This window comes from Suncus etruscus, chromosome 6 (assembly GCF_024139225.1).
Source record: "Suncus etruscus isolate mSunEtr1 chromosome 6, mSunEtr1.pri.cur, whole genome shotgun sequence".
NCBI classification, from domain to species: domain Eukaryota; kingdom Metazoa; phylum Chordata; class Mammalia; order Eulipotyphla; family Soricidae; genus Suncus; species Suncus etruscus.
In genome coordinates this window covers 37,071,357-37,321,178 of record NC_064853.1, presented here as the reverse complement: position 1 = coordinate 37,321,178, position 249,822 = coordinate 37,071,357, and the positions used below count along the sequence as shown (strand labels likewise).

Genomic DNA, 249,822 nt, shown 5'->3' with positions numbered 1-249,822 from the left:
TGGGACTGTTTCCTTTCTTCAGCTATCTTGTTCAGACCTTTCATGTTTGAGGACTACACTGGTGGTACTCAAGGGTTGCTTTTCTTAATCCCAGGTATCAAACCTATGACTCCATAATTTGCCGCCTGCCTTGTCATTGATTGCCTTTTATTTGTTTGCTTTATTTTGTTTTGTAGGTCACATCTAAAGGCACACAGGGGCTACTCTTGGCTCTGTGCTCAGAAATCACTCCTAGCAGGCTCGGGAGACCTAAGGGATACTGGGGATTGAACCCAGGTCAGCCCCATGCAAGGCAAACATCCTACCCATTGTGCTATCACTCCAGCCCCATATGTTCTACTTTATGTAGCTTTTTTTTGTTTTTGTTTTTGTTTTTTGTTTTTGGCCACACCCATCTGATGCTCAGGGGTTACTCCTGGCTAAGGGCTCAGAAATTGCCCCTGGCTTGGGGGGACCATATGGGACGCCGGGGGATCGAACCACGGTGGCGATCTTTCCTTGGCTAGCGCTTGGAAGGCAGATACCTTATCTCAAGTGCCACCTTGCCGGCCCCTTATGTAGCTTTGTTAAGTTTTGTTATTGGCAGATAGCTTACTAAATTCCATTAGAATTTAATTTAATCTAAACTCTGCCTAGATGTGTGTCAGGCCCACTTAGCTGGCTGGGAAAGTAGAAAGAATCATGGACTGTGGCTGTGCTGACAGGAGGAACAGGAAACAGCTGGCTTTTCTGTGACCGAGGATGATTCCCAGTAAGGATTTTCTGAGCAACATGACAGAGATAAATGATTCCTCAACATGTTCTAAAGCCCTGTAGCTTCAGGACCGCTTATATTGTTGTGTATTACATGTTGAAGAGCTACTAGTACTAACAGAAAACACAACAGGGTTACCTGAGTACTGGAGTGGGTTGAGCCTGTTTTGTGTGTGTGGTGGCAGTGCAGAGAACCCAACCCAGGGTCTCACACACATGGCACTCCATGGCAGAACCAGACCTGCCTCCAGGAGGACCACTTCCAAGTGAAGATCTGAGACAAAGATGCTGGTCATGATAGCTGGAGAAAGAACACAGATGTGAGGGGCAGACTAAGGAGTCATTACCAGATCCAGGCATAAACAGCAGATTACAGATCTCAGGAAAGATGTGGGTTTTTCCTAAGTGTAAGTCACCTTGGGGGCAGGCACATTAATCAGCCCCTGTGAAACACCTTCCAAAGCCTGAGTCACTTGGGCATCACTCTGCCTAGGTCTGGGGGTTCACCTTTGGGAAGTCACAGGGCCCAATGAGAGAGCCTGAGTCACATAGGAGGCAGCTGGGAAGGAGAGGGCTCTCTGAGCCCAGGTTGTTGTGTATGTAAATATTTTGGGGGATTACTATGTTGCTCACCCTAATCTGATTAGGTGATTGTGCCCTACCCTAGGGTGTGACCTGGCATTCTGCCCCCACCCTAGGGTAGGACCTGATTCTGCTTCCACCATTGGTTGGTATCTGATCCCACCATTGGGTGGGACCTGACTCTGGACTATAAGAGCAAGGGTCTGTGGAAGGCGAGAGCCTTTGGCTGGCTGGAACTGAATCTGAGTCTTTGGACTTCAGTTTTGTCCATCCGAATAAAGCAAATATTTCCACGAGCCTGATTGTCTGCAAGCTGTTTACCCGCCGATTCACCTCAGAACCGTGGGCTAGACAGGGTGGCAGACGCGTGCTCCGAGCTGGAAGAAAAGGGCCTCATTCTCCATCCCTCCATCAGTCAACCTCTTCAGGGGCTGACCTGCTACACCAGGTTACTTGCACAAGGGCAAGTGAAGGCATCAGGGCCAGCCAGTCTGGGGATGCTTCTGATAGTGAGGGGTGATGTACTGTCTCACTGAGCCCTGCCAGGACTCTGCTTTCCCAGGATCCCTGTTGGATTTGGGTTTGCCAAAGCTCCGACGCCTCATAGGGTCAGAAGTGACCCTTCTGTCCTTCCTGCCTGTCAGATGAGGGTACATGGCAGAGATAGAATCTCTGTGCTGTGTGTCTTGGGTGAAGGACTGAGGAGGCATGGGTTGTGTCTGTCCATGTTCCAGGCTGAAATGGCACCAGCTGGTGGATATGGGGGAGATTAGAATTTGGGACTGAGACAGAGTCAGTGGAGTGTATGTGCTTGAATGTGCATGTATTAGAGCCAAGAAAGAGGGTGGGTCCATGATGGTGGTTTTCTTCCCCAGCACCCCTGATCCACCCAGCAACAACCCTGGCCCAGTTAGACCCAACTACTGTCCTGGTTTGGACCCAATGGGCACTTTATTTACAAAACAATCTGAGGGTGTCAAGAGAATGATACTGGGAAAGGAGGGGAGGTGTTTAAATACTTCAATCCGGGAGGGAAAGGGAAGAAGTTGAGGGATTAGCTTGAAGCTGGTCACCTCAGCACAGCCCCCCCACTGGTTAACTGAGAGGTGGTAGTGGGAGCAGAAGCTCGAAGAGACCTCAGCCCCCACCACAGGACAAGAGGATCAGTGGGGGGTGGCACGAGCTCAGGGAACACTTGTCTCTAGCCATGTACCACCCAGTGAGCAGGAAAGCCACCTGCTTCCCTTGGGAGCCGGGACTCCAGCATGTGTATTGGTCTCATCTTTTTTTTCATTCCAGTCTTTTTCTCAAGCTTCCTGGGTCCAGGCCAGAAGGTCCCGGGAGAACCAGTATTCTGGGCTGTGGGATGGTTCAGGTTTCGAGCCCGTCCCCCAGGATGTTTATGGACTCATGGCCCCTTGATGGACCCAGGCTCAGTGAGGCGTGCAGAGGCATAGGCAGAGGCTCCCAGGCAGGCTGCAGGCTCGCAGAAGCCTGGCAGCCCCACTGGGCCAGGTAAACCAGGGCGACCCGCCTCTCCTGGGGCCCCCGGGGACCCTCGGTCTCCATCCTTGCCATTGATTGCCTGGCCAGGCCGGCCAGGGAGTCCTAGGAAAAGGAAGTCAAGATGTCAGGCCTTCTGTGTCCACCCTGGAACTAGAAAGTTTTCTTTTCCTTTATTGTGACTGGATTGCAGAGTCACAACTCTGGCCCCAACTGGTAGCATAGGCCAGCTGCTCTGGGAAGAAAGAATTGAGCTACATGTGAGTGTCCACTACCCTAACTGTCCATGCGTGTTGGAGCAAATGTTTCTTCCTTCTCTCCAGGAAGCAGGTTTAGGCACCCAGGAGAATCTCAGAAGCTCAGCTGGGGCTCCAGTTCCCTGACAGTCCCTGGGGACCTGGGGGCTCCTGGCTGTTCCAAAGGGGCTCAGAAGCTGGAGATGAGGGACTGGGAAACCAGGCAGGAGGCAGCCACGAAAGAGGCTCAGTGCCTGTAACCCCAGAGCCAAGGAGCAGAAGTGCACTGGGCATAGACGATGTCTTTTTTTTTTTTTTTTTTTTTGGGCCACACCCGGCAGTGCGCAGGGGGTTACTCCTGGCTATCTGCTCAGAAATAGCTCCTGGCATGCACGAGGGACCATATGGGACACCGGTATTTAAACCAACCACCTTAGGTCTTGGATCGGCTGCTTGCAAGGCAAATGCCGCTGTGCTATCTCTCCAGCCCCAGACGATGTCTTCTTACCTGGGATCCCTGGGGGCCCGGGCATTCCGGGGTGGCCACGCCCCATGTCTCCCTGATCACCTTTCTCCCCACGTTTTCCTGCAGAGAAAGAAACTTTCTAGAAAAGGAAGATGCCTTTTCTATTGCTGCCTGTTCTCTGCACTGTAGCAGTTATTCATGGTCGGTATAGTAGAGCAAAGCTAGAAGTGCCTACAAATGTGATAAGACACAGCCAGGCATGGGCAGAGTGGGAGGCAGCTCCTTCTCGAAACTTCAGTCACAGTATCAGGAGCAGCTGAAGGAAATCTGGCATGTAACCAGATTACCAGGGGCAGAGCTGAGCCCAAGCAGAGTGACGTATCTCATTTCCTCAAGAGACTCCACTCACCCCTGTATGGGTCCCGGACCTGCTGGCCTAATACTTGGCTGATCTGCCTCTGCCCTGAGTGGGTGTCACCAAGAAAACCCAAATGCAAGTTACCGAATAGCACACCCACTGTCATCAATGTCCTTTGAGAATTAAAGCCCAGAAGTGTCTTCTGGAAACTTTGGCTAGGGAGTGGGGTGTGTCAGCCATGGCCAAGCCCCAGGGACAGGAAGGATGAAGAGAAATGATGGGGGCTGGGCTATGAGGCAGCAGGCAGGGTCCCCATCAACACACCCCCACACCAGCACTCACCCTTGGGCCCTGTGTTGCCGATCTGACCCACAGCTCCCACAATGCCAGGAATGCCCCGAGGGCCAGGGTGCCCATGGGGTCCCTGCTGGCCTGGATATCCAGGAGGGCCTGGGGGCCCAGGGAGTCCCATCATTCCCACAGCACCAAGGGCCTCCCGTTTGGCACTCACAGCCACCTCAGCCAGCTTCTCTGCAAGGGGATAGGAGGGGACATGATTTAAGATGTGGGAGTTCGGGGGTGGTCAAACTAGGGGAGGCAAAGCACTAGGAAGGCACTGTCCCTGGGCTTTGCAGACCCAGTCTACACGCACGTGCAAACTGGCCTCGAAGGCCAGTCTTCTCTGGTGGATGTAGAGTGAAGGGCTGCAGAGGACAGGGTTGACTTGTGCTCTAGGCTTAGGCAGGCAGCCCTGCAAGGAACTCCCTTGCATCTCCCCACACCCAACAAGGAGAAATGCCTCCAGGTGGCAAACCCAGTCATCAGTCATCCTGACCTTGCATCATCTTCAGCACCACATCCTCTATGTGCTGATCACTGGCATCCCGGCCCTGGCAGCAGACACAGAAAGCACCAGTGATGAGGGGCTGGCCTCCTTCCTTGGGGGCCCACTGCTCCTGATTCCAGCCTCCTGCCACACCCATATCAACATCCTTGTATCCCTCCACAGGAAGTCAGTGGGGATACACACAGCACCCGAGAGCCCTTCCAGAAGAAGCCACTTCCCTGGGGCCACTCACCGCCACGCCCTGTCTGCCAGGCCTGCCCGGAAGGCCTCGATTTCCAACAAGTCCTCGGGGACCTGGGGGTCCAGGGTAGCCCTGCACCCCTGGGGCACCCGAATCCCCACTGGGGCCAGGATAGCCAGGTTCTCCTCGAATTCCTTGCTGCCAGGATGATGGTTATAGAGCACATGGATGCAGAGCAGGGAAAGAAGAGAGGTCAGAGGTGGGGCATGGTGGCTAACAGAGGCCAGGGGTAAGGGAGGGCAGAGGGGATGGCAGGTGGTCAGGGTCCACTCACCTGGCCCTTGGGTCCTGGCTCCCCAGACTCGCCCTGCAGGTGGGAGGGAGCACAGACACCAGGAATGGGGGCTGGGAAGACAAGGAGTCAGGGTGACCCCTCCCAACCCCATTCATCCCACTCACCTTGTCCCCCTTCTCTCCAGGGAGGCCTGCAACCCCTGGGTCACCCTGCAGATGAAGACCTGGAATTAGTGTGTGTCGAGGGAAGAATGCACGCCTTAGTCCCCGGGGCTCAAGAAGGGGAGGCACACTCACCACTCCTCCTCGTGGTCCAGTCTTTCCTGGGGATCCCTGGAAAAAGTGGGTGTGGTGAGAACTTCCACACAAACACCCCTGATATTGTCCCCAGGGCCCTGGGAAGCTTTGTCCCCAGGGACCTGAGTCTGCCCCCATCCCATAGCTTTCTATTTATAGCTTCATTTAGTACCTTGTCTCCCTTGACGCCTGGCAAACCTTGTGGCCCTGGAATTCCAGGGGGACCCTGCTCCCCCTTGGGACCCTGGTGAGAAGAAACCAGAAGAGTAAGTGAATCTGAGAATGTGGAGCTCACAGGCAGCCCTCTTCCTGGTCAGTACTCACCGGCTGTCCTAGAGGACCAGGTGGCCCCACTGGCCCCCTCTCACCCTGGTCTCCCTGAAATGGAAAGAGGTGTCTCACCCAGGTACCAACAGGCCGCCTCAACCTGCCAGATCCCCGGCTCTGTTTGGGGATGTTTCACCCAGGAGAGCTCAAAGGGCAATGTCTGAAGAGGTCCCAATCCTGGGTCCTGAGTGCCAGCTGCGTGGAGGCCACAGGCAGCCACTCTATGGAACCTTTCTTACCTTCTGACCCATGATGCCTTGCGGGCCAATTTCTCCTCTAGGCCCCACTTCTCCCTGGGGGCAGAGAAAGGTGTAAGCAGCAGGCTCATTTATACAAGCTAAGTCCCATCCTGAGTCTCCACTCTTCTGCTTCATCAGGAAGGTCTTCCCTCATCCCTGCCCTCCCCAGGACCCTAGTTCTTTCCTTCATAGACCAGCACAACTGTAACTAATGGGATCATAATGAATGTCTCCTACTGAATTGATGACTCTGTGGGAGTGAGTCTTAGAGTTCAAGCTGTGGGTATCACAACCAGCACAATTGTGAGTATGAGTGGTATTAATGAATGAGTGACCACAGTGTGGATATCTGGTGACTGTGGAATGGATGGATGGATGGATGGATGGATGGACAGATGGATGGATAGATGGATAGACAAATGGATGGGTGGATGGATGGATGGGAAGGTGGGTGAGTGGGTGAATTGACACAGTGAAAGTATTAATGAATGAAGCAAGGATGGCCATTCATTCAGTGGTTGCTGCTGATGGAGCTAGTCCCTGCCTTCACATCACTGCACATAAGAAAATGTGGGGGCCCGGAGAGATAGCACAGCGGTGTTTGCCTTGCAAGCAGCCGATCCAGGACCAAAGGTGGTTGGTTCGAATCCCGGTGTCCCATATGGTCCCCCGTGCCTGCCAGGAGCTATTTCTGAGCAGACAGCCAGGAGTAACCCCTGAGCACCGCTGGGTGTGGCCCAAAAACCAAAAAAAAGAAAAAAAAGAAAATGTGTCCACAGACTAGAGAGTTTTCCTGGATCTGGGTTAGTAGCAGAGCCTAGAGTGGCACCCAGATATCCCTGACTAAGGCCCCTATTGACAGTGTAAGATTCACAGACTAGAGAAAGCCATTACAGGACCCTGGTCAGAAGAGGGACTTACCTCTTTCCCAGGGGGACCAGACACTCCTGGAAAGCCCCGCGCCCCTGGCTCGCCCTGCATGAAAGAACATTTCTAAGATCAGTATGGGGCCTAGCCTGGCTGTGGTCCTAGAAAGCCCCTGATCCATAAAGGCTCTTCCAATGCTTGAGTTGGGGGAAGGGGAGAGTGAGAGGTTGTCTTGGTTGGTCCTTGGGCTCCAGCTCAGGCATTTTCCTGTTTATTTTTTCTTCTTTGGACTGGAGCCACACCATACTGTGCCCACCAAGTAGAAGGGATAGGCAGAGTTGGAGAAACAGGGAGTGAAGGAGAAGGTGATAGAGGCTAGGCCTGAGGAACCAATGTCTTGAGTTTCCTACCCAAGGAATGATGTCTGAGTTCCTGATCTTCTGGCCCCAATTTGTAACCAAGTTCCTATGCTGTGTCCCTGGAGCCCCTTGCTCCCAGTTTGAAATCACCTCACCTTGTCTCCAGGACCTCCTTTTGTCCCTGGCTGGCCCGGCACACCCTGGAGAAAGAAACTGTCATCCACTTGTGCACTGGCCTAGGGAACTCCATGCTCTGTCCCCAACTCTTATTCGATCCTCCCCATGGGAGTGACCAGCAGAAGGTCAAGCTGTGGCCTCACACCTTGACTGTGACCAATACCCAAGCAGTATGGTAGAGGGTCAAACCTGCCTGGGCTTTTTGCCAACATTAGGGCTCTTTCATGGTGTGGGACAGAGAGGCCTACATTGTGAGAAGGCACAGAACTGGGACTGGGGAATCCTGAAGAGGGGACTGAATGAAACATTGAACATTGAAGACATTGGGGGCCTGGCTAATCAGTGGGGAAATGGGGGTTCCAAATAGCCTTCATGGAGGATGAGAATGAGGGTAGAAATGAAGGTGGGAATGGCTGAAGGAAAGGCTGGTCCCATCATCCAAACAATGAAGCATCAGACCAGCCTGAGGCCTACACTGGATGGGCCTATGGACTGAGTGGGATGGTGTGTAATGTCTGACCTCATCAGCCACCTCATCATGCCCCAGAAGCTGCACCCAGTACTCACTGCAAGGCCCTGGTGTCCTTGGGCCCCCGGATGCCCCGCCTGTCCCGCACTGCCCTGGGAGAGAAAGAAGAGCAAGGTCCAATGAGAACTCAGAGGCCACAGCTTTCCCTGTCACCCAGCAGTACAGCAGGGGAATGAGGCCCACAGATGAGGATCAGGCAGACTTGGGGGTGCAAAGAGAAGTGGTCAACACCTGGGGGAAGGGACATGTTGGACATTGAGGGGAGCATGTGTCTGTGACGACCATGTTGGACACACCTGGGGGTTGGATCCATACCCTAAGTTAGGCCTGAGGTCAGGGCTACACTGGACAATCCCACCAGGTACCCCCCATACTTACCTTCATGCCAGGTATGCCAGGGGTCCCATCCTTGCCGTCAATGCCTGGAGGGCCCTGCTCAGGAAGGGTGGGAGGGAGACTCAAAGTGGTGAGAGGCCCGGGTCAGGCCACCCACCTCTGAAATGGCTGTGGGGTGCAAACTGGGGGAGGGCTGCTTGTGGTGGGAACCCCTATCCCCCAGGAATAAGGAGCAAAGTGAATGATAGAGAGATGGGTCAGCCTTTCCCAGTGTCCCAGAGGGCTGGAAGTTTCTCTTAGCCCCTTTTGTATCTCCTCTCTACATTTGAGTACCCAGAAAAAGGGGCATTTCCTAAGGCCACAGAGCCCGTCCACTCTGCCAGGGAGAGGGCAGCCTCAATCCAAGCCTCTTCTCGGGGGTCCGGGTGTGACTGGACTTGCCCTCTGTTGAGGGCCAGCACCACTTACAGCTGCTCCCTTGGGTCCTGTGATGCCCTGAGGTCCTCCAACTCCTCTGCTGCCCTGAGAGTGATGGAGAAGAGGCTGCTTTAGCTGCTGAGCACTGGTCAGAGGGAACAAACCAGGAGCAGCGTCTTGGCTCCCTGGTTTTCATGGCACAGGCCAGAGATGGGGAGCCCTGGAGTGCTACATTCACCCAGAGATAGCAGGTGGGGTAGGGGTATGCACCAAGCAGACTGAGCAAACCAGGCAATTGGATGATGGTTAGAGGACCCCACCAAACACTCAGTACCACAGCAAGAATCCCTCAACCAAAAATAGAGTGTGGGTGCTGTGTCTATTGGGCCAAGATCCCTGAAAAGGCACTTTGAGATGGTGAAGAAAACTGAGCACAGATGGTTATTGGACAAAGTCAATGAATGGCCGATAATTTTATTGGTGTGATGATACTGTGATTATGTGGATTATTTATACTGTGATTATTTGTAATAACATATGACACTGAACTATTTTAGGGCTGAAATGACATGAAGATAGAGATTTAAATAAAGATATCAGCAAAGCAATCTCTAAGGGAAGGCGGGAGGGACAGGAAGGGAGCAATCGAAGGGGAAAGATGAGGTAAGTTGGGAAAAATGCTAGTTAATTCATAGATGGATCTATGAAGAGTAATTCAGGATCTCATTCTACCTATGATTCCTATTGAAATCTTGGATAGTACATTAAAAATAATTTTCTTTCTGTAAACTCAAAAGTGCTCAAAAGGGGGGCCGGAGAGATAGCATGGAAGTAAGGTGTTTGCCTTTCATGCAGAAGGTCATCGGTTCGAATCCCGGCGTCCCATATGGTCCCCCATGCCTGCCAGGAGCAATTTCTGAGCATGGAGCCAGGAGTAACCCCTGAGCACTGCCGGGTGTGACCCAAAACCACAAAAAAAAAAAAAAAAAAAAAAAAGTGCTCAAAAGAAACAAGGCTAATTAAGATAAAGAAAAGAATTAAGAGAAGTGGGTTTGGGGCCAAGTTCCTTAAGTCCATGATGTACTGGACTTTCATGGTTTGGCCACAGTGTTTGCAGAACAAAATTCTCCAACTTCTCCCAAAGTCTCAACAGCATCAGCAGCAAAGGGAGGGCAAGCAGGACTGTGGGGGCCACTCAAAGAGACTTCCAAGTGGCTGAGGAGCCCAGGCTGAATGGACTCTAGGTACAGCTACCCAGAATCTCCATCCACCAGCCTCCCACATGCATAAACACAGAGAATACATGTAGAGAAACGTCAGCATAGATAGATGATAACATGAATAGACACATGGTAACACAGGCATGCGGTAACATACACAGCCATGTGGTAATATACAGACTATGGTAACATGCACACATGGCAACACAGAGACACATGGTAACAGACACATGATAACTAACACACAGACATAAGATAACATGCACAGACATATGGTAACACAGAGACATGTGGTAACATACACAGGCACATAGTAACAGACACACGGTAACATGCCCCTCCATTTAGTCACACAAAAGAGCTAGGGCAGACCTACTGGCCCAGGGATGCTGAGGACTTACCACATCGCCCTTCTCCCCAGCTCGGCCTGGTGGCCCCCGTGGCCCCTCTTCACCCTAGTCAATTAGACAAAGTGATCTAATTACAGAGGTTGTTCTTGAGGAGCAGCAGCCTCTTGGCAGGGGTGGGAATGTGGGGGTGACAGAAACCGACTTACCGGGGACCCGGCAGCACCAATGGAGCCCACCATGCCTTTGTAGCCTTGAGGACCCTGGGGGAGCAGAAGACACAGGTCAATACTGGCCATGCCAGACGAAGGTCACAGGGCTGGCAGGGCAGCTGGGGCACTGACCACTAGACTCACCTTTTCTCCTTTGGGCCCTGCCATGCCTGGATAGCCCTGGGCCCCCGGAGGGCCCTGTAAAGACAAGAAAGCGTCTGGCAGACCACTCTACAGAACCTCCTCCAACCCCTCTGCCTGCTGAGGGGTGCTGAGCAAGGATTTCCAGGGTCACGCAGAAGGACAGCTGAGTCTTCCCCAGCCTTGGTGCCAGCCACTCTCTCCCACCCAGAGACATGCCAGTGGGGCCCAGAGGTGTCTCGCTGATCTGAGGCCAGAGGTAGGGTCTTCAAGGATAAGAAGAGGACCACCCCCTTACCGGCGGTCCAGGGATGCCTTGTTCTCCAGAGGGACCCACATCTCCCTTGGCACCCTAAGGGATAGGAAAGAAAGATCAGACTGAGATGAGCAAGGTCACCAATCCAGCAGTGACAGGAAGTGACATGTCCCACATGTCTTGCATGACAGGCTTGCCCAGGGCATATGGCCTTTGCCTCCCAGGTCTGGGCTCCATTTCCAGAGACACCCGCTTCTGCCCCAGGAAAAGAGGCAGGGGGTGAAGACAGGCCTTCCAAGGCTCTCACTCACCGGCTTTCCTTGGCGGCCAGAATCTCCCAGAACACCGCGTTTGCCAGGGTGCCCCTGATGAGAAGAGGGTAAGCTTAGATAGGTCCTGCTTCATCACTTGCTCCCCACCTCAGACTTCCAGGGGTGAAGGGACTCTCACCTTCACTCCCTGAAGCCCGGGAGGGCCTTTCACACCCGCAGGACAATTGGTGGGACACTGGTGGAAAAAAAACATATATATATACACCCATATTCCATAGTCATTTGCCTGCCCAAGCCCACTGGGCAGTACCTACCATTCTCACCCCTTGCCCTCTCTGCCACAGCCCTTCTCCTCCTTCTGGCACTGTTACTATTAGAAACTATAAGAAAGGCACCTTTCTCCCAGGACAACCTTTCTCCTGGACAGCCTTCTTCCCTGGACAATTTTTCTCCATAAACAACCTTTCTCCCTGGGCATATCATCTCCATGACCCCCACCTCAGCCTCTCACCAGGAAATCTGCGCTGCCTTCCAGGCCTTGGATGGTTCCAGGGCGGCCCTGCAGAGAGATGGATAAAGATGGATCAGAATGGAGGGACCTTCCGCACTCTGGGCTCACATCCCCAAGGACTTCCAGCTACACAGCCAGATGGGAGCTCACTTACCGGTTTCCCTGGGGGTCCTGGAGGTCCCAATGGTCCTTCTGGTCCAGGATCCCCCTGAAGTAAGAATGGCCCAAATGATACCCCTCTCTAGACCAACCCTGCTCACCTCTACCCCCTCTTCCAGTTCCTGCCTTTCTCCTGGTCTCTTGGCCCCTCAGGTCCCTCCAGAGAATAGCTTCAATCACTGCATTAACTTCTTGAGGGTTATAGAAGGGGTTTCTGCCCAGGCTTGGAGGGGTTCCTTGATGGTCAGAAATGGGCCCTATAACCCCAACAGACACCAGTGGAGGGGAAGTGACCAGAGGGGTGCCAGAGGGGTGGGCAGACTTACCTTGGGGCCTGTTAGTCCCATCTCACCAGGTAGGCCAACAGGACCAGGGGGTCCCTAAAAGCAGAGTGGTCACTTAGAGAGGATCAGGGGGCCAAGCCACCCCATATACAAAAGCAGGGGCAGGCAACAGAGTCTCCAGAGGTACCCTGTAACACCTAAGGGTGGCAGACAGGCCTTAAAGTCACAGATAGTCCACTGCCCACTGCCCCTCTGTCCTCCTCAGCACTCCCCCTCCAGCAGGACTTACAGGAGGTCCAGCGAAGCCAGGGCCCTGAAATGGAAGAAAGATAGGGCTCAAGCCTCCTCCACTAGCAACCCCACCCATGTTCCCTTGCAGGTAATACTCACTGGCAGGCCTGGAGGACCCGGGAGCCCAGGTTGTCCCTGCAAGAAAAATGAGAGCAGCTCCTCAGCTGGGGTCTTCCATATTTCTTTTCTTTTCCTTTTTTTTTTTTGTTTTTGTTTTGGGGCCACACCCAGTAGTGCTCAGGGGTTATTCCTGGTTCTGTGCTTAGGAATTATTGCTCAGGGGTACATATGGGATGCTGAGGATTGAACTTGAATTGGCAAGGCAGACACCATACTGCTGTGCATGAAGTGTCTTCTTTCAACGACAGTCACGCCCAAGCTCTGGTTTCTCCTAGCAGAGTTCCCAGCAGGACACTTACCTTGACTCCAGGGGTCCCCACAGGGCCAGGCTCTCCCTTGGCCCCGGTTAGACCCTGAGAAAGAAAGAGAAGATGGAAAGTGAGCGAGGCAACCTGTGTCTGAGCCAATAACAGGCCAGGGCTCTGGCTGCCTTTCACCAGGCTTCTTAACAGTCTGGTAATCTCACACTTCACTTTCCCTGTCCATCCGTCAAGAACCCCTGAAAGATTGGTGAGTTCTGAAAAGAGCAGATTCTGTCTCAAGTCATATCCTTTCTGTCTGCCCTAGGCAATTTTTTTTTTTTGACTGAACCTTGTTGTTTTTTTTTTCAATCTGTAAATGGGCCATGGTTACCTCCCTGGTGAATGTGAGATTCTGAGTACAAATAGTCAACATTACAAAGTATGGGTACACTTGGAGGGACTCAGGGGCTCCTTGAGTCTGTTGGACAAAGACAACTTGGGGGCGGTTTCCTCCTCCATCTTTCAGAGATGAACTCCAGGGACTCACCCACCAGAAGACTGACCCAATGGCTGTGTTCAGGGGCCTCTGACCTGAGAACCCCAGGAACTTTTCAAATGCTGCTCCTCTCTGGAACTGGGTCTGGGCTGACACAGGAAATTGGGGGGATGGATGGGTATTTCAGCAGCTTCTCCTGTATTCAGACTTGCCCAGAGAAGTGAGATTAACTCCTGTCCCTTCCTATGAGCAAATGCTTCTTTGGTGAGTGTGAAGTTTGCTAAAGTCACAAGCCCTAGGAAGGGGGTGAAAGTGGGGACACTCACAGCTCCATCCCCCTGCCCTGCTTTGAGGAGGAGAGCAAGGAAGATGCCAGAACCCAGCTCTGGGACAAAGGGGTGGAGCCCTAAGCTGCTGGCTGCTGGCAACTGGCTGGCTACTCACATCAATGCCGGGCTGTCCGTCTGCTCCATCTGGCCCTGCTCTGCCGGGCTCTCCCTTAGGTCCCTTGAAAACAGAAGTGGGGTTAACAGCAGCCTCAGCGTGCCAGAACAGGGGTGGGGAGGAGAAAGGAATCCAGCACTCACCGGAGGGCCAGCTTTTCCAGGGGGACCCTTGTCGCCCTGCAAGAGATCAGTGATGAAAAGGCAGCTGGAGCTCACACTGCCCCATGGGGTCACGCAGGGCTGGGACTGCAGCTCCCACTTGCTCCTCATTTCACTTACTTCCCTCCAGTCCTGGGAGCCCCTCAACTTTGCACTTAAAAAAAGAAAATGTTAGTGCCTGACCAGAGCCGTAGTACAGAGGCTAGGGCTCTTGCCCTAGGTTCAATCCTCAGCATCCGATGTGGTCTCCAAGGACTGACAGGGGTAATTCCTGAGTGCAGAGCCAGGAATAACACCTGAGCATTACTAGGCGTGTGTTCCCCCACGCCCCAGAAAAAAAAAATTTGTCTTTCAGGGCCAGAGAGATAGCACAGTGGTAGGGTGTTTGCCTTGCATGTGGCCTACCCAGGAGGAGGGACCCGGTTTGATTCCTGGCATTCCATATGGGCCCCCAGCCTGCCAGGATTGATTTCTGAGTGCAGAGCCAGGAGTAATCCTGAGCGCCACCGGTTGTGGCCCCAAAACCAATCAGTCAATCAATCAATCAATGAAGTTTAAAAAAAAGAAAATTGGGGGCTCGAGAGATAGCACAGCGGCGTTTGCCTTGCAAGCAGCCTATCCAGGACCTAAGGTAGTTGGTTCGAATCCCGGCGTCCCATATGGTCCTCTGTGCCTGCCAGGAGCTATTTCTGAGCAGACATCCAAGAGTATCCTCTGAGCATCGGTGGCTGTGGCCCAAAAACCAAAAAGAAAGAAAGAAAGAAAGAAAGAAAGAAAGAAAGAAAGAAAGAAAGAAAGAAAGAAAGAAAGAAAGAACGAAAGAAAGAAAGAAAGAAAGAAAGAAAGAAAGAAAGAAAGAAAGAGAGAGAGAGAGAGAGAGAGAGAGAAAGAAAGATGTCTTGTCTAACACACACACACACACACACACACACACACACACACACACACACACACACACACACACCATAGTGGAGCTCTAAGCAGGCTACAGAGGGTGATGTCCATAGGCAAGTGAGCCTAAGACATGCCTATGTGGGGTGCCAGCTCTGGTACAGCAAAATCGACTTCTTCAGGCTCCAAGTGAACCCGAAAAGCTGGAGTCTCTTGGATCTGGGCGAGTGGGGGAAGGAATCACAAGTGTATGGGGGTCATCCTGCAATGCTCTCTTCTGGGTTCTCTTCAGGGAAATGAGATTGGGGCAGGACCAGGGTCGGGAAGTCAAAAGGAGCAGCAGTTTCACTTCACTGGCAAGGACGGGGAGAGGCCTCCAGGCATTTCCTGCAGAAGCCAGAGCTGGGGGTGGGTGGGTGGGTTCTGGGGTTCGAGGGTAGGGCAGTGTGGTGCACTGAAGGCACAGGAACTGGGGGGCTGACCTCCTGGGGAGCCTCCAGAATAAGAAATTTAACCTTCAGCATGCTGGGGAAAGCAGTGATTTAATTCAGTAGAGTCTAAAGAAGGAGAAAACGCACAGGAAATAAATAGACAGGAGTGGGCTTGAGAATCCTGTGGTCTGGCCCCAAAACTCAGGTCTCCGGACGTGCCAGGGTGGGCAGGGCTAAGCGAGGAGGTTAAGGCGACTCCCACCCTCCAGATGAGGGGAGGAACAGGATGCGGATAAGGAGTCGCTGTGCACGGTAGGGGCCTGGCAACAGCGGGCCCTTGTCCCCGATCGCCCGCCTCTAAGGGGCTAGGCCGGCCTGGGGCTGCGGGCTGGGGAGGTTTGCACAAGACAAGGACGCCTTGTGGCACCCGCCGAGCCGCCTGCGGGCAATAGGGGGCGCTGCTTGTCCAGGCGCCCACTTCTTGGTCACACCCCCTCACCACCCCTAATCTCACAAAGCGCCCCTTTGTCCGAAGCCCGCTTCCCCCAACTCCCCTGCCGCCGGTCCCGGTTGGTTGGACACTCACGTCGATTCCGTCGGATCCAGGCACTCCCGGCGGCCCCGGGGGTCCCGGGGGTCCAGGCTCTCCGGGCGGGCCTCTCTGCAAACACACAGGGCATGCCTTCAGACAGCTCGGGGGGTGTGCGCCCTAGGGGTGCGCTGCCTCTCCCCAGGACCCCGCAGGGAGCCGCGGACTGAGCACCTACTACGTGCCAGTCCATCTACTGGGTCCCATCACACGTTAGGTCCGTTGTCCTGACTGCTCAACACGGGGTGGCAGGCCCTGGGGTGAGCCTCCAGGTGGTCCCCCGGGGCCAAGTGGGTCAGAGAAGGATCAGAGTGAGCGGTGGAGGAGGCATAACAGCCGAGGTCGCCCCAATTTCTTGCAGTGATGTGGCCCTGGCGCGCTCGTGGACCCAGAGGGTTGGGGAGGTGCAGGTGGAGATACTTGGGGAGCATGAGGGGCACCGTGAAGTCACAGACGGTTGGCAAGGGGACCTTGGGGAACGTATTGGATGAATAGCATGAATTGCATGAATAACAGCGGCCGATGAAGGGAGGTGTAGTGTGAACTGACAAGTGCGGAGGAATCCAAAGGGCACCGGGGGAGCACCAAAGAGGCACCGGCCCGAGGAAGCCACTTTTTTCTCCTCTCTCCTCCTCTCTCCTTTTCTTTCTTTCTTTCTTTCTTTCTTTCTTTCTTTCTTTCTTTCTTTTCTTTCTTTCTTTCTTTTCTTTCTTTCTTTTTCTTCTTTCTTTTCTCTTTCTTTCTTTCTTTCTTCCTTCCTTCCTTCCTTCCTTCCTTCCTTCCTTTCTTTCTTTCTTTTCTTTTCTATCTTGCTTCTTTCTTTCTTTCCTTTCTTTCTTTCTTTCTTTCTTTCTTTTTTTTTTTTTTTTTTTTTTTTTTTTTGGTTTTTGGGCCACACCCGGCGGTGCTCAGGGATTACTCCTGGCTGTCTGTTCAGAAATAGCTTCTGGCAGGCACGGGGGACCATATGGGACACCGGGATTCGAACCAACCACCTCTGGTCCTGGATCGGCAGCTTGCAAGGCAAACGCCGCTGTGCTATCTCTCCGGGCCCCTTTCTTTCTTTCTTTCTTTCTTTCTTTCTTTCTTTCTTTCTTTCTTTTTCTTTCTTTCTTTCTTTCTTTCTTTCTTTCTTCTTTCTTTCTTCTTTCTTCTTTCTTTTCTTTCTTTTTTCTTTTCATTCTTGCTTCTTTCTTTCCGTCCTCTCTTTCTTTCCTCCCTTTCTTTTTCTTTCTTTCTTTCTTTCTTTCTTTCTTTCTTTCTGTCTTTCTTTGTTTCTTTCTTTCTTTCTTTCTTTCTTTCTTTCTTCCTTCCTTCCTTCCTTCCTTCCTTTCTTTCTTTCTTTCTTTCTTTCTTTCTTTCTTTCTTTCTTTCTTTCTTTCTTTCTTTCTTTTTCTTTCTTCCCTCCCTCGTTTTTGGGTCACACCCGGCGGTGCTCAGGGGTTCCTCCTGGCTCTGCGCTCAGAAATCACCCCTGGCAGGCTCGGGGGACCCTCTGGGATGCCGGGATTCGAACCTCCGTCCGTCCTGGATCGGCTGCGTGCAAGGCAGACGCCCTACCGCTGGGCTATCTCTCCGGCCCCATCGCACCACCTTTCTAACAGAGGGCCGCTCCTCCGAGCTCGGGCTTTGGGCGATGTGCTTCTGGGGACCAGCCCCGGACCAGCCAGGCTCCTCATGGACCCGTAGGCGGGAACCCAGGAGGCGGCGGGCGCAGTGGGCACCCCGTAGGAGGCGGAGGGGGCGGAGGCTGCCGCCCGTGAATGGGCACCATTGTGCTCCAGCCACCTGGGCCCGCCGAGCAGCCAGGACGCGGCGCCAGCTCCGGCCCCGGGCAGGGCCGAGCATCTCGGGACAAGGTCCCTCCGGCTCCTGCGGCGGCTCGTTTCAGGGGTGTGCAGGGAACCCCACGCATGCATCGACCCAGAGGCCTCGAACCCTGCCCCTGCCACCCTGGGTGGCAGACCCTCGGGGCCTTCAGCTTCGCCCTCCACCCGCACCCCGGTTCCCCGCACCGGAGGACACTTACGATCTGCGCCTGGGCGAGCGCGAGCACCGGGAGCAGCGCGAGGAGGCTGCGGGGGGCGGCCATGCGGGCGGCGGGTGCGAGCTGGACGGAGCCCCGGGATGGGACGCGGGCCCCGACGGCAGAGGCTCGCGGCGCTGGCAGCTCTCGGACTTCGGGGGGCCGGGCCTCCCCGAATAAGCGGCGGGGCGGGGCGGGGGCCCTGCGGGGCCTGTCACCTGAGATCGCTAGGGGAGGGGAGCCCCGGCCCAGCGTCCAGCTCCGCCCCCCGCTGCCAGGTTCCTCGAGGCCCAGACCAGGGAATTCGAGGAGTCATCGGGGGTTCGGGGCCGAGACCAAGATTCCATTATTCTGCAAGGGAGTAGCAGAAACTGTCCGAGATGCCTTCCGACCCCAGTACTGTCCTTCTGGTGCCCCCCATCTCGTCTCCTCGGACCCCAGTCCGAGGGGGCCCAAGCAAGCGGTGTAGGACTCCGGGGACCTCGCAGTCGGGCCTTGGCCAGCCCCCTGCGCCTCTTACTAAGCGTGTCAAAGCTGCCCCGAAGCTGCGGGTGGACACCCCAAAGCCCCCTCGCCTGCTGTACCGCTTACTCCTTAGTGGAGTTTATGCACGCTGCTCCCAGAGGTCCCCAGGAGGTCTCCGATGGCCAATCCCCACGCAGTCTTTAAAACAGGGTCTGGGAGCAAGGGCTGGGCCTGGATCTACTTTTTTTAAATTTATTTTATCTTTATTTTTTTATTTGGGCCATATCCGGTGGTTACTGCACATCACATCAGGTGTTACTTCTGACTCTGTACTCAGAAATCACTCTTGGCAGGCCAGAGTACTATATGGGATGCCGAGGACCCAACCCGGGTTGGCTTGCCATCTACCTTACTCTGATGCCTCTACCATCACTCAGCCCCATTTCTAAAATACTATACTTAATGGAAAACGAAGAAAGATTGTTATTGGTGTTTTTTTTTTTGTTTTGTTTTTTGTTTTTGTGTGTGTGTGTGTCACACCCGGTGGTGCTCAAGGGTTACTCCTGGCTGTCTGCTCAGAAATAGCTCCTGGCAGGCACGGGGGACCATATGGGACACCGGGATTTGAACCAACCACCTTTGGTCCATGCTTGCAAGGCAAATGCCGCTGTGCTATCTCTCTGGGCCCAAAGATTGTTATTGGTACTGCTAAATAATATTGCCCAAATTTCTGATACATAAAATGTAGACTTTAGGAATAAAATGTCTAATGTGATCCTTACCTCATGGGCATTACAAAAATTAAGTGTAAGAATAAAAAAAAATGCTGAGGTCTATATTAGGGGAAATTGGGATATTGGGAGAGGGTGTAGGATACATTGATATAAACTCTCTAATAAGCATTTTTGCTAGTGGCCCAAGGGATCCCCTGCTAGAGATCCTTTGCTTGGCTAGAAACCATCCTTGGGCTTTTCTTTATTTCTTCCTTCTTTCCTTTCTTCCTTTCTTGACCTAAGCATTTTGCCAGGCACTGTTCTAAGACAGACTTATCCTTGTTTTGCCCTTAAGATGTGTCTTCTAGATACTTTGTGGACTCAGCAAGCAGCATTATTCCAGAGAACGAAAGTTTATTAAAGAGAACTTTTCACTTCAACACAGCTCAAGGACTTAATGTGTCAGGTCTGTAAACAGAATAGTTAATTAAATGCAAATTAAATGCATTTAATTGCATTTAAATAAATGCAATTAAATAGCACAGTTGTGAAAAGGAAAACTAGGAAATATCGCTTATTAATCATAAAACCTCTATCAATATGATTATATGTGGTTATTACATATTGATATCGACAAACTCTTGCTATAGAATACTTACTGTGGGCTGGAGAGATAGCACATTGGTAGGGTGTTTGCCTTGCACGCAGTTGATCCAGGACAGATGATGGTTTGAATCCTGGCAACCATATCGTCCTCCGTGCCTGCCAGGAGTTATCCCCAAGCACCCCCCCGGTGTGACCCAAAAACAAAACAAACAACAACAAAAAAGAACACTTACTGTATGTTGTGGTCTGTGCATTTTGTGGTTCAGTCTTCACAAACACTCAGTGAAGCAAATGCTCTGATTATTCTAGTTTTCCATATAAGACTGAGACTTAGAGGCATGAAATGATTTCCCCAGAGATACCTGGCTCATTTCTGTCTTTGGCTCATGGTGGTTACCAGTGATGTGTATCTTTTTTATTTTTTTATTTTTGGTTTTTGGGTCACACCCAGCAATGCTCAGGGATTACTCCTGGCTCTACGCTCAGAAATTGTTCCTGGTAGGCTCGGGGGACCATATGGGATGCCGGGATTCGAACCACCGTCCTTCTGCATGCAAGGCAAATGCCTTACCTCCATGCTATCTCTCTGGCCCCTGATGTGTATTTTTTTCTTTTCTTTTCTTTTCTTTTTTTTTTTATACAGAACCCAGGGCAGTTGTGGAGAGAGAGTTGTGGAGAGGAGGAGGAGGAGAAGGGAAGAAGAGAGAGGAGGAGGAGGAGAGAGAAAGGAGTGGAGGGAAGGGAAGAAAAAAGGAGAAGAGGGAAGAGAAAAGCGGGGAAGAGAGAAGAGAAGTGAGAAGAGGGGAGAGAGGACAGGAGGGCACCAATGATGTGTATTTCATCTCCTTTCCAGTACCACAGCATACTTTATGTAGTTTAGACTCTGCTCAAAATGGGTAACAGAGAGGAAGTGCAACGGAAATACCCATACCGCAAGCTTTTATTTCTTTATTTGCTGGTCCTCACCCTTCCTTAGAAGAAAAAAAATTAGACTTCTGTTTGACTTAAGGCCGGAGTCCCTCTTCTTTACAATTCCCAAACGTCTCATCTCTAGTCTTTCTATTTCCTGACACTTTCTTCTCAACCCCTCCGATGTTTGAGGAGAAAGCATGAAAGACTGGAAGGAAAGGTCTGTTCCTACCTCACTTATCCTTGTCGCTCTCCAGCCATTGTGATCAGAGGTAAAGTAAGGTAGCTAGTGCTCTGGCGCCACTAAGTGGTCAATAGAGGTAACATCCCACAAAACGTTTTTTCTTTTCTTTGGGGGTTCGGGGTGGGGAGCCTTTGGGGACAACAGACGTGCTCAGGGGCTACTCCTGGCTATTCACTCAGAAATTTCTTCTGGAGGTGCTTGGGATATCATATGGGATGATGAGGCTTGAACCTGGGTCAGCCGTGAGCTCAGACCATTGGGAACGCTCTTTTTCTAAGTTTTTTTTTTTTTTTTTTTTTTTTGGTTTTGGGCCACACCCGGCGGTGCTCAGGGGTGACTCCTGGCTGTCTGCTCAGAAATAGCTCCTGGCAGGCACGGGGGACCATATGGGACACCGGGATTTGAACCAACCACCTTTGGTCCTGGATTGGCTGCTTGCAAGGCAAACGCCGCTGTGCTATCTCTCCGGGCCCAAGTTGTTTTTTTTTTTTTTTTTTTTTTTTAATGTAATCACTGTGAATGACAGAATTTTTCATAGTTAGGTTTCAGACAAACAGTGTTCCCACATCAAATATGTGCATGAGATGACTATGTTAATAGTATTGTAACTATAGCATCCAATTAAGTAAAACAAATGTCTTATAATAGCACAGTAGGGAAGGCATTTACCTTGCATGTGGTTGACCCAGGCTTGTCTCTCAGTATCTCATATGGTCCCCCAAGCCTGCCAGAGTCAGAAGTAACTCCTGAACACTGTCAAATGTGGCCTTCAAACAAAAACAAAAACAAAAACAAAAAAACAGATGTCTCAGGGAATCAGAGCCATAGTAGAAGCAGTAGGGTACTTTCCTTGCAGGCAGCTAACCCAGATTTAATCTTTACCACCCTTTATGGTCCCCTGAACCTGCCAGGAGTGATCCCTGAGCCCACAGCCATGAGCACCAGGTGAGGCCCCAAAACAAAAGAAAATAAACGAAGTTCTAATTCCTTCACCAGAATCTGTTGTCCCCAGTTTCTCTCTATGATAGGCACTGTGCTTTACAGTAGTGTTACTGATAGGATCATACATAACACTTGAGCATTTTACCACCTTTCACCAATCTTTGCTCCTCCAGAGTAATCACTTCTAATGGGACATCTCATAGGGCTCCCCAAGGACTAGTCACAACCCTTCTACAAAGGTCCTTTTCTCTACTGTTTTAAGTTCACAGCTCCCTTCTCTAAGACAACGACACCTCTATCCTATACCATTTATCTCAGTCCTTGTCATGTGGTCTTAAATTCTAGTAAAAGAATCAGAGATAATACAGAGGTTAAGGCACCTGCCTTACATCTACCACTCTAATTCTTTTTTTTTTTTTTTTTTTTTTTTGGTTGTTGGGCCACACCCATAGGTGCTCAGGGGTTACTCCTGGCTGTCTGCTCAGAAATAGCTCCTGGCAGGCACGGGGGACCATATAGGACACCGGGATTCAAACCAACCACCTTTGGTCCTGGAATGGCTGCTTGCAAGGCAAACGCTGCTGTGCTATCTCTCCATACCACTCTAATTCAGTCCCTTCTTAGTCCTGCAAAAAGTCCCCTTTGTAGCAGGACAGCCCCTGAAGAGGTTGACTGATGGAGGGATGGAGAATGAGGCCCTTTTCTTCCAGCTCGGAGCACGTGTCTGCCACCCTGTCTAGCCCACGGTTCTGAGGTGATACGGCGGGTAAACAGCTCGCAGACAATCAGGCTCGTGGAAATATTTGCTTTATTCGGATGGACAAAACTGAAGTCCAAAGACTCCGATTCAGTTCCAGCCAGCAAAAAGCCTCTCGCCTTCCACAGACCCTTGCTCTTATAGTCCAGAGTCAGGTCCCACCCAATGGTGGGATCAGATACCAACCAATGGTGGAAGCAGAATCAGGTCCTACCCTAGGGTGGGGGCAGAATGCCAGGTCACACCCTAGGGTAGGGCACAATCACCTAATCAGATTAGGGTGAGCAACATAGTAATCCCCCAAAATATTTACATACACAACAATTCCCCCTTTTGTTTTTAGTAAACAAACAATATTGTCTACAATTATTAAAAGAAAAATTAGTCAATAATAAAAGAGCGGCTGTTTGCATAAGCGCATCACAGGAAAATGTAAAGAAAAAACTTCTAACCTAAGCACAGGGTGTCTAAAACCAGAAACATGTATCAAGGAATCAACTACAAGCTCCTGAGAAGATAAATCTAAGACGTACATAGATCTTTCGAAGAGACACCAGAAAGGTTGTGTAGCAGGCAAGAAGAAGCACCTTTTCTTTATTTGTTGTTGTTGTAGGTGGTGGTGGTGGTCGTTTTTGGGTCACACCTGGCAGTGCTCAGGAGTTACTCCTGACTCCACGTTCAGAAATCGCTCCTGGCAGATACCGGCATTTGAACCAATGACCTTCTGCATGAAAGGCCAACGCCTCGCCTCCATGCTATCTCTCCAGCTCCATTTTTATTCAAGTTCAGGTAGACCAGAAAGCCCATCTTTGAGGGCATTGAACTAGGCCTTTATTTCGGAAGAAGTGGCACATACACCCTCTGCACAGTGGGGAGCCACTGCAATGATGATCAATAGGTATCTGAACTTAGTCCAAGTTCTTAATCCGGTCTGAAGTCCATAAGATGTCTGAAATTGATGTCAACTATTTATAGATGGGAGCTTAAGTCACAAACCAAAACAAAATGTTTAAGGCAGAGACCCTCCCTGTGTAAATAAACAACTTGAGGGCCCATCCAAAATGGATGGAACCTTCTATAAACCTAGTATTTTGCCTATGATGCGCCCACGCAAAAAACCCTGAGAACAGACAAAAATATCATTTGGGAAATTATAGACAATAATATATAACTCACAAACCTAAAGTCAAGAAAGCAAAACCTTAATGTAATACAACATCGATTCCTAATATTAAAAACTAAAATAAAAAAAACATTAATTACGATAGTCAAAAGAAGCGAAGTACCAAACATAACTTCAAAGGATTACAGTTATAGGAAAAACAACAGATGTAATTTCTACAGAGTTCAATACCAATCTGTAAATATGAGGGGTCTGGAACTCCAAAAAGACCGGCAGAAGACACTTGATGGGTCTGGAAAAGCCGGTTGAAGCCTTGTACAGGAGATAACATCAAGCTGAATGAAGAAGGAAGGCCAGTACAGTCATCCATGTGTTGGGGCATCCCCAAGCGTTACATCATTACATCATAAGTTGGTTGGGCTTCTGTATTTCCTTTGGGATCGGTGCAATCTTGGGGTAGCCATTGTAGAAACGGTCAACAATAGCATTTTGTATGTGGATGGAAAACCAGAAATTCAGATAGCACAGTTTAACTGGGATCCAGAGACTGTGGGTCTTGTCCATGGATCTTTTCTCTGGTGTTACATTGTGACACAAATCCCAGGTGGCTTCATTTCCAACAAGTTTGCAGCATATATGGTGTAAAACTCCAACAGTCATGGATTTCTTCTTCCCGCCGAGATCAGGAAGCTTGTAGTTGTGGGTGAAGGAGATGGGTTGCACATGTGAAATCCTGAAAATTAAAATGTTAAGGACTAGGAAGAGAGAAGGAAGGATAAGGAAGACTAATTTGGGGAAGATAAAGTTAGGAAAAAGGAAACTATATACAAAATATGCAGAACAAACAGACACTAAACAAGACATACATACACAGACTTCACAAAAAATATGGCCATAACACTCACTCATACTAAAAAATATTTGTTGGAAAGGATCCAAAATAGAGCAAAAGAAAAGAGAATTCAGCTGAATCAATTAAAAGCTCCTTAAAATGTAATAGCCGGCAATTGTTTAGATAAATCATTTCAAATTCACAAAAAAAAATTTTTTTTTTTTATGGTTTTGCCTAGCAGATCTGAAAGAGAATTTCATGCATAATACAAACATGGACAACTCTACTATACGTGAATATCAGTATATATACAAAGTTATTGTATAACAGTAACTTTATGATAATCAATCATAGGCAAGAAGCACTGTGAAGAAAGTCCACCTAAAATTATCATTATGTAAGCGTCTTAAAACCTAAATTGAGGGAAATAAAGCAATGATGTTAAAATAAAAAGAGTGAAAGTCGTTAAATGAGTATACCTAGAAAGAAAAACAACATTAATATGATGAGAAATTTCTCTTTCAGGTGAACCTTGACTAAATTAATTTGTAAAATTTCATGATTAACTGAGACCTAGAGCAATAATGAAATTAAGACATAAATCCATCCTACAAGGAAACACATTGGGGATTCATGATTTTCAATCTATATTCATTGATCATGCCTGTGGAAAGAATCCTAGAGCATTAATAGCAACTGATAAGGAAGTAAAATGATTATCTGGTGTTCATTGTAGATCTCTAAGAAGTATAAAACAGGATGTATGCTGCTGTGGATTTCACCAATGTATTAGGGACTTTTTTGATCTTCTTGTCATCAAAATTGATCCAGTGTTGTTTTGCATCAATTTTACAGTATGAAGTACAGTGTCCATAGTGAACTTTACCATAATGGTTTGACACCGATGATAAGTTGTATTTCTTAATCTTGCTTTTATTCTCTGAAGTGAATTCCTCTAAATTGAGGTCTTCTAAAGGAAAATCTACGTAAGTATGCAATTTTTTTATTTGTTTGCCATCAAAAGCAAAACGTTTCAAGTGTATTATAAGTACTGGTGGCAGTTTCCATAAGTACGTTTTCTTTGAAAAATCCCTTCTATTTTTGCACCTGTTGCACAGAACTTTGTTGTCATTTCTTAATTCTTCTTCTTTAAAAAATTCAGAGAGGCATTCCTGTAATGTACATTTATCTGTAGATGTAACAGCCAAAGACAAATGAACAAATGTCTCATAAACCTCAGACTTTTGGTGGCAAGTGAGACACTGGAGTATAGATTTGAATTGTCCTTGAAAGAGATCATAAATAATAGATAAAAACATTGGTTAGATGCCACAAAGTAGGTGGCAGTGCCTTAACCGTATGCGTGTTGCAGGCCGAAGCCTCTTCCATCCTTGTCAAGGGGAGTGCTAACCTTCTCTCCTTTCATACAACACAATCTGAGGGTCCAGGGTTCAGGTCCCTGTTCGGGCGCCATTATGTAGCAGGACAGCCCCTGAAGAGGTTGACTGATGGAGGGATGGAGAATGAGGCCCTTTTCTTCCAGCTCGGAGCACGTGTCTGCCACCCTGTCTAGCCCACGGTTCTGAGGTGATACGGCGGGTAAACAGCTCGCAGACAATCAGGCTCGTGGAAATATTTGCTTTATTCGGATGGACAAAACTGAAGTCCAAAGACTCCGATTCAGTTCCAGCCAGCAAAAAGCCTCTCGCCTTCCACAGACCCTTGCTCTTATAGTCCAGAGTCAGGTCCCACCCAATGGTGGGATCAGATACCAACCAATGGTGGAAGCAGAATCAGGTCCTACCCTAGGGTGGGGGCAGAATGCCAGGTCACACCCTAGGGTAGGGCACAATCACCTAATCAGATTAGGGTGAGCAACATAGTAATCCCCCAAAATATTTACATACACAACACCCTTGAGCACTATCAGGATTCACTCCTGAGCACAGAGCCAAGAATAAGCCTGGAGCACTGCTGGACATGGCCCAATTATTTCAAAAAGTTGAATCAATTGGAATTGGATTGTGATTTTTTTTCCCATAGTAACTGTCCCCGAGGCAAGTGTCTATACTTTTCAAACCTTGGTTTCCTCATTTGAACAACAACAACAACAACGACAACAGCAAAAAAAAAAAAAACAGGGACCAGTTCCTGGGGATGCTTTGCACAGAGATGCAGAGTGCCAGCTGCATGGTGCTTGGAGAACATCCAAGGTCATGCCCCACAGTGACTGATTGGAAGGTCTTGGAGACTTCAGGGCCTCATACATACTGGCACATGCTCTATTCCTGAACTATTGTCCCCTGCTCATGTCCTCCCTCTGGATGTTTAAGAAGTGCTTAGCAGGCGTGGAGTTGCTCAAAAGGTTGGAAAACAGGCTGTGCATGCAGGCCCATGGTCAGACCATAGCTTCCTTTTCTTGCACCCCTCAACTTAGTAGGAGTGGCCCCTGAGCCCCTGCTGAGTGAGTCTTCACCAAAAAGTGCTTAACACGGTGCCCAAAACTCTTAGATATTTATTTTAAGTAGAAAGAACTTTTTTTTCTTTTTGGTTTTTCGGGCCACACCCGTTTGATCTTCAGGGGTTACTCCTGGCTAAGCATTCAGAAATCGCCCCTGGCTTGGGGGGGGGCCATATGGGACACCAGGGGATTGAACCGAGGTCCTTCCTTGGCTAGTGCTTGCAAGGCAGACACCTTACCTCTAGCGCCACCTCATCGGCCCCGCTAAGTAGAAAGAACTTTATAAGCAATAGAAGCTAACAAATTGAAAGATCAGAACACAGCTAAGTGACAAGGTCTCTCTTCCTTGCTAGGCATAAGCTTTATTTCTCCCTGAGTAAATAGGACTCTCTTACCATTTTGCAGTGAGAATACCTCCTGGAAGCAGCTGATGTTGCAGGATAAACCCAGTGTGACCAGTTTTGCTCATCTGGGTGCTGGCTCTGCTCATTCTTCAGAAAAGTATCCACATATCTTATGACTATTTGAAATTTCCCAATACCCTATAACTATTTGAAATTTGTTATGTAATTTTTTATGTTTGTTTGTCTGTTTTGGGGCCACATCCAGTGGCACTCTGTGGTTACTCCTGACTGTGTGCTCAGAAATTGTCCCTGGCAGGCTCAGGGGACCATATGGGATGCAGAGTGTTGAACCCAAGTGCCCTGCCCACTGTGCTATTGTTCCAGCAACACATTGTGTAATTTTAGATGTATAGCAAAGCTAAAATATGACTGGAGCCCTTATAACAGGCAGAAAACTTAGCTAAAAAGCAGGGCCTTGTGACAAACACAGAACTTTGCTAAAAGCAGGCCACTGCAACAAGCAGAGAGCTGTACTAAAAGCAGGCAGCCTTGAGACAGAAATGTAAACATTTAAGATTTAAGACTTGTACAGAAACAAAGAAGGCACAGAATTTTGGTCCTGGGAAACTGAGTCTAACTTATCTGAGGTCCCCATTATCTGTACATTCCGACCTGCCTGAAATGGGTTCCATTATCAGTGCACCCCGGACTGATGGAGATGGATCTCATTATCTGTACATTCCGCCCCACTTGCCGATGGATCGATCCTATTATCTGGACAATCTGGCTATATTTGTGGATCAAAGTTAAGATGCTCTTCATGCTCTCCAGGTTTTTTTTTTTAAGAAAATATTTTTTAAGATACCCTTGAATTTTGGAGTTGTTGGTAATAGAGTTTCAGGCCTACAATATTCCAACTTTAATCCCTCCAACAGTGTCCACCTTCTTCCCAATGTTCCCAGGTTTCCTCTTGCTCCCATCATGTCTCCTTGTAGACATTTTTTTGTTTGTTTGTTTTGGGCCACACCCGTTTGACGCTCAGGGGTTCCTCCTGGCTAAGCACTCAGAAATCACCCCAGGCTTGAGGGGGACCATATGGAACGCTGGGGGTCGAACCTCGGTCCTTCCTTGGCTAGCACTTGCAAGGCAGACACTGTACCTCTAGCGCCACCTCACCGGCCCCACCTTGTAGACATTTTTAAAGTTTAATTCTGGTAGTTTTGGTCCCATGCTTATCACAGTGTTGACTCTAGGGTTTAGATATATACACTTCTACTTTACACCCTAGATGAGTTTGGGCCAGAACCTTGTCCCTTTATTTCTTCCAAACCACCTCTACATGCCATCTCTAATTTCTCTCTGGCATTTTTTTTTTTTTTTGGCAATTTAGGGCCAAAGACTTTCCCCCTTTGATTGACACCCTCTATTTCCTTGACATAAACACATTTTTTACATAAACACATTTTTATTGCATGACAAAAGATGCTCTTCAACTTTTTCTTCTTTCTTCCTCCCTCTCTCCCTCCCTCCCTCCCTCCCTCCTTTCTTTCTTTCTTTCTTTTCTTTCTTTCTCTTTCTTTCTTTCTTTCTCTATCTTTCTTTCTCTTTCTTTCTTTCTATCTTTCTTTCTTTCTTTCTGTCTTTCTTCTTTTTTTCTTCCTTTTTCTTTCCCTTTTTCTCTTCCTTCCTTCCTTTCTCTTTCTCTCTCTTTCTTCCTTCCTTCCTTCCTCTCCCTCCCTCCTCCCTCCCTCCCTGTCCTCCCTCCCTCCCTTCCTTCCTCCCTCCCCTCCCCTCCCTCCCTTTCCTCCCTCCCTCCCCTCCCCTCCCTCCCTCCCTCCATCCTTCCTTCCTTCCTCCCTTCCTTCCTTCCTTCCTTTCTTTCTTCCCCTTCCTTCCTTCCTTCTTTCCTTTCCTTCCCTTTCTTTCTTCCTTCTCTTTCTTCCTTTCTTCTTCCTTCTTTTCTTATTCTTTCTTTCTTTCTTTCTTTCTTTCTTTCTTTCTTTCTTTCTGCTTCTTTCTTTCTTTCTTTCTTTCTTTCTTTCTCTTTCTTTCTTCTCTCTCTCTCTCTCTCTTCTCTCTCCTCTCTCTTTCTTTCTTTCTTTCTTTCTTTCTTTTTCTTTCTTTCTTTCTTTCTTCTTTCTCTCTCTCTCTTTCTTTCTTTCTTTCTTTTTTCTTTCTTTCTCTCTTCCTTTCTTTTTTTTCTTTCTCTCTCTCCCTTCCTTCTTTTTTTTTTCTTTCTCTCTCTTTCCTTTTTTGTTTTTGTTTGTTTGTTTGTCTGTTTGTTTGTTTTTGGGTCACACCCAGCAGTGCTCAGAGGTTATTCCTGGCTCTACACTCAGAAATCGCTCCTGGCAGGCTCAGGGGACCATATGGGATGTCGGGATTAGAACCACCATCCTTCTGCATGCAAGTCAAATGCCCTACCTCTATGCTATCTCTCCTGCCCCTTCTTTCCTTTTTCTGGCTGTGGTTCTCAGAGGTTACTCAGGGACCATATGGGATGCTGGTGCTTGAACCCAGGTCCACTATGCTATTGCTCTGGCCCAAATTTTCATATTCTTCTATTTCTAGGAGCCAGAGAGATAGTATTGAAGTCACGTTCTCTCCTAGATTGGTTGAGGCTTGCTCCCCAAAAAGCTCCCAAAACGGGAAAGCAATTTCCATTCCCCTGTCCCCCAGGACAGGTAAGTGATTCTGGTAGTATCTATCCTTAGTACATAATCCACATAATCCACAGAGACAGGAGGATAAAAAAAAAAAAAAAAAAGGTGAAAAGGTCGGACACAGAATCGTTTGTCAGCCTGCCAGCAGTTCCAAAAACAAAAGCCTGCTAGCTAACTGCTGAAAGGACCCTGGCTTCCCATCTCATCACCTTTTTATTCGGATCTGAACAGCGCCCCCACCTGGTAGGTCGTAGGTGGGAAAGCAGGCAGGGAAACAAATATCAAAGAGAAATATTATGAAAGCCTCTATATACTTAACATAGTACAGCAGGTAGGGCATTGACTTGTATGTGACTGACATAGTTCTCTGGCACCTCGTAAGTCCCCTAGCATAGCCAGGAGTGATTCCTGAGTACAGCCTGGAGTAAGCCCTGAGCACAGGTGAGACTCAAAAACTAGTTTTCTTCCTCTTCAACACCTCTGGTGTAAATGACATTCCAGATAATGTCCCCTAAACCCCTATGGCCCTTCTGCATCCGCAAGCTACATATTCATAGAACCTTCTTGCAGACACCTGGAGCCTTGTCCTCCATTCCTTTAAAGTTTCACCATTACAGGTTTTCCTGGAGAAAGTCTGAGACTGAGGGTGTAACTCATTACCACTGAGGCCAAATGTGACTTCCAAACTATTTTTTTCTTTCAGTACCTATGGTAGTGCCTGAATAGTGGAGTTTCAAGAGATCTGGGCATCCAGCAGCAATGTGACCTCTCACCTTCCACTCCAAGTTTTAATTCTACTCACCTTAGTGCTGTACACAAAGCCTTTTGTGATCTGATCCTTTGCTCCTTCTTCAGTTTCTTTTAAGACTTGCTGCACATAATTGGTAGTTCTCTGCATTTCTGCATTTCTTGCATTTCTATATTTTCATACACACTAACCCCTGTCTGGAATATTCTTCTTTACCTACTCAAATTAGCTTTAATAAGGCAGAGGTAAGCACTTCTTGTTGTGCTTGTGATGCTTGCTATAATAGGACATTTTGTTGGACCATTCAGTCAGTGGTCTGAAAGCAGCCAGTATTAAAACTTCATATTCATATGTAAGAAAGGCATATTTTTTGTTGTATTTTGTTTTGGGGTCACACTCATTGGTATTAAGGGCTTACTCCTGGCTCTTTGCTCTGGGATTACTCTTTTATTTCTTTTTTTTTTTTTTTTTGGGGGGTTTTTGGGCCACACCCGTTTGATGCTCAGGGGTTACTCCTGGCTATGTGCTCAGAAATCGCCCCTGGCTTGGGGGGACCATATGGGACGCCGGGGGATCGAACCGCGGTCCTTCCTTGGCTAGCGCTTGCAAGGCAGACACCTTACCTCCAGCGCCACCTACCCGGCCCCTCTTTTATTTCTTTTTAAGTATGGACAATTTTTATTAGATGTGAGCATACATAAGTATATCACATATTTTATTTTAGGGGGCACAGGGGTTACTCCTGGCTCTCTGCTCTGGAATTACTCTTTTTTGAAGTATGAGCAATTTTTTTGGGGGGGTCACACCCGGCGTTGCTCAGGGGTTACTCCTGGCTGTCTGCTCAGAAATAGCTCCTGGCAGGCACGGGGAACCATATGGGACACCGGGATTTGAACCAACCACCTTTGGTCCTGGATCGGCTGCTTGCAAGGCAAACGCCGCTGTGCTATCTCTCCGGGCCCAAAGTATGAGCAATTTTTATTAGATGTGAGCATACATAAGTATATCATATTTTTGGTTTTTTTTTGGGGGGGGGCCACACTCGGTAGTGATCAAGGATTATTCCTGACTCTATGCTCAGAAATTGCTCCTGGCAGGCCTTGGGGACCACATGGGATGCCAGGATTCAAACCCCTGTTGGTCCTGGGTCTGCTGCTTGCAAGGCAAATGCCCTACCACTGTGCTATCTCTTCGGCCCATATTTTTTATACATACATACATACATACATACATACATACATACATACACACACAAATTCATACAAGTTATAAGAATATTAGAGCATGAAAATGAGATGATCTGGGATCAAATATAGCCATTGACATCTATGTCATCTGCTCTATAAATTGAACATCCTTAGCCTCTTCCTCCTACTCCTTTTTTCTTGTCTTCTTTGTTCTTTTCTTTTTCTTCTTTATCCTCTTCTTCGTCTTCATTTTCTTTGCCTTTGTCTTCCTCTTCTTCCTCCTCTTCTACCTCTTCTTCCTCTTCCTCCTCTTCTTTTTCTTCCTTTTCTTCCCCTTCTTCCTTCTTTTTCTTCTTCCTCTTCTTCCCCTTCTTCTTACTCTCCTCCTTTTTTCCCCCTTCTTACAGAAAACTTCTGGGAATTCTGGGAAAATTTTTGCTTTCCTGATACAAAGATATTAGGAAAAATGAAAGACATTCCTCTTGCCATCTCCTGTCTGCAAAAATGATGTAATAGTTGGAGCCATGGTAAACTTTTTGTTAAGATGAGATGTTAAGCATGAGAACTTCTTTGCTTGGGGCCCGGAGAGATAGCACAGCGGTGTTTGCCTTGCAAGCTGCCGATCCAGGACCTAAGGTGGTTGGTTCGAATCCCGGTGTCCCATATGGTCCCCCGTGCCTGCCAGGAGCTATTTCTGAGCAGACAGCCAGGAGTAACCCCTGAGTACCGCCGGGTGTGGCCCAAAAAACAAAAAACAAAAAACAAAAAAAGAGAAGTTCTTTGCTTGAATGTTCTTTGCAATTACCCAGAGAGACTTATTTATTTGTTTATAAATTATTAAGCTTTTTTTTTTTGTTTTTTTTTTTTGTTTTTGTTTTTGTTTTTTTTGGTTTTTGGGTCACACGCAGCAGCATTCAGGGGTTACTTCTGGCTCTACACTCAGAAATCACTCCTGGCACACTCGGGGGACCATATGGAATGCCGAGATTCAAACCACCGACCTTTGGCACACAAGGCAACCGCCTTATCTCCATGCTATCTCTCCAGCCAAACTGAGGGACTCTTTCCCCAAAATTCCTAATTGAACAGTTCACAAAGAGAAGAAAAGATAAAAAATGGGGAAAATAAACAATCTGACATAAGACAGTGGACACAATTATCACCATTTAAGGGAATATTCAATAATAGCTATAGCAGTTGAGGGAATATATCTACAATATTCAAAGGCGATATGTATGTTCCTTTTATAGATAGTTGGGAGGAGGGTGCTGAATCCTGGACACGCCTATGGTCTGTGATTTAGCCTTCTGGAGTCTGCAAAATGACGCCCCACAGTTCCATTGTAGGGAAATGCATTTGAGTGGGAACTAATCAGAAACCTAGTATGGTAGCAACCACAGTTACACAATGAAGGAAGGAAGAGGCCAAGAGGCCGCTGAGAGTAAACAAGTAGAAAAAGAGTACTGGTCTCTTCCCAACCTGAGAGTCCATACTTTCATTTTCCTTTTCAATATATAAGGTATATCTATATAAGGTTTTTTAAATGGAGATCAATGAGGAGAAAAAATTACCAGTGAATGTCCCAACATACACTAGTGCTGCATCAGCCCACCCTCCTCCCCATGCACCCCCCCCTTAGAGGAGGGAAAGAAAAGGGGGAAAGCAAGAGGACCACTATAGAGTCCACCTGAGCCAGCACCCAGGAAAGGCCTGGAGTCCAGGGGAGAAATAGGGGAAAGGCTGGGGGCCTGCCAGGCCTCCCAGCACCCCCCAAGCTAGGGAGAAGGCCTCTGGTATGGGGTGTTCTCTAACCCCATACCTGGGAAGAGCTAGCCTCCCGTATCAGAGAGAACCAGAAACCAGATTATCTGCCCGGCTCCTCCCAATGCTCCTTTTCCCTAGAGTGGGGGGGGGGGAAGCCTAGGGCCCCTAAAAGGTCTCACCTGAATCCCACTTTGGGCCACCTGGGCCGGCACCCAGGAAAGGCCTGGAGTCCATCCTCCTTCTTCTAATATAAAGCAAGATTAAAAGTATAATATGCTAACTATAACTGTGAGGCTATATTGTTTAATAGCTATTCTTTATTCTAAATTATTCTATATAGTTCTTTTTTTTTTTTTTTTGGTTTTTGGGCCACACCCGGTAACGCTCAGGGGTTACTCCTGGCAATGTGCTCAGAAGTTGCTCCTGGCTTGGGGGACCATATGGGACACCGGGGGATCGAACCGCGGTCCGTCCAAGGCTAGCGCAGGCACTTTACCTTCAGCGCCACCGCCCGGCCCCTATATAGTTCTTTATACTTGGTCTAACATCCTGATCCCAAGCATTTTATAATATTCTCAGGAATCAATGTTTTTCCTTAACAGGCTGTATTCCGTTCAGGTATTCTGAAAGACTATCAGGCCTCAGTTTCCCACATCAGGTATTAAAATTTCAATGATTAAACTCAAGAACACAAACTATGACTATTAAAGGTATGAAAAACTTACTTTAAAAAACAAATGTCCCAGGGCCGAAGAGATAGCATGGAGGTAAGGCATTTGCCTTTCATGCAAAAGGTCGGTGGTTTGAATCCCAGCATCCCATATGGTCCCCTGAGCATGCCAGGAGTGATTTCTTTTTTTTTTTTTTTTTTTTTTTTTTTTTTTTTTTTTGGGCCACTCCCGGCGGTGCTCAGGGGTCACTCCTGGCTGTCTGCTCAGAAATAGCTCCTGGCAGGCACGGGGGACCATATGGGACACCGGGATTCGAACCAACCACCTTTGGTCCTGGATCGGCTGCTTGCAAGGCAAACGGCGCTGTGCTATCTCTCCGGGCCCGCCAGGAGTGATTTCTAAGTGTAGAGCCAGAAGTAACCCCTGAGTGCTGCTGGGTGTGACCCCAAAACAAAAACAAACAAACAAAAAACCTCAAATGTCCCTACTTTGAAGACCTCAAGTTAATAATTTGTAAATTACCAGGAAATCCATGTCAAAATTTTATATACCAAGTTAACAAAATATTTAGATCATTATAAAATATATTTAAAGACATTTAATGCATTTCCACACTTAAATTTTAAGACCAAAATTATATTTGATACATGTTGACAACCTGCTTATAAAATTTAGTTACTTTCATAATATTAATTACTCATGGGCCCGGAGAGATAGCACAGCGGCGTTTGCCTTGCAAGCAGCCGATCCAGGACCAAAGGTGGTTGGTTCGAATCCCGGTGTCCCATATGGTCCCCCATGCCTGCCAGGAGCTATTTCTGAGCAGACAGCCAGGAGTAACCCCTGAGCAACGCCGGGTGTGGCCCCCCAAAAAATTAATTACTCGGGGCCGGGCGGTGGCGCTAGAGGTAAGGTGCCTGCCTTGCCTGCGCTAGCCTTGGACGGACCGCAGTTCGATCCCCCGGCATCCCATATGGTCCCCCAAGCCAGGAGCGACTTCTGAGCACATAGCCAGGAGTAACCCCTGAGCGTCACCGGGTGTGGCCCAAAAACCAAAAAAAAAAATTAATTACTCATAAAATTAACAATATTATTTTAAAAGGCTAACTACAATATTTTTCACAATATTTTTTATTTTCAAATACTTTTAAGATCAAAATAATTTTCTTTTTTTTTTTTTTTTTTTTTTTGGTTTTTGGGCCACACCCGGTGACGCTCAGAGGTTACTCCTGGCTATGCGCTCAGAAGTCGCTCCTGGCTTGGGGGACCATATGGGACACCGGGGGATCCAACCAGGGTCTGTCTAAGGCAAAATAATTTTCTTATAGAAATATAAAAGACTCAAATTTTAACACTTTTGTGTCCATTTGAATTTAAAACACCAAAAAGTTTTTCTTTTACTAATAATCTGGTATTACAAGTGACAGAATTATGACCTTGCTCTAAAATTCCTGAGAGGCATGCACAAAGGGAATTCAGTGCCCTTATCTCCCTGTTGCTCTTTCTCCCTGGAGAATCTTTTAACCCTTACAGACCTGAATTTAGAAAGTTCCCTAATTTGCAGTATCTTTTTTTTTTTTGGGCCACACCCATTTGATGTTCAGGGGTTACTCCTGGCTAAGCGCTCAGAAATCGCCCCTGGCTTGGGGGGACCGTATGAGACACTGGGGATCGAACCGAGGTCCTTCCTTGGCTAGCACTTGCAAGGCAGACACCTTACCTCTAGCGCCACCTCACCAGCCCCAATTTGCAGTGTCTTAATAATTACTTTACACCATCCAATGCACAAAGCTTAATTACACAAATGCCTTTGGAAAAGGCACACTCATCCTGCATGATTCAATTCACAAACTTCACAATCATTCGAGGCCTCTTATCACGCACATCAAAAATATGACAATACTTATTATAAATTTCACATGAACAGAGTTGCTGAATCTTTTTCATTCTACCCTCACCACTCTCTGCTGTCTATAGCAGAGCAATCAAACTTACAACTACAAAGACATACACAGGCTAGCACTATTTCTGCTGAACTCAAGCCAAATTTCACCAACTTTAAGAGAGGTGACATCCTCTCCATAATTTCTCTCTATGTTTTTTTTTTTTGTTTTTTTTTTGTTTTTTGGGCCACACCCGTTTGACACTCAGGGGTTACTCCTGGCTATGCACTCAGAAATCACCCCTGGCTTGGGGGACCATATGGGATGCCGGGGGATCGAACCGCGGTCCATCCTACGCTAGCGCTTGCAAGGCAGACACCTTACCTCTAGCGCCACCTTCCCGGCCCAATTTCTCTCTATGTTTTAACTACACATAACACAAAACCACACACAGATGGACATACGAGGGCCCATATTACAAGGAAAAGAAACAAACACATTCAAGTAACAAAACACAACCAGACAACACTCTTGAACATTTCATGTTACAAGACAATGTATTAGACTCATTATTTTATTATTATTATTATTTTATTTTATTTTGGTTTTTGGGTCACACCTGGCGGTGCTCAGGGGTTACTCCTGGCTGTCTGCTCAGAAATAGCTCCTGGCAGGCACAGGGGACCATATGGGACACCGGGATTCGAACCAACCACCTTTGGTCTTGGATCGGCTGCTTGCAAGGCAAACGCCGCTGTGCTATCTCTCTGGGCCCTAGACTCATTATTTTAATGCCCATAATACACATAGTTTTAATTGTTGTTCCAGTATGAAAAGAAAGTAAAAGAAAAGGCCGTTTCAGGAGATGAACAAAGAGAAGAAAAAGCCAGAGAGAAAATTCAACGTGAAGGAGAAAGAGAGAAACACTATAATTCATAACAGTAAAATTCATAAAACAATATCAAAATTCATCAAACAATATCATCTGCCACTTTCAGTGGAGGGAGGGGACCTTAAGGAGGGGGAACCTTAGGACCCTGAGGGAGGGGTCATCCGTATGTTTCAATGGGGGTTATTCTAAGTTATCTTTTAACTCTTCACAATATCAAAAATACTACCAGTCTTCTTGGCTCTCTATATTTCACCAGCATTTTTTCCACAGGCTATTCTATTTTCACCATCCTTTTTTCACAGGCTCTATTTCTCTATTATTCTTTTTTTTTTTTTTTTTTGGGCCACACCCGTTTGAAGCTCAGGGGTTACTCCTGGCTATGCGCTCAGAAATCGCCCCTGGCTTGGGGGACCATATGGGACACCGGGGATCGAACCGCGGTCCGTCCTACGCTAGCGCTTGCAAGGCAGACACCTTACCTCTAGCGCCACCTTCCTGGCCCCTATTTCTCTATTATTCTTATATTCACCAGCCTTTCTCTCAGGCTCTACTTCACTATTATTCTTATGTTCCCAGCCTTTCTCTCAGGCTCTATTTCTTTTATATTCACCAGCCTTTCTCACAGGCTCTATTTCACTATTATTCTTATATCATCAGCCTCTCCTATGGGCTATATTTCACCAGCCTCTCTATGGGTTCTATTTATACTGGCCTGTCCTGCAGGCCTTTTCTTCTCTATCCTAAAAAAAAAAAAAATCACAACTTATCTATCCTGGAGTTTTCTTATGCTCTGACTCTTCTGCTGAATGTGGTTGCAGCTCACCGCAGTCGTCTCCCATCCTGAGAAGCCACATTGGGCACCAAAGTGTGGGTGCCCCTGCCTGCAGGGACACCAATTAAGATGTGGTTATTCTTTCTTGGAGGGAGATCGCACAAACACAAAGACACAATGATAGACACGGAGACAGACAAGAGTGGGAAAAGGATTCCAGATCCAAATCCAAATCCATTTATTGAAACTCAAGGCCCGGCTTATATACTTTTTGTGGGCACAGTTCCGCACGAATACATGCCAGTAGGCGACAGATACATTGAAGAGGCCAGCTTGTCCAGGTAATAGGACCCATCAGCAAGTGGGACGGAATGTACAGATAATGAGATCCATCTCCATCAGGTTGGAGTGCATTGATAATGGAACCTATCTCAGGCAGGTCAGAATGTACAGATAATGGGGACCTCAGATAAGTTAGACTCAGTTTCCCAGGACCAAAATTCTGTGCCTTCTTTGTTTCTGTACAAGTCTTAAATCTTAAATGTTCACATTTATTTCTCAAGGCTGCCTGCTTTTAGCACAGCTCTCTGCTTGTTGCAGAGGCTTGCTTTTAGCAAAGTTCTGCACCTGTCACAAGGCCCTGCATTTCAGCTAAGTTTTCTGCTTGTTATAAGGGCTCCTGGCAGTATGGGACACCAAGGATTTGAACTCATATCTGAGCCACTGCACCCCACCTCCAGGTTCAGAGCCTACTTTTTGCCCATAATAAAACTCTATTGAACAGGGCCGGGCGGTGGCGCTGGAGGTAAGGTGCCTGCCTTGCCTGCGCTAGCCTAGGATGGACCGCGGTTCGATTCCCCGGCGTCCCATATGGTCCCCCAAGAAGCCAGGAGCAACTTCTGAGCGCATAGCCAGGAGTAACCCCTGAGCGTCACAGGGTGTGGCCCAAAAACCAAAAACCAAAAAAAAAAAAAAAACTATTGAACAATGAAACCAAGACAGAGGAGCACTGCTGTATACCTACTAAATGAAATATGATTATATAGTTTGGGTAGATTAACTAGAATGGATCAATTGATAAGGTATCTTATTCACTATCACATGAACTTAGGAAGTTGTGTGATTGGTAGCTCATCTACTTCCTCCTCCTATTTTTCCTTCTCCTCCTCCTTCTCTATCCTCTTCCTTCTCCTCCTACTTCTCTTCCTATTTCTCCTGATTCTCTTTCTCCTTTGCCTCCTCCTCTTGCTCCTCCTCTTCCTTCTCTCTGTCCTCTTCCTCCCCTCTTCCTTCTCCTTTTGTTTTTTTTTTTTTTTTTTTTTTTTTTTTTTTTTTGGGCCACACCCGGTAATGCTCAGGGGTTACTCCTGGCTATGCGCTCAGAAGTCGCTCCTGGCTTGGGGGACCATATGGGACACCTGGGGAATCGAACCGCGGTCCGTCCGAGGCTAGCGCAGGCAAGGCAGGCACCTTACCTTTAGCGCCACCGCCCGGCCCCGTCCTTTTTTTTTTTTAAATCCATATAGGGTACTGTGGGATAGAAACGGGGTTGGCCTCATGCAAGGTAACTAACTTCCCTGTTGTACTATTGCTCCAGCCCTGGTTTGCTTTCTTCTAAATGAACAGCAGTGAGTCTGGCCTTTCCTTCTGTTGCCTGTCACAACACTGTAGAACAGACTACAAAGAGAACCGCCATCTGAGCAAGGCTGAAAGCCACATTCATCTTAAAGCAGTCTGGACATTTTACACTCAGAAAATAAGAACTTGGACTTTGAACTAGTTGTTTCTTTTTTGCTTTCTTTTTTTCTTCCCCTTCAAAGATGGATATAATAAATATCTAGCCAAAAGCATATTGATCCTTTTTGTGACTCCAACCAGCCCAGATCTCTCCTCAAGTCTTGAAATGCAGACTGCTGTGCCTTACCCCAAGATTTATGATTCCTAGGCTTAGAGAGATCCTGGCAATGTGTTTTATCATACATTTAAAGGTGGTGCAGATGCTACTGCTCTGGAATCACACTTTGAGAATAAGTTCACTTGAGGATAAAATTGCAATGGTTTGATGTGGCAAAACTGAATAGTTAAATTTGTTCACGGATTCCCTTGCTAGGCAGCTGAATTATGTAAAAGACAACTTTCTTTTTTCTCTTTCTTTCTTTCTTTCTTTCTTTCTTTCTTTCTTTCTTTCTTTCTTTCTTTCTTTCTTTCTTTCTTTCTTTCTTTCTTTCTTCCTTCCTCCTTTCTTTCTTTCTTTCTTTCTTTTTTTCTTTCTTTTTTTCTTTCTTTCTTTCTTTTTTTCTTTCTTTCTTTCTTTCTTTCTTTCTTTCTTTCTTTCTTTCTTTCTTTCTTTCTTTCTTTTTCTTTTTTACTTTCTTTTCTTCTCTTTCTCTTCTGCTCCTCCTCTTCCTTCAGTTCCTCCTCCCCTTTCTATTTCTCCTTTCTTGCACCTCTGGATTTCTTCTGCAGGAAAATATGGCACTATTAGTTTAATAATGGTAAATATCTCTCAACTTTGCTTATTCACTTTCTTCTACAGAAGATGAGAATTTAGATGTCTTTAAAATTATATTTTTTCTCATTTCATGTCGCATACTCCCCCCAATATTTTCCAATTACAGAACAATATTTTGTCCCATTAATTCTCAACATCTTCAGTATAATGACTAAATATTATTGATAACTGAATCTGGTGTTTCTTTTTTGCCCCTTTCCCCAGGTCTAATCATTTTTTTACCCTGAAATCTTTTATACTTGCTTCATTTTCTGTGACTCTAGGATGACTCAGACTTCTAAACCTGGACTCAAGAGAGTCTCCTCTTAGTTTCAACACATCAGCTAATCAGAGAATTTCCTTTCTCTCTCTTTCTGTTCCATAGTGCCTGCCTGCTGCTCATCCTGCTGCAAAGCTGCTGTCCTGAAATCCCTACCACCACCACCACACTGCGAATAACCTTCATTTTTTGCCTAGGTCTGCTGATATGTTTTCTAGATCAGCTTTTTTCTTTTTTTTCCTGATCTGTGCTGTCTTTTCTTGACAGAGTCAATGTGGGAGGGAAATTAGTTAAGTTGCCAACAGAAAGCACCTTGCCAAAGTGAAAGTGATAAGTGACAAGTGTCGAAAAGGGGGCCGGTTTACAAAGTTCAACAGCTTCAGAAAACACACCCAGCAGGGTCATGAGATGCCTGTAGCTGGCAGCAGCTAGCAAAAGCTGTTCCACTCCACGCTTGACAGACAGGACTGCAGATCTAGGGAAAAGCAGGAGAGGGTCACCCACACATGCACGCTAGCTGTCACTTTGAGGGAGAGATCATAGAAAAGTAACTTATTTTCTTCCACTCCTTTCCACTGATCGCCCACTCTTGCCAGTGTGCGGGGAACAAAGGGCGCTGCTACCTATGCACCTGGGTGCCTCAGGGTCACACCACTAGGTGGCGCAGGCGAGCGATTGTGGAGGGACAGGGGAACTAGATGGCGCAAGAAGAGGAATTGTGAAGGTCATAAACTAGCACTAGCTATAGGCCTTATGGTGTTTGCTTTGTCCATGGCTAACCCATTTGATCTCTGGCACTGAAAGGTGCCTTGAGCACCACGAAGAGTGATCCCTGAAGACAGAGCCTGGAGTAGCCTCTGAGTTCTACCAGGTGTGGCCCAATCCCTCAACCCACCCCAAAATGGAATTATGAAATAGAGTGTCTGAATACTTCCTGTAGATAAGAATTGGAATCCTAGAGAATTCTGAGTTGGCAACTTTGTTTCTTCAAAATTTTGGAGTCAATGTTTCATTGTTTGACAGCTTCCGGAGTTGCCCTTGAGAATGTGTCACGGATTGCTGGTTATTTTTCTCTCACTCGCTTTTTTTGTTTGTTTGTTTGTTTGTTTGTTTGGTTTTTGGTCACACCCTGCAGCACTCAGGAGTTACTCCTGGTTCTATGCTCAGAAATCGCTCCTGGGGGCCGGGCGGTGGCGCTCGAGGTAAGGTGCCTGCCTTACCTGCGCTAGCCTAGGAGACGGACCGCGGTTCGATCCCCCGGCATCCCATATGGTCCCCCAAGCCAGGAACGACTTCTGAGCGCATAGCCAGGAGTAACCCCTGAGCGTCACCGGGTGTGGCCCAAAAACCAAAAAAAAAAAAAAAAGAAATCGCTCCTGGATGGCTCAGGGGACCATATGGAATGCCGGCAAACCACCGACCTTCTGCATGAAAGGCACACGCCTTACCTCCATGCTATCTCTCTGGCCCCTCACTTGCTTTTCTTTTCTGAAATTTTAGGATCTTGTCTTCTACCCATTGCTCTATTTGGGGAGGGGTGGATTTTCAACATTACAGAAGAAAGTTCACAGAGTATGTACCAGCCTTACTCAGAACTTTTAAAACCCTAACAATACAGAAAATGTGGCTATAAGGGCCATTCTCTTGCTTTATTATAGAGTTGCAATGCAATAGCTCATATATGGTGTCCAGTTATTTATCATGTACAATAACAAAGTATGATCTCAGTGATGACCAGCTGGTCTGGGGTTCAGACATGATTAGTATCATCAAATCTGATTCCATTTCCAGAATTCGTAGAGATTGATAGAATGAAATTGGATAGTATGGAATTGATAGTATGAATAGGATGTCTCATAGGGAAACTGGGGAAAGAAGGGAAGAGGGAGAAGTTTCATAGAGGTAGGGGTCACTTGTCTTTTGAGGAGAACAGTGAGCTGATAGGGTGCAAAGTTTTTAATCAGTGTTCTGGCAATGGACATGAACTACTGGGACATAGGAAAACGTCCAAAGACCAGCCAAATTGTCTTTATGAAAAATTTGCAAGTGCACACAAATAGTCTGGGACCCAGATGACAATGTGTGATACTGCAGCTGGGGAGAGCCCTGATGCTGTGAGCATCTAGAAACAGTGTCGACTCAGCTATGACAAAGGAGCAAGGAGTCTCCTCATTGAATAGGGTTAGGACAATTTGACAAGCAAAAGAATGTTACTAGACTCACTTTTTTTTTTTTTTTACTTATAAAAAATATGGAACGCTTCACGAATTTGCGTGTCATCCTTGCGCAGGGGCCATGCTAATCTTCTCTGTATCGTTCCAATTTTAGTATATGTGCTGCCGAAGCGAGCACTACTAGACTCACTTTTAAAAAGACTTTTAATCTTTACTTAAACACAGTGGTTTAAATACAGTCTTAAACTTTTGTATTATGAACAGTTGGTTTTTCACAGTTACAAAGTTGTTCATGATTGAGTTTCAGTCATGCAACTCACCAATGCTCATTTCCTGCCACTAATGTCCTTGGTTTCCTTCCTACCCTCCCTTCTGCCCTATCCCCTGCCTGTCTCTATGACAAATGTTTTTCTTCTTTCTCTTTCTCTCTCTTCCTCCCCCCCCCCCCTTAGGCCCTGTGTTTGCAATATTGTTACTGAAGGTTTTTTTTTTTTTTTTTTTGCGTATTACTTTACCTCTTTTCAGTACCCAATTATTGTCTAAAGTGATCATTTCCAATAGAACCACTTTTTTTTTTAAAATATATTTTTATTTAGGTAACATGATTATAGTTGGGTTACAGTCACAAACAGAACATTCCCCTCCACCAGTGTAACATTTCCCCTTCCCAATGCCCCCTTCCCCCTTCCCATCCCCTGCCTGTATTCAAGACAGGCATTCTACTACAGTTATTTTTTTTGGGGGGGCCACACCCGGCAGTGCTCAGGGGATACTCCTGCCTGTCTGCTCAGAAATAGCTCCTGGCAGGCACGGGGGTGGGGGTTGGGGTGGGGACCATATGGTCCTGGATCGGCTGCTTGCAAGGCAAACACCACTGTGCTATCTCTCCGGGCCCAGTTATTTGTTTTTAAGTTCAGTAATTTTTTTTTCTTAAAGGATAAGGGTTAAAAAAGAATAATAAAGGTGTGACAGTGGCAATTGCCGTTGTTTGCATAGGCCCAGAAAAATATGGGGAAAATAGAAAAAAAATTCTTGGCCTGATTACAAGAAGGCCTCATCCCCGAAATTTATTGGCATAAGACCAACTCTGGGCTCCAGGCATACCAGTCTGTTCAACCCGAGTCATTCTCCGTGGTCCCGGTGAAACTTTTTTACACTTTAGCTATTGTTGATATCAGGTTCCTATATTTAAAGATTCTGGATTCTATGCATTTCTTTCATCGAAGTTAGGCTGATGTGGAGCATCTTCTAGTTTCAATACACCACTAGATGCGGAGCAATCTGTCCTGCAAGCAGGTTGTTGCTGAGTCCTCTGGGTGTTGAGAGCACTCTTTGGAGTAAGTCAATGCCAGAGCAGTGGTGGGTCTTCCCTGGTAGAGGTTTGGATCCTCAATTGTGGTTGTTTATCCACTGTAGAATCACTTTTAACATCAGATACAACTAATTCAAAATGAATTAAGAACATGAATACAAGTCTTGAAGCTATAAACTAAGGGAGCATAGATGACAAGGTCCTTGACAGTCATCTTAGAGATGTCTTTGGATATTCAATTCCAACAAGGGAAATGAAAGCAAAAACAGTGAGGTGACATCAAATTGCAAAACCTGTGTACAGAAAAAGAAATATAATCAAAGGCACCATATAGATTAGGTAATATTTACATATAAAACATCTGATAAGGGGTTAAAAACAAAACATTATAAATAACACACACACACACACACACACACACCTATGGAAATACAAACTACCAAACAAGAAAACGACAGAGAGGGCCGGGAAGGTGGTGCAGGGGTTAGGATATAAGCACATACCTGACTTAGGTTCAACTTCTGGCAACTCATAGCCTTTAAAGCACCACCTCCAAGCTCCAGAGTGACCCGGATGAAACCCAGGAACTGAGCAGTAAAGTATCCTTGGGCCATGAACCACCAGCCTGGATAGTTGAATATCACCAGGAGGGCCCGAGTGTGTCCTTCTGCCAAAAAGAGGATCTGAATAGATACATCTCCAAAGAAGACATAAGAGTGGCCAACAGGTACATGTATCTTCTCTTATGAGGGAACTAGAAATTAAAACTTTAAGCTTTTATTCCATGTCCCTTATGTTTTGGTGGGCCTATGCAAACAAATGCCACTTAAATACCGTTTTGTACTATGTTCCCTTGACTCCAATCCTTAAGAAAAACAACCCACTAAAACTTTTGAGGCTAACTTAAACTAGTAAGCATGTGCATGGAACTAGAGAAATGTACTTTGCCCTCAATGTTTAAGGAGTTACATAGGGCCCGGAGAGATAGCACAGCGGTGTTTGCCTTGCAAACAGCCGATCCAGGACCAAAGGTGGTTGGTTCAAATCCCGGTGTCCCATATGGTCCCCCGTGCCTGCCAGGAGCTATTTCTGAGCAGACAGCCAGGAGTAACCCCTGAGCACCGCTGGGTGTGGCCCAAAAACCAAAAAAAAAAAAAAAAAAAAAAAGGAGTTACATAAGTCTAATGTCTTTAGATTATTTTGTGTGCTGCTAAGAAATAGTATGTACTACAACTGGGGATTCGAGGGACAAAGTAATTGTATTGTACATGGGTTCAGTTTTGTTTTTCTTAATGTTCTTTGACTGAAAGTTCAAGGCTGGGATATCATCGATGGGACTACCGATGGGACTACTGTTTATGGGTGATTGGGCTTCCACTGTAACTTTACCCAGTCCTCTTTCTTTGCATCTTTGTTGTCATAATTAAAATAATAAAAAAAAACAACAAAAAACTTTAAGCTTTTAGGGGCTGGAGAGATAGCCTGAAGGTAGGGTGTTTGCCTTGCATACAGAAGGACGGTGGTTTGAATCTTGGCATCCCATATGGTCCCCGAGCCTGCCAGGAGCAATTTCTGAGCACATAGCCAGGAATAACCCCTGAGCACTGCTGGGTGTGGCCCAAAACAAAAAACAAACAAACAAAAAACCTTGAAGATTTTGTGAGAATGACTATTGTCTTTTGTTTGTTTGTTTTGGTTTGGTTTGGTTTTTGGGTCACACTTGGCAGTGTTCAGGGGTTACTTCTGGCTCTATGCTCAGAAATCACTTCTGGCAGGCTCAGGGGATCATATGGGATGCCAGGATTCGAACTGCTATCCTTTTGCATGCAAGGCAAACACCTTACCTCCATGCTATCTCTCCGACCCGGAGAATAACTATTGTTAAAAAAAAAAAAAGAATAAACAGTAAGAGTTGTCAAGAGCATGGAAGAAAAGGACTCCCTCAATGGTGGAAATGAAAATTGATGCAGTCATTATGGGAAGCAGGGTCCTCAAAAGTTAAAAGTTGGGCTGAATATGTGGATGAGCAATAGAGCACATTTTCTACATGTGCCCTAAGTTTGATCCCTACTACTGAAAAAATTAAAGCTAAAATATATTATATGGTTATTACTCTTTTGGTTATTTGCCTGTAGCATTAAAAACATTAATTCAAAGGCTGGAGCCATGGCATAGCCGTTAGGGTATTTGCCTTGCATGTGTCCAACCCGGGCTCAATCTTCGACATCCCATATGGTCGCTGGAACTTGTGAGGAGCAAGTTCAGAATACAGAGCCAGGAGTAACCCCCAAGCGCTGGCTGATATGGTCCCAAAACAAAACAAAACAAAACAAAACAAAAACATTAATTCATAGAGTAAATATGCAGCCCCAGGCTAATTATTGTTGACAATAATTAAAGCTTGAAAACAACCTCAATGCCCATTGATGAGTGAATTGATCAGGAAGTGCTATAGGGGCCGGAGAAATAGCATGGAGGTAAGGCGTTTGTCTTTCGTGCAGAAGGTCAGTGGTTCGAATCCGGGCATCCCATATGGTCCCCTGAGCCTGCCAGGAGCGATTTCTGAGCATAGAACCAGGAATAACCCCTGAGCGCTGCAGGGTGTGACCCAAAAACCAAAAAGAAAGAAGTGCTATAGGTGCTAGACAAACAGTCCAGCCAATAGGGAACTTGCTCTGCATGTGGCTGATCTGGTTCCATCTCCAGCACTGTATATGGTGCTCTGAGTCCTACTAGGTGTGGTCTCTAAATACAGAGCCAGGAGTAAGCCTTGAGCGCTGCTGCTTATGGCCCCAAGACAAAACAAAAAATTAGTCAGAGGGGCTGGAATGATAGCACAGAGGATAGGGTTTGCCTTGTATGTAGCTGACCTGGGTTCAATCCCCAGCATTCCTTATGGTACCTTGAGCTTGTCAGGAGTGATATCTAAACACAGAGCCAGGAGTAACACCTGAGTGCTATTGTCTGTGGACCGAAAACTAGAAAAGAGAAAATCCACTGATGCTAATTTCCGATAATCATCATCCAAAGGTACCACCTTTAAAGTAGTATTGTGACACTGTTGCACAGTGGTTACTGTACTATAAACAATAATTTAAAAGTCACTTTCTCTGTGGTACATCTATACAATGGAATGCTGTGCAACTGTTAGGAAAACTGAAATCATGAAATTTGCTTAAACATGGATGGATATGGAGAGTATTTTGCTAAGCAAAATGAATCAGAGAGAGAATGATAGACATAAAATGATTACTCTTATTCAGGGGTTCTCAAACTTTTTAAACTGGAGGCCAGTTCACTGTTTCTCAGACTGTTGGAGGACTGACTACAAAAAAAAAATATGAACAATAGTGGCAAGCAAATTTGAGGACCTCTACCTGAGACTGAGAGGAGGAGTCGAGAGATAGAGAAGGAGCAGAATCAGACTGGTGCACATCCCATTTATGCACATTGCAGCCCTGGACGTGTTGGCTGTTAAGCAGGACAGGCAGCAACAGCAAAAACACATGGCAGGCCTGATAAATCTCCTCGACGGGCCTCATGTGGCCCACTGGCTGTAGTTTGAGGAGCCCTGAACTTATTTGTGGGATATTAAAAATTGGTATTGTAATAATATCCAAAAACAATAGAGATGAGGACCAGGAGGATTAGTCCATGGTAGAAAGCTTGCTATAAAGAACGGTGGGGGGTGTTTCAGATAGGGCAGAGAAGGGATCTGCATGAAAATTATAGTTGAGAATGATCACTGATTCTATTCTGGACAAGAACTGGGTGCTGAAAGGAGATGAAGTTATATGCATGATACCCCTTCAGTAATCGTCTTGCAAACCAGTGTTTAAAAGGAGAGAAAAGGAGAGGAGAGGAGAGAGAGAGAGAGAGAGAGAGAGAGAGAGAGAGAGAGAGAGAGAGAGAGAGAGAGAGAGAAGAGGAGGGGAGAGGAGGGGAAGAGAGGAGAGGGGAGAAGAGAGGAGAGTGGAGGAGAGAGGAGGGGAGAGAGGAGGGGAAGAGAGGGGATAAAAGGGGAGGGGAGGAGAGGAGAGAAGAGGGGAGAAAAGGGGAGGGGAGGGGAGGAGAGGAGTGGAGAGGGGAGGGGAGGAGAGGGGAGGGGAGTGAGTGAAGTAGAGAAAAATGTCTGTCATAAAGGCAGACAGCAGGGAGGCCAGGGAGAGGGCAGGAAGCAAACTGGGGACATTGGTAGTAGGATATGTGCACTGGTGAAGGTATGGGTGTTGGACATTGTATAACTGAAACTCAATCATGAACAACTTTGTCACTGTATTTCACTGTGATTTAAAAGAAAATAAATAATTTGGGCCCGAGAGATAGTATGGAGGTAAGGCGTTTGCCTTTCATGCAGAAGGTCATCAGTTCAAATCCCGGTGTCCCATATGGTCCCCCGTGCCTGCCAGGAGCAATTTCTGAGCCTGGAGCCAGGAATAACCCCTGAGCACTGCCAGGTGTGACCCAAAAACCACAAAAAAAAAAAAAAAAAAAAAAAAAAATTTTTTTTTTTTTTTTTTTTTTTTGGATTTTGGGTCATACCCGGCAGCTCAGGGGTTACTCCTGGCTCTATGCTCAGAAATTGCTCCTGGCAGGCTCGGGGGACCATATGAGATGCCGGGATTCGGACCACCGTCCTTCTGCATGCAAAGCAAAGCTTTACCTCCATTCTATCTTTCTGGCCTCCAAAGTAGATAATTTTTAATAGTCAGTTTCTATGGTCCTCTTGTTTATGTGAGATGAGTTTTTAAAATATTTTATAAAAACCAAGAAGAGAAGTCATCTGGATTTTAAGGATGCTGTGTGTTGTCACTTCTCTCTCTCCTTTATTTTTCAATTTTTAAGAACTTTAAAAAACACCATTTTGGGCCCGGAGAGATAGCACAGCGGTGTTTGCCTTGCAAGCAGCCAATCCAGGACCTAAGGTGGTTGGTTCGAATCCCGATGTCCCATATGGTCCCCCGTGCCTGCCAGGAGCTATCTCTGAGCAGACAGCCAGGAGTAACCCCTGAGCACCGCCGGGTGTGGCCCCCCCAAAAAACAAACAAACAAACAAACAAACAAAAAGCACCATTTTTTGGGGCCCGGAGAGATAGCACAGCGGCGTTTGCCTTGCAAGCAGCCGATCCAGGACCAAAGGTGGTTGGTTCGAATCCCGGTGTCCCATATGGTCCCCCGTGCCTGCCAGGAGCTATTTCTGAGCAGACAGCCAGGAGTTACCCCTGAGCAACACTGGGTATGGCCCAAAAACAAAAACAAACAAACAAAAAAACCCACCATTTTTACCAAGTTGTTCACAATGCAGTTGTTTCAGGCATTAAGTATTCAGACAGCAATCCCACCCACAGTGTGACTGACCTTCCTTCTACTAGTGTCTCCAGTTTCCCATCCACCACCTTGGCCAGCCCTCTTACAGACACACATAGATTTACTTCATATTGTTTGTCACAGTGCAAAGACAAATAAAATTACCAAAAATTAGATCAAAAGGGGTCTTTTGGAAATAACTGTATATCTCTCAATGGTGTCACTAATGTCATTGTCTGAGGATTTGCTGGTGCCAGTTGAGCCTTCTGTGTTACTATTTAGGCTCACTGATCTTGGTGGTCTTCTATGTAACTTTCCCATCAAATTTCCTATGATCCCACCGGGCTAACACTATTATAAAATTTTAGAGTGTTGAGTAGTTGGTTGCAACCATGAGGCCCAGGATCTAGAACATATTTGTTGGTTTAGCAGTTTTATAAGGTTAAGTTGTAGAGCTGGGCCTTTCTGCTGAGGTATAAGGAGCGGCTATGGGCTGCTATGGCTTCAGGCAGAAAGGGGAATCTGTTTCTACCTCTTCTGAGAAGTCCCTAAAATTTTCAGCCCAGACCAGACTAGCTGGGAAGAGTAAGTGGCCATTATTTTCATTTTCAGTGTCACTTCTCTTAATTCTTTCTAGATTTCTAAATTCCATAAATACAAAGCAATTAAATGTCAGGAGCCAACTGACATAGATGGGAAACTTCTGTCTGGTCATAATTAATCTAAAATAATTTTATGATAATATATCTAAAAAGACCAGGAACATTTTTGGTTTGAGGGGGCACAACCAGAAAAAATCAGCAGATACTTCTGATACCTGTGTTTGGGAGTTGCTCTTTCTGATGGTCAAGTGACCATCTGGTGTTGGGGATCCAATTTGGTCAGGGGCCAGAGTGATAGCAGATTGATAAGGCATTTGCCTTGCACGCGGCCAACACAGGACGACCCCATTTCTAATCTCGGCATTCCATATGGTCCCCGAGCCTGCCAGGGAGCAAATTCTGAGCCCAGAACCAGGAGTAACTCCTGAGTGTCGCCATGTGTGACAACCCCCCAAAAAAGTATATATGGGATCTAGGATTCAGGTAGAACCTTCCATGAGTGAGAGCCTGGGCTCAATTCCTATAATTTCTTCCCCCCTTAAAAAAATTTGTGCTTGGGATGAGAAGTTTGCTTTGATACTATCCTAAGATTCTAAGACTCTGGAATATATATTTACTTTCCTCAGCAGCTGCTACTATTATCACTACTGCTGCCACTGCTACTACTACGACCACTGCTACCACTTCCACTACTACTACAATTACTACTACTTCTACTACAAAGTGCAACTGTTAGGAGAGGCTAAATTACACCATAGGAAGGAAGGAAGGAAGGAAGGAAGGAAGGAAGGAAGGAAGGAAGGAAGGAAGGAAGGAAGGAAGGAAGGAGGGAGGGAGGGAGGGAGGGAGGGAAGGAAGGAAGGAAGGAGGGAATGAAGGAAGGAAGGAAGGAGGGAGGGACGGAGGGAGGGAAGGAAGGAGGGAAGGAAGGAAGGAGGGAAGGAGGGAGGGAAGGAAGGAAGGAAGGAGGGAAGGAAGGAAGGAGGGAAGGAAGGAAGGAAGGAGGGAGGGAAGGAGGGAGGGAAGGAAGGAGGGAGGGAAGGAGGGAGGGAGGGAAAACTCAGTGACAACACAAAAGGCTTATGTTTGCTCAAACTACAAATCCTTGATTAGTTGGCAGACAGCTCTTGCTTATTACTAGCTACTGAGAAATCCAGACTAATAGAATAATCACTCTTATGGTCTGAGCATTTATATCCTCATCAATTTCATAGGTTAGATCCTAATCACTAAGTAGTTACTTCTTAATTAGCATTAGGAAGTGGCTTTGGAGCTATTCCAACTCTATGCTGGGGATTGTTCCAGTCCTGGCAACGAAGTTATGGGGGAGGTGATGAGAAATAATGAGGTCCTGAGGATATAGCCCTCAGAATGGGGTTAGTAACATTATTAAAGAGACCATAGAGTGCTCTCTCTCTCTCCTTCTCTCTCTCTCCCTCTCTCACTATCTCTCTCTCCCTCTCACTCTCTCACTCTTTCCCCCCCTCCATCTCTTCCTCGTTTCTCTCACCCTGACCCTTTAAACCCCCAATGCAAGGATGTAGAGAAAAGTTTCTGATGGGAACCGGAAGAAGACTCTAGCCAGATTCAAGATCTGTCAGCATCTGGGGGCTTGGACTTCCTGACACTATGAGTAATACATTTTTGTTCTTCATAAACCACTGTCCAGAAAATTCCTCTGTGGTTTTCTTTTTCTAAGATGACTACCACCTTCAACCTTCAAGTCTGTCATGCATGCCAAAGGGAAAAAGAGGCAGAAGGATCTCAAAGCAGCGAATGAAAGCTGCAGGAGTGCAGCGGCTTTTAGCTCAGACTCACTGACCTCACCCAGCCATAAGAGGACCAAGCAATAAAATCCTTCCGAATTTCTGTCCTGAAGACAGAAAACGAGAATGTTTATTGAAGAATATTTATTGTTTATTACTCATCACATGCCAAGGGTGATTCTAAATATATGACAGATTTTATCTCAAGTCTCACAACAATCCAAAGCAATATATACTATTAATATAATCACTTCCATTTTGGGATGAAATATTGGAGGTACAGAGGGTTAGTGACTTGATACAGCAACACAGATTGCTTCCCCCCTTCCCCACTTCCCTTCTTTCTTGTTGGTGTTATTTTGGCAACTTGCCTGGCTGTGGCACTGGTGCATTTTCGTGTTACAGTCTGGAGGTTGCATTTGTGCTACTTGCACATGTGCTTGTGTGGGGATGAACTGGTCTCAGTGCTCAGGAACATTCTGGTTGTAGAGCTTGCTGAGTGGCCATGGTGGTTCTACCAGTCCTAGCTAGAGGCCACACTTCCTTCCTGTATGGTTTCTCATCTTTTAGTTGCTATGCTCATTGGAGATTGCACCCCTTAGATGTCACACAAACACATCCCTACTTCTAGTGCAGCCATAAATTGCTCACTACTTTAGGGAATCACAGACGGCAGAGTTGCCAGGCTCAAGCAAAAATGCCAGGACTCATCAAGCTTAAGTTTACAGCACAGTTTTTCTAAGCCACTGTACCATTCCTCTTGACCAGCAGCTGAAGATGTAAACCCCAGCATTCTGGCCTTGTAGTGTACTTAACCTCCAGACTAAGCAATCTCTTAGTAGATGGAAAGATTTGATAAACACTACTTTAGGTGATACAGAGCCACTAAGAGATTTTTTTAACTGAAGGGGTTGATTCAATCAGATTTGCCAGCTCTCTTTAAAGAGGAGGGTGGAGGAATGCTTTAATTAGAATTAGACCGAGCAGGAAGCCCATTTGCATAATGAAGGGATGAAGATAAGGGCTTGAATTAAGGCCCAACTACCATAATTACATGGGTAATCTTGAACATCTGTTTGTCATTTAAAAAATGTTCATGGTGATACCTATCTGGATGCTTTTCCTGGGGATTATAGAAGATAACTTACCAACGGATACTACTCTAGAATCACAAAGATCTAGACTAAAAACTCAGCTCTCCTACTCATTAGATGAGAGATTATTTTATTGTCTCAGTTTGCTCATTCATAAAGTTTTAAAAAAGTTAAAGAGGAATTGGGCAATAGCTCAAAGATTTAGAGCACATACTTTGCATGCTGAAGGCTGGAGTTTAACCCCTGGTAAACCCCAGGCTTCCTTGAGCATGCTGGGAGTAGCACCTGAGCACCATTGGGTGTGACTCTAAAAACAAAGGTTAAAATAAGAATATTAGTACAAACTTGTTGCAGGTTTCGAACATTAATTTGGAAGGCAGAATTCCTTCTAGGGAAAGAATTAAAATTTGTTTAGTTGGGGCTGGAGAGGTAGCATGGAGATAAGGCATTTGCCTTTCATGCAGAAGGTCGGTGGTTCGAATCCCGGTATCCCATATGGTCCCCTGAGCCTGCCAGGAGCGATTTCTGAGCATAGAGCCAGGAGTAACCCCTGAGCGCTGCAGGGTGTGACCCAAAAACCAAAAAAAAAAATGGTTTAGTTAAAAAAATGCCTTAATGGTTTTTATATTTAGGAAAATCCAGTCTCCAAGGGATGTCTAGAAGGTAAGAGAGATAAACAGAAAATCAATTTGTTTTAATAATATTAGAACATATTAATTTTATTCTGATGAGATGAAAGTTCTGCATGAAGTCTGGTTTTATACAAAGTAAAGAGATGGAACAGAGGGTTCACTAGAGATAACTTTAAGGAGTTGATTTTCTTTTTTCGGTTTTTGGGTCACACCCAACAGCATTCAGGGGTTCCCCTCTGGAGAAGCCTATGCTCTTTCTTGAATACTCAACTCTCTCTCTTTTCTCATATCTCTAAATAATTTCTTTTTCTTTTTGGGCCATGCCCAGCTGTGCTCAGGGGTTACTCCTGGCTCTCTGCTCAGAAATTGCTCCTGGCAGGCTTGGGGGACCATATGGGATGCCGGGATTTGAACCACCATCCTTCTGCATGGAAGGCAAACACCTACCTTATCTCCATGCTATCTCTCCAGCCCCCCCCCAGGAGTTGGATTTTAACCAATTTTCCTGATGAGTTTTCCCATGACCTTTTAAAACCGTTGGCCTTCCTCCCCTTAGTACAGTGCATATTGCTTAGAAGTTTCTCAGTAACTAGTTTGCCAAGTGAATGGATGAAGAGAGGAAGGTAAACACTTGCCAGGTGGCAGGTAGCTCCCTTAAGAAAAAAAAAAAGCAGGGCCCTGAGCGGTGACACACTCTTGCACATGCTAACCTAGGATGGACCAAAGTTCAAACATCCCTCGCCACCCTGTCCCATATAGTTCCCCAAGCCAGGTGCGATTTCTGAGTGCATAGCCAGGAGTAACTCCTGAGTGTCACCGGTGCGGCCCAAAAACCAAAAAAGAAAAAGAAAAAACCCAAGAAATTCTACGTTCAAACAAATATGCCTTTGGATCAAGATCTTTTATCTCCATTCAAAGTAGTTCCCTATTCTATACCCTTTCCTCCCACAGATCCCCTCATGAAGGCTGTATAAAAACACACATTTTGGAGAGGAATAAAAGAAGACAGAGTTTAGATATCAGACCAAAATGTCAATAATTACAAGAAGAAAGCTAATGAAAAGGGGTTGGGGGAGAAATCCAGAATTCAATGGGAGCAAGTATCAAAAGAGATGACCAGAATGAAGAAAAATCTGATTTCTTTGTATGCTGGGGTTCGGAATTTGGCCCATTCTATTGAGGGAAAAAGAATACTCCAGAAGAATACTTGGGAGAGATCTACAACTCTCAGGTTACATAAGATTGATTAAGTAACACATCCAGACCTTGTGAGTGAGCTATTGCGGTGACTACTCATGTCAAGCGCTTAAAACCCTGCCAGGTCCATACATAGTAGGAGCTCAGTCAGATAGTCATCGTTGCTTCCTTCTAGGCGCCTGCCCCATTCATGCATTCCCTTTCTGCGAAGACTCCATCCATCCATTCTTTTCCCCCAGGCCGTGCCAGGTGCGCGCGGCGCGAGGTCCTCTCGCATCTCCGCCCCAACCAGGTTCAGCCCCGCCCTTGGGTGCCTGGGGGCGGAGCCAAAGCCACCACGGGGTGGGCGTGGCGAGCGTGGCGCATGCGCAGGCGGGGCTGGGCGGAGAGGGAGGAAGGAAGAGCTGCCGGAAGTAGGCGGCCGCGGTGGTGTCGGAGGAGGCGGGCGGGCGATCGGGAGCCAGCTGCTAGGGAAACCGGGGCGCGGGGACTCGGGGTCGGCAGAGGCGGACGGGGAGGAGGGCTGGGGGAAATCGTCCGGCGGCCGGTCCCTCCGGAGGGCCGGTGGTCGCGAGGGGGGTTCCTCATTTGGCCGTCCCAGCAGGACTGGGGCCTTGCCCTGCGCCTGACAGGGGGCTGTCTCGAGGGGCTGGGGTGTGTGTTGGGGGCTGAGGAGAGAGAAGCGGCGCCGGGCTCGGGCTGACACGAGAGCTTGGCCCGGCTAAGGAGGTGCTTCCAGAGCGAGCACGGGGTGAGGTGCGGGAGAGAGTCGTCCCCCCCCCCCCCAAGAACTCCTCAGGCCGGCAGGCAGGGGTGGTGGGTGGGGGCGAGGAGGGCGCGTGGCCCCCGGCCCCCGCCGGCGCCCTGGCCATGACGGGCAAGTCGGTGAAGGACGTGGATCGCTACCAGGCCGTGCTGGCCAACCTGCTGCTGGAGGAGGAGAACAAGTTTTGCGCCGATTGCCAGTCCAAAGGTAGCACGGCCCCCCAGCCCACCTTCCTGGGGGCGATCCGTCAGGGAGGGGAGGCAGCTTTTGGGGTGCAGGGGCGCGTGGAGGGGGCACGCGTAGGCCGCCCACCTCGCCTTGGATAGGAGAGATCTCTCTCTCTGTCTCTGTGTGTCTCTCCTGTCTCTCCCTGTCTCTGTTTCTCTCTCTCTTTCTCCTGTCTCTGTCTGTCTGGCCTGCTCAGGGCGCTCTGCAACGCCTGGGTGTGGGGAGAGGCGGTGCGGGCTACCGTGCGCATTTGCGGGGAGTGGGGAGAGGGTGGAAGTGTCGTGGGGGTGTGCAAGGTGAGAATGACAAGCCCTGGAATGACAGCTCAGAGCACCCCCGCAGGAGGACGATCATGGGGGGGGGGAGGGAGAGACAGAGACAGAGAGAAACAGAGAGAGACAGAGAGATGGAGGTGTGGGGGTTGGGGGCTGCGAGATGACGGAGAAGAAAATCGCTTAAGTGATTTGCCCAAGGTGGGGTTCGCGGCTGCTGCTTGCTATTTGGCTCGCAGCCTCCCTGCTGTCATTTTTGCAGCCTGAGCCGAGCCCTGACAGCTTGCCGAGGTGGCTGGCTGCTTCCTGAGCTGAGCGCGTGCAGAGGGAAAAGTGCCTCCTGCAGGGACACGGTGCGGATTTCTCCACCGCCCTGCCTTGCGGGGATCGTCCGCTCGGCTCTCCCTGGATTTAGCAGAGTGCGGTGACCGAGAGGCAGATGGTGGTGGCAGTAACGCGGGATCTCTTCCTCCAGTGCAGGGAAGAAGGGCAAAGGATGCACCAGTCTGGTTGCTTCCATGACGATTACTCCCCTGGAAGTGAAATGTGATCTTTAGAAATGGGCAGAGCCATTTGAGTCTTTGTTTTCTGTGGCTTCAAAGATACATGATTGGATACGTTTAAACATGGATGTGTTAGGAAAGCTGGGTTCATAGGAGAATCTTGCCTCTGAAATTTAAAGATACATGCTTCTATAAATAGTGTCTTTTATTTTCTTTCTGAATTTGTGGACTATAAGGAGAGGGGTTGGGAAAATTATTTTCCCTTTGGTTGGAGAAGAAAGGGTGCTATTGCTTTACTTTTGTTCATAATTCAGAGGGTTTACCAGGGTTGTTTGCCATATAGCATACTGAATGTATAGTATACAACAAATATTCTAACATTTGCATTTATCAGTATTGAGAAAGTACATAATGGATGTTTTCATATAATCATATTTAATTTTATAAAAAGAAGGTTGGTTGGATAAGAATAAGGGAATGGCACTGATGTGGATACCTAGTGATGTAATTAATTATTTTATGTTTTTGTTTTGGGAATAGAACCTGGGACCTTACCTGTGCAAGGCAAAGCACATGCCCTCAATTATACATAAGTGGTGTGTCTATTAAAAATGTAGTTTTCCTGGCCAGAGCAGGGGTAGGGCATTTGCATTTCATATAGCCAACCAAGTTTGATCCATGGCAGTCCATATAAACCCTTGAGCACTGCCAGGAGTGATTCCTGAACCAAGAATAACCCCATAGCATCATTGGGTGTGGAAACTCCCACCCCCCCCCAAAAAAAAAGAGTAATTTCCCAGACTTTCTTCCTGAAAACTTGCATTGGCAGGGGCTATTTCTAGCTTTATAGAAATTCCCTCAATAAATTTTAAGTTAAAGTGAAGCCACACACTGAAGTCAGCATTGCTATATTTGGGGTATTAGGTGACATTTTAACCCACATCTCATAATACCCACATCTCATTTCTTTTTTAGTCATACCCTGAAGTGCCCAGAAGCTACTCCCAGCTCTGTGTTCTGGGTTTTTCTTGACAGTGCTCAAGAGACCATGCAGTGCCAGAGATCACACCTGGGCCTCTCTGGTGCAAACATGTGCTTCAGCCCATTGAGCTGTATCTCCAGTCCACATTCCCCATGTCTTATGCTTCTCTCTGTCTCTTTTAATAGGTACCATGAGATTCTAGGGATTGAATTAAGGTCTCACACATGCTAGACAAGTACTCAACACTTGAACTATATCCCTGGCTCCTTTCATACCTCGCTCTTTCTTTTTTGTATTCTAATAAAATAGAGAATATGGAAGAGATGTGGTTTGTTCTCAACATTTTCCAGTGTTGTTTATCAATAAGATTACTGAGGATTAGGTAATAAAGCATTATTTAACAATTTGTGAGAAATACTATCTATTGACTTGTAAACTTTAATTGTGTGTTGGTAGAATCCTGGTTTCTAAAACAATTTCTTTCCTTTTTTTTTGGGCCACACCCGGCGGTGCTCAGGGGTTTCTCCTAGCTGTCTGCTCAGAAATAGCCCCTGGCAGGCACGGGGGACCATATGAGACACCGGGATTCGAACCAACCACCTTTGGTCCTAGATCGGCTGCTTGCAAGGCAAACGCCACTGTGCTATCTCTCTGGGCCCTCTAAAACAATTTCTTTGAAATTTGTCTTACTATTTGGCTTGGTGACTTGTGATTTGATCATTGGTTAAATATGAGATGACAGGATAGCATGGAGGTAGGGCGTTTGCCTTGTATGCAGAAGGATGGTGGTTCGAATCCAGATATCCCTTATGGTCCCCCAAGCATGCCAGGAGTGATTTCTGAGCGTAGTAGAGCCAGGAGTAACCCCTGAGAGCTGCCGTGTGTGACCCAAAAACCAAAAAAAAAAAAAAAAAAAAAAAAAGATGACATGTGTTAGTCATTTTTCAGTTGCGTAAGACATTTGCTATGGTCTTTATTATTTATCCAGTTTCTGAACTATAGCCCTTTCCACTCTTCCAGTCACTAACTCATTTTTCCCTCCTTTTGCCTAATTTTGGTAATTGTAAGGATCATGTGGGCATTAAAATCAAGAAAGAGAGTTTTCAGCTAGATTACAAACCTGTTCTGATAGTAGGAGAAACATTATATATTTTTAATTTACTTTTTTTTTTTTTTTTTTTACCACATCCAGGGATGCTCAGGAGTTATTCTTGGTTCTGTGGTGCTCAGGGGACCATATGGGATGCCAGGGTTTGAATCTGGGTCAGTGGCATATAAGGGAAATATCCTTCCTACTACACTTTCACTCAGGCCCTAGGAAAATTTTAAAGCTGCTAACTAAAATGAGATTTGGATTTGAGTTTATTTATCAGAGTTTTGTTCTGTTTGGGGGCCATACCTGATGAAGCACAGGGGTTACTCAGAAATTACTCCTGACATTGCCTGAGAGACAAGGAAGCTAACCCAGGTCAGCTGTGTGCAAGGCAAGTACCATATGCACTGTAATCTCTTTGGCCTTTGAGTTTATTTTAGGTTTTTTTTTTTTTTTTTTTTTTTGGGTCACGTCCGGCAGCGCTCAGGGGTTACTCCTGGCTCTATGCTCAGAAATCACTCCTGGCAGGCTGGGGAAACCATATGGGATGCCAGGATTTGAACCAACAACCTTCTGCATGCAAGGCAAATGCCTTACCTCCATGCTATCTCTCCGGCCTTCTTTGAGTTTATTTATCTGTATGGCTTATGCTCTTTCTTAAAAGAAAATTGAAAAGTGCACAGGACCTATTGAATGATTGCAAAGTAATTAGTATTAAATCAGATGATGTAGCCCTGGACTATAGAACTATAAGCAAATATTTTTGTAATGTTTCAAAAATAAATCTTTGAGGCTGGAGATAAAGTACTCTACACAGCAACCCAGGTTTGATTCCTGCCACCTGCCCATGGTTCCCCCAGTCACCTCCAGGAGTGCTCTCTGAGCAAAGAGCCAAAGAGTAATCGTTGAGCACAGCTGGCTGTGGTACCACATCCTGCCCCCATTCTTTGGTAATGACTCTTCAATGACTCTTCTTTTTAAAACCTTATACTTGAGAATTATGCTATCAGTAGATATGTAACTTGAACACAATGGAGGGAAGCATGTATTCATGTAATACAAATTTTGTTGACTCTGAACTTTTATCTCTTGATAACAAGTCTCATCACTTTCCGGGACCTCTAAGCAATGAAGTGATTCTAATGTGGGAAAGGAAGCTGCTTTGGTACTATCTTTAAAAAAAGAAAAAAATATGGACTGGCACACTACACTAGCACAGTGGGTAGGGCCTTGCATGAGGCTGACCCAGGTTCGATATCCGGTATCTCTATGGTCCCCTGAGCCTGCCAGAAGTGATTTCTGAGTACAGAGCCAAGAGTAACCCTTGAGTGCCCTCCCACCCCCCAAAAAGAAAAAATGTTCAGACTTCTTTAGAACCAAAGATGTGGTTTCCCCAAACCCTCAAGTTATCATGACCTTTTGGGCTGACTTAAATAGTGGTAGAGAACAAAATACTGAAAAATTCTAAGTAAACCAAATGGTAGCTAGTTAAAGTCAGTTTGTTTCCTTTCTTGTTTGCTTGCTTCATTCTTTCTTTGTAAGAACGAACTCAGTTGCATTATACTGCTTCAGGTTTAGGTAAATATACCTACTATTTCTGTAGGTGTTATAGACTAAATTTTCTCACTGTGCCTGGAAAGTCTCCTAACACCTCTTCCAAGACTCTTCTGACTTAACACTATCTTTATTTGCCATGAAGGCTATATCTCTTTGATAAACTGTATACTTGTCTCTACTATTTGGATACTTCTCATTTATTATCTAAGTTCATAACATTTTGAAAGTGATTATTGGGCAAAGAAATAGAATGAAAGAAGTTTAGTTTTGAGAAAGGGACCATCACAGGGATTCAGGAAACTCAAAGATACTTACAATTATTTTTTACTTCTGCTATATTGAATTTCAGAAAAATTTCACTTGAAATCATATAACATTGCTTCTGTTTGAACTCATTATATATTTTTAAACTTAAATTTACATTTTGAGAAAGATAGCACTTTTAGGTGGTTCAAAATTCAAACAGTTTAAGGGGAATGTGTATAGGGGAATGTTGATGCCTTTTCCTTTACCACCATTTTCCTTTACTGGAAATAACAACTGTAAGAGTTTCTTATGAAGCTTTTTAAAATGCAATGTTTACATAGACAAACTATACTTAAATCCATTTTTGTTGTGCTTTTATGTAAATAATATTCTATCACTCACAATTCATAGTACCTAGCATCTTTCAATTAATAATCTAAGATTGAAAACATGAATTTTTTTTATATATATACTTTGAGGAGCTACTTCATCCTTTGAAGGTATTTTCTAAGATTTTCCTTAGGTTATTATATATATAGTTATATATATAGTTTTTATATTATATATATATATTTTTTGGGGGGGGGGCATAACTGGTAATGCTCAGATCTTACCCCTGGCTCTCAGAAATTATACCTGGAAAGCTTGGGGAACCTTATAGGAAGCTAGGGATAGAACCCAGGTTGGCCAAGCTTGCCAGGAGTGATTTCTGAGCAGAACCAGGAATACGCCCTGAGCACCACTGGGTAGGGCAAAGGAAAAAAAAAAAGGTGTTCCAGACCCATTAGATCTAGACACTTATAAGCCCTCCTTTCAGGTGGCAAAGAAGTATAGATGTTGAAGAAGATGTAAACTTGGTATAAGAATATTCATTTGGGGCCGGGAAGGTGGCGCTAGAGGTAAGGTGTCTGCCTTACAAGCGCTAGCCAAGGAACGGACCGCGGTTCGATCCCGGCGTCCCATATGGTCCCCCCAAGCCAGGGGTGATTTCTGAGCACATAGCCAGGAGTAAACCCTGAGCGTCAAACGGGTGTGGCCCAAAAACCAAAAAAAAAAAAAAAAAAAAAAAGAATATTCATTTAAACTCCTTTCTTCGTTTTTTTTTTTTTTTTTTTTTGGTTTTTGTACCACACCCGTTGACACTCAGGGGTTACTCCTGGCTATGCACTCAGAAATCACTCCTGGCTTGGGGGAACCATATGAGATGCCGGAGATCGAACCGCTATCCTAGGCTAGTGCCTTGTATGAGGCTGATCTGATCCAGTCCCTGCATCTCAAATGGTCTTTTGAGCCCTGAACACAGCTCAGAGTGCCACCCCTCAATCACCACCACCACACACACACACACACACACACACACACACACACACACACACACACATGAAGATAGAAAAGAAAAGAAAGATAGGTTCTTTGGTCTTAATATTTTACAGTATAATGGGGAAGCAGATGTCTAACAGATGAATGATGTAGTGTAATTATCATTATACCACTGTGGAAAGGGAGAAATGAAATCATTGAAGAAAGCAAACAAGTTTTGACTCAGGAAGTTGTGGCTTCAGAGACAAGTGGGCTGTGTCTTGAATGATAAGCATAACTTGACTGGCTAAATTTAGGGGACTTTATATTGTAGGCTGAGGAAGCACCGTGTCCTAAGGTGCCAGAAGTGCTGTCTAGTGAGTGTGCTGGAGAGGAATCCCCCCCCCCATCTTTGCTTATTTGTTTTTGTATCCCAACCTGCAATGCTGAGGGTTTAGTCTCCTGTCTCTGCGTTCAGAAATAACTTCCCCACCTTAGTTTGTTTGTTTGGTTTTGTTTGATTTTGGGGCCACACTTGGTAGTGTTCAGAATTTACTCCTGACTGCCTTCAGGAATCACTCCTGGAAGGCTGAGTGGGACCATAGGGGATGATGGGATCAACTCAGGTCAGTTTGGCCACATGCAAGGCAAAGGCCCTACAGGCTATACTATTGCTCCAACCAAGGAGAAGTTTCTTTAGTATACTTTGAATACTTGGAAAGGATGAGAGATAAGGTTATTGCCAAGAAGGCTGAGAAGCTTAAAGTCCTAACTCTGTAGTTGACTGGCAATATTGCTGGCATTGAAATTATATGTATATACTTTAGTGTCTCTGTTATGTATTGAAGTTCATAGAATTGGAAGCTATTTAAATGGAATTCTAAGATTTGTCTTTTTTTGAGTGGGGAGGGCAGGTCCACACCTGATGGTGCTCAGGCTTGCTTCTGGCTCTGTACTCCTGGCAGGGCTTAGGGATCATATGATGCCAGGGAACAGCCCTTGTGCAAGACAAGCATCCTACCTGCTGTACTGTCTCTTCAACTTTTGGGGGGGGGGTTGGGTCACACTGGCAGTGCTCAGGAGTTACTCCTGGCTCTATGCTTAGAAATCGCTCCTGGCAGGCTCAGGGGACCATATGGGATGCTGGGATTCGAACTACTGTCCTTCTGCATGCAAGGCAAATGCCCTACCTCTATGCTATCTCTCTGGCCCCCTTTTCCTCAAGAACTCTTAGCATACTGAATAAGTTGATGTGTGCTCTTGGGTGCTTAATGCTTAGTCTGTGTAAACAGATAACTATACTCTCATCTTTCAGTATACTTCTCAGCAAATCTATTGCTTTCAAATATATCAGAAAACACTCCCTGGTGGTCTAGTGGTTAGGATTCGGTGCTCTCAAATATATCAGAAAACTACCTTCTCTCTGTATTCCTCATCTGATGTCATTATGGTATGTAGGTGGCAGCTTTCTTGGGCACAGTTGTCTATGTAACTGCTCACCACATGACTCATTGTCTGTTTCTATTCTTTTGCCTGAAAATTCTGTCTTGAAAATAGTTTGTGATGAGGGGCCAGAGTGGTGGTGCTGAGCAGTAAGGCATCTGCCTTGTTGGCGCTAGCCTAGGACGAACTTCGGATTGATCCCCTGGCATCCCACATGGTCCCCCATGCCAGGAGTAACCCCTGAGCATCACCGGGTGTGGCCCAAAAGACCAAAAACAAAAAAAAAAAAAACAAAAAAAACACAAATAATAGTATGATGAATTGGTGACTCTTTACTCATTATGTACTTTGTAGTTGACTCTATGTGATATGTTGATCAAATCTATTTGAGGCATGAAGAAGGGACAGAGTGACTTATTTATTTCGGGGTCACATATGGTAGTGCTCAGAGGCTACCCTTAGCTCTATGCGTGGTGGTCACACCTAGCAGTACTTAGGGTACCAAGTTGTGCCAGGGATTAAACCTGGGTCTCCCACATGCAAAACCCACTCTTAGATTATAGAGCTCCTTCTGGTCCCCTAAGTTGTTCTATCAAATTGATTCAAACTCAGTTCTTCCAAAGATAGGCCCATGAAAAAGATGCCAACCAAAAATCTACATTTTGCACACATTTTACTTTTTAAGCATTCAATGCCTAACTTTTGTTATTGTGTCTGCTTAAATCCTTATCGTAGTTGTACTTCTGTTTGAGCAAGTGACCAGTTTAAGTAGATACTAACTTTGAAGAAGTTCTGTTTTGGCCTCTGATATTTCAGCATACCACATTGAAAAGATAGGAACCAAGTCTATTTAGAGTAGAACAACTTAAAGTTAAGTCTCTTTTGCCCAATTCCTCTATTGATAAAAGAAATACTCCTATCTCGGTGACTTTTTAAATTGTAATTTGCCACAGTGAATATGCCCACTAGAATGTAAGTGTCTCAAAGGCAGGGTTTTGCGCCTGTTTTGTCCACTGTAGTATATTCAAAACATGAAACAGAACTTGGCATAGATCAGATTTCCAGTAAATGTCTGAATGAATGAATTAACTTTATCATCTATAAATATTTAGTTTTTATTAGAAGACACCATTTACAGATTGTCTGAAGAGTTGTTTAATTCTTAGAAAATCTACTAATTTTATGGGATCAGTCGGGGAACCTAGAGTGTTTCTAAGTCATACAAGCAGAGGGACTTTAATATATGGAATGAATTGTTTGGGTGATATAAGAGCCGAGCAAGTAAACAGATTAGTGAGGCAACCTATAGTTTAGCAAGACTTAAAGATACTGTGCCCTAACGACCATAGAAGTTTCTGGTGTCTTCAAAAATCCAAAAGCATGAAAAGTATATTGGTAATATCTGGAAACTCAGAACAAGTAAGAGACAGCATTAGCTAAATAACTCTTATCAGCAACTCCCAATGATAGAATTTACTCAGAAATTAGCAAGATTGCCTGGAAGTCATAGTTTCCTGTGATAGAGAGGAGCAAGGGTTTGATCCAAGTGGAGGCTGACAGAGGCACTTAAAATCCCTCTTAAGAGTTTTCTCCTTGTTAAGTATATAGGTAAATTATAGGGAAGAGATAAGGAGGGTTTTCTGGCAAATATAAACACTGTACAGCCCTCCGTACAACATTTTGTGGTCCTGCCCTAGAGGAATCTTATTTTTTGTTTTGTTTTGTTTTGTTTTAGTTGTTTGGGTCACACCCACAATGTTCAAGTCTTACTACTGACTTTGCACTCAAGGATCACCCCGACTTTGCCTCCTGCGGTCCCAGGTAAATTGAGTTTGAGACCCCTGATAAACAGTGTCCATCTAAAGGATCTTAACTTACTTAAAAAATAGCAAGAAATATGTAATAACAACAATTTCTTTTTTTTTTTTTTGTGGTTTTTTTTGGGTCATACCCGGCAGTGCTCAGGGGTTACTCCTGGCTCCATGCTCAGAAATTGCTCCTGGCAGGCACAGGGGACCATATGGGACGCTGGGATTCGAGCCGATGACCTCTTGCATGAAAGGCAAACGCTTTACCTCCATGCTATCTCTCCAGCCCCAATAACAACAATTTCATTGCCTATTTATTTGGATCCACGAATAGGAAAATTGGCTTATTTTGAATTAATATTTGATCACTTATCACTATGAGGACTGATTTTTGTTTTATTTTGTTTTGTTTTTTTTTTGTTTTTTTTGGGTCACACCCGGCAGCGCTGAGGGGTTATTCCTGGCTCTATGCTCAGAAATCGCTCCTGGCAGGCTCATGGGACCATATGGGATGCTGTGATTCGAACCACCGACCTTTTGCATGCAAGGCAAATGCCTTACCTCCATGCTATCTCTCTGGCTCCTGAGGACTGATTTTTAATTTATATACTTAAGAAATCAATTCACACCTATTAATTCTTGGAAGTCTTAGGAATGGTGCATATACATTGAGTTTCTTATGTCTATAACTGGTTGGGTGGCTTGTGTTAATAACATTATTTGTTATAAAGGGAGTTTTAAGGATTGCATTCTTTTTCTTTGGATTTTGGGCCACACCTGGTGGCACTCAGGGGTTATTATTTCTGACTAGGCACTCAGAAATTGCTCCTGGCTTGGGGGACCATATGGGACGCTGGGGGATTGAACTGTGGTCAGGTCTGTCCAAGATTAGCACCTGCGAGGCAAACGCCCTACCGCTTGCACCACCGCTCTAGCCCTGAGGATTGCGTTCTTAAAACATGCTACAAATTAGTCTTATTTAAAAGTTAAGGCAATTGGTGAAGCTGCTTTTCTTTGTACTCACCATGTTCACTAATCTTATGGGTCCGTCTCTCCCTGACTCCTCCTCTCACACCACACTTTTTAGGTAGATTAGCAATGTGGAAGAGATGAGATCACTATGGCGGCTTTCTTCTATACTGAAATTGAAAAATATTTTGCTTAATTAGGAAAGTTGTTGCTGTTCTACTTAAAGGCAAAGTTTCCCTACTTATTTTTACTAGTTTTCTCCTTTATCAGGTGTTCAGTGAGTTACATGATACAAAATCAGTACTTTCTAGAAGTGCTTTTTTTGTCAATCAGGTCACCAGCCTTTGGGCCCCTGCTACCTTAATTGCACTAGTAGAACTAGGCCAGCAAAGATTTTCAGTGGAGTGTGAATGTTTGCTTTTTTTAATGTTATTTTCCACAAAATTCACAGATGAGGGACCGTTTATTATTTTAGTAAAGTTACCAGTTCTTAAAATTGCAGTGGACTTAATGTTTCTTCCTTTTCTCCAAAAATTATTTTCCTCCTTATAGATATAGCTTTAATTCAGAGTTTATTAACCTGTAATTTGTTATTCTAAATATATATATTGCCTCCCAGAGTACATTTTTTCCCTAGCCAATTCACTTCATCTTAAAAAATACATATATAATTTTGAAGCCTCATGTATATTCCCACATTTTATTGCCTCATTTGACTCTTTTATTTTCCAAACTCTCTCCTTTTTACCCTACTTTTTTGGAACCTGTCTTTCCTCACAGGCTTTGTGTATGCTGATTCATTGATGATTGAATTTATACTTTTTCCTTCCCAGTGGAAAACCCCAGAGAAGAGACTTCATCTGTGGCCATCCATCAGCATAAGCCTCCCTGGTGGTTGTCTTTTTTTTTTTTTTTTTTTTGGTTTTTGGGTCATACCTAGTGATGCTCAGGGGTTACTCTTGGTTCTGCCCTCAGAAATCGCTCCTGGCTTGGGGTACCATATGGGACGCGGGAGTGGGGGTGGAGATTGAACTTTGATCCATTCTAGGTTAGAGCATGCAAGGCAATGCCTTACTGCTTGCGTCACCACTTTGGCCTGTTGGTGGTTGTCTTTAGTTTGTCCAGATCTCTCCTTACTCCCCTGTTCTCTCCCTCCACCAGCCCCTTCTCACCCCATCAGCTAAAACTTGCCCTGGGAATCTTTTTTTGTTTTGTTTTGTTTTGGTTTTGGTTTTTGGGTCACATCCAGCAGCGCGCAGGGGTTACTCCTGGCTCTATGCTCAGAAATCGCTCCTGGCAGGCTCAGGGGACCATATGGGATGCCAGGATTTGAACCACTGACCTTTTGCATATGAGGTAAACAAACACCTTATCTCCATGCTATCTCTCCAGCCCCTGCCCTGGGAATCTTACCTTTATAATATATTACTGGGTAGAAACGGAATTTTTATTACTGCTTATTTTCATTTTCAAATAATATTGAATAGTTCTTCAACTATTTATGTTGTTCATAACCCTCCTTCCTGCTCAGTTTGTCTCTAGTCTATGTATATTCTTGTTTACTTTTAAATGCATATTAATTTGGGAGCTAGAGTGATAGTACAGCAAATAAGGCTCTTGCTTTGCATATGGCTCACTCAAGTTTGATCCCTGGCACCCTATATGATTCCCCAAGCACGCCAGGAATAAACCTTGAGCACCATGGGCATGGTCCAACCCTCCACCCCTCAAAAATAATATTAAAGCCTTTTACTTATATTTCAGAAGTCTACTTGGAGAATGTTTTATTCTTTTAAATTTCAAGTGCCATAACTTCTTAATTCAAACAGCCAGAGGATCCTGCCAATTTATGTCACTATTTCCTATCCCCTGAAAAAAATGTGTGACATTCTTTTTTTTTTTTTTTTTTTTCTTTTTGGTTTTTGGGCCACACCCGGCGGTGCTTAGGGGTTACTCCTGGCTATCTGCTCAGAAATAGCTCCTGGAAGGCACGGGGGACCATATGGGACGCCGGGATTTGAACCAAGCACCTTAGGTCCTGGGTCGGCTGCTTGCAAGGCAAACACAGCTGTGCTATATCTCCGGCCCTGACATTCTTATTTTTATGATGTATTGAAAGTGGTAAAAATACAAGAAACCGGGGCCGGAGAGATAGCATGGAGGTAAGGCGTTGCCTTTCATGCAGGTCATCGGTTTGAATCCCAGCGTCCCATATGGTCCCCCGTGCCTGCCAGGAGCAATTTCTGAGCCTGGAGCCAGGAATAACCCCTCAGCACTGCCGGGTGTGACCCAAAACGGGGAAAAAAAAAATACAAGAAACCTATTTTCAAATGTAACTGTCCTAGCATAGTGATTTGAGAAAATAGAGTACTCTCTCTTTCCTTCTTTTGAGTAGCCTCTTTTACAGTAATTACCAGTGATAGACAATGAATCACAAATGGTATACAAAGTTTATATTTTAGATGCTGGTTTATATACTGTTCTTACATAGCGCTTTTTGCAGAACACACAAAATAAATATTATTTTTAACTTCTTCCTCTTTTCTTGTCTGAACTGGAAGCCCCCAATGTTTAGATTTATAAATAAATTCTGTAGTGTTTCAAATCTTGAGCTATATTTCTTTCAACCATCTTTTATTTAGATTTAGATGTTTATTTTTGTTCTTCTGCCTTTAAAAATGAACTACTTCATAAGTCATCTTTTAGTGTGTGTGTGAAGCATGACAGTTTTTATTTAAACTTATCTAGAAAGAGTGGAGAGAGAGAAAGAGGGAGCGAATGAGCAAAGAAACATCAAGATAAGCAAATGAGACCATGTGCAACGAATGGGTAATGAGCAGGTTTCAAAACTGACTTCTTAAAGAATTTTCTTTGAGAGCAGTAAAACTTGTACTGTAATATGAAGCTTGTAGGGGAGAAGGATTTTTTTGTTGTTGATACTTTGTCAGTGAGTTATAATGGACACAGACACTCTGATGAGAAATGTTAGTGAGAGGAAGGAAAACTAATTTTTTTTTTTTTTTTTTTTTTTGCTTTTTGGGTCACTCCTGGCAGCGCTCAGGGATTACTCCTGACTCTATGCTCAGAAATCACTCCTGGCAGGCTCAGGGGATCATGTGGGATACTGGGATTCGAACCACCAATCCACCGACCTTCTGCATGCAAGGCAAACAAATGCCTTATCTCCATGTTATCTCTTCGGCCCTGGAAAACTAATTTTTACTCTGATACTTTTGTTCAAAGTATCTGTATACAGCGGAACTAATGTAACCAATTTAAGTGAAATAGCTGATTTGAGAAATAAAGATTTAAAAGATCAGGCTCTTCTGCTATTTCGAAAGCATTCTTGTAAAGAATAGCTCTTTTGGAACTGGGGATTTTTGTCAGCAGATGGGAATGAAGAGTTAGGTTAGCAAAATTAGTTTAGAACAAGAATAATTTTGGGGGGGGGGGCACACCATGCAATGCTCAGCATTTACTCCTGGCTCAGCACTCAGGGATCACTCATAGCTGGCTCAGCAGTCCATCTGGGGTGCTGAGAATTGAACTCAGGTCAGCTGTGTGCTAGGCAAATGCCCTACCTACTGTACTATTGCTCCAGTCCCTAGGGAGAATTTTAAGAAAAGGTCTTGTCTATAGTGTTAGTTCTTTTTTTTGTTTGGAGGGGGAGGGCATACTCATTGGTGCTCAGGGGTTACTCCTGTCTCTGTGCTCAGAAATTGCACCTGAGATGGGGTGGGGTGGGGGAAATTGCACCTGGCAGGCTCCAGGGACCTAATGAATGCTGGGAATTGAACTCAGGTCCGTCCTGGGTCAGCAGCATGCAAGGCAAATGCCTACCGCTGTGCTATCACTTCGGCCCCTATAGTGTGAGTTCTTTTTTTTTTTATTTAAACAACTTTGTTACATATATGATTGTGTTTGGGTTTCAGTCATGTAAAGAACACCACCCATCACCAGTGCAACATTCCCATCACCAATGTCCCAAATCTCCCTCCTCCCCACTCAACCCCCGCCGGTACTCTAGACAGGCTTTCTATTTCCCTCGTACATTCTCATTATTAGAATAGTTCAAAACATAGTTATTTCTCTAACTAAACTCATCCCTGTTTCTGGTGAGCTTCATGAGGTGACCTATAACTTACAGCTCTTTTCTTATAGTGTGAGTTCTATACTGTGTTCCCAGCTTGTATGTTAAAGGACACTTAATCAAATGCAGCATTAATGGAAGACCCCATATTAGCTCTTCTGAGCAGTTTAACTTGGTCCTGTCTGAACGGAGTCTGTGAACAGAAGCAACCTGGCATGAGCAACTCAAATCAAGGGTCCATATTGTGGGCAGAATAAAAATAGTATGCAGTTTCATTTGTTTCTTTTATGCAGTTAGTGGGGGAAAAAGATGTTACCATAGGAACAGACTCCAAGACCAGTTGTATTTTTGTCTTGGATTTGGGGGGTTGAGGAGGCGGTTGAGTTCTTTTATGCTACATATCATTAAATGCTGTTTCTTTAAAAAGTAAAACATTTTTCCTGATTGTGAAAATATTCAGATATGATAAAAATAACTGGGAAATATGAAAACAAATGATGCAGAATAGTTCTCTCTCTCTTTTGGTTATTGGGTTATAATTAGCAGTGCTTAGGGCTTACTTACTCCTGGCTCTGGACACAGACATCATTTCTGGTCTGGGGGATTACAGGGGATTCTGGGGATTGAACCTGGATTGACTGTTTGCAGTCACTGTACTACCTTTCAGGCATGCAGAATAGTTCTTACTACCCATTTTATATTTGAGCTTATAATTGTAAAAATTATATATTTTGGGGCCAGAGAGATAGCATGGAGATAAGCATTCACCTTGCATACAGAAGGTTGGTGGTTCAAATCCCGGCATCCCATATGGTTCCCCGAGCCTGCTAGGAAAGATTTCTGAGCATAGAGCCAGGAGTAACCCCTGAGCGCTGCCAGGTGTGACTGAAAAACTAAATATATATATATATTTTTTTTTTGTTTAATAATAATTATTTCTCATGACATGAAAAACTTTTTAATATCTTTTATTATATTTCATTGCTGGATATGTCATCAGTAACCTAGATCTTGCCCAGTTATTGCATATTTGGGTATTGCCAATTATTGGATATTGGATTCTTTTGTTTGTTTTTGGACACTCCTAGCAATGCTCAGGGATTACTCCTAGCTCTGCACTCAGTAATCATTCATGGTGGTGCTTGAGGGATATGGGTGATACTGGAGATTGAACTCCGGATTGGCCACAAGCAAGGCAAGCGTACTGTTCACTGTACTATTGCTCTGGCCCTTGTTTTTGTTTTTGTTTTTTTAATTTTTTACTTCATTTATTTTGGGGGGGGGCACAGCTGGCAATGCTCAGAATTTACTTCAGTTTACTTTAGTTCTGCACTGAGAAATCACTCCTGGTGTTGCTTAGAGGACCATATGGGATGCTGGGATCAAATCTGGGCCAGCTTTGTGCAAGGCAAGTGCCCTGCCTGCTATTCTATCTCTCTAGCCCCAGTTTTAGATTTTTAGTATTATTAATAATGGTGCAGTGTAGTTTTTAGGTTACTTTGTAGAATGATTAATTATTTATGTGTTCAGAGTTGAAAAGGCATGTGGGCCTCAACTTAAGAAGTTATGCAGGAATCCTTGGGCTGAGGCCACATAAAGATGACCTTGTTTTGAGAAGTTGTCATTCTGACCTGGATTAATTATAGGAACATCTTTTTGGTACACAATCACAAGATTGGCAACATCTGTTTTTTTTGTTTTGTTTTATTTTTGGGTCACACCCGGCAGTGTTCAGGGGTTACTCCTGACTCCACACTCAGAAATCACTCCTGGCAGGCTCAGGGGACCATATGGGATGCCGGGATTGGAACCAATGACCTTCTGCATGAAAGGCAAGTGCCTTACCTCCATGCTATCTCTCCGGCCCCGATTGGCAACATCTGTTCTCAGACTTTGATATAATCTTTCACCACTTACATTTGATATGTAGGAATATTTTTGTGCCATTATCACCTTATATTGTTTACAGAGGTCTCTTTCACTTAAATTGAATCCACTATTAGATTAGTGGCCCAACATTGATATAAGGAGGACATAGGTCCTGGATTGTTGTCATTTTATAAGGGTGTCCCATAGACTATAAATATAGGAAGACAAGGGATTGTGTGCTATGTCTATCTGTAACATACAGTGCCTCCCACATAATGACTGTCTTTATCACAACACTGATTTATGTGTTCAGATCATAATCTTTTTCTATTTTGTTTGGTGAAGGTCACCTTCATGCCGTGAATGTTAGTTTTTGAAGATCTGTGATATTCCAAGAAGCTAAACAGGTGAATATCACAGCTGCTTTCTGGTATTGCTTCTTTGTACCATTGAAAGCTGGTGCCAGTCACAAAGCTAGTACTCATACTCTGGCCTCCAGTAGGAGGTTTTAGTGACACATCATCTTAGTATGGAGTGTGAAACAGGAGGCTGAAATAGCAGCCCTTAGCCTTTTTGTGTGATGGGAGTAAATATTTAGACTCTATTCTCAGGTGCCATAGAAATTAACAATAACTTTGCAGCATTTTTAGACGCTCCCCTTTTACCCACTAGAGCAGTTTTAATTTGAAGAAACTTGCTCTAACTCAACTGAAGCTGTATGTTTCTTTGACCCCCTAGACACCTGCCCTGGGTTCATTTTATTCTCAGCCATAGTACTGGTATCTTTGGTCTGCTTCTCGCACCACCTCAGATCTGTAGTGCACTGATATCCAATCCATAACATTTTGGTTTTGAAGCATTATCTTGAATGTTTTCTTTTTCAAAGGACTAAACTCCACGGATTGCCCTCCTCCTGTAAGTTCTTTACATGACATTCTATGTGTCCTGGACCAGTCATCTGTACTTGGTTTCGCAAAGTCATTTGTGTCTTTCTGTTTGTTTAGGAAGGAAATTTCTCCCCTTTGTTTGGATATCATTGTGATTCAATTAAGCTGACTTCGATTTTTCACTTGTTTCCCATTGGTTGTGGTTCCTCTGATGTGTTTGGAAAACTGCTACTAGCAGTTGTGGCAAGAAGTTTGCATGCTTGTGGTCTTATATTTGCTGATGCAGAAAGTTTTGTGTTAAGCCTCTGCCTGGGTGAAAGACATGAGCTTCCCTTCAAGCATCTGTGAAACTCAATCAGTCTGGTCACTTGTTCATGAGTTCTACAGTTTGTGCACTTTCCATTTCTGGGCTTTCTTTGAGGAAGAGTCTGAGGGATATAAATAAGCTTTCCTACACAGTCTTAGATTTTAGACTTCCCACCAACAGAATGAGTTAAATCTTGTCAGATTAAAGCAATATCTAGGGGTTGAAAGTATCATGGGTCGGGCTAACCTGGCTGGTAGGGGTAGGGGTTGATGGGCTAAGAGAGGGTAAGGAATAGAGTTTGGTTAGGAGGGGCTGCTCTGTTCACAGAAAATCATTTCAATTTAATTAGGTGGAACTGATATTTTAAAACTTGATATTGATTGCATTAATTTCTTATCACTTACTAACTTATTTAAGGTAGAAGTCTTACTCTGAAACAACCATCATCTACATACAGGACCATAAAGATAGTATAGTGGTAACATGTTTGTCTTGCACAAGGCTGACTGGGATTTGGTCCTGGGCACCATACAGGGTCCCCTGAGCACCATCAGGAATGAGTAATCCCTCAGCACAAAGCCAGGAGTGATCCCTGAGCACTGCTGGGGTGCAAGGGATTGAAGCCAGGTCAGCCATGTGCAAGGCAAGAGCCTCACTTGCTGTACTATCTTGACAGCCCCTAGAGGGATCACTTTTAAGCCATTTAGTTTAGAGCATGTGAAATGTAAGAAAATGCTAACTCTGTAAAAAAAAAAAAACCAAAAACCAAAAAAAAACTAGTTTATTCTGTAACATATAAACATTTATAATATAGAATTCCAAAACTGAGTTTGTTTTTTTTTAAACTGAGTTTTAATACTAAGGCCCAGAAGACCAACTCATTTACCCAAATTCATAGAAAAATCATCAGATGGGCAGGAATTAGAATAATCATTCTGGCCCCAAATGTGTGCCATTACATATTAGCTTCCCAGTAATGATCACTGAATTGGTATCCTGTTTTTATTTAGATTTTTAAAAATATATTTTGGGAGCCACACCCAGCTAAGCTCAAGGGTTACTCCTGGCTTTGAACTCAGGAATTACTCCTACCACTGCTTAGGGGACCATATGGGATGCTGGAGATCAAACCAGGAACAGCCACATGCAGGGCTGTCTACCCCTAACCTGGCTGTTAGCTACGCAGATAGTGAGAAAACATATTACATTTTATGTTTTAATATTTATACTTATTATGCTTATGAAATGTCAGATTTAGGTTGAATATTACATTTTTCCTCAATGCCATCCTTTCCTTCTCTCTCTTAACTCTGGCTACATGTAGAATGATTCTGCTTGCTGATTATGGTGGAGTGTTCACGAGCATCTTTGGTAGGATTCACTGGGATCTCAGAGCCATTCTTGAGACACTTGAGTCTATGCCAGCCCCTTTCCCTTGGTCTTGGCAGGCACTGTGTTCCATTCCAGCTGAGCCCTTGCCACATGGAACCTTCAAGGCAAATAGTTGTTTGTTCTGAGATAGTCTCACTGTTTTACTCCTAATGAAATAATCTTCCTTCCTGTCCACAGTGAAAGCAGCTATTTTTTATTTATTCCGTGCCATTTTCAGAGAAGCCGCCTCTCAGTCACCACTCCGCTAGCTTATTCACAGATACTTTAAGTAGGGTCTTTGTGCAGTGGAAACGGGAAAGAGCCGAAATATGGAGGCCTAACCAGGAGACAAGGATCATTAAGGATACCCTTTCCCCTGATAATTGGTAATGGTCTATGTAGGATATTTAAATTATCCCGTGTGGCTTTATGAGCAATAAATGATGTTTAAGCCTCAAGTTTATATAAGAAAAGTGTTTATACTAGGTTTTTTTTAAATATAAAAACATAAAAAGAATATAAAAACATTATACTAGGAAGTTATTACCTACAGGAGCTCACAGAAATAAAATGAAAGTAACAAGGCAAATACAGATAACGGCCATTGGAGTGCTGTGGGACTCTGAACTGTAAGGAGAGAAGACTTGATAGAGAAAGTGACGGAGCAAGGTTTTCACACAATATTTGCCAAAAGAATAATGCATGGAAAACTATTTGAAAGAGATTTAAATTGATCAGGGAATGTAAGAAGTTTAAAAGGTTTTCCTTATTGGTCAAGACTGAAACCCTAGCCCCACCGCCAAATCCTAAATGTGGACTTGAGGAAGTTCCACAATAGAGATGATAGGCTACACAGGAGGTCTCACTGTATCTTGCTTTTTTCCACATCTGGCTACTGCTTCTTCTTCTTCTTTTTTTTTTTTTTTTTTTTTTTTTGGTTTTTGGGTCACACCTGGCAGTGCTCAGAGATCACTCCTGGCAGGCTCGGGGGACCATATGGGATGCCAGGATTTGAACCACCATCCTTCTACATGAAAGGCAAACACCCTACCTCCATGCTATCTCTTCGGCCCCTTCTTATTTTTTTCCCCCTCTGTTTGAAGCTCTGGCTGAGTATAGATACAAATCTGTCTTCCTTTCTTGAGTCTTTCCCCTTACCCCTATTGACACTATTCAGAATTTATGACTATGAAAAGAGAAACAGGCCAAAGAGATAATGCAGGGCTTGAGGTGCTTGCCTTGCTTGTGACCAGATTACAGTTCAATCCTGGGCACCACCTATGGCCCCCAAACTTCACCACCAGGAATGACTTCTGAGTGACCTCTGGCCATAGAGACTGGAGGAAAACCTGAGCACCATACAGAGATGGGTGTACACCCCTCAAGAAAAGAAAAGCTAGATAGACCCCTGAACACAAAAATAGGAATTTATCACAAAATACCAAAAACTAGGAAACAGGTTGTATTCTGCTTCATTGTCCTGAAGTCTCTTTAGAGGGCCAATGTAGTTTATTAGTTATCCTGCTTGATTTACTTGTGGTACCAGGTCCTCTTCCCTGTGAAAGTAGCTATGAAAGTAGCTATCTGGTGCCACATCGTCCTCTCAGGGCTCTTCTACTCATTGAATTGACTTGCCTGAAGTCACAGAGTGATTAGTGTCACAGGTTTTTAGACAACTTGAAGATAATATTAGCTGTGTAGATAAGAATGGGCAGGTTGGGGGTGGAGCAATAGCACTGCAGTAGGGCACTTGCCTAGCACATAACTGACTCTGAACAGATCTGGTTTGATTCCTGGCATCCCCGATGGTCCCCCAGCCTCCCAGGAGTGATTTCGGAGCATAGAGCCAGGAGCAACCCCTGAGCATCACCAGGGGTGGCCCCCCCCAAAAAAAAACCCCAGAAAAAAACAAAAGAACGGGCAGGTAAATAACATGAGATATGTTATAAGCATGATACTAGATTAATTTAGAACAAGTATTGGTTTTCCTAAGATTTAAGTGATAAATGTAGATTGGAGTTAGGGAAGTATCTAAGTGCACCTTTTGTGGACTTGTGCCTTGTTTTGTCCTTGTCTTTTGACTGATTTTATCTTACTTCCTCATTTCTATTAGCACACTTCCTGTTGTGTTTAGTTTTGTGATCCTCATTCCAGGTTCAGGAATGAGTAAAATCAAACTAATTTATTGTCTATAAAATGTTCTAACAACTAGAGAAAGATGTGATTGTCTTCTTTCTTTTTCATACTAGTGTCTAATCTGTTTCCTTGTTGAATTTATAGTGCTACAATAAAAAAAACGAATTAAAGTTGATTTATATGAGTGTAATTGTTTGGATGTTTCAAAAGTATAATATTACACAGAATACCACCACCAGAATGTCCCTCGTTACAGTCCAATGGACCCATTCATTCAGCTCTTCCCACTCAGAGTTGTAACCTCAGTTCTGTGATCAGGGTCTAAGGGGTCATTACCATTTCCTATTCCCTGGTTTTGTTTCTTTATTCACCTTCTAACTCAGCATGACTCCCTCCAGTTTCATTTCTTTTGTAGGGAAAGGCAAGTTTTCATCTTTTCTTATAGTTGGATAGGCTTCCATTTGTTTATAAACCACATCTTGGGGCCAGAGCAATATAACACAGCAGATAGGGCATATGCCTTGCACACGTCTAATCTGGGTTTGATCCTCAGCATCCCATATGGTCCTTCAAGCCTGCCAGGAGTAATTTCTGAGCACAGAGCCAGGAGGGACCCCTGACCACTACTAGGGCCAAAGATAAAACAACAAGAACAACAAAATCCATTTCTTATTTATTGACTCATCTGTTTAGGGAATTTGGGTTACAGTCTTAGCCATATATATATATATATTTTTTGGTTTTTCGGGCCACACCCCTTAGATCCTCAGGGGTTACTCCTGGCTACGAGCTCAGAAATTGCCCCTGGCTTGGAGGGACCATATGGGATGCCGGGGGATTGAACCATGGTCCTTTCCTTGGCTAGCGCTTGCAAGGCAGACACCTTACCTCTAGCGCCACCTCGCCGGCCCCCAGTCTTAGCCATTTTAAATGGCCATTTGAAAGCCATTTAAAATGGTCTTAGTCATTTAAAATATTGCTTCTGTAGTATCACATATTTTAATATCTTTATTGAAAAGCCATTTAATTAGTCTGTTGAAATAGCTTTGTATATAGACTAGTCATTTCATCAGTGAGTAATTAGTGAATGTTCTACTTCACTAAAATTCTTGTCCTGCTTCTTTGGTAGGAGAGTAATGTTGCTTTGCTTCGTCTTCACTGATGGCATAGCAATCAGTTCTATCTGTTCTATCTCCAGGATCAGGTTGACTCAGTTGGCTTGAATATAAGAGTAGCTGCTTGCCCTCTTCTACCAGAATAGCTAAACCTTCTCAAATATGGAACAAGTACAGAGGCAATACTAAGAGCTAAAGATGGTGAAAAGTCAGATCAGTGGGGCCTAGAATAGGGGAAAGTATCCCTAATAGCTAGTGTCATTTAACAGCTTGGGATGACTACCTTTTAAAATACTTCATGATACTTAGCACCGCAGTTGTTTAAGGAGGAACCAAGTGATCACCCATAGAAGGATCTCTTGCAGTCCAGGAGAGGTTAGACTCAGTGATGTCCAAGGTTCTTGCCTCCTTGATTTTCTGATGTTTTAGGGGTTACTCCTGGCACTGCTCTCAGAAATGATTCCTGGCAGTGTGCAGGGACCATTTGGGATGCCAGGGATCAAACCCAGGTCAGCTGCATGTCTGGAAAATACCCTACCCGCTGTATTTCAGTCTGGCCCCTGATTGTCTAATGTTCACTTTCTTGGTATAATACTTTATTCTCTAATCAGTCTCAGAAATGTTTCTATTCTTTGTCTTGAACATTTAAAAAGCTTATATTCTGCTTTTTTCCCCTCTAATATATGCATGTGGGCAGTGCCTCTTTTGACAAAAGGAAGCAACATTTTTGCAAGAGGGACCAGATGGAAAGAGACTTCACTTGCAGAGCATTCAGAGTTTGATTGAGCAAGCTCTTGTTTTTGTTCTCATTGTTCCTTAAAGTGTTCTTGTATGTACAGAAGTTCCAAGTTACTGTTCACTGTTATTTTGAAATAGGGAACTACATGAATTCTCCTTTCATAGAGGAAGCTAAGACAGTGAATATACCTCTCAGCAACTTTAGTTTTGTAGTGAATTATGGGTGAAATGAGTGTGAGTGATGTACCTTACATTAAGTTTGTTCTTAAAACAAATACTTCTGGGGGCCAGAGTGATAGCTTAACGAGTAGGGAACCTGAGTTTGATCTGTGGCATCCACATAGTCCCCTGAGCCTGCCAGGAATAACTTCTGAGCACAGAACCAGGAGTAACCCTGAGTACTGCCGAGTGTTGCCCAAAAACCAACCAACCAACCAACCAACCAAAAAGCAAATACTACTTCTTTACTTTGTCTCTCATATTTTGTGTTGAGTTAATGACTGCCAAAATAAGAATTATTGGGGCCGGAGAGATAGCATGGAGGTAAGGCATTTGCCTTTCATGCAGAAGGACGGTGACTTGAATCCCGGCATTCCATTTGGTCCCCTGTGCCTGCCAGGGGCGATTTCTGAGCGTAAAGCCAGGAGTAACCCCTGAGCACTGCCGAGTGTGACCCAAAAACAAAACAAAACAAACAACAAAAAAGAATTATTCTCTATTTTTAGATAATTGATTTAGCCACTGTTATCATTTTAGCCACTTTTCAGTGACAGTCGGACTCCAAGAATTGAGTTTAATTTTTTGTTTGTTTTATCAAGATAGAATTTCTTCATAAGATCAAATCACTTCACATTTTCAGAAACAGTGAATGTCAAACAACAGGGACCTGAAGGAAGGAGACCAGGGTCTTATACCTATAAATTAATTAGTAGAACTAGGGTAGAAGAGACTCAGGGCTCCTAATTTGCCTATCCTGATTTACAAGGGATTATTTCTGTAGCTTCCCTGAGAGAGTTGATCATCCAGCCTCTCCTTGAATACCTGCAATTACTGGGATTCTACTATTTCTGGATATGATGCATTTGTTTTCACACACCTTAACTGTTAAGAAGATTCTTCCCCAGAATGTGTTAAAATCAACTGTCACTCACAGGTGCTACTGCTGTCTTTGGAAGCCTCTGTACTATATTCTTTCTTTTTGGGGGTGGGGTCACATCCAGCAGCACTCAAGGGTTACTCCTGGCTCTGTTCTCAGAAGTTACTCCTGGCAGGCTTTGGGGATTATATGGAATGCCAGGGATCTAGCCCAGGTTGACCTCGAACAAGGCAAATAAATACCTAACCCTCTGTGCTATTGCTCCGTCCCCTCTGTACTATATTCTTTTTTTTTTTTTTTTGTGGTTTTTTGGGTCGCACCCGGCAGTGCTCAGGGGTTACTCCTGGCTCCATGCTCAGAAATTGCTCCTGGCAAGCACGGGGGACCATATGGGACGCCGGGATTCGAACCGATGACCTTTGCATGAAAGGCAAACGCCTTACCTCCATGCTATCTCTCCGGCCCCTGTACTATATTCTTATATGAAACCCTCTTTTATTGTTACCACCTATATTCCCTACCAATATGATATAAATAATATTTTATATATACCTTATATAGGAGATTTAGGAATTATCAAAGTATTTTTACGTTGTCTCTGTAGGTTACATTTTTAATCATGGATGAGAATAACATTCTTTTTTTTGGGGGGGGGGCGTTTACACCTGGCAGCACTCAGGGGTTACTCCTGGCAGGCTTGGAGGTTCAACCATATGGGATGCCGGGATTCGAGCCACCCTCCTTCTGCATGCCAGGCAAATGCCTTACCTCCATGCTATCTCTCCGACCCGAGAATAACATTCTAACTTAAGTTTTTTGTGACTTTAAAGATGATATTTTTTTTAGCACTAAAACCATTTCCTCACTATTTCAGGCACATAAGTAATGTTTTTCTCTTGTCTCTTCACCTTCCATAGTTTCAGAATATTTTATGGCTTATTTTATTTTATCTAGTAAGTAACTTAGGACTAAGGGAGGCTGATTGATTGAGAGAGAACTGTCACTGTTTCATTGGAAATAAAGTGGGAGTGGAGGAAGTCATCTGACTTCTCAAGAAAGATTGATGCCTCTATTTCTATTGGGAAGCCTTGTTAGTGATGACAAAATTTCAGGTTTTAGCCTTGTATGCTTCAGAGGGAGAGACCTTAAACATTCTGGAGAAATTTCACAATGTGACTTAGGTGATTGGGAATTTCCCCTCCTAGACTTAGGGCTGAAATAAATAGCATATCATTCATAGCTGATTTTTGTGTGTGTGTGTGTGTGTGTGTGTGTGTGTGTGTGTGTGTGAGAGAGAGAGAGAGAGAGAGAGAGAGACAGAGACAGAGAGACAGACAGAGAGACAGAGAGACAGAGAGAGACAGAGAGAAAGAGACAGACAGACAGACAGACAGGCAGGCAGACAGGCAGACAGACAGACAGACAGACAGACAGAGATAAGGGTTTTGCAATACTGTACTGTGTTCTGAAGCTTCTTCTGGCTGGGTGTCTGGGATATCCTTGAATCCTCTTGAATCATCCTGAAACATCTTCCCAGCTCCAAAATTTTTTCTTTGTGTTTTGGCTTCTAATTTTGTTAGCAAATATAGAGATTTTAGTTATAGTTTTTCTAGAAAGTAAAGCAAAGGGAAGCTAGAAATATTACATTTTGGTTCAATAATTTCTGATGGGGCACTTCCAGAAGTGCTAGGGGGCTGCATCTGATGGTGCTTTTGGTGACCTGGGAGTCTGACATGCCAAGCATGTGCTCCAAATCTTTAAACTACCTCCCTGACCCCAAGGTCCAGTTTTTTTAGAGGAGCCCCATCTGGTGGTATTTGGGAAACACCCAAACATTTTAGGGGATGAGGCCTTACTGGGAATTGCACTCAGAGCCTTGCAGATGATAGGCAAATAGAAGCCTAATTCATATCTGTTTAGATAACTTTACTGTTTTGTAATTCTCTATCTCCTGAAGGAAACATATGAATCATTTGTGTGTTTATTAAATATAAGCAGATCTACTGTTTGGCAGTGAGCAGATCTATTGTACAAATCTCTCTATGGAGTTGTAGTAATGAAAGGTCTTTTAGAAGATAAGTCTGAGGCTGCTAAAGTAATTGAAATATGAAAGTATTTGAAATGGCTCAAAGGTTTGTAGTATGTGCCTGGCAAGTATTTGAGGCCCAGTACTACATGTCCCTCTACCTCCAGGCCTAAACATTGCCTCATCACTAGGCCCTAGCATTGAACCATTAAGCCCACACCTCCTCACAGAGTATTGCTGGTGATGGAGAATTAGAATTTTTTTTCAAATAATTTTTATTTCGATCAAAGTGGATTACAAATCTTTCACAGTAATATTTAGGTACAGAGAATTAGAAAAAAAATTTTTTTTTGGTTTTTGGGCCACACCTGGCAGTGCTCAGGGGTTACTCCTGGCTGTCTGCTCAGAAATAGCTCCTGGCAGGCACTGGGGACCATATGGGACACTGGGATTCGAACCAACCACCTTTGGTCCTGGATCAGCTGCTTGCAAGGCAAACGCCGCTGTGCTATCTCTCCGGGCCCAGAATTAGAAATTTTTATGTTTTTTAGTATTTGCCAAAAAATTACATTTGAGGTGGCATGCGTGGCAGTGCTCACAGCTTGCCCCTGGATCTGCACTTAGGGATCACTCCTGGTGGGCTTTGGATCAAACCAGGATTGGCCACATGCAATGCAAACTTTCTAACTGCTGTATCATCATTGTGTGGCCCTAAAATATTTTTCTTATCTGTAATAATTATAGATTCAGACTTTAGAAAACAGTTTTCTGATATAATCTAGCTATTAGATTGCCTTCAGTAGGGATAGAGAGATAATACAGTGAGTAGGGAAGGCACTTGTATGTGGCCGACCTGTGTTCTACCCGTTATCCCATATAGTTAGTTTCCTGAGCCCGCCAAGAGTGATTCCTGAGTACAGAGCCAGAATTAAGCCCTGTCCACAGGTGTTCTTGGAGATTTATTCCCCAAAAGGGGTCTGTCTCTTTAAGAGTAAAGAATCCTTTTAATTAGAAACTCCAGTACCCAGCTGCGAAGCAATTGCCCTGGGGCATAAGAACCCAAGCTAGAATGTGATTGGTTGGTTGGTGACTGTCGTTGATATTGGCTGTTGTGTTGATGTTGATTGCTGGGTTAATAAACAGCTTTGCATTAAGATCTTTCCTCCTTGTTTTGCTCTATTAAGTCCTTTCACCGAAGGTGTTTTTGTTATAGGTGTGGCTCAAACAAACAAACAAACAAACAAAAAAATAAATTGCTTCTAAAAATCTGAAGACCAACCAAGAACTGAAATATTTGTGCCCTTTGTTGTAAACATAAGCTTGTTTACATCTATAGAAAAATCAGGGCCCGGAGAGATAGCACAGCAGCGTTTGCCTTGCAAGCAGCCAATCCAGGACCAAAGGTGGTTGGTTCGAATCCCGGTGTCCCATATGGTCTCCCGTGCCTGCCAGGAGCTATTTCTGAGCAGACAGCCAGGAGTAACCCCTGAGCACCGCCGGGTGTGGCCCAAAAACCGAAAAAATCAACCTTTTTACCTTTATTACAACCTCTTTTTTTTTGTGTGTGCCAGAGACTGTGAATGTACTTTTACTCCTGACCTACACCCCCAGCTTCTTAACCTCTAACCTTAATATCATGTTTCTTTTATGTAGTAAATTTCTGCTTAGTAGAACATGGAATAGGAAATATTAGTAATTTTTTATTTCTTTTTGACAGATGTCATACAGACATGCCTTTTTCCCTCAACAAAAAAAAAATATGAAGTGGACTTTGATAATTTTCTAGCATGATTATTAGAGTGAGCAAAATTGGTAGGGGATTGGAATTTATGTCTGAGTTTATAATTAAAAACTGGGATTTTTATTTCAGCAAATGTTTTTATATTTGACAGTGTCAATCTGGACAGTAATGTTGTTGGGTAAAGTAGGGACATCAGCCCAAGGAAAAAGGATCCTATCAAGTGTATCTGGATGCATTTTTTATATGTCTGATAGGGAGGGGAGGATAAATGAAGTTTTAAATTTCAGGGAGAGCCTTGGGCTGGCATAGCCTGTCTATATCATTTTTCCTAGTAGGAAAACTGAATTGAGGTCCAACCTTCTTCAAACAGTTTCTCAGGATTATTCTTGTCTAGTACTAACTGGAAAGTAACATCACTTTGCACTGCTTTTCTGGAAGTTTTTTAAATTTAAGTAATAGTATGCCTAATCCACCATTTCAACAGTGTATTAGCATACACTGTGAAAAGCTATTACACTAAATAACCATAATATGGTCTGAATTCATTTATCTAAAATGTCTAAAAGTGACAAAACTGTAAAAAAGGGGGGGCGGGAATTTGTGGTTGGCAAGGTTTAAGAAGAAGCAGAGCAGGTAGGAGAAACAGGGTGATGTGTTTGGGTGTTTTTGGATAATGAAAAGGTTTTGCATTTGAGGTGATAATTACATAATTGTGTGACTATACTAACAACTTTTGTAGTTACACTTAAAAATTTAAACATAGAAACAACCACTAAGACGGGGAAACGTGTAAGACGTTTCAAGTGGGTCTCCCTTCCTTCCTTCCTTCCTTCCTTCCTTCCTTCCTTCCTTCCTTCCTTCCTTCCTTCCTTCCTTCCTTCCTTCCTTCCTTCCTTCCTTCCTTCCTTCCTTCCTTCCTTCCTTCCTCCTCCTCCTCCTCCTCCTCCCTCCCTCCCTCCCTCCCTCCCTCCCTCCCTCCCTCCCTCCCTCCCTCCCTCCCTCCCTCCCTCCCTTCCTTTCTTCCTTCCTACCTTCTCTCCTACCTTCCTTCCCTCCCTTTATTTTTGGGCTATATTAGGCTCTACTCAGGATTTGGATCTGCACTCAGGGATCACGCCATGTGGGACTCAGGTTCACATGCAAGTAAAGCAGGAAAATAAAACAAGCCATCCTGTTCTTATTTGATTTGATTTTGTGAAGTTCTGGGGATCCAACCTAGGATGTCAGATGAATAGCAAGTGCCTTATCACTGAAAAAAAATTTTTTTTTAAACATAAAAAAGGGGGGCCAGAGCCTACAAATGGCAACAGACCCAGGTTTGATCCCATATTCCGCATGTTTCCCCAAGCCCACCAGAAGGATTTCTGGGCGCAGGAGTAATTCCTAAGCACTATGGGATATGACCCAAAATCAAAATAAACAGACAAATAAAAAACCACCCCCAGACATAACAACAACAAAACAAAATTTAAAAAATAACAAGAACAAAGGGAGGAACAATGGTATAGAAGGTAGGGCATTTGTTGACCCAAGTTTAATTCCTGCCCACCCGAACTTTCTCTGAACCCACCAAAAGTGATTCCTGAATGCAGAGCCGTGAGTTACTCTTGAACACCACCAGATGTGACCCAAAAACCAAGACAAATCCAACCGGTGATCCATGGAACAAATGAACAAAACCAACACAAATATGACTGTGTCAACAACAACTTTTTCACTTATATTCTAATGAAAATTTCATCTCATGATTTGAATCTTCTGCTCGGGCCTTGAATGCTGCTTTAATTGATACTTTATTGACCTGTTCTTGACCTTCACAGGGCCACGATGGGCCTCTTGGAATATTGGTGTGTTCATCTGCATTCGATGTGCCGGAATTCACAGAAATCTCGGAGTTCACATATCCAGGGTGAAATCAGTCAACCTTGACCAGTGGACTCAAGAACAGATTCAGGTACCTTCCTTAGTCCAGGAGTGATTTAACACCTTACATGTTTCCATGTGACCATAGTTCCATAAGAATTTCAAAAATGAAGTTAAAGTTTAGTTGTTAAATTCTTATGTCAAGTTCACCTATGTAAATAGAGAAATATTGAACCTTTAAACTTGTTACAAGGCATTTTTCCTATATTTTACATCCTTCAAACAAAGAAGAATCTGTGGTATAAACACTCAAGAGATCCATGAAGGTCTAAAAGGGAATCTTTGAATTATTTTCTAGAATGCTTACTTAGCAATTGCAGAGCTAATATTTTTAATTTTAGATAAGAGTCTAAATATAAATATCCACAACACAAAAACCCCACCTCCAATCTTATAATAGTTATTTCATTGCTAAAATGTATAATATATGGATCATGCTTGCTCTTAGATTGGTGGATAGGGAATGAACTGCCCTAAGATCTACACTTGATGTGACTTCATTTTTCTCTCTTCTCCTCTCACTTTGAGCATTAGGGAGGGAGCCCTTACCTGGCTGGACTTCGGAACTGTTCTCAGCACAATGCTGAGGTTGCTTCTAGAAGTACTTGGAGGACTGTAGTGTCAAGGATCTTATCCAGGGCTGCTACATGCAAAATATGAGTTTCAGCCCTTGGAGTTATCGCTATCCTCCTACTCTGAAACTATCAAAATAATTTTAAGTTATTTTCCTTTTATCGGGCCGGAGGGTAGAGATAATTTTTTTTTTTTTTTTTTTTTTTTTTGTGGTTTTTGGGTCACACCCGGCAGTGCTCAGGGGTTACTCCTGGCTCCATGCTCAGAAATTGCTCCTGGCAGGCACGGGGGACCATATGGGACGCTGGGATTCGAACCGATGACCTCTTGCATGAAAGGCAAATGCCTTACCTCCATGCTATCTCTCCAGCCCCGGGTAGAGATAATTTTAGAAGAAAACCAACTGCTAATGTTGGTCATGGAAACAAGGTTATTTGTAACCAAAACATGTATTAAGAAAGAACTAGACTGTATTTATAGATTTGTTAATGATTAACAAATCTGTTATGTTTCTTGGTTTATATACTCTTTACTGTATCTTTTGAAAGAAATTGCATGTCTTGGAAGTTTGTAGGAATTTGACATTTTAAAAAGACAGGTAGTACAAGGATTTAAGAGATTTACCCTACAAACAGCTGGTCCATTTCACCCTTAGCATCACATGTGGTCATTTAGCACAGAACCATGAATAATCCCTGAGTATTCCCAAACCCCCCTCATAAAACTAATCTCAGTATTAGGATTGGGAAATAGATCACTAAAGTGCCCCAGGTTTGAGGCCCAGCACTACTCGGTCCCCTGAGTACCACTAAGAAAACACTGAACTGAGAGTAGTCACCAAGTACCACCAGGTGTTGTCCAAAAACCTAACAACAACAACAACAACAACAACAACAAAAGTTTAGGATTTATCCCTTACCACATAATAAGGAATCTATATTAAATAGAACCTATATTTAATCTATATTAAATAGAAACATTTATAGGCAGTAAAGACCAAGTGGCTTAGTTAACGATATAAACTTAGAATTGTAGTGATTGCCCGCTTTATTGGCACTGATTATTAATGCCCAGCTAAACATTTGGATAGATGACTATGTGTATTGGACTTTCCAGTGGGATCTTAAATTATGACTGAATCTGTCATGTCAGGCACATATTGAGTACAAGAAATTTATGGAGGAGGAGGGGAAGACAACTTTGGGAACAAGTGGTTGGGAGCAGAAAGAACCATGGATTGGATTTCTGAATATGTGGGTTTAAATCTAGGCTCTCTTGGGGCTGCAGAGATAGTATAGTGGGTTGAGTGCTTGCCTTACAGGTGGCTGACCCAGGTTCAATCCCCATCATCCTATATGGTTTTCCAAGCACTTCTAGGAGTGATTCCCAAGTGCAGAGCCAGGTATGTTGGGTTGCTGTGTGTGGTCCAAAAAACAAAAAATAAATAAATCTAGACTGTAGGTTGCCATTCTAGAGGTTGGTTCTTTGATTGTAAACTATGACAATTGGATAAGAAGTTTTACAGTTCTCTCCTGTTCTGACATTACCATGTTTCTTTATCTCTTTGATTGCAGTGCATGCAAGAGATGGGAAATGGAAAGGCGAACCGACTTTATGAAGCTTACCTTCCTGAGACTTTTCGGCGACCTCAAATAGACCCATATCTTTTCTGAAGTCTTCAGAAGGCTGAGTAGCATTTTAGTGTTTTAATAGTTAAACAGGACTCAAGGCCCATGATTTGATTGAACCATCTCAATGTGGATTATCTCAGATGTGGGTTAGTCAGAGTCTTACCTCGCCTCTCTGTTGAAACTGGGACTCATAATAGGCATATTGCATACTTTCTAAACTCAGAATGGTGGTATCATATGCCGAGGACTGACTAATCAGGAATTAGTCACTTTGAGTGGTTCACTATAAAGTCTTCATAAAGTCACATCTCTAAAACTATTGTTCAGTAGAAAGAATAACTTACTGTACTTTTGGCAACACTAACAATTGATTTTAATTTCTTAATGCCTGAGGGAGAGAACTAACAGTTATTGTGCAGTAAGTAACTTTCTTCCCCATATCTCTCAAGGCAAGGAACCCGCTCAAAAAGTCAATCCATTTGAAGCAAAAGTTCTCAAATGTGGTTTGTAGACCATCTTTTAGCGATTGTTTTTTTAGGCTGTGGGAGGAACCTATTAAAATGTAGATTTGGGGCACTGACAGTGGAACACAAGAGTTTTTAAGGGTCATTCATGTGTTTTTGTTTAAGGTCTAATGATTTTAACTAAGAGCTTTGAAATAATTAACTGCTTTATTTATTCATGTTTCCTCTTCTCCATGAAAATATAACTATTTGGTATGATTTGGTACATTATTTTGTCAGCCCAGGTATGCTATTATCATTAACTTACATGGAAAAATATTTCAACGCTCCCAGATAATTCTACTTTCAGATCATAAAAGAGACCTATATTCAAGAATGACCACAGGCTTTTCTGATATTAGTATGAAAGTTAAGTCCCATCATTAATCTGCAAGAAAAATAACAGGAAATGGCATTTAAAATGAGTTCCCTGCAATAATTGTGAACAGAGCATATCAAGGTTTTGGTTAGGGAAATTGTATTGAAGAGACAGAAGCCATGTGAGAAATAAGGCTGGAGGGAAAAGTGAGATCAACATTCTATAGGCAATAAAGTGACTTTTTGTAGTCACACTGGGGAATATATTTGAATGATCCTTAATAAGCTTTGCAGAGCTGTCGAGGGATTTATTCGAGATAAATATGAGAAGAAGAAATACATGGACCGAAGTTTGGACATCAATGCACTTAGGGTTGGTTGTAAATCTTTCATGTTTCCTTCAAATAAGTGATTTAAATATTAGTCAGGGAAAGGAATAATTTAGGGAATGGCTACCAGTATACTCAAATCATTATTTAAAAAATCACAAAAAATGACCTTGGGTCGGCGTGCAGGCAAGTTCAGGAAAAAAAAAAAGTCACAAAAAGCAAGTTAATGAACCAAGACTGAGTTATGGAACAGACTGTTGTATGGACAGAGCTACAAATTGATCTCTTACACTTGTATATATGGCAGCATAAACTGACAGGTAAAAGCCAATGAAAGCAAATATTTGCAGGATAGTAATATGTAATTAGAAAGATAATTGTACTTCTCAGCTTAACATAAAGTTAAGATAGAACATAAAGGGCTGGAGAAATAGCATGGAGGTAGGGCATTTACCTTGCATGCTGAAGGACAGTGGTTCGAATCCGGTATCCCATATGGTCCCCGAGCCTGCCAGGAATGATTTCTGAGCATAGAGCCAGGAGTAACCCCTGAGCACTGCCAGGTGTGACCCAAAAACCAAAAAAAAAAAAAAAGAAAAGAAAAAAGAGAGAGCAGAGAGAGAGAGAGAGAGAGAGAGAGAGAGAGAGAGAGAGAGAGAGAGAGAGAGAGAGAGAGAGAGAACAAAAGTTCTCTTACCTCACAGTCATCCAGAAAGAGACTATTATGGGAACTGTTCCAAAAAATAATTAACCCAGTGTACAACCCCAGCTTGAATGTCATCATTGAAAGCAGTTTGAAACCAGAGCACAGAGCTCACACATTTCCTTTCATTTAGTAGAAACTGTCTTCTCTCTGCCTAGCTTTATTCACTGTGCCTGATATAAGGAAGTAAGAGAATTGTATCTGAGGTAATCAGAAAATGAGGAAGGAGAGAAGAGTTGCTTAATGAAGAGAGTGTGTATTCATAATTATGTTGCTGGTGACTGTACCCATAAAAACACTTGGTTTACTCACAGGATGTTTTCATTTAGGAATAAAATTTTACTCGAAAAAAATTTTTTGGTTTTGATTTTTGGACCAAACCTAGTGCTCATAGGTCCTACTTCAGGCCCTGTTTGTAGAGGACTATGTGGTGCTAGGGAGAGAACCTAGGTCTCTGAATGGGTAACATGTGTACTAGCCCTGTGAACTATCTCCTGGCACCCCAAAATATTATTTTAAAATAATTTATTTGATATGATTAATTTTAAAAATATACTCTTGGTTCAGGGATATATCAGTGGTAGACCAATTGTCTTGCATATATAAGGCCCTGGGTTCAATCTCTGGCATCACAACAAAACAAAACAAATGAATCTTTTAGAATGGGGAGCAGGTATGATTTAATGGAAATTGCATGTCTTACATGAATAAAGAACTGGGTTTGAGTCTTCTCAACATAGACACATCACATTTATGTGCCAAGAATTAGCATTTACATAGTCAAGACATTGGAGCTGGAGCAATAGTACGATGGGTAAGGCTCTTGACTTGCATCCAGCTAACCAAGGTTCAATTCCTCGCACACCATACTGTCTCCTGAGCCCTTCAGGAGTGATTCCTGAGTGCAGAGCCAAGGGTAAGCCCTGAGCACTGCAGAACAACAACAACAACAACAACAACAAAAACCCCACCAACTAAGTGAACACATTAAATATCTTGAAGGGCAAAATAGAATGGGACTCATTTTTGGAGAAAAAGAAAAACTCTAGGTTAGGGTAGATAGACTAGATTGTACATTTAAAGACTCATAAGTGAATTAGATCAAGGAAAGCAGGATGCTTTGGACAACATTGAGACTAATATGGCAACGATCAACTCTCATGTACCACACCAAGAAAACCTCAGATTTGTTCATCTCTGGCATCATATTCCAAAGGAATTTTGTGTCTTTTATGACTGTTTGGAATTATCATTTATGAAGCTGTTAGTCACAGTGGAGCCTGTGTTTTTTTTTTTCTTGTTTTGTTAAATCATTTTAGAAAGAAAAAGATGACAAGTGGAAAAGAGGAAATGAATCAGCTTCAGAGAAGAAAATGGAACCTGTTGTGTTTGAAAAAGTTAAAATGGTAAGTGAAAAATAGTTTGCATTTGTGCGCATGGCTTCACATATGTCTTTGTGGAGGGAAGGTGTGAGAGGCCTTATGTCTGGGGGATGGGGTTGATTGAATGTTGTACTGTTGTTTCTGGTCAAAAGGATTGCACTCTTAGATTCAATCATCTGCAGCCATTTCTGGTTCTTTCCCATTACCTTATTGCTGCTTATAAACTTTATGTCTCTATAAACATTTCTCTTTGGAACCAGATGGGAGCTTGGGAACTGCATCTGAGCTAGAGACACATTCCATGCCAGAACGCCAAGTCTGTGTTACCTCCTGAGCAGATGTTGCTTCCACATTAGTCCTTCGTGTGTTAGGCCTCTGTGCTTCATATTCCTTATTGAAATAAAGAATAATCCAGGGGCCAGAGAGATAGTTCAGTGGGCTGAGTGTATACTTTTCACTGGGTGGTCCTCCCAAGCATCTCCAATAAACAAAAATAAAAGTTCAGAAGACAGGCCATATTGTTTTAGACTTTCCCTTTCTGTATTCTTACTGTTATATTTAAGTTGACACCTTTCTCCATTGGATGTAGTACAGAGTCTAAAAGAGCTCAGAGCACTGGGGACAAGGTCACTAATCAAAGAAGAGTCTTAATCATCATTCTGAATCACCTCATCTTTAGAGTTCAGGCTTTAGTGACAGCAGAATGAAATAGGTAGAGCATTTGCCTTGCATGTGGCCGACCCAGGACAGACCTGGGTTCGATTCCCAGAATTCCATATGGTCCCCTGAGCCTGCCAGGAGCGGTTTCTTGAGTATAGAGCCAGGAGTAACCACTGAACACTGCCAGGTGTGGCCTAAAAATAAAAAAATAAAACAAAAGGAAAGAAATAGATAATTTTTAAAATGATATGCTTCTAATGTTAAAGGTTTTCCAAACTCAGGAAATTTATTGGCTCTCGGCTTTTGTACCATTAGATACCTATCTAAATTCTTGGCTCTTCCAGGGACCAAAAACTGCCAGTTCTGTTGATATCTCTGATTTGTGGTTGTTTTGTTTCCAGACAGTTAAGCAAGCAGAACTCATCTTTGTATTTCCCTTTAGCTTTGATTTATGCACTTATGCCTGCTAATTAGATTTCCACCTCAATTTCCTGAGTTCTTTTTCCTTTGTTATTTCTTTTATAATAGCATCAACCATATCACAATCATAACTGGCTTTACAGCAGCAAGAGGGAAAAGGATTCAAAAGCACCTATTTATTTTTTTTCTATAACATATTTTTGCCTTAGCCACAGAAAAAAGAAGATCCACAGCTACCTCGGAAAAGTCCCCCAAAATCCACAGCACCTGTCATGGATTTGTTGGGCCTTGGTAAGAGTTGGCCTTTTTTTTTTTTTTTCCATTTCTATGATCTTTCCAATTTTGATGAATTCTCTGACTCTAGTAAGATGGGATACTTCAGTTTGTCTTTGTTACTAAATTATTCTCTTGTGTTCTTCTTGACATCTATTCAGCTGTTCTGATGAGTGTTTACTGTGTCTTTGTTTTGTTTGGGGCCCATACCCAACAGTGCTCAGGGCTTACTCCTGGCTCTGTGCTCATGGTCACTCCTATTAGTGCTCAGGGCACTATATGTGGTGCTTGGGAATGAACCTAGGTCAGCCACATGTACATGTACTATTGCTCTGACCCTACTGTGCCATTTTTAGAGCAGTGCTGAGTAGTGATTAAGAGCATAACTTTTGGAGTAGAATTCCCAACTATGCTAACTTGTATGTTTTAAGATAGCTTACTTAACCTCTGAACACATCATATGAATCTCTGTTTCAAGTTTGTTGGGAGGAGACCAAATAGATGTGATGCCTCTGAAGGTCATAGTGCCAACACTCAGTAAATATTAGTATTTTCAATGAACCAGCACTTATGAGCCTGGACCCCTTCCACCCCATCTCATTTTACAGGCATTACTTGTTTCTGGAATAAGACCTATCAGCTCTGGTCATTTTTCTTCAAACATTTGAAACTCGGGGATTTTGGAATTAAAGCCTGTTTCTTGTTTTGCACAATATTGATGGATTTATTTTGTTTTAGATTCTTTCTGCTACTTTAGGTTATTATCCACTTAGCTTTTGTTTGTTTGTTTGTTTGTTTTGTTTTTTCCGGCCACACCAGTGATGCTCAGGGGTTATTCCTGGCTATGCACTCAGAAATCACTCATGGCTTGGGGGACCATATGGGATGCCTGAGGATCGAACTGAGGTCCGTCCTAGGCTAGCGCGCACAAGGCAGACTCCTTACCACTTGAGCCACAGCTCTGGCCCCCACTTAGCTTTTCTAATTTATTTGTTTTTGTTGATGCTGTTATTTCTGGGCCATTCCTAGCCATTCTCAGGGCTTACTCCTAACTCTGTGCTCAGGGCTCCCTCCTAGTGGGGCTCAAGGGATCATATGGGATGCCAGGGATCAAACCTGATTGGTCACAAACGCCTTCGACTGCTGTATTATCACTCCAATTCCATGTTTCTACCATCTATACTTCTTTTTTTTCCAAAAATGACTTCCATTCTGTTTTGCCCTTCAAATAGAAAGAAATTATTCAGCTCCCATGCTGTGGTAGTGATGTCACTCTTAGGGCTGGGTTTCTGTGTTTGAAAGCAGGTGTCTAGATCCTCCTGTGTTCCTTAGGGATTTGGATTAAAGTTTTCTTTGAGATGCCTGTCCAGGTCCCATGGTTCCATATATCTAAATTTTCAGCTCACTCCTTTTCTTCCAGCTTTGTTTTTTGTGTGGAAGCAGACTCGGGTTTACTAAACAGTAATAGATTGTTAACTTTGATCTCTCTAGATGCTCCTGTGGCTTGCTCTATTTCAAGTAGTAAGACCAGCAATACATTAGAGAGAGATTTAGATCTTTTGGCCTCTGTTCCATCTCCATCTTCTTCAGTTTCAAGAAAGGTGAGTCTCGGGAGTCCTTGAGAATAAAGAACATTTTGAAAAGGGTGATTTTGATAACTAAATCATGCTTCCTTAGGAGAATTAAACTAGTTTTCTTATTGTCTTTTTCTTGTTTGTTTTTGCTTTTGTCCTCAGGTGATGCTTGGGTCTACTCTTGGCTGGGTGCATGGGGAGGAGGGAAGGATCACTCCTCATGGTACTCAGATCACTTTAGGATGCTGGGATTGAAGCTGCCTTGCCCCTGTATAAAGCATGTGTTTCCATCTTTGGGCTCTCTTTCCAGCCCTGGGCTGGATTTCTTGATTCTTCCCTTCACGCCATGTCATCTCTCTTCTAACCTTAGATTATTTATTTTGTAACTTCCCCCTAAGGGTGGGTTTTTCAGTAAACTTGCATGAAGGTGTGTTATATATTGAAGATGATGCTACAGGTCAAATCCTAAGCCTTCGGGCTGCAGGGATAGAGTAACATATTGAATGACCCAAATTGAATCTCTGGAGACCAGAGAGATAGCATGGAGGTAAGGTGTTTGCCTTGCATGCAGAAGGACAGTGGTTCGAATCCCGGCATCCCATATGGTCCCCGAGCCTGCCAGGAGCGATTTCTGAGCGTAGAGCCAGGAGTAACCTGAGTGCTGCCGGGTGTGACCCAAAAACAAACAAACAAATTGAATCTCTGGCACCACATATGGTCCCTTGAGACCTGCCAGGAATGCAGAACTAGAAATAAACCTTGGGCATCACTGGGTGTGGCCCCAAACCAAAAACAGAGCCTCAGCCTGAGTTATTGCAGATAATTTGTAGGTATGAACGAATTGAGTCTTTTCATTACTGTCCTTTGTGTTTGTTTTTAAATATGATTTTGTGTATTTCATTTATAATTTAAATCTTTACCACTCACTGAAAATGGATAGTTTATAGACAAGGACACGTTAGTTCAGAAAAGTTTATATGCTGATCCACTGTCTGTCCTGGATTGGCTGCATGCAAGGCAATTGCCCTACCGCTGTGCTATCTTCAGGCCCCATGGATTTATTAAATCCATAGATTTATTAAAAATGAATGGATTTATTAAAAATAGAGGAAGCATATTCATCTAGTTCCCCTTCAAAATTTAGCAAGGGAAGTAAATCCTTTTTTTTTTTAAAATTACATTTCTTTATTTAAATTGCAGCTTTTAAGAAGTGAGCTACATTTCAGTTCTTTCCTGTCCCCTTTAACCCCAGGTTGTAGGTTCAATGCCCACTGCAGGAAGTGCTGGCTCTGTTCCTGAAAACCTAAACCTGTTTCCAGAGCCAGGGAGCAAGTCAGAAGAAACTGGCAAGAAACAACTGTCTAAAGACTCCATCCTTTCATTGTATGGATCCCAGACGCCTCAAATGCCTGCTCAAGGTAAACCTCATGAAGATCATGACCATGTGCCCAGAAGTGAGGACTTAAACACACAGGAATTATTTGTTGTGAGGGTTGTTCCATATAGACCTGAAATGACCTTTCTTGGGAAGCTATGAAGTATTAGCTGATATTACCAGTATAATTTATTCTTCTCTGGATTCTAATGTCACACTTCTAGGAAATCTGTCTCAAAGTATAGATCTGGACTCTATAGAGAAATGAGTGGCCCCTGATTTAAGCAAGTTGTCTAATTGCTTTATTATATAGAAAAATATGTGAGTTGAGTCATCTGGAAAATTCTAGTTAGAAAGGAGTAACCAATTTGTGTGTGTGTGTGTGTGTGTGTGTGTGTGTGTGTGTGTGTGTGTTTTGGTTTTGGGGCTATAATCAGTGATACTTAGGGGTTACTCCTGGCTCTGCGCTCAGGAATCACTCCTGGCAGGCTCATAGGACCATATGGGATGCCGGGGATTGAACCTGGGCCAGCCATGTGCAAGGCAAATGCCCTACCCACTGTACAACAGCTCTGACTCCAGGAGTAACCAATTTAAGGATTTACACTGGCCCTGTCTTTTTTTCTTTACTAATTCTTTTTTTGTTTCCTTGGCAGCAATGTTCATGGCTCCGGCTCAGATGGCGTATCCTACAGCCTACCCCAGCTTCCCAGGGGTCACACCTCCTAATAGCATAATGGGAAGCATGATGCCCCCACCAGTAGGCATGGTGGCTCAGCCAGGAGCTTCGGGGATGGTGGCCCCCATGCCCATGCCTGCTGGCTATATGGGTGGCATGCAGGCGTCAATGATGGGTGTGCCAAATGGAATGATGAGCACCCAGCAGGCGGGCTACATGGCAGCAGGCATGGCAGCTATGCCACAGACAATGTATGGTGTTCAACCAGCTCAGCAGCTCCAGTGGAACCTTACTCAGGTAAGCTGACCCACTTTACCTTGGATAACTATTTTTTTTGTTTTTTGTTTTTTGTTTTTGGACCCAACAGTGCTCAGGGGTCACTGTGGCTATGTCAGGAGGCCATAAGTGGTACCAGGATTCAAACCTGGATTGACTGTGTACAAGGCAAGCACTTTATCCTCTGTACTATCTCTCCAACCCTATGATAAACATTTTGAGCTTTCTGTAAGAGACCCACTTTGTGTCTCTCCTTATCTTTTTGATCCTTTATATGGGAATTGAAACAGTGCCAGAGATATGTAAGGTTTAGTTGTTTTTTTTTTTTCTATAGAGAGTCTTTATAAAGTCAGACTTTCTGAGGATTTCTGGTTTTCTGTTGACTAAAGATTACTGTCTAAATCTTACTCTCTCCATACATTAATCAAAATAAAACCCAAAGGAATTGATTACAGATAAACAGAGAGTACAAAACCACCCATAGTATTACAGATAAACAGAGAGTATAAAACCACCCATAGTACACAATTACTGCATGTACTAGAAAGAATGCTGAAAACTGAATTATATGCCAAAAGTCATATAAACACCTAAATCCAATATAGCAGCCTTACAGAGGAAATTGAAAAAAGGAAATAAAACAGGCTAGAGATAAAAATCACCTCTGAGAGAAAGACCTATATGCATTTGAGATATGCTTTGAAGGGGCCTGAGATCTCTGATAGATTAGAAGGCTGATTTTTGGAGGGCCAAAAATAAGGGACTTAACTATATATAGTAGTATAGGTAGAAGCCTTGTAACAGTTGCATTGTTTCTGGTGGAGAAAAGGAAAACTTAGAGACCTAGTGCTGACTGGAAAGAGAGAAGTGAGACATGAAGAGGAAAATCACAGAATCAGAAGATATACCTACCAATAATCACTTGAACCGAGAGGTCTAGCAAGCCCTCCCCAGCTCTCACACCTGTTTGTAGTATGGCTGATGTAGAAAAATAAGGTACTCAAATACAGTGGCAGATGACATCCATCCAAAGTACTATCAGCTGAAGAGAAAAAAATGAAACATTTCATGAAAAGAAAAATATACTCCCCCCAAAAACAGTAGCAGTGAAGCGAGAGAAAATGTGGAGGATCATGAACACAAATCAGACGTTCTTTAACATGTACTTGCAGATACGACAACATTGCTTGAATCAGAAATTCAAAACCTTTGAACCAAATGTTAGAAAGCTAGAAAGTGGGGCCGGCGAGGTGGCGCTAGAGGTAAGGTGTCTGCCTTGCAAGCGCTAGCCAAGGAAGGACCGCAGTTCGATCCCCTGGCGTCCCATATGGTCCCCCAAGTCAGGGGCAATTTCTGAGTGCTTAGCTAGGAGTAACCCCTGAGCATCAAATGGGTGTGGCCCGAAAAACCAAAAAAAAAAAAAAAAAGAAAGCTAGAAAGTGAAATGAACAGTTTACTAAACTCAATAGAGAAATAGAGAAAGGCAGAATTATCTTAGAAAGACTGGATTATAAATTTGCCAGAGAGAATAGATTTAGCCAAAAATATATTTTTCATGGATAAGAGGCACGCAACAGCCTTCTCTCAATTAAATTTAATCTGAATTAAAAAGAATTAGAGAGAAAGTAATGTAGAAATTAGGCAACAGTAGTCTAATGTAAATGTATCTGGAGTTTTCCAAAGAAAAAAATAGTGGAACAGGATTGGTGTGTTTAAAGTTATAATACTAGATAAATTTCTAGAGATAAAAGATGAATTTAAGGGCCCGGAGAGATAGCACAGCAGCATTTGCCTTGCAAGCAGCCAATCCAGGACCAAAGGTGGTTGGTTCGAATCCCGGTGTCCCATATGGTCCCCCGTGCCTGCTAGGAGCTATTTCTGAGCAGACAGCCAGGAGTAACCCCTGAGCACCGCAGGTGTGACCCAAAAACCAAAAAAAAAAAGATGAATTTAAGTTCATTATATGACTGGAAAAGGTAATCTAGTCATTACCTAATTAATGGTCAAGCCTAATACATACTACATTAAGTGTTTAGACTTTCTAAAACAAAATTAACCTTTTCTTTATCTGCCACCTGTCAAAAATCTGTCATTTACAAGGAAGCATGAACACCCAGTTGAGAAAAAAAACATGGCAATATACAAAAAGACAATAATGAGAGCATATTTTTTGTTTTTTTGTTTGTTTTTGTTTTTTGGGTCACACCAAAAAACAGGGGTTACTGCTCAGGGGTTACTCTTGGCTCTGTGCTTAGAAATCACCCCTGGCAGACACGGGGGATCATTTGGGATGCCTAGATTCAAACCACCATTCATCCTGGATCTGCTGCCTGCAAGGAAACACCTTACCCCTGTGCTATCTCTTCAGCCCCAAGAGTATGTTTTTAAGACACACACACATATGTAGGCAAGCACCTTAACCCCCTTACTATCTCTCCAGCCACTGGAAGGCATTTTTCATGGAGAGGTTCTTACTTTTGTTCACTGGCTGAGAGAGGCCAGTTTCTTCAGTCAGTTCATAAAGAGTCCCTGCTTCACCAATCCCACACAATTGAATCCTCTTCCTCTTGGCCCTGCGCTTCCCCTTCTTACACACAAAATATTGTTTCTTTTTTTTTCTTTTTCTTTCTCCTCCCCTTCCTTCCTCACAGCCCTCTCATCCTTTTCCCTCCCCTCCCATACTTTCCCTTCCCTCCTTTACTTTTCTAAACCTCCTCTCTCCTCTTCTCTTTTCTCTCCTCCTACCTTCCTTTCTCTCCTCTCTTTTTTCTTCTTTGTCATTCAGAATAGTTCAGTTTCTTTTTCTTTTTTTTTCTTCTCTGCTTGAGGTGCATCAAGCATTTTCACTGAAATGGTGACAGTAGGAGCTCAGAGATAAGACGGGTGATGGGGTGGGAGGGATCTTAGGCCTAGCGAACAGAAAGAAAAAAGAGAATAACGTATCTTTCTGCATATATGGACCAGCTTCTTCCTCTCCCCAAGCTTTAATATCTGACAACATCTCTCGTTTTGTTTGAAAAGTTTGGTTGTTTTCTGTCTTAGGCCCTTCAAATAATCTCTTGGGGTTCAAGGCAGTTATATACCCTAGTAGTGTTTCCCCCTGTTTCCTTCTCCTCCTCCCCACTGATAGGCCTACCATGAACTGAAAGTTTGCTCTTTCCTCTTGCAGATGACCCAGCAGATGGCTGGGATGAACTTCTGTGGAACCAATGGCATGCTGAGCTATGGACAGTCAATGAATAGCGGCAATGGACAGGCAGCGAATCAGACGCTGAGCCCTCAAATGTGGAAATAAAACAAGCTCCTGTTTGGCTGACACTTTCCTCATCCCCTTCTCCATTTCCCCCAACTCCCCTCAACCCTTTTCCCTTTTCCTACCTCTTTCTGTTTGATTTAAAAATTGCTCTGTCGGTCCATTATTTGGTGTTTGGCCTTCTGCTCAGCCCAGTCTCTTTCCAAACATGCAGGCCTCTTTGTTACTTTTTGTTGTACGGGTTCCCTTGGCCATCCTGACTTGCTTTGCCACCTTAGTCCCAGTTCTCTCCTGGCACCAGCACCTTAGGAAGTGTTGGAGAAGGCATTTAAGCTGAGAAAAAATATGCGCTCCCTTGAGTACCTTTCCCCTAGAATTAAATCTCCTTTCAGAATCTCTGAAAGGCACACAAGTGTGTTTTAGGCCAAGAGGTGAGTGTTCAGAGATCCTTCTATATGTGTTAATAAGCTATTTCTGTGTGTTTAAATTCTGACTGAAGAAGGAGGTATCATGCTGCCATGATGTGTGGAAATGAAGAAAGTGCTGAAGTCAAATCAACTATTCCTGGGATCTTAGATCAGCTAGCCCCGTCCCTGGGGGGAGGCAAACCTCTTCCTCTGAGGATGAGCAAATATATTATTCTCTTTTGCCCAAAATTGCTTTCTGGATCTGAGACTTAATATGCTGCTTCAGCCAGCCTGTATTAGCACCAAAGACTTTATGTATGAAGGCTCTCCCTAAAACACATACCCCTTTCTTGCCTCTGCTCTTCAGTAGGATCTGAAGGACCAGCCCCTCCAGTGGGAACGCAGAGTGTAATGTATGTACTGCTCATGTGTGTGTGTGTGTGTGTGTTGTGTGTGTGAGTGTGAGTATTTGTGTGTTTGTGTGTGTGTATTCCACCTCCCACTCAATTACTGTCTCCTCTGGAGACTATTGTTTTGTTTTTAATTTTGTGTTTACAACAGAAAGAAATTAATTTATCAATAGCCTAAACGTGTTGCCCGTTTTTCTTATAGTTGAAAACAATATTTTGCAATCTCATTGATCACTCCTTTCCTCTTTTCCCATATCCCAGTTTGCCCATCACTTTGTCACGCCTGTGTGTCCTGGGCTGCTCTGTCTCCCCACCTGTCCCAGGTGTCTGGGCAAAGAGCCTGGACAGCTTTTCTCTCTGTCATTGTTCACTTGGAAATTAAAGAAGAAAACTTTGTGTAAAAGATCTCATCCATGGGAACCACAATTTCTGGTTGTCTTTCTCCTGTGTATGTGTAAATTCCTTAATAAATATTGCAGGGAAAGACTGTTTGACTGTTGCTATGTGTCACTCTTATAAGAGGGTAAATTAAACCCAGACTTCCTGCTTTTTACTGGGAAGTTCTTTAATTTCTGTGGGGATTTTTTTGGGGGGCGGGGAGGTAGTGAAAAGAACCCAGCAATGTTTAGGGATTACTTATGGTTCTATTCTCAGGGATCACTCCTGCTGGGGCTCAGGGGGGCAGGTGGGGTGCCAGGGATCACACCCAGGTTGGCCACATGCCAGGTAAATGCATTGTCCCTCACTGTATTATAAAGAATTCTGTCCCTGCATAAGCAGGGAGAACAGGTTTTTTTCCCCTGAAATTGTGTCTGGTTTGTAACTAGGGGAACATTGGTGGGCTGTACCTCATAAAAACAAAATGAGAGCTAAGAACATTTTCTCTCAACAAATGAACTCCCTTTTTTCCCTTCCTTCTTTTGGGTAGACCTTTTTGTTTGTTTGTTTGTTTGTTTGTTTGTTTTTGGCTACACCAAGCAATGCTAAGAGGCTACTTCTGACTTTACAGTTGGGAATTACCCCTGGTGGTGCTTGGGGCACCATATGGAATCCCAAGGATTGAACCCAGGTCTGCTGTGTTCAAGGTTAACACCCTCCCTATTGTACTATTGCTTGGCCTCTGGGTAGACCTTTTAAATGCTCCAGTAAGACCCTGGTTACCTCCTGACTACCCAGTACCTGAGCACTGATCTAGAGACCAGCATTGCTGGAAGTGACTTTCACCCAAATCACAACTTGTCAGGCAAGTGCCCTACTTGTGTGCTATCTGGCCTTCAGCCCTCTATATAAAATAAACTATTTGATTAGGGTCTTTGGATTTATAAAGCATGTATATCATAGTTTGGTATGTTGGCCAAACTGATTTGGGGATTACCTAAAAATGTGTTTACTTCAAGTGGAACCCAGAATAACAAATGTTTGTTCTTATGGAGGCTGCAGTTCTATTTTCATTCCTTATGGATTAGTAGGTCAGTAGCAGATCAAGATAATATATGGAAACTGACTAGTTCTGGTCAAAGAACCACAAAGTAGATGATTGTGTTTTCAAAGCTGAGCCTCTCTGACAAGAAAATGTATTGTGCAAAGTATTGGTGGGATTGAATCCCAGACCACGATACTAAAGTTGCCCAACATGGACTGGGAACTGTCCATGAATATGTCCTGGGTCATATTCATGAAGAATATTCAATGTCAACAGTATACTTACATCTTTTTCTCTTAAGCTGATAGGGGTTGCTGGTGTGTGTGTGTGTGTGTGTGTGTGTTTTAAGTATATAATTATCTAAGCACCATGGTTACAAAATTGCGAATGGTTGAGTTTCAGTCTAGAATGTACACCGTCCTTCGAGTTTCAGTCTAGAATGTACACCGTCCTTCACCAGTGCACATTTCCCACCACCTACGTCCCCAGTTTCTCTTCCACAACCCTCCCCGCATGCCTCTGGGGCATTTTACTTCTCTTTCTCTTTTATTTTTTGACAATGTGATTTGCACTATTGCTAATAAATGGGCTACCATGCATATCACTTTATTCCCTTTCAATATCCAGTTCTTATCCAGAGTGATCAGTTCCAACTATCATTGTCACAGTAAACTGTTTATTTCCCTAACTACATTCAGTACTCCGAGGCAAGCTTCCTAACATGGACTGGTCCTCCTGATCTGCATCTCTATTGTCTCTGGATATTATTGCCGTACTAACTTTTATTTTTCATATACCCCACAAATGTGAGGTTATTCTTTGTCTATCCCTCCCCATCTGACTCATTTCACTCAGTATAATAATCTCCTATCCATCCATGTATATGCAGATTTCATGACTTTTTTCCCTAACAGTGTGTAGTATTCCATTGTGTAGATGTACCACCGCTTCTTTAGTCACTCATCTATTCTCGGGCACTTGGGTTGTTTCCAGATTCTGCCCATTGTAAATAGTGCCTTGAGAAACAGGAATGCAAAGGGCTTTTCTGCACCTGTTCATGATAAAAAACTGAACAAGATGATAATTGAAGGAACTTTTTTTCAATATAGTCAAGACCATTTACCACAGCCTAAGGCAAACGTTATACTTAATGGGGAAAACTAAAAGCCTTTCTTCTAAGTGGGGGCATGAAACAAGGTTGCCACTTCTCAGTCCTAGATACTATCTGAATTCCCATCTTGTTGAGAGTATAGATGGAACCTATGGAACAGAGAGTATGCCCTGAGGGGTGCTCATCAGGTTTGGTTCAATCTGCCTCATCCCAAAAGAAAGTACATAAACTGTTCCTGTATAACCTGATCAATGGTCTTTGTATTTATTATTATGCTTACTAGAAGCAATAAAGCTAGTGATTTAAATATGGGCTTTAAGGGCTCTCTTGGGATGGAGGAAGGTTAAGTTTATTAGCCCGAGTCACATTGGTATGACTCTTAGAGAATGATTTTCCAGGTATTCAGTGACCATCTGTTTTTGGTTCTCAGAAGTAAGCCCTGGGACAAGGACTGGAATGCAAGTTTACTTGGAAAACACAAAACAATACCAATAGGAAGTAGATTAAAGGAGGATGGCTGGTAAGGCCTATATTATTAAGCCACAGCTTGAGGAGACTAGAGTTTACTCAGGAAACTGCACAATACAAACCTCAGAATTATGTCTCAGAATTACGAGAGGTGGGAAGACATTTTCATACCAACTGTCCAGAGTCATCTTTGGTTTAGGACTGATGTGGCGTGGTGGGAAGTAATCAGTGTTCTGTGCAGCTTCAGGCACAGAGATGTGGACACTGAAGCCTTGGACGACTGAGGCTATGCATGGGACATAAACAACAGGCTCCAGATCAGCCCCCTGTTGTTGGGAGATCAAGAATGATTGAAGTTGGGGCCGGAGAGATAGCAAGGAGGTAAGGCGTTTGCCTTTCATGCAAAAGGTCATCGGTTTGAATCCCGGCATCCCATATGGTTCCCCGTGCCTGCCAGGAGCAATTTCTGAGCATGAAGCCAGGAGTAACCCCTGAGCACTGCCGGGTATGACCCAAAAACCACACACACACACACACACACACACACACACACACACACACAAAGAATGAAGTTTTTATTCCTTCCTTCCTCCTTCCCTCCCCCTTCCTCCCTCCCTCCCTTCCTTCCTTCCTTCCTTCCTCCTTCCCTCCCTTCCTTCCTTCCTTCCTTCCTCCTTCCCTCCCTCCCTCCCTCCCTCCCTCCCTCCCTCCCTCCCTCCCTCCCTCCCTCTCTTCCTTCCTTCCTTCCTTCCTTCCTTCCTTCCTTCCTTCCTTCCTTCCTTCCTTCCTTCCTTCCTTCCTTCCTCTCCCTCTCTTCCTTTCATCCTTTTTTTTTTTGGAGGGGTACACCCCCATGGGTGCTCATCGGTTACTTTTAGCTCTACACTCAGAAATCGCCCTTGGCAGACTCAAACCCATGTTCGTCTTAAATCAGCCACATCCAAGGCAATGCCCTACCTCATCCTTTCTTTTTCTTCTTTCATTTGTTCTTTTATGCCACATTAAGCGTGTCATTCTTGCTCCTAACTCAGCACTCAGGGAGGGTTCAGGAGATTATATGGAATTCTGGGGATCAAACCCAGGTCAGCCACATGCAAGGCAAGTACCCTACCCACTCAGTGTACTATCTCCCCTGCCCATCCTTCATTCTTTTCAGCATTCTGCTGGAAGAATCACTTATTATAACAGATTTGCAGAGTGAAATAAAATTTTTATTGCCTTGGATCTCACTCATTACAATTTCCTTTTGACAGTTGCATTACAAATTTCTTTTAAAAATTCATAAATCAGGGCCTGGAGAGATAGCACAGCAGCGTTTGCCTTGCAAGCAGCCGATCCAGGACCAAAGATGGTTGGTTCAAATCCCGGTGTCCCATATGGTCCCCCGTGCCTGCCAGGAGCTATTTCTGAGCAGACAGCCAGGAGTAACCCCTGAGCAATGTCGGGTGTGGCTCAAAAACCAAAAAATAAATAAATAAAATAAAAATTCATAAATCAGTGGTAACGAATGTTTCTAAAGACCAGCTTGAAAATTGTAATGAAAATGTGAACACTAGTAGTGATTTGAATAAAATTTATTGCTATGAACAGGCGGCATGAAGGATAAAGACAAATACTTTAAAAGATAATTACTCGGGCCCGGAGAGATAGCACAGTGTTTGCCTTGCAAGCAGCCGATCCAGGACCTAAGGTGGTTGGTTCGAATCCCGGTGTCCCATATGGTCCCCTGTGCCTGCCAGGAGCTATTTCTGAGCAGACAGCCAGGAGTAACCCCTGAGCACAGCCGAGTGTGACCCAAAAACCAAAAAAAAAAAAAAAAAAAAAAAAAGATAATTACTCGGTAATGCTGGTAAGATTAGGTCAGGAGCCACATGGTTGCACACATATCTGAGTTAGATCTCCAACACCACCTGCCCCAACCAGAGCAATGCTGGGAGTAGCCCTTATTTTTTTTTTTAAGTGAGGTCCAGATAAATAGGACAGTGTCTTAGCACATATGTTTTGCAAATGCCTAGTCATCAGCCCAAATCTCTGGAGTTGCCACATGTATACGAAGTGGATGCCTGGAAATGCAGTCTGTGATCTCTATGCTCACAAGTAATTTCTAGCCACGTGACAACCAGGTGTCTGTAAGCTCCACAAAAAGGGGTATGATGTCTGGAAAGCACCCAACTAAGATGCATATACCCCCAGCGATGCCTGCGGAGCCCTTTGTGAGCATTACAGTGACCCCCAGCAAGCCCAAGCAGAGCCTGTGTGTGCCCTTAACTAGAGTGTAGCCTCCAGGGAGCTCATATGCAAGCCCCACAACAAAAGGAGAGTGCAAAGCTAAGTGTGCATCAAGGCAGAGTATAAGCACCGCAACCAGATTGGATCACCCCACTGAGCCTGACAACTAGCATCACAGGCACTCATGTGACCCCCTCCCCCAGTCATTGCAACATCAGCAACAATGAAGTGAACAATCATAAAGATTATAGTAAGCCAATGAATTATTTTTTTCTCTGTTCCATGCAGAGATGGGCAATGATTTCAAAAGCTTCTGTTTCACTTGGAAGCTCATTGGTTTTCCACAGAATAATTCCTGTTTGTCTCTTCAAGATGCTAAAATGACTTCATCTTTCTGAATCACAGCACACTTTGCTGGAACATTTGCCTAACTGGCTCTGGTTCAAGGTATATTTATCACTCGAACAATCTAAATTCAGTCCTGAAAGGCAAGGCTTAAACCGCTTTTCCATTTGAGAAGCTAAGTACATTAAAGTCACAATGTAATTGAAGTTGTGGGCTAGTTCGCTTCAAAATAGCAAATTGGGGGCAGGTAGGGGCCCATAGGGTTGGGCACTTGCCTCACACTTGGCTGTCCTGGGTTCGATCCCTGGCAACCCATATGGTCCCTGAGCCTACCAAGAACGACTTCTGAGTGCAGAGCCAAGAGTAACCCCTAAAAGAGACCAAATGTGCCCATCCAAAAAACAACAACAAAACCAATAGCAAATTGGGTTCCATTTGTTTGCATGATGTGGCTATTATCTGCACTACTCCATGAGAATGTTTTGAAAATTATGAAAAAACATGTAAGTTACTTGATAAACTGTCTCCATAGGATTTTTAAATCAATTTGTAGAAATGGATACATGTATAATGAATCCTTTTCCCAGAATCTTTATAGATATAACAAAATAAGTTGCCATATTTTAATAAACCCGATGTATTGAATTCATGCCCTATTTAAATTATAATTTATTAAACAAATACTTCCATAAAGTTGGTTAAGTTATAGATCAGAGACTGCAATGAATACATGTTGAATATGGATTTCTAGCACTGCTTTATATAAAAACAGAAGTTTACTATTAATATAGAAATTCAATTTTAGTGATTCCAACTTATCTCTCCTGTGTGTTAAGTGATAAACCTCACTTTCATTGAGAATATTTTTAGATATTACTTCTGTAACTGGACTGGATCTATTATGCTTTACATTGGTTTATTTAAAAGTGTAGAGATAGCTGGGGCCAGAGCAGTGGAGCAAGCGGTAGGGCGTTTGCTTTGCATACGCTAACCTAGGACAGACCTCAGTTCGATCCCCTGGCATCCCATATGGTCCCCCAAGCCAGGAGCAATTTCTGAGCACAGAGCCAGGAGTAACCCCTGAGCATCACTGGGTGTGGCCTGAAAAGCAAAAAAAAAAAAAAAAAAAAAAGTTTAGAGATAGGGAAGATAGCTCAAAGAGTGAGCACATGATTTGAATGTGGAAAGTCCCTGAAAATACAGTTCTCTGAGGCCACCTTGTGCTTCTAGCTAGAACCCCTTTACCCTGTACTTTTATCGTTGTGGCAACCACAGTGAGGTTTGGTCAGACTGTAATTTCTGTGAAACCTTCGTATATTGACCCAGCAACTGCAATGACAATGACACCTGAGTGGTCCGTAGGCCTGGCACTGCCACACTAAAATGTTTTCTGGGTGCAGTTGTATATTTATTTATTTATTGGCTTTCTTGGGACCTCTTTCCCTGACTCTCTTGGCAGCTTTCCTGCCCCCTTCCTATTTTCCCTAGAGATTTCACTACCTTAGATTTTGTTTTGTTTTGTTTTGTTTTTGGGTCACACCGGCCAATGCTCAGGGGCCACTCCTGGCTCTATGCTCAGAAATTGCCCCTGGCAGGCACAGGGGACCATATGGGATGCCAGGATTCGAACCACCATCCTTCTGCATGAAAGGCAAACGCCTTACCTCCATGCTATCTCTTCGGCCTTAGATTTCTTTCTTTCTTTTTTTTCAAAAAAGCTTTATTGATTGATTGATTGGTTTTGGGGCCATATATGGTGGCACTTAGGGGTTACTCCTGCTTCTGCACTCAGAAATTGCCCCTGGCAGGGTGGGGAACCATATGGGATGTCTGGAATAGAACTGGGTTCCTCCTGGAATCTGCTGAATGCTAGGCAAATGCCCTACGGCTGTGTTATCTCTCTGGACCAGCACCTTAGATTTCTTTAAGGGGACCATGAATAGACGTCCATCTTTTGTAATTTCTTCTGGCTGACAAAAGCCTATAGACTCTACCTGAAAAGGGGTGAAATCTCTTGCCACCTTAGTTTTTTTTTTAATTAATCATTTAAACACCATAGTTACAAGGTTCTTCATAGTATAGTTGGTTTTTTTTTTTTTCACAGATGCAAAGTTATTCTGTTTGAGTCTCAGTCATACAATGTACAACATTCTTCACCAATGCACATTTCCTACCACCAATGTCCCCATTTCCTTCCCACCTGTCTGCCCCCTGTCTGCCTATGGGGCAGAAATTTATTTCTCCTTCCTTCCTTCCTTCCTTCCTTCCTTCCTTCCTTCCTTCCTTCCTTCCTTCCTTCCTTCCTTCCTTCCTTCCTTCCTTCCTTCCTTCCTTCCTTCCTTCCTTCCTTCCTTCCTTCCTTCCTTCCTTCCTTCCTTTCTTTCTTTCTTCCTTTCTTTTCCTTCCTTCCTTCTTTCTTTTTTGGTTTTTGGGGCCACACCCATTTGATGCTCAGGGATTACTCCTGGCTAAGCACTCAGAAATTGCCCCTGGCTTGGGGGGACCATATGGGACGCCGAGGGATCGAACCGCGGTCCTTCCTTGGCTAGCGTTTGCAAGGCAGACACCTTATCTCTAGCGCCACCTCACCGGCCCTCTTTCTTTCTTTCTTTCTTTCTTTCTTTCTTTCTTTCTTTCTTTCTTTCTTTCTTTCTTTCTTTCTTTCTTTCTTTCTTTCTTTCTTTCTTTCTTTCTTTCTTTCTTTCTTTCTTTCTTTCTTTCTTTCTTTCTTTCTTTCTTTCTTTCTTTCTTTCTCTCTCTCTCTCTCTCTCTCTCTTTCTTTCTTTCTTTCTTTCTTTTTTTTTTTGGTTTTTGGGCCACACCCGGCGGTGCTCAGGGTTACTCCTGGCTGTCTGCTCAGAAATAGCTCCTGGCAGGCACAGGGGACCATATGGGACACCGGGATTCGAACCAACCACCTTTGGTCCTGGATTGGCTGCTTGCAAGGCAAACGCCGCTGTGCTATCTCTCCGGGCCCTCTTTCTTTCTTTCTTTCTTTCTCTTTCTTTCTTTCTCTTTCTTTCTTTCTTTCTTTCTTTCTTTCTTTCTTTCTTTCTTTCTTTCTTTCTTTCTTTCTTTCTTTCTTTCTTTCTTTCTTTCTTTCTTTCTTTCTTTCTTTCTTTCTTTCTTTCTTTCTTTCTTTCTTTCTTTCTTTCTTTCCTTTCTTCCTTCCTTCCTTCCTTCCTTCTTTCCTTCCTTCCTTCCTTCCTTCCTTTCTTCCTTTCTTTCTTTCTTTCTTCCTCCCTCCCTCCCTCCCTCCCTCCCTCCCTCCCTCCCTCCCTCCCTCCCTCCCTCCCTCCCTCCCTCCCTCCCTCCCTCCCTCCCTCCCTCCCTCCCTTCCTTCCTTCCTTCCTTCCTTCCTTCCTTCCTTCCTTCTTTCCTTTGCCACACCTTCCAGTGTTCAGGGGTTACTCCTGGCTCTGAGCTCAGGAATCACTCCTGTAGGGCTCAGGGGACCATATGGGATGCCAGGGGTGCAAGGTATGTACCCTTCCCACTGTACTATCACTCAAACTGGGATTTTTCTTCTGTTGGTCGATGTTTGGCCCTGAGCCTGCGCCACACTGACTGAGCAAGTGGCCTTCTTAGAAGCTTCAAGGGAGCAGATAGGATTCCTCCAGCTGAAACAGATCAGTGTGTCCCTACTGCTTTCCAATTTGTGATTTGGGGGTTATTCTGTCTTCATGCCCCCCCTTTAATCTGATTGGATTTTCAGGGTCTTGAACACTCAGTGTCTTGATTGATTTTTCTTTTCTAGAAATGAAATTGCATTTTCCTTGAAAGCTCTTGAAGTTTTGTAGTTTGAACATTACTCTGAACTTTGAACACTTGTACACCACTCGGAGCAAACACAGAGCACCTCTGGATGTGGCCCCTAATCCAAAAACTCTTAAAATTTCTTGCATTAAATAATTATTATTTTTATGATATGTAAGAATCATTTGGAGGGGGGTCATTTCTGGCAGTGATCAGGGGTTACTCCTGGCTCTGGTCTCAGAAATCGCTTCTGACAGGCACTAGACACCAAATGGGATGCCAAGGATTTGAACCACTGTCCATCCTGGATTGACTGCATGAAACACATGCGCTTTTTTTTTTTTTTAATACATGCACTTGGCTGAAGAGATTGCACAGGAATTAAGGCACTTGCTTTGTATGTGGCCAACTCTAGTCCCATCTGTGGCACCAGGTATGGTCCCCTAAGCCCTGTCAGGAGTTATCCATGAACTTCAAGGCTAGGAGTAAGCCCCAGAAACATCTGAGTGGAGCATCCCAAAAGACCCAAATAATAACTAAAATACATTCAGCGAAATGTACTAAGGAGTTGAAGGCTGGCCTGTGATTATTGTAATGGAGCTCATGCAATCCCTATGCAAGGCTCTGAGTTCCATTCTTTGTACCATGTGGCTCTCTGAGCACCATCTAGCATAGTCCTAGTAGCATTGAATGGCTAGCAGGTGTGCCCCTCAAAAGTACATGGAAATCCTGATAAGTGATGTTATGGTTTTAGCTGATTCTTTTATAAGACACTGTCATTTAATTTTATTCGTATGGGCATTATTCTCAGCAATGCTAGAGGACACTGGCCATTGGTTACAATACTTACCAGTGCTCTGATTTCATGGTTCTACCAAATCACACCAATAGTCCCAAGGCCAGGCAATACTCAGGGGATTGTGTAGTACTATCTGTATATGTCTTCTTCCAGGAGGCCTGACAACTGAGTACATGCCCCACAAAAGTCATAATATCAGGAATAGTGGTTTTGAATTTTTGGACAACTTCATTTCTTTGATGCTGTCATCCTAAGGGAACGACTCAATTTAACGAATGGACAGCTAACAACAAGAGCTTACTATACTTTCTGCCATTATATTATGACTTCATTGAAGATACAGTAATTTTCACAAATGCATGTGCTACTGTACTTTTTTCATCTTTCTATTTTTTTTAGTATTTTTCTTTTACTTATCTTGAAACAAATGTGTTATGATCATCTACGTCAATTATTTTTAATTGGTCAAAAATATCCATGAGGGCCACTGGGAGTCAGAAGAGACTTTGAAATTAACTAGGACAGCCCCAAACTCCTGTCACATTTGGCAGCACGGGAGAAATTTTCAGGAGAGAAAACAAGGAAAGGGTGAGCTGAGGAACATGATGGTCATAGGAGTGTCTGAGGCTGCAACTACCCCACAAGTACATAAATGATCCAGGCACATCCCAGTACTAGCTTTGTTATATGGACTCTGTGTGACCCAATGCCACATGATCAGGATAAGGGCAGATATGGTGACCCAACAATAGCCCTGGGATTTGGGATATGAAGTATCCCATATTGAAATCCATGGGGGTGTCTAGGCACTGAAATGTTCCCCAAATTTGAAATGTTTATGTGGGGGGACAGAAATATCCCACATTTGAACTAGTGGGGCTGAATTGTCCTCCAAAGTGGACATCTTGATCAGAGAACAGAAATGTCTACACAGCCGGCACATTGATCTAGGAGGTAAAATGTCCCAAATGAGGAACGGTCCAGGGGTCAGCAAACAGGCCTCAGGATAGAGGCTAGAGTAGAAAACAACTTTGTATTTCCATTGGTTTCTCACGATGATTCTAAAAGCCAAGGCATGGGGCTGGAGAGATAGCATGGAGATAACGCGTTTGCCTTTCATGCAGGTTTGTGATTCGAATCCCAGCATCCCATCTGGTCCCTTGGGCCTGCCAGGGGCGGTTTCTGAGTCTAGAGCCAGGAGTACCTGAGCGCTGCTGACCACCACCCCCCCCCAAAAAAAAAGAAAAGCCAAGGTGTTAGCAGGTTATGGACTGTGCTTGAGGTGTGCCAGGGCATCTTTCCCCAAGTTTTTATTTAAAATTATGTCCAGAAGGGTCAGGAAGGAGGATTCAGTCACTCTGTGCTGGCTTTCCATGCACAAGTTCAAGTTTTTTCTCTGGCACCACATGGTTTCTTTCTTCTTTTCTTTCTTTCTTTCTTTCTTTCTTTCTTTCTTTCTTTCTTTCTTTCTTTCTTTCTTTCTTTCTTTCTTTCTTTCTTTCTTTCTTTCTTTCTTTCTTTCTTTCTTTCTTTCTTTCTTTCTTTCTTTCTTTCTTTCTTTCTTTCTTTCTTTCTTTCTTTCTTTCTTTCTTTCTTTCTTTCTTTCTTTCTTTCTTCTTTCTTTCTTCTTTCTTTCTTTCTTTCTTTCTTTCTTTCTTTCTTTCTTTCTTTCTTTCTTTCTTTCTTTCTTTCTTTCTTTCTTTCTTTCTTTCTTTCTTTCTTTCTTTCTTTCTTTCTTTCTTTCTTTCTTTCGGTTTTTGTGCCACACCCGGCGGTGCTCAGAGGTTACTCCTGGCTGTCTGCTCAGAAATAGCTCCTGGCAGGCACGGGGGACCATATGGGACACCGGGATTCAAACCAACCACCTTTGGTCCTGGATCAGCTGCTTGCAAGGCAAACGCCGCTGTGCTATCTCTCCGGGCCCACCACATGATTTCTTGAACACAAAATTGAGTAATTGCAAGACACCCCTAAAGAAAAACCTACCAACTCTATATCAGTCAATGAGGATCAATAAAACAATTATTCTGAGAGGGTGTGAAGAAACTCAGTGTCTTGAAAGGCTCTGTTCAGAGGGTTTCATCTTTGAAAAGGGCTCTTTGGGTGCATTCCCCTCTGTTGGCCCCAAAATAACTGGCCAAAGTCAACTGAGCTCTACTGAATCTGAGCTTGGAGCTGTACTTGCCCCAAGTGCAGAGTCTGTTCTGGGGAAGCCACTCCTGCAGCTAACTGGCTAGAACTGTTATAGAACCCAAGTTCCAAGACCTTTTGGCATTGAGGTGGGGGACTCATTCATTGGTGGCCCCTGAGACAGGCAGATAGAATGCTGGTCCACTCTCTCTGACATTTTCTGTCCTGTTTGCACTTTGATTAAAATAAATAAATATGGATCCATATCAGGCTTTTGTGTGTGTGTGTGTGTGTGTGTGTGTGTGTGAGAGAGAGAGAGAGAGAGAGAGAGAGAGAGAGAGAGAGAGAGAGAGAGAGAGAGAGAGAGAGAGAGAGAGAGAGAGAGAGAGAGAGAGACTGAACAGGGTGGGTCCTGCCAGAAGAGGGCACATGCTTCTGGGTTGTAGGTAGTTTGTTAGTTTGTCCAGGGGTCTGTCCTAGTCCAGAGATATTACTTGAACCTGGAGTACAAGAGTATCCACACTAATGGAAAAATACCTCAGACTGCTGAGGTCCTGAGGAGAAAATGCGTATAATAATAGCCTAGAATGCTGTCTTCGGTCTAGGAATTTCTCATGGTCTCACCCTTCACCTATTTCTTGTATCCCATCTCTGTGGAGCCCACTAAGAGAGTCACCAGCAAGAGAGTCCCTTGAGCTTTCTGCCTGTCCACCCCCTAAAGTCCTTATCAGGTTTCACAGGAGAAGGACCTGCAAATCTCTAAGTATTATCCAAGCCCTGCTTGGATTGGATAGGACCTTGTCTGGGCACCAATCCTGTGTCCTAATATTGAGTCTTGTACTGCCACTGAGCTCCCAGACAACACAAGCCTGCAGACACATTTGTTTTTATTGTTCAGAAATGCTTTTGATTCTTAGCTAAGTGATAGCAAGAGGGAGAGAGTCAGAAACTCAGCAGGGAGCCTGAAGAGGAGAGAGTGCCTAAATGTGCACAGGGCCAGAAGAGTGGGACGCATAGGGGTTGGAACAGGCTGCAGAGGTCAATGTGGGGCAGTTGGGTGATTCTGAACAACCATTGAATTGTTTGTGTATCTAGAACCATGCAGAAATAAGCATCTAGCTTTGCAGTTATGCCTGGGTGTCCAGCTCAAAACGGAGATGGTCTAAATAACAGTGAAATGGGGTATGTTGTCAGGGCTAAGGACTTGCTGTGGATTCATGGAAGTGCCTGCCAGGCTGCTGGCAGTTGGGTGAAAGCAGGAAAAGCAGGGGAAAGAGCATGGGGAGAGCTGCTAAGGCAGTAGGAAGTAGTCAGGAGGAATGATTGGAAAAGAGGATATGGCATGGGAAGGGTTCTGGAAAGGACAGAAAGGGGTCAGGGGTCAGGACTTTCCTCATTGCGTCACCTGCTGGCCTCTCAGTCCACCTACAGGGCATCTTAGGCCTCCAGACCTACTCTGCTTCTACCAGCCCTATTCTTTCCGCCCTCACACTCAAACCTGGTTAGAAGGTACTGTGAGGGACTGGAGAGATAGCACAGCGGTTTGCCTTGCATGCCACTGACCAGGACAAATGGTAGTTAGAATCTGGGCTTCCCATATGGTCCGCCGTGCCTGCCAGGAGCGATTTCTGAATGCAAAGCCAGGAGTAACCCCTGAGCACCGCTGGATGCGACCCCCCCAAAAAAATGAAGGTGCTGTGGGCCTCATATCTGCAGGGCAGATTCAAGAGGAGCAAATACTGTTTGAATCAGGACAGGGCTTAGATAGAATGGTTGGAGAGGGTGGGGGCATCAGAGACCCCCTCAGAATGTGCAAAAAAGCTGGGCTTCTCAAGGCAGCCTGAGGAGGTGGGCTTAGCCTGGTGGGCTAGCAGCTGGACCCCACTGTCCACAGACTTTGGACTGAGAGGGGATCCTTTACTGGTCGAGGAGCTTCTGATCACTTAGGTGAAGCTATGTTCTTCCCGTTGGGGAACAGAAGGAATCAGAGCTGGGGAAGGGTCTAGAGATCTGCTTTGCCCAACCAAGTCTGGTCTGCACTCACACTGGTGTCTGGACTGGAGAGTGCTGGCCACCCAAGTACCCTGACAGATTAAAGGAGAGGTAATAGTTGCCAGTTACTTAGTAGTGTGTTCCTCCAACAACCACACCAGATGGTGCTGTCGATCTAGGAAACAGCAATGCTCTCAATGCCATCAAATCAATTGGTAGAAAATTTCACCCAATCCTAGTTCCCTGGGTTTCAGGTCTAGATGAAATCCAGAAGATTCATATGGCTGGTAAGGACCAGAGGGAGGCCAGTGAGGGAAGGGATTTGTCCAAGACTCCACAGCAAGTTCAGAAGAGTTTAGCCCTGCTCAGCATGTCTCACCCAGGCTAGTCATCAGTGCTCGCATTTTCACCAGCATTTGATTAAAGTGTGATATGAATTGCCATTGCAGAAATTCACCTTCCTTTATGGCAATGAATTAGGCTCAATTTTACTAATGTAAGTGGAGTCATCTTAATAAAAAAAAAATTGTTCTAAAGACTTTGCCAATTGCCTTGTTATCTTAGTCACATGTGTTTTGAGCACAAAGGTAGGAACCCGCCCTCTCCCAGTGTTCTGAGGTTTGTGAGATCAAATGCAGTTTAACCATCCAACTCTCCATTTTGTTTCAGTCCTGGCTAGGGCATCCAGGGCCTCCCACCTGTAAGACAATTAATTGCTCTGTCACAGAGCTCCACACCAGGCCCAAGTCTCACCATCTGTGAGTTTGCTTTCTAAGGCATTTCTCTGCTTATCTGAGGCAACCAGTTAGAACTGTTCTCCTGTTAGAGGCACTTGTCATGATAATAGTGATGAGGATAACTCCATGTGTTGGGTTTTACTCTATGATCTTCAGCTAAATATGCTAAATCAACTCACAAAACACCCAATAAATGGATGCTATTCCTCTCAACCCTTATTTTCTACTCTTTACAATTTTGGGACATTGGAACAGAAACCAGGAAGCCTGAGGACCCCTTCTGGTGATTTTTTTTTTTTTTTTTTGGTTTTTGGGCCACACCCTGTGAGGCTCAGGGGTTACTCCTGGCTATGCGCTCAGAAGTTGCTCCTGGCTTCTTGGGGGACCATATGGGACGCCGGGGGATCAAACCGCGGTCCGTCCTAGGTTAGCGCAAGCAAGGCAGGCACCTTACCTCCAGCGCCACTGCCCGGCCCCCCTTCTGGTGATTTTTGCAATTGCCCATGGTGCTGGGGATTGTCTGGGGCAAGTCTCATGACATCCTTGAGCCTTGCCACCATGCTCTCTCTTGCTCTGTCTGTCTGTCTGTCTGTCTGTCTGTCTCTCTTCCCACCCCATTCTACTTTCATGGTAAGATCCCTAAGACACACAGAGGGTCAGGCACTTGTCTAAGGTCCCACAGCTAAGCAGTGGCAGTGGTGAGAACTGAATGCACTACCCTCGTCCCAGAACTCAAGGGTAACTGCTGGGCCTTTCTGCCTCCGGAGAAGAGGAGTGAGGTCTCCCTGTCAACTGAGTGCACCCAAATTGCAGCCTCTCTCTTAGTCCAGTATCCCCGGGTCTGTCAGACTTTACTGTCTCCCAGATAAAATGCTCAGTTGGAGAGCTATTGCTGCCCCCATGGCAGCATGTGGATCAGGGGATAACAATCTCCCCCAATCTCACACCTTTATCAGGGGACAGATATGTCAGCCAAGCAAGACATTCACCTGGGGCAGAAATGTCCCCCATTATTAGACACTTGAACTAGGGGGCAGAAATATCCCCCAGATTCACCACTTGAACTGGGGAACAGAAATGTGCTCCTAACTGACCATCTTTATCCGGGGGACAGAAATGTTCCCCCAAATCAACATCTAGGTCAGGAGACAAAATATCCCTCAAATCTCAGCACCTTTAATCAGGGGGCATAAAATGACCCCCACACTTAGCACCTCGATCAGGGGCAGAAATATCCCCCAAACTAGGATGTCTTGTCATGGGCAAAAATGTCCCCCATATGAGGCACCTTGACCAGGAGGATAGAAATGACAGCCAAGTGAGCCACCTTGATCCAGGAGATGACATTGTCCCCCAATAAGGCACTTTGAAAACATACTGAAATGTCCCCCAAACTAGGAACCTTGAACCAATGGACAGAAATGTCCCCCAAACCAGGCCTCAGGAAAGAAAATGGGGTGGAAAATGACTCCACATTCTTATTTGCTGCTCAGATACTAGGACGATGGGAAATCCCAAGGTATTATCACAGTGCAGTCTGTGTTTGAGGAGGAGGGCCTGGGAAACCCCACTCCGCAGTTTTTACTTCAGATTGTGTGCAGAAGGTCTAGGGAAGAGAATCAATTAACTAAATGCAGCTTTTGCATACATGAGGTCTGAGTCCTTTGGTCAGGCTTTTCGGAGTTCTAGACCCCTCATCTTTACAGATTGGTATTGGACTCTGTAGAAATTTCACCTTCTGGAAACTACACCTGCCCAGTGGGGCCCAACTGTGAAAAACTGTGAGTGCTACCTGTGTATGTCTGTCTACTGTCCTCTTGCGTGAAACTCTTGGGAGTGGGCCAAAAAGAGGCTCCAGCAGAGCACAGCCGCGTAGCGAAGCTACGTGGCCATGCGCTCTTTCTAAGAAAAGAACACCATCGCAACAAGAAGAAAAAATTCACACTAAGAACTGTGCTATATCACAGAAGCAAGCATTTCTCTCCGGACTGTCTTCTCTGTTGCATGCTCGGACCTAAGGTTTGATCCAGTGTGAGGCTTCATCCACAGAGGACTCCCCTCCCTTAGAGGCAAGTCAGCCCATCCAGAAAGGGCGGAGCCAGAGGAGTGTGCTGCCTGCATCATATAGCCAATGAATACCACCACAACACGTAGAAAAACCCACAATACAAGTGTGACACTGGGGAAACAATGCAGGCCAGCATCAGACATAGAGAATGAAGATGACAATTCTGATGATCAGATAATGACCGACCAACTAATCAACCTCTCAGATAAGGACTTTAGACTAGCAATATGGAAGATGCTCAACGGATTCAAAGAAACCATGGATAGAGTTGAACAGAACACTAATAAGAACCAAGAAAATATGAAGACAGAAATCACAAAACTCCAAACTGAAATAACATGTCAACTAACAGGCCTGAAAAAGTCAGTAAACGAAGTGAATGACAAAATGGATAAGCTCTGGGACAGGGTATCAGAAGCTGAGAATAGACTTGGTGCTGTGGAAGATGAGATACATAACAATTCCATACAGCAGAAGAGATTGGAAAAAAAACTTAAAGCAAATGAGCAGACAATGGAAAAATTAGTCAAAGAATGGGAACAGATGAAAATAGAAGTCTATGATAAGATCAACAGAAACAACTTAAGAATCATTGGAGTCCCAGAGACCCAGGAAGAAAATTCCCAGGAAGAATCAATGGTCAAGAACATCATTAAAGAGAAACTTCCAGAGCTAAAGAATATATGTGATCAAATCCTGCATGCTCGAAGAGTACCAACCAAAAGAGACCCCAGAAAAACCACCCCAAGACACATCCTAGTCACAATGACAAATCCCACAGATAGAGACAGAATTCTGAAAACAGCAAGATCAAAAGGGGAAATTACATTCAAGCAAGCATCCTTGAGATTTACAGCAGACCTGTCACCAGAAACACTAAATGCCAGAAAGCAGTGGTGGGATATTGTGATAAGACTGAATGAAATGAATGCTTCACCCAGAATACTATACCCAGCAAAACTCACTTTCTGGTTTGACAGAAGAATACATGGTTTCACAGACAAAAAACAGCTCAGAAACTTTACAGACACAAAACCAGTCTAAGAGAAAAACTGAAAGACCTAATTTAAGACAAGACTAACCAAAAGACACACTAAATTTCGATATAAAGATGGCATTAAATACCAGGACAATTCTTTCTCTCAACGTCAATGGACTAAATGCATCAGTTAAGAGACACAGAGTGGCTAAATGGATCAAAAAACTCAATCCAACCTTCTGCCTACAAGAAACGCACCTGAATAGTCAGAACAAACATAGACTCAAAATAAAAGGCTGGAGAAAAATTATCCAAGCAAACAACACCCATAAAAAAGCTGGAGTGGCCATACTAATATCAGATAATGCAAACTTTATACTCAGGAAGGTTGTAAGGGACAAAGATGGACATTTTATATTAATCGAGGGGTATGTAGAGCAGGAAGAAATAACTCTCCTAAACATATATGCACCGAATGAGGGGCCAGCAAAATATTTAATACAACTGTTGACAAATCTGAAAAATAATATCAATAACAACACAATAATTGTGGGGGACCTTAACACGGCTTTGTCAACACTGGATAGGTCAACCAGACTGAAACCCAACAAGAATATACTAGACCTGAGGAGAGAAATGGAAGAAAGAGGCCTAGTGGATATATATAGGACACTCCATCCCCAGAAACCTGGATACACATTCTTCTCCAATGTACATGGGACATTCTCCAGGATAGACTACATGCTGGCACATAAAACATACCTCCATAATATCAAGAGGATAGAAATTTTGCAGACTACCTTCGCTGACCACAAGGCTCTGAAATTATTTGTGAATTCCAAAGGGACTCAGAAGAAAAACTTTAACACCTGGAAGTTAAACAGCCTCATACTCAATAACCAGTGGGTCCGAGATGAAATCAAGGAGGAAATCAAAAGGTTCCTGGAAACAAATGACAATAAAGACACAAACTATCAGAACTTATGGGACACAGCAAAAGCAGTACTGAGAGGACAATTTATAGCTTTGCAAGCACACATCAGGAAGGAAGAAGGAGCTTACCTGAGTAGCTTAATGACACAGCTAATAGAACTAGAAAGTGCTCAACAAAAGGACCCAAAAATAGGGAGACAGAAGGAAATAACAAAGCTGAGAGCAGAAATCAATGAAGTGGAAACCCAAAAAACAATCCGAAAGATCAACGAAAGCAGAAGTTGGTTCTTTGAAAAAATAAACAAGATTGATAGACCACTGGCAAAACTAACAAAGAAAGATGGGGCCGGGCGGTGGCGCTGGAGGTAAGGTGCCTGCCTTGCCTGCGCTAGCCTAGGACGGACCGCGGTTCGATCCCCCGGCGTCCCATATGGTCCCCCAAGAAGCCAGGAGCAACTTCTGAGCGCATAGCCAGGAGTAACCCTGAGTGTCACAGGGTGTGGCCCAAAAACCAAAAAAAAAAAAAAAAAAAAAAAGAAAGAGAGAGAGAAACTTGATAACTCGTATTAGGAATGAAAAAGGAGAGATCACTACTGATATGACAGAGATTCAAAGGGTAATCAGAAACTACTTTGAGAAACTCTACGCCACTAAAAATGAGAACCTGGAAGAAATGGATAAATTATTGGACTCTTATATTCTTCCACGGTTGAAGGAAGAGGATGTAGCATATCTAAACACCCCCATCACCATTGATGAAATTAAAACGGTAATCAAATGTCTGCCGAAAAACAAAAGCCCAGGCCCAGATGGATTCACCAATGAATTCTTTCAAACTTTCCAAGAGGAACTACTACCAATCCTGGCAAGACTCTTTCATGAAATTGAACAAACGGAAATACTTCCAAATAGCTTTTATGAAGCCAACATCACCTTGATACCTAAACCAGACAGAGACGCTACAAAAAAAGAAAATTACAGACCAATATCGCTGATGAATGCAGATGCAAAGATCCTCAACAAAATCCTGGCAAATAGGATTCAACGCCTCATTAAGAAGATCATCCACTACGATCAAGTAGGTTTCATCCCAGGAATGCAAGGATGGTTTAACATCCATAAATCTATCAACATACTACACAACATCAATAACAAGAAAAATAAAAACCACATGATCATATCAATAGATGCAGAGAAAGCATTTGATAAGTTCCAACACCCATTCTTGATCAAAACTCTCAGCAAGATGGGAATGGAAGGAACCTTTCTCAATATAGTTAAGGCCATCTACCACAAGCCAGTGGCAAATATTATCCTCAATGGAGAAAAACTAAAAGCCTTCCCTCTAAATTCTGGCACAAGACAAGGCTGTCCTCTCTCACCACTCCTATTCAACATAGCACTGGAAGTACTCGCTATAGCAATTAGGCAAGAAAAAGATATCAAGGGAATCCAGATAGGAAAGGAAGAAGTCAAGCTCTCACTGTTTGCAGATGACATGATACTCTACTTAGAAAACCCTAAAGACTCTACCAAAAAGCTTCTAGAAACAATAGACTCATATAGCAAGGTGGCAGGCTACAAAATTTACACACAAAAATCAATGGCCTTTCTATACACCAATAGTAATAAGGATGAAATGGACATTAAGAAAACAACCCCATTAACAATAGTGCCACACAAACTCAAATATCTTGGAATCAACTTGACTAAAACTCTGAAGGAGCTATACAAAGAAAACTATAAAACTCTGCTCCAAGAAATAAGAGAGGACACACGGAAATGGAAACGCATACCCTGCTCATGGATTGGCAGGATTAACATCATCAAAATGGCAATACTCCCCAAAGCATTATGGCTTGATGAGGATCTCCATGTCTCTAGGATCTTCCCTAGCCCCAATGCTAAGCACCATTCATGTGGTGCCATTCAATTCCCACTGAGCACTCTAAATAACCCAAACCAGCAGACACACTTGTTTGCCATCGTTAAGAATTGCATTTGATTTTTAGCCAAGAGAATGCAACAAGGAGAGGGTCAGCGACCCAGAAGTCAGCCTGCATAGCAGAGGCTGTGCACAGTGCTGGGAGGACGGGGATAAATGGGGTTGGGTGCACTATGAAGAGGGCGATGTGGCATACATATTTGGGTCCTTGTCATCAGGCCACAAGATATACCTAGGGCAGCAAGGTGTTGCTGAGTGCCCAGTGCTACATGTGAGCATCTAGAACAAACCAGAGCAATTCCAGAGAGATGGCTTGAGCTTCTCCAACATCACACGTGGATGTTCAGCTAACCACGAGAATGGTGAAAATCACAAGGAAAGGGGGACAGGTTCCTGAGGCTGGGGACTCTCTTTTGAGTCATGGAAGAGCCATCCTGGGAGACTCAGTGAGGGCAGACAGAGTTTTAAGGGGCAGGGGGCTCTAAGGACCAATTGACTAGCTGCCAGCAGTGAGAAGAAGCAGATAGAGAGAAGGGGACACAGCACAGAGAGAGATGCTAGGGCAAGAGCAAGAAGACAGGAGGAGGGAGTAGATAAAGGGAAAGAACATGGGAAAGATTCTGAAAAGGACAGAAAGGAGAGGAGCCATGGGGTCAGTGGCCAGGATACTCTTCTCCTTGCATACTGGCCTCTCAGTCCACCAACAGGTACCTCAGGCCTCCAGCCCTGCTCTGCTCCTTCTGCCAGCCCTCTTCTCCCTTTCAGCCCTCAAAACAAAAGGTGAATGTGTGATTTATAGACATTATAGGGCTGGAGAAATAAGAAACCCTATTGAGAAGATACATACTGATCTCTTAAAAAGCCAATTTCATGGGAAAAAAAGAGAAAAGTATAGTTTAGAATAAGAGAAATAAGAGAGGATGGCTTTAAATATGTGACTCCTGGTTTGGAAAAATACAGAATAAGAGACAGTTGGGTATCAGTTGAGAAAATTCACATATGAATGTATGTGGACCCACAAGAGGAAATTCCAGTGTCCAACCCCCTCCCCACACCCTATACAAAGCTTCTTCCATTTTCCTGCCCCCAACAACTAATGCAGGGGCACCTAGCCCTTATCAGTTGGAAGGATGTGGCTCAGCGGAGAAAACACCTGACAATACTATCCTCTACACTTCCTCATATCTTCATGTACAATCTCTGGTGGCACATAGTGCTTTGAATTTACTCCTGGCTCTGTGCTCAGAATCACTCCTAGGAGACTCAGGGGGTATCATAGCAGGTGCTGGGGATTGGATTTGGGTCAGCTATATGCAAAGCAAGTGGATTACCCATTGTACTCTCTCTCTAGCCCTATTAACATTTTTATTACGGGGGCTTTTCAAGAAGTGTTCAGGGGACTGAAGGGGCAACTCCTGGTGATACTTGACCCTTTGTTTAGTTCAGTGCTAGGATTTGATGACATGGTTTAGTAATATTGGTGCCATCAAGGTGTTGTACATACCTAGACATTCTCAGGGACCACCAAAGCTACACGTAATGATACTCAGGAAGAGCGGTGTATGCACTGTGATTCCATGAGTGAAACCACAATAAAAATCTGCAAGGCATGCTTGCTTACCCTTTGAGCTAAGTCCTGGCTCCTGGCCATTTAAAGTCCAGTGAATATTTTCATTTCTTTTAGAATTAGAGAGAGTTTATTTTGAGAAACATTTCATGGGGAGAATTGTACCATAACATGATGAATGGAGATGTCCACAAGATGAAGTACCATGTATTTCACCTTAGGAAGTCTCAAAATTTGTTAAGTTACAAAGCCACCAGGAAAACCAAGTTAATGAATGAGGAACAAATCTTTTTAATTCATAAGAAACACTCACTCACTCTGGAAAGAAATTAAGCACCCAAGAATCTGAGATAAGTATGTTTGCATAAAAGTTATACCAGGACCAGTTGGTCTAATAATAAACAGAGACCATAAATATGGCATATATGAAAAGATAATTAGATACATTTTAGATATGATTCATTCAAGGACTTATATAAGAATGAAAACCGGGGCCAGGCGGTGGCGCAAGAGGTAAGGAAGGTGCCTGCCTTGCCTGCGCTAGCCTTGGACGGACCACAGTTCGATCCCCCAGCGTCCCATATGGTCCCCCAAGCCAGGAGCAACTTCTGAGCGCATAGCTAGGAGTAACCCCTGAGCGTTACCAGGTGTGGCCCAAAAACAAAAAAAAAAAAAAAAAAAAAAAAGAATGAAAACCTTTGAACATAATATTTGTGAAAAAATTTTCAAGTATGGGGCCCAGAAGGTGGCGCTAGAAGTAAGGTGTCTACCTTGCAAGCACTAGCATAGGACGGACCGCGGTTCGATCCCCCGGCGTCCCATATGGTCCCCCCCAAGCCAGGGGCGATTTCTGAGCGCATAGCCAGGAGTAACCCCTGAGTGTCAAACGGGTGTGGCCCAAAAACCAAAAAAAAAATTTTTTTTTCAAGTAGCATATTCACCTAACTGAACACAAGAGAATTCATACTGGCTTAAACCTTTCAGATGTAAGGAATATGTAAAAACTATAAGGAAACAGAGACTCTTAAAGATCCTGGACAGCCATAAGTGGCTACTGTCTCTTTGAGGGTAAAGAACATCAGTTATCAATAATCCATCCCTTATAACTTTCTGTGGATGGAATTTGGCCCAGGGGTGTATAAAAAGCCCTGGGCTAAGTGCTGGGGCGGTCAGCAAGGAGACTCTGCCACCGCCATCCCTGTTGGATTGGTCCTGCTAGATAGTTGCTGCTGAATTGTTGGAGAAACTATTTACTAGACCCCGGCTCCTGTCACCTTTTGCTGCCTCTCCTACTGATCCAGGTCTAAAAAATCTTTAGCCAGTGTTCATCACTTGCTCTACACCAGAGAGTTAATACTGATGAGAAACCTTTGAATGTAAGGAATGTGGGAATACCTTCAGACATCATCTCTTAATCAACATGTCAGAATTCATACTAAAGAGAAGCCCTATAAATGTGGTATATGTGATGTATATATATAATAAAGCATTTAGCCAGAGCAAAGGCTTGATCTAGTATCTGAGAACTCACTTAAAGATAAACTTTCAACATCAAAGATTATGGAAAAACCCTTCCCAGATTAGACAATTTAGTCAACATAAAATTATTCATTCTGGTGTGAAACCCTGTATTTGTAATGTATACAGTTAAAACTTTCAGCCATAACACATATAAAATACTTTTCTTGGTTTTAGGACCACACCTGATGATGCTTAAGGGCATTATCTAGCTCTGCACCCAGAATTTCTCCTGTTGGTGTTTGGAATCATATGGGATGCCATTATAGAGCTTGGTTTGGCCATATGCAAGGTAAGAGCCATACTCAATGTACTATTGCTCCAGCCCTTACAATCCTTACAATCAAATCCCGATTTGATTCCCGGCATCCCATATGGTTCCCGAGCTTGCCAGGAGTGATTTCTGAGTACAGAGCGAGGAGTAACCCCTGAGCACTGCTAAGTGTGACCCCCCCAAATCAATCAAGCAAAGAGCAATTTATTGAGAGTCACAAACCAACATGATGGGGTCAACTAAGTGCAATTAGTGACCCCGGCCCAACTTACATTTTTTTTTTTTTTTTTTGGTTTTTGGGCCACACCCGGTAACGCTCAGGGGTTACTCCTGGCTATGTGCTCAGAAGTTGCTCCTGGCTTGGGGGACCATATGGGACACCGGGGGATCGAACCTCGGTCCGTCCAAGGCTATCGCAGGCAAGGCAGGCACCTTACCTTTAGCGCCACCGCCTGGCCCCCCAACTTACATTTTTTTATACCCAGTTTAGAGAATTTTCAAATGGGCTTGGTGACTTTTGCAGAGATTGGCTACACATTACAAAAACTACTTATAGGGTGCTAGGTAATTGGTCAGGGAAAAGCTACACCTAAATAACGGCTTCATGGTGTTTGCAAGCCTATGCTGACTGGGGATGGGGTGGGAAGGTAATAAGTAACTGTCTGGCTGACTGTGTGTGGCTAGATGAGGTGGTGGCATTTCCTGGTAACTTACTGCTTCATTTACAGTAAAAGGACTACTGCACGTGAAGCCTGTCATGACTTCTGTTTGGTCCTTTCAGTCCTTAGACAACTTGGAGAACACAGTCTCAAGGGAATGACTGAGAGTTAGAGAGGCTTCCCTGCAAACCCAGAGGCATGATCCTGCTGAAACTTGCATTCTGACCTTTCAACTGCTGTTTTCAACAACATGAAAATTCACTTCTCACCCAGTGCTGGTTATTATTATGGCAGCCATGCCAACAAATCCATTTCTTTAGAACATTCAGTATGTATACTCCAGGCCTTTGAATGTCATCTCTGTTTTCGGAAGTTGTTCTGGAGTGATATAAAGCTCCAAGCTCAGTGGCAGGAGCGATAGCACAGCAGGTAAGCTATTTGCCTTGCACAAGACAGACCTGGGTTCGATTTCTGGCATCCGATAGGGTCCCAAGCCTACCAGGAGTAATTTCTGAGCTCAGAACCAGAGGTAACTCCTGAGTGAGTACTGCCGGGTCCCAAAACAAAAACAAACAAACAAAAATCTCCAAGCCTAGGCTTCCTACTCTTCCCAGAAAGCCATCCTCTGTGATCCCCACCTACATGCTTACCCCCCTGGCGTTTCCCACCCTAATTTTCTAAATACTGTTACCTATATAATTTAACTAAAATTAAGATTCCAGGGGCCAGAGAGATAGCCTGGAGGTAAGGCGTTTGCCTTGCATGCAAAAGGTCGTTGGTTCGAATCCCGGCATCCCATATGGTCCCCCGAGCCTGCCAGGAGCGATTTCTGAGCATAGACACACACACACACACACACACACACACACACACACACACACACACACACTTAAGATTCCAGAAGGCAGAAGTGCATGGATGACTGTTATGTCCCCAGCGCCTATAAAGATGCAATGCATGACAGTTCGAAGTTATGTGACTGAGGAGGAGCGGGTGGGCTACGTATCTCCAAGGATCCCGGGCCCTTTGTCACAAGCTGGCAAGTGGCCGCTGCCCTCTGGGTCTTGCTGGGCAAGCCTGGGGGTGCGCGTGTCCGGGGATGTGCTCCGTGGCTTCCTCGCTCCGGGTTTTCGGGATCTTCCCGCTTCCCGGGAGATCATGGACCCCCCCTCCCCATTCCCCTCGTCGCCCCGGGGGTACAGATTGGCAGAAAGGCACGCTGGTGGGCGCTCACCCCGGGGCGCGGGTAAGGGGAGGGCGCCCCACGATCGCAGAGGCGATGGCCTAAGCGTCGAGGTGCCAGGGTGGGCTTTCCCGCCGCAGAGGAGGAGCCCCTGCTTTTGGGGGGTCCCCTAAGCTGTGCCCCAGGCCGTTGTGGGTGCCACTGCGGGAAAAGCCCCGGGGAAGGGGGCGCGTGGATGCGGTGCCGCTGCCGCCGTCCTAGGCCGCCTGTCGCCGGGCATTTGGCACCGACTGTGCGCGGTGGCCGAGGCGCCCCGTGGGCTTGGAGCGGCTGCATTGTTAGAGCCGGGCTATTGCCTGGCTGTAAAGAGCAAAAACCTGTTAGCGCCCACCCTGTGGTCTCTAAGGCGTCTCCCCCAGAACTGGGTGGGTGGGAGGGCTTGGCCCGCTGAGCCCTGTTCCTGCCGCGATCGGGTGAGTAGGGGGAATCCAATGCGGGGTCTGTGGTCTCTAAATCGGTGGAGGCGAGCGTGGGAGTTGTGAGCGCGGGAGTCTTCAAGATGAAGTGACCTGAAGTGACCGTTCATTAATTGACTCTGTTGAAAGGTTGGAAACTTTCTCCTCTTTGGTAACAAGACATTCACTTTTTTTTTTTCCATACTGGGGGCAGGATCATTTTTCACTTGCTCCAGTCTGTTGCATGCAATTGCTTTCTCTCTGCACAGCAGGGAGAAAGAAAAAAAAAAAAAAAAAAAAAAAAAAAAACAAACAAACAAAAAACAGACCCCTCAGCCACTATCCTTCCCCATACACCTAAAAAAGATTTTCTGGCTCCTTGTGGGTCCAGACTCCTTGTGACCCCAGATAGCCTGGACCCAGCCTTTTATCATGCAGGCACTTTTATCATGCATGGGCTGGAGGAGCTGATGGAGCTGAATTTCCAAGGACTGGAGAAGGCTTTATTGTTGTTGTTGTTGTTGTTGTTGTTGTTGTTGCTTTGGTTTTTGGTTCATATCCGGCAGCGCACAGGGGTTACTCCTGGCTCTAAGCTCAGAAATTGCTCCTAGTCATTTCGGGGGATCATCTGGGATGCCGGGATTCGAACCACCATCCTTCTGCATGCAAGGCAAACGCACTACCTCCAAGCTTTCTCTCCGGCCCCCGCTTTATTTTTTTTAATATCTTTATTTAAACACCGTGATTACAAAACATGACTGTATTGGGGTTTCAGTCACAAAAAAGAACACCCCCCTTCACCCTGCAACATTCCCACCACCAATACCCCTCCACTCCCTACTCCCACACCCCCTGCCTGTATACGAAACAGGCATTCTACTTTGGAGAAGGCTTTACATCCTCCGTATGAAACCAGACCTGTCTTTGAACATTTCTGAAACCAGGAGTACCTTAAAGAGTTTGAAAGGACTTCTGAACTTCCATAGCTGAGCACCCTTGAGTTATCTGGCCCTGCTGACCCATCTGAAGTTTTGACTGTGTAATTCCTTCTGTGAAACACAATTGGAATCAGTTCCATCAGTTGAAGTATAAGAATGAATTTTGAGCTTAAGATAGCTCATTAACATTTTTTAAAGATTTTGATGCATCATTGAAGGTTTATAGTGTTGATATATCTATGTTTCCTATTCTCCCAAGATTGCCTCAACCATCATGATCTCCTTATCAACTATTGTTTCCAGGTAGCAGAAGGATGCTGGAGCTTAGGACTCTGACACAACTGAGTAAGCTTTTAAGTGTGTCAGAACTCTAACTCAGACCTACTGCATGCAGCTGAGGAAGGGGGCATTCAGGAAAGAGTTGTAAATGTCTGAGACCTTTTGGCATTTTTTTTCTCCTTGGCTGTTGGGTGTGTGTGTGTGTGTGTGTGTGTGTGTGTGTGTGTGTGTGCGCGCGCGCGTGCGCGCACGCGTAACTGGAGGGATCACGTTCTGAAGCATCCTTTAGACTTAATCCCATATTGACGCTAGATCTTTCTTAATCTCTTGCAGTTTTTTCCTGAGAATCCTGGCACTTTGGTGGGACTCCTGGGCTTGCTAATCTTTCCCCTCCTGCCCTGTGCCCCTCTCGAATCCAGATACAAATTATCTGCCCAGCAGTAGACAGACTTCCTCTGAAAGGGGAGTCAGTGCTTCAGAGTTGTCAAAACCACCCAACCTTGGGGAGCCACAGGGTTCACATTGGGATCCTTAGTCATGCTGCAGCAGCTGCTGATCACAATGCCTACAGAGATTGGCACCTGGGTGAAGTTGCAGCACCCACAGAAGGCCAGGGCAGGAACACTCCTGTGGGAAGATGTGACTAAGATGTTTGAAGGTGAAGGTAAGACCAAACTAATGGTGTTGGTGTGGAGTGGGAAGAAAGTCTCTGTGTAGGGAAGTGCAGGTACATACTTCACTAAGGTGCCTCTTAGGGAGATAGGAGAAAGTAGATTCCTGCTTGTAACTTTGGGGGATACTCTGAAGCCCCTCTCTCAAGGTGGGGACAGTGTTTTAATACCAAGGTCCAAGGATGTGTTGGGGATCAGACCTAGTTGTGCTGGGGGTTCTCCTGTACTGCACTTACTAGTAATGAGGACTACCCTGGTAGTGCTTGGGGGAGGCATTCCAGAGCCACATCCAGCAGAGCTCAGGGGCCATGCATTGCCAGGGAGTGAACTTAGCCACCCACCTATGCCAAGCATGTGCCCTTGACCACTGGCCTGTCTCCCAGTCACCATGCTTGTGATTTTTTAAAGGGGACAGCTGAGGAGGAGGATGTGGGGCTCTCAAGCAAGGCTCTATGACTCCTGCTCTCTGCTGTTCTCACCTCCTGACCTCAGATAAAAGTCAGCACAGGGTGTTCCCTGCAGTGTGGGAAGGTATTTCAGTGGGTTGGAGATTTCTGCCTCCTTAAGCCCTCCAGCAGATTTCTATCTCATTTACAGACATCTTACCCTGACTCCCTCATTGTGTACAAATATATTTTCACCTTCTACTGAGAGGATGTACTGACATGTTTAATGATTTTTCATCCTACTTAAAATACTACGTGACTTCAGTCAGAAACATGTCCTGGAGAACACATTATTGGCAGGCTGGATAGGTGCTTAGTTCATGCTCGAAGCACTTCAGAGCCAGACCATGTTTACTGGGCTGTAGCTGGGTCAGGTGGGGACTGTGCTAAGCATCTTGACATGTAGGACAGTGCGTAATTATCTCTGGTTCTGACTTGTAACTGTTGAAATTGGGCCCAAACTTAGATCAGAGTAATAGCAGGTAGCATAAGAAAATGCTTTGAGGGGCACAAAGGGTAGGTAATTTGCCTTGCACATGTGCAATCCAGGTTCAATCCCTGACATCCCATATGGTCCTCCAAGCCTACCAGGAATAATTCCTGAGCGCAGAGCCAGGAGTAACCTCTGAGCACTGCCAGGTGTGGCTCTAAAAGAAACAAAGAACTCAAAAACAAAGAGAAAATAATCTGTAAAGTTAAAAATCTTATTTTGATGGGGGCCAGACAGATAGTACAAGGTTTAAAATATTTGGCTTGTACACAACCAACCCAGGTTCTATCCCTAGCACCACATATGGTCTCCTGAGTACTGGTAGGCATCCTTGAAGAAGTTTCTCAAAGAATGGGCAATTTTCTAGTTTAACTGAGCGTTTAGAACAGAGATTTCCAGGAGCGGAGAGATAGCATGGAAGTAATGTGTTTGCCTTGCAAGCAGAAGGACTGTGGTTCGAATTCCGGCATCCCATATGGTCTCCAGAGTCTGCCAGGAGCAATTTCTGAGCATAGAGCCAGGAGTAACCCCTGAGCACCGTCAGTGTGACCCAAAAACCAGAACAGAGATTCCCAAACAAATTTGACTTACTATGCCCTTCTCAGAAAAAAACAAAACAAAACAAAACAAAACAAAAGAAAATGCTTCCCAGAAAAATCCACATTCTTTTTTTTCAGTTGCAAATGATGTAATTTTTTTTGTGTGAATATCTTTATTTAAACACCTTAATTACAAATCTGATTGTAGTTGGGTTTCAGTCATATCAGAAAGTGCCTTCTCAAAGGCACCTGAGGCAGTACCTCATCCTCCATGGTTCCAGCGCCACCCTGAGGACTGTATCACCCACTTAGGGAAAGATAGAATGTGATGGGTGAAGGGGCTCTTGTAGAAAGGATGGTGATTAGAAAACACCAGGAATGGAAAAATAGGCTTCAGACACATAGTAGATGCCTTGAAGCCAATGAGAAGTATTTGGGTTTTCATTTCATTCTTTGGAGCCTTTGAACAAAGGAAGGCCTGATATATTTATGCTTCTGGACCAGCATTGGCCTTTGAGATATCTTCCTGAAGGTGGTTGGACTGCCCTGATGAGTCTCTCAATGTGTTTCTCTATGAATTTACTGAGGGGGCTGGAAGCAACCTTTCTGCTAGGGATTTGCACATGTCATGGTTCTTTTTCTTCTCCAGTGTTACTGTCTCAGGATGCTGAGTGCCCGGGAGGGAGTTTAAAGGAAGAGTTGGCCTCTAGACCCCTGACAGCAGAAACCTAGGTGAGTGGACTTTCCCCTCATTTGGGGAGGATGCGCTTATTAGTTTTCAAGATTTTAACTTTTCCTAAGTTTTTCAGAAGAAAGGGAACATCACGACTAACAGTTTCACCAAAATAGTTCAGCATGAGTTGAGCTCAGACAGAAAACTGGACTGAAGTGATGACAAAAGCCTGATTTCCTGTGACTGTGAAACTGTTTTTTTCCAATATCTGTATCTAACATGGTGCTGTTTTCCTTAAGAAAAGCAAAATCAGGCTGAAGAGATAGGACAGTGAATAGGGCACTTGCCTTTTAGGTTGCTGATCCAGGAATTCCATACAGTCCCTTTAACCTATCAAAAGTAATTCCTGGGGCCGGAGGGATAGCATGGAGGTAAGGCGTTTGCCATTCATGCAGAAGGTCAGTGGTTCAAATCCTGGCATCCCATATGGTCCCCTGTGCCTGCCAGGAGCGATTTCTGAGCATAGAGCCAGGAGTAACCCCTGAGCACTGCCGGGTGTGACCCCCCCCAAAAAAAAAGAGTAATTCCTGAGTACAGAGTCTGGCAAAATCCCTGACCTGTGCTAATGTAACCCCCCCCCAAAAAAAAGAGAAAGAAAAATCAATAACATAATAATTCTTGAAAACCAAAAGATACTACTTGAGATCGAAAATAAACCTTATCTCAAATTTTTGAATATTATAACTGAAAAGTAAAAATTTTTTATATTAGTCTTGGGGGCAGAAATTATAGTACAGTGGGTAGGTTGTTCGCCTTGTTCACGGCCAACCTGGGATCTATTCACAGTATCTCATACGGTCCTCTGAGCCTGCCAGAAGTGATTCCTGAGCGTAGAGCCAGGAGTAATCCCTGAGCTCCCCTGGGTATGGCCCCAAACAAAACAAAACCAAAAGAAAATAATGGGCCAGATAGATACAGGGGGTATGATGCTTGCCTTGCACAGGTCAATCTTGGTTCAGTCTCGAGTACCACATATGGTCCCTCAATCAAACAGGAACAATCCCTGAGCATAGAGCCAGGAGTAAGCCTTGAGCACCTCTAGGTATGCCCAAAACCAAACAAAGAGAAATTAGTAAAACAGAATTTTTAATATGAGAATTCTGATATCCTTAGTGGTTTGCCCATATCACTATGAACTTCTTGGGGCTATCTTGGATATTGGAAACAGACTAAACCAGTGAGGAAGAGAGTGGAAAAAGAATAGTCAAGCCACACTGTGCACATTAGGTGGGGTTGAGGCATGTGAGGGTTACTCAGGTGTCAGGAATGTGTGTGCTTATCACCTGGTAGAAAATATGCAGACTAGAGAGAGTATAGGAATTAAGGCACTTGACTCATTTACAGCCAACTCAGGTTCAATCCCCCAGCACCACAATCTTCTTAGCCCTGTAGGTGTGATCCTGAGCATTGAATCATTATTAACCCTTGAGCACAGTTGGTTGTGACCCAAAACACACACACACACACACACACACACAAATATAAAAAACAAGTTTTAAGTAAAAACTTGCATTTGAAATGAGATGCTACAAAATTTTTATTTAATTGAGGTTGATCTAGGTGATTTTGAGCAGTTTTTTACAGTCTCTCTTGCCTCAGCTAATCTAGATACTGATACCAAGATTTAAGTGCATTCCAGAGTTATCTTGAAAGAAGAAATAATAGTCTACTTAAAGATATATTCCACTTACCTAGAATTCCTCACATGTTGACATTTATCAAAAACTGTTGGGATTGGGGCCAGAGAGATAGCACAGTGGCATTTGCCTTGCAAGCAGCCGATCCAGGACCTAAGGTGGTTGGTTCGAATCCCAGAGTCCCATATGGTCCCCCGTACCTGCCAGGAGCTATTTCTGAGCAGATAGCAAGGAGTAACCACTGAGTTCTGCTGGGTATGGCCCAAAAACAAAAATAAAAATAAAAAACAAAACTGTTGGAATTATAAATCTACTTAAAAACTGAAGTATAATTTTCAGGAAAATATTAGTCTTCTCAATTCCTATATTTTGGACATATATATATATGCAATATAACCAAATGAACATATGAACTGTTTCTACCTCAGGTCCCTCATGACCCTTTTCAGTTACCCCAGTGGAAAGAAAGTACTTCACCCCCAAAGAATATGGCATCTCTTTTTTATTTGTTTGTTTTGGGACCACACCCAGAAGTCCCAGGCTCTGCACTCAAAAAATTACTCCTGGCAGACTTGGGACCATATGGGATCAAACCAAGGTAGACTGCATACAAAGTGATCACTACAGCCCCTCTATTTTATTTCTTACACATACATATACATCTATAATTGTCTCAAATGAAAAAGTTGAATTAAAAGAGAATTAGGACCTGAGAAAGAGTATGATTGTATGTGCCAGCACTGTGCAATCCCCAGCTTCACTTGGTCTCCCAAGCATCATCACAAGTTATTTATGCCTCAGCATAGAGTGAGGAATAATCCCTGAGCACTGTCAGGTCTGACCCCTAAAATGAGAGAAAACAAGAAATAATGCATTCTGCAGATTCTAGATATATGTTGCATCAATATCAACTTGGATTTTAAGTTGGTAGATAGATTATTCAAATATGTATCCTTGAAGCATTTTTATGTATAGGTTTGTTACAAAGAGAAGAGTTTAAAGCTGTGATGATTTTGATCTTGTTTTTATTTCACATTAATTTTGTAAGCTCTTTTTTATTTTGAAATTTTGTGATCAGAAAGCACTTAGAATTGTGTTCTTTTTTGGGGGTGGTGGGTTGTTTTGCACCACACTTGTCAGTGCTTAGGGCTCACTCCTGCCAGGAATCAAACCTAGGCAAGCACTCCTGTCCCTAATGTCCTCTTTTTAGTGGGTGGGCAAGCTCCCAAGCAGAGTTCAGGAAGCCCTGGCCCATTCCTGAAGAATTGTTGTTTGTTCATGAACATAACTGAAAAAGCATTTTCTCACCACAGAATGTTTATTACTTTATGCCAGTAATATACTTTTTTCTCCTAAAGTTTACTTTGTCATATTTGGTACAGACCAGTGTTCATTTATGTTATGAGCCTATCCTATTCTTTGAGTTATAACTTATGTTAAAAGGTTTCTAAATAAGGGGCCAGAGAGATAGCATGGAGGTAAGGTATTTGCCTTTCATGCAGAAGGTCATTGATTTGAATCCCAGCATCCCATATGGTCCCCCGAGTCTGCCAGGAGTGATATCTGAGCATGGAGCCAGGAGTAATCCTGAACGCTGCTGGATGTGACCCCAAAACCAAAAAAAAAAAAAAAAAGTTTCTAAATAAAAGAAACCTATAGAAACCTGCATTTTTTCTTTCATTCTTTCTAATTTTTCTTTCTTTCTTTTTCTTTCCCTCTTTCTTTTCCTTCCTTCCTTCTTTCTTACCTTATTTCTTTCTTCTTTCTTTCTTTCCTTCTTTCTTTCTTTCATTTTTCTTGCTCTTTCCTTTTTTCTTTCTTTCATTTTTTTGCTCCCTTTCTTTCTTTCTTTCTTTCTTTCTTTCTTTCTTTCTTTCTTTCTTTCTTTCTTTCTTTCTTTCTTTCTTTCTTTCTTTCTTCCTTCCTTCCTTCCTTCCTTCCTTCCTTCCTTCCTTCCTTCCTTCCTTCCTTCCTTCCTTCCTTCCTTCCTTCCTTCCTTCCTTCCTTCCTTCCTTCCTTTCTTTCTTTCTTTCTTTCTTTCTTTCTTTCTTTCTTTCTTTCTTTCTTTCTTTCTTCTTTCTTTCTTTCTTTCTTTCTTCTTTCATTTTTCTTTCTTTCTCTCTTTCTTTCTTTCTTTTCTATTGAAAACCTAATTTTTTTTTGCCACACCCGTTTGATGCTCAGTGGTTACTCCTGGCTAAGCGCTCAGAAATCGCCCCTGGCTTGGGGGGACCATATGGGACGCCGGGGGGGGGGGGGGCGGTCCTCGGTCCGTTCCTTGGCTAGCGCTTGCAAGGCAGACACCTTACCTCTAACACCACCTCACTGGCCCCTGAAAACCTAATCTTAAATATAGCTGATTCTGTTTATTTAATGCAGTTACAGTTTGCCTACTTGTTGACACAGTGGATTTAACTGCATATATTTGTCTTTGTTCCCTATTTGTCCTATTTCTTTGTTTTTTTTTGTTCCTCCCCTTCTGACTTATTCAGAACTGAATAAACTTTTAGTATTCCATTTTATGAACTCTAATGACTTTTTAATCTATATATTTTATTTTTTTAGTGATTGCCATTTTCTTTATAATAATGCATTTTATTTTATTTGGTTTGGGAGCCACATCAGCAGTGCTCAGAGTTTATTTCTAATTTTGTGCTCAGGAATTACTCCTGCAGGTGCCCTGGGGACCATATGGATGCCAGGGATCAACTAAGCAAATGCCCTATTCACTGTACTATCATTTTGACCCCCTATAATAATGCATTTTAACATAAAATGCATATGAAAGTTGCCTTGAATTAGCAGTTACACATATACAATGAAATTATTACATTTTCTTTTATTTTTCTTCTTTGTGTATTGTCATTATACATTTTACATTACATGTTATAAAAACATAAAATATACTTATGGTGTAATAGAAAATGACCTCTTCTAATATTTGTTTAAAAAGAAAGCGAGTGTTTTATATCTGCCCGCAATTTCTAGTTCATACACCTTCAGTTCCAATTTCTGTCAGTCTTCATTGCCCTTTATCCATTTAACTGTTCTTGTAAAAAGGTAAAAGATTTATAGGACCTGAAGAGAAACCTGAGTATTAACTTTTCTTGTAATGTGAATTTTTATAACACCTTTTCACAGCTTTATATTGATATTGTCTTACTGTCTGAGGAATTTTTAACTGGATATAGAATTTAGGTTGACTTTTGTTTGTTTTTTTTTTTTTGGATCACACCTAAATGTGCTCAGGACTTACACCTGGCTTTGCACTCAGAAATCATTTTGGCAAGCTAAGAATGATGGGGATTACCATATGGGATAATGGGGATCAGACTCTCAGGTTGGCCACATGTGAGGCAAGTGCCCCCCGGCCCACTCCAGCCCAACTCTTTTCTTTCAAACACTTTTAGGGTGATTCATTATAATTTTGTGTGTGTGTGTGTGTGTGTGTGTGTGTGTGTGTGTGTGTGTGTGTATGTGTGTGTGTGTGAGGATCTACCACTGGCTATGCACAGGGCTTACTCCTTACTCCATTCTCAGAAAACATTTCTAGCAGTATTCAGAGGACCATATGGAATGCCAGGGATTGGACCCAAGTTCAGCCTCGTGCAAAGCAATTGCATTATCCATTATACTCTCTCCAGTCGGGTCTATTATCTTATAGCTTGCATTGTTTGAGATAAGAAGTCAGCTATTATTATTTATTATCATGTGATGAGTTATATATATGTATATAAGCACTCATAAATCTACATTTCTTTATTTTTTCTCATTTACTTCCTTCTTTTGGTTACTTAAGCAATCTTCCATTTTATTTTTAACTTCAGTTTTATTATAATTTACTTGAGAATATTTTTAATTTGATCTTAAAGGGTTGCTGAGTTTAGATGTGTGGATGGATTTCCCCCTCAAATTGGCACTTTTTCAGGATCTATTTTTTTTTTTTTTTGGTTTTTGGGCCACACCCGGTAACGCTCAGGGGTTACTCCTGGCTATGTGCTCAGAAGTCGCTCCTGGCTTGGGGGACCATATGGGACGCCAGGGGATCGAACCACGGTCCGTCCTAGGCTAGCGCAGGCAAGGCAGGCACCTTACCTCTAGCGCCACCGCCCGGCCCAGGATCTATTTTTTAACATATTCTTGCATCTTTCAAGATTAGGATTATATACATATTGGATCACTTGATATTAGCCCTATCTTTCCAGGTTTTTTTCATCTTTTTGCTTTAATTTAAATAGTATATCTTAAGTTTCACAGATTTTTTTTTTTGCGCTTTTTGGGCCACACCTTGGCCACACCCAGGTCAGGGGTTACTCCTGGCTATGCCCTCAGAAATCACTTCTAGCACTGGGGACCATATGGGATGCCAGAAGATGGAACCAAGGTCTGTCCTAGATTGGCCATGTGCAAGGCAAACGCCCTAATGCTGTGCTATTGCTCTGGCTCCAGATCTTTTTTTTTGTTTTGTTTTGTTTTTTGGGCCACACCCAGCGGCACTCAGGGGTTTCTCCTGGTTCTCTGCTCAGAAATCGCTCCTGCAGGCACTGGGGATCATGGGATGCCGGGATTTGAACCACCATTGGTCCTGGGGTCGGCCGCTTGCAAGGCAAACGCCCTACAGCTGTGCTATTTCTCCGGCCCCAGTTTCACAGATCTTATAGAACCCAGCCTGCTATCATACCCATACAATTAATTTTTTATGTACTGTATTTTTTAGTTTTAGAATTTTATTTGGTTCTTTTTGAATATTCTTATATTCTAAGTTATTCCCATCTTTTACCTCTTATATCTGTATTTTATCATAAAATTTTAACATATTTTAATGCTGCTTTAAATTTCTTGCTAAGCTTTTTTCAAGGATATGGTCACTTAGACATCTGCATAGGTCCCATGTTCCCCCTTCACATGAATACATTCAGTATATTTTATATGCTATATATAAAAGAGCAATGATAAAATAAAAGAAGGAGGGAGCAAAATTTATTTGGAAAAGTTTTGTTTTCTTTTTACCACCCCCAGCTGTGCTCAGGATTTGCTCCTTACTTTGCTCAGGGATCACTCCTAATGGTGCTTGGGGGGAACATATGCAGTTTCAAGGATTGAACTTGAGTTGGCCAGTTATAAGGCAAGCACCTTATCCACAGTATTATCTCTCCAACTTCATCTATTGCCTTTGGGGGAGGGGGAGGATTACTTTGCATTTCCAAGGCTGTAAGCACTTACCTCTGTTCAGTAGTGATTGTTTTCATATTTCCTAGAACTGTGGTGGAGCCCTGGTTGAGAGACAGCTTCATTGCATTGCATTGCATTTACTACTGCTCCAAATGCTGATACCTCAAGTCGCCATTGATGAGGAACTGATCCCTTTGATCTTTTCAGTATTTGAGTTTGGAAGGGACTGGAGAAGGGAGTAGACTAAAGATCCAGGCATTTTATTCATCTTTGTAGTCAGTGTCAGCAATGTGCAGACATTTATTGCCCAACACAAATGTAATGTTTTCAAAAAGTCTTGCTGCTCCCCAAGCACCCAGATCTTGTCTTGTTCCACTCTGCCCTTCACCAACCTGCTTTCAGCCATTCTGTTACCCTACTGTTAGACAAGACAGGGATGTTCACCCCTTTCTCCACACCTTATACCCCTCTCTCATTTAATTTCCAGATGGTGCTTCCTTACTGAATCTTTGCCTCTGGTCAGTCATCCTTGAGAGTAGTCTTTCCCAACAACCTACATAAAAAAAAAAAACCTTAATACAACTCTTCCTGTGTCTTTTCCTATTCTGCTTCTACTACTTGATTTTTAAGGCCTTCTCTTTGTCTTTCTATATTAATAATTTATGAGACTGATTTGTAATACTGTCCAGAGACTATCCAAACAGATTCAGAGAAGATTCCCAGCACAACCAGTTTAGAATCCTTGGAGCTTGATGGATGGTCTTGGGTGTCAAGGAATCTATTTGATGTTCTAGGACTTGATGACCTTTAGAGACGTATTTGTGGACTTCACCCGGGAGGAGTGGGGGCTGTTGGCCCCTGCTCATCGGAATCTGTATCAGGAAGTGATGCTGGAGAACTATGGGAACTTGGTTTCAGTGGTTAAGGATGGGTTCAGCCTATGCCCTGACAGCAGCCAAATACAGGAGAATCATTATTTTATTTTATTTTATTTTTGAGTTTTTTTTGTTTTGTTTTTGTTTTTTGGTCCACACCTGGTGGCACTCAGGGGTTACTCCTCGCTCTGCACTAAGAAATTGCTTGGGGACCATATGAGATGCTGGTGATTGAACAGAAATCGGCTACATGCAAGACAAATGCCTTACCTGCTGTGCTATCACTCTGGCCCCAGGAGAATCATTATTTCTGAATGATGAAATGTCATGGTTTCTCTGGAGCTTGTCTTGGATTAGAGAACCAGAAAACCAAGCCCTGGGACCAGGGTGATAACACAGTTGGGCACTTGCCTTGCAAGTGGCCAACCGTGGCTCTCTCATGGTCATCCCATATAGTCCCCCAAATATTACTAGGTGTCATTTATGAGTGCAGAACCAGGAGTAACCCCTGAATCATCAGCTTTGACCCCCAAAATAAAGGAAACCATAAAAACCAAGACCAGGATTATCTAATTCTCTCCTTTAGGGAACAGCTTTCCATTTGAAGCTAGAATAGAAAACCAAGCTGTTGTTCTTCCTATTTTCAGAGACTAAATTACAAGGGGACTTGAACAAAATTTCAGTGATTTTTCTTAGACCTTACCCTGAACATTCATACTCTCTCTTTTTTTTTTATTTAATTCCTAAGCACCATATCAACTCTCCAAACCTACTGTGATTTCCCAGCTGGAGAATGGGGAAGAGCCTTGGGCGGTAGAGAAAGAAGGCCCTGGAGACCCCAGTTCAGGTGTGATTAAAGCAGAGCACTTTCATTTGCAGGCCAGGTGCCCCATGTCTTCCCACGCCATGAAGAGGCTGAGGTCATTGGAGGTAGTATGTGTTAGGCATTATTTCACCTTTGTTGCCATACACCCCAGCTCCTGAGCAAAAGTCTATCTGGACTTACAGAGAAAAGAGAGTCCTGGAGAGAAGGGAAGAAGGGAGAGGGAGAAAGGGAGAAAGTGGAGAGAGAGAGAGAGAGAGAGAGAGAGAGAGAGAGAGAGAGAGAGAGAGAGAGAGAGAGAGAGAGGGAGAGAGGGAGGGAGGGAAGGAAGGAAGGAGGGAAAGAGAGGGAGAGAGGGAGAGAGAGGGAGAAAGAGAGAGAGGGAGAAAGAGAGAGGGAGAGAGAAAGAGAGAGAGAAGGAGAGAGAGAAAGAGAGATCCCCTCTATTGCCAGTGGAGTGAGCAGTGATTGTGCAGAGCCCCCCCCCCCAACCTGAAGCACCTCTTTACAGGACTCTTGATACTTTCTACATACTTTTAATCTACTCCTTTGCATTCTGTTCCCATACTTTGCTGACTTTTATTTTACAATCTTAACTTCCATTTGGCCTCTTTTGTGTGTGTGTGTGTGTGTGTGTGTGTGTGTGTGTGTGTGTGTGTGTGTGTGTGTTGGGGGGCAGGAAAGGGTGGCTGGCACATACACTCAGCTGTGTTCAGGGCTTACTCCTATCTCTGTGCTCAGGGATCACTTCTGGCAGTGCTCAGGGGACAATATTAAGTGCCAGAGATGGAACCTGGGTCAGTCATATGCAAGGCAAATGCCTTAACCACTGTACTATGGCTCGGGCTCACCATTCTGCCTCTCTTTTTATTTTGTGTAATAGTTACTTTATGAGAATTCCTGAAAATCCTTTTCACCAAAATCTCATGATCTTTAACTGCATTTCATTATGAAATATGTTATACATTCAGAAAGGTGCAGGGAACTGTGGTAATGGTGTGCAATTACATCCTTTTTTGGATGTTTGTGAATCCACATATAGTTCCCAGAATGAGAAATTGATTCCTATCCCTTTGTCCCCTTTTTTGGGGGAGATCTTGGTAATATTTATCAGCAGCAAATAATCCACACAGACAGGAGGGTTAAAGGTTAAAAGGTTGGGTGAAGGGCCCAGAGAGATAGCACAGCGGCGTTTGCCTTGCAAGCAGCCAATCCAGGACCAAAGGTGGTTGGTTCGAATCCCGGTGTCCCATATGGTCCCCCATGCCTGCCAGGAGCTATTTCTGAGCAGACAGCCAGGAGTAACCCCTGAGCACTGCCGGGTGTGGCCCAAAAAACAAAAAACAAAAACAAAACAAAACAAAAGGTTGGGTGAGGAGAGTCCTTTGTCAGCCTGCTGCTAGCTCCAAAACACTTCGAGCCAGCCAGCCAATTCTGGCAAAAGACTCCCCCAACGCCAGGAACCTAAGCTATCTATTTGGCTCTCAACAGCGCCCCCACCTGGAGGATCAAGGTGGGACAACAGGCAAAGGATAATCTAATGGAAATATTTTCATATACAACAAGGAACCTTGTAACAAATTTCTATTTTGCTTCCACCAAGATTGAGAAATCAAATGGAATTAAAGTTCTATGGTTCTCTTTCTACTTTTCGAAATAACCAACTCGTCTCTTCATTTTATTTTATTTGGGGGACACACTCAGTGGTGTTCAGAGGTTACTCCTGACTCTGCACTCAGGAATCACTCCTGGCGGGGTTGGTGGACCATACGGGAGGCTAGGGATCAAATCCAGGTCAGCTGCAATAAGGCAAACGCCCTACCCACTGTACTATCTCTCCATCCCCAACTTTCCGAAGTTTGAATATTTGTATCTTCATACTTTTATGACTCATAACATTGCTATGCTCATTTCTTTTGTTCTTTCTCTTTACATAAATGCTATATGTACTTCTGCCCCCCCCTTTTTTGGTCACACCTGGCAGTGCTCAGGAGTTACTCCTGGCTCTACGCTCAGAAATTGCTCCTGGCAGGCTCAGGGGGATCATATGGGATGCTGGAATTCGAACCACTGTCCTTCTGCATGCAAGGCAAACGTCCTATCTCTATGCTATCTCTCCAGCCCCTTCTGCCCTTTCCTTATTCATTATATGCATTCATGTTGCTCTTGTTAATTCATTTCCTTGAATTGATAAATCATAAATTTTCAGTGTATGCCTTCTTGTGGACATATGCAAGTGTTTCTGTAAATACATTGTAAAAGCAAAATTGTTGGGCCCTGGAGTGTGGCACCAATTTGTACACTTTTATTAGTAGGTTTCAAAAATAAAAAATTTTTGAGTTTCAAGAACTCAGAAAATATATGTCAATCCCTGACATTGTCAACTTGAAATAAAAAGTAAATAATAAAAGTTGGAGAAATAGGGGCCGGAGAGATAGCATGGAGGTAGAGCATTTGCCTTTTATGCAGAAGGACAGTGGTTCGAATCCCGGCATCCCATATGGTCCCCTGTGCCTGCCAGGAGCAATTTCTGAGCATAGAGCCTGGAGTAAATAGTAAATTTTGGTGGGTTTTTTTTTTTTTTTTTTAGATTTGGGGTCACACCTGGCAGTGCTCAGGGGTTACTCCTGGCTTCATGCTCAGAAATTGCTCCTGGCAGGCATGGGGGACCATATGGGACGCCGGGATTCGAACCAATGACCTTCTGCATGAAAGGCAAACGCCTTATCTCCTTGCTATCTCTCCGGCCCCAAATTTGTTCGTTGAAATAATAGTAACAATATCACATTATTAATAAGAAAACCAACCAGGAATATAGTTCAGTGGTATAGAGCACTTGCTTTGTATGCATGAGATCCTGTATTCTATTCATAGCACTGCAAATAAAGGGGAAAAGTTGCTCCTAAATAAAAAAAGCTAGTTAGATATTAAAAATTAAAGGATATTTTCATAGAACACAGCTATAGTAGCAACAGAGCAGTTTGAGTTTCTCTCTGCACCTTCCCTCAAAGAAAGACATATTCTTACAATACAACTCTGAATTTATTATTTAGTATTACTAGAATAGGGCCAAAATGCTCAACTCTTACTCTTTAAATACCAAAATTTACTATTTACTATTTATGAACTTGGGTTCCCATTATATCTCCAGGATGTCTATAGTACAAAAAACTCCTGGGTATTTTAATGCATTGTCACATGAATCTCAGTTTGATACCTAATATAAGAGTTAAGTTAATATAAGTTGAGTTTTTGAAGCATAATAAATGCAAGTTACTTGCATTTCCCCCATTTCTTTCAGACTTAAAGAGTAAAACAGCAACCAGTGCATGACAAAATGGCGTTTTACAGAAACAGTTATACCGTGGCATAATAATGGAAAAATTCATGAGGAATGATATTACTTATTCAACTTTGAGAAAGGTCTCCAAATATGAGTCAGAAAGGCACAAGGAAATGCATAGAAAAGACATGAAACAACCCATCTTGACCCACAACAAGAGCAGCCACAGAACCAACACATTTGGGGGGAATATTGTAAATTTAAATGTTATAGAGAGGAAGCACCACATATGTCATACATCTAGAAAGAGGAAAAAATACAAATTAGATTTGATCACTCATCCATCAAATTACATACAAACAAAAACCTATGAGTGTACTATATGTGAAAAGATCTTCAAACAACGCATTCACCTTATGGAACACATGAGAATCCATACCGGGAAGAAACCTTTCAGGTGTAAGGAGTGTGGAAGGGCTTTTAGTCAAAGCGCATCCCTCACTACACACCAAAGAATCCACATGGGTGAGAAACCCTTTGAATGTGAAGAATGTGGCAAAGCCTTCAGACATCGCTCTTCTCTTAATCAGCATCATAGAACTCACACTGGGGAGAAGCCATATGTCTGTGACAAATGTCAGAAAGCTTTTAGCCAGAACATAAGCTTGATCCAACACTTGAGAATTCATTCTGGAGATAAACCCTTTACATGCAGTGAATGTGGGAAAACCTTCAGACAGATTAGACACCTGAGTGAACATATACGAATCCATACTGGGGAAAAACCCTATGCTTGCACAGCATGCTGTAAAACTTTTAGCCACAGAGCATATCTGACACATCACCAGAAAATCCATACTGGGGAGAGACCCTACAAATGTAAAGAATGTGGGAAAGCTTTTAGGCAGAGGATTCACCTTAGCAACCATAAAACCGTTCATACAGGAGTGAAAGCGTATGAATGTAACCTCTGTGGGAAAGCCTATAGGCATAATTCTTCATTTAAGAAGCATCAGAGACATCACACTGGAGAAAAACCTTATGAATGTAAGGAATGTGGAAAATCCTTCAGCTGTAATTCATCACTTAGTCGCCATCATGAAATTCACAGGAGGAATGGCTTCCAAAGTAATGGAAAGACATATTGTTCAACATGAAAATGAAAACCAATTCTAAATTAGAAATTTTTGTGCTTAAAATTTCCAGGACTCTAAATTTGAGGAATTGACAGAAAGCAAACTTTGTATTTTTCTCATTGTGTAAATAAACAATACATCAATTACTCTAGTAACACCTCCATTAAATACTTAATAAAAATTAAGGATGGGCCTTCAAATTAAATGAAGCAATATGAAAATTCTATGCCTATTTTTCTGTTTTCATAGCAAATTGACCTTTATGCAAATTCACTGTCTAGAATTTGGGGAACTTTAGTTTAATATATCATTACCCCAATTTTTTATTTGATTTTATTTACTTATTTATTTATTTTGGTTTTTGGGGTCAGACCCAGCAGCACTCAGGGGTCACTCCTGGCTCTGCGCTCAGAAACTGCTACTGGCAGGCTATGGGGACCATATGGGGTGCTGGGATTTGAACCACCATCTGTCCTGAATTGGCTGTGTGCAAAGCAAACACTCTACCACTGTGCTACCTCTCTGGTCCCACCCCAATTTTTTAAATAAAAAAGTATTAACAAGGAAAGCTTTCACCTGGCAAAAATTTTAAAGAGCAGTTTTATCAGGGAGATGATTCAAAGGGCTGGCGTGCTTGCTTTGCAGTTGAGAGGTCCAGGTTCAATCCCTGAGGACACATAGTCCCTTAATCTCTGATTCATAGTAGGCCCCAAAGCAATAAACAAAAGGCCATTTTGTAGCAGAAAAATCCTCATAAAGTGAAGAGCCTCCTTATTATCAAAGTCTACTATAGTCTTTTCCCTAGTCCTGGAGATGAAACCACACATGCGAGACTTGCACCCTTACTACTATACTTTCTTTTTTTTGGGGGGGGGGGAGGTCAAACCTGGCAGCACTCAGGGGTTACTTCTGGCTCCAGGCTCAGAAATCACTCCTGGCAGGCTCGGGGGACCATATGGGATGCCGGGATTTGAACCAATGACCTTCTGCATGAAAGGCAAACGCTTTCCCTCCATGCTATCTCTCCGGCCCCCTTACTATTAGACTTTTACCACATCTTCAACTCTTAGCCAACCCTTTTTTATTGACTAATTTTTGTGCACTTTGTTGTTCATTAATATCCAAGAAATACAAATGTATATGCAAGAAAATACATTTTTAAGATTCAACACTAACTTATACAAATGCACATACTCATGCATTTGTGCTCATTTCTTTTTAATAATTGCATAGTTCTCCATGAATTGGATGTTATTTAGTCAGTTCACTGTGGATGAACTTTGGGGTTTCCAATCTTTTGTTTATATAATGTTGCAATGAACAATCTTGCACATAATCTTTTTTTCATTTATGTATGTATATATGTAGTTTAAGTTCCTAGAACTGAAATTTCTGTTTCATGTTATATGTTTTATATAGCAAAGTATATGCATTTGTATTATGATCAGAACTGATATATATTTGCCAAACTCAGCTTCAAAGATGTTGAACCAATTTATTTTCCCACCACTAAAATAGAAAATTATAATAGCTATATTTGGTACTGAGCATTTCTTTTCCAATAGCCCTATCAGCCAAAAATAAAAACTAGCTTGTCTCAATGACCAACTAGATCCTGCATCCCCAGAGACAAGTCACCAGCTTCCAGCTGAGAGAAATTCTCATCAAAATGTAGCCAGTTGAGCCCGGAGAGATAGCACAGTGGTGTTTGCCTTGCAAGCAGCCGATCCAGGACCTACGGTGGTTGGTTCGAATCCCAGTGTCCCATATGGTCCCCCGTGCCTGCCAGGAGCTATTTCTGAGCAGACAGCCAGGAGTAACCCCTGAGCACCGCCGGGTGTGGCCCAAAAACCAAAAAACCAAACCAAACCAAACCAAAACAAAAACAAACAAAATGCAGTCAATTACCCCTCTCCCCAAAGTCTCAGTTGGACTCTCAGCTCGCTACCAGCAACTCTAATACCTGACTTCTGAGCATGTTAAGAGACTAATTCACTTGCTTGGTAAATAATATTTTTCGCTGCATACTATTTAGAAACAGGAAAAATGACAATTGTGTCACTATACTACCATGACAGGATCTGTCACCTGACCGACTGACCATATAGAACATTATACAATATGGAACAACCTGGGAGATCTGGGCATTGGGGAGAGACCCTAGGTAGGGGAGCTAGTTAGATCTGGAATTAAACCGCCCTTGCAGCCAGAGGTGCCACAGTGATCCTGCATGGAAAGATCCTACATGGAACTGATCTGGGGCGGGGGCGATAGCACAGCGGCAGGGCGTTTGTTTGCCTTGCACGCAGTCGATCCAGGACAGATGGTGGTTCAAATCCCAGTATCCCATAAAGTCCCCTGTGCCTACCAGGGGCGATTTCTGAGCATAGAGCCAGGAGTAACCCCTGAGCACTGTCGAGTGTGACCCAAAAACCATAAAAGACAAAAGCAAAAAACAAAAAAGACCCACCATATACTGGGCCAAAGCAATAGCACAGTGGGTAGGGCGTTTGCCTTGCATGCGGCAGACCCAGTTCGACCCCTAGCATCCCGTATGGTCCCCCATGCCGGCCAGGAGCAATTTCTGAGCACAGAGCAAGAGTAACCCCTGGGCAATGCCGGGTGTGACCTAAAAAAAAAAACAAAAAACCCCAAACAAGCAAAAAAAAAAAAAAAGTATTGACCCTGCCCTTAAAGTCAGAGGTGCCACAATAGCGTGGCCCTAAGGCTTCGAACTGGGGGACCCTCGGCCCTGCACCCCGCCCTCCCCAACTCCCCTGCAGGCGAGTCCCGAGGCGACCACCAGGGGGCGCCGCCGAGGCCTCTCCGAGGAAGGCGGGCCGGGCGCTGGGCCTTCTGGGCTCGGCTTCCGGCAGCTCCCCGCGCACCCGGGGCTCCACGGCCGAATCTCCGCAGCTGTGCCGGCCGTGCCCGAGGGTAGGAGCGGGCGGCGCCTGGGGGTCGCGAGCGAGAAGCTGCCCTGCAAGCCGAGGGTCCGGCGCGGCGTCCGCCCTTCGCGCCCTGCCCCGGGCGGCCACTGGCCTCCCTCCCGCGGGCCAGGCTCCTTCCCGGGTCTCCCACTCCCTCTCTCCCGGGCTCCCAAGATCGGGGAGCGGGTGGTCTGGGAGACGTCTCCACCCGAGGCCGGCGATCCCCGACTTCTGCAGGACTCTGCAAAAAGTGCTCAGTGATCTTTAAGGCAGTCGTGAACTTTGAGAAAGGGTTTGGGGCTGCCGAGAAAGTCCCCCGATGGAAGGCAGGCGCTCTTGGAGCCTCCAGGGTTGCAGCGAAAAAGTCGGGGTGCCAGTATGGAGGGGTGGTGGGACCATCCTTCTGTCCGTCCGTCCGTCTTCCCGTCCATCTGTCCATCCCTCCCTCCCTAGTCTGTCCATTCTCCCCATCCATCCATCCCTCCCTTCATCCTTCCATCCATCCATCCCTCCATCCATTCCTCCCTTCCTCCCTCCCTCCCTCCATCCATTCATCTACCCATCCATCCCTCCCCATCCATCCACCCATCTATTCATCCCTCCATTCCTCCCTCCATCCCCCATCCATTCATCCACTCACCTGTCCATCCACCCACCCATCCATCCATTCACCCACCCACCCATCCACCCACCCACCCATCCATCCATCCCCCCCTCCATCCACCCATCCCTCCCTCTCTCCCTCCCTCCACCCACCACCCACCCATCCATCCATCCCTTCCTCTCTCCCTCCCTCCCTCCACCCATCCATTCATCCACTCACTCACCTATCCACCCACCCACCCATTCATCCACCCACCCACCCATTCATTCATCCACCCACCCACCCACCCGTCCACCCACCCACCCACCCATCCATCTATCCACCCATCCATCCATCTATCCATCCATCCATCCATCCATCCATCCATCCATCCATCCATCCATCCATCCACCCATCCATCCATCCACCCGTCTCTTCATCCCTCCCTCCCTCCCTCCCTCCCTCCCTCCCTCCCTCCCTCCCTCCCTCCCTCCCTCCCTCCCTCCCTCCACCTCCATCCATCTATCTTTCCTTCCTTCACTTGAGATTTGTCTGAACTCCTGGGTTGAGGTTTGGGCTGGAAAAGGGAACTAACCAGTCTCCCAGTTTCTGGAGGACCTTAATTATTTTCAACTCTTTCATTTTTCAGGGAGCTGGAATTGCATCAGGTAGCCTCTTGCAAGGTGTGAGGGCCATGAAGAAATCTCGGTGGCTACGACCCCTCCGCCCCCGCAGAGAGGCCAGAGTGTCCTAGGATCTGAGCTAGGCCGCTGTCCACTGGCCGCTGTCTGTCTGTGCCATTGAGGGATTGGTCAGGTGAGAAAGGACCAGAAGCCCCCACCCCCAGCCACACCTCCAGCTCTTCTGGCCACTGTAAGGTCTAGGCTTGTTCATCTGGCTTCTGTCACACCGACCTCTCCTTCCAAAGCTGCTTTCGCCTCTCCAACCTCTGTGAACCAGGTGAGTGGATTTTTCCTTTCTAATGTTGAATCTTGTTTGTTAAAAAGCACACATACATTCTCATCCCTTCTTTGGGAAAGGGAAGGGGGACAGCATTTGTTGAGTAGTTAATAGGGCGAGCTTTTTCAATAGTTCAGTTGTTTGGATAGCTAAGTGGGTTCCCAGGTATACTCTGAATGTAATGTAAAGCTAAGAACTTAGCCAAGATTACTCCTAAGGCGAGTAACCGAACAAAATGTTACTGAATGAGTTAGGACTAGGTTTGGAATCCAGAATCGTTAAAACCTGCAGATTATTCTTATTTATTTATTTATTTATTTATTTATTTATTTATTTATTTATTTTTTGGTCTTTGGGTCACACCCAGCAGTGCTCAGGAGCTACTCCTGGCTCTACACTCAGAAATCGCTCCTGGCACGCACGAGGGACCATATGGGATGCCGGGATTCAAACCACTGACCTCCATGCTATCTTTCCTGCCCCCTAATACCTCTAGATTTTTAACACTATGCTGATAATTCCCAAACCTAATTTTTTTTTATTTTGTTTTTTTGGGCCACACCCGGCAGTGCTCAGGGGTCACTCCTGGCTGTTTGCTCAGAAATAGCTCCTGGCAGGCACGGGGGACCTTATGGGACACCAGGATTCAAACCAACCACCTTTGGTCCTGGATCGGCTGCTTGCAAGGCAAACGCCCCTATGCTATCTCTCCGGGCCCACCTAATTGTTTTTTTCCCCTTGCTCTCCCTATGACCTACCTAGTATTATTATTCCTATAGGCTTAATTTTTTTTAATTCTGTATTTTTTAAAAAACCAAATTTTCCCTTCTGAAACACTATGAGATTCTGGATTTTATAAACATCCTAGTCCTTTATATTCTGAAACTCTTCAAAGGATGTGAATTCCTGTTACCATGTAAAATCATCTTGTATGCAAAGAAATCAAAACTGCATTTGGGACTACAGTGCACACTGCTTGTTCCAGACTAAATTTTTCAGCATAGCAAAGTACAGGAAGCACACACACCCTGAATCTAAAATACCCACTTTCCAGTTTATTTTCTTTTATATATAAATCATTCCACAAAGAATTTCCTTTGTGTTCTCTCTAAAGCATTTCACTTACCTGCTTAGGATTGCTATGTCCTTATCATTGTGTAGAAAACTCAGACCTTTCTGGAGTTTACTATCCTTGGAGGATTTAATACAAACATATGAAATTATCTAAGTCAGTGTTACCCAGTGGAACTTACTGTGATTTGGTAAATGTTTTACAGTTTTGCCTTCTAATGTACCTATGAGCCACATATGGCTCCTGAAAATTGAACCTTAACTGGGGTAGTGGAGAAAATGTATTTGAAATTTCCCTAAATTTTAATTCTAACTCTCCACAGGTGGCTGGTGACTATATGTTATAGAGTACAGGTCTAGATATTTGAAATTAGGTTTTCAAGAGAAGTTGCAAGGTTATCCCCTTTCCCTGAGGTGGGAGGAGGAAGCAGTACACATGTTAATTATTAAGTTTTTTTTTTTAACCTTTTTCTGTTTAATATCTTTAAGTACCATGGCTACAGACATGTTTGTAGTTGGGTTTTTGTTGTTGTTGTTTGTTTGTTTTTGGGTCACACCCAGCAGGACTCAGGTTACTCCTGGCTCTATGCTCAGAAATTGCTCCTGGGAGGCTCGGGGCACCATATGGGATGCTGGGAATCAAACTACCATCCTTCTGCACGCAAGGCAAATGCCTTACCTCCATGCTATCTTCCTGGCCCCTGTAGTTTAATTTCAGTCATAAAAAAAAGTACATCCCTCTTCACCTCTTTATGCCATCATTGCCTCCTATATCCCCCCCCACCCTCTGCCTTTCTTTGAGACATTCATTCTATTTCTCTCACTCACAACCGTGATAGTAGTACTATTCACTTGTCGTGATAGTTGTTGATATAGTTATTTCTTTAACTGCACTCACCACTCTTTGTGGTAAGCTTCAGATCATGGGCTGGTCCTTCCAGCCCTCATTTCTATTGTCTCTGGGTATTATTACAAGGAGGTTAAAGATGACCCAACCTCTAGGGACTTCATAGCTCAAATAAAATTACTTATTTTTTGAGTCATTGCTTACAGCACTTTCAGGTTTTGTTATGGTTGTACCTCCCAAGCAGTGTTCAGGGAGCATGGAAGCCACTTTTGGTGACACTCACTCAACTGGGCTGAACTGTCCCCATGATGGGCCTGGTGCTGAGGTACTGCATGTGTTGTTGTTTTTTTTTTCTGGCTTAAATTTATCTAAGTCGGGCCCGGAGAGATAGCACAGTGGCGTTTGCCTTACAAGCAGCCGATCCAGGACCAAAGGTAGTTGGTTGGAATCCTGGTGTCCCATATGGTTCCCCGTGCCTGCCAGGAGCTATTTCTGAGCAGACAGCCAGGAGTAACCCCTGAGCATCGCCGGGTGTGGCCCAAAAACCAAAAAATAAATAAAAATAAATTTATCTAAGTCATTTTTTGAGCACTTAGGGAGATTTGAAGAGTGGGGTACTAATAAATTATTACTTTTGTTAGATGGTTATTAACATAGGTTATTACTTTAAAACCACGTAGAAAGCATTTATTTATTTATTGGATTTTAGGCCATACTCAGTGTTGCTCAGGGGCTGTTCCTGGCTCTGCTCAGGAGTAACCCCACAGTGTTTAAGGGACCATATACAGTACTCAGGGTTCAAACCAAGGTCAGCCACATAAAGGCCTTAACCTCTCCAGCCCTGAAGCTTATTTTTATTTCTTTGTTTTTTTGGGTCACATCCAGCAGCGCTCAGGGGTTACTCCTGACTCTACGCTCAGAAATCACTCCTGGCAGGCTCAGGGGACCATATGGGATGTCGGAATTTGAACCACCCTCCTTCTGCATGCAAGGCAAACACCATACCTCTATGCTATCTCTCCGGCCCCATGAAGCTTTATTTTAGGAGTGTATTATATCTATATTTTGCTTTGAAAAAAATTTTTTTATTTTATTGATTGATTGATTCATTCATTTTTGGGTCATACCTGGAGGTGCTCAGGGGCTATTCCTGGCTATGTGCTCAGAAATCACCCCTGGCAGGTTGGGGACCCTATGGGATGCCAGGAATCGAACCCGGTCCCTCCCAGATCGGCCGCATGCAAGGCAAACACCCTACTGTTTTGCTATCTCTGTGGCCCGTTGCTTTGAAATGATTAAATGCCACCAACTTCCTAAAAAGAGAAACTTACTGGAAAGAAGCCAATAAATGCATCAATAGTTTATCTACTTGGTATATGTATTTGGGTGTTTGTTGTTTTAACCTGTCTGTTGAAGTTTTTTACTGTAAAAGTTATTTTAAAATGTATGTCTTCTAGGGGCTGCACAGCTGTAGGGCATTTGCCTTGCACACGGCTGCTCCAGGTGGACCTGGGTTTAATTCCTGGCATCCCATATGTTCCTCCAAGCCAGGAGTCATTTCTGAGTGCATAGTCACGAGTAGCCCCTGAGCGTCACTGGGTATGGCCCAACCCACTCAAAGAAACTGTTTTTTTTGTTTGTTTGTTTGTTTTCGGGTCACACCCGGCAGCGCTCAGGGGTTACTCCTGGCTCTACACTCAGAAATCGCCCCTGGCAGGCTTGGGGGACCATATGGGATGCCGGAACCACCGTCCTTCCGCATGCAAGGCAAATGCCTTACCTCCATGCTATCTCTGGCTTTTACCTCCATGCTATCTCTTTGGCTTTTATCGCCATGCTATCTCTCCGGCCCCATGAGAAACTGTTCTGTGGTAGTAGTGAATTAGAGGGTGCACAGTACTTGTCTTAGATCTAACATACCAATAACTGCACAGGGGCAGGATGACCAGAGAGGGGATGAGGTGGAAAGGCTTCGGCAAGCACAGTGCAGCAGCACTGCAGTTACAAAATAATACTGTTACTATTGTTAAAACAAAAATAAATATTGTTTTGTTTTGTTTTGGGGCCACACCTAGTAACGCTCAGAAGTTACTCCTGGCTCTGCACTCAGAAATCGCTCCTGGCAGGTTCAGGGACCATATGGGATTCCAGGAATTGAACCTAGGTCTGTCCCATGTCAGCTGCATGCGAGGCAAACACCTTACCACTGTGCTATTGCTCAGCCCTCCCCAAATAAATCATTTTAAATGATTGATCTGGGAGATGGTTGGGAGGTCAGTCAGCCATGCTTTACATAAACAAGGTCACAAGTTTAATCCCCAGCATCACATACTATTACCCCAATACTACCAAGTATAGACTTAGAGACCCTCAGCACTACCAGGGCCTAAACATCACCACATTTTTGGGCCTGAGCCTTGAACATTGCTGCTTGATTTTCTAGGTATCCCTGGGAATGATTCCCAGTATCCTGAGCACTATGTGGGTGCCCCCCCAAAGAACATTAAAGTAATAAATATAATAAAATAAAGCTAAATTCCTCTCTGGCTTGAAAAAACAACTGAATTATTTTCACTAGCATTTGCAGCAAATGCTGTGTTCTTTTAATAGAGCTTATTGACAGTTACAGCTGATAATAAGATGATTTTTTTTATCCTTTTTTGATAATAAGATAATTTGACTTAGAGAAAAACATCAATTTCTTGAATGTTAAGATCATTTATAACATTGATAAGAATAATTAAAACCCACCAAGGAGAACCTTTTCTTCTGGCATTTTTCTCCCATCTCTCTTTATTTATTTATTTTTTTTGTCTTTTTGGGCCACACCCAGTGGTGCTCAGGGGTTACTCCTGGCTCTTTGCTCAGATATCGCTCCTGGCAGGCTTGGGGGAATCCTAGGAATTGAACCCAGGTTCGTCCTGGGTCAGCCTCATGCAAGGCAAACGCCCTACCGCTGTACTATCTATGCTCTGGCCCTCTCCCCCAAATCTCAAGTCTGAAAAGTAACTGATTTCTGTAGTTGCTCTGAACTCATCTCATTATACTTCATACTGTTACTTTGTGTGTTTGTAAATCTGTTTGCATCATCTAAAAAATTCTAAATGGTCTTTGAATTTGCTCTCCTTTATTCTTTTTTTACACATGTCACAGGTCCCATTGTTACCATGGCAACATGCCTGCTGTGATGCTTCCATTGACCTGTGGGGTCAGTGTGGCCTCATTCACTCGTCTGGGTACCAGGAACAGCTCGGCCCCCATGTACCAAAAATGGGGCTCATCTCCTTTATTCTTGAGAAACATTTAAAAGAAGTCAACTAAATGTTTCAAGAATTACTTGTAATTGAGGGTTATTTTCTTATAAAGAGTTTTTTATTCTGCCAGAGAGAATAATATAGGGTCAAGGTACTTGCCTTGCACGCTGCTGACTCTGGTTCAGTCCTCAGGGCCACATGTGGTCCCCTGAGCATTGTCAGGAATGATTCCAGAGAATAGAGCCAGGAGTGATCCCTGAGCTCTGCTGGGTGTGAATCCAAACAAACAAAAGCCAGACGTTTTATCAAAGGAATTGTGGAAGTGGTGCATTGCACGTGGTCAAACAGTTCCATAACACTTATATTTATATTTAAAATTATGAAATAATGATGAAAGCAATAGAATTTGAAGTAGTAAAGCAAAACTTACACTTTGACATTTAATAAAAATTGAGGAAAGTGATTTTCCTAACATGACATACTATGTTAAATTTGGAAATAAAATTATTTTCCATTTTGAAAATTTTGCTGAATTTTGCTCAGCGTTCATAAGGGATTCAAATTTTTGCTCCCATTCATATGGAAGTTTATTATTAATTATTATTATTATTATTTTGCTTTTTTTGGGCCACATCCAGTGATGCTCAGAGGTTATTCCTGGCTATGCGCTCAGAAATTGCTCCTGGCTTGTAGGACCAAATAGGATGCCAGGGGATTGAACCATGGTCCGTCCTAGGTTAGCGTGTGCAAGGCAAATGCCCTACCACTGTCTCAACCTTCCAGCCCCAAAGCCTAATATTGATATTGTCTATTAACAGTTGATATAAATATGCTTCTTTAGAGAATGCAAATGAATTATTTGTTATGTTTATTTTTATTTAATTAAAATTTGAATGTGCGTTAAGACAATTTTATTTGGGGGACCAGAATGATAATTTAGTGGGTAGAACACTTGCCTTGCACATGGACAGGGGTTCAATCCCCAGAACCCTATATGATTCCCCAACCTCAGGAGTAATCCCTGAGCACAGAGCCAGGATTAAGCCCTGAACACCACCAGGTATGACCAAACCCACCCCAACCCGCAACAAAAGAAAATTTCCTTTTGAGAATGCATTTCTTTAACCTGATTTGTGTGGCCCTCACCCAATCCAGAGCTGTGCAATGGCAGAGAGTGGTGCAGAGGAGACAGTGTCGGCCGAGGCCTCGGGATTCTCTGACTTTAGTGACTCAGAACTTCTTGGGTTTCTGGATCTGGAAAGTAACCAAGAATCAAGTTCTCCACTTGGCACCGCTGGCCCTTCTTCTCAACTCCCTGGAAAGGATGGCAAAGATGTAAGATTCCCAACAGGGAAAAGAGAATTGTATATCTCATCACCTCTGGAGCGATTCCATCTCAAATATTTGTATGTCACAGACCTGTGTACTCAGAACTGGTGTGAACAACAAATGGTGTATGGGAAGGAGCTCCCTCAACTCTTGAGTTCTGAGAAGGAAGACCTTTTGAACACCGGTGCCAGCATCCACCTGGCTAGAGAACTCGAAGTTCATGATCTTGTGAATGTCTCTATCACCTCTAAAGAAGATGCGTGGGCAGTTAAATTTCTGAACATATTATCAATGGTTCCTTCCCTGCAGTCAGAGCGACGCATCCGAGAATTCCCCGTGTTTGGGGAGGTGAATGGTGTGCTGCTTGTGGGAGTGATTGATGAACTGCACTATACAGACAAAGGGGAACTGGAACTGCTGGAATTAAAGACACGCAGGTTCCCTATGCCCCCTCGGGAAGCTCAGAAAAAAAAGGACTTTTTTCAAGTCAGCCTATACAAATATATCTTTGATGCCATGGTACAAGGGAAGATGACTGCTGCACGCCTCATCCACCACACAAAGTTGCATCCGGAACGGCCCCTGGGACCTTCAGTGCTGAAGCATGCCCAGCAGGGAGGCATCTCTGTGAAATCCCTGGGGGGCCTCATGGAGCTGGTCTTCTTATCCCTAACCATGTCTGACCTCCCAGTTATTGACCGCTTGAAAGTTGAATATGTTCACCAAGAGACTTCCGCTGTGCTGGATACAGAGATTGTGCCCTATGAGGAAAAGGAAGTGCAAGAAAAAGTGCTGCACTATCTGGCCTATTGGACAGGCCAGCGAGGACCTAAAGGGGTAGATATAGAGGAGGCTTGGAAGTGCCGGACATGTAATTATTCAGATATCTGTGAGTGGCGGAAAAGTGGGAGAGTGCACGTCTCCCCACTAGAGCCCCCAACCAAAAAAGCCAAATGAGCAGAACAAACACACTTTCAGAATCTTTGAGATTTCCTGCACTTCAGATATTCATCAAAGTAAGAGAACCATATCTAAGCTTGCCTTTCTTTTAGAGTATTCTTACTTTGGTTCTTTTCATCTGTTTTCAATCTCTGGTCAGGCAAATCGAAGTCCAAGGCACAGGTGTGAATGGGATAGTCTCAACCGTAGATTATTAAGTCCGACACTCATCATGGCTGGAATAAAAGTATCCTTCAGCAGTCGTGCTTTTCCAAGAAGAGTCTTCAGTTTCAAAAAAAACCTCTATTTTTCATCAAAGTGTTTTTTAAAATAAATTCAATAATCAGATATGATCACTTACATAGTTGTGTGTATGGTATTCTGAGCCTTCATATACATGAACATCTTCTGAGGCGGAATGAGCAGACTAAGAATTGAAGCATAATAAATGTGCTCAAAGAAATAAGGAAAAATTGGGGTGGAGCGATAGCACAGCAAGGAAGGCATTTGCTTTGCCCACAGCCAATCCGGGTTTGATCCCCAACATCCCATAGGGTCCTCCAAGACCACCAGGAGTGATTCCTGAGCACATAGCCAGGAAGTAACCCCTGAGTGCCGCTGGGTATGCCCCCCCAAAAAAAAAACCCAAAAATAAAAGAAATAGAGAAAAATTAAGCAAAAACTGAAAGTCAAACAAAAACAGTTAAGTTTTTGTAAAATACAAAAAAACACTAGTTATGTAAAATGCACAGAATGGCATGTAAAATTTACATGATCCAGTTATATCATTTCTAGATAGGTTCGAGAGACATTCTCAGACAAGCAGGAAATATGAACATGAAGAATACGTTAGAGCTCTTTCACATAGTCAAACCTAAACATAGAAAGTACTCTGTGCCCACAATCTTAAAGAGTTGATGATATGGTATAGTATCTAGAACAAATGGTTATAGGGCATGCAATGGTGTGGATGAATCCTAAAAAGAATAGTGGAAAAAAGCACAAAAAATATTTAAAATGCAAAGATAGTGGAAAGGAATATTAGCTATAAATTATCAACTAAGAGGCTAGGAAAAGATTATTTGTCAAGTAAAGACTTGTTTATATAGATACTAACTGGAAAACTTGTACAAGTAGATGGAGTAGAGAAAATGGTTGGCAAGTTGGAGTTTATTAATTGGAGGTCCAAGAGCCAGCAGAACATGTTAAATACTGTAAATCATGTAAATCCATATTATACACCTAACTGATAAGATCTAACTAGACACAGGACATATAGTTTTCTACCTCTGGAGGTCCCCTGAATTATGTACATTTGGGGGCATTGTATATTTTTTAAAAACTCTCCCCATCTTCTCAATATTATGTGCCAGATACTAATCTTAGCACGTTTTAAATAAATAAATCTGTATGTTCATTAGTTATCTCTCATTAGGGATAATTTAAAAAATTATATAGCTTGTCAATTGTCCTATAGTTTTGAAATAGTAGACATCAGCCAGAAATCTTTACTATAATGCTGATATGTTTAGCCATTATGCTATAAAACTTCTTGTCTTGGGGCCAGAGCAGTGGCACTAGCGGTAAAGCATCTGCCTTGCCCTCGATAGCCTAGGACAGAACGAGGTTTGATCCCCCTGTGTCCTATATGGTCCCCCAAGCCAGGAGTGATTTCTGAGTGCACAGCCAGGAGTAACCTCTGAGCGTTACTGGGTGCGGCCCAAAATAACAAAAAACAAAACAAAAAAAAAACTTTTTGCCTTGTGGGGCTGGAGCGATAGCATAGCAGGTAAGGCATTTGCCTTGTACGTATCTGACCTGACTTCAATCCCAAATATCCCATATGGTACCCTGAGCACCACCAGGAATAATTCCTGAATGCAGAGCCAGAAGTAACCCCTGAGCGCCCACGGGTGTGGCCAAAAACCAAACAAACGAACAAAACAAAACTTATCTTGCTTTAAACATCTTAAACTATGTTTTTCTAAACCTAGGAAGTTTGAAATCAAAATGAAGCACAGTAAACTGGACATTTTGAGATAAACAGTCTTTTTGTTTTTGTGTGTGTGTGTGTGTGTGTGTGTTTGTCCACACCCATTGACGCTCAGGGTTACTCCTGGATATGCAGTCAGAAATTGCTCCTGGCTTGGGGGACCATATGGGATGCCCGGGGATCCAACAGCTGTCTGTCCTAGGCTAGAGCTTGCAAGGCAGTCCCTTACCTCTAGTGCCACTGCTCTGGCCCCAAGATAAACAGTCTTAAGCTGATGATCTTCAAGAAAAAACTTGCTTCTGTAGTTCAGTTATACTAGAATATTTAAGAAAAAATAAAATTTGTTCCAGAGCTAGAGAGATTTCTCAGTGGCCAAAGCACATACTTTGCACATCAGAAACCTGGGTCCAAACTTCAGCACCATAAAGTCTCCCAAATGCCACCCAGAGCAACCCCGTAAATACTGAGGCAGATATTGTCAGTGATGCTATTGAACCAAGCACCCTGGACCCAAACAATAAAGAAAATTAGATTCAGATGATGACTCAGAATTTAATAATTCTCTGAGCCCTCAATTTCGTTAAGATGGCATCTTCTGATGATTACTTTATGATTTCTCACAGGGTAGGTTGATGCTTGTTTAGTTGGAATCACTCAACCATTAGTGTCATTTTCTGCTACTAATACTCAAGTACTAGATTTTTCTGCCTCTCATATAATATTTATTTGTTTCCTTGTGAATTCTACTGAAGGTACCTGACTTCCAAGCTCCAGACCTCTTTGGTGATTATTTTCTGAATGAAGATGAGATGTCACAACAAATCTATTTCTACTTAAAAAAAATTTTTTTTATTATATGTTTACCAGTCTGGATTAGAGTATGGTTCAGTACCTTAATTAAGGTTTAACAGTTTGTAATAGAATTTGTCAAATAACCATTGAACAGAAAAAAATTCTCATAAACAAGAATCTATTATAGTCAAGATCTCTTGTGACATTCCATGGTATCAGGAGCCAGCTTCTTTTGCTTTTATTTTTTTGATATATATGGGTACCATTTTACATCAGAGTCCAAAATGGCAGCTGAAGCACCAGTTACCCATTAAACATTCATCATAAAGCTAGAATAGGAGAAAGTTGCCCTAAGGACACTGTAAATTTGCAGTACCCCAAAGTTAATCACGCGGTCATTCAGAGCTAGCTGCAAAGGAGGATTGCGATAGGCATGTTTTATTTGGGGAAAGCATCAACCCAGACAAAATGAGAAACTATGAGCTATATTATAAAAAAGGCTATTCAGAAATAGCTGCCACTAGCTTTTTTTTTTTTTTTTTTCTTTGCTATAGGACCTTACACCCATGGGGAAAAGAAGAGAACTAGTAATTAATTGGTCCCTACAGTCTCTCTGGCACCAAAGTGTCAGGACTGACAATTTGAAGCTTAATCTCATTGGGATTGAGGGATAACTCCAGGGACTTGAGCACAGTCTTTGCGTGCAGGAGACCAGGAATCCCCAGCATCACATGGTTTCATCAGATGTGGCCCTGCAAGAGAATAACCCAAGCTAAGTCATAATTGTAAAAATCTGATGTTATCTGCTGAATGGTATCTGGAAAAATTTTTTGTCTTCATGTTCTGGAGTAAAGATATCAGATTGAGAGTCAGTTTTCAAAAGTCTGTTAGCTAACTAACTATTGTCCCACAAAAGCAAGGCCATGAGATTCTTCTTTTTTTTTTTTTTTTTTTTTTTTTTTTTTTTGGTTTTTTTTTTTTGGGCCACACCCTGTGACGCTCAGGGGTTACTCCTGGCTATGCGCTCAGAAGTTGCTCCTGGCTTCTTGGGGGACCATATGGGACGCCGGGGGATCGAACCGCGGTCCGTCCTAGGCTAGCGCAGGCAAGGCAGGCACCTTACCTCCAGCGCCACCGCCCGGCCCCGAGATTCTTCTTTTGATTGTTTTGATATTTTTGATATTTTGTTTTGGGACCACACCCAGCACTGCTCACTCCTTATTCTGCACTCAGGACTTGTCCATATGGGGTAATGGGTATTGAACCCAGGTTGGGCATGTGCAAATCAAATACCCTACCTGCTATACTATTTCTCCAGCCACAAGGCCATGAGATTCTTGGAGACTTAGTTATTTGAGGTATTCTGTGATACAGTGAAGATAGCAGTTTTGAGAGGACAAAGTCAAGAGACACTGAGTTCCTTACCGAGTTTGAAATAGTTTGGCATAGATTCCAAACACACAGGCAATAGTAGCCATATGTATAGGACCCAAGGTCATCGAGAATCATACAAAGGAGACCTACATTGGACTTTTTGAGGCCAGGAAAGCTTTGTGATAGAACTGAAGATTGCTGCACAGAGTGAATTAACTAGCCTGAGAGGTAGAACAATCAAGTCAAGCAGAGACTTGGGTATGTTCAAAAGCCTGGCAGGACATGGCAGATGTGAAAATAAAATTCATTTAGAGAGGGTTAGAGAATGAATACATATTTTGCATGTAGGAGATTGATTGCAATCACTGCATGGACCCTTGAGTGATGAGACAGGAGTAGCTCCCAAATACTACTGGACATGCTCCCAAACAAAAACAAAACAAAGGAGCATTTATTTGGAAAACAAAATGAAGAAAAATGGGAGGAGCTGAAACTAGGAAGGCAAATAAGACAGAGATTATGTAAAACCTGTTTTGTTTTAAAGTAGAGAATGGATGGGTTTCCTGCCAGCTTGCCCTTAATTTTTTCAATTTTTAAAATAGCAAAATGTTTATTGTGGTAAAAGTCACATAGCAAAAATTACCATTTTAAGTGGGTATTTCAGTAGCACTAAGTGCATTTACACCATTGTGCATCATCATCATTCATCACCAGAACTTTTTAATCTTCCCCAATAGAACCCCTGAACCAATAAACACTTCCCCATCCCAGTCACACCAACTGCTGTTCTATTTTCTGTCTGAATCTGGCCACTCTGGGTATAGCAGTTCAAATAGAAGCATACTAATACTTGTCTTTTTGTGACTGACCTATTTCACTTAGCTTAATGTCTTCATAGTTCACATGTATTAAATAGCATGTGTCAGACTTTCTAAGATTGATAATATTCAGTAATCTACTTTTCTTAACATATTTAAATAAGTGAGAATGAAATAGGATTCTAGAGGAGGAGCTGATTAGGAAAAGTTAACATGTTATGAATCACTTTATTTTAAGGGATATGAAATCAGAAATAGATACAAGTCCACCAATTTATTTGAATGTTGGCTTTTTTTTTTTTTTTTTGGACCACACCCAGTGACACTCAGGGATTACTCTTGGCTATGCGCTCAGAAATCGCTCCTGGCTTAGGGGACCGAATGGGACGCCAGGGATCAAACCAGGGTTCGTCCTTGTCCAAGTTCTCTTGAGAGTTCAAGTACTCTTGGGAGTACTTGGAACTATATGGGATGGCTGGGATCAAACCCTGATCGGCTGCATTCAAGGCAAATGCCCTATCCATTGTGCTATTGCTTCGGCTCCAACTCTTTAAGTTTTATTTTCCCCTTTTATTCCCTTTGTTGTTGTTTTAGTGATGGGGGTTACTTATACTCCACAAGGCTCATTACCTGGTTTTAGTGTACATATGACAGCCCTGGTGTTCCCCCAGAGTTGCTCAGTTTCAGCTGCAGCTCTTGTAAACATGCTTGCCAGGGATTGTACTCTTAGTTGAGATACTAGCTGGGGGTTGCACTCTGGACCACATGTCTACACATTCTCTTAGTTGTGGTACTTGATATAACTTGCACCAGATAGAGATCAGACATGATAGTGAACTGCCTGGACCACATACTGAGAGCTGTACTCCAGCCCCTTCCCTTCACATATTTCTTTTCTTGTTTGTTTTTGTTTGGGGGCCACACCCGGTGACGCTCAGGGGTTATTCCTGGCTATGCGTTCAGAAATCACTCCTGGCTTAGGGGACCACATGGGACGCCGGGGATCTCGAACCGAGGTCCATGCTGGGTAGCCACATGCAAGGGAAATTTCCTACCGCTGTGCTATTGTTCCGGCCCTTCACATATTTCTAAGTTTTACTCAATAAAAACTGTCTTCCTTCACTACAAAAATTACAAACTACGAACTACAAACTTGGGTACACAAGAGATGACTCAAATGACTGAATTACATGCTTTACCTATATGCACTCCATATATTTTTCCTGGCATCACTTGGTGACCCCTCTGTGGCCATCACTACACCAGGAGTAATCTTTAAGCACTGGCAGGTGTAGCTCAGAACCAAACAAACAATGAAACAAACCTAAAGGGCCAGGAATGTGACATTGTGGTAGATCAGATGCCTGAAATTTGTGGAGCCCTTAATTCAAGCTATGGAAAATTCAACAGACAAGAACTACTGAATATCTGGATTCTGATTTCCCCACAGATAAATCTTAGTATCGTTTAAATTTGCACTGCTCAGATAAACTGGGAAGATGAGTGACTTTTTAAAATATGTATTTTATGAATTGGGTGTTCTTATAGCCCATTTACTTGGGGGAGGTGGGTCTTCCCAAGTAATGCTCAATGGAGAAGACAGCCTGTCAGTTTGATGCTGGGGCCTGAGGACAGAATGCTGCTAAGGTCCAACATTGCTGGGTTCACCAGAGTCACACCCAGTGTTGTTCTGGGACCTACAGGGCTGCACTTTATGGTTTTTGGGAAACCACATAGTTGCTAGGAATTTAACTAAGGACTTTGTACATGCAAATCATGTATGTGCTCCTGACCACTGACTGTCTCCCCAGCCCTCATTGTCCATTTATTGGTGTATAAAATAATTTTACACAAATAATACAGAATATATATAGAGTATACAGAAGGTATATGGAAAATTCATTACCCATCTTTTTTTTTGGGGGGGGGTCACACCCGGCCCCGCTCAAGGTTCCTCTTGGCTCTACGCTCAGAAATTGCTCCTGGCAGGCTTGGGACCATATGGGTTGCCGAGATTCGAACCACCGTCCTTCGGCATCTAAGGCAAACACCCTACCGCTGCACACTCTCTCTGGCCCCAATTACCCATCTTTTAATGAAGGTTTTAATCTAAGAATGATTCTTAAAATCCAGTCATTGTATGCTCTTAAATTTTATTTATGCTAGATTTTTTTCTTTTTTTTTTGTTTGTTTTTGGGTCACACCTGGCAGTGCTCAGGGATTACTCCTGGCTCTACGCTCAGAAATCGCTCCTGGTAGGCTCGGGGGACCATATGGAATGCTGGGATTCGAATCATCATCCTTCTGCATGCAAGGCAAATACCCTATCTCCATGCTATCTCTCCGGTCCCTATGCTAGATTTTTCTGATTAAATAATACATTGTTGGGCCGGAGAGATACCATGGAAGTAAGACATTTGCTTTGAATGCAGAAGGACAGTGGTTTGAATCCCAGCATCCCATATTGTACCCCCAACCTGAGCCTGCCAGGAGTGATTTCTGAACGTAGAGCCAGGAGTAACCCCTGAGCGCTACTAGATGTGACCCTAAAAACAAAAAATAATAATAATACATAGTCAAAAATTCAAACAGTATGTTAAAATATAAAGAAGAAAGTGATTCTTTTGGGGTGCCGGAGCCACAGCAGAGTGGGTAGGGCCTTTGCCTTGCATGTGGTCTGCCTGGGTTCGAACCCCAGCATCCCATATTCTCCCTTGAGCATAGCCAGGAGTGATTTCAGAGTGCAAAGTTAGGTGTAAACCTGAGCATCACTGGATGTAGCCCCAAAACAAAAACAAGAATAACAAAAGTGCTTCCTTTAAAAAGTTGTACCTTAAGAGCCAGAGAACTAATTCAACATGCTGAACATATGCATTGCATACAGCAATGCATGGGGATTCAATTCCCTTAACCATGTGGTCCCTTGAATGACACTAGGAGTAACCCCTGAGCTCTAAGTTGTCAGTAACCTCTCCCCACCACCAGATGTGGTCTAGACACAAAAAAGAGGGGTTTGCAGCTAGACCAGACTTGGGGATGACTGGGTGGAAACATGTCCCAGTGTTTCTCAATAGATTCCCTCGTCCTGTGTGAGGCTAATGTAAGTCTCCATGTGCATACTGCTCTTTTACTCATTGACCCTCATTCTGTGCATCCAACTTATTTCAGGTTTCAGGAGCACTGTTGATCCAGCCAGACCTCACCCATAGGAAGATTTCATACTATTCCAAGGGCTCTCAAAATACAGTATTTCTAGAAAAACTGCTTAGCCCTCTTGGTATTTTCACAATAATCAGATGAAGTTGTTTTCCCTGTTTTGCATATAAAGTAACTGAAGCTGACTCCATTCCTTAACTGACTGAAGCTGGTGAAATTACTTGCCTAAACTAACACAGCTCAATAAGAAAGTGGAAGAGCTGAGATTCAAATAGATATGTCTTCCCCAGATTTTATTCTTACACTGCAAGTGTGGAATAAAATTGGTTATAGAAGTGGTGAATTTGCAGGGGCCAGAATTATAGTACAGCAGGTAGGGTGTTTGCCTTACATGACATCAACACAGGTTTCATACACCCCATATGATCCCCAGAGCCTGCCAGGAGTGATTTCTGAGCACAGAGCCAGGAGTAACTCCTGAACGCCATTGGGTGTGGCCCAAAACAACAACAACAAAGAAAATAGAAAATAGTGTATTTGCAGAGGTCTTTTAGCCCCAAATGGGGGGGGGGGAACTTCCTTTGTAGGCTGGCTACAAATTCAACTTCTAGTTGGCACTGCTGGGGATACTTGAAGAGGCCAATCCCTCCAGCAATTAGGAAGCAGGGGCCAACAGCCATCTAACCCAAATTCTTACCATTGTTTTGTTAATCTCTTCATATTTCCTCATACCTTGAATATTTCCTGCCTCAAATCATAATCTTTGTTTAGAATTAGCAATTTTCAGGCTGGAGAAACATTAGAGCAGGTAAAGAGGAGCTTGTCTTCCACGACGCTAACCCAGTTCAATCCATGGCACCACATCTGGTCTCCCAGTACAGCCAGATATAACTGTGGAATGTGGCCCCCAAAGAAACACATGTTTCTATCAGTGCCAGTATGTTAGAAATGATTGTTCATCAGAGACAACTGTTTTGTTAATTTGTTGAAAATATTAATGTGTACATTGTCTTCAGAAAGGAGCCTGCTAGCTGCCTGACACAGTGGAATAAGTTGAAGTTTGTAGTGGGGAGATAGGGAAAGACTCATCAAAACAGTCTGTTGTTTTCTTCTTCTATGGCCCCCCAAAACTTAACCTCTGAAAAAAATTAAGATTTTTAGGGGCCACAGATATAGCACAGCTGGTAGGGTATTTACCTTGCATGCAGCCAATCTGGGTTCAATCCCCAGTGTCCTATATGGTCCTTGGAGCCTGCCAGGAGTAATTTCTAAGAGCAGAGCCAGGAGTAACTTCTGAGCACCACTGGGTGTGGCCCAAAAATACAACAACAAATTTAAGTTTCCTGCTTTTCACCCATGTAGCAGTAACATTTTATTTTAGTTAACACAAGATGGCACTCTGCAAAACAGAGAATTAGATTTATTCTTCTTTTCAAGTATCTGAGCTAGCAATGCTGAGTAAATTTCCATGAGTTGTTTTTTTTAAGGGGCTCTTGGCAAGTCTGCAGGTCTTTCAGTGAAAACTATAAATATAGCTGTGGCTCTCTTGCTCATTTTAGCCTTTCTAGGGTCTCAGCTATGTTAGAATTTCTAGAATCTCAGTCTGAACTCAGAGAAAATAAGAAGTTTCCTAAAAGAAACATTTTGAGTCTAAACTCAAGACTAGGACCTAGAGAGAGAGTTTAGTCGGTAAGGTGCTTGCCCTGTAACCAGCCAACATGGGTTTGATCCCTGGCACCCCATATGGTCCCCCAGCTCATCATGAATAATTCCTGCATATAAAGCCAGGAGTAAGTCCTGAGCACTGTAACCAGATAAGGCCAAAAAACAAATAAATAAAACATACAGATTCAACTCAAAACTATATATTTTTTTGGCCATACCCGGCAGTGCTCAAGGATTACTCCTTGCTCTGTGCTCAGAAATCACTCCTGGATCGGGGGACTATTTGGGATGCCTGGAATCGAACCTGGGTTCGTCCTGGGTCAGCCGTATGCAAGGCAAATGCCCTATCATTGTGCTACCACTCCAGCCCCTCAAAAATACATCTTAAATAAGATTAAAAATTATTTTATGGACCATTGAGAGAGCCCCAAGTGTTGGAGGCATGCTTTGCATGAAGGACCTTGGGTTTGGTCCCTGGCAATGAATGAGTTCACACACACACACACACACACACACACACACACACACACACACACACACACACAAACACACCACTGCCAGTGAGTGACCTCCCCCAATCCTTGCCAAGTGTGAAACAAAAACCAACAAAACAATTATTACTTCATCTCTCAATCCAGCTTTCTCAAGAAAACTCGACCTAATTTGAGATCTCCTACCCTGCAAACCAGAGGATCAGAAAAAGGAAATTTTTCAGAAGATAGCAAGCTTCAGACCCCAAAATTTTAGTTAGTCTTATGGAAAAAAAGTGGGCATAGAAGAAATTTTTATAAAGGTCTATTTTTAGTTAGCCAAAAAGAAGAAATAAAATCTTCCCTTCTGTAGATTAGGTGCCTTGCAGCGCAGCGTGGCCCAGCTGAGTGTCTAGCTGAAACCATGGTAAGACAGATGGACACAGAAAAACTGGCCAAGTCTCCACTTAAATACCATGACGAATTGATATCTCTCCATTTGTATTTCTTCCCACCTACCAGTCTCTGGAAACATCTCATTTCAGGTGTATTTTTCTCTTATTCAGCCAAGATGTTGGCTGACTATATGCATATAATATGTTCATCAAAAGAGTATTTTTGTGATCTATGAAGATGGCCTGTATGTCACAATGATGTATAAAACTGGAGTTTGCATCAGGGATTAGAAAAGTGGCTAAACAAAATTCTTAATTTCTTCCTCTTTTGGGTCAGCCCAGAACTTTACTTCTGAAAAATGAAATGAAGGTATCTTTTTTATTCATGCAACAATGATATTTAAGTTAACAATCTTTGAATTAATTCATTATTTTCTTGTAACACATTCTTGGGAGGAAAAAAAATCACTGATTCAAAGGTTAACAACTTTTTTTAGACTAGAGAATAGAAATGCACATCCTCATCTAAGCTTTATATATTCATAGCAGAGTCACAAGTAGAAATAGATGCTTATAAAATATTGGACTTTGCTGACTTGCTAAAAGTGTTATTCTGCTGTATGGCATTTTCTGAGTTTACAGTGTGAGTTTCTGTTCTGATACAGCAGAGTTCTACATTGTAGACATGTTTTTCCATTTCCTTTTCCCATTTCTCTTCCCCGTTTCTACCTTCATAGATCTCTGTGCAAGAGATGCAGAAAATGATCACTTTTCAGGTAAGGTTTCCATTTATTCAGTCATTTAAATTTCATATTAAATTTAATAAAAAGGAAATAATAGTGAAGGAAAATATAAGTTGACTACATCAAATCCAAAAGAAATTTAGAAAATTGGTACTAAGTCATGTGGCCTACATATAGTTGGAGTAAACTTAAACGTCAAGGGTTCATCCAGTCTTTTTGGAAATCATCAAAATTGAATATAGGAATTGACCATGAGTATAAAGACAAGTAGGTTACAAGATAAGTAACATTTTCCCTGACAATTCTCTCAAGAAAACTGTTAGAGGGGCCGGGAAGGTGGCGCTAGAGGTAAGGTGTCTGCCTTACAAGCACTAGCCAAGGAACGGACAGCGGTTCGATCCCCCGGCGTCCCATATGGTCCCCCCAAGCCAGGGGCGATTTCTGAGCACATAGCCAGGAGTAACCCCTGAGCGTCAAACGGGTGTGGCCCAAAAACCAAAAAAAAAAAAAAAGAAAACTGTTAGAAATAACACTCTAATAACAAACCTATGATTAACCTAACAACAGATTTCCTGATGATTTTAGAATATTCTGTAGAGCAAGCAGAAACCACAGTGTTGGGCAGAACTGTATGAATTTATTTTTTGTTTGTTTGGTTGTTAGTTTTGGGGCCACATCTGGCAGCAGTCCGGGGTTATTTGTGGCTCTGTGCTCAAGAATAGCTCCTGGCAGGCTCAGGGAACCATATGGAATGCCAGGGATCGAACCCGGGTCCATCCTGGGTCAGCTGCATGCAAGGCAAATTCCTTCCCCGATAGTCTATCACTCTGTCCCCAGAACTGTATGAATTGAATATATAAATCTATGTATAGCCCTTTATTTTAATCTGGAGCTGTTTTTAAAAACATTGTGCTTTTTTAATCTTTCTATTCATTCCCCATCATTTTCTTTTTCATATAAATTTTATTTGTTTTTTATTTTAGGGCTATCCCTGGCTGGACTCAAAGACTACTCCGATATTTTTTGCTCATGTGGAGTCACTTCTGGCAGTGTTTAAGAGACCTTGCAGTACAGGGGATCATAACCAGGTCTGCATGCAAAGCATGAGTTCTGTTTATTGATCTCTTCCTCCAACCCCTTCCATAAAAATTTAAAATTAGCTTGTTGGGATTTGTAAAGGAGAGAGGCATGTTCTTGTTATGTTTGCATTAAGTTTTAGGTTAATTCAGATTAAAGAATACCTTAAATAGGGCCCGGAGAGATAGCCCAGCGGTGTTTGCCTTACAAGCAGCCGATCCAGGACCAAAGGTGGTTGGTTCAAATCCCGGTGTCCCATATGGTCCCCCGTGCCTGCCAGGAGCGATTTCTTAGCAGACAGCCAGGAGTAACCCCTGAGCACCACCGAGTGTGACCCAAAAACCAAAAAAAAAAAAAAAAAGAAAACCTTAAATAATGAGCCTTCCATTAATTTTTTCTTAGAGGTGCTTTACTACAGTTTTGTCAGTTTGACATTTTAATGCTTGGTGGGAGGGGGCGGGAAGAAGTGGGGAAGAGATAGAAACAAGAAGAAAGACACAAAGAGAGAGATTTCAGGGATTAGATCTCAGGGCTTCAAGGCATGTGTAAGGCATGTCCTGTACCTCACAGAACCACAAACCTGTCCCTATAGGTTTCTTGATATTTATTATAACAGAATGAGAAGGATTTTTTAAAGTTACATTTTCTAGTTGAATATTCTTGTTATAGGAAAAATATGAATTTATGTAACTTAATTTATATCAACTTACAGAACTCTTTTATTTATTTTTTGTTTGGTTTTTGGTTTTGGGGGGGTTACACCCGGCAGTGCTCAGAGATTACTCCTGGCTTTATGCTCAGAAATCGCTTCTGGCAGGTTCGGGGAACCATACTGGATGCTTGGATTTGAACCACCATCCTTCTGCATACAAAGAAAATGCCCTACCTCCATGCTATCTCTCCAGCCTCTTAACAGAAGAACTCTTCTAAGCCTACAAATTAATCGAACGCTCCTCAAATAGTTTTGTCACTTGACTACTCCATATACATGGCTCCAATTTTTTCTTGTCTCAATACAGTCGATCAAGTCTACAGTGTAATCTGTAACTTTCTGAAGAGCCAACCATGACTGTGATAGACCAGAATTTTATTGTCACATTCATGTGTGATAGGAATGATGTATAGTTGGTTTGGATATGAATGTGCTTTTGCAGGCATCAGTGACATTCCACGATGTGGCCATGGACTTCACACCAGAGGAGTGGCAACTGATTTACTGTGATCAGAGAGCTGTGGGGTGTGATGCTGGAGAACTTTAGAAATCTCATCCCAGTGGGTAAGAACAGATTGTGGTAACTTTGGTGCAACTCAGAGTGTAGTAATCATGCCCTTTAAGACTGCACAGCTCTGGGGCCCGGAGAGATAGCACAGCGGCGTTTGCCTTGCAAGCAGCCGATCCAGGACCTAAGGTGGTTGGTTCGAATCCCGGTGTCCCATATGGTCTCCTGCCTGCCAGGAGCTATTTCTGAGCAGACAGCCAGGAGTAACCCCTGAGCAATGTCGGGTGTGGCCCAAAAACCAAAACAAAACAAAACAAAAACAAAACAAAACAAAAAGACTGCACAGCTCTGAACATTCTGAAGCACTAATAATTTGGGCCCTGAAATTTACTGGTCAGAGGTTCATAATACCCTTTTGGGGGTCAAGTAGTCATTCTACACTATTATTTCCTACATGGAGAAGAATTATTTTGTACTAACACCTGTTTGTCATCTTTTTTTTTTTTTTTTGGGGGGGGGGTTTTGGGCCACACCCGTTTGACGCTCAGGGGTTACTCCTAGCTATGTGCTCAGAAATCGCCCCTGGCTTGGGGGGACCATATGGGACGCCGGGGGATCGAACCGCGGTCCGTTCCTTGGCTAGCGCTTGTAAGGCAGACACCTTACCTCTAGCGCCACCTTCCCGGCCCCTGTTTGTCATCTTTTATAGGCCCTGGGATTCCAGGAGACAAACCTGAGCTGTGAAGTGATTGTCTTTTCCTGGCACTTTGTCTCCAGTTCTGTGTTGTCCATGAACCAAACCACCTGGGAAACACGTTTCTAACTAGCAAAAGTGCTCTTCAAAGTGGAACAAGGACAGAAGCCATAATGGAGGAGGGCCAGCACCTAAGTTAAAGCTCCCAACTGAATGAGATGCAGTGACGGGAGTGTTTGGAGTTGAGAGCTCAATGGATCAGAGAAGGCTGTAATTCAGTGATAGAGCATCTGTTGTTCATGTGTGAGGCTCGAAGCTTGAAATCTGTCACTGCCAGAGATTAAACCCAGCATCTTGTGCATACAAAGCATGTGCTCTACAACTTGAGCCATGTTCCTCAAATAGCCACTCTCGATTTTTTAATGAAGTAATGGACTTTTGAATTAAAAAAATTTTTTTTGAATTTTGGTTCACATCTGGCAGTGCGCAAGGGTTACTCCTGGCTCTATGCTCAGAAATTGCTCCTGGCAGGCTTGGGGGACCATTTGGGATGCCGGGATTCGAACCACCATCCTTCTGCATGCAAGGCAAACACCCTCCCTACCTCCATGCTATCTCTCCAACCCGAGTTTAAAATTTTTTTGTGGGGGGTCACACCTGGCAGTACTCAGGGGCTACTCCTTGCTCTATACTCAGAAATCGTTCCTGGCAGGCTCGGGGGACCATATGGGATGCCGGGATTTGATCCACTGTACTTCTGCATACAAGGCAAACAAACACCTTACCTCCATGCTATCTCTCCAGCCCCTTCCCCCAAGTTTAAAATTTTTAATGTTTTTTTTGTTTGTTTGTTTGCTTGTTTGGTTTGGCTTGATTTTGGGGCCACACCTCGTACAGTTCAAGGTTTAACCTCTGGCTCTGGTCTCAGGAATCATTCCTGGAAATGAGCAGGGGACCATCTGGAATGCCAGGAATTGAACCCAGGCTGGCCACATGCAGAGCAAGTACCCTGCCCTGTACTATCTCTCCAGCCCAAAATTAGAATTTAAAAAAAAATGTGACATAGTTGTCCATCGTGTAGTTTTGACACATTTGTTAAAACTATATTGCCTGTATTTATTTCTGCGGTTTCTCTTCTGTTTTCTGGTTAACTTTTCTATCTTTATGTCAATACTATATAGTGTTTCTTCTTCTTCTTCTTCTTCTTCTTTTTTTTTTTTTTTTTTTTTTTTTTGGTTTTTGGGCAGCACCCAGTGACACTCAGGGGTTACTCCTGGATATGCACTCAGAAATCATTTCTGCCTTGGGGGACCATAACCAGGGGATCAAACTGCAGTCTGTCTTAGGCTAGCACATGCAAGGCAGATGCCTTACTGCTTGTGCCACTGCTCTGGCTCCTTTTTCCTTATCTTTTTTGTTTGTTTATTTAATTTTTTGGGTTTTTTGGGGGGGATCACACCCGGCAGCGCTCAGGGGTTATTCCTGGGCTCTATGCTCAGAAATCGCCCCTGGCAGGCTCGGGAACCATATGGGATGTTGGGATTCGAACCAATGACCTTCTGCATGAAAGGCAAACACCTTACCTCTATGCTATCTCTCCGGCCCCCAGAAATCATTTTTGGCAGGCCCATGTGACCCTGGGATGCCAGGAATTAAACCCAGGTTGGTTCTGGATGAGCCACATGTAAGACAAACACCCTACTCAATGTGCTGTCACTCTGGCTCCCAAATTTTATATCTTCAAGACAAAAATGTAAATGTGGATCAAGTTGAATTTACAACTAAACTTAAACTTCTTTAATTATAATAGAAATTATGTTAAAGAAAATTCTTATTAATGTAAGGAATATAGAAAAACATTCAAAAACAAGTTTGTCTCATAAATCATTGAGTCTAAATAATTTAAATGACTGGTTTGGAAGAGAGCTAGAAAAAGGATGACAAAGATTAGGTAATGTCGGAGGAATCAATGAGATGGTACGGGGTTGAGGTGATTGCCTTGCCTGCTGCCAAATCCTAGTTAGATCTCTAGTACCACATGAACCCCCCCAACCACTGGCAGTGCACATGGGACCATATTGGGTGCCTGAGATCAAAACTGGGTGCCATGAAAGCAAGTGCCCTACCTACCTACCTACCGAAGTACTATGTCTTCAGCCCATGTTAGTTTTTTAACCTGAGCTTTGGATAAATATGTAAAATATTAATTTTTTGATAGAAAATTCCCTAGCATTTCTATGAAACAAATTTCCAGAAGAGAAATTGATGGTCTAGAGATATATTTAACTCTACTGTTAAAGTTTCCCAGAGAGGGTCGAATCAACTTATGTAGCTATTGTGAAAGTCCCTCATTCATCACATGTCCTAATTTTTATTATTTGATTAACTGGAAAATACCAAATGTTGCATTTTGATCTACACCTCTCCCTCGCACATCTTTCTCTCCAGTCTTATCATCAGTAAAACAGAAACTGTTCTCCCAGCTCCTGAGGCCAGAACCTTGGTTTCATCCCTGACTCCTTTCTCTCTCACCCCGAAACCACCCTCTCAGCAAATCTGTTAGTTCTGTTTTCAGTGTCCACTGCTTTTCTAAACCACATCACTGTTCCAGTTTGTTCCTACTGAGTACCCCCCTCCCTTCTCTCATTCCAGCCCATTTTTTAGGGAACAGTCATCTTGATTCTTTACAACATTAAGTCAAAACTCTCCTATAGCGATGTATTCCAGTAGATGAATGGTTCAACAAACCAAGCTGTAGCCGTACTGAGGAAACTACTCAAGAATAAAAAAAAGAACAATTCAATCATAAAACAGTTTGAGTATACCTAAAGGGAATTGTGCTCAGTGGAAAAAAAAAAAGAAAGGAAAAGGAGAAAAAGTCAGTCTTAAAAGGTTATATACATTTTGTTGACAGTGCCGCATAAGTTAGCAAAAGAATTGACCAAAGTCAGAAGCAAAGGACAGAATGCTTTGAGTCACGACCATATTGGGAAGGCAGCAGGAGAAGCTTTTACTTGTTTGTTTTTGAGGGCCACAGTCTGTAGTGCTCAGGGCTTACTCCAAGCTTTATGCTCAGAGATCATTCCTGAAAGGATTTGAGGGGCCATATGGAGTTGGAGGGATCGAACTCAGGTCAGCCACAAGGTAGGCAAATATCCAACCCACTAGGTTGTTCTTTCAAAGGGAGATGGTTCTGTCTTCTTAAGGGTGATCTGACAGGATAGCAGCTGTATTTGTCAGTGGTGACCAGAGAGTCTAGACATTCCTCTGAGAAAGTTTCTCTTGGTTAACTTCCTGTCTGTGCAAAACTCATTTCTGAAGAAAGGGAATTAGAGAAGGAAGTGAGACAATTCTCCATCAACTCTTACCCAGAGCAACAGACCATTCAGTATTTCTGAAGACAAGTTTCTCTTGGAAATATTCTGCCTGTGCAGTTTTTGTGCCTTCAGTATAAAAATCATTGCTGTATACCACTCCTGGGACTATAGTCTGAGGCCCCATAAGCAGTGCAGGAAAGGCAGCACTACTATGCTCATTGCAGCATTATTCATAATAGCCAGAGTCTGGAAACAACCCAAGTGCTCAAGAAGGGATGGATAAGTGGATTAAGAAACTATGATACTGGAGACAGAGCAATAGTACAGAGGGTAGATTTGCCTTTGCACACTGCTGACTCAAGTTTGAATCCTCAGCATTTCATATAGCCCCCCCACCTGCCAGGAGTGATTTCTGAGCTCAGAGCTAGAAGTAACCCATGAGGACTTCCAAGTGTGTCTCAGACATCCCAAAGAAAAGAAGAAAGAAAGAAAGAGAGAGAGAGAGAGAGAGAGAGAGAGAGAAAGGGAGGGAGGGAGGGGGGAGGGAGATGGGAGGGAGGAAGGAAGGAAGGAAGGAAGGAAGGAAGGAAGGAAGGAAGGAAGGAAGGAAGGAAGGAAGGAAGGAAGGAAGGAAGGAAGGAAGGAAGGAAGGAAGGAAGGAAGGAGAAAGAAAGAGAGAGAAAGAAAGAAGAAAAGAATAGGGGCCGGAGCAATAGCACAGCTATAGGGCATTTGCCTTGATTGCGGCCAATCCAGGATGGATCTTGATTTGATCCCCGGCATCTCATATGATCCTCAAAGTCAGGAGTGATTTCTGAGTGCAAAGCCAGGAGTAACCCCTGAGTGTCATAGGGTGTGACCCCCCCAAAAAAGAAACTATGGTACATCTGCACAGTGGAATACTATGCAACTGTTAGAGGAAAAATAAAGTCACGAAATTTTCTTATACATGGAAAGACATGGAGAGTATAATGCTGAATGAAGAGGGACAAACAGAATGATCACACTTATCTGTGGGTTATTAAAATTCATATGAGAATAATACCCAAAGACAATAGAAATGATTGGGGTGGCTGTTGTAGATAAGAAAGAGAAGGGGCAAAGAAAAAGAAAAGAAAGAAAGGGACCACTATCACAATATACTTGGAAATGATCACTCTGGACAAAAACAAAGAATTGAAAGGAAGTAAAGTGATATGCATGATACTCCTTCAGTAATAATATTGCAAACCACGGTGCCTTAAAGGGAAAATAAAGGAGGAAAAAATAAAAGTGTGCCACAGAGGTATGTTGCTGGTAGTGGTGATGGGAATGGAAGGGTTACTGGGGAAAGTGGTGATGGGAAAAGAATGAACCCTGGTGAAGGGATGGGTGTTAGAACATTGTATGACTGAAACTCAACTGTCAACAACTTTTAACTCTATCTCACAGTGATTTAATTAAAAAACATTGTTTTTGGTTTTTGGGTCACACTCAGCAGCGCCCAGGGGTTACTCCTGGCTCTATGCTCAGAAATCGCTCCTGGCAGGCTCAGGGGACCATATGGGATGCCGGGATTTGAACCACTGTCCTTCTGCATGCAAGGCAAATGCCCTACCTCCATGCTATCTCTCTGGCCCTAATTTAAAAACATTTTTATAAACCACCATATCCTTAAAATTTATTGCTGTGAAAATTATTTCTGAAGAATGTGAGGGGGAACGTCATCTATGATTTTATTGAACATATTGAAGTGGCAAAATTTACAGAGCTGCAGAACAGATCGGTGATCAGCAGGTGTTAAGGTAGAGGAAGTGGGAAGTGGAGTAAGCACTCTGGGTAGGGATGCTTGTGACCAAACACTTCTCCTGTTGATGTTGTAGTTACAAGATCTACACCTGGACTGCATCCCAGTGCAACACTGTATTCCCCAAATGCTAATGCTCTCATAATCACTACGGCTAAATTAAAAACTATTTCACATTCACTAGAGAATTGACACCAAAGAAAGATGCTAAAAGTGTGATGTGAGTTTCAGTTAGAAAGAGAATGTTTTCTTTTCAAGGAATCTGGACAGAAAAAATATCCCAGGTGATTCACTGCCCAAACTACAGGATACAGACATGCAGGAAAGAGACTCCTAGAGAAGTGCCACGAGATGTTTCCACACACGTTTAAAAAAAAAAACAGCATGTTAAATTAGAACATTAAATAGGGCCCAAATCTATAATAGATCTGATAGATAGTGCAGAGGGTAAGGCGTGTATTCTTGCACATGCCTGGTCCAATTTAACTCTTGACATCTCAAGAGTGATTCCAGAATACTGAGCCAGGTGTAAGCTCTGAGCACCACAGTGTATGGCCTCCAAGTCAAAATAAAAGAATACTTTTTTTTTTTTTTTTTTTTTTGGTTTTTGGGCCACACCCGGCGTTGCTCAGGGGTTACTTCTGGCTATCTGCTCAGAAATAGCTCCTGGCAGGCACGGGGGACCATATGGGACATCGGGATTTGAACCAGCCACCTTTGGTCCTGGATTGGCTGCTTGCAAGGCAAACGCCCCGCTGTGCTATCTCTCCGGGCCCAAAATAAAAGAATACTTTGAGCCTGAGCAATCATACAAAGGGTAGAGGGTTTGCCTTGCATGCTGCCAACCCCAGTTTGATCTCCAGCAGCTCATATGGTCCCCTGAGTAACACCAGGAGTGATTCCTGAGTACACAACCAGGAGTAACCCTAGTACTGCCAGGTTTGACCCAAAAACAAAACCAAAAAATTTTTACAAGCAAGTAACAGAAATTACACCTGTGCCTGAGAGATAGCTCAACTATTTAAATACATGTTTGTTTGCTCGTTTGGTTTTTGGTTTTTGGGTCACACTCAGCAGCGCTCTGGGGTTACTCCTGGCTTTACGCTCAGAAATTGCTCCTGGCAGGCTCTGGGGACCATATGGGCTGCCGGGATTCGAACCACCGACCTTTTGCATGCAAGGCAAATGCCTTACCTTCATGCTATCTCTCCAACCCCTAAGTACATGTTTTGATCCCAGGCATCACATGTTCTCCTGAGCACCACCAGGAGCTACTTCTGAGCACTGAGTCACAAATAGTTCTAGATTGCTGGGTATGGCACTCAAAAAAAAGAGGCAAATATTTATACTTGAGAAATTAAGTGTATAGATAAGCTAACTTGAATGAAATAAAAACTTAATTTGTCAAGTGTCTTAATATTACAAAATGTGGGAGCATTAACCATAAAATTCTGTTTGTGAAGCAGCAATTATGGAAGTTTCAAATTCGTTTTATAAAGGAGACATCCTGAGATGAAAACAAAACAAACCCCAACCTAGGAATGCTGGGTACACACTGACTTGTCTAACTATCAGTGCAGCGAAGAGTTTTAAGGGGCCACGAAGGGAAGTAACCTTCATGCTATTTTCCTTTGTAGTAGGTTCTCTGCATTATGTAAAATCTTGTCTTGAGATGTGTGAAAGTTCTACTTAACAGTTTTTATATAAGTATTCTTGTTTCTCAGAGTACAGTATGTAGATTATCTCTGTCAGAATCACTTGAGTAAAGAACTAGAATGCAAAAAACACCTAGTATTCAGTGCACAAAAAAAATGACACAATTATGATGGTGGATTTTTTTTTGGGGTCACACCCGGTAGTGCTCAGGGGTTACTCCTGGCTGTCTGCTCAGAAATAGCTCCTGGCAGGCACGGGGGACCATATGGGACACCGGGATTCGAACCAACCACCTTAGGTCCTGGATCGGCTGCTTGCAAGGCAAACGCCGCTGTGCTATCTCTCCGGGCCCATGATGGTGGATTTTTAAAAGACTGATTCCTGAAGTTAATCTTCTATAAACATAATCAGTTTATAGGATGCAGATCTAGGATTTACCTTTGTAAAAGTTAATCCCCTTCTAATAGGTAATTATTATGTATACTAAAGTTGGAGAAGGACTGCTTTATGCATTTGCAGGGATATGAATATATATTAAAAATTAACAATAGGTTGAGAAATTCACAGTACAGAGTTGGATCATAAAATCATCCATAGTACAATGATGATTAGACAAGCCTTACATACTACACGAACACAAAAACCTGGGCTGGAAAAATAGCACAGCATGTGCTTGTCTTGCAGTGGCCAACTGGGATTCTATCCCCACCATCTCATATTGTCCTTCAAATCTGCCAGGAGTGATTCCTGAGTGCAGAGCCAGGAATAATCCCTGGCCATGTGTGCCCCCTCCCCCCCCAAAAAAAGCCAAAAAATCAAAATTAGGCAAGTCAGGGCTAGAGAGATGGTTCAGTGGGCTGAGTATATACTTTGTATGTGGAAGGCCTGAACTCAATCCCCAGCACTCCAGGGTCCCTTGAGTTTATCCAGCCATCACTTGGTATGATTCAAATAAAATAATAAATAATGAACATGATATAAAGTTTCTGAATTTATTCTTGCTACCTCTGACTTTAACACTGCGGGCTGAAAATGGTCACATGGAATCATATAAACCTGCAGTTTAGGTCCTAATTTGAATCTGTCTCAGTGGTTCTCCAATGGGGCTGAACATCAGAATCAGCTTGTTAAAAATATAGTTATCTTGGCTTCTACCCCAGGAGGTAGTGATTCAGCCTTTCCAAGAGAAGGCCTGACTCAGCATCAAAGATCCAGGTTTGGGAACTACTGTTTATATTCCTTTTCTAAATGTTAACCAGGCCTCCTGGAGGCTGGTGAACTGGATATCTTGATCACACAATTAAGGTGGTGCCAGGAACATCCTGTTCAAGTCCTGCTGCTTTGCATTTCCTGGGGGTAGTAATTGAGAGAAAGGAAACAGGGGAGCAGAGGGCTTCCACGAGGGAAAGCCGGTCAAGCTAAGACAAGTGGAATTGTCAGAGTGAACCTTGCCTTAGGGCCGATGAATAGGTTCCACACGTTTGTTTAAAGAATACAAAAATAATTTTGTACTTGTCAGCAATTCCTCACGAAAAACAAAAAGATGTTTCTGGTGCTGGAACATTTTGTTCTATAAGTAAAATCTGTTGGTCCTGTGATTTAAAAAAAAAAAAAAGTCCCTGGTACTATAGGATCCAGTGAACTAACGGAATTTAGTTACCTACTTCTCAGTTTGTGTGGAAACCTCCAGATGGGGCTCTGATACCTTTTCTTTTTTTTTCTTTCTTTTCTTTGCTTTTTTGTTTTTTGGGCAACAGTCAGTGACGCTCAGAGGTTACTCCTGGCTTTGCCCTCAGAAATCGCTCCTGGCTTGGGGGAACCATATGGGACATGGGGAATTGAGCCGTGGTCTATCCTAGGCCAGCTGCGTTCAAGACAAATGCACTACCCCTGCACCACAGCTCTAGCCGCACCTTTTCAAAAATAACTGAGGCCTGGAGATGGCTCAAAGGGCTAGAGTACATGCAGGAGGCCTTGTCAATCCCTGAAACCACATGGTCTCCGAGGACCACCTCCAGCACCAAGCCCTTGAGCATCACCAGGTGTGGCCCCAGATACAAACAAACCAACAATAATAGAATTCAGTAGGGAGTAGATGTCGCTTCTGCTAATAGGCAGAAGACAAGAAACAGAGACTAAAGAGACTGAGCAGCTGGGAAGGGTAGAAAGGTTGTAGCAGAGTTGACAGCTTCAGGCCCTTGTGCAAAGAAAGAAGGCCGGCTTGCCAACCTGAGAGCTCTGGGATTGCAGCTTCACAGATTGACTCTCCAAACAGGAAGCCTCGTTTTCCCTCAGCAGCTGCAGAGTGGTGCCATTTTAGTTGTCACCATCCAGTGCTCTAAACATTCCAGCAATTTTAAGGCCTAGAGCCCATATTTTCTCTTGGCCATAAATCATGCCCCAGGCTTGGACCAGAGATAGCAAACTGTACCAATTCAAATGTTGAAATAAATAACCAAAAGGTCTTAAATTATCAGACGCCTTTGGACCAAATGGAAAAACAAGATGTTAATCTTATTTTAGCAACACAAAGGGACCCTAAATTCACAAAACATCTCCAAAAAATAAATGAGAATCCTCCCTCAGATGTGCTGTAATATTTCTGTCACTTGACAAGAAACACGAAATTTTCCTATAAAAACCCGACACAAGGAGCTGGTATCTTAACTTAGTCCTGTGCTAAAAGGCACCCATTAGGGAGTTTCTCTTCTGCTTTTCAATAAATGTTTCTATCTGCTTCTAATAATGAGTCTTAGTCTATTTTTCTATTATTTTTATCCCTGAAAATATTGAAGAACCTAGGAATACTAAATCAACACAGAGACACGTGGCTCCTATATCTCTCTGGTGGAACCAGCAGCAATAGATAGATGATAGATAGATAGATAGATAGATAGATAGATAGATAGATAGATAGATAGATAGATAGATAGATAGATAGATAGATAGATAGATAATAGATAGATAGATAGATGATAGCAATAGATAGTAAGACTCCCTGACAATACATCAATTCATTAGTAACTATCCTGCCCCAACAACTTCCATAACTACCTCTTGTGCACCTTGACCTCAACTTATATATATCAACATATGCCCATACCTTAGCCATTTCAGTTGTCAGATTGGTTATACTCTATATAAATGCAGTTTATAGGAACAATAAATCATATCTTGATTTATATATATATATGTGTGTATGTGACCCTTATTTAAGGACCAATCAGAAGTCTTTGATTAGTTGGTCCCTCCTTTCTCTTTTAAGTCATTTCCTTTTCTTTTTTCTTTTTTTTTTTCTTTTTTGTTTTTGGGGCACACATGGTGACGCTCAGGGGTTACTCCTGGCTATGCACTCAGAAATTGCTCCTGCCTTGGAGGACCATTTGGGACACCTAGGGATTGAACCACGGTCCGTCCTAGGCTAGTGCTTGTGCCACCGCTCCAGCCCCACTCATTTCCTTCGTAACAGGATTGCTGTATTATGCATCCCATTTTTTTCTGGGACAAAGGTGGAAAACTTGTGGGCAGGAATAGAAACTTTTTTTTGGAGGGTTCATTATACTCTCACAAGTAAGGCTTTTTGTTTGTTTGTTTTGAGGCCAACACTGAGCAGGGCTTTATTCTGGCTCTGTACTTAGAGACCATTCATTGCAAGATTTGGGGGACCATTTGGAATGCCAAAGATTGAACTTAGGTCAGCCACATGTGAGGCTAATGCCTTACCCACTGTACTCTCTACAAACAAGGCTTTTTTTTGGGGGGGGGCACATGTTGGATAACACTTGACAGTGCTCAGGGATAAATCCTGACTCTGCACTTAGAAATTACTCCTGGCATTCTCTGGGGACCATGTGAAATGCTGAGGATCAAACCCAGGTTGACTGTTTGCAAGGCAAACACCCTACTGCTGTGCTATCATACCAGCTCCCATGCTTTATTTTTTAACAATCTACGATGAGGCAACAAATTTGGTTACTTGATACAGAGAGGAAGACAAATCCATTCTGGGCTAGAGAGATGGTACAGGGTTAAGACACTTGTCTTAATCTGGCTGATTCTGGTTTAAATTCCTGGAAATACATAAGGTCGCATCAGAAGTCATCCCTAAGCACAGAGCCAAGAACAGCCTTGAACACCACTGGTTGTGACCCAATACCTCCTTCCAAAAGATAAAACCATTCCCTTTTTCCTCCTCTGATTCCACTGCTAATATGGGTTATATGGAACCCCAAAACCCAGTAGGCAAATTACCCTTCAGCAACTTGACACTCATTTTTTGCTTGTCTGTTTTAGTGCTATACCTGGTGGTAGCTTGGGAGTTACTCCTGGCAAGCTTGAGGGACCCTATGGGATGCCAGAGATCAAACCCAGGATGGCCGCCTGCAAGGCAAACACACTCCACTCTGCCATTACTCTGGCTCCCTAGACACTTCTTTCTGGTGTGGTGGGCTGCTGCTACTGGGGGCAGGATGTCATATCTGGTTATTGTGGGCTACTGGATGCTGGAAATCAGCCCAGGGCTTCATATACACAAGGCATGTGTTCTGCCACTTATACCTCATCCCTGCCCCAGTATAAGGTATCCCTTCCCCAAGGCCCTTACCTACACCTCCTTTTTTTGTTTGTTTTTTTTTGTTTGTTTGTTGTGTGTGTTTTTTTTTTTTTGGCTTTAGTTTTTGGATCACACCCGGCAGTGCTCAGGGGTTACTCCTGGCTCTATGCTCAGAAATCGCTCCTGGCAGGCACAGGGGACTATATGGGATGCCGGGATTTGAACCACCATCCTTCTGCATATAAGGCAACTGCCTTACCTCCATGCTATCTCTTCAGCCCCTAAAGTTCCTTTGAGATATTAATCCCACCTGGATGATCAAACCTGCCCACACCTGGGATTGACAGGCAATTTTGAATAAAGAATAAAAGGTGCTGGCTGGGGTCGGGGGAGGTGGGAGAAGCAGCAAAGGAGCAGCAAAAGGCAGAGAGGAGAAGCAGCAAAACAAGCTGGCTCCGATGAAACCTTAACTGACTGCTTGTGAATGATTTCTCTTGCATTATCCTGCATCATCAGACCTGCTGCCTAATGGGTTAGAAACACGGTGCCTGGGGTGGCCTCGCCCAACACGGGGACTTTATACTTTATATTTTTAATTCTACACCCCAGCAAATTCTTTATTATTTTTTACCCCGATTTAAATTTTTGTTATTTGAAAGAATCTTGTGGCCTCAGAGTACAGAGGTAAGGACTTGCCTTACATGCAGCTGATGCTGATTCCATCTCTGGCGCTATGTATGATTTTCTGAGCACTGTCAGGTGTGATCCTGAGCACTGAGCCAGGCATAATTCCTGGCATAGCTGGGTGTGGCCCAATGCCACACCCATCAATCTTTGTGTTAAACCTTGTCAAATTAATGCCTATGTCCACGAATGGCTATCAGGTTTCATTTGAGAAGTTGTTCCTTCCTGTTCCCTCTCCTTCCTGTTCCCTAAATCTTATAAATATTTTCCTCTAGAGAGGAACCGTGTCATTTTTCTGATCTATTTGTGATTTGCACTTTGCCTCCCTCTTGATGCTCAGAACTGGAAGTGAATGACAGCTCTCAGTGCCAGCCTGCTCCTGTCATCTTGACAAGAGCACTGCCTGTTAATCCTTAAAAGCTTCTTGTGCTTTGTTTCATCAATAGTGCAGAATTCTGATCTCAAGTCCTTCCACTCAAACACCAATACAGGAGTGGGTTACTTGAAAGATGCTCAGTGGAAACTATAATATAGAGTATTGGATAATTGGCTTTTTTTTTTTAATGGGGTAAGTAGGGGCCAGAGCAATAGTACTGGTGGGGTGCTTACTTTGCATGTGGCTATCTAGATTTGATCTCTGGCATCCCATATAGACTCCAGAGAACAGCCAGGAGTGAACCCTTTGCACAGAGCCAGGAAGAAGCCCCGAGCACAGCTGAGTATGGCTGATGAACCAAAATAAGTAAATAAATAAATAAACAAATTAAATAATAAATAAACAGTCTAAGTAGATGAAAAAGGTAGCTAGCACCAGTATATAAATCATGCTGGTATTGTTCAGACATTCAAGCTTCCTTCTCATCACTTCTGAATATAATTTTTAGTGCCTCTTCCCTTTAGGATACAAAGCTAAGCTTTGCTTAATCTACTCATCCTTATGAAATGAACTGCAAACTTCAAAATAACTTTGTATAACATTGATATTTATTTTATTCCACATATTAACTTTCCAGCCTTAAAGTCTGTAGAACTGCTTTACCACTGGCTACTGAAATTTCCAAAGCTTCACCTACCCATTCAAATGGACTGAGATTCAGCCACAGTTGTCCTTGACAGTGTAATTAGACGGCTATATTTAGTAAGTGTTCATTCATTTCAGAAGCATTCATTTGCACCCAGGAACTGTGCCAGGCGGTCTGATGTGTAAAAGCTGGTCCTTCCCTACACATTCCTTTGAACAGACTGCAAATGCCTGACCTCTGTGAATGAGAGCCAACACTGACCAGCGCTATCTCATTCAAATATTCTGTAGCTACAAAAATAGTTACTTGGGAAATATCAATGAGAAATCACTGACAGGGTGAATAAATTCACCTTCTCTGAATAATTAGAAAAAAATGGTCTTGGAAGAGCTTAACAGGGCTGCCTTGAGAAGGTAGATAGAAATCTAGGTCTTGGGGCCAGAGAAGTAGTCAAGGCACTGACCTTGCATCCCCATGGACCCTGGATCCCTATAACCACAGATAGTACCTAAGCACTTTCAGGGTTCACTCCTAAGTATTGAGTCAGGAATACCCCCTGAGTACCACTGGAAGTGCCCCCAAACAAAAAAAATCCAAGCACACTTGTGTTGCCACCCAAGCATATGGTGCCTGTATGTACAAATCTACCCCATCTTTGCTCTTGAGATGTGGACTTCTGCACTGGGATGTGTACTGGGGCTTTCTCTGCCTTTGGAGAAGCCTGTGCTCTCTGTTGGGCATGTTTCTCTCTCTCTCTCTCTCTCTCTCTCCCTCCCTCCCCCCCCCCCCCCCGCTCTTTTCTGGCTCAGCATTTTCAAATAAAACTGGTTTTTACTTAAAAAAAAAAAAAAGAAGAAGCAGCCGGAGAGAGAGCATGAAGGTAAGGCATTTGCCTTGCATGCAGAAGGATAGTGGTTTGAATCCCGGCATCCCATATGGTCCCCTGAGCCTGACCCAAAAACCAAAAATAAATAAATAGATAAGTAAAAAATAAATAAATAAATAATAAATAAATAAATAAATAAATAAATAAATAAATAAAAGAAGCCCAGAGAAGAGAAGATTCAATGCAGTGAGCTGCAACCAAGTTTTTGTTGGTTGACTCGTTTGTTTTCAACCAGTGCTCAGGGGCCTGGAGGCCACTCTGGCAAGACTGTAGATAAGATAAGACTCAGGTCCTCCTCTTACAAGGCACGTGTTGTGCTCTAGCCCTTCAAGCTATCTCTCTGGCCCAATTGTTTTGTTTGTTTTGAAATTTTTTTTTTGTTTTTGTTTTTGTTTTTGGGCCACACCCGGTGACACCCGGTGACGCTCAGGGGTTACTCCTGGCTATCAGCTCAGAAGTCACTCCTGGCTTGGGGGGACCATATGGGACGCCGGGGGATTGAACCGAGGTCCATCCCAGGCTAGCGCTTGCAAGGCAGACACCTTACCTCTAGCGCCACCTTCCCGGCCCCTGTTTTGAAATTTTTAAGTTAGATTTTAGTCATATGGGGAGAGGGACTGACCTAAAATAACTGACCTCATTTGGGGGATATAAAACCAAACCAAAAGTGGCCTCCTTGTTTTTTATTTTTAATTGCTTTGATCACATCTGTTGCTCTAAGGGCAGGTGATGTCAGGGACCATACTTGAGCACACCCCATACTCAAGGAATCAAATTTTATATCAGTTTTTTTGTGAAGGAGGATAAAACGTGGAGGGGGTCATACCAAGTAGTGTTGAGAACTTATTCCTGGCTCTGTGCTCAGAGATCACTTCTTTCTGTCAGTGTTTGAGGTGTTGGGGACCAAACCAGTTTGGCCACATGCAAGGCAAGCACTTTAATCCCTGTTCTATCTCCCTGGCCCAATACCAGGTCTCTTTAGAAAGTCCATCTCTTCCTTTCATTTTTGCTGATGTTTTGGTCACCAGGCCACAGTGCTCACACACTTGGCTGGAGCGAGGGTTGCACTGCATTTAGTGGTTGTTCTTGGTTGTGGTACTCTCTGGGGGCCTCTGTGGTGTTCATGCTGGTGTTCCCCAGAGACCAGGCTTCCTGACAGTGTTTCTCATGAATCCTTTCCCCCCACCCCCCTGTGGTGTTTTGCCAGAGGTTGCCCTTTTGTTCTGCTTACAATTGGCCATGGTGAGACTGCAACTCACTTTTCCCTCTGGGGAATCACTGACAGCAGAGCTTTCAGGTTTATGTTCAGCACGAGTGGTGGTACCAGAGACAGAACTCTTGGCTGTATGCTATTAGGACAAGTGTTTTGGGTCACAGAACTATGCCTCTGGATCCTTTATACCAGGGTATTTTTGTTTGTTTGTTTGTTTGGGGGCCACACCCGTGACGCTCAGGGGTTACTCCTGGCTATATGCTCAGAAATCGCTCCTGTCTTGGGGGACCATATGAAACACGGGGGGAGGGGGGGAATAGAACCGCGGTCTGTCGTTACCCCTTGTGCCACTGCACCGGTCCCATCAGGGTATTTTTGAGGGGAATTTGAGGTCCACACCAGTTGGTACTCAGAGATTGTTCCTGACTCTGTGCTTGAGAATTACCATATGTGCTCAGGGAACCATATAGTACCTGGGGTTTGAACCAAGTCAAGTGTATCCAAGGCAAATACTTTAATTCTGAATTCTCTCCAATTCTATACCAGATTTTTGTTGTTGTTTGTTTTGGATTTTGTTACTACTGTGTCTGTACTCAATGGTTACTCCTGGTTGTGCTCCAGAGACCATATACAATGCCAGAGTTTAAATCAAGTCCAGAGCTGTACAAGCTGTACTTTCTCTCTGATTTCTACACCATATTTTTTCCAAATTATGGAATAAATAAAATCGCGTATTTGTGAGGCCAGAGCAATAGTAAGGCTGGGAGGGTGCTTGTCCTGCATGTAGCCAGCCCGGGTTTGATACCTAGCATCCCCCCCTGAACACTGCCAAGAGTGGCTCTTGAGTGCAGAGCCAGGGGTAAGCATAGATCATACTTAAGTATGCCTTCCCCCCAAAATATTGGGTTTAGGTGGAACTTTTGGCAGAAATATTAACATTATTTAGAAAGAGAGTGGAAGCTGCAGCTGCTAAGAAATTTAATATTTAAGTCGTGGAGTGATGGAGGCTTATTTCTGCTGTTCAGGCCTGTTACTTGGGATAAAATATAGAAATAAGAGAGAGAATGATGGCAGCTCATTCCTCAGTTGTTTGACAAAATTGCCTTGGTATTTTTTTCCTTGGTTTTTGGGTCACACCTGGCTGTGTCCAACGGTTACTCTTGTCTCTGCACTCAGAAATTATTCCTGACAGTCTCAAGGGATCATATAGGATGCCAGGAATTGAATCCAGGTCAGCCACTGTGCTATTGCTCAGGTCCCCAAAGTTGCTTTATTTTTGTTTTATTGTAAAAATCAGACAATTAGGGTCAAAGCAATAGCACAGCAGTAGGGCATTTGCCTTGCATCACCAACCCAGGATGGACCCGGGTTTGATTCTCAGCATCCTATATGGTCCTCCGAGCCTCCCAGGAGCAATTTCTTTACTTTTCTTTTCTTTTTTTTTTTTTTTTTTTTTTTTGATTTTTGGGTCACGGCAGCGCTAAGGGGTTACTCCTGGCTCCACTCTCAGAAATCGCCCCCGGCAGGCTCAGGGGGCCATATTGGGTGCCGGGATTCAAACCACCATCCTTCTCCATGCAAGGCAAATGCCTTACCACTGTGCTATCTCTCCGGCACCCCCAGGAGCAGTTTCTGAGCACAGAGCCAGGAGTAACTCCTGAGCACTGCCGGGTGTGGCCAAAAACAACAACAACAACAACAAAAAATCAGGCAATTAGGGAAATTTTTTTGTTTTGTTTTTGGGCCACACCCAAAACGATCAGGGGTTACTCCTGGCTCTTTACTCAGAATTCCTCCTGGCTTTGGGGGAACATATGGAACACCTGGGGATAGAACCACAGTCCATCCTAGGCTAGCACTTGCAAGGCAGATGCCTTACCTCTAGCATTACCAAATCTACCAGCATGCCTGTATTACCAACTGTACTAACCTTTCTTCTTCCCTTTAAAAATAAGCAAAACCGGGAGTGATAGCATAGCAGTAGGGTGTTTGCCTTGCACGTGGCAATCCAGGACAGACCCGGGTTTAATCCCCGACATCCCATATGGTCTCCTGAACCTGCCAGGAGCGATTTCTGAGCGTAGAGCCAGGAGTAACCTCTGAGCACCACCAGTATGGCCCAAAAGCCAAAACAAAAGTTATAAAACAAATAAACAAACAAACAAAAATCTATGGGCTGAGAACACTCTCAGGTATCAGAGGTGCAGCCTTGCATGAGTAGGAACCTGAGTTCAAATCTCAGCACCACATACCCTGCCCCAGCCCCACTGGGTGTAATTTATTATATCACAGGGTCTGACCGATGCTCAAGAGGGGCCCCCAACGCCCCCAACAAGCAATGCTTGAAGATCCTCCAAGGAATGTTTTTGCCAACTCCTGCATCCCAGCATCCCACCCTCAAGGATATGCTTGATTTCCCCAGCTCATTCTTTTTTTTTTTTTTTTTTTTTTTTTTGGTTTTTGGTTTTTGGGCCACACCTGGCATTGCTCAGGGATTACTCCTGGCTGTCTGCTCAGAAATAGCTCCTGGCAGGCACAGGGGACCATATGGGACACCGGGATTTGAACCAACCACCTTAGGTCCTGGATCATCTGCTTGCAAGGCAAACACCGCTGTGCTATCTCTCTGAGCCCCCAGCTCATTCTTTATTTTTTATTTTTTGGTTTTTGGTTTTTGGGTCACACCTGGCTGTGCTCAGGAGTTACTCTTGGCCCTATGCTCAGAAATTATTCCTAGCAGGCTCAGGGGACCGTATGGGATGCCGGGATTCAAACCACAGTCCTTCTGCATGCAAGGTAAACACCCTATTTCCATGCTATCTCTCTGCCCCACCCCCCAGCTCAATTTTGTGCTATTGATTTTTCTGTCCTGACACCATACAGCTATCTTTTTTTCTTTGGAGGTTGGGGAAATGCCAGACCTGGAGGTGCTTGGGGCTTACTCCTGGCTCTGCACTCAGAGATAACTCCTGGTGGAGGAGTGCCAGGGATCAAACTCAGGCAAGCACCCTACCCACTGTATTAACACCCTAGCCTCACATGCAGCTAACTTATAGTAAGAACAATTAGGGGCCGGCAAGGTGGTGCTAGAGGTAAGGTGTCTGCCTTGCAAGCACTAGCCAAGGATCAGGACCATGGTTCGATCCCCCGGTATCCCATATGGTCCCCCCCAAGCCAGGGGCAATTTCTGAGTGCGTAGCCAGGAGTAACCCCTGAGCATCAAACGGGTGTGGCCCGAAAAACAAAAAACAAAACAAAAAAAAGTAAGAACAATTAAAAAAAGGGGGGGCCACACCCCAGCTCTGCAGGGATCAGTGACCTGTACAGGATGGAGGTGCCAAAGCAGGAGAGGGACTCCCTCTTTCCCTGACAGGAGATGGAGAAACAAGAAAAAAAGAAGGGCCAGTCAAATAAAGGGAGAAGTCTAGCATCTGGCCTTCAACAAGCATGGAAATTACTGTCATCTCTCATGTTGTATCTTTGGATTTTGGTGGTGGTGGTGGTTTGACAGGACAAAGAGGAACTGTCATGAGAAAACATTTTCTCGTTTCACTTTCTTTATTTTCCTGTTTTACAAACCAAATGCGAATCTTTGAAATCCCATAAGGATGGGACCTGCATATACAGTAGAAATAATCCCCACCAGCCCCAAGGTCTTCTTCACTTTGTGCTGCCTGGTGCAGGCTTAGCTGCCAGTCGGATAATGCCTGTACTCCGGCTTTAGCTCCCACAGGCTTTTGTGTGGCCCCTTCACATTTCGGAAACCAATTTCAGTCAAGATTTCTTTCAGGTAAGCCACAGGCTGCATAGTCAAGTCAACCAAGTCCTTGATGTTATAATACTGGTGTTTCTCAAAGGCTGCGAAGAGCATGGCCAAAACATCATCTTTATCAGCCCGTGCTCTCCTTCCCCTTTCTTTCTTTCTCTTCTCATAGGCAATATTGTGCTGATGGTCAGCAACAGGCCTATAATTAGTGGTGACCACCTTATCCAGTTTCTGCGTGATTCTGGTAGGCCTGCAGGCCTCCTGAATCTGTATTTTCTTCAATCTCAAGTAGTTGTTGTCACTTGCAGCTGTTCGGCATTCCACCCGATGGACCACTGTTCCCTCCAAGGAGCACTTGCGGGTATCATCTTCTGTGAGCACGGCCAGAACCTGCCCTCTGACCCCCTGCAGGAAGAGCTGATGCTCTCGAGGTGCACTGACTTCACTGGGTTGTCCGTCACTCCCTGGGATATTTGTAAGTTCCTCATGTAAAGTAAACAATACCTTGGGTTTTCTTTGGTTCTTGTCAATCTTCAGCCTCCCTACTTCGGCTCTTCTGGAAGCTTTGGACCACAGTTGTGATAAGTACTTAGGGACCTTCACCAACCACATCACCTGGTTCTTTTGGATTCCTTTCAAGTCCAGGTATGTGCGCTGGGTTTTGCGCCTGCTACTTCCAGAGGCCATATGCTCCTGAGCTGGGAGTGCAGTAAAAGGGGGAGTGAGGGAGGAAGGGAGGAGCAGGGTACCAACTCAGACCTGGGAAACTGGCCAGAAGAGGTAAAACACATGCGATCTCAGAAAGGTCACCACTAAAGATGAAATCATGCAATTTGCTGCACCCTAGATAGAACTGGAACAAATCGTGCTGAGTGAGGTAAGCCAGAAGAAGGACACTCACAGGATGACCTCACTAATCTATGGTATATAAAATAACTGGATGAGGAAATGTAGTAAAGCAGGATGCCTAGATCAGCCTTGACGCCATAGTCTAGGAAAGAGAAGGACAGAGAAAGAAAGAAATTAAGAGGGAAAGGACGATAAAGAAAAAAGAAAGTAATGTGAGTACAAGGGTCCATTGGTTATACCAATGATGTGGAAGAGTGACATAGCTATACATCCAAAGCATAGATTCAGACTCAGCGATTCCAAAAACATGAGATCTAAACAACCACCAAACTCTGAAATGTACCTATTGAGTTAGCAGGTGGAAAAGGGCTTGGGGAACTTAAAGGAACATGAAAATGCAGGGAAGTTAATGTTAGTGGCGGGATTGGAGTTGAAATATTGATATGCCTAAAACCCAACTAACAAATTTATAAATCAGGTTCTTTAATAAATAAAAGGTTTGGGAAAGTTGAGCCAAATCCAGTAGTGCTCAGGGGTTACTCCTGGCTCTGTGCTCAGAAATCATTCCTGGCAGGCTTGGAGGACCAAATGAGATGCCAGGGATTGAACCCAGGTCCATCCCAGGTTACCATATCCAAGACAAATGTCCTACCACTATGTTATCGCTCTGGCCCCAATAAATAAAATTTAAAAAGTGAAATGGTCACTGCTATTCTAGAGTAGAACTTCCTAAACTTCTCCCGTTGGGGATCCCTTTTTATCTGATAAAGTTTTTACAGGATCCTGGGTGTAAAAGGATATAAAATTGCATATTTATTGATAAAGAAATTTACATTATCAGTAGATTGATGACTCAGATTGCACTGATGAGCTCTAGTTCAAATCTTGGCATTAGAGGGTGCCCTGAGCAATGCCTTGAGTGACACCCTCACCCCATCCCAGCACATAGCTGTGGGAAAACTCTGAGCACTGCTAGGTGTAATTCCCCTTCCCCCCCCCAAAAAAAAAAAACAAAGAAAAGAATTTTAAATCACAAATTAAGTTATGATCCCATGTGAAGTAATGACCCTCTGTTTGTAAATACTAAAGTTGGGAGATGAAGCAGGTAGGATGCTTACTTTGCAAGCAGCTGACCCAGGTTTGATCTCTAGGTTTGATCCCCTATGGTCCTCCAAGACATGGCACGAGTGTTCCCTGAACACAGAGGGTCAGTAGTAAGCCCTGAGCATAGCTGGGTGTGGACCCAAAACCAATATACATTTTTTTGAGGCCACAGTCAGCTGTACTCAGGGCTTACTCCTGGTTCTGCACTCAGGGATCACTCCTAAGGGCTCTAGAAATCATATAGGTGCTGAGGATTGAACCCGGATCTGCTGCATGCAAGACAAGCACCCTATTTACTGTACTATTGTGCATAGATTTTCTAATTAGAACAAATTAAAAATATGGAAATTTAGGGTCTTAGAGTATGGCTCATCAATTTTAGATAATTAATAAGAAAAAATTTGAAATTATTTGTGGCCCCAAAACTAAAATAAAATAAAGTAAGTGTTGTCCATTGGTATATGTCCTATGCATAAATAGTTGCTCAGGCCTCCCAGGGAAAGTTTTCTCAGAGAAATGAGTCCCTTGGGCTTTTAGTTTCAAGCACAGGCCTTCTCTCCCTGCTGTTTCTCTCAATCCCTTTACCTGATTTTATTTTTCTACAGAGCACCAGTCAACAGAAAACATATTATATATTTTGGGGTCAGAGCGATAGTTCACTTGGTAGGGTGTTTGCCTTGCACACAGCTGACCCAAGTTTGATCACCAGCATTCCGTATGGACCCCAAGGCTTTCAGAGTGATTTCCAAGTGCAGGGCCAAGAGTAACACCTGAGCACCACACACACTCCCTTCCGAAAAAAAAAATACCATTGGGGCCAGAGCAGTAGCATAGTTAGTAGGGCTTTTGCCTTGCATGTGGCCAACCTGAGTTCAATTCCTGGCACTCTGAGTCTGCCAGGAGTAATTTCTGAATGTAGAACCAGTAGTAACCCCTGAGCACCACCAGTTGTGGTCCCAAACAAACAAACAAAACAAAAAAACATATACCAGATATTTCTATTTTTGTTTATTCCCTATCTTCTCTATTGGGATATAATGGGCTCTTATAGGAGAGTGTGTGGCTGGAGTGTTACTCAGTGTTTTTTGCATTTAGTAATTTTATTTATTCTCTCTGATTATAAGAAATGAAAGTTTTATTTAATTATTTTTTCACGTGAATAGAGGAGGGGACAGGTAAGGAGGACCAGATGGAGCCTCCCATCTAGCCACCAGCATCCCACCTGATTCTTGAGTTCTCAATGTTTATTTAGGTCCACCCTGTGCCCTAACCATACTGGAAACAGAATACCACCCCAAAATAAGATAAGAGGCATGGGGTGGGGTGAAGGTTGAGGGACACATATAGGTCTGGGCACAGGAAAGGTCATGGAGACCTGGGACTTTGCCCTGGACCCCACCAGTTGCTGGGGCATCAAGGCCCCAAGATGGACAGATGGTAACTGGATAATTCTCCTGGAGATTCCTAATGCTGATGGTGGGGTTGTTCCAACTAGTAGTTGAGCAGTTTGGGGTGGGGGTGGGAACTCCCAAGGAGCATGTCCAAGGAATGCTATTCAAAACAAGGCCCCACAGATGCAGTGCAAGGCAGTGGTGCCCAATTTCAGGGCAGATATTCCCATAGCTGCCCTATCTTCTGGGTCAGCAATAATGTGGTTGGGTTTTTGTCTTGGGGGAGGGTTGGGGTCACCAAGCAATGCTCAGGGCCTACTCTGATTCTGCCCTCAGGGATCACTTCCGGCCCTTAAAGTCCCCTTAGCTCCTCAGGGAATTATACAGTTACCAGGGATTGAACCTGGGTTGACCTCTTGTAAGGCAATTGTCTAACCTGCTGTACAATCTCTCTGTCTCCTGCAGTAGTATTTCTTAACTTCGGAGACATCCTATCCCCGGGCCCTCCCACACCAAGGCAGAGCACATACCTGTGGAGTGAGTCGGGTTTTACAAAGGATTCAGGCGGACAGGAGAGGGCAGCTGCCTGGATGCCTGTCTGCCTTATTTATATGTGACCTGGGAGGCATTCCAGAGCTGGTCTCTGTTCCCACCCTACCCTGTTAATCCAATAGCCAGGGCTGCATGGAACTTCCTTCTGGACTGTCTCACACAGGTCGTAGAGGCCCAGGAGGGTGAGCAGCACCAAGGCCTGGATTTGCTGTGGGATTCCAGTCCCCGGAACAGTGCTAAGGTTACCATAGAAAGGCCAAGGATTGAAGCTGGAGCAATAGCATATCAGGTAGGGCATTTGCTTTGCATGTGACCAAATTGGGTTCAATTCTTGGCATCCCATATGGTCCCCTGAGTCTGCCAGGAGTGATTTTTGAGCGCAGAGCCAGGAGTAATGCTGGAGCACCATCAGGTGTGGCTCAAAAACCAAAAAAAAAAAAAAAAAAAAAAAGGCTAAGGGTGGGGACCAGAGTGTAAGGTATTTGCTTTCATGTGGCATACCATAATACCATATGGTCCCCTAAGCCTGCCAAAAGTGATCCCTAAGGAAGGAGAGGAAGGATGGAAGGAGGAGGGAAGGAAGGAGAGAAGGAAGAGAGGAAGTAAAGAAAGAAGGAAGAGAGGAAGGAATGAAAGAGGGAAGGAAGGAAGGAAGGAAGGAAGGAAGGAAGGAAGGAAGGAAGGAAGGAAGGAAGGAAGGAAGGAAGGAAGGAAGGAAGGAAGGAAGGAAGGAAGGAAGGAAGGAAGGAAGAAGGGAGGAAAGAGGGAGGGAGGAGGGAAAGAAGGAAGGAGGGAAAAAGAAAGGAAGGAAGGAAGGAAGGAAGGAAGGAAGGAAAGAGGGAAGGAAGGAGGGATGGAGGAAGACAGAAGGGAGGAAGGACGGAAGGAAGGAGGGAAGGAAGAAGAGAAGGAAGGAGGGAAGGAGGAAGGAGGGAAAGTGAGAAGGAGGGAGGGAGGGAAGGAGGAAAGAAGGGAGGGAGGGAGGGAGGGAGGGAGAAAGGGAGGGAGGGAGGGAGGGATGGAAGCACTCTAGTTATCAGATGGCAGCGCCCTCACCCTGTGTGTCTGCCAAACTTCTCGTAGGAGTTTGAAGGGAGTGTTTCACAATGAGTAAAAAGGTAATGGGAGTAAGACAGAAGGAAAGGTCCAGTTTTTTAAGGGTTCCTGAAACTGAAAGGGGACAATGGGAAAGCAGGCTTGGTGAGAAAGAATGACTGAGAAGATGCTGGGCTCCACTACACCTGGGAAAAACAAGAATCCTTGGGCCCCAGAGATGTCTCAGTTGGGTAGAGCATTTGCTTTATAGACAGACATGCAGGAAGCTAGGCGATTCCCCAGCTCCCTCCCAGCCACTCTCCCCAGTGACCCTGAGCACTGAGCCAGGAGTAGCCCCAGATGTACCAGGTGTTCCTCTCAAACACACAACAACAAAAAGCAAAAATCTCTTTTGGGCCACACCCGGTGGTGCTCAGGCGTTACTCCTGGTTCTGCGCTCAGAAATTGCTTCTGGCAGGCTTGGGGACCATATGGGATGCCAGCATTCAAACCACCATTGGTCCTGGATCTGCTGCTTGCAAGGCAAACACCTTACCGCTATGTTATTGCTCCAGCTTCAATCTTTTCATTTGTTGAACTCTGCACTCTTTGTTTTTGACACCCTTTAGGTGTCCTCAGTATCTCTTAATTGTTCATTTTCAATTTTTCTTTTCTTCCTTTTTGTTGTGTGGGTTCCTTAGGCTATCTCAGTTCATAAATGGAGTCTCTTGCTCCTCAGGCTTGTCCTTTCTCATTTGCTTTTGCTTTTTTTTTTTGGGGGGGGTGCATACACAGTGATGCTCAATACTTACTGCTGGCTCTGTCCTCAGGGATCACTCCTGGTGGGGCATGATGGGCCATATGGAATACTGGGAACAAAATTGGATCAGCACATTTAGGGTAACCACTACTTACTGCGCTCTGGCCCCTTTCTTACTTTCTACACCTTTTGAAGATTTTATTTTCTCAGAACACCAGCTCTGTCTCCTGAGCTTCATGCAAACAAGCCCAGAGACAGTGAGGCAGTCCCCAAACACACCTATTAACAGTGTGGTGGAGCCCAGCATCTTCTCAGTCATTCTTTCTCACCAAGCCTGCTTTCCCATTGTCCCCCTTTCAGTTTCAGGAATCCTTAAAAAACTGGACCTTTCCTTCTGTCTCACTCCCATATCCTTTTTACTCATTGTGAAACACTCCCTTCAAACTCCATTCCCTGGGCCATTTGATGCATGCCCAACCTTTTCTTTCCTGACTCAGGACATTCATTGCTGTTGTTGGTTCAGTTTTGTTTTGGTGCCACACCCAATGGTGCTCCTGGGTCAATCTTGGCCCTTTGCTCAGGGTCATTCTTTTCAACATGGTGTTCCCGTATGGTCGGTGCTTCCGCATGCCTAATGCTCCAGCTCTTAAGTTTCCTCCCAGGCCCTAGGGCGAGAACTTTTGTTTTTGTTTTTAGGCTACAACTGGCCATGCTCAAGAGTTACTCCTGGTGACAGCTTCTTAACTGGACACCTGTTTCCTTCTTCATATATGGTGCCACTAAAGTAAAAACTGTTGCTATTAATCTAAGTACAGCTTGCAGAGCATCCCAGCTCACACACATAAAGAAAAGTTTTTCTTTATAGGGTGATGTCCAATGCCTGTCCCCAGGAGGCTACTGTTTGGGGCTACTTTGTCCTTCCTCTCTTGCAGAAACTTCCTAAAATTCCTCCTTTATGAGTTTAGCACAGTTCAACCTCCACTTCTGTTTCCTATTCTCAGACTTATTTTGGTACTGCTGACTCTCCTTTTGTCCTTCCTTCCTCTTCTTTCTTATTTCTATTGTGTGTGTGTGTGTGTGTGTGTGTGTGTGTGTGTGTGTGTGTGTGTGTGTGTGGCTTTTGGGTCACACCCGGCAGCACTCAGGGGTTACTCCTGGCTTCCTGCTCAGAAATTGCTCCTGGCAGGCATAGGGGACCATATGGGACGCCAGGATTCAAACCGATGATCTGCATGAAAGGCAAACACCTTACCTCCATGCTATCTCTCTGGCCCCTCTTCTTATTTCTAAATGTTCAGGTTTAGTGCTTTTAAAATCCTCTGGAAATACCATATATTTCCTGACTATAAAGATGAATCATGAGCAATAGACAAAAACAACTTAGAGTTTATTAATGAAATAATATATGCATCAACTACAAAACATTTTTAAAGGTTTAGACATAATATCCCAATAATCTACCTATTTTATTTTATTTATTTTATTTATTTTTTGGTTTTGGGGCCACATCTGGTGATGCTCAGGGTTTACTCCTGGTTATGCACTCAGAAATCACTCCTGGCTTGGGGGACCATATGAGATGCCAGGGGATCAAACTGCGGTTCATCCTAGGTCAGCCACGTGCAAGGCAAATACCCTACCGCTTGCACCACCACTCCAACCCCAAATCTACCCATTTTCATCCTAAATTTTGAAATTCACCTCTTCTAAAACCTTCTCAATTTCTAGGAAATGTCCTGGGCTTTTGTCTTGTTTTGGTTTGGTTTTTGGGCCACACCCGGCAGCACTCTGGGGTTACTCCTGGCTCTACACCCAGAAATCGCTCCTGGCAGGCTCAGGGGACCATACAGGATGCCGGGATTCGAACCACCATCCTTCTGCATGCAAGGCAAATACCCTACATCCATGCTATCTCTCCAGCCCCTTGTTTTTGTTTTTAATTTATTTTAGGGAAACTCCCAAAAGTTGGTCAGGAGGTGTGGGGGTCCCACTGGCGATTCTTAGCCAACAGGGACAGAAATTCAAACAAGGGCCCAACAATGCTTGGTATTCTGGCCCTTCAATGCCAGGGAGTACAGGATCACTGTGAGGATATTGGAGACCTCCAGGGCTGGGAATACTCAGGGGACTGTGTAATGCTGTGTTGGGCATGTGCTTCACTATATGCCTTTATTTAGGCTTTGGGGCCACATCTGGCAGTACTCAGGATTTACTCTTGATTTTATAGTCAGGGATCACTCCTGACAGGGCAATGGGCATGACTCAGGATGCCAAGGATTGAATCTAGAGCAGAGTTTGCCTCTTCATGTCCTCTGTTTATTTGCCCACTAAAATGGTGTCCTTGGGCCCGGAGAGATAGCACAGCGGTGTTTGCCTTGCAAGCAGCCGATCCAGAACCAAAGGTGGTTGGTTCAAATCCTGGTGTCCCATATGGTCCCCCGTGCCTGCCAGGAGCTATTTTTGAGCAGACAGCCAGGAGTAACCCCTGAGCAATGCCGGGTGTGGCTCAAAAACAAAAACAAAAACAAAAATAAAATAAAATGGTGTCCTTGTCTAAATGATTTTCAGGACTTCCTTTTTAATATTCCAGCTTATTAATCTCTTGCTTCTTCTTTTTTTAAGCAAAAAATTGTATTGAGGTATCAGGATTTACACCACTCCTAATTATATGTTTTACATACGCATCATTCCAGTAACACATTGTGAGATAGTCCACTTCCCTCCTGTGCCCCATGTTTGCTTTTATTTTGTTTGGGGCCACAACTGTCTATGCTCTGTGATTACTCCTGATTCTACACACAAAGATCACTCCTGAAAGGGCTCAGAGACCCTATGTGGTACTGGGAATCAAATCCTGTATGACTGTGTACAAGTGCCTAACCCACTGTACGATCTCTTCGCTTTTTTCAGTTAGGCTTTGCTTTTATTTTGGGAACACAACTGGCAGTATTCAGAGCAGACTCCTGAATCTATCTATGCTCAGCAATCACTCCTGAGGAGGGTTGGGGGTGTCATATGGGGTGCTGAGAATTTAACTAGGGCCAGTTGTATACAAGGCAAGTGCCCTGCCCTTTGTACAATCTCTCCAGGCTCCCCTTTGCTTCTTTTTGACATAGCACGATCCTATTATGAGCTTTTGTCCATGGTGTATTCACCAAATAAAAATTCTTATTTGGGGCTTGTAGGGCATTTGCCTTACACACAGCTGACCTAGTTTAATCTCCAGCACCCCCAGCATCTTATATGATAATCTGAACCTCACCAGGAATGATGCCTGAGTGCATTTTCAGGAGTAAACTCTGAGCATTACTGAGTTTTTATTGTTGTTTCTTTTTCTTGTCTTAACCAAAAGTATTTCTCTTACCTATTTTTTGTTCGTTTGTTTTTGTTTTTGGGTCACACCTGGCAGCGCTCAGGGTTATTCCTGGCTCTAAACTCAGAAATCACTCCTGGCAGGCTCGGGGGACCATATGGGATGCCGGGATTTGAACCACCGTCCTTCTGCTTGCAAGGCAAATGCATCTCTCCGGCCCTCTTACCTATTTGTTTTGTTTTGGTTTGGTTTGGTTTTTCGGGCCACACCCGTTTGATGCTCAGGGGTTACTCCTGGCTAAGCTCTCAGAAATTGCCCCTGGCTTGGGGGGACCATATGTGACGCTGGGGGATCGAACTGAGGTTGCAATTTTTCCTTGGCTAGTGCTTGCAAGGCAGACACCTTACCTCTAGCGCCATCTCACCGGCCCCTACCTATTTTTTTTTAATACTTTACATTTTATCTTTCAATCGGGGTCCTTTAAATCATCTATTTTTGCATTTTACTTTTTATGTAAGGAATTTTCTTGTTGTTTGTTTTTGGGACACACCCAGTGACTCTCAGGGGTTACTTCTGGCTATGCACTCAGAAATCACTCCTGGCTTGGGGGACTGTACAGGACAGACCATGGTCTGTTCTAGGTTAATGCGTGTAAGGCAAATGCCCTACCACTTGTGCCACCACTCCAGCCCTGAGGTAAGGATAATTTTGATGGCAGAATAATGAACCTGTGTTCCTAATGCATATCTTATTTATTTTTATTAATTTGGGTGCCACCTCTGGTAGTGCTGAAGGCTTACTCCTGGCTTTGTGCTCAGGGATCACTCCAGGTAGGTTCGGGAGGGTCCATACGGGGTCCTGGAGCTCAAAAATGGGTCAGTCACTAGCAACGAAGCGCCCTACCCTCTATACCAGGGGTCTTCAAACTTTTTTTGTTTCTTTTTGGTTTTTCGGGCCACACCTGTTTGATGCTCAGGGGTTACTCCTGGCTATGCGCTCAGAAATTGCCCCTGGCTTGGTCTTCAAACTTTTTAAAGTGGGGGCCGGATTACGGTCCCTTAGAGAGCTGGAGGGCCGGACTATATGAGCTACTAATTCCTACTCACACTGCACATATCTTATATCAATAAAATGAAAACCATTTATAAATAAACAGATCACGCACCAGTATTTCAATGGGAACTGTGGGCCTGCTTTTGGCTAAAGAGATGGTCAATGTCCGGTTCCATATTTGTCACTGCCAGTCGAAACAAGTGATGCAAGTGGGCAATCAGTTACTCTTGATCTGGTTGGAGATTTCAGATGTTTCATTCTTGAAAAAGTCTGTTCACAGGCATAAGTGCTACCAAAGATGGTTACCATTTTGAGTACATGGTTCCTGATATTTGAATATACACTGAGTGTATATGCGGGCAGGTATCTTGGCAACCAAACAGCGCTCACTGCTGGCGGGCCGGATCAGACTCCTCTGCGGGCCGCATGTGGCCCTCGGGCTGTAGTTTGAAGACCCCTGATCTATACTATCATTTCAATCCCTCCTGATGCATATTTTGAACTATTTTCTCCCTGTGCTTTAAGGTCCCCTTAACATCTGGCTGAAGTCGTGTGTTAATTCCCCAGGTATACTGTCTCACTTTGGAATTTTTTTTTTTTTTTTTTTTTTTTGGTTTTTGGGTCACACCCGGCAATGCTCAGGGGTTATTCCCGGCTCTATGCTCAGAAATCACCCCTGGCAGACACAGGGGACCATATGGGATGCTGGGATTCAAACCACCGCCCTTTTGCACGAAAGGCAAATGCCTTACCTCCATGCTATTTCTCTGACCCCTCACTTTGGGATTCTTAAGTTTTAGCCCTCAACTTTATCATTTTTCTTTTATTTTGGTTCCTCCTTGCTCAACGCTCAGAAATCTACGTTCCTGGCAGGCTCAGGGGACCATATGGGATGCTGGGATTTGAACCACTGTCCTGCATGCAAGGCATCCCTACCTCCATGCTATCACTCCAGCCCCAACTTTATCATTTATTTTGTATGCCCTCCTCTCACCTCCTTTGTCAATGATGTTGTGATGACCTGGTGTAGAAAGTGTGATAGGCTGTGAATCTTGCATATCTCAACTATGGGGTAGGTGTCATTTGTCTACAATTCTTGAACTTTTGGCTGCACATTCAGAGGCTCATCCTCCTTTGGTTGCACTACTTGCACTCATGTTCAGAAATTGAGGCACACAAAGTATGGCTGTAGTGCTCATTGGGAAATGCTCACACATGTGCTCACCAAAGGCCACACTTTCTGGCCATGGCACTCACACACCTTTCTAAGTGGTAGTGCTGGCTTGAGGGTGGGAATGTCACTACCTCTTTTTTTTTGTCACACTACTGTGACAAACCCCTTTAAGGCACAGGGGGATCGCAGACAACTGAGCTGCCAGGATTACACTTGCATGTAAGACACCAGAAAATCAAATTTGTGAGCCTCTATATGCTAGAGATATGCTTTAAGCTTGAGCTTTTTACTCCATATCTGAGTTTTCTCTTCTTCAAGCAGAAGTTGATTTAATCATTCATAGATTTATATTATTGCATGTAAGTTGTAGAGAGTTTAATTTAGTAGGGTAAGCAGTTGTTCATATATAAAATGAAGGAGCCCCGATAAATAGCACAGCGGGTAGGATGCTTGCCTTGCACACAGTCAACCTGAGTTCGATCCCTGGCATCTCATATGATGTCCCAATCCCATGAGGAGTCATTCCTAAACGCTGAGCCAGGAGTAAGTCCTGAGCACCGCAAGCCAAAAACAGTAATATATAAATGAAAGTTTTGCTTTGATTTGATTAAACTTGTAGGCTAATTTTGTGTTTGTTTCTTAATATGAAACTGTTTCATCCAAGGACAAGGACTATTAGAAGTTATCTCCATCATAGTCTTAAATATTCTCAACTAATTCCTAGGGTATTTTTTTTGTTTTGGGGTCACACCTAGCTCAGAACTTATTCCTGGCTCTGCACTCAAGAATCATTCCTGACAAAGCTTGGGGAACCATATGTGATGTCAGGAATCAAACTTGAGTTGGCCATGTACAAAGTTCTACCTGCTATCCTATAGCTCTGGTCCAAAGTTTCTCATTAATTTTAATTGCTGTTAACTGCATGCCTATTTTTATATTGTTACTCCCCAAATGCCATTTTGTCTGGTGTTCTTATATCCAGTAATTTTATTGAATTATAATATTAGTTCAAATAATTGTTTGGGTTTTTTGTTTTTGTTATTTTTGGAGTGGTGGCAGATACACCTGGTGGTGCTCAGGGCTTACTCCTTTTCTGAGCTGTTCAGAGATAGACAGCACTCTCCAGCTTCTCATCCTCCTGTCCGTCAGTCTCCTGGAACCCTGTGATCTTCCTTCTGGAGTTAAGAACAGACTTCAGAAAGCTACACGAGAGAGATCATTTTTCAAAGTGACTTTAATCATCTTTTTTTTTTTTTTGCTGCCCAAATACTGTACATGCAGAAGCCATGTGAAGAATTTTCTCCTCAAGGGAATTGGCAAGAACAGCTGGTGGTCCTTCCCAGCTGTATACCTGCCACCCAGGAGCCGTGAGTTTGGAAATAGGTTGCACATAGAAAATGTCTAGAGCACAGATAGAAAAGGCTAATTGCTTCTTATCTAAACAGTGTGCTTGTCAGTCCCTGTCAGCTAGCTCTTTCTTTGCAGGATGCATTTGGAAAGTCTAAAAAAGGGATTCCTGCCTCCTGTGAGTTTACATTCTAAAGGAGTTGACAGAACAATCAGGCCAACTTTTCCTAAACTGCAGCCTTCTGAGATGGCGTCTGGTAAAAGGCAATCTAGAGAGAGGAGTGGGTTTTTTAAAAGCAAAATACTTTGAAGGGAATTAAGTTCCCTTCCCCACCCTCCTCCTTCCAGCAGAGAACATTTTCTGGAGAATTTGAAGACTTTCTGCTCTCCCACTGATGTCTTTCTAGAAGCAGTAAGGAGGAATGACTGCCTCCTCTCCTGGTGGGGACACTGGCTCATTCAGAAAGCAGCTGAGGTCCTGACAACGTGCGTCAGCACCTTGAAAATCGTCCACTGTAGACAATCCTTCAGCGCTTTGCATCGTTACACAAGAGTAAAAGAGGAGGGACAAACCACGAGGAGGTTGAAAGCAGAGTCTGTTTAGGATTCCCAGAGTTCTTGTCAGAAGCAGCATCTGGGGGTTGGGGGTAACAGGACAAGGAGCCACACACGCTACAGGCACCAGGGCTGGAGAAAATGAGCCGGCAGCGTGTCAGGTGCAGGTTGGCCCCACCTCACCACCCTCATGGGCTTACACCTTTAACTCCTGGATGGAACCAAAGAGCAACCAGCCAGTGCTCTGACTGTGCAGATACCAAAGTCAAATCTAAGTTTTTGTTTCTCTGTGAGTGGCTGGCCCAGCCTTTGGCCACGGGAACAGACACTCTGTGGCCCCTGAAATTCCCACAATCTATTCACAACAGCAGAGCTCTAGGGAAGCTGGTCCCAGGGACACTTCCTGGTGGCAGTGTGGACTCCTTGGGAGGCCCCAGGCCCCTGTCCTTACTGCCCTCATCCAACCATAGCAATGGGAGAAGTTCCCCAAATAGCAGTACTGGCACCTCTTGGGGGTTGCTGACCCAAGCCCAAAGGGTCCCCAAGGGAGCTCAATGTCATGCTGCTCCACACAGGCACACAAGCTCAGGCTTCGGCATGGGGGAAGAGGGAGAGTTACTTTGCTACATGGAAAGATTAAGCCCTTTGTCAGAGAACAAGGCCCTGTCATCGGGCACCAATACCCAAGCTGCATGAGTCAGCCCATAGGGGAGCTGGTGCCCAAGGAGGCCAAGTCGCTCTCTTTGGCATCACTGACATTGCTCTGAGATGCTCAGACACACGCTCAAAATAACCCTTTCCAGCAAGACCAGAACAGGCCTATCTGGTCTCATCTGATTTGGGGGGAGGGAGGGACCCCCAGCCCTTGTGTCATGGTGATTTGGTTTCTTCCTAATCTCTTCTAAGAGAAGACAGAGAGGCGTTCCCATCCTCCCTTGTCATGCAGTGAAAGATAATCCAGTATGGGAAGCAGCATTTTACAGAACCTCTATACATGGGGGAATTCGGGAGAGAAAGAGAAGGCGGGAGGGTGCAGGGACATAGGCCTTTCTGGCTCCTGCTGGCAGCGGGACCATCTCTTGCTTCAGGAGGAGCCATCACTATCCCCCCAGTGGCTGACAACTGGTCCAGAAGCTGAGTTCAGGCAGCAATGGTCTGGCACCATCAAGATCAGCCCTTCCTGAAGCTCCGCTTCATTGGGGGCCAAGGAAGCTAGAGAACTGTATTAGGAGATAGAGAGCATTGGCTGGGGAGGGACTCTTAGCATGTCAAGGGCAACAGGCCTTGAAGGACCCAGGTAGCATGTCAGGCTCCTGACAGTGCAGTCTAAGATTGTGCTACATTTCATTTATAAAGAAATACCCTTCTGTGGGGGTCACCATCATCCTTAATCAGAGGTGGAGGGGCTTGTGCCCTTGGGAGCTGGCAGTGAAGAGCTCAGGCAGGTGCCCTTGAGGAACTGGCCTGCCCTCAGCGCTCTAATTGGCAGTGACCCCATGAGTGATCCACAACTTATATGGGTCACCTCACTTTCGGCTCCTGGTTCTGCTTCAACCCCTTGAAGTGGCACTGTTGCCTGGCACATGGTGATGCCAGAAACCCTCCACCCCCATGCCTTTCCCAGGAGAGCAGGAGAGACTAAGGGGACCCTTCTGGGGAGGAGGCTCCTCCCAAGGATAGAGTCGCCCTTGTAAAATCAAAACCTGGTTCCTCCATCCCCATGGGAAGGGGTTCCAGAAAACAAGTGGAGTGGGTGGACAGCCCACACATGCTCTGAACCTCCCTCTCATTCTTGCCCTCCAGCTCCCATCACCCAGGGCCAATCCTTCCACACATCCTGCCTGAGCGGAGGAAGAACTGAGGAAGCAATTGGCCTGTGCACCCGGGCCCAGCAGGCATGTGGAACTGGTGTATGACCACTCCCAAATTGGGAGTCAAGGTCCTTCCTGGTCTGCAAATCTTTTTCAGGTGACATTATGTTCCTGGCCAGGAAGTCCTCTCCTGGGACAGGTTTCTCAGACACAAAGGGAGCTGAGAAATACTCTAGAACCTCACCACTAGCCGTCCACTCACACGTCAGGAGCCCTATAGGAAACAGCCAGGAGTGAATTGGCAAGGGGCAAGAAGGATAATCCCACAGTCATCTTGAGGTCCCTTCTCCTTAGAGAAGTAGGACAGTAAAACAGTGTAGGGCTCGCAGTCCTAGGTTGCTCAGCCCTGACAGGTCTTCATTGTCCCCACTGGCCTCGGCTTCCCTATGCCCACACAAGACCTGGCTGGGCTCTATCCTAGGCCACCTCTCTCTCCACTTGCAGCTCCCACCATCACACTTCCAGTTCCCTGTGGGAGCTGCACAGACTGGGGGTCACCTCAGTGATGTCAACACCTGTCCTGAATACCTCCACTTCTCCATGGGGATCGTCACACCTTCCTGAGAGGAGTCCAGAGGCAGAACATAAAGCAAACTTTTGCAGGCGACTTGCATCCCTCTCCCCATGTCCACTGAGAGGACAGAGCCTTGTACTTCAGCTGCAGAAGCCCTGAGGGTGGGCAATTCTCTGCATCCTCTGTTCTCCTCTGCCCCTCATAGCAGCAGACATGCAGCAGCTTTCAGTTTAGGGATGACACTGACCAGCTCAGCTTCCCTAAGAGGGAGGTTACAGGACTCAGGCTACTGCCTAAAGAGGTTCCTTGAGAAGAAATGCTACTAGCTTCTCCCTCCCTCAGAACCCATCTCCCTGTCTCTTCAGCTTTGGTTAAATGGTCTCTAAGCACTGGAGCTGAGATGGGTCTTTGCCTCTTGGAGGACACATGCCACCTCTAGGCCAGTCACTGTCACTGGTCGGGGTGATGTCAGGGAAGAGGAAGAGATAGAGAGAGAAAGACATTGCCAGACCTTGGCCCCTTCCATGGTCTCACTCCTCTCCACCAGAGATGGACCCAAGGGTCATTCTGGCCAACCTTTTACCTTTTATCATTGACCCAGGGAGACAAAGGAGGCATTCCTGAGCCAGTTAGTCCAGGATTTCTAGCAGACAGACACCTCCTGAAGGTCAGTCCAGAAACTGATACCCATCACTGGGCCCAGCTGCCACCTCAGGTCAGGGTTCATGTGCTCCATCCAGGTTGATGTGGTTCCATAAGGAGGGAAAGCAACAGAGGCAGGCGAGGACTGGGGCAGGACAGGCCACTCTCCAAGGGGCAAGAGTGGGCACAAGAAGGCAGGCAGGCAAAGGAGTATTGCTTGTACAGCGCTGGTGACGGTGGTGGGTGGTCCGGGGTTCAGAGCCAGGTGTCTGAGGAGCCAGAAGGCTTAGGCCAAGCGCATCTGAGCTCCCAGACAGGAACCCTGGTCTGGAAATGAGCAAATACAAAAACAAAACCCTATGGACAAAACAGAACAAAGCCCCCAAATGATCAGTGTCCAGCAGCTAAGTCCAGAAGTGAAATAGAAGCTCCAGACAGTGGCTCCCATAGACTCTGCCCTCCTCATTCCAGTCAGCTGCATGGCATGGAGCCTCCTCAGCCCCAAACTCCAGGTTGAGACAAAACAATGATGGGCACCCTCAGGCATCTCCAGGGACTGGCTGCTTTGGTCCCTCCTAGCGGCACCCCAGGGCCCACAGGAGCTCCTTTGGCTTATGGGAGCTTATGGGGAGGGAAGCAGAGAACAAGGCTACAGGAGGCAACGCCTTCCCCTAAGCTACCTGCCAGCTAGCCTGGCCTCTCAGACCTGGTGAACAGGTAGAACTGAGGTGGCCAAGTCCAGGGAGAAAGCCATTTGCAAGCACTCAGCTCCTCTACTCCATAGTCCCAGGATCCCTGACAGGACTCCAGAAGAGCATGGAGCATGCCACATGCCGCAGTGCATCAGAAAGAAGAGCTGCCTCAGCAAGGGGAGCAGGGGGAGGGGGTTCCCAGAGGGGCCTTGCAGTGGCCAGCTGTGGTGGACGCTACATTCCTCAAAAAGAGCAGCAGTGCTGGAAGAGGAAAAGCAGAACAAAAGACAAGACAGAAAAGTAAGTAGAGCCCACAAAGAAGAGATCCAGGGACACGTGAGCTCTGCCCCGGGGACAGGGCCACACAGCAAGGAAAAGCCTCTCTGTGGCCCCACTTCCAGCCCTGCACTCGGGGAGACCTGCCACTCAACACTCCTTGGCTTTCTTTTCAACGACACACAGACAAGACTGCAGCCCACGAAGCCACTGAGACTGACTCAGGCCAGACACATGGACAGCTAAAATGTGGGGAGACACGCACGCACACGGAGACACGCACGCACACGGAGACACGCACACACGCACATGCCACAGTCTCCACTGCCAGCTGGGTCAGGCCCAGGAGCCACCAGGCATGCAGCGGGGCGAGGGAGTCCAGAAAAACGCGAAGACTATGTACAGGGAAGGAGCTGGGGTGGGGCAGGGAGTGGCTGCAGATCCATCTCCCCCGCCACATCCTTCTTCCTCCTGAGGTCCTTAGGAGCACGAGGGGCTGGTGGCGCTCTCCAGGGAGGACTGCGACAGGCGCCTGGTGAGTGAGCCGAGGGTCGAGTCGGCCACTGAAGACGTGGGGAAGAGTTTGTACCAGCCGGTGACAGCGGCACTCAGGTCCAGCTCATCCAGCATGATCTGGGCCATGCCCATGAAGCATTTGTGGTCCATGCGGCCATAGTCTCCCCACACTATTACCTGAGGGAACAGGAGAGATAGGGATGGGTGGGGACTGACTGAGCCCTTTCCCAGACTGATTTCCGTAATCAAACATGCCAGGCAGATCTGGCAGAGTTTATATATATAATATGTGTCAGTCGTTAGGACCACCTAGAAAGAGCTGCTGTGCTTTACACAAAGTGGCAGGTCTCTGTGCTCTGGCCACAAAGAGCAAATGGAATTGAAGAGGCTATAATTAAGTAATCCAGAGACACACGGTGACTGGGGACATGGCTGGGACTGAAACCTAGGTCTGACTTTCAGGGTCTCCCAGTATACCAGAAAACAGCCACCCACAAGAAGGAACAACCTGGAAATCCGAAACCTTGGCCCCTGCTTTGCCCTGGTCCAGTATGGGCTTGAGCAAGCTCTAGACCAGGGGTCTCAAACTCAATTTACCTGGGGGCCGCAGGAGGCAAAGTTGGGGTGAGGCAGGGCCGCATAAGGGATTTCACTTACCGAATATTCGCAATAAAAAGTCGCATTAGTAAGAAAAAATATCGCAAAAAATCGCATTAAACATTTGCATACCCCGAACAGAACTGCTCGGGGTATGCGAATGTTTAATGCGATTTTTCTCTTACTAGTGCGATTTTTTTTTTACTAATGCAATTTTTATTGTGATTATTCGGTAAGCGAATAATCACAAATACTGCAATATTTGAAGGCCGGCCGCTGGCCACAAATGTTGTATGGAGGGCTGCAAACGGCCCGAGGGCCACGAGTTTGAGACCCCTGCTCTTGATCCTTAAAGGACCACAGTGTCCTCATCCATAAACCTGGGAGAGGGAGAGCAATCAACTCAAACTTGTGTTTTTATCAGCAGATCCTTTTTCCATGAGTATAAAAGTGGGAAGGGGCTGGAGCAATAGAGCAGCGGTAGGGCGTTTGCCTTGCATGTGGTTGACCCAAGACAGACCTGGGTTCAATCTCTGGTGTCCCATATGGTTCCCTAAGCCAGGAGCAATTTCTGAGTGCATAGCCAGGAATAATCCATGAGCATCGCCAGGTATGGCCCCAAAACAAAACAAAGTGGACAGCCCAGAGGCTGGAGCAATAACACAGTGGGTAGGGTGTTTACTTTGCATGCAGCAGACCTGAACTCCATCCCTGACATCCCATATAGTCCCCTGAGCCTGCCAGGAGTGATTTCTGAGCACAGAGCCAGGAGTAACTGGGTGTGGCTCAAAGCCCCCTCCAAAAATGTGGGCAGTCCAGAGTTCCCAGTTTCCCCAGAACTGGAGAGTTCAATGGGTCTTAGCAGTTTGCAAACTCAAAAAATCAGTTCTTAGTATGGAATTAGATAGTTCTTAGGGCCATAGCACAGTGGTTACTAGATCTGCACCTGACCTAAGTTCGATCCCCAGCACCCAATAATCCCCTGAGCAGTTGTGGTAACTCCTGGCACTTCGGGTGGCCCTGAGGATCCCTGAGGGTCCCTATAGGACCCAAGTATTCTGCATCCTGAGGTCTTGGCACTGAAACACTGGCCTAGTTGGCTAAGAATTGCCAATGGAGTCCTTGATTCTCCTGAGTATTGCTTGGGAGCAGCCCCATCCCCATTTTTAAAAGAAATCAGAATCAGGGCCCAGAGAGATAGCACAGTGGCGTTTGCCTTGCAAGCAGCCGATCCAGGACCAAAGGTGGTTGGTTCGAATCCCGGTGTCCCATATGGTCCCCCGTGCCTGCCAGGAGCTATTTCTGAGCAGACAGCCAGGAGTAACCCCTGAGCACCGCCGGGTGTGGCCCCAAAAACCAAAAGAAAAAAAAAAAAGAAATCAGAATCAGAGAGCCCAAGGCTCAAGTTCCTTCATCATCAGTGTGGCCTCAAGCAGGGCCCACAGCCACCTATGCTGTGGTTATCACTTAGCAGGGAGCTGGTGGTGTGCCAGGCCTCATGCCAGCCTTGCTACAAGCAGCTCTCATGAAATCTGCACTCCCCACTTCACCCACAGTGAACCCAGAGACCCATTCTTGCTGTGCTGTCCCCACTTCATCTCATGGGCAGCAAGGGGTTGCCTCTCCTTCCAGAGCTATAGGATAGGGTGGGCATGTTCGCATAGCTGGACTGAGAATCATCCTGGCCTGGACTACACTGAGTTCAGTCAGTCTTGTCCTGAACCTGCTCTGGGTCCTGTTGTGTTTCTGGGCCTGGGTCACTGGGAGCTGAGAGGACTGCCTTTAGCATAGCACCAGGAGAGAGAGAGAGGGGAGAGAGAGAGGAGAAAGGGAGGGAGAGGGAGAGAGAGGAAGGGAGGGAGGGAGGGAAGGAGGGAGGGAGAGAGAGAGAGAGAGAGGAAGGGAGGGAGAGAGAGAGAGAGAGAGAGAGAGAGAGAGAGAGAGAGAGAGAGAGAGAGAGAGAGAGAGCCAGCCATGCTCGGGTCTCCCAACCATGCCGGGTAGAGCAGCTGAGGTATTGTCATTTGCTGCCCAGGGAATCACCTGGGGGTGCCCCATCTCTGCCCATGGATGCCCATCGCTCAGGGGAAATCATTAAGGAGGGGTGTCAGGAATACCTGTCCTGTCCCCACTCACCTGCAGCTCCTTGCCCTGGGGACCCTCATCAAACAGTAGCGCTTGCTGATACAGAGGATCACAGGTTTTCTTAGCCACTTTTGTCTTCTTCTTGGCCAAGCAGACACCGTTCTCAAGCAAGTAGACCTTGATGTAGGTGGCTGAGGGTGGGGAGAAAGTATAATGAGAAGGTGTTTAGGGGAGATTACCAGGGCCCTGATTTGCCAGGTGCTCCGGAGGGAAGCAGGTGAGCAGGAAGCAGTCAGTGGTTAGGGGCCGGTGGTCAGAAAGGTGTTGGTCAGACCCAACTCCTCCATCCTCCCTGCTGTCTGTTTACAGACCTTCTAGACCCACAGGGCAGAAAACACTGTGTAAGTTCCCAGGGCAGCTGAGGACCCAGACCCACAGCTCAGCTAGCTCCTCTTGCTGCAGAACCCAACTTGCCAGCTCCCTGATGCTCTGCCTCACCTGGCAGGGACTTGGAGCCTGGTTTGGGGGTAAGGCCCCGAGCCTCAATCACTTCCACCTCCAGCTGGCCACTCCGATCCATGATGGCAACGTGCACGTCTCCTGCAATGAAGAGGAGGGTGTGTGGGATCTTACCAGGCTGAGGAGTGGGCTAGCTGCTGAGCAGAGCCCATTAGCGAAGGATTCTGGAGTAGACATAGGGTACAAGGCTGAGACAACTGCCTGTATCCCAACCCACCTCCCTCAGTCCTCTAGAAAACTGGGTTGAAAGGTCCTGTGGGGTGGAGGCATGTTTGAGTGACAGGATATCTAAGGGTCCAGTCTGAAGGTAGAACATCTGTATCATGACAGGTAGAGTAAGGCTGGGAATATTGTGTCTCCTCAACTTCCTGCAGAGTGGACCTCAGTGACTCTCTAAACACTGATCTGGAATCCTTCAATTATCGGCAGAGATGCTGAGATAGGCACCTTGCTTAGAACCTGCTCATCCCTGGTCAGCGTTGGAGGGAACAGAGGCAGATACTCTGGGAACAGATATTTTGTGGGCAGGTCCTCTCTGTGGAGGAATTTAATGAATTCCAAGAACTCTCATCTTAGTCTAACATAGGCTTGCAGGATTTGGAAGCAGGCTTTAGTCCCTTGGAACAGACTTCAAAAGGGTGCCAAGACATCAGGCATCAGATTAAGAAAACTTTACAGGGGCCAGACTTTGGATTCGGACGCTGAGTGGAGATTCACTGACCCATCACAGCACTGCTTGTATTTGTATTTGTGGGGATTTATACTTTCAGCGGACATCCAGGCACTCGAGAGAGGCAGCTGGGGTGGGTGGGAGCAAATGAGAACCTGATCCTCCTAATCTCGACACCAGGGGGCGCCACATGCAAATATATAGACTGATGATGCATTAGCCTTGTGGAAGGGGTAACTGCTCACAGCCTTCCAGCCCTAAGTTGGGCTGAGGTCTGGGAAAAGCAGACTCCCAGGCCATTAAGAGCTTGAAAGCAAGGGCTGGCAATCAGCCAAATCCAACCCAAGGGCCAGATGAGAGCTGATGACACTCATTCTCTGAGGGTCCCTACAGAACCCTCCTCCAGCAGACACAGGCTCCTATGTGAGCACAGAGGAGGACAAGGATCGACCCCGAGTGCAATGAAAGGAACCCTAGCCTAGAATGCAATTCCTGGTTTGCAGTGGGATCTCTGTCTGTGCCCCACTTCTGCTGTGAAAGCAGAGGCGGACCACAGAACAAATGAGGGCTGAGTGCAGGTGTCTGGGTCAGATACTGCTCAAGTCAGTGGATGGGGAAGGAGGGGGAGACAGGAGGAGGAAGCTCTGGGGCTGCTGAGCCTGGGAGGAGCTTCAAGAAGCCAACAGTCTGTAGGGAAGGCAAGATTAAAGGAGAGAGCCGGAATTACAAGTGGAGACTTTGGAGTACTCCGGAACTGCAGAGACAAGAAAGAAAGGGATGGAGAGGCTTCCAGGTGCCAGGCACTAGAGGAAGGGATGTTAGGGCCCCTAAGGCATATTTGAGATGCAGCAAACCAAACAGGGAATAGGAGCTCAGCAAATGATTCAACAGCAGAACCATTATTCCTCTTATACAGAGGAGGACACAGAGGTCCTCTCAGGTGGTACAGGTGAGCCAGAGCCCATGGAAGTCTATTCTGTGACAATTTTGTGCTTGCCATTTTAAGATGGCACTGAGAGTCACACATGGCAGAGTCCTCTGGGGGTGGGGTGGTGAATCAGGGAAGGAAAGGCTGTGAGACATGCAAAGCTGACTGCTGAGACAGGCTCACCCTCCTTTGCTCTCTGATGAGGGAGTGGCTGATGCTAATTTCCTGGTGGCATAAAGCCTAAGAGAGGGGCCCCTCCAGCTGCCTGTGCCCAACAGATACCTCCACCATGCTCCCAACTCAACTTTCTATTGTGAGTGGGGCCAGTAGCCCCTTCAGTCCTGCCCCACCTTGAGAACTCACCCATGGGGGGTGTTGCCAGCGTCTGTCGGCCCACAATCTGAGCTGGTCCCAGCCCATCCAGGAAATCACTGAACTGGCTTTCAGCCCCGAGACGAGTGGTAGGGAAGATGAACCTGGAGGAGAGAGGGACATGTGAGGGCATCTGCCCTGGGATCACAGACCATCCCATGTGCCTCACTTTTCTCTCTGTATGATGTGAGTGCATTGCTTTGTCTGGGGACAAAGACAGCCATTTCTCTTTGTGCATTAGGGGAAAACACATTATCATTTCCAAAAAAGGACTAGAAACTGGGTCAGAGATATAGGAGGGCATTTGCCTCACACGTGGCCAAATGGGTTTGATCCCCAATATCCCAGGTGTTTGCCCAAGCCCACCAGGAGTGATTCCTGAGTGCAGAGCAAGGAGTAAACCCTAAGTATTTCTGGGTGTGGCCCAACCCCCCTAAAAATACTAAAATCCCTAATAGGATGATGGTGTTTCTTCCAGAGGCAGCAGAAATTTCTGTAGGGAATGAAATGCAGGGCTTTTTTTGGACATGGGGTCTTCTAACCAAGAAACAGCTGCACAGGCCCAACATGGCAACATCTGACACCTCTTCTGAGAACTGAGATTTAGTTTAAGTTGGAAATCATGAACAGCCAAACAGCGCCATATATGAGGATAGGGTTAACAGAGAGAGAGAGAGAGAGAGAGAGAGAGAGAGAGAGAGAGAGAGAGAGAGAGAGAGAGAGAGAGAGAGAGAGAGAGAGAGAGAGATGGTGGGGGTCTATGACTGAAGGATATGGGGGAAGGGGTGTGCGGAAATAGTAAGAAAAACTGACAGCAATTGGAAGTTGGCCAAGCCCCAACAGGGCACTAAGTGCTCCACACCCATTAATCATTAATCCTCTCAAGCACTCCCTGTGGCAGGAGCTATTATCCAATTTTACAGATGAGAAAACAGAGGCTCCAAGTGGCAAGAGATTTGCCTGTCCTGCAAAACAGAGATAATGCCCAGCCCACGGGGATATGAGGAGGACCAAGCAGATGGTGTAGGAAAAGTTGCAGACAAACAAGATATTCTCAATAGTAGCTATTGTTGTGGTTGCTACCAGTCAGGGCCAACTGTTCTTGTTTCATGTCCTCAGGCTGAGATGTTCTTGGTGTGGCTGTCAGAGGCTGAACAGATGAGGGAGGCCGGCTCAGTTCAGCACAAGAGTTATATCGGACCAAGGAGAGTGTCAAGATCTAAAAGAGTCCAAGCTTCTGGCTAGAGATCAAAATTTTTCCTAGAACTAATGTCATATTGGGCAGCTTGGCCCTAGCAGCCCTTTGACCAGGGAGTGAACAGAGCAGGCATACAAGCTTATGGAAAGGGCCTATATGTCTCCCCTTACAACATAGCCTACACTCCTAGGAAAGGGCCTTTTGAGGATCACCCTTGCTCATTGGCCACAGCCAGCAATAGCCCACTATGGCATTCTTAGAATGACAACAGAATCTGAAAGGGTTCAATACAAGAAGTAGAACCTGGGTCTGGAGAGACAGCATGGAGGTAAAGTGTTTGCCTTGCATGCAGAAGGATGGTGGTTCGAATCCCGACATCCTATACGGTCTCCCGAGCCTGCCAGGAGTGATTTCTGAGTGTAGAGCCAGGAGTAACTCCTGAGCACTGCCAGGTATGACCCAAAAACCAAAAACCAAAAAAAAGAAAGAAAGAAAGAAGAAGTAGAACCTTAGCAATTTCTGGTGAAAAGTCCACATGGAGATGGTGACTAAAGGTTGTGCAATCAAAGGACATGGTCCAGATACTGATTCCAACACCACTGAAGAGCCATGACTCGGCAAAAGTCACTATCTCACTGTGCTTTAGTTTCTCCAGTTGGATAATGGAGCCAGTGGTTGTTTTGACATCCTGGGACTGTTAAGTGTCCAGTGAGACACTCTTTCTGGGATGGCAGTGGCTGATTCATGCCAGTCCTGATGGAAAGTGCCCAGGAATGCCCAGCATTGGGCCAGAGGTGGGAATGCTCTTGGCTCCTCATATTTATGGACGGAGAGAGAGCAGAGAGACATGCAATCATGAAATCTTAAGTAATAGAGATGAGATGAGTAAGTAACAAAATCCAGACATGCTCGGGCTTTGATAAAGCTCAATTAGAAAACCATAATCATAATCATACAATAGTGTCATCAATTTAGAAAAGATTCAAGAGATTGTAACTCATTGCCTTTCAAAGGTTTGGTAGCAACTGTAAGTAAAAAAGACAAATCCAGGGCTGGAGAGATAACATGGAGGTAGGGCATTTGTCTTGCGTGCAGAAGGTCGGTGGTTTGAATCCCGGCATCCCATATGGTCCCCCGAGCCTGCCAGGAGTGATTTCTGCGCATCAAGCCCAGAGTAACCCCTGAGCGCTGCTGGGTGCGACCCAAAAACAAAAACAAAAAGACAAATCTACAGAACACCACCCACCAGTGCATGACTACACATGGGGAAAATAGTCAATCCTTACTGCAGACCATACTCAGGTACTTCCTATTTCTCTGTGTAATACCGCCTATGACCCCTCGCCCCAAGCAAATTTTTAACTTCTTGCCTATGAGACACTTCTAGTTTAAGAAACACTCAACTAGACTGATATCCTTGTGGAATCTCCATGCAAGGCCACTTGAGGGGACTTGGTTCACAGGGGAGCAGCACCCATTTGAGTTTTAAGGGAATTGGGGGGTCTTGCTTTCCACCCGACCCTTCTCTTCTGAAGTAAGGGGCAGTGCGTAGGAGTTGGGAGGCAGGAGATTAGGGCAGGAAGAGCCGTTTCCCACTCAGGGCAGGGACTGGGACAAGGCACCGCAGCACTGAGGAGGGGCGCGGGGCGCGGGGCTACACGCACGTGCCCTCCGAGCTGTTGCTGTTGGTGCTGCCATCCGTGGACTCGCGGCTGCCCTGGCGCGTGACCCGGCTCCGCATCTCCACCGCGATGCCTGTCTCTGTGCTCCGCCGGATGTTGCTGCGCAGCTTCTTGGTGGTCCCTTCTGTGACCCCCCAGAAGCACAGAGAGGAAACAAGGTCAGAGAAAGGAAAAAATCAGGTCAAACTCACCCGCCTGGATGTACCTGGCCAAGATGAGGCTTAGCTGGGACCACCTCTAGAGCCAGGATCCCTTCTCTGGGCAGGGACCCCACACAGCCCACCAGAAAGAAGCATGAGACAAAGCCAGGATGTGGGGCTGCTGAGAGGGGTCACCTGGCAAACACCTGCTCCTTCCAGGCTGTATTTCTCTCTTTTGCTTTTCCTGCCCCAGATTTTTTTCCTCCAGACATCCAGACCTCACCGCCCCCTTCTCTGAGACATCACAGGCCTGGAGAGAAATCCCAAGAGGGCCAGGAGAGAGTATAAGTGGTGGGCCACGAACCTGAGTTCCCTGACACAGCTCCTCCCAACATTTGGGAGTAACCTCTGTGGCCCCAAGTATATCATTGGACCAGACACTACTGGGGGTGGCCCCTATTTAAAACATGTAGGTACAGGGACCCCTGGAAAGCTGGACTGGGGTAGAACTGTGTGTGGGTTTAAATAGACTCTGGCTTTAGCAGAGGCCAGCAGAAGAACTCAGAAGCTGTCCCATGATGACTCACAGTGTCTCTGTCCCTATTGTGCAGGGGGCTCTGTGCCCCCCCCCACCTGCAGGAAATGTAGGGCACTTTTCCTCCCCTAGCAGCACACCCTCCTGTCTGGGTTTCCATAGCAACCTCTTCAGCATTGCGAGTGGTCCCCTTCCCTCTAGACACCCTCTCTCCTCCTAGCAGTGGGGAGCTGACACAGGTGAAGGGATTAATGTCTGAGGGGTGGATGAAGTGGGGCGATGGTCTGAGGGGGTCACTGTCGAAGGCACCTCTGCTGTCATTGGCAGAAGCCCAGGCAAACGAAGTGGGCTTGCTCACGTGGTTGGGGAAAGTCTGAGGGCAGGAGCACAGCCCCCCAAAGCAGAAGGGATGAGGGGCAGTTACCCTGCTGGTCAGGCCCTCCCCACCCACCCTCAATGGTGGCTCAGGGAGGTAATATTTGAGACCCTGGCCTGGGGAAGGGGTCTTGATTCCTCCTGTTATGCCCTATTTATCTTTCAGAAAATCCCACTAGGGCGTGAAGGCCAAGTAGACAGGATGTGGGGGCGGTGAATGTGGCAACACATGGTGTCCTAAAAGGCCTCAGCCCCATATGCCCAAGGCCTTCACACTGCTGCTCCTGGAGCTGAACCATCTGTCCCTTCACCACATGGATACAAATTTCTCTTTTGGAGTAAGGGGCGGTGCACAAATGGGGGAAATTGGCAATAAAGATGGGGGGCTCCTAGCTGCTATTCCCCCAGCCCAGTGAGGAGATAGAGGGGTCCCAAAGGCCACCAAAGAGTTCCTTTCTTCCCGCCAAACTTCCTACAACTCACACCCTGCACTGAAGCCTCACACTCAGGACCCTTACTCTCCATATACTTCAAGAGCCATGGAAAGCTTCCTCTTATTTGGAAGTACAATGACTTGCCCAACAGGTCTTATTAGACCCTGGAGCCTCTGAGTAGGGGGATCCCAGAACCCTGAAATGTTAGAGGTACTCCAAAGAACCTCTCATATTGCCATTTCATAGATGGGGAGTCTCAGGTCCAGATACTCATGAATGAGGGCTTAAGACCATGTCCAGTGACTGTCTAATGAGTTACTTAGTAACCTCCCAGCCAGCTGGCCAGCTCCATGTGGGCCTGAGAAGGGATTCAATAGAGATAAACTTGTAGGGTGTGAAATTATCTCTAGTAGAACAGGTAAGGTGCTTGCCTTGTATATAGCCAACCCAGCACCATATGGTCCCCTGAGCCTACCAAGAGTGATTTCTGAGTGTGAGTGCAAAGCAAGAAGTCCCCTCAACAGTAGAGGGTGTGGTCCCCAAATAAACAAACTTCCAATCTTACAGAAGATGATCCTACATGTAAATATGTAATTACTTTTCTCTCTCACCCTTTCCCCCAATACCCCCCTTTCTCTCTCTCACCTCATCTGCCCTGCACCCCCTTGCTCCTTCACATGGACTGGTCCTAAGCTCCTGCCAATGACCCCTGAACCAGAGCCCAGAAAGAAAAAAAACGCTGTCCCTGGTCCTGAAGATGTGGCTCTACGTTGGGGAGTGCCTTGGGACAGCCTGGGGTGGCCCTGTGTAGGTCCAATCTAAAGCCATGCTAGAACCTACCCTTGTTGCCAAGGGCCAGGAATGAGATGGCACCCTTTACATACTCTTAGCCACTCGACATCCCCTGGCCAACTCTGAAAGTTACACACTGCTGGTACTAATGAGAAAACAGGTTCAGAGAGGTGAAGCAACTTGTTCCAGGTCACCCAGCTGGTAACAGGGCAGGATATGGTGCTGTTGACCATCTTGAAATTGTTCTCCAGGAAAGTACATTATCCCCTCCAGACTCTGCATTCCTGAATGAGCCCATTAGGTAATCCTGCCCTAATAGTGCCTGATTATCCACAGAATCCTCTGGTTATACGGACATCTATGCAATGCCACTGGCTCAGATTCTTGGCCTTGAGTTTATGCCCTGGCATAGACAAAGCAGAAACCAGGCATCCAAATCCTCCTCATCACTCCCCTCTCCTCTAGGTAAAAAGCTTTCTGAAATCTGTTCTCAGCAACACCTGCTGACTCTGGGCTCTCAAGAGTGACAGCACCAGGCAGATCTCTGGGATTAGTCCCAGCGATTGGGCCCCTGTCTCAACCTTGAAAGGCTGACCTGGCAGTTCCTCTGGGCAGGAACCCCCTGGCTTCTGTGCTTGGTTTTCTAAGGCTCCTGCTATCCAATATCTCCTTGACCTCTCCGTCTTCATCCCTGATCCTCACCAGTCCTTAACTTCTGTCCCAGCTCCAGTTTCACCAAAGCCCCATCTCACACTCACAGGTCTCCTGATAACCACGGGACCCTTTCTCAGCTTTGTTTCCCAGAGCCAGTCACCACATCACAGCCTGATCGCTAGAAAGACCATCTCACATCCTCCTGTGAGGACTTTGTAAAAGTCTATTTTAAGATCTGGAGAAGTCCCCCACCCCCAGTCCCAACTGGGAGTCTAATGAGCATTCTCCCTGGATCCTCCGGGGCCCCGCCCCCTCACCACCCCCACCCAGCTGCCTATTTGAAGGTTTCTTGGGGAAGTTGTTACTCGGAGCAAAATAAGCAGGAAGAGATTTTAAAAACAAAACCAGCTGGTGTCTGGGCTGATGCCACAAAGGGAAGAGGTTTGGGAGGGGGACAGCTGGCTCCTCTGTGATATATGTCCAGGTGCGCCTGGGTAAGTCACCTGCCAATCTGCCTGGGATTCCATAATGAGGGGTCTGAGAAGAAGCTACAAGTGTGTGTTTGTGTGTGTATATTTGTAAAGTATATGCACACACGTGACCCATTTCTGAGCGCACACACAGGTCACTGTTATATGTGTGGTGTGTGCATGTATGAGACAGTGCCTATGGGACCAAGTCTGTGTATGTGCACTCCTGTGGGTATGATTGTTGTGGCTGCCTTGGTGGGTGACTGACACCCAGTGCACATGGCAGAATGTGTTATGTAGGCACCTTGCAAGGTGTGTATTTCTCTGTCTCCTGTAACATGATGTGATTCTATAACCACCTTGTGTGGCTCGTTGCTCTTTGGCTACAGGTGAGGCTGAACATCGGTGACCTGTGTGTCTGTGAAAGAAATCATGGTGTACTGAGCACAATGCTAGAGATACCAGGGTATTCTTGAAGAAAAACATTTGCTGGCCAAAGCCATGTCTAAGTCTGAGTGTGGGGCCAGTGGAGGATTTGAATTCTGATCCTGCTGTTTGCAATATGGGCAGGATGGGGGCTTGTTACACTACTTTGACCCCTTCTCTTTGGGCCGCTGTGTGCCATGAGTAATGAAAGCACAACCTGTCCATCGGTGTTGATAGGGACCCAGAAAGGACAGTGGTGGTGGGCAGCTGAGGTACTCACCTGGTGTGGTCACAGGTAATGCACTCTTGCTCCACTGTGTCAGGCCCACAATGGCCACCATCTTGGCGCCCAGGCTGCTGCGCCGCTTTTTGGCCACACTGCTCCCGGGCCCACTGCCTGCCTGTTGGGCACCGCAGATTTCACCACTGATGCTGGAGCTCCTCACCACATTCCTGGAGGGGGTGGCCGAAGCCGGCCCTGGCTCCCCGTTAAACATGGTTGGCAAAGCGGCAGGGCCTCAGGTAACTCTGCAAAGGGGTAGGAGAGAGGGAGGGGTGCCCGATCAGAACCCGGATATCCAGCCCACCACTGCCGTCCCATGCCGTGTGTCCAGGGACTGGGGGGGGGGGTGTCTCGCCCGCTCTGAGGTTTGTGGGGATCATTCTGTGGGGGTCTCAGCTTGTAGTTTCCCACAAGAAATCAGTCAAAATTGTATTTTCAGCCAGGTTTGGAGAAGTGTCTTAGGTCTACTGAGTAAGCCAAGCTTCTTTTTTGCTGCTTCCCTGCCACTTTTATTAGAGTTTAATATAAATCACCTGAGGGTCAGGGTTGACATAATTACGGGTACTTGTGCTAATTAACTTAGAAAAGATGAAAGGAAAAACTAAAGTGGTTTTGCATATGTATGACAACAATTCCCCCTCTTCTATTTGTTAAAATGGATGGGTCTAGGGTTCAAGTCTCTGTTCAGTCGCCAAATGTAACAACCTTGCCTTCGCTCAGGAATGACTCCATTCAAACGGGGGTTTTTCCTGTAAAGGGTTTAATAGGACACAACAGGTAAGAAGGGCATCCAGGGTCTTACAGCAATGCAGTTCAGAAAGTCCAGCCAATATTCCTCAAACCAATAACTCTCTCCACCAGCCCTACCACCAACTCTACCACCTCCATGGTATTCCAGCAAAACTTCTTATGCACCCAGGGCAAATGCTTCTCAATTTGACCCAGGAGTTTCTAATTGGGAGGACCCTTTGCTCTTTAAGTGACAGACCCCCATTTGGAATTGATCTCCAAGATAGGTTGGGCAGGAGAAGGAGCCTGAAGATGCAGGGCTGCAGAAGAGTCTGGCTCAGGTAGAAAAATGCAGGCCCAGCTGCACATGGACACCCTGGAATTCCAGAACCCCCTCGATAGCAGCTGTGTGGTCCTATGGCTGGACATTCTGGAATTTCAGTGAAGAAATCTTGAAATTTCTGCTGAGGCCGAATAAATTCCAACACTTATGTCAGGGGCTGCTGAGTTAGCCAGAAAGAGCCCTTTAAAAGGCCCTGGGGAGGTTGGAGTACTGCTGGTAGGGCACTTGCCTTGCACATGGCCAACTTAGGTTTCGTACCCAGAGCCTCATATGGTCCCCTAAGCCAGGAGCCAGGGATGATTCCTGAGTACAGAGGCAGGAGTAAGCCCTGAGCATCTCCAGGTCCAGGCCCCAAAACAAAACAAACACACAAACTCAAAAAATGAAAAATATTATGCAAATACAATGTCTTATCGGGTATTTTTCTTATTACATGCAATCACTAATATCATCAACATTCTCTTTAAATATCTAAATGTCCCCATTACACTCCATTGTAAGGAGCCAGCTCAGAAAAATATTTCAGGACCATTACTTCTGTATACCCAGTGGTGCTCAGGGGTTATTTCTGGATCTAAGCTTAGGTGTGACCCCTGATGCACTTTCTTGCTTTTTCTCTCTCTCTTCCCCCCTCCTCTCTCTCTCATTACTTCTTATACCAAGTCTTCCTCCCAGCCCTCACTTATCTTGAATCAAGTGCAAAAAGCATCTTTCTCTGCTCATGGGACCTGCTTGCTTGTTTCCTCTGGACTGACTCCTAAAAATAGGCTAGGAGGTATGAATTCTTCTGGTGGCTGCCCCACTGCCTTCATCCTCCTTTTCTGTGCCCTGAGAGAAGAGTTGCTTTGTCCGGGCACCCTCCCTGTTTTAAAAGCACTTCCTAAGTGTTGTAAGGTAACCAGTGACTGGCATTCACCTTGTCAATGTGTATGGTCCAAGGGCAAGCATTTGGCTAAGTTAGCCCTATTTGATTTAAGGGAGAGATTTGGTTCAATGCTTACAAGAGAGATGTAGGGAAGGATTTGTCTTTTCCCTTACACTCCTTTCTCTCCCTCTTTCTCAAAACCTCTTCTCCTAGGGAGAGCCCAGCCGTAGAATGAAGCCAGTATTCCTGATAAAAAGAATCTCAGGTCACACCTGGAATCTGCCTTCTCTGTCTTCCAATTAGGGGAGATAATGTTTTTTTCCACTGCTAGAGCCAGTTTGAATCAGGGTTCTCTGTTACTTCCAAAAAGCATCCTCCAGATACTGAGGGCATACTCATGTTTTTGATTCTTGGCATATAGTGCCACATTCCTTCCCAAAGCTGTATTCAACAAATAATTCAGTCCTTAAGATTACAGAGCCTGACAGAGAGCCAAGGAGTTGGCCAACTTGGTCCTGCCCTCCCAAAGCCTCCAGTCCAAGAGGAGAGACAGACGGTAAATAACTAATTAAGTGATTTATATTTAATGAGGGTTCTGATGGGGCTAGGGAAAGAGCAGAGCTGTTCTAGGAGTCACTCTCGGGGATGGGGCAGCTGGCATCTAAAACTGCACAGAAGTGGACTTGGGCCAGAGAGAAAGCTCAAGGGGCTGAGCTCATGGGTTCGATCCCTGGCACTGTATGATCCCCTGAGCACTACTAGGAGTAACCCTGAGCTCCCATGGGCCAGGAATAGTCCCCGAGCACCGTGAAGTATGCCCTCCTCCAATATAAAAGAAAAAAATGACAGAAGTGAATTCTTGTGCTATTAGAACCTCCAAAGAGGTCAGAAAGTTCGATACAGCAATCTGACCCCCTTGGTTGTAGATTATAGGAAAGAGCAATGATCCACAGGCTCTGTTCTGGCCACAACATTCTTCCCATCCCAGGGTCCAGGGCACTTTCACTCCAAGAGACTCTGAATTTTCAAAGAATACAGAGGTCCAGAGAGATAGTACCTTGGGAAGGCACTTGCCTTCATGAGGCTGACCCAGTTTCAATTCTCAACACAGCACATGATCCCTAAGCCCCACCAGGAGTGATCCCTGAGCACCACCAGGTATGGCCCCAAAACAAAACCAAAAAAGACTATAAAAAGGCGAGGTGCTGTTCAGTGGTAGAGCACAGGTATGAGGTACAGGATTTTGATACCTGGCAAAAAATGAAAGATAAAACAAACAACAATCTAAAATACTCAGAAAGGGAAAGAAAAATAATGATGGGTGAGGGAAGGTAGAGCTCCAGCTGATGGGAAGGCTGTCCCCAGACAGGGAGGACAGTGCCAGACCTTGGGGGCAGCATGACTCCTGCCAGGCTGACGGACCAGGGCTGCCAGTAGGGATGAGTCAAAGCCACGTTTTCTGTCTTCTTTGTAGCTGCTGGACTGTTCTTACTCGCCCTGTGATGTGTGCAGAGTCCCGGATTGTATTTCTTCATCCATCCCCCATCCACCTTGCAGCTAATGGAAAGTCCCCTCTGGACTTGGGCCTATGATGAGCTCTTTTCTTTAGTTTCCAATCCTAGTGCCAGTTTGTATGTTTTAGGCTATCTGTGTAGTCTTTCCGTGTGTGGATGGTGGGAGAAGGCTTATCTGACACTTAAAATCCACTGTTATATAGGCCTCATTTTCCCTTTAAAGTAGTTCCAGGAGGGTGTGTAGTTATTTCTGTGTCATAGATGAAAAAATTGAGTCTTAGAGAAGCCAAGGCTCAACTAAGAAGTGGCAAGGCCTGGTTCAAGTCTAATCTGTTTCCATAGGAAAACAGATGTAGTAACCTGCCCCTTGGCTTCAGAACTCACCCAAAGGTGCTGGCCTGTTCCTCCAACTCAGGCTTTCTGCTGGGGCTCTGGGCAATTTGAGAAAACTGTACAGAACATTTCCATGGCATAAAAATGTCCCCCTGGCCTAGGTTTTCACAGCTGGTGTGAGCATCTGAGGGACAGTGAGACCCCATCCAGGCCACGGCTAGAGAAGCAGGAGTCTAAGGATACTCAAGAACCACCCCTGGAGCAGAGGGGAGGTAGGGGACAAAATTCCTGACCCTGCCAACCTGGGGCTCAAGTTTCCTCATGAATAATGAAGGGGATCTGACATCCAGGACTCTGCACCGTCCTGTGCCATATCCTCATCTCTAACCACCCAGGGTCACCTGAACAGCTGATAAACTTGGTGGGGGAGTCTGGGAAGAAGCAGGAAGGCTACATCGACAGAGAGTGGAGGAGCTAGACCTAAAGCAGCAGAGCCAAGATCAGAGGGCACAGGGTTCCTGGGAGGGCAACCTGGAGGGTTCCGAGTCAGGGGTAGTATTAGGTCTATGGGTCCTCCTGACTGTGTGTCAAATGAAGGGGATGGAATCAGAGAGCTCTAAAAATACTTTTGCTTAGAGTCTAGTTCTAGTTCCTAGGCTAGAATCTAGGAACACTGTAGCTCATTAGGATTCTAGAAGTTTCTCTAGTAACTCAGGAAGGGTAAGAAAAAGAGAATACAGAGCCAGTCACTGAACTCCTATGAAGAGGGGTGGGGAGTGTCCAAGCCTGCAGCATTGAGGCCTCAGTAAACCAGGCTACTGCAGGCAGATATGGGGAATGGGCCCACAGGACACAGAACCCAGTTCCTTGTCTTTGGATGGTTCTAAAAGACCCTTTGCACAAAAGCCACTTTATCAGTTCATAGTCTCTGAGCAGGTCTTTCCTTTTCCTAACCCCTTCCTTGGGAAGGAACTCCTTTGGGCCACCAGGACCCCAATCTTCTTTTCCTTCTTTTAAATACAATTAAGTATTTAACAGAATTCCTGTGTGATACAGTTACATTGAGTTTCATTCATACAATGTACAATGCCCACCCCTTCACCAGTGCAAATTTCCTACCACCAATGTCCCCAATTCCCTCCCCCTCCCCTCTTCCTTGCCTGCCTCCCTCCCCACTCCACTCTCTCTCCTTTTCTCTCTTTCTTTGGCTCTTTTCTTTTGGTTTTTGGGTCATACCCGACAACACTCAAGGGTTACTCCTGGCTCTAAACTCAGAAATCGCTCCTGGCAGGCTCAGGGGACCATATGGGATGCTGAGATTCGAACAACCGACCTTCTGCATGCAAGGCAAATGCCTTACCTCCATGCTATCTCTCCGGCCCTCTTTGGCTCTTTTAAACACATATTGTTACTTAAAGGGTTTTGTGTATATCACTTTACCTCCTTTCAGCATTTAGTTCTTGTCCACAGTGATCATTTCCAACTACCATCATCATAGTGGGTCTCTTCTCTTAACTGTGCTTCTCCACTATTTGTAGCAAGTTTCCTACCATGGACTGGCCCTCCTAGCTCTCATCTCTATTAAGACCCTGATCCTTAGCCTCTTTGCTGATTCCTGTCTTCCACTTGAACTCATATTTCCCCTTCAGGGAGCAGATCTACCGCCCCCTACTGCCAAAACTGCATGGTAAGAGGCTCTTCCCAGCACTCCAGCAATACATCCATGGCTTCCTTTGCAGCTCTCCATGGTAGGCCTCTACCTAGTTTGGCAGGTCCTTAAGGGCTCTCAAATCTTTCCTAAGTTCTTACAGAAGGACTCTATGCTCTGTAAATGTACTTGAGGTTCCTTGGTCCCTTTGGCCAAGTGTATAAACAGAAAATAGAGTCAATGAATCCAAATAAACCTAACCCCTCAAACTTTCCATTTAGTTCTCCACCCAAGAATAAGGGGGTCTATCATGTATGGGAAGGACTGGTAGGCTGCCAGGTATGGCAATAGCTGAAGTCTTCCCCTCCTTTCTAACCTCCCCCGCTAGTAGACATCACTAATCCAGCTTTCCCATTAAACTCAGATCCAAACTCTAAATCCTGGAACCAGAGAGAGAGGACAGTGAGTAGATCTTGTCTGCAGGCAACCAGCCTGGGTTCAATCCCTGGCATCCCAATTCTCCCGGGAGTAATTCCTTAGTGTACAATTAGGAGTAACCCTTCAGCATTGACAGGTGGGACTCAAAAGCAAAAAAAAAGATCAATAAAATAAGTATAAATAAATAACTCTGAATCCCTCTCCACACAGCATCTCAGTACCTGTGAGTCAGAACCAATCCATGGGACCAGAAATAACAGAGGGATTAAGGCCTTGCATACACTCATTCCATTACACTATAATCACTCTTGAAAGAGTGAGTTGTCTTTTTTTTTTTTTTTTTAGGAGTCACACCGGGCGACTCCCTGGAGTTCCTCCTGGTTTTGCAGCCAGAAGTCCGGTTCGGGGGACCAGATACACTCATCCCAGTTCCAATTCCCAGCACCACACATGGTCCCCAGGTTCCCATGAGAGACCCAGAGCACAACTAGGTGGGGCCAAAAACCCTCCCCCACAAATAACCAAAGTATGATTTACCAGACCTTTTCTACTCTGAGTCTTTCAATTGGCAGCGTAGAAATCAGGCCCACACTGGCAAGAGACATCCAAATTACAGAGAAATCTGATGGTAAAACCAAGATTCCAACCCAAGCCTCCCTCCTTCAAAGTCCCACGTTTGTTAGTGGCTTCCCCCCATCTCCCACCTCCACATACTCACCGAACTGATAAATCTGATGCTCCTAGGCTGCCGCATCCCAGGGGGCTCACCCCTCCTTACAGCTCACCTCTCAGGTGTGTGCTCAAGTCTTCAATTGACTGCTTCCAAGACCCCAGCTTTCCAGAAAGAATGTGAAGGCAATCACCTGCAGGAGGCGATGTGCTGGGTCTGGAAGAAAAGGGGAGGACTCAGAAGAACAGGAGATGTTTGCCCCGTGGCTTCCAACATTTATGAAGGAAAAGACTTTGAAGAGAACTGTGTGAATTCAAGAAAATCCTATAAGGTTTTGAAACTCTGGTCCCCCCTTTGTAAAGTCATCAAACTGGGACTGGAGAGATAGTATGGGGGTTAATGCACTTGTCTTGCATTTGACAAATCCCCAGTTTAATCCCTGGCACTGCATATGATCCCCCAAATACCTCTAAGAGTCACCTTTGAGCACAGAGGCAGGAATAAGCCCTGAATAGCACTGGATGTAGCTCAACCCACCCATCCAATTCATCCAAACACCTGACTCCCAAACATGTCTTTAGAGACTATTTCATTCAACTTTATTTTTATTTTGGGAACCGCCCTAACTGTGCTTAGTAGATCTGGAGTTATGTTTGACCTAGGAGTTCAATGCCAAGACTCAGCCACGTAGGGCTGCTAGGGTCCCACTTAAGTGATGGCAGGTCTGAGGTCTCACGTATCGGGTGAGCATTACAGCTCTCTGAGCTATTGCCTTATGCCTGTCTTTAGAAACTTTAATGTTAACTGTTGGTACTGAAGTCTCATTCAGCATTTCTAGACAACCTTGAAGGGTCTCACCAAGGTCCAATTGCTAAGGAGCTCAAGATCCTACTCTTTCTCCTCTACCTCTTCCCAATTAATGGGATCTGTGTCCTTCTCCAAACATTCTGTGACATGCCCCACAATCAGGACTATAGGGGCCAAAAGTGGGGGCTGGCTTTGCTCCCAAGCTCTGACTCTGGAGCAGATCAATCAGCTCCTCTGAAACTCTATCCCCTCTTTTCTTTTTTTCTTTTTCTTGGGGTGTGTGTCATACCTAGTTATTCTTAAGGGTTATTCCTGGCTCTGAGCTTAGGAAATACTCCTATTGATGCTCAGGGGGACCATATGGGTGCTGAGGATCAAACTCAGACAGACTGCATACAAAGTAAGCACCCTACTTGCTGTACTATCGCTCTGGCCCATTTTTTTTTCAGGCCACATCTGTTTGATGCTCAGGGGTTACTCCTAGCTAAGCACTCAGAAATTGCCCCTGGCTTGGAGGGACCATATGGGACACCGGGGGATTGAACCAAGCTCGAGATCTTTCCTTGGCTAGCGCTTGCAAGGCAGACACCTTACCTCTAGTGCCACCTCGCCGGCCCCTCTGGCCCATTTTTTTAAACTTTATTTAAACACCATGATTTACAAAACTGTTAATAATAAGGTTGTTTCAGATAGTCAATGTCCCAATTCTAATCCCACCAGTATGACCCCCCTATTCATCAATGTCCTCAGTTTCCTTCTCTACCCCCAAGCCTGCCACCTCAGCAGGCAAAATAAATTTACTTTATCTTGCTTGTTACAACATGCACTAAAACATAAAATTACTCATGCATTAATAATTCCCTTTCTGGTAAGGGTTTTTGCTGGGATAGATGGGATGGCACATGCATGCTGGCTCTCTGAGGTTACACACCCGGGTTGGCTCTCTGTGAATCTCCATCCTCTCTTCTATAAGAGTCTGCTGGACACTGACCCCTGCCCGACTGTCCAGGCTGCATAGAGAATGAGAGGAGATGAAGAGGAACAGGAAAGCAGGGAGGAACAATGTGGGCTTTGCAGGCAGCGACTTAGCTCAAACCCTAGATGTGCCACTTCTAAGCCTTATGACGCAGGACAATTTCCTTAACAAACCCCCTGAGCCTACGGCCCCTCCTCTCTAAGCGGTAATAATGATGCCCGCCTTAGGATTCTTAGATGAAATATTACAAAGTGGGGATCAGTACGTGCCAAATGCTCAGTTGGGCAATTACATGACTTCGGCTCATCACAGCGCCTTTGTAAACAGTGAAGGCCTGGGCAGGTGTTAGAGCTCAGCAGGCTGCAAGCAAGCCAGGTGCAAACACTTGATGGGAAGGCTCAGCTCAACAGCAGCACCTCCAACTCCCACCATGGGCAGCTCCCCCCAGAGTCCAGAGTGTAGGGGGATTGTGGTCCCAACAGGCACCTCAGCTGAAGTGTGAGCTAGCCTAGGAGGCTGGGCTCCTCCCTGCTAGCTTCTTTGCTCCTAGCAACTTGTAGGGTCTGAGTCTCCCAAATTTGGAATTCTGACCTCCCATCTCCACCCAGCGCTAAGGTCAGTTTGTCTGTCCCCATGTAGGGAGTGATAACGTCAGAGGCCAAGGCGGCTGCAATGAAGCATGGAAGAGCTCCCTGGGAACGGACCTATCCTCTCCCCAAGGAGCAGGAGAGGCATGGTGGGGGAGGTGTGCTGATCTGGGGATCATACTTAGGCTTCGATAGAAGACAGCATCAGAGCCTCTCCTGGTCACATGGCCTTTGTCTACCCAACCTCCAGTAAGACTTAGATGTGTACCACACACAAAAACAAACATCCACCACCCCTCCCCAGCCATGAGAGCATGGATTTTCAAATGTGATCAGGCACAGTCCACACCAATCAGCTGATATACACTGCAAACACAGTGAGTAGACAGATAAAGACCCCCAAGTCCCCAGGCATCCATTTCCACAGATATAATCCAATGTGGCCATGCTGATGTCCACAGGCCAACACCACACACACACACACACACACACACACACACTACCCTCAGACAAAAGCAGGAGGGGCTCATCCCTTTGGTGGGCTAGGCTGTGGGCATCGTCTTACCCAAATCTGTGGCTCCCCTGGCAGAGGCGCCCTCACCAGCTCTGAGCAGGTGCTTGTGTGAGCTTGAACATGCCTAAGCACGTACGCACACACCCATAGATGCTCCTGCCCCCATCCCAGTCTCCACATCTCATCACTGCAGGCTGGACAAAGGAACTCATGGGTGAGGTTTGTGGTGAGGAGATGAGGCTGGCAGGGAGCAGCTGTATCACCATGGTGACTGAGCTGACCCACTTCTCTACCCGGACCAGGAAATGGGGGTAGGCAACTTTGGACAGGGAGGGGACCCTCTCCCATTATCTACAAAGATGGGGTGATCCTTGAGGGCATGTTGAGGGAGGGGCAGGGTACCCAGGAGGCCCTCTCCAGGCCTCTTCTGAGCACTGGGAACTCTGGTCTGGGGGCCGCAAGGGCCCCGCACGCAGAACCCAGAGCAGGGAAGAGTGGGGTGGCCAGTGTTTCTTCAGACTCCAAGGACACAGGCCATGTGAGTGAATGAGCCAGAGCAGGGGGAACCTTTCTGATCCAAACCAAGTGGGGCGCGGAACCTGTCCCTCTCTGAGACTAGGGGGGTGCTGGCTTGGCCGCACTTTTGGGCAGTGGGGAAAGGGTCACCATGAGTGCTCACCACCAGGGGGCTCCTGAGGACAAGGCCATGCAGCCCCCCCTGAACTGGGGACTCGGGAATAACACAGCCTTCAGACGGCAGAGTCTGGCAGGAGACAGCTCACAAAGCTGGATGAATCACTGTGCGCAGCCTCCCATACCTCCCCATTTCCTCCTGGAGAAAGAAACCCCCCTCGCCAAGGCAGCCCAGTGAGCTCAGTGAGTCTGGTGAGCCTAGCAGCCCATGGTCCCACCACCCCTCCCTCTGCCAGAGGCACCCTTGTCCCAAACTAGAACCCTCTCCTCCAACTGGCCATGCCCTTATGCCATTGCCAGATAAACCCCTACTCAGTCCAGTCCCCATATAAATGTCACATCTTAGGAATGTTCCCAGAAGACGCAACTCACCCTGATGTATTCTCTCAGACTTGACAGTTGTGGACTGAACTATGTGTCCCCCAGGAACATATGTTGGGGTTTAACCCCCTGCTTTCATCAGAATTTGACCCTGTTGGACCTTATATCCTAGCAGATGTGACTGGCGGAGGTGGATGGGTGCATCCAGAATGACGGAAGCTCTCAGGAAGCAAAGACTAGAGCCCCGGCAGCCATGAGTTGGCACCCTAGGGCTGTGGCCTGTGCTCAGCTCAAATCTGGCAGCTCTGTTCTCGGTGATCCGGCACCAAGAGCAACCTCAGCTGTTCCCCAGGCGTGTACCAGCCTCACAAAAAAAGAGGAGTAACTTCCCACCAGTGCCATAATGAAAAATGATTTAGAAGCATAAGAAAACTGAAGATGGGTGGAGGGGACCCCTGGTGAGCACAGGAATGGACATCACAATCAGAAGGCACCCAAACTCTGGTAAGCACTGTGGGTGCATATGTGAGTACAGCCTCCACAGCTCCCCTGCCTGTCACAGCCAGGCACAGACATGGGGCCCTTTTACTGCAACAGCAGCTACAGAGGGGAGTCCAGCGGAAAAGAGAAGAAACCAAAGGCCACGTGTAGGCAGGGGCACAGCAGGAGAAGCCAGAAGAGACTGGGTGATGTGGCCACAAGCCAAGCCACACCAAGAGATTCAGTGGTCTCTAGAAGCCGACCGCAGGTAAGAGTCTCCGGCAGGAACCAATCCTGCTGACACCTCAATTTTGAACATAGAGACTTTAGAATCACGAGCAAATCAATGTCTATTGTCTTCAGCGCCCCCCCCCCCACTTTTAGGAACCTAAGACACTGCAGTTCCTCATTAGTTGGAGTTATCTCCTCAACCCCACCTCTCTGGTTTTAACTGGTCCCAAATAGGAGCTCTTGTGGTCTCATTACTTCCCAGCATCCTGCCCAATACAGGTCTGGCACCCCTCAGGGCTCCGTAAATATTTGTTGACTGAATGAACAAAGATTTAAATAAACATTACATTTATTTATAGCTGGATAGTAGAATTCTGAGTCATTTTTCCTTTCTTTGTGGGACAGATTGTGTTTTCTAAAGTTGCCACTCTAGAAACTAGATTCATGTTATAATAAAAAAACAAATTAATTTTTTTTTTACTTTCCTATCAGTACATTGAAAATACCAGTCATTCTCACCAGCATGTATTCTATGAAGAGAGAAAATTTCTGCCAGATGCTCCCTCACTGCCATTTTTGATTGATCCATTGATCCTGCCTCCTGTTTTTCTGGAGTCAGATTTACAGGGTGGAGCCATGTGGTTCAGATTCTAGGAGGGGAAGCAGAGACTGTCTTTCTCAGACAGCGCAACCAGCCACATGCTCTCCAGTTCCTGAGATCTGACCAGATGTAGCCACTGTCCCCTGCTGGCACTTGCGAATGCCACCAGCCCAGGACACACAGCAACCTTAAACAGAAGCAAGATGTTGACTTCCATGAATGCACCATCCAGTGCTCCTCAAACCAAAATGAGTGCCCTGATCTCCAGGGATCTTGCTGAAATGCTAACTGTGTTCACATGCCCCAGAGTCAATCGAGGTTTCTACATTTCCAAGAAGCTCCCAAGCAAGGTCCCTGTAGCTGTTTTGCAGACCAACCAAGGCACAGAAGGACAGATCCAACACCCTGATCAATTTTGTGGAAGGAGCAGACTGTTTGGGATGGTTAGACCAGTGGCATGTCACAGGGAAGTATACTGCACAGCATCTCAAGATAAGAGATTTGAAGTGGCCACGATCGCAGGGCAAAGGGGCAGCTAGGGCTGGGGATGTAGCTCAGGGTAGAGGCTCTGAATTCCATCCCTGGTACCACCCTTCTCCCCCAAAAGAGTGGGAACTAACTGAGAAGGTTCAGAGAGAAATGTGCTGTACAGTGAGTGGTGATGTGAGCACTGAGGCTGAAGCAGGAGACTGGGAAGCACTGTAGAGGAGAGATCTGATGAGATGGGATAGTCAGGTCCAGGTGACAAAAGCACAGAGTCAGAGAACACCATGACAGTGTGGTGAGCATAGGGATAGGGCAGGTAAGAAAGGCTGTGCTACTTCACATAGGATGGGAAGAAGAGAAGATGCCCATGGGTCATTCTGGTATTTTGGTTTAGGGCCACCTCTGGCGATGTTCAGTGGTAGCTCCTACCTCTGCACTCAAGGATCACTTCTGGTAATATACAGTGACCCTGGTTGAATCCCTGACATGACATGACTCCCCATCGAGTATCACCTGAACCATCTGGCTAGGTTGGCTGAGAAGTGCCAGGACTGGCTCGAAACCTCCCCAAGCACCACTTAAGAGCCCCCACAAAGAAAGCAAGGAAAGTCAGGGGTGTTATGATTATGCAAATCCCCACCCTGCCACGAAGCCTACACAAGGCAGGAGGCTGACAAGAGCACTCTACTCTTGGGGCGTGGCCAGGGGGAAGGAAAGCCCCTGAGAAACAGCACAGCAGGGAGAACAGGGTTTCTATGAATGGGAAAGGGACACAGAGCTGCAGGGGAGCGTCAGGATACAGCGCCCAAGCTATGGCTGAGCCCCATAGGTCCTCACTGCACTTCAATCCTGACACAGGAAAGGGGGGCCCCCCTCCCCATACACACACACACACACACACACACACACACACACACACACACACACACACACTGGGCTTTCGCATCCTCACAGATTACAGAAGCCCAGGGCAGGTCAGAGAAGGCCAGATGATTACTGGTGAGCACTAAATTGTCATTCAAGAGAGGGTTGAGCTTGCCAGAACCCCAGCAGCCACTGAACTAAGGTCCCCAGCAAACCCAGACCAGGGATCCAAATGAGCCTGGATCCCTACAAAATACACATTCAGCCCCTATTCCCGATTCCTGTGTAGGGCACCATATACTGCCCCCGCAAGCTCATCCTCCGAAGCTGGGGGGGCCCTAGAGGAGGGGTGAGATTGGGGGTATAGTCCCCACAGCCCAGCCCCTCCTGCACCCACGCCCCACCGAGAGCTGCGCACGGCAGCACCACGGACAGCGCCGCCCGCCTGCCCCAGGCGATCAATATTTCAAGCGCAGGGGAAGGGGCTCGGGTTACCAAGCCCAGAGCCAAGCCGGAAGGCGCCTCCTCCAGCCCCTCCCAGCCCTTCCCCATTCCCCTCTTCTCTCCGCCAATCAGTCCAGAGTCAGGACGAATTCATGGCACACTCCTCTGCTCCCCATCACCCTCCTTTGGGGGGCCACAAAGACACACGTGCATACCACACACCGTCATACAGCCTGACACACCCCGTGGCCAGACACGCTTGCTTTGCACTGTGCAAAGGCAGGAGAGACACAGACCACATCACGCCCAGGAAAGCTATGGAGCCACATAGCACACATGCGCGCACACCACAAGCCTCCCATGACACAGGGGGCTGCGTTCACCAGACACACATGCACATCACACGCAACACTCATGCACAGCACTGAAACACAAGCGCATTCACCTACACAGAGAACCTCAGGCAGTACAGTCCTACAAATGACATACGCGCACACGGGAAACACATGCACACATAATGTCTTTAGCAGACATCATTCGGAACTGCGTGTCTCCCTCTCTCTTTTTCTCTTCCCCTACTCCCCCCCCCCACACCCTCTGACCTATATCAAGATCAAGCCAGCACCCAGCCCACATCACCCAGTCCCCCCCTCCTGAGCTCAGGTCGGTCTATTCACCATCCCACCAAGGGGCAGGAGGGACCTGCCTGTCTCCAGTCCTTGCATAAATCCATTGTGACAAAAAAATACTAGGGGCAGGAGGTGAGCGACATAAGGGGTTGAGCAGAGGGGACTTAAGAGACCCCTAAACACCTGGCTTCACCATCCCTGAGCCTCATCCAAGCTCTGGGATAAGGTCTTGCCTCCCTTGCAGGGGTCTCAAACTCGCAGCCTGCGGGCCATTTGCGGCCCTCCGTACAACATTTTGTGGCCCTGTCCTAGAGGAATCTTTTTTTTTGTTTTGTTTTGTTTTAATTGTTTGGGTCACACACACCCCCAATGTTCAAGGCTTACTACTGACTTTGCACTCAAGGATCACCCCGACTTTGCCTCCTGCGGCCCCCAGGTAAATTGAGTTTGAGACCCCTGCTTTAGGACTTCCTCAGGCTCTGTGGATACTACTGTTTATGGAAAACAGGAGAGCTGAAGTCTATAGCGTAGTCTGCTCCCTCCAGGAATTCCCCAGTCCTGCCTCAAAGCAGAAGTCCTCCCCCATGAAGATATTCCAACTCCAAGTCGTTTCGTAGTCAGGGGCCCATGGTTCAAGTTCTCCTGTCCAGAACAATCATGGTAGGACACTCTGAGAGCAAGAGCAGCCAGGGTACAAGGATCCAGGGTCCAAGACAGGTGCAGGCTGACACAGAAGAAATCTACATTTCCCAGGCAGATTCACATCCCAGACACCCAATAACACTTCCCAGTTTTACATCACCCATATGATGACGTGAGCCTCCTTGAATATTTCTGCTAAATGTACATACTCTTGGAAGGTTCATTCATTATCCCAGATAACACTTTTTAGCTTACCTACATTTATTTAATAGAAACTTTGTTACTACTATGAATGGATGCCAATTCACTTTCAGTCAAAGGAAAATGGCAGAAACATAAATAGAGACCAAATTGGTAGTTGAGATCAAACTCTATAGGCTGACACCTTCACATGGCACTTTTCTCAAGTGTACTTTGAAGATCCTTTGTCTTTAAAAAGTACAAGACTGTGGCAAAAGTGTATAACTTGGGGCCAGAGCAATAGCACAGTGGTAGGGCATTTGCCTTGCACTCAGCCAATACAGAATGGAACCTGATTTGATTCCTGGCATCTCATATGGTCCGCCAAGCTTGCCAGGAGCCATTTCTGAGCACAGAGCCATGAGTAACGCCTGAGCACCACCAGGCGTGGCCCAAAAACCAAAACAAAAAGTGTAAAACTTGCTAAAGATGGATCATAGTACTTTTGAGTAGAAAATATTTTTAACTAAGGCATTAGATATTTTATTCTTTAGAATAGCTTATCATACTTCATAGACTGTAGCACAGTGGAAGCATAACTTATATGGGACTGGAAAGTCACAAAAATCCCTGACACTTGCTTGACTGCAATATTTGTTTGGTGCAATGATCTGGAATGAGGCCTGCACTCTCTCCAAGGTATGCTGTATTATGAAGAATCAGCTCAATGGAATTGTCGGTAATAAACTCTTTGTTACAGGGGAGACTGGCAAACAATGGAAAATGGTTCAAGATACACTTCCATTGCACTCTCCCTCTCCCTGGGACAACCCTGAGCTTAAAGAGCCAACAAGGAACCAATTTTATAACTATGGGAGCAAATGCCTCAAAAAGTCACCCAGGTCTCCCTGATGGTCCCACTCCCTGCACTGGAATGTTTTTGGCTTGTCTGTCACCGTAGGGGTCATGGGCACAGTGACCGGCTGGTATCCCGATTCCACAGTCCACTCTGTTAATAACACCAATAAATTGCTCATTTTTCTCCTACTTAAAATATACCTGCCATGGAATAAATATGAGCCTTACTTTACCACCAGGAAGGGAACATGATGACTTGGTGTCAAATCCATAAAGCCCCTTTTTACTTCCCAAAGCAAACCCGACAAGTGAGTCACAAAGTTGAGGTTGGTTTTGATGTCCCAATGCTTGTATCCCTAGCCTGAAAGTGTAACTTCTCTGAATCTGACTCCTTGTCTATAAAATAAAAGATAATGGAAAACTTACTTGTAGGGTGCAAAGGTTAAATGATACATTATTTTTTGTGCATAGTGGTTGGCATTACGTCAGTACTAAAAAAATGTCTATTATGACTAGAGAGAGAGAGTACAATGGGTAGGGCATCTGCCTTGCATGCAGAAAATCTAGGTTCAACCCCCCTGGGTCTCATACGGTCCCCTGAGCATCACCAGGAGTGATTCCTGAGTGCAGAGCCAGGAACAACCCAAGTACCTCGCGTTGTGGCCTCAAAACTAATTTAAAAATTGTCTATTGTGAAAGAAGTAGAAAGGAAAGAACCAATATTGGTAAAAAGTGATGATCTGGGAACCAGGGGAGTAGAAACCATGGCATGCCTGTTCACCTGGAAAAGGAGATGAGGTAAGTCTTTGAGAATGAATACAATTTTGGTAGGCAAAAGTGGTTTTGGCTGCTCATGTCCTTCTTCCTCCCCTGCCTTTCCAAAGAAAGGAGAGAAAAATTCAGGATCTCATCTCTACCTCTTTGCCTCTGAGCCTCTGAATAAACATTTGACAAGTTCTTCAAAACCAGCCCTGGGCAAACTCCCCTTTATGCCACAATCCCAGGTCTATTCTCTCCAGGGACTTTATCCAAATAGAGTACTGGAGACCAGTCTCCCATCCCACCCCACCCTACCCCTGGCAATTGAAGATTCTCCAGATGACTTTGAACATGTATTTGCTCAAATACCAAAGACCCCTTTCTCGGAGGTCAAAGACCTGCCTGCTAGTTGGCTTTGTGATCCTTCCCACCAGTTAACAAAATTCTCCCTGACCCTCTCAGAGCAATCAGATCCCCTGGGAGTTTAAACTTGGATCTACCAGCCTGACATGCTATCTCTGATCACACTAGAACCAAGAGCCAAGGAACTGTAAGAAATTCAGCATCCAGAAAAGTAGTGAATGCCCACTGTACAGAGATGCAAAGGTGCAAATGGCCAGCTGGGCCTAGAGAGCTGCTACTTCCTTTTCTTCTGCTCTCCCAAGATTTGCCTCCTGATGGTTAACAACTTTTTGTCCCTCAGTTCCCAAGAATCTCTTAATCCCCAAAATGAACCTTTTTTTTTTTTTTTTTCATTACTGAAACTGGCTTGAATGGTTTTCTGTATACCACAAAGGCCTAATTTAGGCAGGGAGGTGGAGATGCAGAGAGGAAGAATCTTGTGGCTACATCTTGGCAGGGCCTGACCTGAAGGCACTCTGCTTCCTGAGAGACTGGAGAGGAAGACAGTAGACAATTGGCCTGGGGCCTGTTCCAGGAGGGCCGAGCATAGGTTCACAACCAAGGTGGCAGTAGAGCTAGTTTTGAAGATGGAATGTCTCCAGGGAGACAGAGCTGGAGTGGAGAAGGACAGTGAGGGCACAGGCCCAGAGGCCCAGAGACTCCATGTGGAAGAGGAAGTGCCCTAAGTTCAAAGTATGGTGGGCAAGCAGGGAGAAGAGGTTGGAGAGGCACTTGGGCACAGATCATAGAGGACTTTGAAGACCAAGAAGCAGAGGCTTTTTCCCGTCGGCCACAGGGAGCCATTGAAGTATTTTAAGTAGCAGGGGGTGACAGGGTCAGTTCTGCGTTTTAGAAAGATCACAGGACCAAGAATGGGCTGGGGCTGGGGCTAGCAGGCTTTGGCTACTCTGGTGCCACGCGCCTGGGGAAGAAGCACAAGGTCCAGGGAGGGGGTAGTGTTTGGCTTTAGTTTTAAGGCTTTGCTACAGAAACGACACTGCATAGATCTGGTGTTTCTCTGAAAAAGAAGCCCAAAGTGGCTGGTAGAAGGAAGGGACAACGTGGGTGAAAGGAGGAAGGGAGCTTGTTATAAAATGCACCACAAAAAAGTCAGAAAGGACTGTCTTGGCCAGAGAGACTATCTCAGAGGCCAGCTTTGATTCCAAAAACTATTGGAAGGGTCTGGTGGCAGATACATCCACATTTCCATCTTTCGAAGAACACTGGCTGCAGTGAGAATTAGGAAGCAGAGGGGGACAAGAATAGCAAATCAGGGGCCCGAGTGGTGGCATAGCAGTAGAGTGTTTGCCTTACATGCGGCTGACCTAGGATAGACTGTGGTTCGATCCCCCAGTATCCCACATGGTCACTCAAGCCAGGAGCAATTTCTGAGCACATAGTCAGGAATAACCCCTGAGTGTCACCGGGTGTGGCCCCAAAACAAAACAAAACAAAACAAAAAAATAATAAGAAATCAAGGAGAGCAGTTGATGAGGCCTGGGTGGTGGTCAGGAGAGCTACCAGCAGCCTCATGTATGTAATGTGCTGGGAATGGGGAACGGGAGGGTGGGAAATAAAGAGGCTGGGGAAGGAGGGGTGGTGGCCAAAGAGGAGAAGCTCAGGAGCCATCATAGGTCCTGCTGAGCTCAGCTGCGGGTTGTGGGGATGCAAGAGGGGGAGGTGTCCAGGAGAACTTCCAGCGTTCCAGCTTGAGCAAGTGGGCGGCAGAGATGAGCCAGGGACGCTGGCGGCAGAGCAGGTGCCAGAGGCAGAGCTGGGATCTGGACCGAGGCTGACTGTGAGACATCTAAATGTGGGCCTGGAAGCAGCGTGCCCCAGACCATGTACCCAGAGGAGAGGAGACAGAGAATCATACCTGCTGTGGGATAGGGTAGGAGAGGAGGAATCTCAGGACCTAGGAGCAGAGTGAACACAGGCGCTGGGCTTGGGAAAGCAGAATTGTGGAACTCATTCTTCACTTGTTCCATCCGGGCAGCCTCTAGGTTTGGCTTCAGCTTCCCTGGCCCAGCACCCCACAGAGCTTTTCCCAGATAAGGGAGCCTTGCCCCTTTTCTCCAGGACCCCCTTCATCCTCAGAGCTCCACATCTTCCTTCACACCAACTCAGGGGCCCCTTTCCATGGAGACATCCTGGGTCTGGGCATATGTGCTGCCACCAAACCAGGTTTAAATTCCAGCTCTCCACTTGATAGCTAGAAGACTTTGGCCAAGAAACGGAACCATGCTTTCCTCCCCTCAACAGTGGAAATCCTATGAGTGCCTCCTTCCTAGGCTTGTTTGAAGAACCATCGACAAAGAGCCGCGCGCACACAGTCAACACTAAATAAACCTGGGGACTATTAGCCATGCCCTCCTCCTTATTCCACCTTCACTCAGGGACTGTCTGTAGGTGTCTTTCCCTCTTTCCCTCCTTGTCCTACCCTGAGCCAATTTGGGAAGCTATATTCTAGGCAGACAGGACCCAGTGCTAAATAAAAACATGGAGGTCTCTTATGGAAAATGAGGCAGAATTGCCAAGTAGTGAGAAACAGAATATAATATGGAGTCCTCATTGACGCCAGATACTGAGGGCCCATTGGAGGGAACATGCCCTGGGCCTGGCCTCAGGCAAAGCAGGTGCCACTGTCAGCCCTTATGTCACTGTCAAAATGCCAGTTTATGAGAACTTAAGGCTTGGTGATTTCCATCTGGCATTTCCTTTGATCATCCCCACAGAGATAATATCGACCCCATTTTACAGCAGAGGATGCTGAGGAGCAGAATCCATCCGACTGGCCACCTCAAAAACTGCCCAGCTGGGATGGGAACAGGCCAGCCTGATGCCAGAGCTCAGCCTCTCTGGCTCCCCAGGGAGGTGGGGAGAATTTGGTCCCTAGGGACAAGCTGTGTCAACAAGGCAAAACCCAGAGAGAAGGAGCAGCGATGGGGACCAGCCCCTCCCTCTGGGACAAGCCACATAAACAACTGGCTCCCTGGTACCAGACTGCTGCTCAGGGAAGAGGGGACAAGAGGGCAAAAGGTCACTCCTAGAAGGCTCTACCTGAAGGCCATTCCGAGCCACCTCGTTCTATGAATCTGAGCCTGTCTCTGTGGCCTTGGGGCTGCCCTGGGTATCAGCTGCCAAGTGTCCTTCTGGGACCTGGCTGCCACCTGCGCACTCTGTCCTCCTCCTGGACCAGGCCTGGCCCCAGCATCCCCAAGGCCTTAGCATACCCTTTCCTTTTCTTTACATCTTCACTCCTTATAGCATGGGCTCTCGGAATCTTTTAATAGTATAATGGCCTGTTCCAGGCTTCCTCCCGGCTGGAAGGGGGCTCCACAGAATGGAGCAGCTGGGCTCACAGCACTGGATCCACTGGGGTCTGGGAGACTGGAATGAGGGAAGGAGGGTCCCCCATTCTTCCCTTCCCAACCTTTACCTCTGCTCTCCAGCAGCAGAGCTCCAGGCACCTGTGTCCTACAAGGGAAAGAGTGACTATATGGAATGTGCCTCCAGTTGCCAGCCCAGGCTGGGCACTGAACAATAACTCCTACCTTTCATCCCCAAGCACCTTCCAGAAGGTGTGTCAATGATTCTGAATTCTCAGAGGGGTCTGACGCATGGGGAATTGAGGTCATCTGCATGAAGTGGTAACAGAGCCCAGAAGGGAAGGATCTGAGGCCTAAATGCAGGTCCAGCCAAGGCCAGAGTGTTTAGTGTCTTTGATGTCCTGTGAGTCTCCACAAGACCGCTGCCTTGTCCTGAAGCCCAGACCCACTCACCCGGCCCCTCTGCCATGTACCCGTTCCTCAGTCAAAAAGAGACCTGAGGAGAAATCGCCTCTCCCCAGGGCACCAAAATGCCAAGGATAGAGAAATCCACCCCCAGATCAGCCAAACATTCATCAGGGTGACACCCCCATTGTCAGCAAAATGCTGACAGGAGGCACTCCCTGAACCTCAAGTCCAGAAAGGCCAGCATGAGATCCTTCCCAACATCATCATCATCATCATCATCATCATCATCACACAACTGGGGGTGAACTTGAAGATGGTGTCAGAGTCCTCCAAGGTGGTGCCCCTGGTTGGGGTGGCATGTCGCCAGGCTGCTGCTGCTGCTGCCTGGGTGAGATGGTTGTGGCTAGGGAGTGGGGCAGACTCGGTGAGAGTTCTCACATGGCACTAATGAAATCAACCACCAGCTTGCCCCCTTCTCCCCAGGGACCCTCCAGGCTCCAGCTGATGCAATGCCCAGGCCAGATAATTGTTTTCTTCCCTCGTTAAAGAGCCAGCGGCTCTTGCAGCTGCAGACACCACCCAGACCCCTGACAGACCCCACAGAGTTTAGCTCCTGGTTAGGGAGAGGGAGAGCCAGAAAGTAGCAGCTCATCCCTGGGTTCCAGAGAGTCAAGTCCAAATGCTGTCCAGGGACCAGAGTGCTGGTAAGCGAGGAGGGAGGGAGGGAGATACACTAGTTAAGTAAGGAACAGACAGTTCTTGCCTGGCCCGTAAAGACCACAGGCCCTAAGGGAAAGGACCTTGGTCTCTGCTGGATCCTCAACCTGGCTCTTGCCTGCCTGTCTCATCAGGCCCTGGGCACAGAGGTTGCTCCTGTGTTCGGCAGTTATTAGCTCCCCTGAGTGCCAGGCCCTGTATTCGGATCCACCCTTTCATTCACGCATTGCCACAAACCTAGTTGGATGTGTTTTACAGAAGGAGGCTCAGAGAAGGCAGTGATTTCCTTAAAATACACAGCAAGAAAGTGGCAGAGCCTGGACTGGAAGATGCGTTGGCTTAACTCTGAGTTTCATCTCCTGGCAGATGGTAGGGTAGGTGTGGAACTTTGAGCTGGAGGTCCCTAATTCAGCAGCCAGGCATGGGGAGCAGGAAAAGGGGGCTCTACAGTTCCTAAAAATAGGCTCTTTAAGACATGGTGCTTGGCTTAAGTGAGGGATTCACAGACCTATCCTGACAACCCCCCCCCTCCAAAGAGTGTCCCATTAGGCTGCCCACATGCCCCCAGGGACAGTTGGCATCTGCCTGATTATAGACTAATTGGTGGCTGGAAGTAACAGTGGGGCCCAGTTAACCTCTTGGTGACCATGCAGATCCCAGAATGGCTCTTTCTTCACCACCTCAGCCCCAATCCAAGGGCCCAGACTCATAAAGTCATCATGGGCAGAGGACATTCCCAAGAGGACAGCAGCCCTCCTCCCCAAGCCCAGAAGACTCTGGGGAGCAACAGTGACATTCGCCAGTCCCAAAGAGACATGTCCAAATAGCCCTGAGGCAGGGAGGCAATGCCACCAGCACTCTTGGCCCCAGGTCTTGGATCTGTCAGGCACAGCCCACCAACAAAGTCCACAGGAGCCTGCCCTGCATTTCTAGGCCTAGGAAGCTGGGATTAAACTCTCTCCCCTGAACTGGGCACCCCCAAAAAAGGGACTGAAGCTGAGTTTAGGCCACCTGGGGAGCCACCCTCCCCCTGCATGGGTGGATGGATACCCAGGTTGCCCATGAGGGTTATGCCAAGCCTCCCAGAGCCCCAGGATTGTCAGGGTGGGTGGCCCACTGCCTGTTCCAGCTCCTCTGGAAGCTCCCTCCCTCTGCCTGGGGCTGGAGTTAGCACCACCCCAGTCTGCAGCCCTGGACACCACAATGGTGTCTTGTTGAGAGGAAAGAGTGGTGGCTTCTCACCCAGAACACAGGTCACTGAAGGAGAGCAGCAGGCTGATTTCCAGCTCCTTTTTCTGAAGGGATTTTTAAGCACTTTCCAAAAAATGCCATGCGAGGCCAAGCTGTGGAAGCTCAGGACGCCAGGTGTGGTGAGCATCAGCAAAGAACTCACGACTCAGGTCCTCAACCCCATTCTCGGGGCTACCAGCTACCCCAAGTCCCCCTCTCGCACCCCAGCCATCCACACAGCCAGTGTGCATCCTCTGGGCCCCCCACCCAGCCCAGCACCCCCAAACCCTACGTGGCGCTTCAGGGCCTGCGCCCCCTCCCCCTTCCTCCCCATGGGCTCCCCAGACCTCCGCAGCCCCCTCCTCACGTTCACTCCCAGCCAAGCAAGGCCTACAGACTTACCCCAAAACAGGCCTGGGGAGTCCAAGCCGGGAGGGGTCCCCGCCGGCCCGGGCAGCTGCTCAAGGCGGGGCAGGTGCTGCCCCAGGACCCCGCCCCGCGGACCCGGCGGTAGGCGCGGCCGGCCCGGTGCCAGGCGGGCGGCGGGCTCCGAGGAGGTATAGGGGCGCGGGGCGGGGACCCCCGGAAAGGCGAGAGAAGCTCACGGGGGCATCACCCGCCACCGGGCGCCCGGGCAGCTCTGCTCCACCCGCCCGCGCTGCTGAGCGGCTCCGCAGCAGCCACTGTTCTCAGCCGCCGCCGGGTGCAAAGCCCAAGCCCTGGCTGGCGGGAGGCGAGGAGGGAGGCGTGGCCTGATGTGGGCGGGGCTTATGATGGGCGGGGTCGCCGAGGAAAAGGGACGGGGTTGGGCAGGGTCTCCGGTGGTGGGCGTGGCTCAAGGGAGCAGGCCAATCCGTGTTAGCCTGGTCGGCGGTCTATGCTAATAAGGCCTCCAAGGGGCGGGGTCTACATGCCACCAACTCCAGCAGGTCCCTGGAGACAAGCTCTAGCCTCTTGCCCTGGAGGCTTGCCTGGCCCAGCCACTCCCCTACTACCTACCACCTTCTTTATCCGTTCTTTTTCAAGCCTTCCTTCTCTCTGTGGCTTCACTGACGCCCTGGTTCACTCTCATCTTGGTCCACAGGCCAAAGCCTCAGAGGATGAGAGGAGGTAATGATTTGCAAACAAACGTCCAATCCCATTTACAGGTGGAAAAACTGAAGGCCTAAGAGGAGCAAACACTTGTCGAAATCAGTGTTATGAAGAGGAAGACTTTATGAGCGTGATGAGAACCGTGTTCTGATCTGAGACCTGATTTTCCTCCTCCCTGACCTCTCTCTCTCTCTGCTTCTACTAGGATAGCGATTTTTAAAAACGTGGTGATGTTGTTGTTCCATTCCTCAGTCTCAGCCCCAACGAACATTTGACAATATCTTAGAGACATCTTTGATGATCTCATGAAAGGTTGGCTAATGGGAAGAGATGAGGAACACTGCCAATAATGCACATCATGCAGCACACAGGACAGCTCCTACCCCCGAAAAATGTGAGGTCCACAATGACGGTGAAGCCAAGGCTGAGAAATATGGTGCTACAGTAGGACAAGGCATAGGACTGAACTATCTGGGCTCCTGCACAGTCCGAGTCTTTAGGTTGTTGTCTTAAGTCTCTCCTAGGGACATGTCAGCCCTAGCTTGTTGTGGCTGGCCTTGCTTAGCTGGCCAGCTCACTATGGGACTCCGGTATTCTTGTTTTTGTTTTGTTTTGTTTTGGTTTTGGTTTTTGGGTCACACCTGGCGGTGCTCAGGGGTTACTCCTGGCTGTCTGCTCAGAAATAGCTCCTGGCAGGCACGGGGGACCATATTAGACACTGGGATTCGAACCGACCACCTTTGGTCCTGGATCGGCTGCTTGCAAGGCAAACGCCGCTGTGCTATCTCTCCGGGCCCTGGACTCCGGTATTCTTAATATTACTCATCTACAGAGGGACTAATATTAATATTTGCCTCCCTAGAGTCTAGACAAATAGTACAGGGGTTTAGGAGCTTGCCTTGTATGAGGCCATCTCAAGTTCCATTTGTACCATATATGCCAGGAGTGATCTCTGAGTACAGAAGTAAGTCCTATAAACTGGGTGTGACCCAACTCCCCATCCGCCACTGAAAAATAATGTTGCCTTTCTCAATTGATTGCTTGATGCAGAAAAGTAAGTATTCCTTCCACTAGGTTAAAGTGGAATGAAAATGGGAAAGTGTGGAAGATAAGGAAAGTTATTAGATGAGATGGTCTTTCCAGGGATACTTAACTCCATCTTCTACATATCCTTCACCCTACCTCATCTCTTCCCACCTGATCTGCGAGAAAGAAAAACTGAGATCCAACAATGCAAAAGCCTAAAACTGGGTCCAACAGATGATAAGATGGGGGTGCTGAGATAATTCTGAGATAATGCAGAAGTAAAGGCATGTCTTGCACACAGCCTGTCCCAGCTCAATCCCTGGCACCACATGTGGCCCCCTGAACACTGCCAAGAGGTGTCCCTCAACATAGAGCTAGAAATAAGTCTGAGCACTACCAGGTGTACCGTCCCTCAAAAAATGTTGCTGGTCTATAACTGTGTTATAGAATGATTGCTCTGAAGCAGAAGGTAACTTAGAGCAGGGGACCCAAGATAGCAGCCTAGAAAATAGTAGAAACAGGATGAGGTGAATAATGGGGCAGCAGAACTTGTAAGAATGGACAAATTAAAGAAGGAAGCACTGTGATTTTCCTGTGCAATTATGCCATGCACCCCATCACACAAAATCAAGCAGACTAGGGCAACTTTAGTTTTGGCCCCTCTGTACAGATGATGAAAAGTTGGTCTTCAGGGGCCATGGATGTGGGCCAGTGATAGAATACATACTCTAGTATGTAAGCCCAAAATTTGATCACCATTGCCAGGGGCCATGGATGTGGGCCAGTGATAGAATACATACTCTAGAATGTAAGCCCAAAATTTGATCACCATTGCCACCAAATAAAGAAAAGAAAAAAAAAAGGCTACAGAGATAGTACAGCAAAAAAGTGCTTGTCTTGCACAGAATAATGCAAGTTTGGGGCCAACGTTATAGTATAGCAGGTAGGGCCTTTGCCTTGGACACCGCTAACCCAACTTCAATCTCTGGCATCCCATATGGTTCCCCAAGCACTGCCAGGAGTAATTCCTGAATGCAGAGCAGGAGTAACCTCAGAAAATCACTGGATGTGGCCCCAAAACTAACAACAACAAAAGAATAGCCCAGGTTTTATTTTTTGCTTTTTGTTTTTGTTTTTTTGTTTGTTTGTTTTGGTGTTTTGGGCCACACCCAGTGATGCTCAGGCTCCTGGCTATGCACTCAGAAATCGCTCCTGGCTTGGTGGACCATATGGGGCACCCTGGGATTGAACTGCAATTCATCCTAGGCTAGTGCTTGCAAGGCAGACGTCTTTTCTCACCACCACTCCAGCCCCAATAACCCAGGTTTGATCCATGGGGTCCCCCAAGCACAGCCAAGAGTGAATCTTGAACATAAGATTCAAGAGTAAGCACTGCCAGGTATGCCTCCAGAAAAATAACAGAAAAGTTGAACTTTGCATAAACAAATGTTCAAAATTGCCCTTTGCATTTAATTTTAGGGTTCTCAAATCCATAATGTTTTTGGGGGGCCACACCCGGTGACGCTCAGAGGTTACTCCTGGCTATGAGCTCAGAAATGTTCCTGGCTTTGGGGAACCATATTGGATGTTGAGTATTGAACCCAAGATGTCTATCCTGGGTTAGCCATGTGCAAGGCATGTGTTAGCCATGTACAAGCCCTACCACTGGGCTATCACTCTCGGCCCCTCTATAATGGTTTTAAGAAGGATTAAGGTTGGGAAAATAGTACAATGATGAGGGAGCTTGCCCTGCATGCAGCTGACCAGATATGATCCATGATCCATCCTATGGCCCTGTAAGCCCCAAAAAGAACCCTGAGTACAAAACCAGGAGTAAACAAACCCTAAGCACAGCTGAGTTGTGGCCCAAAGAATTGTGGGGTTGGGGGTTTATTCTTAGATTCATGTAAAAGAATAAGCATACAAAAGCCAAATATCTGGTGTGGAGACAATAATGGTTTTCTCTAACCTTGCATCAAAACACATTAGGGCAGGAGAGATATTACACTGGGAAAGATACTTGCCACACATGCAGATCCCTGAGTTTTATCCCTGGCACCCCTTATGGACTCCTAAGCTGGCCAGCAGTAATCCCAGAAGTAAGTCCTGAGCATTGCCAGTCACAGCCTTACCCACCAAAATAATAATAATAATAATAATAATAATAATAATAATAATAATAATAATAATAAAAACATTCTAAAAGGTCTAGGGAAATAACTTTAGTGGCCAGAGTGTATACAAAGGTCCTGATTTCAATTTCCGGCACCACGTGTTCCCCTGAGTCCTATTTGTTCTTGGAAGCCCCTAAAATTCATGCCATAAAGTCAATGTAATTGAAGCATATGGTATTGAGTCTGAACTAGACGAGTCAATGAGAGAAAATGGAATATAACCACACGAAGAAATTCAGTAGATGATAAAGATAGCACTTTAGGTAAGTGGGGGTGAGGATGATGGTAGAATAACTGGCAAGTCATTCAGGAAATTAAAAGAAAGCTATATTCTAACCAGACACCAAAATAAATTCCAGGTGGAGCGCATATATAAATTATACCATGATGTACCAGAAGAACAGATGAATGTGTTAATCATCTTGGAGGTGGAAAAGACTTTCTAAGCATAATGAAACCTAGAAGCCAAGTGGTAAACACCCACAAATATGTAAAGACCCCATTGGAGAAGAAATTATTATTTTTATTTGTATTAACAACTCCATTGGTGATACAATAATTTCCATGAATACAACTGCTAATGAACTCTTCCCTTCTCTTTCCAATTCTTTTTTCTTTTTCTTTTCAATCCTCCACCTTCCTATCACTCCCTAATGACTTCTCCCTCTGTCATCCCAAAACAAATGCACCATGATCAGTTATGTCAACTATGTGATACATTTTCTTTAAATAAATAAATTTATAAAATAAAATCAGAATCATGGGGCTGGAGAGGTAGCATGGAGGAAAGGCATGCATGCAGAGGATGGTGGTTCAAATTCCAGCATCCCATATGGTCCCCCAAGCCTGCCAGGAGCAATTTCTGAGCAAAGAGCCAGGAGTAACCCCTGAGTGCTGCCGGGTGTGACCCAAAAAGACAAAACAAAACAAGACAAAAATCACAATCAGGATTTAAAGGGCATCTGCGTCAACCTATGAATGCAGTAAATTTTGTTTGTTTGTTTGGTTTTTTTTTGCTTTTTTTTTTTTTTTGGTTTTTGGTTTTTGGGCCACACCCGGCGGTGCTCAGGGGTTACTCCTGGCTGTCTGCTCAGAAGTAGCTCCTGGCAGGCATGGGGGACCATATGGGACACCGGGATTCGAACCAACCACCTTTGGTCCTGGATCGGCTGCTTGCAAGGCAAACACCGCTGTGCTATCTCTCCGGGCCCTTTTTTGTTATTTTTTAACAAGTCTTTCACAGTTATATTTAAGGTACATAGTGACAGTGAAATAAGGCCATTCCCATCACCAGCGTTGTCCTCCCTCCACCACTGTTCCCAGTCTGGAAACAGCATAGAGAAGAAATTATTATATTCAAATATAAACACAAAATGGAGAGGAAAACTCCTTTGCTCCTGCTCCTCTTACCCCCCCCCCCCCATGATCTTTCCCAGGTGGAAAAGAGAATGAGGCTGCTAATGTTAGAGTCGACGCTGGGCATATTGAAGGGGGCACATAGGGCACACTGGTGATATTCAGAGGTTTCTCCTGGCTCTGCATTTAGGAATTCTGGTAATGCTCAGGGGACCATATGTTATGCTGAGGATCAAACCCAGGTTGGCTGCGTGCAAAGCAAGCTCCTACCCGTTGTACTATTTCTCAGGCCTGAGGCTGGGCACTTAGAGAGGCTCTTCCTAGACCACCCTGGCAAACGCTCACCGGTTCTTGGGCGGAAGTCATGAAATCCCAGGTAGGCCACCTGGGTCCATCACAGCAGGTGTCTCAACACAGCAGAGCCTGTCGCCCTGGAGGCTGCTCATCACTTCCCTCGGGTGGTCAACTTGGGAACTACAGCCCTCCTCTCCCTGACATGAGGCTTTACAGGAGGTGAGAAAAAAAAATTTTTTTTTAAATAAATAACACGGACCAGAGAGATAGTATAGGGGTTAAAGCATTTGTGATGACCCAGGTTATATCCCCAGTACCACAATGATCACCCCAGCACCGCCCAAACACAGAGTCAGGATTAAGCTGTACTATCTCTCCTTTTCTCTAGCCCCAATCTTATATATATATTTTAATTATGAGAACAATGATGCAAAGGAAGAGGACAAGGTAAAGTTACCGTGGAAGGACAATCACCAATAAACAGAGATATCAGAAGAAATCCCGTTGCTGACACCTTAATTTTGAACATACAGTCAAGGAACATTAAGAAGAAATAAAATAGAACCCATGTACAATTACTTTGTCCCTCAAATCTCCATATGTATATTATAACATTTCTTAGTGGTAAACAAAGCAATTTAAAGCTATGATATTTGTGTAACTTCTTAAACATTGAAGGCATAGTATTTTTTACATTTCCATGCATATGCATATTAGTTTATGTTAACCTCAAAAGTTTAAGTAGGTTTTTTTTTTATTTTATTTAAGGTTTAGAGTCAAAGGAGCAAAGTGAAAACGGTGTTAGAGTTAGCCCCCCAATCTTAACATAAGAAGTTGTGAGGGAATTCAACAAAACAAAATCTTTCATCTGGACCAGAGCGATAGCACAGGTTGCACCCTGCTAAACCGAGTTCAATCCCTGGCATCCCATATGTTCCCCCAAGCCTGCCAAGTGCAATTTCTGAGTGCAGAGCCAGGAGTGCTTTTGGGTGTGACCCAAAACACACACACACACACACACACACATCTTTCATTTTTTAGGGGGGAAAATAGCTGGCAATTCTCAGGGTGATTCTTAGCAGTGTGTGAGGACTATATGGATGGTGGGGATCAAACTCCAGTCAACTGCCTGAAAGACTTGCACCCTACCAGCTATACTATCTGTTCAGCCCATCTTTAATTTTGATTCAGGTCTTGTCCCAAGTGCAGGGGATTCTAAATTGAGTGAGGCAGATAAAGGACTCTTATTGATGCAGAGAATCAGGAACCAGATAAGAAGAATTTCAGTTATAGAAAAGGGTGTTTTTTTAAGGGATGGAGGGATAGCACAACAAGATAGCCTTGTACATGGCCAACCCAGGACAGACAGTGGTTCAATTCCCAGCATCCCATGTGGTTTCCCAACCTGCCAGGAGCGATTTCTGAGTGCAGAGCCAGGAGTAACTCCTGAGCACTGCTGGGTGTGACCCAAAAACAAACAAATAAATAATAAATAAATAAATAAATAAAAGAAAGGGGTGTTTGTGTCAGGGAGAACCAGAGGAAATGTTCCTGTGATTGAGTTAAGGGAGGGATGAAGAATTAGGAACATACTTTCTGGCCTGACGGTGTTTCTTTTTTGTTTGGTTTGTCTTGGACCACACTAGTGATGCTCAGGAGTTACTCCTGGGTCTCCACTCAAGAATTACTCCTGGTAGTGCCAGGGAGACCATATGGGATACCAGGGATCAAATCCACATTGTCCAGAGCAAGGCAAGCAGCCTACCCACTGGACTATCCACTGTACTACACACTGACTACCCACTTGGCTCCCAAACTAGGTGCTTTTGCACAAAGTTTTTGTGAACCATTCAATTGAATTGGACTAGGACAGGGGAATGGGAACTATCTTTCCTGCCTGGGAGCTTGGTGGGAATCAAACATTAACCAATCTCCTAGAGAATGTGACACTTCAAGGAGTACCCACTAATTCCACCTAATCTGTCTCTTTCTCCCTAGATGTTCCTGTCCTGGGTTCAGGGTGCTGGTTGCAGAGCCAAGGAGATAGTTCAATGGATTAGACCTTACAGAGGTCCCGAGTTTGATTCCTGACTCTACATAGTATCCCCAACACTGCTGGATATTGGGCCTGAGTGGTACCACATCACTGAACTGTCCAGGCCACACAGCCAGTGGAGAATTATGGGAAGTGACCTAGCCTTTTTGAGTACTGTTTGGGAGTTCTCCCCACCTGGAACAAAGGGGGGAGTAAACTATAAACTTGGATTCTTTCCTCTCCTACAATTCTTCCCTCTTCCTGTCCTTGATCCCTAAGTATCACCACCCAAATATTCCAATCACAGCCACACCCTGGCCAGACGGCCTTCCGCTCATTCTGAAACCAGCTGACTTGATCTCACCACCTCCAGACTTTCACACAAAAGCAATTCTTCCAGAGTGAAATCTAGCTTAGCCCCTCTCTGACAGAAAATACTTTTCATGGATTTATTCAGTACAGACAGAACCAATGCTGTCTCCTGTCCAGGACTGAACACATAGGAGGAGCTGAGGTCATTAAAAGCTCAGATGACAACAATCAAATGACTCTTCACACAAGTTCCACAGTGCTATAGAATGACACCTGACCTCTGTCCATACTCCCTGCCAGTAAGACCACAATGACACAAAGAC

The 249,822-nt window shown here is 45.0% G+C and overlaps 6 protein-coding genes, 2 non-coding genes and 1 pseudogene across 8 annotated transcripts; 3 read left to right on the top strand and 6 right to left on the bottom strand.

Annotated features, from left to right (window-relative positions):
• Positions 1-2,141: 2,141 nt before the first annotated feature.
• Positions 2,142-17,974, bottom strand: COL9A2 (collagen type IX alpha 2 chain). The gene is made up of 32 exons (XM_049775172.1): positions 17,865-17,974; positions 15,833-15,907; positions 13,907-13,942; positions 13,764-13,826; positions 12,881-12,934; positions 12,561-12,596; positions 12,460-12,483; positions 12,213-12,266; positions 11,882-11,935; positions 11,728-11,775; positions 11,395-11,451; positions 11,256-11,309; positions 10,987-11,040; positions 10,692-10,745; positions 10,545-10,598; positions 10,390-10,443; positions 8,820-8,873; positions 8,394-8,447; positions 8,054-8,107; positions 7,465-7,509; positions 7,005-7,058; positions 6,084-6,137; positions 5,842-5,895; positions 5,690-5,761; positions 5,518-5,553; positions 5,386-5,430; positions 5,261-5,293; positions 4,978-5,124; positions 4,734-4,788; positions 4,241-4,429; positions 3,583-3,660; positions 2,142-2,943 (listed from the first exon to the last, which is right to left on the bottom strand). The coding sequence occupies exons 1-32, from the start codon at positions 17,925-17,927 to the stop codon at positions 2,744-2,746; spliced, it is 2,058 nt and encodes a 685-aa protein (XP_049631129.1). The 5' UTR covers positions 17,928-17,974; the 3' UTR covers positions 2,142-2,743.
• A 7,788-nt stretch (positions 17,975-25,762) lies between these two features.
• LOC126012682 (U6atac minor spliceosomal RNA) lies at positions 25,763-25,885 on the bottom strand. The gene has a single exon (XR_007497108.1). It is a non-coding gene; the product is annotated as a U6atac minor spliceosomal RNA (small nuclear RNA).
• Positions 25,886-36,129: 10,244 nt separating this feature from the next.
• On the bottom strand, positions 36,130-39,688 carry LOC126011713 (40S ribosomal protein S27-like; annotated as a pseudogene).
• A 3,165-nt stretch (positions 39,689-42,853) lies between these two features.
• On the bottom strand, positions 42,854-42,960 carry LOC126012840 (U6 spliceosomal RNA). Its single transcript, XR_007497194.1, has one exon. It is a non-coding gene; the product is annotated as a U6 spliceosomal RNA (small nuclear RNA).
• Positions 42,961-55,451: 12,491 nt separating this feature from the next.
• Positions 55,452-100,410, top strand: SMAP2 (small ArfGAP2). The gene is made up of 10 exons (XM_049774852.1): positions 55,452-55,665; positions 85,055-85,188; positions 87,305-87,391; positions 88,478-88,555; positions 90,534-90,620; positions 91,886-91,967; positions 93,441-93,550; positions 94,776-94,941; positions 95,555-95,874; positions 99,023-100,410. Exons 1-10 carry the CDS (start codon positions 55,563-55,565, stop codon positions 99,146-99,148), a joined length of 1,293 nt encoding a protein of 430 aa, XP_049630809.1. The 5' UTR covers positions 55,452-55,562; the 3' UTR covers positions 99,149-100,410.
• Positions 100,411-128,248: 27,838 nt separating this feature from the next.
• Positions 128,249-143,537, top strand: LOC126011712 (zinc finger protein 69 homolog). The gene is given in 5 exon segments (XM_049775521.1): positions 128,249-128,375; positions 130,507-130,589; positions 138,194-138,320; positions 139,026-139,121; positions 142,399-143,537. Coding segments are annotated over 5 exon segments (1,572 nt in total).
• A 2,883-nt stretch (positions 143,538-146,420) lies between these two features.
• Positions 146,421-155,470, top strand: EXO5 (exonuclease 5). Its single transcript, XM_049774907.1, has 3 exons — positions 146,421-146,453; positions 147,679-147,989; positions 154,317-155,470. The coding sequence occupies exon 3, from the start codon at positions 154,326-154,328 to the stop codon at positions 155,445-155,447; it is 1,122 nt and encodes a 373-aa protein (XP_049630864.1). The 5' UTR covers positions 146,421-146,453; positions 147,679-147,989; positions 154,317-154,325; the 3' UTR covers positions 155,448-155,470.
• Positions 155,471-188,627: 33,157 nt separating this feature from the next.
• On the bottom strand, positions 188,628-189,395 carry LOC126011711 (general transcription factor IIF subunit 2-like). Its single transcript, XM_049775520.1, has one exon. The coding sequence runs from the start codon at positions 189,393-189,395 to the stop codon at positions 188,628-188,630; it is 768 nt and encodes a 255-aa protein (XP_049631477.1).
• A 14,795-nt stretch (positions 189,396-204,190) lies between these two features.
• On the bottom strand, positions 204,191-225,263 carry RIMS3 (regulating synaptic membrane exocytosis 3). Its single transcript, XM_049774962.1, has 7 exons — positions 225,101-225,263; positions 218,510-218,757; positions 214,386-214,527; positions 211,515-211,627; positions 209,533-209,634; positions 209,086-209,225; positions 204,191-206,529 (listed from the first exon to the last, which is right to left on the bottom strand). The coding sequence occupies exons 2-7, from the start codon at positions 218,724-218,726 to the stop codon at positions 206,317-206,319; spliced, it is 927 nt and encodes a 308-aa protein (XP_049630919.1). The 5' UTR covers positions 218,727-218,757; positions 225,101-225,263; the 3' UTR covers positions 204,191-206,316.
• Positions 225,264-249,822: the final 24,559 nt, after the last annotated feature.

Excerpts from the sequence above, each read along its gene's own strand:
- RIMS3 (XM_049774962.1), bottom strand. The coding sequence starts at position 218,726 with ATGTTTAACGGGGAGCCAGGGCCGGCTTCGGCCACCCCCTCCAGGAAT. Across the intron at positions 214,528-218,509 it reads ATTACCTGTGACCACACCAG|AAGGGACCACCAAGAAGCTG; the intron begins GTGAGTACCTCA and ends GGGGGGTCACAG. Across the intron at positions 206,530-209,085 it reads CCCAGGGCAAGGAGCTGCAG|GTAATAGTGTGGGGAGACTA; the intron begins GTGAGTGGGGAC and ends CTGTTCCCTCAG.
- COL9A2 (XM_049775172.1), bottom strand. The coding sequence starts at position 17,927 with ATGGCCGCCCCCCGCAGCCTCCTCGCGCTGCTCCCGGTGCTCGCGCTC. Across the intron at positions 8,448-8,819 it reads CAGGACCCAAGGGAGCAGCT|GGCCCTCCAGGCATTGACGG; the intron begins GTAAGTGGTGCT and ends CTTCCTGAGCAG. Across the intron at positions 7,059-7,464 it reads AAGGAGGTCCTGGAGACAAG|GGCGAGCCAGGGGCGCGGGG; the intron begins GTGAGGTGATTT and ends TCTTTCATGCAG.
- EXO5 (XM_049774907.1), top strand. The coding sequence starts at position 154,326 with ATGGCAGAGAGTGGTGCAGAGGAGACAGTGTCGGCCGAGGCCTCGGGA.
- SMAP2 (XM_049774852.1), top strand. The coding sequence starts at position 55,563 with ATGACGGGCAAGTCGGTGAAGGACGTGGATCGCTACCAGGCCGTGCTG. Across the intron at positions 87,392-88,477 it reads GGCGACCTCAAATAGACCCA|GCTGTCGAGGGATTTATTCG; the intron begins TATCTTTTCTGA and ends AAGCTTTGCAGA. Across the intron at positions 91,968-93,440 it reads CATGGATTTGTTGGGCCTTG|ATGCTCCTGTGGCTTGCTCT; the intron begins GTAAGAGTTGGC and ends TGATCTCTCTAG.
- LOC126011711 (XM_049775520.1), bottom strand. The coding sequence starts at position 189,395 with ATGGCCTCTGGAAGTAGCAGGCGCAAAACCCAGCGCACATACCTGGAC.